The 243,793-nt window shown below is 39.8% G+C and overlaps 1 protein-coding gene across 1 annotated transcript; it reads right to left on the bottom strand.

The window, feature by feature from the left end:
- Window positions 1-17,808: 17,808 nt before the first annotated feature.
- CHST8 (carbohydrate sulfotransferase 8) lies at window positions 17,809-207,568 on the bottom strand. The gene is made up of 4 exons (XM_074881155.1): window positions 207,509-207,568; window positions 162,516-162,739; window positions 21,643-21,680; window positions 17,809-19,227 (listed from the first exon to the last, which is right to left on the bottom strand). The coding sequence occupies exons 2-4, from the start codon at window positions 162,622-162,624 to the stop codon at window positions 18,079-18,081; spliced, it is 1,296 nt and encodes a 431-aa protein (XP_074737256.1). The 5' UTR covers window positions 162,625-162,739; window positions 207,509-207,568; the 3' UTR covers window positions 17,809-18,078.
- Between the last annotated feature and the right edge of the window lie 36,225 nt (window positions 207,569-243,793).

The following is a 243,793-nucleotide window of genomic DNA, read 5'->3' as shown; positions in this document are numbered from 1 at the left end:
GCCTAATTTTTCAGATGTTTTTGTATTCTTTGTGCACCACATTCCTATGCTTTCCTATGTGAGAAGAAAAAAAAATGTGGAAAAAACACAGAGACACGAGCTTTTTCTGGTGTCATGGTGGTGTATGCAGCCTGTTAGCTTGGCTTCTTCAGAGACAGGGACCACCTTCTGCTGTGTGCCTGCTTAATTGGGTAAACCCTAAATATTGTTGGTTCCATAAAGTGCTAGCCTAATTAATGACAGTAGAAATGTGGAGAAAAGGGAACACAATGGAAATGATCTGTGGAGAGGGCTCTGAAGGAAAAAGAAGCAATAACCATGTAGCTCTGAGAAAGCACGTTTATTCTCTCTGTGCAAGCTGGGCGGGAGAAGGCAGACAGCAGGGCTTCAGCCCGGAGGCCTCGGCAGTGCCATGGAAACGGCACAGGAGCACCACGTCCCTCCGGCTCTCCAGGCCTTGTGGCTCTACTGCGGATTTCCAGGCAGCAGCACCCACGCAACCTGTGTGGGGTTGCAGGAGGGGGAAGGTTAAAATGCATGTCTGTTCTGCAGCTTCACAATTGGTCTATAAGGCAAATTAAGGGAGAGGAGAAGGAACAAGTAAATGTACTAAGTTTATTGTCAAAGGCGGACTGGCAGCTGCAGCAGGATCCCTGTGCTGGATGTCTGACAGCCAGAATGCTCCTGTTCACTGATCACTCTCCTCTTACTTCAGTCCAGGTTCCAGAAGATTTACCTGGATTAGATGTTGTAATCTAAGTTGCCAGTGATCAGGATTGGAAGCTAATGCTACATTGTTGTAAGTACTGAAAGGAAGCCTGCCAGCAGAGCTGCTACTGCTGTTGATGCCGCATAAACTTGTAGCGGTGACCCAGATAACATTGTGACTGACACAGTAAGTTACAGTGTCAGGAGAGATAAATGTCTCCTGCAGCCCCTCACAGAGCTCCAGCTGTGCCATGGTACCTGCCCTTAAGCCCCATCTACCCAAGAAGCTGACCCACTGCTGATGGGCTGTGGGACTTGCTGGGTTATGATCTAGTCATATACGTGGGTTCAGGAAATACACAGTGCTTGCAATTATTTGGAAGTTATGGTAATTTAGTGTACCTATTAAAGGACCTCTCCAAAATGGTTGCCTGGGCTCTGCCATGTCTATTGAGAATTCTTGACAGTTGTCTAAGTGTGACAGCTCTCTGGAGAGCACTTCTGTGCTCTCTCTCTGCATCTGCACTCTGCTTTGTTCCTGCTTCTGGCCTAGACCTGGGAGAGAGCTAGTATTCAAATTATCCCTCCTGTAGCTCTGCAGTCAGACATGTTTTCATCTCATCTCTGTCCTGAAGTTGAAATTATAAGTTCTCATTTGTATTATGCCATGCAAAGAGAAGGTTCTCCCTGTTCTTATTAGCTTGCAGTAGGACTGGTTTCATTGCTGGAGAACACTAAGTGGCTATGCTGTGGCTTGGTGTTGTGGCCTTGCTCAAACAGTAAAATGTGAGGTATCTTTGGACAACAGCCTAAACTGAGTATCACTACCTTTTGTGGTTTACAGCTGTCAGAGAAAAATAGCTAAATGAAATTTTACTTCTGCACACAAAGGCCTGGGCTTTTCAATATAGTGTAAGCTGGTGAAAAGTAGGATGGTACAGAGCAGGATTCAAGGCTATGTTCTTGAGAGGTTGTGGTGAGGTTAGCTAGCTACCTAATATAGAGGGCAAAGCCTGAAATGCTTAAGCTGCTGCTGCCTCTTTTTTTCCCAGGGTTTATGCTTGCTTCATCTCTTATTCATTTTAGGGTGAGTGGATGCAGGAGACCACTGCTGAACACTGTCCCCAGGCTTTCTCTTTGCTGGCATGTATATGTATGCAAAGACCTCTTGAAGATAGAAATTACTGATTTGTAGCTGTGACATCTTTTGCTAACTGGAAACCTTAATACATGTATACAGTAAAACTCACTGCCAGAAATGGCAAAGAAAGGTTTTATATCTTTTAGAAGAAGCAACAGACAAAGAGCAAATGTGTTTTAGAGCAGAGGTTGAGTGCTTCTCCATGCCACAGGCATTGTCAGTATTGTGCATATGGCTCTGTATGTGTGTTTATAGCCATGAATCATTACGAAGCAGAAACCAATTGTTTTTATCTCATGTAAGCCTCTACTTGCTTATCTATTTGAAAGCAGCAACTCATTCTTTTTGCTTTATTTGTAACCCTCAGAATTTAATGTTTGTATAAATCTTAAAGGTGACATCTTCACAGCGTATGTCTTCACTCTATAGTCCTTGTCTTTCATCCTGCTGCAGTATGTTAAAAATGTGAGCATAATTGTTTGCAGCCTCCTCTTCTATGGGGGTGATCTTTGTAAATTTATCTGGTTTCTTAGGAGGTATTGCATCCTCTGGCTGCTGTTATATGGAAAGTGCACTGGTACAAAATTATTTATAACTCTTTCAATTGGTGCTGAGTTCTGTGGTTCTTCACTGCAAGTCTCTTCAAACTCTTGGAAGAGATTTTTCAACATCTAGCTCATATGCAACAGCTTTCACCTTGATAACCCTGCAGCCACTCATTTTGTTCCTTCAAGCTTCTGTCTCTGTGTCACCAACCCAGTCATTAGACTGATTATTATTTAAGCTGATTATGAAGTCTGATTTGGACTTTTGCTTTTGTAGTGAGTAATTGGAGAAGGCGTTTTCCCCATCAGTTTGTGCTCTTCATGGAAGTGTTATCACTTGAAGATACAGAATAGACATTTGCAGGTTCCTTTGTTTTGTTTTTTTTTTTTAAAAAAAAAAAGTGAGCAAGTAAAAGTTCATGGGAAAGGTGAAGCTCCTAGCTGATTTCTAGAAACATTGCCCTGTTGGTCTTCCTACGTATTAGATGTTTAGGGATTTGGTGCTGGTGTTTTACAACGTGTTTATATTCCCCAAGGATGTGTTTGTTTGCTTTTTTTTCTTTCTTGTCCTCCAATGTCATGAATTTAAGCTCATGCTATTTCTATTCTAGATAGGACAATATTTAAACAGTGCATGAAGTCATTCCTATATTATAAAATATTTTGAGACTAAAGTCTAGAGGTGATTATGTGAGATCAGGGCAGCAAATAGTGCAAGACTGTCATCATTAAGAGAATATTTTTATCTTTGGAAATAATATAGTCATAGAAATATACATTTTAAAACTGTCCAACAACATTAGTTCTTTGTTTAAAAGACACAAAATATTAAATTCTTCAGTTAGTGTAGAGGCTTTCTGGAACATTCTGGGAGCTGGAGCAAAGGTAGTCACTGAGGGTCAAAGGAAGAAGACTGCCTGGGTGGTCATAAACCTTAGTTTACCTGTGGAATATAGCTCTGAAGAAGTTTTGTGTGTGTTTTGTTTTTTTTTTTTAACTTCTTCTCCCCCAAGAAAACCATGAAACTGTAGGTTTTGGGTCTTTCAGTTGAGTTTTTTTGGGATTTTTGTATTTGGTTGGTTTTACAAGAAAACCTGGGTGGAGGGAAGGCTTGCTGTGGTTCAAACCTGTTGAATTTTGAAAGAGTAAAAACTTAGTGAAACTGCCAGTCTTTATGCAGGTCTGAAAGCCGGTGTGCTGGAGGACAGGTTGTGACAGAGACAGGTAATCCCATGCAGCTACTGTAGGTTACAAGTACCTCTGAACATGAAGGTGTCTGGATTTCAACGTAAGCAGCCCAAAAATATTCCAAAACTTGTCTCTAATTCTGTGCTTTCTGTGCTAGTGCCTTGTTCTCTTTCAGTTCTGTTGCTTGTACCCCAGCTAGTTTTCTTAAAGTTGGAATGAGAGCAATTGCAGTTGTGAGAGCAGCACAAGAAATGTAGATGGTGCTTAGAGAAATGTAGGGAAGATTTACTGTGTCCATTTCCACTGAATACTTTGTCAGTCAGTCTTTTTATTTATTAGGTGGGGTGTTGGGTGCATAAAACATCCTACGTGTCTAGCTACATTATTTTTGGAAAGACCTTACAAAATGAGAGTGAGTTACATTACTGTAATTTCTTCCAAAGTGCTTAATGATCTGAGATACAAGAGGATGCAAAAGGGCCAAGTGCTGCCCTAAATAGCATCAGAACTGCAGCTCTGTGTAGAGAAGTACACATTTTGAATTGGTAAAAAGGAGTTGTATTAATTATATGGCATGCCACACTACACATGAACACCATTAAAAAGTCAGCCTTTAAATCTTAAAACACTTCCAGTTCCTACTATCCTCATTATTAACATCCATATTCTACGTTAATGCTGCTGGCAAGAGGTGAAAGCCATCCAGGGTGAAAAGAAATTGGTTTCATTTTTCAGTAATTATGGGGAAAACTCTGTTCACTGGCTTTAGTCACCCTCTCAAGTTATTCTAGTGCTGCTGGTTAAAAAGATCCTGATCTATGGTGTTTTGCTAATGATCAACAGTTTTAGAAATGACATTTTCCAGCAGCACAGCCTTTATTATTGGGACAATTTTTCCCTCTTGGGCAGCTGCAAGATCTTTCAAAACCACTGGGAAAGCTTATGAAGGCTAAGGGTTTTTTTTTTTTTCCTCTTTCTTTTTAAACTTGGTATCACTGTTGCTTGAGGTGCGAACTAATGTTTCCAGTTTCCAAAGGAAAAGGCCACCTCTTCCAAGGCAGGTATTTAAACAATCTACAGCTAAGGGGAAAAAACCAGTTGTTAGTATCACAACTAGGTAGAGACACTGTAGAGCATGGCAAAAATTAAGTGGAAATGACAGAACAGCATGCTAAAGTAGTAGCTGTCTTACAATGTGGTAAGTTCTATATGGACAAATAAAATATCTTGATTTGCCAGGTGCATTTTCCTGTTCTTATTTGAGATGGGCCTTTTGTTTCATAAGGTTGAATGACAGAAGAGTAAAAGATTGCAATAGGAAGATGGTAATGCATTTTGAGAGATGCATCCTGGAGGGCTGAGTAGGCCTATTGAAAAATATGAAAGTTTGGTTTGTTCTTTCTCACCCTTCTAAACTGGATTTATGTGGTACTTGAAAATATCAGTGGTCAAACACAGAGCTGACTACGAGGTGACTTTGTGCTGGAGTGTATTATGTTGCTGTTGTGGTTAATTGTCAGTACTTTTAATCTGTCTCTTATGAAGTGTTGATTCTCAAGTTATGAAAAGCTCCAACAGACTTACCACGCATCCATTTATAGTGTCTTGCAAAAGATGAATGACAGTTCAAGTCCAAGCAATAGCTCGGATACTTAATTTGTGTGACCATTTTCTTATTTACAACAAATTCATTGATCAAGTGGCCTTGCGCCATCTGTGGCCATTTGCAAAACTCTGGCACTTTCACTGACATTCTGTGTGAAATGCTGTGTGGTGTACAAGAACTGCTGTACTTGGGGGGCATGGCAGGGGAGGGTGACACTTCTTTAGAGTGATGTTCTGGCCACAGAGAAATGTAGTTTCTTGCCGGGATGGCTTTTGCCTTGGTGCCCCTGGGTAGGTTTGAGACTTTTGATCTCAGACAAACTTCATTGTGACAATTTTTATCTTTGAAGGACTAATTGAACTGCTTACCTTTTAATTACATTCTCAATTCTACTTCAGATGATCCTGGCTGTAGTAGCTTGATCTTTGAAGCGGTTCAGCATTCTGGGATCGAGAGTTACTTAAGCTTCTTGTGCTTAGCATTGTGCTTCTAAATTAAGGCAGCATCTTCTTTCATTCACATCTGAATGAAAGAACAGACTGTATTTTTAAAAAATTGCTTTTCTTGGCTGATAGGTCTGTTAAGTACCTGCATCATGAAGTGTCATAACTTAAATACTTTTGGTTAAGGAATTTAATTAGATTTTTAAACCTTTCTTTTTCCACCAGTATACCTTATCTTCCCCAAAACTAACATGGGAGTCTGCAGATATTAAAACTGCAGCAAGATGTTTTACATGAATAGTTTATACCTTTCTGTCACCAAATCATCTATCTAATAAAATGTCCTTATTCTTTAAGGCTACAGGCAGGCAGTAGGATGCAAGAGAAATATATTGGGACAAGCTATGTAAGACTTCCCATAGAACATCAGAACTGTTCTACTGAGTATGAAATCTTGCCTTTGGCACTAAGCTATATTGAATGCTTCAGAAGGGAATGAAAGGGGAAACCATTCTCTAAGCAGGAGGGTAACTTTGAATGCAGAGCCCGGTGTGTGTGGATTTCTACCTCTGCTCCATTTGGTGCTTTGATTTACTTTCCCTTTGTCTTGACTGGCTGTGCTACAATGCTGTTGGTTTTTTCAGTTCTTTGGAGCAGAAAAAAACTAACACACAAAACTGGTCTTGGTGAACTCTGCAGCTGATCAAATGCTGTATGCACTGTTGTTTCTGTTTTATGGTAAATATTGTAAGATCTTGCACTGTTATAGTATGGTAAAAGGTACACTCTCCCTTTTATTTCAATACTTTCTTAAGAGCTGTCTTTGATCAAGTTAATGCTTGTTTTGAGGTATGTTTGGTAAAAGCTTTAAAAAAAAAAAAAGGCAGCCAGGCACTGAGCTATTATGCATATGTAAGGTAACAGCAAGACTTTCATTGCCTGTGTCTGGGGATCCCTTTCTTAATTAAAGAAATAGCCTCCCTCTGACAGTGACTACCCATGCCTCTGTACAACTGTCTTTAGTACTATCAAAGACCTTGATGGGTAGGCAAGACCGACCTTGTCTATGTTGTGAGTTTGAGGCTTTGATTATCCATTTAGCCTTTCAGTAGATCTTCCCTTCTTGCCCATGCTTTAATTTGTGGGCTAGTCTTCTGGATTTGTGGAGAGAAACAAGGATTGGGAGGGAGGGTTTTAAGTTGAGCTTCCTCAGGATGTGTAAGCATGACTTAGAAGATGGCAAATGTATGCTTATTTATAGATATGCAAATATCTGTGCTTAGTAACTACAGATGAGATGTAAGGGCTAGAAACTGAATGAAATAGGGAATGGAGGAAGATTATTTGGGTGATCTAGTAGAACAGTAGTCCAGTTGGTTCTAAAATGCCATTACCGTGAAGGAGAGAATCTGAAAGCCTGAACTGGGTCTCGCAGTCTGGCATGTTGATCAAGGAGAGGGGAAAAGACTAAGGGAGAGATTATTATAGGAACTATAAGCATAACACAGAGGAGAAACTGAAAGCCAGGATCAGAAGGTGACAAATGGATGAAGCCTCACGAAGAACATGTATGATCATAGTTTGGAAGAGAAAATTTGCAAGTGCTCTTGCCAGAGGCAGGAGGGATGTGGTGGCTTTTACCAAAGTAGGGACACTTGTGGAAGGGCTACAAGGATGTAAGAGGCATAGAAGCCATGAAAGGAGCAAGAATGCCCCTGCCACAGCTTCTGTGGGTGAGAGGAATGTGTATAAAGCAGTTCTACTGCAGGACCAGTCCTGGCCCAGCTGCCCAAGTGTGTAGGTAGCGTCTTCTCCCTTGGGCAGATCCTGTAGGGCTTCTCCTAAGCCAATCCCTCCTCTGTCCAGGGGTTCTGTGTAGTTCTTCCTTTCTTTTTGCCCTGTGGCTGTCTTCCTGCTCAGCAACAGGTTCTGTGCTCTCCCTGTCTTTCACTGTACTGATTTTTATACTCTAATCTCAAGGGACCACTGAGCAAGGGAGGGCATCTATAGTGAGCTTTAATGTACTTTGGCTACCTGAATTGTAATTGGCACCTATAGCCACTGTAGCCTACCTTTCCTTCCAGTCAACCCTGTAAAGTAACCCGTGTGGTGTTTTGGGCGGGCATGTGATCTTGCTGGATCAGGGGAATGATGTAGAAAATTCTTTAAATGTCAGTGAGGAACAAAATTCTTTAGGCTTTTAATCTTAGTGAGTTCTCGCTTCATTTAGTCAAAACCTTCGCAGATGCTAGTTACCAGTGAGACTAAACTCTGAAAATGTGAAGACTGGAGGGTCTGTCTGATTCACAGGGGGGATCAGTATTGGCCTAATGGGACCTTGGTTGAAACTTTAATTACAAGAAGACAGTAAAAAGCACTGTTTAAGGAAAAAAAATTCCCCTTATCAAATTTTGTTGCTAGTCTAGTCAGGCTAAAAATTCTGCTTAATCTTAATGATTAGTAAGAGTTCTTCATTTCTGTGAGATTTATAGTGGTGTTAAATAAATTACGAATTATTTGGAGGCAGTATATTAAAGGAGATCTAATCAAGATATCCAGAATATTGTGACATATTTAAATCCCATAATATTTAAAAAAACATTTTTGAGGGAGTAAAGATACTTTATATACAATTAGAGGCAGTATGATTAATAACCTTGGGCTCAGATTCGATGGCTTCCTTTGGGATTTGAGGTTTTTTTCTGTATCTCTGGAACCAAATATATGCCTTAATTACCAATCAAACAGTCAATGAAGGCAGAACTGAAGTGTGGATGTATATACTTGAATTTGCATTAGCATTTCTTTCACAAACTTGGATTAGTGAGGCTGAGTGTATCTGTGATTTTAATCACTCTCAGGAAGAATGTGAATCTATGTTATGAGCTTAGATTTTCAAAACTGGCAGACCTGTCTCTTTCGTATCATGTGATATTTATGCCACATGCTAAACTTGCAAAAGGTAGGCATTAGTCTAAATGCAGATGTGTTTAAAAAGCACTGGGAAGATTCAGGCCGTTTAAAACCAGACCACTAGTTGGGCAGGGCGGGGTAGTTTCTACCTAGTCCTATTTTGTATGGATGTTTCAGGAGGGATAGGAGATTTTGATATACAAGAAACAAACACATCTGGCTTAAAACCATTCTGGTTGCAGAAAATCTGCAAGGCTACAACATAAAATCTGAATCAAAGACAAAATTGGGGTAAGATACTTTGGGGATTTGAACACCCCGAGGTTGCTACAAAGTCAGTGAGTGGGCAGTGGCTTCTTAAATAGCAAGCCATGTTGGTACTTCCTTCTCACTGCAAGAGAAGAGTCAATGCCTTCAAAGTCAGTCGGATTGGGAAGCTCAGGATTTTGGAAGGTGTTACTCCAGAGTGCTTTGCTTGTCAGATATATCTGCAAGGAAACTGATTTCTGAGTTGAAGCTAGGGAATGGGAAGATGTGTTTGAAACCAGTTGTTACTGTAATTCTGCATCTTACTCCTTGTTGTTCAGAATGATGAATAGTGGGGGAGACGTAGCTCCTTGTGAAAGAGGAGAAAATGGGTAAATGGCATATACTGTTTGGGACCTCACTGGGCAATGCAACCATGCAAAAGGTAACTGAAAATGCATCTTCTGTGGGAGGGGACAAGGATTCAACTAAACTCATTTGTCACTAAATTAAGTCAATACAAAGCTCTTCAACTTAAATAGAATGTCCACATACTGATGAAAACCAGTTGATGAAATCCGTTTCATCAGAGGGTTATCACTTCAAGTATGTACCAGCTCTGGCATGAGTCAAATTTGTCTTCGGTATTGTCTTGCTGATCAAAGATGAGGATATGATTTTTTTTTTATTATTGACTCTGCTGGGCTGTCCTGTTCTGTGAAGTCAGGGCTATCTGCCACTTGTTTAGCTTGACTGTAATGAGTGGACTCAACCTGCTGTTGTTCTGGCACCAATCAAATTACTTTGTTTTTTACCGTTTTCACCATTGCCTTGCTCAGATACAGCTTTAGCAAGCTGCTTTTGTGCTCAACTCGTAGTTACTTTAGAGCAACTGAGTAGTGGTGTTCCAATTAGGATTGGGCAAAATGTTTAGGTGCATGTCATGATGCTATTTTGGAACCAGTGGTGCACAAATTAAATGAAAATATGTAGTGGTTGTGTTTTAATACAATTTAATGGAATTTCATTGTTCTCATTTATTTGTCTCTCTTGTTTCTGTAATCAGATATATATCTAGAGTTTCAGGATGTGTATATCATCTCTTTATCTTCTGAATTTTTCTAAAATTGATTTTACTCTCAGCACATGTTCATTCTTGAGTGTTTATAAGCCATATATTTTGGTCAAATATGGTAGGCTTAGCTTTTTATGCTGAATGGTGAATTTTGAAATTCCCTATGAAAGAGCTCCAGGGTAAAATGTTTTTGATCATTACCAGCTGCTGTGTGCTTCTTAGACTAATATAAACTTGACGTTCAATTTTGGTGGGATGATCTAATGAAGTTCAGATTTATTTTAGGTAAGAAAAAATAAATTCCTCTTTTTGCACAGACAAACATGGATAAATTGTTAGATTCATAACCCATCTTGTATCATGTCTGCCACATTTTCTGCACTGCTTGAAATGGTCACTGTGCGCCTGATTTATAAAGACAATATCACCTTGAAGAGTACACAGTGTGTCACTTGAGCAGGATTCATGTCTGTATGGATTTCAGTGGAGAAATATAATGTGAGACTATATAAATATTGTAGGCTCTTGCTCTATCACATTGTTTTATTGGTCAGATTACCTGTGCTGTAGTGACTATGGCTTTTTTTGGGTGGTATTAAAAAAAAAAATAAAAAAGGCGATATTGGTGGGGAAAATAAAATCAGGCTAAACTCCTTTCTGTTATATATCACTATAGGTGAGTTAATTTAATTTTACATCAGTAACTGAAATGCTATGAAAACCACTAAAGATTATATCATTCTTGACTCTTCCTCCACACCAGTGATGGGGAAAGATAAGCGGAGTGGTTCTAGAGGGTCAGACCCAAACCAGTCAGATAACAGATAAATAGTAGGCCAAATTGCCCAGTTACCTGCCCTAAACATTGGCATACCTGACTACTACTAGGTGTAGGGGTGTTGTGAATGAATACTGTAGAAACAGGTTGACTATTTGACATTTTATAGAAACAGACAGCTAAAACTGTGCCCTGTGGTCTTCAGTGTATGTAGCTATATGTAGGCTGACATCACCTTCATGTGACTTCTCTGTGGCTACATCGTGGTACTTAGAAAGGGTTATACTGACTGGATGCACCTTAAAACAAAGATAAAATAACTTTTACTTGTGATCGTAATGTACATTAGTCTGTATCTATGAATTTGAAGGTGAACTGTAGCCTGGAGCTTTCATTTCTTAGGAAAGAAGCCACCTCCACTAGTGTTTAATGGATTGGGACAAGCTCTTAGTGTGGTTGCCTTAGGCTGTTGCTTCCCATCCTGCTGCTCCCTCTGCCTGAACATAATCTTAACACCTTTTGCAGCTGGTGACATTACTTATATTTGGATATTTTGAGAGGAAATTTCCTGTATTAAGTGAAAATAAATCTAGACAGGAATCCCAGATTGGGAAAATAACTGTGGAAAAGTTGGATTGTGAAAGCCTCTTCCATTTTTCATAGCTTGACAGCATAATTTTAAGCTCCAAGAAAAAATGATGACACTGCTAGAAAAGATCACTGAGTCCTATAAAGCTGAATGTGAAACATAGGGCCAGCACTACTGTAATAGCTGAATTTAAACAGAAGAATTCAAGTCTCATTCAAGGTAGGTACATAATGGAAAACTTGACCTCTGCTGCAATTCTGTTAAATGTGTGTCTTCAGTTAAAAAAAGTTGTTGGCAAAAATAGCAATAGATGGTAGAATTTGAAAGAGCTTATTAATGCAACTGGGTAAAAATCACTGTGGCACAAACTGACTGGAAAATCACACTTAATAGATCTGCGTACGTAGAACGTGTTATGAATGTATGCTCTTTGCTACATGGAAGTTAATTGTCCACTGAGTTGTGTGTATGCACAGGACTTCCCAAAGTGTTATTTTTAAACTAAATATTTGGAGTTCTTCATTAAACTAGACCAGAAAATATTTTTACAGGGCTGAATGTTTCTATTAGACTAGTCATAAAGCAAACATTATTCTCTAGTATGAGTCACAACTGACTGTTATCAATTGCTTCATAATACCTTAACCAGATGGCTTGGTGGCAGTGAGCAAAGCTTTATCATGTCTCTCTTCCCCATTCTGTGTCAATATGTTCTATACTGTCTTGCCCTTACTGATCAAGTGATGCATTATGTATAATGCTTTCACATATTTCAGGATTAAATTGAAGTGTGGAACAGGTGAGTGCCTGCCATTCTTAAAACTTGAATCCACTGTGAGTCTAGCTGCATGTTTAATTCTGGACACCTCTATCTGAATGGGTAGTTCAGAGAAATTTTGGCAAAAGTAACTTAGCAGTGGTATCAGTTATCACAGGTATAGCTAATGTAACATCTCACTCTTGTACTTCAGTGCATTTTTACAGCAGTGTCATGCTGGAAGCCATTGGAGATGTTTGTTTACAGGCTTGTCTGCTAGGTTTCATTGATGAAAACTAAGAAAATTGCTGGCCCTTCTTAACCAGTAGCTGTTGTCTTGATGAAAATTAGTTACATGTGTCTTGCCATACAAAGCTTGGGACATTTTCCATGTCATTGTTTAAGAGTGCACAGGTGCATGCTGAGGCTTTGAAGTCACCACAAATAACAATGCCAACGTGAAAATAATCCCTTGAAGCAGTATCAGCTCAAACAGACTGTGCTCTGCCTTGTCTCTCATGTTGTGCTCTGAAAACAAACTACTGCTACATGCAGATGCTGCTGTTCCAGTATCACTGAAATTAAAATGAACACATGAGGATGAGACTTGTACAGTTATGCTTCTCTTCCAAATGGTTGGCTGGACTATGCCCACCTCCCTTGTTGTGGATAGAAAAAGAATGTCTGTCAACTCAGTGATTTAAAGCAACTTGTGTCAATAATAAAGCAATAATAATTAAGCAAAGCAACAGCAAGAAAAAAAACCCTTTTCAGTTTTTATCTGTTAATTCCCGATAATGTGGTACCATTTGAGTTGGCCTGCCTAATTAATTTGTATTACTGTACAAACAAACCAAGAACAAGTATTTAAAAAACAATTTGTATTTTTGATATTGCTTGTATTCATTTTACAGTTCATCTTTGTGCGATTATATTCCCTCCCGCCCCTGCATTTGTGAGTTCTTACATTAAAATCTTTCTGTTAATAGATACCTTAGTATGTGTAATGGTATTTACACAGATTTTTTTTTTCTATGTACTTTATATACGTGTATAAGTAGATAATTATACATGGATTTGTGATAGGTGTGTTCGTGCTTCTGCTGTCAGCAATGGTGTTACCTAAATGGGAGAAGTAGTGCAAAGAAACTAAGGATTAAATTCATGTACTGTGTAGTACATGCAGTCCATGTATGTGCATCTCTCTTACTCTGTGGATCACTGTCTCTTAAAAAAAAAAAAGGTGCTGTTTGATCATCCAAAGAGTGGACTTTCTCAGTAAGTTGCTGAAACGAGGCTGGGGGAGCAGGGGAATGGGACCACCAGAACTCAGTACCTACATTTTAAAAACTTTAAAAACTCTTTATTCAGTTATGATAAAGTTAAACTGTAAACCAATAAACCAAATTGTGGTGAAAGATGATCTCCTATCCTCAATCCATCTTCACTTTTGGTATTGTGCAATCTGATATGCTCAAATATTGGTGATTATTATGGAAGAAGTATTGGAACCCCATCATGCAAATTCTGAAAAGTTATGGCCATAAGGAGTTAAGAAAACTCACTTAAATATCTTGATTCTTTTCTATTTTTAGAGAAGTGAACCCCCATAAACTGACAGGACTGGTATGAGGTCAACCGTAAATATCTGTTGTAGTTTTGAGGGGCTGCAAATCACCATCACTCAATTTGTGCACATTACAAGGATAACTTTTTAAGTACACAGAAGTCTCAAAGGAGATAACTTTATTCAGATCCTCATGAACTTCATGGACAGAGCATCCCAATGTCAAGTTCTTAAATTACCTCTTAATTAAAAAATGATTGCTGTTTTCAGTTTCAGGCTTTGCAAAGCCAAATAATAAACTGCATACTGCACTGTTCAGTGTGTTTCACTTGTCTGCGTTCTGGGCACGGTGACTGGTGAGCGTAGTTCTCATGCTGAACTACCTATGGAGTGACAGAACTGCAGCTGGCAGCTTGTCATGCCAGGACAGCAAAAGCTTGCTAACAAATTGGGCTTTGTTTAGATGATAGTCTTGCCTCTTAAAAATGCTCTCTTACTGATTTATTCAGGGAACACCTACTTAGTTTATACAATTCATTTTTGTATCTGAGTTAATCCCTTTTCCTTTTTCTACTGTAGCCTTTAGACTGCTTTGAGGCATAAGGTCTTAAGATTCTGATCTGTTGGTGTTCCAGTGCCTTCGTACCTCAACTTCTGTGATGCTTTAGTTGGCTCCTTGCCCCTCAGTTGTTCCTGTGAACATTCTACTCCTAACATGCTGGTCACTGAAATCCTAAAATGGGAAATACAGATTTTTAGAAGTCGTCAGTATATCAGGAGTAATGGAGAGCTGCCCCAGCTAGATTCCAGTGAAGTATCTCCAGTACTGGAAGCAACCTAAGAAAGCATTTATGAAGCGGGGAGGCGGACCTGTTTAACCTCTGTGGGAAGGGAAGGTGCTGGGGCAGTTTGACTGCTGTCAGCACCTGAGCTATTTGTAGTTATTAATTCTAGGGTGGACAGAGTTCTAAGACAATAGGAGGTGTGAGTAGAGAGGTAGGGCAGAAAAGGATTAGGAATAAAAATGCTGAAAAATGTTAAGGTGAGACCTAGGAGTACAGTTCTGTGAACAGTAGTAACAAAATTCACCTCTTGCCTAAGATAGATCAAGAATTAAAGAGCCAATTGGATTGACAAAATTATTTAGGTTAATTAGAGCAGTGCAAGATGTTTACCTCGGCTGACCTCTGAGCTATGATGTTTGTCTGAAAATAGGAGGTATTTGTACAAAGTCTTGAATTTCTGCTTTCCATATGAAATTGAATATAAATTTCCATAAGAAGAGAAGGATAAGGTATGAGAAAAAAAATTCAGAATAAAGAACTCTGAAAGAAGTTCAATTGCATTATAAAAGATGAAAATGTCAGGATTTTTATATGTGGGTGGAAAAAAAGACAAAATAATGTAAAAGGAAATGAGCAGTCTGAAAACACCATCTAGTTAAAATTGTTGCTTTTTATTTAAACATTTTGATTGATATGAAAATATTAGTTTACATGTCTGTGCCTTAGCTCTTTTCTGAGATAACACATCTCTTCTGGCTTTAAAATATAACTTTACAGATCTGATTTTTTTTTTTTTAAACCATTTCTTGCCTTGTTCCTACTAGTCAGTAGGGAGCAAGTGGTGGAAGTAATAAAGCCAAATCAATGCAACTAGCCAGTATTAAGTATGTTCAAGTATTTAGAAGGATACTTCTGTCTTTTCCTTGAGATAACAGATGCTACTGTGCCATATACAGCTTGTCATAAACATGCCAATCATTTATTTAGCAGTCTTTGTTGAAAGAATGCTTGTTACCTCAGACAAAATAAAACTCTGCCAAGGTCTTCATCTTCATTTGTCATTAAAAATTTTATTCTCCTGTCGTGAGCTTTTACTGGAGTAGTAAAGGTTTTTAATTAAAATAGGTTTTGGGGGGGTAGTGGTAGAACAAGCACCAGTTTGATACAATCAGAAGTGCAATTTTGCTGGTATTTTTTTTCCACTCATACAGTGAACACTTTACTGATGTGTAACTGTACCAACAAAGTCTTTCAGATGTAAATGTGACCTTGTGGCTCTATCAGTTTTTGTGTATGTGTAGATTAAGCTGAAAAAGAACTGAGGTGAGGGAGGAGGAGGAAGGAGAAAGTCAGGTCGTCAATGTGAATCTAGCTGGAGGATTAAGTTCTTTAATCTTTCCCTTAGAGCACTCTAAAACTTGCAGAGGTCTGAATACAAATGATATCTAGCTTTACTCTGGTCACATCACAGAGCTAACCTATGAGTCTGCATATTCTCTTCTGCTGTAATGGTGCTGCAGTAAGGTGAACTGAGATTCTTGTCTCAGTGGAAGTTCACCTGGTGACTTGAATGAGTTCAGCCCCAGTCTGCAGGAGCTGTAATAACACACTGTGCTCTGGTACACTGACCTGCTTGCAAGATCAGACCCCGAAATAGAAGCTCTGGGGGCTCCAATATCTATTATATCCTTTCTTTGTGTTGGTGACTATTTGGGATTTCCATAACTACAGGCAAATCAATTGCATCAATTAGAGTACTGTCACTTCTTGGAGCACTTAATATCATTAAATGCTAAGGATGGCGTTACTCAAATTCCTAGTGGTGGTCTTGTCGGTGCCTCCTCCCCCCCTCCCCTGATAAATCCCACCACTATCAGAATCAATGTTCTCCACTCTCTGTACTTGGAAATGATTAATGTGCCTTCTTTTCCTCTGGGTGCTCCTGAGTATGACCTGTTGAGTGAGGTTACCTGCCATACTTACCTGTTGGCAAAGCAGCCCAGGGGAGTAGCCCCCAGCCTGTTACAGCTGATCTGAGCTGACCTAGCAGAAAAATTACTTCAAGTTAAAAGGCTGTTCCCTAGTCGTGTGAGCAGATCAACAAGTATCTGAGGGTGTGGAAAGGTGTGGTAGGTGGTTAGCTGCAGCAGCAAGGCAGTGATGATGTGCTTGTGCAGACCAGGAATTGTAATTGGTTTCATGGAACAATGTAAGTTCCACATTACCTTTCTAATGCAAACAATCTTTCTCTGAACAAAAAATGAAAGTCTGATGTCAGACATCATGTGTGAAGTATTTGGCAGTAAAGCTTTCCGTACAAGGTATTTTAAAACAATTTTTTTTCCCTATTAAAATAAATAAAAAACCACAAGAAATATATTGGATGTTTCTGGGGAAACTGTGATGCCATTACTTGTGATGCTTGAAACTGTCTGTATGAGGATCTGAACCTTGTAAATGTGAAACTGCTTGAAACAAGTGTTTCTTCTTGGGTGTTTGTACATTTCCACCACAACTGGCACTGTACAATTCTTGATTGTGAAATACAAACTCTAGAAATTACTGGGGAGTTCAAGTTTGGCATTGTGGTAGAGTTTGAGACTTGTTCCAATATGGCAAATTTAAATGTCATCATTTCAAGTGGTTAAATGACATGTAAACAAGGATACTGTATACAGAATTAGTGTGAAGATTTAGAAAACCAGTGGAAGGTCAAGTATTTGATTCTCATAAGTTATTTCTGCTAGAGATGAAAGCAAGCCTTCTCTTAAGTATAGTAAATGAACAACTGATCTAAAGCACCTGGAATATTTTTGTGTGTTAAATCAGATCTAATTGTTACTGAAATAAACAAGTGCAAATTGTTTGCAGCAATGAAAAGAACTACCCTGATGGGCAGGAAGTTGCATTTATTCTTGCTTGTTATTGTGAAGGAAAGATTTGATATTCCTGGTGACTATGAAGATTAAACCAGAGATTTATGTTAATGCAAAGGATTAAAAGAATCTTAATAACATTTATAAAGATGCAAATGTTCGCCTGCATTTTATCTTTTTGCAGATGAATGTGCCATAAGGGAAATATTGAAGGGGGAGAACACATCCTTACTCCTGAGTTGCAACATCTGGTTTAATACTGCACTCACATGGTCATTAAGTATTAGTTGTTTTCACCAGTGTGTTTTTGTACAGTGTAAGTGTGAGAGACTTTTTCTCTCTAACTTATGAATATCAGGAAATAGCAATCTGTGACCAACGTCATACTGTCTGGTTGGTGTATGTCTTCACATGTTGCAGATTTCGAGGAACTGTAAATAGTATTTTTTTTTTTCTTCCTACTCTGTCACTTTCTCACTTATTTTCTAAATAGTGAAGAGCTTGAAATACTGGCTCAACTGTAGAGTTGTCAGCCATGTTTTCCCAGTTTCAAACTGTTCTCTCAGTCCAAACACAGGTCACACCAGCATGGAAAATCATGTGCTTTATTTGGGAGCCCTGACATATTATACATATATGTACATACACTTCATATGGAGAAATTATAGAAAAAATATGATTTGAAAAAGGAGGCAATTAAGGTGAAGGTGTAAACATCACTAGCCATTTGTGTTCTGTTTTGGGTTTTTTCCTGCTCTTCAACCAATTGTTTGCTAACAGACAAGTATATATAAACAGAAGCCACCTGGATTTGTTATGCAATTCAACTGATATGACACTGAAAATGTCCCAGCTCTCAAATCAATATAAATCTTCAAAAGGTTTTGAGTAGTTAAACATCAAGTAATCCATATAGTAAAAGTCATAGCTTCGTTGTCGTTGCGAAGGAGAAAGCTGTGCAAAATACTGTTGTGTAATTTTAGTGGTAGTTCTTTCTTCATTGGAGTGCCTATCTTTAAACTTGGGGAAAGTTAAATTTTGTGGAGCACCAATTAAGTGCAAGAAGAAGTTTGCATCTTCTTCCATACTTTCAAATTTCCCAACAAAGTCGTAGTCTATTAAACATGGGCTGCAAAGCCTATTGACGTGATCCCAGTGGATATCCATACCTACTGGCCTGTGTACATCCAGGAGATACTGAATGAACTCTTTAAATTTGACTCCAGAGCCTGTCCTTAATGCTTCTTTGGTGGCATTGACACGGTATCTGGAAATGATAGCTTTTCCAAAAACCGGGTGGTAGTAGTTGTTTGGATGTTCAAACTTGTCCCGAAATGCAGATACCAGCTTTTCAAAAGGTTCACGAATAAAAAGCATCTTTGTGTAAGTGTTGAGCCTATGATAAATTCCTTTGTGATCAAACCCATCCAGTCTTTTTAAATAGTTTCCATAGTGCACTGTGTTGTGCTGTATATCTTTCGTGGAAGAAGCCAGGCCGTTAAGAACCATGAGCACCCGTTTCCAGTTCGAGCAGCCGGCTTTTGGCACTTCACAGTATAAAACTCTGTATTTATCTTCTACAAATATTCTAGAAACATGATAAGGAGTGATTATTCTTCTATTATTACTCTTGTATTTAGAACAAGTTTCCCTCATAATCTGCTTTCTTTCTCTTTGGATCTGATAGAGACTTTTCCACTTGTTGTTGTTTCTATCTTCAGATTTAAGTGTGGGCAGGTTGAGAATGGAGCTGTTCATGGAAATTAGAATTGGGCTCTTTTTAATTATAAATCTCCTCCTCCGTTTATGGAGCCTGATGGAATTAATTTCTTCACCTTTCAGTTGATCTTTCATTGCAAACATTATGCTGCTTTGCCTTCTGTCTGTGCTTTGAAGTTTAGTGGGCACATTTTCAGATAGGTGTAATGAATCACTCTGCTTTACCGTTGCTACTCCGTCTGCAGTATTTTTCCTTAATCTTCTATCCTGGTTGTTGCTGGAAACACAGTCCTGATGGGAAAAATAGATCAAAGATGTTAGTAAATGAGAGAGTGTTTGTCACTATTAATAGCTTGTACAACTTAATGTGGATCTTTCATACACTCTGAGTTCAGCGGAATTGTACAACGAAATGCATTGCTGCAAGTCCTCAGTACTGTGCCTGTGTCGTGGTACGTAATTTTCTCTCATCGTCATCTTCTGTGCTTACATAAAATTGAAAGACTGAGATGAGCCTGAACTGGCAAATTCCAGTTCAGACTTGGATTTAACTCTATTTTAGGTGGTGCTTGTACCCAGACTTTGATAGATACTTTTGTTTTAGATATGTTGTGTTTGAAATTTCCACAGAAGGTATCCAAGTATTTTTGAGGACTTAATTACTCCAGGCTGCCTGTTGTCACACAAATCTGTTTTTCCCCTGTCCCTCTTTCAGTAGCTTACCTTTGCAGTGAGGACAGTTGTGCACAGAGTGAAGCCTGACAGGGAAGGAAGGTTTATAGTGTTTGTAAAGTAGAGTGAAGATGTAGAGGGAGCAAGAGTGGGAAGAGGGAAGTAGAAAGGACTGCAGGGAGAACATGGAAGCTTTGCAGCAAAGAAGTGGATTTGGTGAGAGCAGCATGAATAGAGACCCCAAAGGGAGGCTTGGGTGAGGTGAGCCTGGGACCAAAGCAACTGAGACTTGATGAGAAGCAGTAAGGGGTGGGAATGAAGCTGTGGCTGGGACTAGGCAAGTGAAAACAGAGTAAGCAAAGCATGTCTGTGGATAAGGTGTGTATGGGAACTGCTCTTTTTTCATTAGGTGGATCTCACTGGTTAATACTTTTGGCATGCAGTGCAGATGTGCTCCATTACTTCCTACTTCTCAAAGCACCTGAATGAAATCCCTGTCTACATGTCTATGACTCAAAGACTAAAATTATGTTCTGGACACTGTTTAACTACATGTCATCCCTGTTTTGAGAACTCACCTGGGAGCTGAGTGGCATATGAACCGCTAGGGACTATTTCAACAGAGGAAGCAGATGTAGTTGCAGAATGTTTATTTAGAGGTTTTATAAATTGTACCTTTCTGACTTTCAGTCTTTATTTGCTCCCTAATAGTATTTAAAAATGGCTTCAAAAATAAGATGCTGGATGAATTTTAAGGTGTACAGTATGGGGATTAGTAAGGTCATGGTCTTTCAAGGTACCAGATTAAATCTTAATTGTAATAGTGATTTTACAAGTCTCCTTCTGTTGACTGAAAAATGTGATACTATAGGTATCTTAACAAACTTGTGCTGTCGTGGAGGTTTTATCTTGCCACATCCTCCTTTAAGGTCTCCAAAAACAGACTCAGTAATCATTACAAGAAGCATTGGTGACAAAAGAAGAAAAAAAATCATATTATTTTGTAGGTGACTTGTTTCAATTATTACAGAAAACTCAAACAGAACAGATCAGTATTAATTACAATTTTTAGAGTACTATGCAAGTTGTTGCAGAACTTAGGCTTCTAAAATGTTTTGCTGGCTGTTCTGGTAGTGGAGGTGGTATATGATGTGCAGACTGGGAAACCACTGATAATTTGTCATGCAAGGCACTGTGTATTCAGTTGTTGGGAGTGATTGTTGTACTCTGCTCTTCAGAGGTTGTTTCCGGTAGTCAAAGGTGTATTAAAGTTATTGTCTGTGTAAAATATTGGATGTATTTCTAAATATTACCCTTTACAGCATGGCTGAGCTTCAATCTTATTTATCCATGATGTGGCTGATATTTCAAGGTTATCAAATTCAGGCTTCTTAGATATTTGCACCTTTAATGATGACAATGATGATGAACCTACACTTTTTGAAACTCAAATGCCATGATATGAATGTCTTCTGTCAGTGTAACTCTTCATCCAGAAGGTCAAGCTGGAGCTGTAGAGATGGAGTGATGTCAATCACATCACACTGATTTCACCAGGCAATGGCATTTGGGTAACAGCTGGCAGCTGCAGTTGTTCCTTTGCATATCTTGCACTCGCCTTTTAACTATGAAATAGTGACAGCCCACCGCGGCCATTCACTGCTGCTGTGAGTGTGCTAACAGCCACTAGATGGAGGAATTTCACCAGTATTTTTTTTTTTTTCAGCCTATTTTTAAGTATCTCTCAAGACATTCATCTGATCAGTACGATTTCATACAGAATATTAATATATGCAAATTTTACAGTATCTTTTAGCAATATCCAGTCTAGGAAAAAGCTCATAAAACTAAAGTTGCATAGCTTATCGAATTCATATTGTAAAAGGAAAATTTGCACTTCATGGAAAAGCTTTGATGCATCTTTCCTTTTCAGTGCTTCATCTCCAGTCTAGTGGCCTTATCTGAGCCATCACTATCTGTACGCCATACTCGGAATATGGGTACAATTTTCCTTATGTACTTCTGAAAACTTACTTTTTTTTGTTGCTGGAATCCCATGTTATATTTTATCCCTAAACAAAGAAAGAAATTAAAGTCATTATTTAGTAAAAATAAAAACATTAGTTTCATTTTTGTTGGACCGATAACAGTGTGTCCTCTCAGTAACTAAAAGGAAAACAAGAACAAGTTCTATTAATGCAATGATAACTAGACCAATGATGAATCGTAATTAGTGTATATTTTATAATAAGAAAACCTCTTGGAAGGCCTCTTTACTTGTAGATATCATAACAATTGTGAAATGGAGTGAATATCTTTACCTCCCTTTTACAGATGGGAAAACTGAGATGGAGAAAAGTGATGATTTAACCTCAGCTAAAAGGCCAGTAGCAGAACGAGAAGCAGCTGAAATCTGTGATCACAGGTTAGAGCTCTAAAAAAAGGCTGTTCTTTGTGTGTATTTACCTAAAGTTCTGTGGATTTCCACCCCGCCCCCCCCCCCCCCCCAACTTTGGCTAGTATGGTACTTAATCATTGTAATAGCTTTCACCGAGTCCTGTCCTTTGCTGTAAAGCCACACCACCACACAGTGGACTTATACATAGGTCAGGTAATGTTTGTAGAGTTTTGGAGAGCCACAACAACACAGAATTGTGTTTTGCCAAATCTTCTGGCTTCTACAGTGTTGTCTGCCTGAAAATACTGTAATGAAGATGTGAAAATCCTGGAAGGCAGCTTTAGCAGATGCGTAGGATCTCTTTACTGTTCCTAATCTCCGTTAAGTATAAGTTAATAATACAGGAATGTATAATGGAAAAAAAAATTTTAATTATGAAATTAGTTTGGGGCTTTTCAACTTGGAAAACTGCTAATAGTCACTGTTACTGTTGCTTGAGAACTTCAGTTGCTTGAAGACTTCAGTTTAATAAGTCTGCATTATGAATCCACAGGTGTTTGGACAAGGACAATTACAGGTAAATGTATTGCAAAGCATTATAAATAAAAGCATCACTGGGGTAGCTCAGTCCCATCAGATTAATTTTCATGGTACTATGAAAGCTCTCAGAAACACTGTGCGTGGATACTTCACGTTGTACCTTATTGCTGTTAAAGCAGCAAGTCCAATTTACATGATCAATTGTGTGTTTTGGTTTTGTTTTTTAAATCAGATCTACAAACTAGTGTTTGTAGTAGAGTCTGAGTAAAATTGCTATGGTTATTTCTATGCTGTTAGAGCTCATCAAACAGTACTCATTACTCTTCTGGCTCATGTTTGAGCTTTAATTCCACTGCAGCAATTTGTTAGCAATAAACTCAAGTTAAGGTGGATGGGGATATTGTGATTCTGTGCCTATGAAAAGCAAAGGGCATATTATTTTTACTCCATCAAAAATAAGTTCCAGACATGTTCTAGAAGGAGTCTTAAGCCTTTTCATAGCTGCTTCTCAAAAATGTTTAGCTGCAAAATAAAGTCAGAAGGTATATTATAAACAGAGCTAATCTATAACATCCTTGTGCGGGTTCTAGAGGATTAAAACTCATTCTGTTGCTCCAGGCTTTAGGAGATATTATTGAGCTATCGTCCAGTTCTTGATGTGATCAGTTAAAGAACTGCATTTATGATACTGCTGTGTACTATGTTGGAGCAATGAGGGTATGGAAACTGCTGTCCCAAAAGAACAGCAAAAACTGAGCACCAGAACTTTGAAAGAATTGATATTAGAGTATGGGTGATCTGTTTAAACCATGAAAACGTTCTATTTGTCAGCAGATGTAACCGCTTCTTTTTTGCTAACCCTAAAGGTGTAACTTTAAGCCACTTGAGCTAGATTTGCATCGGCTGCTTGGCCTCCTCCGTTTTAAGGCATCATTAATACAGTTGGTTGGAGTAGTTGTTTAACTTCTACTTTAGGCTTTCTTGTAGCAGAGCTTGAAATAGAATATGATTTTCCTTATAAACTCAGAATATTGTTGGGCTATTTCTTCTTTTATAGACATAAATCATGTGTCAGGTACAGTTTTGAAAATTTAATGCAGGTAAGAAATTTAGTCTGGTGGTGTGGATTGGTCAATTCTGCTCACTTTCTGTGGATGTCTTTTGGTTTCTTGTGTATGTGTAATATAATGCACTTAATAATTCTGATAATAATGTTATTACAGACAATAGTCACCATTAGGTTCATTACCAATTTATTCCTCTCAAGTATTTAATTTTTGGTCTTTCTGTAAACTGGATTGAGTGGTGTTAAGTCACGCCTTGTCCACTGTCATGGATCTTGGAGATTTACTTTGGCTGTTAATACTGCGAATGTGCACAGGAGAGAATTTACATATTTAAGTATTTCTCCTGCTGTGAACTAGTTATGCATACCAGTGTAAGATAGGAGAATGGTTGTGCAACCCTCCCCAAAAGATCAGATCATACAATGTCTACAAATCCACTCCCTTTCTGAAAGCATTTTTAGCTTTTCACAGTTAAAATTTTAAATAGGTGAGAAAAGACTTGGTCTCCTATTGGAAAACTGAGCATTTATTTTGGACAAAATCAGATGCAGAAAATATGAGAACGTTTGCTGTGTCCAAATTGTAACATAAAAGTTACGGTTAGGTTTTTTTTCTCCCCGTTTGTTTAGTTGTGGTCACTTGTCCTGACTTCAATGAGAGCAGTGATAGCTTGTAGCAAAACCACACACTTTGTGTAATTACCTGTTAAAGTTGGTAGGTATCTACCATGAATAATAATTATTAAAAAAACCCCACAAAAATGCAAAAAGCAGATATGAGGTCTATCTTTTTCTGTGGTTAATTATGTTTTTGTAGTAGTGTTTCATAAAGGTAACTTGAGAGATTAATGCTTTGCACTGATACGGTGTGCTTTAAAAAATTAAATGCTAGCAGGGATGACTAACTGTTTAAAAAAAATGATTTTTCATTTACTGGCTTTAAGATGTAATCAGAACAACAATTCATGTTTAATGTAAATGTTTGGTGAAGCACTTGCCAATCTCTTCAATGTTTTCTGAATTTATGACTTCTAAAGTTGGCTTCTTTTAGCTGTCTTTTCTCATGATACAGTCTGTCACTTCAGATTTAAAGCTACATGGCAAAAAACCTCTGAAGTGCAGTGAACTCGGGAAATTATATTGCACAGATCTACTATACTAATCAAAGTCTAAATTTAATGTTATGCTACATCTTTACTATCCGTGTTATTTACCAGCTCTCAGATGTTATTGCCAAAACAGTAGGTGTTTTGGCTTTTGGGTTTTTTTTTCCATAAATTAAACCACTGGTGTCTCTCGCACCCAGGCAAAGTTAGTGATCATTAAATGTTTGGTGCCAGACATGACGATGACCAACATCTCACTAGTGCTCAAACAGAGAGAGAATAGCTGGGAGACAGAATCATTCTATCAATTGTACATCGTTTATGTCAGTTTTCATGGTGTTCTTTTCTCTTCCCTTTGTGGAACTGTGATTTTTCCAGATCTGAGCTTGGCCTATGTTTTATGTCTGCTTTTGTTGTCTTTCATGAAATACGAGCCTTGTGCTTCATCCAGTACTACCATATAGTCAAACCCATTGTGAGCTTTTCTTTTTTTTTTTTAACAATGCTACTGGCAACACAATAAAATGGCCTTCATCTTCCCTATGTAATATTATATAGCTTTGTCGCTCTGCCTTCTCCTCTATCTCTGCTTCAAGACCTAATTTTGGTTTGCCTCGGGTGTTTTCCTCTGTTCTGAGACTACACTACAGCTGAAATATTTTTTAATAAAAATGATAACTTCAAGTCTGCATCTGTGACTCCATCCCTTAATGGGCTTCTGTGAGCAGTGTATACTTGTTTGCTTCATCCTAACTGATTTGTGAAATATACTCTGGAATGGCTGTTACTGTCATTGCATGAACATCTGCGTCAAGTGTCCTATCCACATATGTCTTAGTCTTAGGCCTTTACTCAAAGGCAACAACATGTACTTAACAGAATGAATAATAGACTAGTACTCAGAATTCCGATTAGCATGAACAAGATTTTCCCCAAAATACTGGTCAGATAATCTCTTTCCAGGTTTTTTTGTCATTTAAAATAAACTCTTAGCTTGTACAGTATGAAAGAACTGCCCACTTCTGATCCTAACTTACTCTGGTGTCTATTTGTTTACGTATTTGAATGAAATTATTAAAGAAATTTAGTTATTTTTAAGATTGCTACCATTGTAAATTTGCTTTAACATATATAAAATATACATAGTATATGTATTTGGAATACTTTAAAAATATATAAACCTTTTGTTAGAAAATGCTTTTGTTTTGAATTTGAGGCCTAATTAATAGAACAAACTATGTGTTTCTGTTCTATTTGTATGCTATGTAAATGTTCTTTCTATATCTAAAATTTATAGTTTTTTTAATTAGGGAAAATCCCCTCAAAAGTCCACATCTAAGCTACATACATAGTACCTCATTTTAACACAGATGAAACTAATGAGGCAAAGTAAAGAAGGCTTAGCAAAGCTGTAGCACATCTTAAATTGTGCATCGAGAAACAAGCAAACCTATACAGTGAATCTATATAATCTAGCCTCTTTGAGTCCCCAGTGAAGCTGCAAGTATGCAGTGTCATTTCCCACAGATGAGTAAACTTTTACAGTGAATGCTTTGGTTAAATGATACACTGCCAAGCCCTTGTCAAAGCTAAATGCTTAGTGACACAACACGCATCATCATGTTTTACAGAGACTTGTGAACTCATGTATTTCTGAGACACAGAGTGTCTATTTTCATGTCTGTTTAACACTAATTGTTGCAACGGCAAAGACAACAGAAACAAATTTTACAGTATTCTTTATGAATGACAGGTTGCATGCAGGAAAACCTTCAGCCTCCTGCAATTTGACCAAAGAACCTGTCTGTCATTCTTGAAATGAAAGCAGTCAAACACAGTCTCCATAGCACCTCTCGCTTCTATGGCAGCTTTTTGTACTCGGTGGCAAAATAATTATATATATGACAAGAAATATTTTTTTTGTGCATGAATTGTAAGAGTGAATTAATGGGGAACTCATTTGTAATCTGGAAAAAAATTAGATGTTACTGTAAATATTTTATTCTGATATCCATTGCTACAGTATGTACCATGTAGTGATTTTTTTTTCACCTTACATCACAAAGCCTAGTAAGATATCTTACTATTCCAGCTTTTCACATGCGAGAAGCAGAGGTTAGTAGCTGCATTTGCCAAACTGATCTGATATTTAGGTTATCACGTTTTCAATTACAAACTCAAATATTGGTTGTCTGAAACCCTCATGTTACTGGTCAAATTTTACTCTGAAGAATTTAAATCCAGACTCATACAGTGAGTCTTTAGTAATGTCTAGATAGAATGCAGGTATCTGACTTTAATCATGGTGTTCAGTTCACCACATTGCAGCTGATTGCTCAAGTAGTGAGATACAGTTTATCCACTGAAGACTGGGGTTTTGAGGACCAGATTCTGCTGCACATCTGGATGTATTGGATTCTCACTTACATGCTATCCAGGCAGTTGGATGTGTGTATCCTTAACATGCCATGTGTCAGTGAACTGTGGGCTGTAGAAACATTTCCAGCTTGTGTGAAGCTGGCCCAGTAGGGTTGGGGACTGAGCTGCTGAGAGAAAGACCCTTCAGTAAGCTTCATTGTGGGCTGCATGCAATATAAAGCTGCAATTTCTTGAAGAACCTAACTGTGAGAATGACATATTTTTGCCCCTGCTAGGTGGTGTGTGTTCCAGGGGAGCCCTGATTTTTATAGCCATGATAGAGAACAAGGACCGTTAACTTGAGAGTAGTTTTCTTCTGTGGTGCAATGTTAGTATTTCTCCAAATGCAGTTACTGGCTCCTCTTCAGTGCTTTCTATAATGTCTGTTTTTGGCTAATGCTTACAGCCACCTTTTTTTTTTTTTTGTACTTTTCCTACTCCTAATATTCATGCTTCTATTCTTTCTAATAATTTTCTTCCCGTCATCTTTCTTTCCCTGTATAAAGAATTCTCGGTCTCTGCTCTGACTCTGTGATCCAGCGCTTTTGAGCGTGTAACAAAAGCTAAGCTTGTAGTATTTCCAGAAACAAGAATGTCTGCATTTGATTAACTCCATTTTAATTGATCTCAATTTGAAACTTGTGTTCTATCACTTTACTGTTCTCCTTGCCAGCAGTGCTGATGCTAAAAAAAAAATATTCTCTTATAGGGAAAATCTAGCTGGGATATTTAATACTTTTCAGAGGGATGTTCATTAACAGCAACATCTGACAGGATTGCATCTTATTCTAATAAAAATATACTGCATTTAAAGTAAGATTTATAGAAAAAATACATCTCTTTTTTGAGTGCAGTTAAATAAAACAATGTTTACTTGTTTGCTGTGCAAATGTTAAACCTTCTTATGTTCTCATGCCTCCATGGTCCTGGTATGCGACACTGATCTCCCGTTACGCTTTGTGGCAAAGAACCTGATTTTTAAGTTCATCTTGCTCGTTTAAAGGAGCTGAAGACTTAACAGGCAGGTTTGATGGTTATTTCCTTTGCACATAGGGGGATGGATAGAATGTGGCTACTTCCCAGTCTCCAAAATAGTCCTTTGGAGCTCTTAAGTAGTTAAGCGTGACTCTTTGAGGAAAAAGCTTCTTTTTTCCCTATTTTGGGAAGGCATAAGAAGTTTGCTAAGCTACTGAGGGTTAGGGTTTTTTTAATCTCTTTATGGTCCTTCTTTCATATGTGAGTTGCTTTGTAAATCAGGTAACTTGTTCTTCCTGAGTTCTTAGTTTTTTGTTTCAATCCTATCATTGCCAGGCATGCAATTTTTAATGGTTTAAATGCAATCTATTTGAGGAACTTTGAACTCTTACTTGGGGCTTATTATTAAGCACTTGTGGTTTAGTAGAATGCTTCCCCAAAATACCCTCATTTTCCCCTCTCCTGTGCTAGTATTGTGCACAAACTGAATTACTTCATATTGATCTTGTGCTTTTCAATCTGAGTCAGCTTCAGAGAGGTAGGCATTGAATCTAAGTGAAACTGTTTGCTTCATATTTCTAAACCTGGAAAATCTGCAGTTTCTCTATCCCATAGGCAGCAGGCAACGCGGTATTGTGCTGCATTTGTGTCATGGGGTACTTATGATGGTAGCAGCTTGTGTGCACTTCAGTTGATTAAAACACGATTACTCTGGCTTTTTGTGACTGAAATGACTTTCCATCTTAATGAAGTAAGGGAGTCTCTGGACAGAAGTACTGTATATGGGGAAAGCAATGCAATTCTGAAGGGCATACCCAGGAAATAATTAAAAGTGTTAGGTTCATCCATCAGTTTGAACAAGAAAAAATTACAAATGGGGGAACCAAAGTAGAGATCAGTACACATGTTAAGTGACTTTTGATGTTTGCCACTTGAGGACTTTAATACTGTCAAAGAACTTAGTATTCCCAGTTTATTTGTGGTACCAGTTGTGAATCTTGTATGTCCAAATTAAGCAAAACTGCACAAAGTCATCATTTTGAAGCACAGTACTCTCTTAGTTGTGGTTGCTTCCATGTCATCATCGCTTCCCTCTTGATTCCTTGATTAACTCCCATGTAGCCAATACTCTTGATGTAATGTTCCTCTTGGCATCTTAACTTAGGCCATCCTTCATACACATCTTTCTCTGCTTTTTCCAGCAAGGGATTCTTGGAGTAAAAGATCACAGTATGGAGCTGGTACTTACTGTTTCTGATTGTGGGTGCCACCTGAGTATAGTGTTTATGTCTACACAATGTTTCTCAGACAAAATACCCAGGCTATCCTCCTGCTGTTGTTTTCCCCTTGTAAAGGCTTTGTACCTCTTGGACAGCTTGCTTTGTGTCTGATTTGCTGTACGTGTTTTTGTGTTAAGTGTAACAGTAAGAAATACCATCTCCTGAAACTTCCATTTATTTTTTCATTATTTTAAACACAACTTCATGTGGGACATGATTGTTTTGATATGGTTTGCCTTGCAAATTTTTTGATTCATCAGGGTCAAAGCAAGAGAGAAGCAGAAACAGAAATGGTAGCATTTTAGAGGAATAAATTCCTTTTGAATCAAAACTCAGTTGAGGTGTTGCTCTGACTTCCTGGTAAGTCCTACCACCTACGTATCTGCAGTGACCTTGTTAGCTGACTGTTGTTTAAAACTGTGGTGTTAAGTCTTGTCCAGAGAGTTACTAATTTACATTCAGACTTTGTAATGAGACTTTCTTTCATCTGTCCTCTACTCCATTGTTGAGATTTTAAGTTGTTTGAAGAGAAGATTCTTGCATTACTTGGAATTCGAAAGCCCAGATACTTCTTTGACTTGGAACATGCTAATAGAATAGGTGTATGAACCGTTAAAGACAGACACATACTACTGTGTTTTTTCATTATGTTCTTATGTTCTAAAATATACTGAATCCATCTCCTTGACTAAATAATCATTGAACTTACACTTGGTCTGTTTCCTTGATAAAGGAAAGGGAAATGCATGGTAGCTTTATATTGCAAGCTTAATTGAATGGATACAAGAAGATGTTGGTGAATTTATTGTGAGGAAGGTACCACTACTTGTTTACTTTCTTCTCTTTGCTATTTAGCCATCCTAATTAGAGAGTGCCATTTTCTGACTTAATTTATATTCGATAAGAATTCTATGATGAACGCACAAAAGTGAAGCCTGTGCTATTGCATTCCCTGTTCCTTCTGTGGACCTGTCCCTGGGAATATCATTAATTAGCATCATTAGCTTTCAGGCACTGTCAGCAGTTACTTGCAGTTTCTACTTAATACTTTTCAGTTATTCTCCATTCTCGTATTTAATATTTGCATATTGCCTTCATGGCATGACTTTGACAAGGACATTACACTTTATTCAGGTTTATTAAAAAGTAAATGCTAAGGTTTAAAATATAGCACTGCATTTATATTTAGTAGCCTGTAAGAACTATTCAGGTAACCAGAGGAGTTTCAATGAATCTCAAGCAAGCACTTCATGTAATTTGTGACTGTAGTGGAGCAGGACTTAGTTAGCCAGAATAGCTCACCTAGAACCTTGGAAAAGTTTCAAGAAAATGTGCAAGTAGGACAATAAAGCTTCAGTGGTCTTTCCATTGGAGGGAAGACAAAGTAATGCAGGTAGAATTTTAGACTGCTTTCATGTCACTCTCTGGAGACATTTCTTTGGGAGAGAGCACAAATGGGAAGAGAGAAGGCTGCAGGCAAAACTTAAAAGATAGATCTGCAGAGACATGCCTCTGAGTAATGAAGTTCACTTATTTCATAGATTGACTGCGGATCAAATACCACAGATAGGCATCCAAATGCTGTATGTTACTATGTTACAATCAATTAGCTCGAACTGATATGGCTTCCTTTTCTCCTGTTCTCATAGTTAATTACTGACAAGTCTTCCTAGTATAAGAGATCAATATGTAGTATTTTTTAAAAAAAGTTAACACCTGGAACTTAGCTACAAAACATGGTGCAAAAGGGGTGATAATTGGACAGACTCTGATTCATGACCTGTGAGAAACAAGCAGGAGATAACAGTTCTGGGAAGGCTGGGTGTGAGGGGTTTGCCAGGCCTTTTATTCCTGACTTATGAGCAGCTGAAGGACAGTGGTGATTTTCTGTTAGTCATTTCTCACCAGCCCTACTATTCTTCTTTATGGAAGACTTCCTGTTTCTTGTTAAGGAGCTCACTTGCACTCCTTCTCCAGCCAGATTTTAGTGACTGATTGATAGAACAATTCGTTTGCATAAAAATAGTGTCTTGCACTGACTTTCATATTGGTAAGAATGAGGGGGAAATGATTCTGCTCAAAAACTGAGTGTTGACTACTTCTAGTATCCATGTGACATTATGTGGTACCCAGGATTTGTCCTGAGCTGGGAACCCAGGTAAGAAGAGTCAAGGTGCTAGTCTTGAGTTTTAGTGAGCTTGAAACTTTCTAAGGGTAAGCACAAGCCACTTTAAGATGTTCTGAAACTTTTGGAACTCACAATTTAACTTTTTTTTGGTGTAAATTAGAAATATCCATGTAAAGCTAGAAAAAGCAGTCATTATTTAATTTTAAAGTTTATAATGTTTTCTGGAGGACTGTCCTAGGCCTTGACATAGTCAACCTAAGATGCTAGCCAGGGAGGGAAATGATTGAGTAATTGCTGGTGATTCAAGAAAAAGCCATGAAGTTGAAAGTGGCAAGAAAGGTGTGTGTATATATATCCTGGAATGACTTGGGAATAGTACAGATCTCTCCACTCTGAGGGAATTATGCCTCGTTTAGTGATCTAGACCTTTGTCTGCCTTTCCAAGGTCTTACACAAGGGAATACTGAACTTAGTAACAATCTTTCTCTTTCTTCTTCCCAGTTGCTGCATTCAGTGGGGACCCAAGTATTTTAGGGATGGACTTGCAATCAAAAGTAAGGGGAAGACAGTCTCCGGTGGTATCTGGTTTGGGAGTTCTGCTGTACTCATGGCATACTTTGCATGGCTTGTGTGAAGTGAATGTTCCAAAATGGTACATCTCCTTTCTGCCTATTTCTGAAGGAGTTGTAACCACCCTCTACAAAGGCTATGATTGCATTTTTCTACTTTGGACACCATATTGAGGGATTTGTCTTTAGCAGCGTGTTTCACCAAAAGTGTGTTATATGGCAGCTGCTCACCTTAACATCCTTGAAAATAATAACACTTATTCCAAGAAATTAGAGACATGCCCTAAGAAATGTACTTAAAACAGAGAGGAGTCAAACAGGCTTATTCCACCCAGAGGTCTCTAGTTTTAATGCTGTGGAGTCTTCAGATGCTGCATTGTTGTTTCAAGAAATTTATGAAATTAAGGATAACCAAGCCAAAGCACAAATTAAGTGAATTGTTCTCAAGTCCAATTAATAAAGAAACAAACAGTGTGCTGATGTGTTAAAGGACTTCAAGGCTATAGTGACAGATGACGTGAAAGTGTATCAAAAATCAGATGCAGAGAGTGTGATGCCTATGCCTGACAAGACAATGCCAGCAGGTCAAAGAGGCAGTCGGATACTGTTATTGTCCGTGGAGGCCACCAGGCATATCGGGAGGTATTTCTCCATCAGTAAAGTGGCAGTTTGGTGTTTGTATTTTCTCCTTGGCTATGTAAATGTCAATGAGAATTGGTAGTAGGACACCTGAAAAGCAAGACTTCATGTCTGCACAAGTTGTCAAATATCTCCTTACCTTAGTGTAAGGAACAGTGCTTGAGGACAGGAGGGTTTTTTAAAATGAAAGAGAAGTTCTTCTGTTCTGGTAAATGGGATGAAGAAGCTTCACTAAAGTAGAGTAATACTTCTTGCTGCCTGAGAAATATCCCTGACTCATTAACCCCAGGCAACAGGAGAAGGAATTCGTAGTAACTTGAGAAAATATAATAAACAGGGGGAGAGAGACTGAAAAGTGTTAGACTTCTCCCAGGAAGATTTGAAATGAACAGAGAAACCAGTTCAGGATGGAAATGGGAAGAACTCCACACAAACACTTGTATATCAGATAAGGACTGGTGGTTCTCAATAGGTCTAAACTGTTTTGTACTAGACTGTACTAAAATGGACATGCACTGCTGAGGGTATTTAATGCTTCATACGTGTGAGTGTCTTGCAGGTTCAGGTGCTTATAGAACATATGGTGGGCATTATAAGACAATTCTGCAGAAGTGGGATTTGGAGGACATTTGCTCTGTTAACCACTGGTCACAAACTTTACTATTAGGAGCTGGATATCTTGGGGTCTGATCCATTTATGGCTTAGTATTGGCACTGGAGGGAGGCCTTTGGTGCCTCCCTCCCTATGCACTTCCCAACATGACTCTACATCTCCATTCTAGCATTATTCTTCTATCCATGGTTAGCTGCAAATACATTGGATAGGATGCACAGGGAGCTGCTGCCAAAGTAAATGACTTTTCCCTATCCACATGGCTCTCTTCTTCACTTTACTGGTCACTACCTCTGCCAGGTCACTGTATGTTCCTTCCTTTCCCCTGCACAACTTGGAAACATGGGAGCTGACAGAAGTAAAAGAGAAGCAGCAGCAGTAGTGTGGCAGTACACCTCAGATATGTGGGTGAGAGAAAAATAGCCTTCTGTGGGGACCAGTGATTTGTTCTCTTCATCCCCACACCTGGATGAGCTACACTGGTCTTCTAAAGGGGTCACATCTGCTATGGCAGGGAGAAAAGGCAGGTATTCTTCATTTGGTCACTCTTCCCTGTTTCCTACAGGTGCAACTTCTTCCTGTGCAGCCCCCACTGCCTGGGCTGCAGGAACCAGAAGGACTCTAGCATATTTGCCTCTCTGGCACCCTGAACCATCAGTGAAGCCTGAAGTGAGAACCCCTCTGCCACTGCTGTTTTATGAACACATCTGCATTTTTCATTCACACATAATAGCACTTCCTCATTTTTCTAGTATCCCAATGTGGAATGGTGCATCAGCCCAAGAAGGGGCCACATGAACTGAGAAATTCAATTGTTTGTATCTACTCTGACAACCCAAATTTGGGGTATGGTTGCTGTCACAATTGAATCTTCTGATTTTGTAGGTCAGCGCATACAAACAGCGAGTAGCCAGTTGGTTGCTGAATATGGTTAGCTAGGAGTGTAACTTTTATTTAGCTGATGAAAGTGTGTGAATGCGTCTGATTTCATTGAAAGCTTTTCTGTGATGATCATTGTTCAGAACATTTCAATATATTTGTGGTTCACTTCGTACATTGCATACAATTGTATACAATTCATTTTCTCTATTATGCATTGGCTAAAGGATCTCTGAAGTAATCTGCTACTCTAATTCAGTCTTCTGAGACAATTGTCTTACGGATGGAACTATTTCCTGACAATGAAGCACACCACTGACTGGGTGTGTGGCTTACACAGTGTAATTCTATATTGTAACTCTTTTTTTCAAAGCCTCTGCTCTAGTGCTGGATAAACCCCAGGGTTGTAGTAGAAAATTGTGCACATACAGGACTTTACCTATCTGACTATTTGTTTCATCTGAAATGCAACTCTTTCACTTCACATGTGGACTTTTTACTTAATAACATGTAGAGTTTTTGTTGAGAATGCATACAGACTGCACTCTTATGTGTTAACACTAGACAAGACCTATTTTTAAATCTCACGAGTAGTATGTGCAACTCTACTAGGTAGCCTCTAAGTCTCAGTCTTTTGTGTTTATCTGAATTGTTTGTTAACAAATATTTTACCTTTGACAAGTCAATTAATTTCAATCTTTATTTCCACTTTTGATGTTTATATTGAAGACTGAAATTCAGAGTTATGACTTCTTTGTAACTGCAGGTGACTTACATTTAAAATGAATAGCGTTTATCGGAAACCAACCTTTTACTATTTGCAAGTTTGATTTGGTGGTCTTCTCATGGTCTTATAGTTGATCTATTAGGGAAAAATAAAAGGATTTATATTTTTACTCCAGTGGCTGAGGTCCCTACAGCTTTATTACTCATTGTTCAGAAATGGAATATTTAAAACCTCTGAACTCTACTTTCTGAATCGGAATTGGAAGTGTGGGGTTTAAAAACCTTTGTTGCAGTATTATAACAGCTCCTGTTTAAGCAATAGTTATTTATGACTCTATAGCACTGTCTTTTCAACTATGAAAAATTTTGCATTTACTTCAGTGGGTACAGGATCAGTTCCTCAGTGAGCGAGTAGTAATGCATTATCGATTTTTGCAAGTGATGGTAAACTGCTCTTTTAATCTTTTTACGCATGCTGTGTCTTCTCACTGTCCTTTTCCTAAAAAGGAGTGGGAAGTTAGTGCTGCTCCACTGAAACTGTGTATTCTGGAAAACTATAGTGGTCTTGCAAAAAGCAAGTTTCTTCCTGTTAAGTTGTATTAAAGAAAAAATACTGTGTAAAATTGTCAGTGACTTTTTTGGTTTTGGCAAGAACTTTATTATAGGAAAATAAATATGTGTTAAAAAATACTCAGAATAAAGTTTTGGTCACATTTTTCATTTCTTTGTGTCTCTGCCTCAAGAAAAATTAAAACCATCAGGAGGATGTATGGAAAAGAACATCACTATTTCACACTCTCACTGTTTTCCAACATTTTGTCCTTGCATGAAAAGGGACAGCATTTTTAAAACTGTCATCATGCCCTGTCAGAGAAGCTTTAATTACCCAAAAAGTGAAGATGTCAAAAACTATAACATAAGGACTAAGTCAGAAATAAAAAAATTTTGCATCATTGTTTAGAATGAATTTAAATATATAGATATGATTCCTGATGCCGATCTAGCTTTTGCTTTTTTTACCCCTTTTAGATTTTCTTTTTCATATTAAAGTGACTAAGGCCTTCTGGCAGGAATTAGCTTTATGCTTTTCATGCAATCTCAGATTCTGTTTTCACAGATGCTCTGAACTTTCTTTGGTGGAGCTGAAATGAACTGAAACTTCCAAAGGCACACCACATGCAATTTCAGATTCTTCTGCTATACAGGATGTAGAGATTCCATTTATTTTGAGAAAATGTATAGTAGCACGGCTTTGAAACCCTTCCCTTGACTGCTTGTGCATTTGGTTTGTTTGCACAAAAGTGAAATTCTTTGGAGTATATTCCTTGGAGAATCTGTCATGCCAATTACACAAAGGAACTTGAGAAACCTGCATTTTCACTTGTATGGTTTGTATATGGTGCAGGGCTGATAATCTTATAAAAGAAGAATGTATCTTGCATGAATAAAATCAAATCATTAAAAATATAGGAAGCTTGATCTCATCTCAGTTTACTACCACTTAAATTTGAATCCATAGCTCCATTTTGCTTGTAAACAAATGAGACTCCAGACTATCAATTGACATAATTTTCAGGTTTTTTTCCCTGTTAAGGAAGGTGGTAATTGCGAAGCTGTTGACAACAAGTCCTGGAAGAAGCAGTGTGAGTGATTTTCTTGGTGACTGTCAGACTCTTCAGACAGGGCTTTCAAACTACATTCATAATAACAGAAATACACTGTGGGAAAGATAGGCAATGTGGTCTTTAGCGAGCTTGTTTCTTGCTGATATACTGAAATCAGCTACCAGCCATTCCAACTTTGTACCGGTGTGGGGAACTCACTGAAAGACTAAGTAATTCATTGCATTCTTTATTTTTGCTGAGAAACAATAATATCCTTAAAGTTTACACACAGAACCTCTGGTGTAAAGTCTGAACATATTTTTGCAACACTGGGTCCTCAAGAGATCTTTTCTGTAGTGAGTAATTTTTAATTTCATAATGGTGTGTTTCTTAAAAATGTGTTATGTCAAATCACAAGACAGATACTGTCTTGGAGTGAATTAACAGAAGAAAAATTCTTAAGTAATCTTCTGTTAGTAAACGGCTAAGTATGGTTCAGGCAATTTCTGAGTTTGTTACTGTGCTAGTTTTGGCTGGGATAGAGTTGATTTTCTTCACAGTAGCTAGTATGGGGCTAAGTTTTGGATCTGTGCTGAAAACGGTGTGGATAATGCAGAGATTTTTAGTTATTGCTGAGCAGCGATTACAAAGACTCGAGGCCTTTTCTGCTCCTCACCCCACCCCACCAGTGAGTGGCTGGGGGTGCACAAGAAGTTGGGAGGGGACACAGCCGGGACAGCTGACCCAAGGGATGTCCCAGCCCACAGGGTGTCCTGCTCAGCACATACAGCTGGGGGAAGGAGGAGGAAGGGGAGGACATTCAGAGTGATGGTGTTTGTCTTCCCAAGTCACCCTAACACGTGGAGGAGCCTGGCTTTCCTGGGGATGGCTGAGCACCTGCCTGCCCATGGGAAGTGCTGAATGAATTCCTTGGTTTGCTTTGCTTGTGGCACAGCTTTTTCTTTACCTATTAAACTGTCTTTATCTAAACCCATGAGTTTTCTCACTTTCACCCTTCTGATTCTCTTCTCCATCCCACTGGAGGGGCATGAGCAAGCAGCTGTGTGGTGCTTAGTTGCTGGCTGGGGTTAAACCATGACAGTTACTTAATGGTAGGCAACACCTATTTTGTGGTTTACTTATTATTTTTTAAATGGGCTTAATTTTAAACAGTTTGCAAGGTGATAGCTTTCAAAGCTTATGTGATATAATTTTATGAGTTTAGCATGCTTGACTCGGTCTGTAGGCTTGGGTTCATCACTAAATCTCTCTGTCTTTTTCTCCACTGCTGTAAAATATGAAGAATGTGCCTTCCTCAGTGGAGTGCAATGCGTGTTAACTGATTGACCAAGATCATAAGTGGTTGCTCTGTAAACATTATAATGGTGGTCTCCTTAATTGAGGGTTATATTGCTCATCAGAAGCAGTGCTTTTGAACAAAGAATGACTTTTTTTTGCTAACTTCTGCCCAAAAGGTTTTCCTGTTGTATTTTGTGCTACCTTCTTTGTCTTGGAATTTCTTACAAGTTCTGTCTGTGTTTATATGTGGACATACTCACTGCTGACATTTTCCCAATGCTTTTACTGTCCATGCTGCTTTGATGGGATAGAGTTTCAAGTATCATTGTCCAGTTGTTTGACCTCACATCCTGTCTCACTTAGTGTCACAGTGGACTATGTGATGTAGAGAATAGAAATATTCCTTGCAAAAGTAGATTTTTCTATATATGAACCACTCATGTGATTTTTTTTTTTAACGTGGGGGCTTGTAAGCTTTACTTGGTTCTGTAGAGTGTTTTCAGCTAATTCAGATGTGGATAGGATATCTGGCTATTCAATCAAGAGGTTTTAATGTTTTTTTGAAATACTACTTTCTGGTCATATTCTGAAAAATCTGCATAACTAATACTGTTTAAAATAAACTTGTTCCAATAATTTTTAGTGATGATTTCACCTTTGTCAGTAAAATAATGCAAAGAAATTTTTCCTGTTATATTAAGGCTACAGAGATCTGAAACTAGCTGTAGTATCTTTGCTTAAACCATACTCCTCTGAGTCCTCCAAAAGGAATTAGTCTGTTTTATTGCTCTGCACCAATTTTCCCCATAGAACTGTGCCGCCTCCTTGTTCTTGGGGTTATCTTTCTTCTCTTTCAACACCCTAAAGGCCTCACAATAACCAAAATGAATATACGCAAACATCTTGAGAGAAGAACTGCCTATTAGGATTTCTAATGTTTTGAACGTTTTTCCACCTTCCCTTATCTGCATGTGGCTCTGTTTCAGCAATAAACTTGCAAATAATTAGAAATCCAGATAGGGTTTTCTCTTGCTTTAAAACTACATAGGGACTGAGGAACCCTAATTCACTGGTTACTGAATTACAGAATTATTGCCTACTAGACTAAATTAATACAGAAACCCTGGGTCAAGTGAAGAATCCCCTTTGTTTCAACTGAATTTTATTATATTTATCTGCATTTAATGTTTCCTTTAACACAAATAAATGTCCAGATATTCATGACATGTAAAATGCTGCTACTAGTTCAAAACTATTGAATAAAAATTTTCTTCTTCTATGCATCACTTCTACTGAAATTGAGAAGGGTTATAATGAACTCACCATGTCCTATATTTTTGTACGAATACTGCTGATTTCATTCCAAGTAAAAGTTATTATAAATTAAATAAAAATCCATGTAGTGTTTTAGATGGTAAGTTACAGCACTAAGAACCTAAATTATGTTAAGCATAATTTAATAAGAGCAGAAAATATTTCAGCTGTTTTTCGTTGTCCAAGTTCAGAGGAAAAAATAGATAAGGTACACTTACTGCAAAAAGTGTAACATGGAAATCTGTAATGATTTTCTTCTTTCTTTTTTCTTCTTTTTATAACTGAAGCTGCTATTTTTAATGTATGTGAAAGCCTTTGGTTTTGCAATTTCATATTAAAAAAAGTATTTTTTATAGAACTTTATGCAATTCATAACTGGGTTATGTAGTGAAAGCTAAAAACCTGTCTGTTTTATGTGGTTCGCTTCATAAAAGTAAGCTTGTACAGTAGTACCACCATCTCTCATCAGGTTAAGGTGAACCTGCATAACAGCATGGGCATGAAGATGTCAGGCTTGTAATGCTTCTGCTCATGGTCCGTTATTTTTTCATTGGTCTTTACAAGCCTATAAGTCTTTTAAAAAGCATGTCATTAGATAGATATTGAAAGGAAAATGCTGATGATGGCTCTACAAAACCAATAAAGCTGCCTTTACTAGCTTTTATAAAAGTCTTTATTGTGCATGGGGTTTTAGTCTTGCCAGGCAGTGAACCACATTTTGGCACTAAAAACCTGTTTCTCACAGGCATCTCCAGAAGTCTTCGCCCCTGTACTTCCAGTGCTCCACCCTTGTGAACATATTTCTTTCCTCTTCTAAGTTTCTGCCCGGTAAAGTCAAAATGCAAAATGTTAAACACGTGTACCTGCTCTTAGGTGGTGTTAGCCAGTGAAGAGGTCAGTGGTGGCTCCTGGGAAAGGAATGAGTTTCTTTCTGTTTCCAGTATTACAATAGCTGAGACAGTAAACATTAATTTTCATTAAGCACTTTGCTATAAATCTCAGTTTAATATCCGTTTCAGATGTTCTAGATAAATCCTTAACCTTTCAGTTGTTCTCGCTTGTAATCCTGTATCACTGATGAATCTTGGCAGTGACAAATGGCACTGTTAGACTCTGCAACTACTTCTGTTCATGTTCTTCCCTTATGCGTTTTCTTTAGAGGGAGGAGAAGGGGAAAGGGACAGGCTGGGGAAGACCGTTTGAATACTAATGCTCATAAATGGCATCCTTTTTTTCCCTTCTTTTCCTTCCCTTCCTTGAACTTTGGGCCTGAATGCAAAAACTAGAAGTTGTGCTCTTTTTTAAAAAAAAAAAAAAAAAAACAAAAAAAAACCCAACAAAAAACCCCCCAGTACATTGACTGATACAAACCATTTGCTTGTATTGCTAGTAAATTAAGCAATGTTAGATGATCAATTAGAGATCCACACCCTTCCAGATCACTTCCAACAATGATGCATGTAAACATCTGAAGTAAGTAGATTGTCACCTGAAGGAATTATGCCATTGAGATCACTTGCAATGAGTTTATTATATTCTTGCAATAAGTTGTCTGATAGCATAGCCAGTATGACTGGAAAAATGATGCACATCTTCTTACAGCAACCAGAAAGTCGAGATCTACTCCTTTTAAAGTTTCTAGACCTTTGTGGCAAAAATGTTACCAATTGTCCTATTGGAGAGAGAGCTATTGTCATACAACAAATGAGAGTTAACATATATCATGTAAGTGATTTGTGTTGGACTGGAATGAACTTCAACTCTGAAATTTCTGGGTCTGCCCCACCTTTGCCACCCCCTGATGGGAAGACTGACAGACAGGTACAGTAACAACTCAAATTTATGAATAGTGTTATTCCAGGTGTCAAAGTGTGAAGGTTGATGTAGTTAAGCAAAACCCCTGTCTTCCCAAGGACAAAATAAAAACCGTACTGTACTGCTTTTTCCAGTTAAGATCCAGGTGAAAACAGGATTTTGACTCAAGGTTAGAATGTAACTTCAAGTGAAATGAAAACACCAGATTAATTTAGGAAACTTTCATTTTGTGAATATTCAGTTTCTCTTACAATGGTATTTCCTGGAATATAATTTTATGATTATCAGAAGTATCAATGCATAATATGTTTTAAAAACCCCAATTTGTTCCCCACTCCCCTAATCTACTAATGCAATATGAGGTGTTTTAATTTGTGTATTTTCTGTTTTGAAGAAAACAGTAGACGTAATTTAAAAAAAAGTTAACAGGACACATCAACTCGTATGTAATGTAACAGTTTTGTAGTTAACACTACTATTAAACTGTCATGAAACAGCATAAAACTCTTTAAAAAAAAAAAAAGAGAATGTCTATCTGATGGGGAAACTTTTGTTTAGAATAATAGGAGATATACATTTCAAAACCTGAGTTTCATATGGAAAATGTCCTTTGTGACTAGTCTGCTGTAGTGAGGATCTGTACTGATAAGATCTTCTGGCCTGAGAAGCTGATCGCAGCTGTTGCGTTGTGCACTTGTTTGCTATGCTGTGTAGATCAGGTAGAGCTTAAGACATGTCATGAAACTGCCCTGTGTTAGACTGGAGGGACTCCCAGCTGTATTGCTTTTGCTGACCCATAGTAGACCAGCACAGTGACCTTTTTGGTAACTGTATAGCCCCAGGAAGTTTTGGAATGGATGGGAAAGTCATTAAAGAAAAAGGCTGCAGTATCATGGAACAGGACAAAGAACAGGCTTTGTCTTCTGAAGAGATACGTGTCTGCAGCTCCAGGCACATTTAAAAGAGATGAGTACATTCAGTACCTTCTAAGACCTGGCTCAGACCCTAAATTTTCATGATACTACCAGCTAGATCTTGTTTCAAGTTATTGGTTTAGTGGGAATAATCTTGCCTAACAAGCTCTCAAGGGTGCTACAAAACTTTGCTAATATTAAGCAAAGAGATTCCCCACCACAATGTGGAATATAACAGTAAAGATAATGCTTTAATAGCATGGTTTTGTTTGTCACAAAAAATAATTAATTCTGTCCTGTCTCTTTGAACAACTGCAATGATTTTGTGCTGTTTGTTAATATATTTAGATTAGATGCTAAAGTGAAAGCCTAAACATGCTGTCATCTTCAGACACACTCAGGCAATTAGAGTGCAGCTTATGTTATTGTTTTATAATTCAAACCTAGTGAAGTCATGAATTAAGAAGCTCATTAAATTTTCAATTGCATTAATAGGAAAATTCAACTCATTAAATTCTTTGGTAAGGCCTAATAACAAAACATTGGAATAGCAGCTTTATTTTTTTTCTCTATCTTCGTTAATCCTTGCTGCCCCGATAGCCTTCTCTACCCTTAATATAGGAAAAATAAAGTAATAAGACATAAATTGTAGAAAACAGTGTCTCTTACATGGAGTTTAACATCGATCCTTGTCACATCTTAAAGAATTTTTTAGCAAACTCTCATGACTGACATCCTGCCCCATAAATAGCTGCAGGCATCTCGGCAGCAAGGTGCCAACATCTTTGCGCTCTGTGCATGGCACTGCTTTGTTTACAGCAGCATATCAAATAAAGACTGATAACACTATTTTATTTGGCAATGCCTGACACAATTTGATGCTATAGGTTGAGCTATTTAAAAAAGGAAATATTGAAAATATTTCAGTTTTCTCTGCAATTGGAAATTGTGTTTGTATTTAATGGAGCATGCAAATATGAAACTGCTCAGTGAGCTAAGTCTGTATGGGTAGAAATGGCTTCATATCCATTAAAATCATAACGACTGGATTCACAGTTGTGGTAAATTCCTGTCATGAAGGGTTTTTTTTGGTACCAACTAATGGTTCAAGCCCAAATTACTTGAAAATTAATGTAGTTACACCCAGTTATGCTGCAGCTGGTTTTTTTTTTATTCACTGCTAGTGTGCTTATGGTATAACAGTAGAAGTACTACAGAAATTCTTCATTCATCTTGATAGGTGGTGTTGGTGTTTAATTTATTCAGTGATTATCTCAGTTATTGCCAAACTGTAGTGAGACATGCAGAGAAATGATCATGAGGGGACATGAAATGCTTTGCACATAGTACTAACTCACTCTAGATAAGTATATACACAGAAAGAAAAATATTTGGCTGGGTAATTTGAAGACTTCGTTGTAAATGTGAGTTTTTTCTGAACAGTAGACTAAGAAACTTCCTGTTGCCTGCTACCATTCAAAAGATAATTTGAGTGAAAAAACTATCTTTTATATCTAGTCGTACCTACCAAAATTGTATCTATTAGCTCAATTAACTGCTTAATCTGGACAAACAAATGCCATAGGGCAAAAAATAAATCTGCATTTTTTCAGGCAATTCTAGGGCACCTGTTTCTGAACCATGTTCCCCCAGGGGCACAGGTCCAACCTACTGCTCAATGAATCCAGTAAACTCCTGTGGACCTCAAGGCTTGTACTCAGGGACCTATTTGAATTCCCCAGTTGAATCTCGCAGCAGGACATTTAGTAAATGATCTTTCGCCTCACAAAGGTATTTGATATTTGCAATATTAGCTCTTCCTTTTCCTCTTGCAAGACACTTAGATATCTAACTGCAAGGTCAATTAAATTTCTCTTTTTCCTTCTGTGAAACGTAGTACTTTTTTCTTGTGGTCAGTGGGGAGGAAATTGGTACCAGAGGTAAGTGCAGTCTGTCTTGGGGTGTGGGGTACATGGAAGCAGTGCTGCAAATGAAGGGTGTCTGGACAGTTTTTATCATTTAAACTTCTGACACTGCTGTTCTTGTAACTTCCTTGTAGAAGATTTCATGCTAATTGGTGTTTCTTGGGGTGGGGGTTTAATAACAGTGTAGGACCAAGTCATAATCTGATGTGTTCTTGAATAGGGGAACCCAAAATATTGCAGGTCTCTGGGAAGGACAGTACTTCTTGTCATGCTTTTGTGAGGTGATTTTCCTCTGTCATCTCTTATGCTACTGTCACTATGGGTAATGAAGTGAGTTGCCAGAAAAACAGGATCTAAACACCCTCTCAAAACGTAGCAAAGTAAAATTAATCAGATTTTTGGTTGTCTCCAAGTCTCGAATTTATTAAGCTAAAATTATGGTATTTTGAACCTGATTCATAATTCTTGATTGCTCAAGACTGTCAATATGAAACACATGGCATTTGTCTTTTTTCTTTATTTTTTTCCCCGCTCTTTTTCACCCCTTGACATCAAATCTAGCAGGCTTGAGTCTGCCCTGGTGCACTACAGTCATATGGTGCCTCTAGTCAGGGCTCGTGGCAAAGCCAAAATGCTCACTCTAGAGAAGCTTCCATGTGTTCCTCATCTGTTTCAAATAATTTATACAAAGTTTTTTTTTAAAAAAAGGAAAAAACAAAACAAAATAAACGCCTAACCAAAAAACCAAACCACAAAAAAAAAAAAGAAACAGGCAACTCATAGCTCTGGTAGCATACTGCCTGCTGGAGTGCCCAGTTAGTTTTCCTGTTCAGTCACAAAACCATGAATCCATAGTAACATGGACCTCTCTTTGACCTATGACATTCCTTATTCTCCCTGTTCTTATTGGTGTTTACTTTTACCCTCGCCTCTGCTGAACTCATTGGGAAGGTTGCTAATAACTCTTCCATTTCTCCTGTCACCAAATGTCAATTAGTGAATGTGCTGGGTTTGGCTGTGGTAGAGTTAATTTTCTTCACAGTAGCTAGTATGGGGCTAAATTTTGGATTTGTGATGAAAATGGTGTTGATAATGCAGAGATTTTTAGTTATTGCTGAGCAGCGATTACAAAGACTTGAGGCCTTTTCTGCTCCTCTCACCACCCCACCAGTGAGTGGCTGGGGGTGCACAAGAAGTTGGGAGGGGACACAGCCAGGACAGCCGACCCCAACTGACCAAGGGACGTCCCAGCCCACAGGGCGTCCTGCTCAGCACATACAGCTGGGGGAAGGAGGAGGAAGGGGGGGACGTTCAGAGTGATGGTGTTTGTCTTCCCAAGTCACCCTAACACGTGGAGGAGCCTGGCTTTCCTGGGGATGGCTGAGCACCTGCCTGCCCATGGGAAGTGCTGAATGAATTCCTTGGTTTGCTTTGCTTGTGGCACAGCTTTTTCTTTACCTATTAAACTGTCTTTATCTAAACCCATGAGTTTTCTCTTTCACCCTTGTGATTCTCTCCCCCATGCCACCGGGGGGAGTGAGCGAGCAGCTGTGTGGTGCTTAGTTGCCAGCTGGGGTTAAACCACAGCAGTGAATTTTCTTCTTGAGAATGAGGGGATACCTCCCCAACCAAACCGTCCCCCCACCCCAAAACCAAACCCAGTGACTGAGATGAAGACACTCTCTACCCAACTGAAACTCTACACACATTCTGTGTTTAATTCAGTGTAATCTGAGCTGCTTTAGGATTTTCTGTAATATTTGCAGTATCAAAGCACTTCTTAGATCATCGTGAACTGTATAATGAGGTTTTTGCTGGACTACTTAAAGTCTTCAGAGTGACAAGAAAGGACTTTTCAAATGAGTTCTGTGACTGGGCTTTAACTATAAGGTATTTATTTCCAGAGGTAAAGATTGTCCCACCCTCAAGATAGAGAAACACGTCCAAATATTTAAAATTGTTACCATTATGATAATGAAGATATTCACAGTAAGGAAATACTGGTTGGTGAAATTTCAGTGTTACTCCCCTCTTCCTGAAATGTGGAAGTTTACAAGCAAATTTCTACATAAGGCAGTGTTTTGTTGAGTAAATGGTATCAGCAATGAAAGGACTTGCTTTTGTTTTGAATCAGTATAGCTCAGTCTTAGGCCAGTTGTTCTTCTTGTTGACAGTTAGAATCCCATTTACAGTTCCACACTTGCAAGTATCACTTATGATTGTTGTATTTGGAGGTGTATAATAAAGAGCTGAGATACAGTGAAGGCTGCCTGTCTCATGCTCACAGAAATAGGATTTCGTATAGAAATGTAGAATTTCATGTAGAAATGTGATCTGCATGGAAGATGTGCTTAAGCTTATTTTCCCTAATGGGTGTCATTGATGAAAACTCTTTGGTTTGGTTTAAGCATTTATCTTTAAAGTATATAGCTATAACTGAACAATTTGGTTAAACTACCTGTAGTGCTGTGTAATGGTTTCTTAAAGATAGTTTGTTAGAGCAACAGATTCTGGCTTTTTAATTTTTTTCTATTGTCAATCAGAATAATAAGTTTTAATGTACTTTTCCATTTATTTCTTTGAACAACCCTGCTGCAATAAAGCATATTAAATAATTTCATTAACCTTGGCCTAGACTTGCACTAAGAATCTCCTTAATTGGGCAAGTCTAGCGCAGATGTGAGGTCTATGATTACTGCAGCTATGCCAATCTACTGGCAATGTGTCATTTTTAATGTGACAGCTGTATTCCAGCAATCAAGGGTTACAGCTTCTGGCAGCATGAAGTTCTCATTATGCTATTTCTGCTCTGCAGTAAAATAATTATTTCAAAGCAAGCTGCTTCCTTCTCATCCCTAACCTGAGATCAGAAGTCTTCCTGTTTATTGTTTTGTGACTTTTCATCTGATCATTATTTGCAACAGCTGGGTTCATGTTTAAAAGTTAGTGTTCTGAGACTGACCCAAGGCGTATTACTTTAAAAAAAAAAAAAAAGTGTGTATATATATTAAAAAGTAAACAGTCAAAAATATATTCCAAAGTACATTTCTCCTTCAACTAAATGAGCTGGGAATAGCTAAAAATTATAGGGGATTTTTTTTATACTTATGTCATATACCCAAATTATTTTTACGAACTTGTCTTTCAGTTAATCTCTGAACTATTAAGATCAATACTTCCTATAATGGTTTCATCTTGGGAATTTAAAAATGCAGTATCTATCTTGAGAAGTTGTCACAGCAGAAGCCTGAATCAATTTGACTGATCTCACTTGAGATATTTTTAAGAGGAACTTTTTTGTTGTTTATTCTGAAATAGTGAATTTTCTTTAAAGTCCAAGTGACAAACAATGCTTAAGCGAACTGTTGAGAGGTATTACGTTACCACAACAAAATATGCTCACATTTGCAGAGGTCAGAGGCTAACCTTTATCCCTTTATGCCCTGCTCTGGGTACCTGAGCAACTGGTGAAGGAGGGTGGTTTGTTTCTAAGTGTCATAGGCCAAAGAATCAAACTAAATTAAATGGGAAAAGTAACACAAAAAACCCTGGAACAACTCTGAATTATAACTACATGACCAAAAATAGAACCAACTTTTCTGGGATCTAATGACTACAGTGGTGATAGCAATTGCAATGTAAATTAGAAAAGCATCTTGTAAAGAGAATCACTTTTCATCAGCACCTTATTTTTAATAAATCAGTGCTGAATTTTAATTTGTAATCCAATTTCCTTAATGCATTCACCTTGTGTAACTGAGAAATCAATATCATTGGATGGATGTATTGTTTTTACCTCTCTACTTTAAAGGTCACGTCCTAATTCAAGCAACTATAAAAAATAACATTTTTCAGTAATTTTAGAATAGATAGATTTCTCTGTAGCCTTAAGAAAAGTATACTAACATGCTTTTTGGCAGCAGCATAGTTTGATACATTACTGCTATGTGACAAACCCAATACAGAGTCCTTATTAATAATCCTATTAATGTTTCATCTAATGTGAAGGAAATGGTAAATAAATTGTGGCTTTAACCCACTGCTGAGCTTCCAATTACTATTTTTCTCCCTATCTGCTTGCAATATATCATTTTTTTAATATGACTGAAATGTTCTAACAATCAAGGGTTAGGATCCTAACAGCATGAAGTCCTCATTATGTGATTTTTGCACTACAGCAAAATAATGATTGTGAAGCAAGCTGTTCTCCATGTAACACTTACAGAATAACTCATAAGACTACCCATTTACCAGCTTCTGGTTATGGATTCAATTACTTCATGCCTCGGGTTTGTGGATGTTGGAATCATGTCATGCATCTGTCTTGAGCTGCACCATAAAAAGCATTCAAAGTGAATAAATTACAGGTGATGTTCCCCAGAAGCACTCTGAGGTTTTTGCTTTCTCCCAAGCCACTCAAGGCCGTGTCTTCTAAAAGTTTAATGAAGGTTTCATAAACCATAAAAAAGCCCACTAGAATGTCATGACCTTCTCTCATTTTCTGATACTGCACAAAAATCTACGTTTTCCACAATTAACAGGGAGAAGAGTATTACACTTGAAAGACGGCGTTTAAATGGTACGTTATAGTCCCAAATACATATTAAACAGAATTGAAGAGGTAAACAAACAGTATTTCAGATGGCTATGCAGATCTCATAAAGAGAGATTTTATTTTTCCAAACAATAGGTCTTTGTATCAGATTAATACAGTTTGCCTCCTTCAGTATGCAGTATAAAATTGGCAAGGAGATGAAATCATAAATACTTAATTATTAGCAAGTGATTCTAGGTACAGCTGCTGTATGTCTACTATTTCTTGTATTAAGCATATACCAGGGGAAAATTCAGGGTGCCTGGCTGTACTTCATCTGACCTATAGCCCAATTCTTTTTCTTCCTATTACTATAGGATAAAATTAAGGCATACATTAATGTCAGGCTGACCAAATATTTTTCAGAAAAGCCTGTTTTTTTCAAGAGGAAGGGATCCTGCTGTGCTGACAGTGTAAGAAAACTTGCAAATGCTGAACAATTGTTGATGGGCGATCTAAAGTAATTACCAAGTTTGAAACTCAAACAGCGTGCCAGCCATACTGCAGTTATAGCTCAATTATTGATCATGCTTTTATGCGAAATTTGGCATTAGCTATTGTTTTTTTGCTCCCTGGTGCCCTGGAGAATGCAGTAAGATGCTTACTTGAAAATGGAAATAATTAATTCACTTGGAGCAGGGTCTTGCTCTTTTTCCTCGTGTGTTTTTTTTTTTTTTCTTTCTCCTCCTTTCTCAGCTTTACCCAGTAGAATTTCACAGCAAACTAGGTAGTAAAGCCACTGATAAAATCCTAACTCTCATTAATATCTGGTAAACTCTTACATGCTGTATAGCCATGCATTGTGCTCCCAGCTCACACTTTGCCTTGCAGTCCAGAGAGCCGATCAGCAGTGCTGAGGCAACTACTGTGTCAAATATTTTTCTCTCACAAGTACTCTGAAGTAACCTGAGGGAAAAAAAATTAAGATTGTTCTGACATGATGAGAGAGATTATGCACAGTAAATTCTTAGCTATTTCAGGAATTTGGCTGACACTAGCAGACTGCTGAGTATTCCCTGTAATTCAGGACCATGCTTGTATGCAGTCATGGAGTGCCAGGATCAGACCACATACATGGACTGCATTAATAAGCCTTTTGCTCTATAAAACTAGGCTTCCATACCTCAGAAAATGGTGGTTGTTTTCCCAGAGAGTGAAATGTATGAAGAATTTTTGGATGTAGATACATTGTTTTGACACTTTTGCTGCATGTGAAATGTGTGCCTGGTGGGTACAGAGTGGGAAATACTAAAACACCTGAGGAATTTCTAATCAATACACACAGCTGTCTTGCTTTCGAGGTATTTTACCCATTGACAAGGAAAGAACTTAAAGTTATGGCTTGCTCAGCTCCAGACAGCAAACTATAGATCAAAGGAGACTGGCACTCAGGTGTTACATTAATGATTAGATACTTAGGTGTGGGGTTTTAACACAGATATGATAGTGACATTTTTATGATTTTTTTTTTCCCTAACTGCTCTATTTTTGTAGCTTTCCAAGTGTTACTTTCCTGACCTTTGCTTGATACCCCGATTTTGCAGGATCACTCAGAGAGCAAAAAGATGCAGTTTCATGTATCATTAATTCCTTACTACCGTGGTGTTTATCTCATCTCTTGATACTGTTCCTTTCAGTGTTTAGTTTTAACAAAAGATTAAGGATAAGTCCCATTTCTCTTACCCCTGCAAAACTTATGTTATAAATAATTTTGTATCCACATGGCTAACATCATGCATCAGCTGCATGCCTTGTGGAAGCATTAGTGAGGAATATAGTGATAGTGTTATTGTTTGGCTATGCTAACATAATTAATAGAAGAACATATATATGTGAGCTAATGGGCAACCTAGTCTAGAGTCAATGCCCACAAAATCATTACCTTGCGGTGTACTGAAAGTGTGCCAGTTGTTCACTATATAGTGGTCTAGGCAGTGTTTGTTATGTTAAACATACTGGGTATTCATATTAATATAAATGATGTAATTCAGCAGATATCACAGATATCCAGAAGAGTAGTATTTGGTGGGTAACGTATGCAGAGAAACATGACTGGAAGGGTTCCAAGCACAAACACCACAGACTGAATAGAATGGGAGAGAAATAGAAAAGGTTGTGTATGAAGTAACTGGATTTCTTCTTGTGATTAAAGAAATCAGGAGCTACTGAGCTTGGCAAGGTGAGTCAGATAAAAGTCTTTAACATAATCTTTAACATAAATTTCTCATAGGAGAAAAGCTTTAACATCATCTTTTTTCAAAAGCTTATGGTGTACCATTGTTACAGACAACTGCAAGATATATGTTGAAGACTGGATCACTGCACTCCCTATTCTTCCTGCCAAGTCTATCAATTGAATTCTGAATTACTGAAGCCTCTCTGCAGGTTGTGGAAAGCCCTGCAGTGGCAGGAGGTAGGACTGTTCTTGAGCCAGTGAGGAGTCATTTTCCAAGGAAGAAGCTCACATGGTTTCCCTGTTAGATGATGAAGTTGCAGTGGTTGTCAGCTGCCTGTAGATGCTTGGGGGACCTTGCAACAGGACAGGCTGAGATGTGTCTTCTGGCACAAGAATGAGGAATATGGGGATAGGAATACAGACATGGAGAATGTGGCAGAATTGGAAATTCTCTGAGCAGGTTGGCTGAGGCCTGATGAGCTTCAGGGCATGTCATGGTGACTCTGGCAAATTTTCAGCTAGTTCCAATTTTGGGAGCAGAAATACATGCATGGGATTGGCCACCATAACTATCCCAAGAAATTGCCTTCCCCTGCTTTTCCTGTACTGCTTCCTTGCTGTTACTGTTTCTCAGTTACTGTTCTGTGGCTTCTCTTTGGGATTGGGCTATTATTTTGCACAGCATGGCAGGTATCTGTAGGAGACTTCAAGTTAGCAGAGGGAGTTTAGGCTTCACTTCCCTGAGACTGGATGGTCAAATACCATCTAACCCAGTGCCTTTGACTTGTAGGGCAAGGGGTTATCAAGCTGAGATGCTTTTCATCTCAACTGTTAGGACGCCTGGGAAGTATCATGTGATGGGTTGCTGTGGTTTTTTTCAGTTCTCATTGCTGAGGTTCATCTTTTCCCATCCTTTTCTCTATGTTAGCCCCTCACATCTGGAAAGTAAAAGCACAACTCATGGGATATGTTGGACAGTTGTATAAATCGGTGCAGATGTTAATTTAGTAAAGAAAAGTCTCTGCTTCAGGCATGGTCCTCAGTCTCTCTTCTGTATCCAAGTCAGTGATTTCCTGTAGGTTTCTACAGTCAACTTACAAAGCTGAGTACAGGAAAATAATCATTGCTGTGGAAACCTCCAAGAGGGTTTGGGAAAGGATAGCATTCCGTTAAAACATTATAGGATAGCAATTAATTTAATCGCTTTTATACTTCATTGAGATACTTTTTTTTTTCTTCCTCACTACAGGAATATAATTACATAATATATGGTATAATATCTGTTTTGCTGAAGCCATGATGCTCGCTTCATTTCGATCAGATTTTTATCTACAGTACTTAAAACTGGCTGATATAATAGAACTGGCTATACCTAAATGTGAAGAAGACTGACTATATGAGATATGCCTGGCCGCTGAGCTGAGAATTATAGGTCAAACTACATTGTGCACCTAACTAATATGTCAAAAAGAAACCAGAAAGTTCAAATAAATGGTACATTTATTGCAAGATAATCAAAAGGCAGAATTGCGAAGCCTAACCTTTACAAAATCCCAGCTTGCTTTAATAGTTCTATATCTTCTAGAAAGAAACCTTGGGATTTCCATTCATATACTTCACTAGAGGTTGGTTCTTTTGTAATCTTTATCTTATTCTTAAATAGGAAAAGCATTATTAGCTTTTGTGGATGCACCTACATGGATGCTTCCTGGAGTGACTGTTACGGACTCGGGTATCTGTCATACCTCTGAATTAAATTCTAACTATCTATGTAACGTATCTTTAGTGTTGTTGTGTAATACTTTGTAGCGTAAAGTATGTGAAATTTCACAGTGAATATTGCATTTGTATTGTCATATACTGCTAGCTTTTCAACAATTTGCAACAATTTTTGTTTAAAAAAATCTTACATTTGGGTACTTATAAAGGCTTTAAATTGCCTAATGCTCAGAGTACTTTGCAGAGCTGTTATGATAAATATGCAGAAACATTTTTTTCATCAAGAAAGAAATCCAGTAAGTATGTGTGTATCTATGACTTTTCTAACTGCAGAAACATTACGTGTACCTGCAGAGTAGAAAAGGACTGATCAAGACTCTTGAACTGTTGCCCTTGCATGTTTTGTTTTACAGCTGAACATGCTATTAAACCAATCCAGGCGTACCAGGCAACAGGATTTGATGAGACCTATTGAACTCAGAATTTTCACAATGGAACTGCACAAATTTATTTAGCACAAGCATCTCTTTAACTATTAAACTCTGAATAACTGTGTGGCCTCCACTGTAACATTTGCACCTACATAATGTGATTGATAAAATCAGGACTAGTAACTGGAATACCAAATACAACAGGAATGTCTCTGCCTGAATCCAGTCTCAGCTTGAGCTTTCTTGAATGCTTTGGTGGCAGAATATGGTTAGTTGCTTCTAAGTTAAGAAGGGTATGTTAATGCTGCATGGGGATTCTGGAGGAGGCTGCTGATCATGTATAAGCCACAGTACAGTCACTTCACTGGGCTTAGTGTTAGTCGCAGAAAGTGATATCATTAAATAGGAAGGGTTGACAAAATTCTTACCAAGCAGCTACAGCCAAGTACTCCTTTCTGTTCTGTAATCATTTATTCAAAATGGTAGGAGGGGAAAAAAAAGCGCACCTGTTTTTGGCACTTTTTTGTTATAACATCAGGGAGACTTTTAACCATTTTTTTGGTGTACGGTGCTCTGAATGGAAGCAGAGGGACAACCAGTGTTGTGCCGCTTAAAGGATGTATAAGCGGTGCTTTAGACTTCAGTGGATTATCTATATGCATGAAGCAATTCATATATCCATAAGCAGAGATGGTTACTGCTTCAATAAACAGGGGAAATGACTCTGCCGCTCTGTTCTGCTCTGGTGAGACCCCACCTGGAGTACTGCGTCCAGCTCTGGAGTCCTCAGCACAGGAAAGACATGGACCTGTTGGAGTGGGTCCAGAGGAGGCCACAAAAATGATCTGAGGGATGGAACACCTCTATTATGAGGAAAGACTGAGAGAGTTGGGGTTGTTGAGCCTGGAGAAGAGAAGGCTCCAGCAAGACCTTATTGTAGCCTTTCAATACTTAAAGGAGGCTTATAAGAAAGATGGGGACAGGCTTTTTAATAAGGCCTGTTGCAATAGGACAAGAGGTGATGGTTTTAAACTAAAAGAGGGTAGATTTAGACTAGATGTAAGGAAGAAATTTTTTATTATGAGGGTGGTGAAACACTGGAACAGGTTGCCCAGAGAGGTGGTAGATGTCCCATCCCCAGAAACATTCAAGGTCAGGTTGGACGGGGCTTTGAGCAACCTGATCTAGTTCAGGATGTCCCTGCTCATTGCAGGGGGTTTGGACTAGATGGCCTTTAAAGGTCCCTTCCAACCTAAACAATTCCATGATTCTACAAAAAACAAAAGCATCAAAGCCTGAGATGGGCAATGTGAACACTGCAGCAAGTCACATATGTCCTGAAGAGCCACCCACTTATCACAATTCCTGACTGTTGAATACAGGCAGGTGAGTATGTAGAAAGTCTCTTTCAGATATATTGTAGATACAAAACTAATTGCTAGTGGTCCTTACGCTGGGATATTAAAGTTGGTCTGTAGTAGCATTTGCTAAAATTTCTGTTGAAATTTTATAGATTGCACACACACACAACCCAGTTCTCTGGAAAATTGGAAGTTTTCAGTTGAAAATACTTTGTGTTTAATATTTGAGCCAAATGCAAGTATATTAACAGTGGAAAGCTCTGGTTTGGATGTGTCACACTCTTCATTCTTATAAGCTAGGTTTCTCACCTAGACACACACACTACCATGGATGGAGACACCAGGATGGCAGATGCAGTCTGAGCTGCTGTGGAATCATGGTGGGAGGAGTGCGAGATGTCTGAGGTTTGGCTTTGGTCAGGCACGACAGCTGTAATTTTGACTGGGAATTTTAGCTTTATCTAGATACACTTGGTTCGTAATTTTGTTTCCCTGCAAAGTTGCTGCAGTTTTCCCCAGAAGAATTTTCTCCTTCCCTGGCCTTTGAAGATGCTGCAATTTTTCACCTCCCAGTATTCATGTAAATTACTTTTTAGGAAAAGTCATTTTTAGAAGACTTTTATCTTCTGATCTACAGCCTGGGGAATGGCAAAGAAAACCACCCAAGGAGGCTAAAGCTAAAATAATGATAAAAATGGAAAAAAAGCCCTCCAAGTCTTCAGGTTTATGATAAATTTTCTTGGTCAAAAGAAGCATTACAGGATTTTTTTCAGTGTTTCTGGGAATGTAGAAAAATGCCAAAAGCTTCCACATCACTTATGACTATGCAGTTCTGCTAATTGTAACAATACTTTCTCTGCTGTGAATGCCTGTATGAAGCTGAAGCCACTGAAATTATTTCTTTTAGGCCACTGAACTTCCATTTGATGGTAATAACTTTTTGGTTGCTACAGCCCTGTGCTGGATTCAGAGCGGTGACCTGTAGATGAAAGGCTCCATATCCCACTGCCAGTCCCCTGAGTTAGCCAGTCTTGTCCCGTTTTTCTTTTCCTCTGCAAGCAGCCGCTTCTACCTCTGGAGTTACTGACTGAAACAGGCAGCAAAGAAATAATTCTGTGGCTCATACTTCCACTTGGGTTCAGTGATCAGGATCACAACAGAAATAAGTGTGTCGAACTGAAAGGGTCTTCCTGCTTTTCTTAAATGTTCTCTGTGATATAAATGTTACAGAAGTGCTGTGTATTCCAATTAAACTTAAACAGCAGCTCTAACAGGGAGCAACTGCTGTGCACTCACAGGATAAATCAGCTTTCCTACTGAGCTCCACCACGTAGTTAAAAAAGGAAAATCTATTTCCGTAACCTCCATAAAAAGCATATGCATTTTCTTTCTGTCTATCCTGTGTAGTCCTTCTCATGTAGTGCTTATTTTTCATGGCTACTGAATACTTATGACTCCATGTGGGGTCAAAATCCTTTTAATTTCAGAGAGTCTTAAACAATAGTATCATGTCTGCACCATCTTTTGCAGGCAGATGATGGAGCAAGCTGAGCTTATCGGCTTTGAATTTTAGTTCTACTCCAGATCCCCTGTGGGATGTTGTGCGAGTCATTCCTTCCTGCAAATAGGAATAATGATTCTTTTGCTGATGCCTCTTTTTCTGCCTCAGGTGGAAAATCTTTGGGCCAGAGATATATTTTTGAGCTACTAACCTACACCTACTACACTGAGTCCTGAACTGGATTCCAGCTGGGGAGGACTATCATGGAGCTGATCCAAATCGGGTTTGTTGTCACCATTTTTATTGTTTCCGTCTGAGCCATAACTCCATCTTGGCCCATGGACTTTGGCTCATTTATGAGTAGAGAAAGATCCATTTTGAGTATCTGAGTATATAGAAATGTCCGGAAAGAGAAGCCCCCAGTGGAAGACCCACTGTATGCAAGCCATGATTGGTGGTAGCTCTGTTAGCCATGTTTTGAGAACAAAAGATGTTTTTCACACTTAGCAAAGTAGTGCTGCTATTTCTCCTGTGGTGCATCAACAAAATGCACTTTTCACTTGGTCAACTACAAATACATGTGTTACCCTTACTTATGTTTCTTTTTGCCTCTTGCCACTGTACTGTGGATAGAAATGGCCTTAGCAAGGCATATTAAAAACTGATACTGGCTTGTGTGATGCTTTGCCCATTAGTACCGTCATAGCCAAAAGGCTCAGACAGCCAACTGTGCTCTTCTGTAGTCTCCAACCTGACCAAAAAGAGAACAGATTTAATTAAAGCTATTATGGAAGTAGCACTGCATAATGATTTACCCTGAGTGAGAGCCAAAGTCCCATTTGTTGGAGATTAATATAACTTCATATGTTGGAAAGGCTATAGTTCTCTATGTTAAATGTAATAACTGAAATTTCATATCTGCAAGCCTAGTTGTTTCAGGCATAAAATGAAAACCAACTCTGTATTTACTCAGACCATTTCTGTTGTTTGAATCACTTTATGGATACATGAAAGGAAGTCTGATGAAATGAATTATAGATATAAAAAACAGCAAGAGCAACATGCATTTCAGATTTTTATATTGTATAAGGGGAGTATTGGGAGTTCGGCTTGACAAAAAAAAATCTTTTTTTCTTTTTCCTCTTTTTTTTTTTTTGCCTACCTTTTTTTATTGCCTGTGAAATTGAGAGGAGGACAAAGAAAGATATTAAAAACTAGTTTTCCCAACTCAGAATAGGAAGGATTGTGAGGCAGCAGGGTGCCCTGTGCATTCCGGAAAGTGGGTAGCAATCAATAATAATGAAATTTTAAAGGTACATCATTTTACATCAGTGGGACAGTAGTCTGGAGGACATGTATGCAGTTTTGCAATAGGAGGAAAAGTTCTAAAGTATCCATTAGCTAACACTAATTGCCACATTATTTCTCCTGAAGCACATGAATATCATAAGAAATCCACAGTGTTGCAGTGAACTAAAAGAGGGAGCTCCTACAGTGCTTCCACCCAAGAGAGGAGAATAGTAATGCACTTTGGGAAATGGACATCTTTTGGTACATATTTTTTCATGTTTGCTGTATTAGTTTTACAGATGGTCATAATGGCTGTACCTGAAGTAGTAATGACTCAGAAAAATTCTACCTTTCCAAGAACCATAGGAAAGTAAACGGACATAAAACCTTTCTAAAGTCTATTTAGAGGAAGAGTCAATATTACACAATTAAAAACATTTTCATTTGCTGTCATATGTGATGAAGTAAGAAGCAGCAATATCTTTGTTGATTAAGGTGACATTTTGTGCATCTCAAGGTGATTTCTGCTAACTACGTTTTTCTCCAAATTTCATATTCTCTTGATAAAATGGGCTGTTGTTTAAAAAAAGGATAGATCTACATCTATCTTAAACAGGAGGAAAAGGTACCAGAAAATTTTGTGTGAGTGTAATTAGTTATCCTTAATGTAGAATTACTTTATTGATATGTAGTTATGAGTCTGTGTTGTATTTTCTGGGAGTAACAGGAAAAAGGGAACAAAGCTAACATAAGACTAAAATCTGAAAGCAAAGAAGCACTGTAGTATGATTAATGTTTAAAGGAGAGCTGTTGGATAATGGTGTTGAGCTGATTATAAGCATGTCTAAGGAAGTAATTTTTCTCTTTAAAGTGTGCATCGCCTTGGATTTGAAATGTGATTTGTTTTATGTTTCACTGATGTCTTGCTTATTAAACAGAGTGCTCTTTTGAATGGAAGAAATGCTTGAAAAAGTATTTGAAGATTTCGTTTATTGAAATACGTTAAAATACTGCTGATTTTTTTTTTTGAGTTAGAAATGTATGACTCTTTAGTCAAAAATCCAAAGCCACATTTTAGATTTAAGTTCCCAAAGTAAACTTTTCCTGGTTTGACTGAAAAGAATATAGTCTCCAAAACCAGCTGGTTCTGTCTTTCAGACGTGCTCATGTTCATACTTGAGCAGGTATAAGTATCTCCCAGCAATTTTTCTGGAGTTTGATACTGCGTCCTTTCATTTTCAAAGTTCTTGGTATTAGTTCTTTAGGTGGCCATTTTAAAGGCCTATTGGATATAGCTCCAGATGCACTTAGTTATTTCTGTCTTTTGAAGATGCAAGCTTTTGCACAGAACTTTGTTATACTTGCTTTAACATAAGCAACTCCTTTAAACACTGTTAGCTATTGATATTATTTCTGGAGCACTAGGACTTCCAGACACAATCAAAAGATGGGGCCATTCTCTACAGACCTTACTGTCTAAGGAGTTTCCATTGGAGACGATGGAAACAATGAAAGGCTGGAAGACATTCACTGTATTACTTTTTGTTCCCAAACTAAAAGAGAAATTAATTCATGATAAAGCTTGATAGTGTTTCTAAAGCTTGAGCTGTCCTGTTTAAGGCTTCTATTTTTCATTGTCTTCTACCATAACATCTCCAGAAGTACTCTGTGAAATAGGAACAGTCAGCTTGCAAATACGATGTCAGTCCAGTTTCATGGATAGCTGTCTGTATAGCAAGAGGTCACAATGGGGTGGAATCAAAAAAGACATCCCAGGCTGGTTTCCTGTTTCCTTTGAAGTACAGCACATCCTGCAGCTGTCAAAATTATACTATACATTCTCAGAAAGCAGAGATGATGTGACTAAAATGCTTCTGGTTTTGAGAATTAAAATACCATAATTAACTGTGGATGTTTGATCATAGGCCATGTATTACTGACTATACTCTTATTGGGTCCATTTATTAATAGGAAAAAATAGACGTTTTTCAGGTTTAAGTATTAAATTTTTTTAATTTGAGACATTCATTGCATCTGTTCTAATTATGAATTGAAATATGCTGGATATAAAAATGGGATAAAATGCCCTTTGTAAAAGTAATTATATCCATTTTAATTAATCCAATTTAACACAAGATTTTCTCAGGGATTAGATAGCATTCTTTTTAATAATTTGAGTAGTAACAGTTGGTTTTACTAAATAAAGTATGATTACTGGAATGCCTTGTCTTTTAAACAAATACTGTATTTCCCTGGCTTAGGAACAATTACAAGAACAAGGATTGAAAAGTCACAAAATTCAAGTGCCAAATGTGGATGCTTTTGCATGTTTGAAATAATAAGAGCTGAAGAGAGGGTTTCCTTCTTAGAGACTCTTTACAAAATTGTGTAAATACTGTTTCAGTATAAGCAAGATATTTTTATAAATTCAAATTTTTTTTTTCTTTCACATTTCTGCACAATTCATCATTACAGGCTTTTGGAATGAAGAATTATTTTTATTGGAGAAAATAAAAACATTTTGTTTCAGACTGAAAAGGACATTTTGATGTCTGCTGATTTTTTTCTGAAATTTTTCTGGCAAAACAGACACAATTTTGTAAAGCATTTCACTAGGTATTATTTTTCCAATGCTTTAGTGAATAATTCATATTGAAATAGCTGGGATGAGATGTGCTAGAAAAAGTATGTATGGGCAGACTGTATAGTAGTGGTGGTAATTGTGTCTGAATAATTGATAAAATATAATTTAGGTTCCTTCACCTGCTTTTGCTGGTTGCAAATACATTGTGCTATAGGCACCACATTTATGCTTGATTAAACTGATAGAGGCAAAGTGTTTTTTGTTTTTAGTATTTTTTTAAGAATTAAAATATGATATGTACCTTAATGTCTAACAGTACAATAAATTAAAACGTTAGCATTAACTGCTCAATCCCATTACACAGTTTTACGACTTAAGCTCAGTTAAGGGTCTCACAAGCTGTCAGTATTTACCATTGCTGACTTGCAGTGTTCAAATATTTGCATCTTGTTGAATGCCAGAAGTCTGAATTACATCAGAGTTATGGTATTATTTATGATTACTAAACACTAAATTGTGAATTACTTTTCATAGCTATAACACTGTATGTTTTACCTATAAATTTAGAGTGACTTCCATTGAAGTTGATAAGAACTTCAGTTCTGAGCTGTTCTCTAGCCCCCTATTGGATAGGACTCTACCCAGGCAAATTCACTATATAAAAATGAACTGCAGATCCAGCAAAGCCATTTAAGCTGTTAGCTTCCCTTTGATTCTAATTTTCTACTATTTTCTTGTCTTTTGTAAGTTTTTGAATTATGTAGGGCTGTGTCAGTACCATGAACCAACAAGCATGCTGGGCTGCATAGAAGTTTAAGTGGTCAAAAGTAAAGAATAGGTAGGACTTTCTGTGCAATTGCCATGCCTACTGCTTATTGTTGTGAGTACTGAGTCTTGGGTTTTGTATGTTGACACAGTTCTTGAAGACAGATTTTTTTTTTTTTAGAATTTAAAAACTAGTTTTGAAAACCGTAAAAGAGTATTTCTGCTCTTTTTTACTAAGTTATTCCTTTAAGGAATTTTCCATAGTTCTTTGACATTAAGTAATTTATAATTATCCTATTTACCAGGGCTCTGTAATCTTTAATGTCTATTAACATTTAGTCACTGCAAGACAACCTTAGTGTATTAGACCTCAAAAAAAAGAGGCTGCTATTAAATATCTATTACAAGAGTAGATGTCCTTTAATTAAAGCACAGAGGAAAAAAATAGTTTCCTAGTATTTAGAAAAATATTCATAATAGGTTGACATGCTCCAGTTTTGGAGTCAACAAGAAATGAAAATAATCCTATTTAAATGAAGGTCGCAGAAGAGAGCCTGTTAAAAAGGGCTGTGTTTCTGAAGTGCAATGCCAAACCATTCATATTTTTTAGATGCACAAAATTTGAAAGGTAGAATGGTTTAATGTATTTTGCAGTTCCTCATTAATATGCATTATAATTGAAAAATAGTTTAGCTGATCCTCTTTTTCATTAGTAAAGCTATAACTGGGTGAGCCTTAGGAGGTTGAAAAAAAAGAATTCTGAAACAAGTGTCAGAATATCATATCAATTTAAACTTTTGAGTATCTCTCTTCAGACTGTGTGCCTGTTTTTCTAACACTCAGGCCCTTGTCCCTGTAGTTAATCTTGCAGAAATGCTGGGAATTTTAATGTGCTATGGGTCACATAAGCTTCAGAGTCCATTAAAACAGAAAACAGGCTAGCAGTTGGATTTGGAGACTTTTCTATTTTACATTTATATCTCTTGATTTATATGATTTCATGACTGAATCTTCAGACTTCTTAGATGCTAAAACAGCACAGGCACTGTTAGTGCTGGACTGGCTTATCAGTGGATTTGGTTGGGCGTGGTTAAGTCTGGAGGAAGACAATGGAACATCTTGGAAAGATAAAAGGCAGAGGGAGAAGAATCAATAACGTTTTTTATTTTTTAAATTAAGCCTGCTGGATAAAGGCTTAATTGTCAGCTAGTCAGATAGATATTGCTGAATAGTTTTGACTGGTGAGATGCTATTGGAATTGGTAGTTGTATACGCTGGGTATTAGTGGGGGTACTAAATTCCTGTAAATGGAAGGCAGCATGTCATCACAGCAGCCAGCAGCACCAAATGGCAGCTGTCCCCCCTCTAGGGCCTTGTCAATCCTTCCTGGAGGATGCAGGAGCGAGCCTGGCCCATGCTGGGGTATTTCTTTTGTAGCGCTGACCTGTGGTAGCTGGAGCCGGCGGTGCTGGGCAGGGGACCGTGGCTCACTGGCAGTGGTGCCAGGTAGAAGAGCGGGGACCAGCTCTGAGGGTGTGCAAGAAGGGCCCTGTGGATGCAGGGCAGAAGCAGAACTCAGATCTCTGGAAGTATTTTCTGTTAAGGATATTGCTGCTAGTTCTCTAGATTCATGTGGACTTGGGCAGTGTCAAATACAGACATGTTCCTTCTTGAAACTATCACTTCCTTGGCACTGACAGGAAACCAGCAAGCATTTCAATGATCGCTGTAGGGCAGTGAAGGAAATCCAATATATGTTTTTATAACATTTTTATTATTTCACAGTAGAGACCCTTTTTCTTTTACATAAACAGTGGGTGACAAAATTCAGGAGCTGAAGTTCAGCAGTGATGAGACAGCTCGTGAATTTCTTTTGTGTACCTTTTTCTACATTTATTTGGAAAAATAAAACATATATTCGATATACATATATTTGATATACATGTATATTCTTTATCCTTCACGCTGTTACTTTGTCTTCTTTTGTTATATGTTGGGCATGGATTTTGTGCTTTTATTTCTGATCAAAACTGCATTATAAATAACTCCACCTACTTACCTGTCCAGGAACGAATAAGCAGCATCCTGACATCATTAGACCAACATCATTTGGGTTTTAGTGGGACATACAGATTTGAAGGTCAGTGATGGAACTATTAATGTTGAGTTATCTAAAAACTGACAGTACTTTGCAAGTCTGCTCAGAGACCTGAAATGATGTAATTTCAGCAGGATGGATGAGTTGTCAAAACTTTGAAAGTATATGAAAATGTAATTCATCATAGGATTTTTCAGCTCTGTGTATATTGCCAGTAGAAATTTTTGTATGTGTGTGGTATGAATAATTTGCCACCATTCAAATCTGTAGGAGGTAAAGAGAATTAAGATTTTTGTGTCATGGTGCTTCCTTCTGCATTGTGATCTGACCTACTTGGCCACTTTCAGTTGCATATTAGTCTTGTTCTGGCTTTAAAAAAAAAAGGTAAGAACATTGTTTTTCTTTACTGACCCTGTCTGAGCCTTCCTCTTAAAATATATCCCTGACAACTGTCCCGTTTCTCATGCTTTGAAAAGGTGGTTATGGCTTCCCAGCCACAGTCTGTGAAATTTGAAAATAAAAAGATACTGCTCTGTCAAATGTTGAAAGAAATCTTCCTTTTCAAAAAGCAGAAGAAATTGTCTAGCTGGGATTAAACAAGGGCAGGAAGTGAAGCATTTGTTTGTGTTATGAAGTCTGGTGAATTTTGATAATGAGTCCTTTAAAATATATGATATTGAAGCTTTTCTAATTCCAGACAGATAAGAAATAATAGTTACATATTTCAGCTTCAAAGACAAAAGTAACCTTTTATCACCTAATTTAACAATCTTCTTAGTAAAATGTCTTAGAAGAATGTGAAATGTTATTTAAATAATAAAAAAGCACCATCTTTGAATAGCAGGGTTTTTTTAATTGCCGTAATCAAAGTCCAAACACATTTCCCTGCTTGCTTTAAATAGATTCTCTTAATGACAGGTTTTTCCTTAATGAGGAGGAGAACAAAGGGAACAACTCTGAGTATGTTGGTGTGACTTCAGTATGGCAGAAGTTCTGATTTTTTGGCAGCCCCCACTAGGAAAATAGGAAAACTGGAAGTGGTTTAATTAATGTGTAACTATGAATTGCTAGTTTGCATTTTAAAATATAAACATTTTTTTATATTAGCATTTGAATATATGTTTTGAATAGCAAAAAAAGCTGACAATCTTATGCTGTAGGTCACATAATATATTAATTCACAGTTCTTTTTGATAAATACAAAATATCTTTTAAAACTGGGCATTCTTGTTGAGTTTACTAATCCTTTCTGTGAATTTTCAGTGACAAATAGCTTAGAATAATTACACAACTCATGGAGTTTTTGGAGATAAGTCTTGTTCTGTTACTCAGATCTGTGCTTTGAGAAGGGACAACCTCTAACAAATGAGTTAATAAACAACAGCAGTTAGTGTTACTTAAATGCACATGATCAAGGTAACTAATGTGTAATCATACTTAATAGAAAAGGAGGAGATAATCCCATACTTAATAGCGATCAGATTTTCTACAATTGACTAAGCCTCAAAAATATGTTCTATGTGTGGTTCTTTGTAGAAAGCATTGTAGGTTTTAGTAAAAGAGGTTACTTTGGTATTAACATCTAAGCAATAATTTAGGTAAAATACAAAATTTTCCAGGAGTGATAGAAATCTGTTTTTAATATTGGATCTCAAAGCAACTTTAGTGAGTCCCATTTATTTTCCACGGAGTCATATTTGTTTTCAGAAATTGCTGGGTTCTGTAAGACTTAAAAGGAGTGAATCCTTATGCTACTAAGAAAATTCTCAATACTCTTCTGGTGTGATAATAGCAGCATATTTACCCTGCTGCCATGTCTCCTGTGCCTTTTTGGGGAGTTGCACCACTGCCAGAGCTGGCTGCTGAGTGCCAGTGGGTGTCCTGGGCTTGAGCCGTTGCAGAAATGTCTGCCTGTGTCTGCAGTCAGCCAGGAAGGGTAACAGGGTAACTCTGGGAGGTGCAACAGACTTTTCCAGTCTGTAGCTTTCCCCTAAATTCCCTGTAGCCCAGAAGTACACAGATGTTGGGTGAGACAAGGAAGGGCACCAAAGTGGAGCTGGGAATGATGGAGCAGTGAGAGGAACTGGAGTGGCACAACCTCGGCTGCTTGAGTGGCCGCTCTGCAGCAGCAAATTAAAAAAATCGGTCTCTGCCCTGGAGATGGGGCCCTAGTGTTTTCAGACAGGAAGGAATGTTTGCATTCCTATAAGCTTTCTTCTATTCTGTCAAATTGTACTTATTTTTATAGCCACAGACTGCTCCAAGAATAATTATAGTCTTTAAATAATTATTGTGATTGTGTACTAAGACTGATGATTGTTTGATACCAGTTTAATTGGAGAGGAAATGGCCACCAGTTTTTGAATGGCAGGAATTCTTTTGTTTTGTTTTCTTTTGCTGTCCATAAAGCTATGAATTGCAAAAGCATATGGATAGAATCATGGCTGTTATCTGAAATGTAAATGAGACACAGGGCTGGGGACCATCTCCCTCCAGTCCACCCCTTGAGTGGCATCTGCTGGAAAGGTTACTGTGCAGAAGCAGTTCTGTAAGAATTTCCTCCCTTCTGTTCCCTTTTCTCTCGAAAGCATCTGGTGCAAGAACAAACTGGAATATGAAACTGGATTTATTATTAAAGCAAGAGATTATAATTTCCACATCATTCTCTCTATTCCCCACCACCCCCCTTCCCACTGTTTGATAATAATCTAGTCTCATAATGAAATTCACGAGGCCGCAACAACAAAGGAGCTCACGGAAGAGAACAGGAGCTTCTCAGATGGTATAGATTTGCATACTAATGAAGATTATTATGTTATTAATATTACAAAAACATGGAAGTATCCAAATGCCACTGAAATGGGGAATGATAGATCATGATTAAATTCCAAAATTAAAGAATGTATTTTACAATATAGCTACATTTTGCAACTGCTGAAGACAGAAGTAAACCCTGTTCTTGCAACTGAATTATTTTGATTTGTGTGTCATTTCAAGAAGGTTAATAAATGTAGACTTGCAATATGTTTTATTGTCTGTATTAGAAAAAAGGACTTAAAACTTCAGTTTTCTTTCAAGCTACAAAGGTTGATCACAAAAAGTACAATGGGTTGGAGTTCATAGGACTGAGGTTCAGAAGAACGTCATGCCTTTGACTTCCAAGTGTGAGGTTAAGACAGGATGCTCATCCATCACTGGGGCTTTATTCCTCTCTGTGCTAAAGGATTCTTGACTTAACTTTGGACAACCTTACGATGTTTCCCTTTGCTTGTTTGTTCAGTAATATAGGTTCATAGACTGCACTGAGATCAGGAAAAGAAGGGTAAAGCAAAACTAAAGCTTCAACAAGCTCACATAATAGGCTTTCCACCTTCTGAGTCTTCTGAACAGTTAAAGGTCTTGGTTTGCTCAGAAAGAGCACTTGGCATTTGCCAGGTCTCATGTCAAATGACAATTTGAGCAGCAGCTTTCTGGGCTTGATTCCCTGTTCTTTCTGCTTTGCATGATGATGATAATGCCTGTGCACGGACACATGATACTCTCAGAGCAAGGTGGTGGTGGTGTTTTTATCTACTCTGCATAAACATAAAGGAGTCCTAAAATGCAGGACAGTAGACACCCTCACTTCCAGTAGATCTGCCTTTCAGTTAAAATATGAACAGCGAGACTACCCTTGTTACATGCAGCACTATGATTTTCCAGCATATTGTCTGCTGCAGTTCAGTAAATTGAAAGTGTATGTTTGCGAGGAAGATGAGGAGTGTCAGGTTCTCACAAAATTTGGCTTCTATGAGAGGCTTGTTCTGTAGCTCCAACAGCACAAGGAATTAATTCAATGTAAGAGAAGCTCTGTCAGTCAACAGGAGAGATAAAAAAAAGTTGGAGTGTCTCATTGCATGGGTGTGATTGAAGGTGGTGATGTGTTTGGGAAGATTTCAATGACTCTTAGGGATCATGATAGACTTGAGTGAAATTTAGTGTTTGTCAGTGTTTGTGAGCCTAACAAAGCAATTCGTGCTTTTCTGTTACACTGTGTAACTCATCAGGGTCATTTTGCCCAAGTTAAAGTAGTCCAAGCCTTAAATCTAAGTCAAGAATGACACTTTGACAATGAAGCTTGGTAAGGACAAATTGCACCCTGCAGACAGTCAGATTGGTGCAGTTTTGATGCAGTGAGTGTGAGAGTGGGATGCAGGAAGTCTGCAAACCACAGGTGCTAAAAAGCCCAGCATCACCTTTTGCTGCTCTAAAGGGTTTGTGCATATTTGTGATGTTCCTGAAGGAAAGGGGATACAGGCAGCCATTTTGTGCTCCGCTGCTGGTCTGCCTCTTGCAGAGCTGTAAAATGGAAATACAGGAGTTCAGAAGGGGAGGTGGCAGATGCTGGCCATCAGCAGAGGGACTCTGCTGTCCCACTCCTCAGCCTGTGGGAGCATCCGAGCACACAGCCAGCTTTCTCGGGCTCTGTGCAGGGAACAAGGATGGGTCTATTATGCAAATCCTTCTGTAAAGAGAGCCATGTATTCATGTTAAAATATTTTTAAGTGTCTCTGTTTATAAAATTTTGCCTTAGGCAGATATTTCTTTCACATTGGATTTTAAATAATGAAAGAGTTTAATGTGTTTCACATTAGAAATAGCTTAATTCTTTTTAGGGGTTGTGAAATAAGTGCTTTCATAATATTGTCCTATGTTTAGTAGCCTTCATAAGAGCTTGAAAGGTTTCCAGTATCCCTTTCCTTTTCTCGCTATAACAGAAGGTTTTCACTTCACTGTTAATGTGGATTAATAAATCTGCATTAAATAAAACATGTAGGAAAGTGACAGTTCTGACAGCCCAAATTGTACTCATTTGTGATGTCGTCTTTCAGAGGCATTGATGAGTGAGCAGCAGTTCGTTGTAGTGCTGCTTTATCTGATCAAAAACATTTTAAATTTGAGAGAAGTAATACAGTGTGGTAGCCTGGGAAGAAAAGACAGCTTGTTTAATCTCTCCCCCTTCGGCACAGGAGTCTTCCCTAGTGGCTGTTCGTTGGTGTCTGCCCCATCACCTAATGCAAGATGGATGATGGTACCTGCAGGATGAACTATGCATGGCAGAGGCAGGGATATGTACTTCCTGATGAACAACTGCAATTAGGAATTATGTGGATGTCTTAGCAGGGCCTCTGACAGACCAACTCTGCTCTCTCTGATTGCAAGGGACCCATGTCTCTAAACCCTTTTTTTCTTAGCTGTTCTCTTCCCTCAGGCTCCCTTTGTATTTTTCCTTCACCACAGTTTTTCATAAGGGTCTTTCAGTGATGACAGGAACCCCTTGTGAGATTGTCACAACCTGCACGTTCAACTACTGTGTATCTGAGCATAGCTGTCAGCTTCTTTCCTAACCCAGAGCTTACTGTGGAAGCCAGATTGACCTGTTCCCAGGTGGTGGAAGTGAGGAGTTACTTATCACAAACTAAGGCAATTGGGCAGCTCAGTTGTGCTGCCCTCGATAGGTATTGCAGAGAGGCTGTGTCAACTCCTCGGGTTAAGGCACAAAGACACAGGTCAGAGAACTGAGACTAGAACAATGAACTCTGGTGGCAAAGGGACCAATCTGTGTAAAAATGTCATTGCATTGAGACCAGTTTGTAATTTGTACTTCTGTATTAAACAGTGCCAATCACTTGATGTGAAGCAAACTCAGAGGAATGTTCAGGTTCCTCTTAGGAACCCTTGAACCCTGGTTCTTCGTACTTATAAAACAACACTTTGGATTGTCAAGCATTCTGACTACGAGGTAGAAGTCACTGTAGTTCTATTTCTGACTTTTACTGCTTATGAAAACAACGGTAAATAGAAGTTTAATACAGTTTTGACTGAGACTGTAGTTCTATCTTTGCCTTCCTCAGCATTGACAATGATCCAGTGCCTATTTGCCAGTATATGCATTAGTGGCCTTTAGAGAAAGCACAGCAGTAGCCTGGTATTTAACAGTACAATAATTGCATGACAGCGTCATTTAATGGAAGTCTTGGTAAAACTGGAGGCAAAAGAGCTCTCCTACAGCTTTTACTGTGTTCAATAAGACTTATTTTTAACATCTTTTCCAAGGAACTAGTGACTGTTTTGCAAAAGTTATACTTTCTGTTTGTTTTTCTTCAGTGTAGTACAGTGACTCTATTTAGTGTGGGGAGCTGGGGCATTTACCAAAGCTACCCTTCTCCTTCCTTCCCCAGTCTTCCCTGCTTCAGGCACAGTCTATGCTATTACTGTGCTTCTGGGAGTCTGGTGCTGGGCTGAAATGTTGGTTCACTATGTGTCTGTACAGTTCACTAGAACATTCAGATACCGAGGTCAGTCTTAGTTGTGGTTTAAGTAGTCTATTAACATCACTGGGATTTTAATGGTACTGGGGCTGAAGCTTCCTTTTCTTTCCCTCTGTTCATATCCTGAAATCATGTTAGTTATGAGGACATTGCTTTATGCAACAGAAATGAATTCATTATCTGTGAGAGAACCAGTTTCTTCAAAACTTAACTGGGGTCAGAAGCACTTCACTTTCTTCTTCTAAACAGAAATGTCAACACAATGCAATTTTCAGTTCTCTTGAACTGGTGCATAGCTTTGAATGAATTCATAGCAGGAAGTGCTATAACAGCCTCTATTCACTGTTGCTGCAACCCACACTGTTTTTCATCCAAGGCATATATGCCATTGACCAGATTGGGGCTATTGCTTCATCCGTATGAAGCATCATCTACTTGGAATGAATGCATTTGCCCCACTAGCAGTGAAGTCTGATTTTTCTCTGATGTGTGAGGCTGCTTTGCAGAATTCAGAGATAGTTATTTCTGATTTGAGAGACAATGGAAGAAAACTGGCTCCTAGAAATATCTGCTTATCCTTAATCTTTGTGGTAATCACAGAAACATCTAGGTTGGAAAGGACCTTGAAGATCATCTAGTCCAACTGTTAACCTAGCACTGACAGATCCCAACTACACCCTATCCCTAAATGCTATGTCAACCCGCCTCTTGAACACCTCCAGGGATGGGGACTCCACCATCTCCCTGGGCAGCCCATTCCAACGCCTAACTACCCGTTCTGTGAAGAAATACTTCCTAGTATCTAGCCTAAACCTTCCCTGGTGCAACTTGAGGCCATTACCTCTTGTCCTATCGCTTGTTACTTGGTTAAAGAGACTCATCCCCAGCTCTCTGCAACCTCCTTTCAGGTAGTTGTAGAGGGCAATGAGGTCTCCCCTCAGCCTCCTCTTCTCCAGACTAAACACCCCCAGTTCCCTCAGCCGTTCCTTGTACGACATGTGCTCCAGACCTTTCACCGGCTTCGTTGCCCTTCTCTGGACACGCTCGAGTGATTCCATGTCCTTTTTGTAGTGAGGGGCCCAAACTGAACACAGTAATCGAGGTGCGGCCTCACCAGTGCTGAGTACAGGGGTAAGATCACTTCCCTGTCCCTGCTGGCCATGCTATTTCTGATACAAGCCAGGATACCATTGGCCTTCTTGGCCACCTTGGCACACTGCTGGCTCATGTTCAGCCAGCTGTCAGTCAACACCCCCAGGTCTCTTTCTGACCCTCTCCAGCCACTCCTCCCCAAGCCTGTAGCGCTGCTGGGGGTTGTTGTGACTGAAGTGCAGCACCTGGCATTTGGTGTTATTGAAGCTCATACAGTTGGCCTTAGCCCATCGCTCCAGCCTGTCCAGGTCTCTCTGCAGAGCCTCCCTACCCTCGAGCCGATCAACACTCTCACCCAACTTGGTGTCATTTGTAATCTCTCATGAATGTACGATAGGCCAGGGCAACTTGATTTGACTTTGAAGCCTGCTTTGCTTTGAGCAGGAAGTTGCACTAGAGACCTCCAGAGGTGCCCTACAACCTGAATTTTTCTGTGATTCTGTGACACCCTTGCAGTTTAGCAGGTCATCACATTTCTACTATGTTCATATTTTGTACTGCTTAATGCTACCTTTCACAGCTCCACAGTAAAATACCTTCCTTTGGAAACATTAAGGTCTCTGTTGCACTTTCAATGATTGCCAAAAGAATTAGAAAGGGGTTTTATGAATGACATTCAACAGTATTTTTGAGCAGAGCTACAGACATGTCTGGTCTTAGGGAGTTGGTGGGTGTTGGTAGGAACAGGTGAATACAGGAGAGTATTCTAAAGAAAAATGTAAGTTGAATCCTAGTACTTAAGAGGTGATTGCTCTGAAGCTGTGCTTCCTTACGCATTTCAGTGTAATCATGATTTAAATTACCTGTCTGCTGTTTCTTTTCTGCAAGAATTTTGCCTATAAATGGTGCCCTAAAGCCATGTTCTGCAGAGCCAAAATTTTGCTATTTGAGGTTCAATTGATTTCCCCTTCAGTTTAAAGGGAAAGCTCCAGGACACCAAACATCAATACTGTGACATTGCAGATGCTAGGCAGCTGATGTTAAATGCATTGCACGTTTGGATCTTTTCCTGTGGCTTTCCCTTTGCTCAGACGCCTTTTGGAATTTCTGAATTCTTTTTCTCCATCACAGCCTCATTCCCCTTTTAGTTCTTTTTATTGTATAAAGCTCTCTTAAAAAAAAAAAAAAAACTTTGAAGGATTTTCTGTACTTGGTATCATTATTGTGTGTCTGTTTTAAGTCTCTCTTGCTTCCTAAAACAATTACCTCATCATTTCAGATCTACTTCTATATTAACAGCTAATCAGTTTCTTACCCTCTGGTCTTCATGCCCTTCTTCACACAGTTCCTGACCCCTTTATCAGCGTGCCTCCCCTATTTTGTTCACAATTTAATTCTTGTATCATTCTGTCCTCTTTCATCTCTCTGTGCTATGCATATTTCTGTCCAGAGTCTCTTCCATCCAATTAACTTTGTTCTATTTCCTCTGCTGTTTGAAGAAGCTTCACTGATGAAATAGTTCACATAATAGAATTCCCTGTTCTGGTGCTCAGTCTGTAGCAGTATACAGGCCCAATCACCCACAGAAGTCAGTGGCATAACTTAAGTGGAAGCAGTGCTACAGACATTAGCCCTAGACAAGGTACAGTGGTGCTGTTTTGTGCCAGTTTCAAACAAGCTCTTTGGGGTAATAATGAACCATGTTATCTATTGCCAGCATGGTTAGAGATGAGAAGTGAAAGGCATACCCGCTAGCATTTCCTTAAACACCACAGGCAGCCTCACGAGGGAGATCTTCAAAGCAGTTGCAATATTAAGAAACTGGACCATGCAACTAACAATATTTTGATAAGAATTTTCCTTAGAAAAGCCTTTGCTTTACTTGTGGAATACTTAATGTATGAGGGATTTGGCGCTATGAAATAAAAATGTAACTTCAAGTTTACATGCAAGTTGGCAGAATTTTAACAAAGGAGACTCATTAGTCTTCTCTGCAGCACTGATAAGCAGTCAAACAGCACTGTACAGTGTGCAAACAACAGTCATGTCTGTAAGCATGGTCTGCGCCTGAATGTTGTAACCCACAGTACTGAGACCGGAATCCTCCGGTGAGGATCTCCTTTCTCTCATGGATCACCTGGAATTTCCTGTGGTCCTCTGCCTTCCCACTAGTTTTGTGAAGTTCAGAATGTGGGTCTGAACTTTGCAATGCAAGTATCTCTCTAATAATTTAAGCATCTTTCATTTTGGATTCTCCAGTTCCTCTTCCTAATAATTCAGAGAATTAGTTTAGAAATAGCATAAGAAACTCCAGATTCCAATATTTTCAAATAATTATTCAGGAGGATTTCTATGAGGGAATCATGTATAATTCCTCTAAGTTCATGGAAAAAGGTAGGTGAAGTCATAACTGTGTTTTTATCCCCAGTCAGAGTCCCAGTCACACAAAAAATCTGGTAAGCTCACTCTGATAGTGCTTTTATTTTGAATTCCCTGAATCTGGAGTTACTACCACTTGGTTAATTACTATTGCGGCCATTTATGAGGTTTCAAGTTAGTGCTGACAGGTTAATGTTTTAGAGCTGACAGTCTTCCAACACCTTCTGTAATTTTTCATGTCAGCCTGGAGAGGACAGACAAGTTCTCCTGTAATTTACTACGAAGAGATCATAAAACAGAAAGGTCCTGAAGAAGGATCCCCAGTGGTCTTTTAATGTCCTATACAGCTAAATCCCCTTTTTGAATCTGAAGTGAATTTGTCCCTTAATGAAAAGCTGATTAGTTAAAACTGAGATTAGTATCTTCACTATTTGCATTGCTCTAACTCACAGTTTAAAAAAAAAGTTGTGTAGACAACCACGAAAGCCCTGCTGCTGATTGTGATTTTTAAGAAAGTTCATTAAAAATGAAAATAAGTCACAGGACCCGATTTTTCTTTTGGGCCTCATCAAAACCAGCAATGGATGACGCTAACTTTAGTAAGGCAAACATCATACGTGAACGTTACATGTAACATTACTGAGTGTTATTATAGTGTATGTTCAGTAGTGTTAATTCCTGATTTAGAGCAGCAGACATGCACACAGAATTATCTGAAGGCATTTTGTAACTTTGTCATGCTGCAGGTGGTTTTTTGCCATGAATGTAACCCTTTTTCACCTGGGAAATAATCTTTATCCATCTTGTGGTTAAGGCTGTGTGGTTTAGCGTGAGCGTAAACAGAATAATTACCAAAGTGATACATTTCCCTCCCTTAATGTAATAGACTTCTAAATGGACTCAAAGGAAATTAGGGAGTTACATACTGAAAAGAAATTACCATGTAGCTTACTGCAGTCAGTACAGAGATCTATGTGTTTTTAATTAATGCCAAATCCATGAAAAAAAGTTGTTTTCTTTTCATGTGGAGTTAAAAAACAAAACACCCCCACCCCCTGCCTTTTGATCCTGTATATTAAGATTTTCTGCCATCTGGATTATCAGATTTCATGTATGTATATTAGCAGGCAAAATGTTGAATTAAATTTTTAAAAGTGCTGAAATAACACTGCGAAACATATGCCTTCTTCTCCCAAAATATGAAAAGTAACTGCACAGCTTTATCTCTTCAGTCTGCAGAGTCCAAAGAACTCCCTAGGTAGGTATCTCTCAGCTGTGATGGGAGGAGGAAGTATTTGGCCAACAGTAATGGGGCAAACTAAACAATGACAAAGCTCCCATTGGTTTACAAGAAGCAGGATTTAGCTTTTAACTTTCCAGAAATGCCAGTGGATTTGTAGGGTCTGATTTTGTATGAACAGTCGCTGAGTATCTGGTTCTTATGTACCATATATTGGGGCAGGGAAGAGATTTAGATGTCTTGCTAACAGATTTGTTCATGCTTCTAAATAGTTGGGTGTATAGGTAGGTTTTGTACTTGCATTTGATATCTCTTTGTGTGAATTGCTTCTCAGCAAATGTAGGCTAAGTTTAAAGAATCAGTTGCATGATGTGACATTTGAACAATGTGCTAACCTTGTTGGGATTCAGAGCGGTGGCTCCAGAGGGCCTGTGGGCCAGGTACAGGCACAGCAGCACACGAAGGCTTAAAATGTGTACTTCCTAGAGACCACTTGGAGACTGCAGTTACTCAACGAATGTGATATTCTATTCTCATTAGAACTTTCAATTCCAACTACTATAGGAATTTTTTCAGATAAGAAGTTTTGGGGCCCAGTTTCATCAGTAGAATTCAAGATCTTTTAAGCATGAGTCTGTGAAATACAATTTTAAGATTAAATTAATCTTTATTTACTTCCTGTTTCCAAGTCAATTCTTGATCATATACAAAAACTTTATATGTTGCCTTCTGGCAGTTCTTGAAAGAATTTTTTTCATAGCAATTAGGCATGTACCATTTTCATTTAAAGTTTTTTCTAAGAATAACTAGAAAGCAATTCAATCAAAACATCTTTTGTGTGTGTGTAAATGGCTTGCGTGCATTGTGGTGCTTGAAGTTCTGAGAAAATAAATTTGGTTTTGTGTGTCAGAGTAGGCAACACAGCAGGATTTTAATATGATCATAATTTAATGTAGTGTCCAGAAACAGGACCATAGTTAAAGAATATTAGTTCAATATTTGGACTGCTGAACAATTGGAAACATGGGAAGAAATATTCTAGGATATATAGGAACATAGGTGAAGAGAAGACTCAGTAAAATATTCCTTATTTATTGGTCGAAGAGCAAAACAGTTCACATGCAGTGTTACATATTTTTCACCTGCTTGAGACAATATCGGCCTTCCTTTGAATATGAAGCAACATTAAAATGTTAGGAAACTTAAAAAAGGGAACATGATTTGAATGAAGTCAATATGAGCCTTCTTAGTTTACAGAGCAATATATTTTAGCATACAACTAGGCAGACTGTTTTGTACTGGGAATGTTTTTCGTAGTGCCTGTGACCCTATAGATAGCTAAACTGTGATTAGATGCCTTTGCCTACACATTTTCTGAAAGCAGGTCTCTTCTGAAGCGAGCAGTGCATGCTGAGCTAGAAACTAATTTGAAATCCTGACTTGACCAGTTCAGATACGTGCTAAGGAATGATGAAATGACTTCTGTAAAGGCAGATTGGCCTTCCTGAACCCTAGGGAATGATGCCCTTCAGTTCCTGGCAGGATCCTGGCATTCAGTTTTAAAAGGCACGTACAAAATTGTACTTTGAAATCAGTATCTAAACGAGCCATTGTCTTAGTAATTTGTTTGACTTGCATCTTTTTGAAGGCAAAAGGAAGAAGCGTGCTTTCTTTTGGTTTGGACTAAACACAGTTTATAATATTGCTATGTTATTAAAGATAGTAGGAGAAGGGTATAATATTAAATGAGAAGGGTGTGATGGGCTACTTTAGAGGCAGAGCAGGAGTGTGTCAATCAACTGTGGCACAAGAAGGGGGATAAGAGGAAAAACTGAAAGCTGAATACAAAAGAACTCTCCCCTCTCCTATGCACCTACATAACAATTAGATCAAAGACCACGATAAGCATGAGCTTGATGAAATTTAGAGTTGGCAGTACTGCCTATTTGGGTAATGAGGTGTCACTAAAGTGAAGATCACAAAATGTAACTACAAAAGAAAGAAGCCTGCCAGGCATTGTTAAACCTTTGCTTTTGACTGCAGTCTGGAGGTTCTCCTGAATCCTTTATGCAATGAAAATTTTAAACAATGTGATTAACCTTAACTATGTCATTAATGTAACACTGGATTTGAATCGTGCTGTGCAATCTCGGCTGCACCCTCTCTGTTAATCTGGTGGTTGTAATTGATTAGTGTACGTAATAGTGGGCAAAAAGCTGCACTTTAATCAACTGGGTACCACCTGTACACACACACGGGCACAAGAGACTCCTGCTAGAGAAGCATTCAAAACTTAAAACATGCAAGGGAATAGAAGTGAATAGATACAAATTCTAGTTGTTACCTGTTATGCTAAAATTTAAGATCACTAAAATTTAGAAGTTTTGACTAGTTCACAATTTAAACTTTATGTATAATTTAAGCATTGATAGTACTACCATGTTATACATGATCAAGACTGTAGCTATCCACAGAGTTTAATCAAATGGGCCATATATTAATTCTACTGAAGTTAACACCTGCTTTTCTACTGATTCAACTGGAATCAGCATTGGATGCAAATATTGCTTTAATTTTATGATAAGTTATTTAAATAATCAGAATACTCTTATACCTGCTCCCACTGAATAAATGCCTGAGCCTTTCTGGGTCAGCAAGAGTCTGACCTACTTTATTTCATTCTGGATATTTGCCTGAAGTTATTACACATGGAATGCCTCAAAGCATTTCTTTGACTGCACTTTTCCAGAGTTCTTAACTGTTGCTTCATATGAAATCCACTTATTTGTGTTTCTACTTCCATGTGTTTACCCTAGTGCTAACAATACAATAAGCCCTGGGAAGATGCTAACATGCTCTTGTATTACACATCACTGTTTGAAAAATCTCAGTGTCTTAAAGAGGGGCATTTTCCCCAAACTGCATAGTTGGAAAACTGAGACATAAAGATATGGGTTTTACCTGAAATCACCCATTTGCAACTATGCTTAGCCAGAGGGAGAACCTGACAGTCCTGTCCCCACTTCTGCAATATACCTCCTAGCAATCATATTCCAATCTTATGTTACCATTTTATTGCCGTAATTCCATTCGTTATCCAATATTCCTCTGATGTTTGAGAAACTTGGGTCTTAAGTCTTACATACTATATGAAATATGCCAGTTCTTACTGGATTGAATTATTTCACTAGAAATGTATCTCAGGATTTGGTTAAAGGCTGCGATTTTTATTTTGCATGGTTTCTGCAGCAGGGTGTTATGACTTCGTGGAGCTGCATGATATTACCAACTAAAGTGTTAGGAAAAGACACGAGGCTGTGAAAGTTAGGCAGAGCTTGTGATGCAGAGGCTTTCCCTCTGCAAAACAGATGATCGTTCTGAGGTAAACTGATGAAAGAGTTCATCCCATGTTTCCTACTATCCCATCTGCCAGGAAATATTATTCAGGTGAAATATTGAAGCTTGTTATTTTTACTTTATCAGCCAAATTTTGGCACCTAGAATTTAAACTACTTTTGAAAATATCCTTCATCATGTTTCACAGAGATCTTGATTAAGTGATGACTGGTTTATCTGAAGTGTTGCCCTTCACATTAATCTTTGTATGTCTGTATGATGAGTGCAACTTTATTTGGCTAATGTTATTTTTCAGTCCATCGTTGGTATATTTTTCTCTGGGATTGGTATGAATTTACTTTTTTTTTTTTCCACCTTTTCTCTTCATAATAAGAATTATGCTTAATTTCCAACAGACTGCTACAGATTTACATAAAAGTCGTGATCCTGTGTACAAGTTTGTGAAATTAATCTGATCTTCTGGTTTGTACTTTCAAGTACTTACCCTTTGCCAGATAAAAGGAGTTTTATACGGTTTTAAATGACCCTTTGAAAGGTTTACTTAAGGTATTGAACTTTCCACGGAGTATAAATGATCACTCCTTAATGTTATGGCTTATTTGTCTTACAGAAGTTTTATCAATAACCTGATCACTTTTGCTTTGTAATCTAGTTTTATTTCTCCTTTTGCCTACTTCCATATTTTGGGGGAATTAACTAAGTAATGAGGACAGAGTTATTTTAGTTGTCTCCAGCCAGGTTTTTTAAATTGTCTCATGACTGCTATATCTGAGTGCCTGTTTGAAACAGATAATTGGTGACAAGTCAGGCAGGCAGGGTAGTGACAAAACCCAAATTACAGGCACATTTGTTTTTAATTTAAAGAATCACTTTGCTTCAATGGCCACATTGATCTGCTACCTTAATGTACAACAAAATATGAACAAACTTAATTATCCAGTTGCAGAATGTTTTAGTATCTAGAAAATGCAGTACTTCGTAACAAACCTGTAAGGAGGAAATGCAAAACTCCTTGATATTAATGGTCTTAAAAGTATAGCTGGAAATAAATTTTTTATCCAGTTCAGTCTACTAATTGTTGTTCATGTATTTATTCTCAATGTCTTGACTATTTTGAGCTATTGATAAATTGCATTTATATTTACATTTTGGTGAAGAAGAATGTTCTTGCTGCTGAAGTTCATTTACCGTTGTGCAAGATCCTTCTTTTGCACAGTCTTCATCTGCTAGTTCACTGTTTGAATTAACTGATTTAAATGGTTTTCTGGTTCCACTTATCCTTGGGTATCCTTTTGATAATTCAAAGCTACCTTGCATTTATCTACCTGTTCCTGTTATACACAATCTCCTAGAAAGCCTGTCAGTACCAAATATTCAACTGTGTGTTTCATGACGCTCTGCTTTCAAAGATCTGTAAAATTGTTAGTCCAAACTGCTGAAGAGTTGTCTTCAATTAATGGAGAAAAAAAAGAAAGAAAAGAGGATATCTTTAAAGCGCAGATACGTTCTCAGAGAAATAAATACTGTCTGTACCACTTTGCATTCCTTGGCAGGTTTGTATGTCGTGCACTCGAGGAAGAAACATTTATTTCAAGTTCTGTGAGGTAAACAGCCCATTTTAGCCTGGAAAAAATAGCAGGAAGTAAACAATAATAAGCGAAGTCTGTCTAAACTGCTGCTTCATGCTAATAACCTAAAAAGTGCAGAACTTGTGCTGACAATTCAGTCAAAACAGCCAGGTCCTAGATCATCTTTGGAAACGAAGTGATAGATTTCAATCACTGCTCAAGAGGCCAGATTGTTAAAAGTGCTTTGAAGTTCTCTTATGATCTTCTGTTGAGAGGCTGAGAATCAAAACTGCAGAGAAGTTAAAAAGTAAAAGCAGAAAAGAATCAAAACCCGAAAATAATAGATTCAGAGGCTTTGACTTCAGGGTTTTTTTTTTTTCACATTTTGCTTTACAAGAATGTTTTAAAAAATAGTCTTCAGTGGTCAAAGAATTGCTGAAATCAGTTTAGTTATCCCAAAATGAAAATGCAGTCTTAGAAGCTAGATTTTGGGCTGCTAAATTTGAATGTGTGGCCCTGATCTCTAGACAGTTGTTAGGAGATGCTATATTTAGAAAATTACTTCAGTGATCTTATGTTGCCCACAATTCTTAACACCCAAACCTTTTGTTTATTCTGAAAGTGCTACAGTTTCTTGTCTGAGCTAGTCTGATTGTGCAATTAAAAGGTGATTTCTTGCTGTTCAATGTGTCTGTTAGTATAATTTTTTCATCACAATTAGTCATTCACAATGGCAACCAGTTGATTTGAATTTTATAGCACTGGCAATGTCATGACTGTCTCCAAAACAAACTTCCTACTAATTCCTCTTCCAGTATGAGAACTCATATTACTTCTGAATTCTTTCCAAAGTAGCAGGATATAATGCATTGACTTTACTGCAGTATACTTGATACAATAAATCAGGAGCAAGTTAATGAAAATGTACTGTAAGGTACGTAACTATATATAAAAAAAAAAGGGGAGTATTTTTAGGTATATAAACTAATTATTGTAATTTCACTTTCCCTATGCTTCTTCCTAGTCAGGGTAATGATCTGTCTTATCACTAAAGTGCTTCTACTAAATCTTTTGAAATGTCAAAAGAGAACTAATATTTACATCAGAATAATAACTACAATTACTTACCCACTTTCCAATTCATTTGGAGTCAATTATTCTTTAGTACTAAGAGAAATAGAGCCTTACTGTAATACTGGAATGAGTTTAATTAATCCTTTTTCACATACAGCAGGCTGATAAATGGAATTCAGCCTGTAATTTAAGAGCTTGGGGAAATAGTATGATATTAAGGGTGCTTTGAGTGATTGACAGTTTAATTTATTACAAAGAGCAGTAGTCTGTCTTACCTTGGAGTTCATTCCAGTTTTGCAATTAATTATTTCAAGTGGGGAGAAGTTCATCATTCTAGGAAGACTTTCCAAACAAAATTTTTATGGACTTCTTGGCATCACCTATCAACTACTACACACTTGTAACCCTTTGTTTTGTAAAAATGACTGACAAAGAATGCAAGGTGTAATACCAAAAGTGGTACTGAAAAGTTCATAGGAGCTGGAGAATATGATATATTTGTCTAGTAGAATTTCCCACAAGTTGGTATCATATTTTCATCAGGAAGGAGAAAGGGTAATTGGATTTAAATGTCAAGATGTTCCTTCTGTAGGTTTGAAGTCACACATCTATTTTCTCAGCTACAGTTTTTGCTTGTGATTATGAAAACTGCACCCACTTGTCACTGAAGATGACAGTAGAGAATTCTCTAGGAGTGAGTTAAATGCTGAACCATAACCTGAAGGTTTGACATAAGCAACATAACACCACTGGTACAGGTGAGAAATAAATTATTCCATTGGATTTGGCAGATCATAGGTGAAATAGTGATTTTACTAAGAAGCAACCCAGATAAAGCTAAGAAAGATTAATCCAGCAACAAATTTCTAATTCAGGAAAATACAGATTCAAATGTCCAGGAGGTAAAGGCAGTTGCCTACAGGAGGAAAACACTGGTAGATTTGTTTTTCTAACCCCTACATTTTTCTAGATATTTAGAAGCAAATGGAATGAAACATTCCTAGAACGCCAGTTATTTCCCTAGATTGGCACTTGTGGGTATGTTTAAAATAGTAACAAAAAGGGGTTTTAATAAACGACATAGAAATGTGCAGATAACTCGTAATACAATTCCCTTGGCAGCAGTTCTGTTCCATGCATTTGACCCTTACTGCTATTCAGTAGGTGTTGGCTTCTCCTGACTGCTGCTGAACTCAAAAATAGTTTAAGCAGCACCATTAATGCTAATTATAATTTAGTAAAATTGGGTAAGAACTGTCATCTTCCTTCAGTGTCTGTACTGGGAAAGGGTGTCTGGGCTACATCTTGTTTTTTCTAGAATCTCTTTTAATTAGAGGAGAATCTAGGGGGTTTCTCTTGTGTTTCTGAGGTACAAGGAGAACTCTGTGAAGGCCATCTTCTATGAGTGTTGGGTTCATATTCCTGTCGTGTGTCATGTTCAGCTGTAACTGATTACATGTGTAAAAATACTTCTTGTGAATAAGGATAGCATAATTTCAGTTATGCACCTGTGTGTGCTATTTGTTACAGCAAGGCTAAATATACTTAAAATAGACTTGTCTTACCAGAACTTTGTTTCACAAGAACTGTTCTTGGTATATTTGTTAATTTTTCCCTTTTATAGCTCAGGTTTTTAAGAGGATACTTGTAACGTTTTAGGAAATGCACAGCTCATGTTTGATACTGAGGTAATTTTTGTGCATCTCTGTCAGTCTGTGCACTCTATTTTGAATATGCAATATCTTTGCTTTCTCTTATTCTGTTATTTTTTCACCCCTATTCTGGACTGGTATCTCAAAGATCCAGCAGCGTTAAAGGCTGGTTTATTTCGAGTACTTCAGTATGTAAGATTGTATCTTGGTTTAACAAAGAAAGAGTGCTGAGCATCAAGGAAAGAATTAAGGATCTGTGATTGCCTGTTGGGTCAGATCAGGAAAATTCATAATGAAGAGGGATGGAGGCTGTAAAGCCAGTGCGCCACATTAAGTGGTCCAAGATGAGGGAGAAGTCTGGTAAAGCAAGGGGAAAAAAAGCCCTGACCACCAGAATTCAGTATGGCCCTAGTTTGTGTTTTCTAATTGGTTTCTAATAGATTTCTTCTACTTCTGCTTTATCTTATAAGTGAAGAGCATTTAGAAACCTGGTAGTGGTGGTAGAGCTCAGAAACCTTGTTCCAAACTGACTGGTGTGCTACACGGTATATTTGTGACAGCTCCCTGGCAGTGAGTTAAATCTCCGGAAGGTCTTGCATGGATCTTAGTTGTCCACTGTCAGAAGAGCTGGGCCTTTAAGACTGCATTTGGGCTAAAGATCTCAGCCTTTGTTCAGATGCTGGTGGCCAAACCCCATGGCACATTGAGAAGAGACAGAAAACAGTAGTTACTGACACAAAGCAAGTTGATTCTGTGGGCCTTGCTCAGATTTGTGAAAACATAGTCCCTATATTGCTGTTCCTAAGTAATTCCTTCAGCTGACTACAGGCAAAACATTTATTCTTTTGCAGGTTAAAAACTGCTCTTTCCTCAGCGATTGCAGTAGAGATGATTTGTGCAGTTTTCCTGCTTCCTGCATGCTTGACAGTTCAATGAAAAGAATGCAGGAGAGTGTGAACACTGTCTGGGGCCAGGGCTGATTTGCAAGGCTCCTCATGGAGAAGAGGAGAAAAAAGTTTTGATGTTCCACTAATCTTCAGTGCAGCGGGTGACTCACAGGTGTCTGGAGAGCCTTTCTCCCCTTCCTCCTCTGGCTTACTCTCCAGGTGCTATGGTACCAAAGCTGCTCTGGCAGAAAGTCTAATTTGACAGTTACAAATTTCTAAACTTCAAGTTTCTGAGTTACTTAATGAAAGCAACTTGTAAGAGATACTGGGGATGGGAGCAAAACCTATCAAATAACCTGCTGTTGTTGATGCTATTTATGATAGTGCTGTCCTATGCCTCTACAGTGCCTTCGAGTTCCAGTGTCCTTGGTAATGAGGTGCTTTTCGCATCACTAAAATTCAGTGGGTGGACAGTAATAATCAGATGACAGATTACATGTGGCAGGGTAAGTGTGTGGCCATAATTATTACCAAAGACACAAGTGCAAATCCCAGTTCTTACAAATAGCTCTAAATGAGCTTGCTTATCTGTGCATCGTAAGCATAGCGTCCTTTGGACAATGGATAATCAGTAAAATAGATTTTAGTCATTTTTATCTAAGGATGAAAAACTACAATCCTTCTTTATACAGTTTTACCAGTGTATGTGGATTATAGCAGCTAAATTAAAAAATAGGACTTAATGTTTTTATTTTACCATCAATGCATATCATCACTTTATAGTCCCATGTATATCATTACTCACTGGGCTGTTATTTAAATGATTATTTTATACCTACCCTTGAATACCAAGATAAATGGTTGCTTGTACATTTGACTTTGAATTCCTAGTTGGATGGAAGATTCAGGGTGTAGTGGTCTATTGTTTGGGGTTTTGTGTTTTGTTTTTATTTTGTTTTGCTTTTTAAATCTATGGATGCCAAGGAAATTAAACCTCTCATTTTCTATCAGTTTGGACTGACTGGTGTACCTGGCAAGGCTCCTTCTGTACATCACCCTGTGGTTTAGTACCATATATCACACGCACTTAAACCAGTCTGTGAAGCGGTTTTTTAAATTCCTCCAGTTATATGCAGGCAATACAAATTCCTGTTGTGCTGTGACTCATCATTGGCTCTATGTTGTCTGATATTGGGATACCCAGTAGATGTGATGGAGTTACAACTTCATCATTATTTCTGTGGTATTCGGTTAAGAAGGAGTATTAGGAGTTAAGGTTTTAAAGAACAACCAGTCAGTTTAAATTGACTTAGAACCATTAAATGCTCATTCACTCATTAAAAGCATTAGGAAATCATGTGGATTCCACCTTTCTATGGCATTTATTTTTCCAGACAGAGCTACTACCTTATCTTAATGCAGCTGAGCAGGACAGAAAGAGAGAAGTTGTGCAAGCGTTGGCTGTCATTGAGGGGAGTGTTCCCACCTGTTGCAAAGGGAATTCAGTGAAATGGGTCAGGAAAGCGGAGGTATGTTTTAAAGTGTCATATTAGTAGGATTATCAAAGAACATGAGGCCTTGCATGATCTGAACAAAATATAGGTTCTCACATGTTACCTTTTCTCTGCTGGAAATGTGCAGAGAAGACTAGAGAGCCTGGAGCCCTTCTGCAGCCGTCACTCCAGGTAGCCAGGCAGAACTGGAGGAGGCTGTGATCTGCCCACAGATACAGGCACAAACTCCCAGACTATGGATAAAGGAGGAGGAAGCCAAAGACATCAACAGAATTGATCAGTTGCTATTTTTAAAGCTGCAGGATCTTACTATTTTTTCCTTTTTCTCCCCCCCCCACCCCATGCAGATTGCAAAAAGGGGCCTGCAAGGCCCAGGGAGGAGGTCCATGAGGTCATCCATCTTTGATACTGTCTTAATTTCAAGATGCTTTATAAAGGGTCACATGGCAGGCCTAAAGGCAAGCTGAAATCTAGTATGTATAAAAAGTTTTTCTAGGCTTAAAAACTTTTGGAACAGCAGCTCTTTAGAGGATGAGGTATACCTCCACGATGCCTGACAGATGTCTACCTAGCCTGTGCCTGTAAAGAATGATAAGGTTTCCATAACCTCTCTTAGCCACCTGTTCCATTATATTTACCTTTTGATGTATCGAGTTTTTCTCAATCTAAGTCCTTTTGACTGAAAATTAAGCCAATTATGTCTTGTCCTCTCCCCAGCAGACACAGAAAATAATTCATCAAACTCCCTCTTAGTAAGAGCCTTTTACATTAAGACAATTCATCTCATGTCCTCTTCAGATCCTCTTTTCTACATGAAAAAAAAAAAAAGCACAGAATCTTTGCATTTTCCTCCTTTTTTTCCAAAGCTTTTAGTATTCTTACTGACTTCCTTGAAACTCCCTGTTCTGATCAGCTTGGTTTGACAGGGTGTGCCTATAAGCCAAAAAGATTAACTTCTGTTCAGACTCCAGTTCTTTAGGATGCCTGGTCCTAGCATTCAGTGACTAAAACAAGAGTCTTGTGAGTGTCTTGTGTGTTTGGTTAGATCTGTGAGCATATGATCCCCTTATAGCCACTGTTGAACATTTCCTTAGCTAAACATAAAAATTCCTGAATTGGGATGATCTTCACTTCTATAACTGGTCTTTACAATAACACTTTACTGTGGTGATTTTTTTTTTTTTTAAAGTTCGTTCTCTCACTGTTTTATTGTTCAGAGACAGCAAATGCAATAAGCTGAGTACAGGAATAGTGTTGAGGAACAAAGGAAATTCCCCAAAAGTGCATTTTTGCTCAGGGTCAGTTAGAAAACATTCTTGTTTTCTATCACTGCTTTTTTCTGCTCTCTGTAACATTCAAGTGCCAGTGGTAGGCTATATGTACCGTATAGTGTGTAGATGTTCTGCATGATCAATAATTAATGAAGTTGGCAATTCTTGAATGATTACATTTTCAGCAATGATAACAGGTTCCTTCTCTGCTCTTCTTATTATCCCACTGAATAGTTATATATCAACAAATGCTGAAATAAATATTTCAAAACATTTTTTTTTAATTGTCATGACTCACATTTTGACTGACAGTCTTTTATTAACACTGGGGCGGTATAAAGAGCATTCAATTTTTTGCATTTAGGATATTAATCATCTTTAGTGATGATGGCTTGCCATGATTCCCAAGTGACTGAACTATTCTTTGTGCTCTGACATAATTTGTAAATTATGTAGATATGATTTAGTTGGAGGATCACATTATATAATGGGGCAGTCTCTGATATAGTTGTAAAATCCCACCAAATAATGTAGGAATTCAGTATGGTAATGAGGTCACTTGAGATTACTGTTTTCTAGAACAATGCTGATATCCTTCCCAAACTAAAGGCAAGATTGGGCTCTATCTTTATACTTGTCCATAGCTGCAATGTTATGCTGGAAGTGTAATTTTCAGAAACTTGAAGTGTCCACATCACTGTGGTTTTTAAAGATGTTTCATAACTGACAAATATGAAAAAAATAGAGAGGCTGTTGAAGACCTTTGACTTGAAGCCCCAGAAGTTAGAGAAAATGTGTTTTCTGGCTTTGTCCCAGTTCTATCAAATATTTTAAATGAAAATCTCTAGCTTGCAGAGGCTGTCCAGCTTCTAATTTCTGAAGAAATTAATTTAAAAACAAATTTAATTGCTGAACAAAAATGTTAGCAATTATGTAAAGGAGAGGAAAATTAAATATGACTTATTTTTTATGCAGGAAGGAAACTTACTATGACATTCTGCAATAATTTAATTTGTAAGAGCTGCTTTGAAGTAGTGCACAACTGAGTGGGGGTAAAGTTAAGTCTAGTTCCAGGCACAGACCCCAGTCTAGAGCCAGGCATAGACCCCTGATATGGACAAGGTACTAAGTACACTTCATACTCCTCTAGTAGTCAGCAGTAAAGGGTTCTGTCCCTCTGGGGGACACTCTGAAGTAGATCCTGCTTTCTGCAGTGGTCATCTTTCTATGTTCTCAAGCTTCCTATCCACATGAATATTATAAACAGAAAAGACAATGTTTTGTATAAGGCTGTGACCGCGTAAGAGTTAAATCCCAGTCAGTGGCAAAACCCCACTGTTGAATTTTTAGGCTGGATGTACAGCTGTCATTGAATTACTCTCACCTTTTTGTTCCCAGTGAATCCAGGGAATTATGAGTTTTGTCATATCCCCTTAAAACAAACCCTGATTTTTGCAGTGCATGTGGAGGGTTCCTGCATGGCCTTTCTGTTCTGCAGCCTCACGCAAAGCAGTGCAGTAGTGTTTCCCTTGTCCTTGCTCATCTGAGGTCTCTTTGCAGGAACAGAATGAGCACTGAATTGGGACCTGGAACTAAGCGAATAGAGCTCTATTTTAACAATAACAAAATGGAATGAGTACTGCATTTCGATTTCAGCTACCTAGGTTTAATTTTGAGGTTTAGGGTTGCTGAGTGTCCTTGCCCATTGCCCTCCTAGCACTTCTGCTTGATTTACAATAGCATCAGCCCAATTTCTCTAATTTGCTTTATTTTATTGGCAGCGTCCTTAACCAGTGACAGCCAAGGCAGCATGTTTCTATTACTGGTTTCTTCTTCTCTAAGTTGTAAGATTGATTACTTCCCCTTTCCTGTTAATGTATCTTCAGTTTATGATAGACAATATCCCTGGCAATATCTTAAGCAGAAGAGGAATCTGGCTTGCAGTGTGTAACAAACCACAGCTTGTTTATTCATTGAGTTCATTTTAATCTCTGGATCTATGATCATAAAGTGCAATGCAGTTATTTCTTTATCTCTAAATTAAGGTAATTGTGGGGGTGGATTTATGGAGAGATTTAGTTACATCAGATGGAAATTTGTTTGTTTTGTTGGATGATTCTGGAAGCTGGAGAACTGTGGATAAAGAAATTTAAACAATTTCTTGTTGCATGTGGGGATTGTTAGGATGCCTAATCTTTAATTGTTAGGAAGCTGGATTCAGAAGTCTACAGATGAGTTTGCTCATTGCAGAAATGTAAGATAATAAAGGTTGAGACTGAATCTGTTTCTGAACTCTTTGTGAAAATACTATGATTTACATCCAGCCTCCTTTTAGCAACGGTAAATTTACTGTTGTAAAGCAAAGGACTATTGAGATAATGTGATACCAAGATTTTCTTACCAGAGATTCGTATATACCAAGTACATACTGTGTTTTCAGCTAAGTCTGTTGTCACCAACTAGATATAAAGTAGAAGATGGGTTTGGGTAAGGAAATGTATTTTCCTTTATACAGTTCTGTCTAACTGATTCTATGACTTCTTCCCTTTACTTCATAGCAAATCCCCTTCAGGAAGTGGGCTTGCAATTGCATGTGACCAGGTTATGTTGTTTTCCCATGGTCCTGTTTTCAGCTGAGCTGCTGTTGCTGCCTTTGGACACACTCCATGTCATGGCAATGGTGAATTGAAATTTATTTGCTGAAAGAATCCTTATTGAGGTTTACAGTGCACTGGAGCAGGCTAAAAGCCTGCACAGTCAGTTGCAGTGACGGAGATGAAAAGCAGTAGCTTATAAAGCTTTTGTAATTCAATCGTACTTTAGTTGTGTATTTGTACACTTCTTTTCCCAGGCAATACATTTAACAGCCTCTGGAATTTATGATGCATTCCAGTGGTGTATCACAAAGTTTTGGAAAAGACTTATGTTAAAGCTATCCTTCTTCTTGAAGTTGGTGTTATTTCCTTCCTACTAGTGAATCTATGCCATTTTGTTTGCTGCTATATTATGTCTGCCAGGGATGACTTGTACCCCTAAAAAATCATGGTTGTTTTGAGGTTCAGGATTCCTATTGTATTTATATGCTAATGTTTTAATCAGATGAATTCTCCTTCCCTCACTTTACCTAATAAATGATGGCCTTTTTTCTCTGCTCCCCATCTAGTAATATATTTAGATGTTAAGTATAAATCTTCTTAGTAAATGAATTGCTTATGTTTATTTGCCGTATGATATATCTCTCTTTTGGTATGAACAAATGTTTTGTTTTAACAGGAAAACAAATTCCCTAGCACCTTTCTTTTCCTTTTTTTATGCACAGAGTTAGGCACTTCAGCATGGTTATAATAATAATATATAGCTAGTACTAGTATGCTGTATTATGAAGACTCTAAGTACATAATGTAGTAGAAGGATTATGTGAAAGTATACTTGACTAAAAAAACCTCATTTGATGATTGAAATCAAGGGAGTCAGTTCACATTCTGTTCGAGTATATACTCTTCTTTGCATCTGACCACTGGAAAAAACTATGCTTGTGCTGAACTAAGGTGTGTTTGTGTTTTGTTTTTGTTCCGTGCCCGCCCCTCTGCCCTGAACTTTTAGCGATCCAATAAAAGTTGTTCACATAGGTGCAGAAGCATGTGCACTGTAATGTCCATGTGAATGGACTAAAATTTTAAGTCCACTGTTTTCCACCCTGATCATGTTACAACATTTTCTGTTAACTATGTCAGCTGAATAAAATGGCATCCCAGAAGTATTGGTTCTCCTTCTTCAGGATGAAAATGACTCCGTTAGCTTACATGGATCAGTATGTAGTGCCAAGAGTAAATATTTAGTTCTTCATAGAGAGCCTTTTAAAACCAGGATAGTGTTTGTCATGCAAGTCGTGAGTTTGTTAAAGGACAAGATATTCCCAAGATTTTGCTTTGAGGCGTTTGTTAACTGTGACATAGACTGAAGGAGAATTTTCAGTGTATATTGTACAGGTACCTGCCGGACTGAATGTCCTGGCAGAAAGAAATCTTCATCATACCAATAAACTGGAGTAGAGTTTGTAGCTGATTATTAAGCCAACTGTTGATCACCTGTGTCATTGGAGAAGAGGGCACGCTTGAGATAGACATAACATGTGCAATAAACACTTTAACAGTGTTATCTACACCCACGAGTATTTTATATTTTAAATGTCTGATGGTGAGGGTATTAATGTTAGGATTAAAAGACTTGACCCTACTGCTGCACCCTGCAGAACCCCTACAGATGCTAAAAAGTGGTTCTGAAATGAAGTTCTGTAGTGAAATGCTTTGAAAATTATGCCAAGGAGGGAAAGGGAAACAGGACAAAGAAACAATATCAAGGGTGTTCATTTTGGATTTTAAGAGTAAAGTGGAGCAGCTGTGAGCAAAAGCTCCTTTAAACAAAGACTGACACAAACCTGTAAAATGACCTTTACCTGGAGTAGCGTGGATGTGATCAGTAAATTCAAGAAAAGCTGAGGTGCTGTATGGTAGCTTAATGAGCTTCATGGAAAGGGCAAGCATGAAATTAGAGATGAATTAGTTTGTTGTAACTTAGATATTTGTCATCTAGTTCAGTAAGGATGTTTTCAATTATTTCCAGCATAAGAGTTGAGATTAATCAACAGTTTTAAAAATTAAATGCATGGAGCAGTTTGGAAAAGATGTAATATCTTTTATATTCAGCTGAGACTATGATACTGGAGGGGGGGAGGTAATGAATGAATGAACAGCTTGGGTGGAAGCTCTGAGTGTGTGAAGAAAGGAAAAAAGTGAGATATCTAGAGGAGATATTTCAGAAGTGGCTAAATCACATGAAATGCAGTTATACAGTGGTATTTCTTCTTGAAAGGATGAAGTTAAAACTGCTTGATTCATATAGCATATTAGAGATCTCCTATTTATTTTAGCTTTTACTCATCAAAAAGAAACTGTAAAGAGATTCTGACCAGGTGAAAAAGAAGAAAGAACAAGAAAATAATGGCTGAACTTTTTTGACTTTCCCATTAATGTCTTATAACTCCCAAGGAATCCTGATTTTGTAATGTTGGCAGAAAAAAAGCTACTGGTTCAAGGGACACTGTAACTAATAATTGTTTGACTGTGGGTGAGTGCACATCCATGTGTGTGTAAAGGTAGCTCCTGACCTGAAGGCAGTTACTTTTGATGGAGTCTGTGACTGTTTGGCACTAACAGAGTGGAGCTGTGTAAACATGTTTCTTGCCAAGTCAATTGTGATTAGAGCCCTCAGTAATAGGAATTTCAAATATGGGATTAGAGATTCCAGAGTAACTTTAAATTAGAAATAAAGTTGGCCAAATTGGTGGAAGCACTGTCAACAGCCACCACTTTCAAAAATACGGGCAACAAAATGGTTTTGCAGATTTTACAAACAAATAAGGAGTAGGATTATTTTTTTAAATGTGTCTCTCATAGTTTTATGGGCAGTTAACCAGCCTGCCAGTCAGTTTATAAATAAAGTTAGAATGAGGGATAAGCAGCTATTTGCTGATAGTGTGATACCTACACATGCAGTTTCTCCTTTTTGAAGACACAAAACAATCAATGCAAGATTGTAATGTGTGTGGGGAACTAACTAAAGAGAAGATTGCAACAGATCCTATTAAAAAAGGTATTATCAGATGGCAATTCCTAATGATATCCTTCAGAGATCAGTCCTGGCTTAAGCCTGCTCATTTGTATTGATCAATGATGTTTGTGGAAGAAGCAGACACGCACTCAAAACTCGTGGGTGACTTGAGTGGAGTGAGGTGCTGCAAACACCAGAGACTGCAAAATCACATACAAAATTAATAGCACAAATTTCTATTTTTGCACTTTTAGGGATCAAAAATAACTTCATGCTGTGAGCATAAAGCTTTTGGAAGTGATGAAGGCAAAGGTCAGGTGGGCTGGAGAATGGCTGGAAGCACCAGCGGGCCATGGTGTGAGAGGCGCAGGTGTGGTGCTGGCTGGCTGCCGGCTGGGTGCTGCGTAACAGCAACAAAGAAACACCAGCCTAGGTGAACTGGCCTGACTTCTGAATGGGGGAGTCATGGTGGAGGGGAAAAAATTGTTTCAAGAGGGAGCTGTGGAAAAGTCTATATTCCAAACCAGAAATTTTCTTTGAGATCAGAAACCAAGGGCTTGGTAAGAGTCCTCGGATCCTGGGAGCAGATATAGGTAAGAGGGTTTGAAAGGAGACCAGATTACAGTTTGTTTGTAGTAGTGTAAATTATATTAATACCATACTGCAGAGCTCCTGATGATCATCTACAGAGGTGGAAGATACTTTTTTCCCTCGACTGGTAAATTTGCTTTTTCTCCTGCTAAGTTAGTTTTTTAAGTGTTTTGAGCTTCAGAGCTCTCAACCAGGACATCCATTAAACACTCTCCTGAGCCTGGATACCTTGATCAGGTGGCTGTACCCGTGCCACACTCCTCTTTGTGGGTTTACATTGCTGGATTACTAATACATTTCCTACTTGTTGAAACAGTTCTTCATATTTTTCAACTCTGAGTCAATCTAAAGCTCACCCCCTGCCAAAGGTATTTGTTTCTTTCATGCTTATGCTCAGGTGTGCTATGGCTAGGCTGTGATACTACATGGTGGGTGTGTATGTGAGGATTTTTTTATTTCTCACCAGGGTATCAGAGCTGGAAAATCTCACATATTACAGCAAGATATTTCTTTTGTCTGTGTGGTGGAAGGCATATAATGCTCATTTTCAAAGTCTGTTATGAGTCTCCTTTATGTTAATTTGCCATTGAATTACTATGCCTTGAGCTAGGAGCTTTAGGAAGCACAGACTTCAGTATTAGATAAAACCCTATTCAGTCTACTTTGACATCAGCTCCCCATGCTGTACAATCTTCATTTATTTTTAAGCTACAATTTCCTCTGTATTTGTATCAGAGAACAATACTGCGAATGCACAAAGGAATCTCACAAGTAGGTAGGGATCAAAGTGGCCACCTACCACACCTTAAGAAAAAAATAAAGGCTTGATATGAAAGGTGCTAAAGTTAAAATGATGGAATTGGGCACTGTAGTCTGAAATGCACCTCCATCTGTAATTCTTTCTTTTTTCCTTTTAGGAGAGCCTCAGGTGTCTGAAAAATCTAATCAATTAATTTTATACTGTTACCTTAGGGTACCTATGATACACCAGAAAGTCTCTAAAAAATGTGGTATTCTTGTTTGCTTTGCACATGTTTGAAAAAAACGATCTCAGAGAGTAGGTAGTACATGGTCACATGGTTAGCAATTACCATATTGTAAGATTTTCTGGGGTTAATTTCCCATTATATGAATATTGCTCTCTTCTCTCCTTGTTTTTCACTCAATCTATTAAAAACCCTAATGGAATGGCAGTTAATACAGCATGTTTGGATTTACATTGGCTAAAATTTTACTGATGCCGTGAAAAATATTAATTAGGTTCCTGTGGTGGCAGCTTGTGCCATCTTCTGTCACTGTATTGCAGGGTGTCCCTGGTGTGAGTGCTGCTGACAGAGCTGTATCTGCTCTCTGGTTCTAAGCAGTGTGAAGGACCTTAGCTATTTCTGTGCCCTTTGCCAGGGATGATACGGACTCCTGTCTCTGCTGCAAGGGAAGTGCTGAAAAAAATCATCACTTTGCTTTTAAAACTTGCTTTTCAAAAAAATGCTGCCAAGAACAGCCTAGTGTTTTGAGGATGATAGCTTAGATAACTTTACAGGTCTTTTCTTTCTTGAATTTCAAGACATGTTTGATGTTGTGAAATTTCATTAACTGGTGTGATATACCATGCATTTATATTACTGGTCACCAAATCAGCTTCTGGCCAGCAAAAGAAAACCCACTGTTACAGCCAGCAGTCCAGGTTTATGCTGCATGTCAGGTTTCACCTGCTTGGATGCAGTCTGCTAGCAGCTCTGAAAATCTTCAGACTGTTCTGTGGCAATAAAATTTCTCAAAAACTGAATGATTAACAGGAAGGTCTTTGAATTGTGAATGTGAAACTTCAGAGTGAAAAAAAGAGTTATAAGTGAAAACAAATCATTCTCTTTCAGCTTCATGTTCACTATGACATCTTCAATATTTAGGTAGCTGTGGATGCACGTAAATTTCTACAAGTAGAGGTCAGAGTGTTAAAACACTGCAATGTAAGCTGCATCTTTGGTACCAGCTGAACTACTTCCAGAGCCTGTAGATCCCTGCAGCTGTTGAAAGGTTGATGAATATACAAGGTGAAAGGTGTGTGAAATGGTCAAAATGAAATGAAATACAACAGTGAATTTTATTTATTTTCCTGAATGCTGTTGAGTTTGATAGTGTCTCTTGCACATATTTTATTAATGTGTTCAAATACATAGACTGGAAAATAGATCTGATGAATGAGATACATCGTAGATGCCTTTCTCAAATAAGGCTTTTATACCCACATATGGTATATGCTTTCCAACAAAAATAATGGCTCTTTGCTAAAATTGGTGGGGGGGAGCACAGTATTCTGAAGTCTCAAATCTGTGGAAGAAACTAAGAAAATGCAGTTAATGTCTTCTGAGCTAAGTTTGGCTTCTTCATGAGTAATGAGGATCCAGTGCCCTCACTTCAGAACAACATTCTACTTGCTGAACACTCCAACCTAGAGTTAATGGGATTGCCTGTAGCGTGGTAGCTGGTGCACTAAGGGCATGGCCATCTATACCACGGCTAGGAGGATGCAAAGGAATAAAAGAGAAATGAGGAATTCTGTTGTTTAGTGATATTATCTATGGGAAACTTCATTTTGGACCCAGCATTGCTTGCTTGTGTCGTAAGAAATTGAAAGTCTTTGAAGACTTGGCATCTGCCCAGAGACAGCTTTCAAGATGTTTGCTTTGTTAAAGCCCAAAAAGAAACGGACCATTCCTAAAGAGGTACAAAATGGGAAGTTTCGTTATATTTTGGATTTTGGGAGCTCCAGTTGCTATCCAGTGTTATAAATTACATTTCTAGGGATTGTACATCCACTACTGCTGCCAACTTTGGAGTAACTTTTTTTTCAGCTGTTTTGGATCCACAGGTGCTCTAACAAGATGTTGTGAATGCCACAAGCCACAGGGAGACCTTCAATTAGTATTTGCACCCTATTAGCCACCAGCAACTCCACACCTTACATTAGTTTTGCTGCTTGGGAAACTACTCGTTAGTTATTTTTTTTGTTTGTTTTAAAGGACAGAATGTAATTTGAATGTATTTGCTGAATACATTCTGTCTAAAAACATAAGATAACAGTTCACGGATCTGTAAAGGGCTAAAACCCTTTCCAGTCTTAGTTGGTTACCATACTGTCTGACTTTTTATGTTCTGTACCATAATGCTTGAAACATGCGCACTCGTCACTTTGTTGAAATGTCATTTTCTATTGAGGAATTTTCAGGTGATCTCATCTCTTTGCTGCAGGCTTGGCACATGATATTTTCTAATATTGTTTTAAGGTTAAGTGTAATTGATATTTCCTTGTACGTGCTAGGAAAGGGAGCTTGTCAGATATATAAGGGAAAGGGCCCCGGCAGGGTTATGGCGAGCAGTTATGGGTTAGAACTAGTTTGTATGCAGTTATGGTTGTATCACTGCTGTATCCTTGACTGGCTTATCCCTGCTAGCCTCCCTTTCTTCAAGCAGTTTGTGGCCAGCACAGGATGCTTCTCATTTAGCAGCTGCCATACCTATTGTGTATATTTATTTCTGCAGCCATAGCTCTGAACATTTTTATTGGTTGCTGTCAGATTCTACACAGTATCCATCCTCGGATAACTTCAGTAAGTGAGAACATTTCCCTAGCATAATACTAATAAGGTAATGTTTGAGGATTTATGATGAGCATAAGTTTTGTGTCATTTTTCCATCAGAGAATGAAGCTTTCAGTGTAGAGCAGTCAGTGCAGGAGGGAATGCTATCACGTGAGCCGTGATATTTGATGACATCCACAGGCAGGCATACATGGTAGTCTGTCCCTCTGGTGAAACAATACACAATTACACTGTTGACTTATTTCAGATATAAACTGTAACACATTTTAAAGCAATAGTCTCATAACAAAGGGAAAAAAGTTCTATACCAGTAACAGCTGCTGAAAATTGCAGTGTCAGCCTTAGGACTGTGTGGCTCCTGGATCTTGCCTGGCTCATCAGTTTATCTGGAAGTGAGCTCGGTACAGTAACAGAGACTCTGACACTGCAGATTCAGGTTGTATGTGGGAGTTGTCATGCAGGGATCTAGGTCTGCCACAAGAACATCTGATGCCCTTCTTACTATTTGGATAACTCCTGACATAGCGTGGCTTGATTAGTTTATACCATGTTGAATGTTCGAATGGGAATTGAATGCAGATAACGTAAAAGGAGCTTGGTTGCTTTCAAGAGTCAGAACTCCCAAGATCTTTTCCCCCCTCTTCCAGGAATTTCCTGTGTGATGCAGTTAACAGTATTCACTGTAGTTAACCTTCCTGAAAAGACAAGATGCAATACTGTGGAAGTGTTGCCTGCCTTAGCATAGGTATCACCTAACACATTTGTGAATTTTAGGCAGCCCGTGCAGCAGTCCTCCAAGTCTGTGCCAAGGTTCTGTATGCAGTTAACAGAAAGCAGTAAATGCTTTCAAAGGCATTCAGAGGTTGCTCCTGCCAGTTTGCTCTTGGGGACCAATGCATGCAGACAGGCAGTTAGGCTCCTACCCCATCTACATTTTCCAGCTGCTTTGAATTCTTTGGATAGAAGCTATTTCAACACACAAATGCAAGAACCTAGTAATAGTGCTAGCAGCTATCCTACCATTGTGAACTTGATTTTAGATGTTCACAAATTGTAACTGAAGAAAACAGAAGTTTATGCCTCCTTAAAGTTCATGTGCAATAGACAGACTTTGTTCAGCAGGTATTTAAAGTTCCAGTGCAATGCTAAGGTCTGTCAGACTTCATTTGCGAAGTGCCCACAATTTTTGATTAGAGAGCGAAGTACTCGGGAAATATGTTTCAGAGTTATTAGAAGGGAGTTACTTTCAGTGTCAGCTCTTGAGCATAAAGCAGAGTGACAGACTAAAAGCATTCAAAGCAGCTCGTGCTTAATTCCATCTGCCAGTAACAGCTCCTTCATTACAAGGAAAAGGAGAGAAGGAAATACAAAGAAAGCCTCATATAATATACCTATGCATTTGCAAGCTTGTTTTCTGCCATATATAATTGCAGTTATCAGTTTCCATTTATAATCCAGTAATTCACTTAGTGAATGTAATTCCTGTTTTGTTCAACAGGAGTGGTAGGAATTCTGATGGAAGACATATATTTTGGCCCAATTTTAAAAGGGCATTTTGAAGCCTGATTCTTGTAATGGATTTTGCACCTGTTTTCAAATAGCTGCACATGGTTTAACGCCGCATACCTTGGTAAGAGTTGTGTGCAAAAGGGGTGGCACTCTCAGGAAGCACTCTGGAACCAGAGGGTAAGACAGTGCTGCAGTAGGCATTTATTTGGCATTTATTTAGTTGTCTTTCTTGGCAATCTCTGAATTTGTCTGAAACTCTGTCATCCTGCCAGTTGCATTTCATGTCCAGTATTTCTGACTGACAAAAGCTGGTAAGAATTGCAAAACTTTGCTTTACTTCTCCATTACTTTTGATGTTATAAAAGTTCAAGGCTTTGAATGAGTTCTGAGTGTACTTTCACCTTCACTGGAAGTTCATAGAAAACGTTGCATTATTTTAATGCACAGATTGAAATTCGATGTGCTTCTGGCACAGCTCAGGTAGATTCCTGACCTCTGAGATAAGTAAGAGCAGTTTTGCTGTGTCTGAAGACCAACAGGGCTTTTTCAGCAGGTGGGGACTGCCTGCATATAGGTTGCCTATATCATGCTGTCCTTGGCATAGTGGTTATTATATGCTGTAATAAATTCTCTTGAGAAAGTAAATATTGAAACATCTAAGCATGTTAAATCCTGAGGCCAGAGGCAATCTGAACTCAGAAAAAATATGTTTCCAGTAGGAAAAAATATTCATAAATGTATAAATATCAGTGAGAAAGACAAATAAAGAGAGGTGCTAACGAAAGAAAGAGCTCTAAAAGCTGGATCACCTACTGTCTGATGATATTGCCATTTTAGAAATGCACAAAACAAAGCATTTTGGCCCAGATTAAGAAAAATATGATGGTGTAAGTGCAGGCGTATTGGATGAAACAAGCATAATAGAAAGTAAAAATGTTCAGTTATTTGTCTACAGGGCAATGTGCAACCAAACCTTTGGAATAATGCACCCAGCTGCACATGGGTGCACAATATAAGAATTCTTCTGAAGTAGAAAGGGTGATACCACGTAAAGCTGAATGAATGCTTTATATCATTTGAATCATGCCTTGTACTGCTAAAGCCATGCTGGATGCCGGGGGAGTACTGCACGCTGGTCGCAGGGGTGGTATGCCACCGGTAAGGGACAGGAAGGGAGCATCGCCATGCTCCCACAGCACTCTGGCAGCTCTCGTCGTACATCATCTCTGCTCTGGCAACGCAGGCATTGCTACCTCCAGCAACATAGTCACATATGAACAGAGCAGTTTCTCTGTGTGGCTCTAATTTTGCTGGATTTTGGCACAGGTAGCTCATTGGAACAGCAGAAAGGGCAGATCAGATTTTTTAAAATTACATGGACATACAGCGTAAAGTTTCAAACAAACCAGACCCCCCATGGTCCAACAACATCTTTTCTGAACTATTTGCTCAATGAGCAGGTGCGCTCTGCAACAGCAGCAGATTATAACTGAAATTCCAATTCATAGCAAGGATGAGAATATTACTCTCTTTCCCAGTTAGTGCTGATTTTACTCCTAGCAAGGGAAGGCTCATAATTTGAATGGAAACTACCAATTTAATTATTTCTCTATTTCATAAAGAATTGTTTCTAGTTTTTATTTTTAGTAAGAACATTTAAAGTAGTCATATGTCATACCTGAAGCGTAAGTTTGAGAAGTTTTGAGTATTACAGGTTTCCTAATTTGGATGGGTTTTATTTTCTCTATGTGACCTGTGAGTACTTAAGAATAAGGAAACTAGTTGTGGTGCATGCTGATTCTGGGACTTGGAAGAAAACTTGAAAGTGCTGCCTCTTGGGCAAACTGGACAGAACAAATGTGATTTACAGACTTGTGTTGGATTTCTGAAAGCACTTAAGTAGTTTAAGACCACAAGTAACCATTGACTTAAAAGTCAGTAAGATGTTTTAGAAAATCCAGTCCACAGTCAGTTATTTTGTAACACATAAATTCTTCTGCAGCAAAGACAAGCCTAAACTGCAGCCTTCACCAAATTGCATCCTAACCTTCTGCTAGATCTTCTTGCACAGAATCATTGGAGTAATTTTTCCTTTTTTCCTTTTCTCCTTTTTTTTTTTCCTCCCCTTACAGTTAGTACTTCGTTTTTGTTGCATGTCCTGGAGGGTGGAAGCGCTTCCTGGAGGATAATGGCGTACCTTTTTTGATGGGCACAGGGACCAGTACAAAAATATTTTCTGATTTAAATGATGAGATTGGGTACAATTGCTTTTTTCCTAAAGATATACAGATCCTTCTATTAGATAAACGAGCAAAATGAGAATTGGTAGGCTCAACTGGTATGAATGAAAGCAATGAGTTGCAGCAAATCCTGGCTGCTGTGCTCTCCCTGTCACTTCTTGCCCAGCCACTGAAATTTCTTCTTTGTTGTGTGACTCGCGAACTCTCTCAGTACATCCAGTGGATGCGAGGGGGTGATGCTGTGCCTCTTGGCTCCAGCAGGCATTAGGTTGCTTCAGGAGGGCCTTTAGCAGCCCCATGGGGGATCAAGGAAAGCTCTGTTCCAGCAGGTTTAAAATCTTAAAAGAAAAACTTAATATCTAGACCACAAAGGTTTCAGCACAGGCATGGAGATTTGGGAGAAAATCTATATTGTTTATTTATAGACAAGAGTCGTATCACTTCTTTGCCTTTGGATATTTATGTGCTTGCTGTACTACTCCCAAAGATGTAAGTTACCAACAGAACTTTGAGTTGTGGAATTTTTCACATTTCATATTTTTTTGAGTTTTTCACTTTTTTTCCACGTTTTTTTGAGTTGTGGGACATGTTAGAAGGTGTGAATACCTTCCTTTGGATTCACAGCAAAACAAAGCACAGAAAACTGTAGTCATGTGCCATCTTTTAGCAGTTGAATTACATAGCTCCATTTTTTTTTCCAAGTAGAGACTTAGAGTCAGGACTTAAGAAAAACATATTCCTGGGCAATGACAGTGGCAAGCTACCCTTTGAATCTGTTGCAGTAGATACAGGGTTTATAGTTACTTGATGATGATACAGTTTGTACTCATTTTAATGTTATAGCAATGTGGAGACAAAAGAGATTTACTGTTCCTGGATGCTTAAATTTTGATTGTATTTATTTTTTTATTGGAACTGTAGCTGTAATAACTAATGTATATGCTCTCCCTGTGCTGCTTTTCCTTCCCTGCTATCACACTTGAAAAATGAAGAAAGGTGTCACAGCAAGAGAAGTGCATCTGTTGCCATGCTTTGACAATTTCTCCATTTCTGCCCACGAATTCTTATACATGCACTGTAAACACAGATATTTCAGTTTGCATTTTTCTCTTTCATACTATTATTTATTTAGAACATAAAATAAAAATTAATGTGTCAGGTCTCTCTAGCATACCTCCAGACTACACAGTGGAATTTTAGCTGAAGCAGTAGAAAACTCGTTGAGGAAGGCATTTTCCTCCAAACCCATTACAGCCTTTCCAGAAGGGGCTAAAATTAAGATTGGAAATGTGCCCTCTCATTCTCTATTTCCTAACAGGAAACCTGATTTTGTTCCCAGTCTAACAAACCCATCTAATCTTTGTAATCCTACCAGCCCTCATTTTTCTTTTCCTAGTCCTGTAGTATTTTCTGCTCTTTGCTAAAATGATTGTCCGGAGGAAGTAATGAGTTTTGTGGGAACAGGAGGCCAGTCAGACATTCAATAATGATGACTCTTGTGGCAGTTGCAGAGGCATGTGGAGAGCTGTGGATGTGGAGAGTGCTGGGGAAATACGTGCTCTCATCTCTGAGGGCTCTCCTTAGCATCACATAGATGAGTAAATGCATTTGCTGGTGCTGAAAAGGTTAACAGACCTATGAATGCGGATGCTCTGTTCTGTGGCTTGGTAACACCAAATGTGGCAAATGCATATATGTGTGTCTATATCTATATACAGTCAATATACGTGTGCATATGTCCTCTAGCAATAATATTCAGTGCTGCTGGAAGAACAAGGAGAACTCAAATGTACATGGTCAGTGACATTCTGTATTGGCCCCCATAAATCTATCCACTTGGGGAAGATAGTCTGGAGCTGAAGACACACGCAGCTGATTTTGAATCACTGCCTATTTGTGCCTTAATACATCGGAGAGTTTGTTCAGGAACAGTTAGTTCATCCTTGTGAAAACATTAGCCTTCTGTTGCTGCCAAGGTCATTGTCGGCTTCGGTTATCTGGTGCCCTGGGACACATTTCCAAACCTTGGATGTGAAGTCCTTGGAAGGTTTACTTCAGTGTCTGTCCTTGTCTCCAATATAGACATATAATAAATACCTGTTACTATTCTTAACACAAAGCAGATGTATTCTTTTGGGCAGTCCTTCAGTAATGTACAAAGTGTTAAGACCGTTGTAGTGAAGTGACAGCAAACATTACTTGTTTTTTTTCTTTTTCCAGAGTATGTTGCACTTGTTTGTGGTCTCTTACAACAAAAATGGCTAGTTGCTAGAATAATATCACTGGGAAAGTGTGAGCTTTTGTGTCCCCCCAAGTGCTTGGTTTATGTAAGAGGTTATTACACCTACCTCCCTCTAGACCCCATCTCAAAGGGTTGAGAGTCCTGCTTTTACTCCAGGTGCCCAAGGTTCAACCTGTCAGAAAGGACTGGTTGTCAGAGTGTTGCTGGAGATGGGCTCAGTCTTCATAGTGAGTGAAGACGATGTGAGTAAGTTTGGCAGGCAGCTTAAGACTGTCTCAGGAGAGCGTGCTGTACATCTGTACTACATCTGCCCTACCTGCAGCATAACTGCTGCTGGCAAGTACGCATCAGGGAGATGTTAAGGCTGCTTATGACCTAGAAGGCTGACTGTCTCCAGCTTTGGTGGTTCAAATTCTTTTCTATTCAACCTGAGTCCAGGCCAGCCTCCTAGAGCCATAATTGAGCCTTAATTAGAAAGCATAAAATTAGTACATGAGAATTCTTTTAATTGGGACACCACAGTGGACCCCATTATCTCCCTTAAAGGCGAAGTAATTTATTCTGTAGAGCTTTGAATGTCGCATGTTTGCATGTGGTAGGAAGAATTCATGGGCAGTTGGTAAGTCTAAAAGGTAAAATACAATATCAATTAAAGTAAATTCATAAAATATTCACTGCATTACTTTTTGGGGGGGTTTTTTTAGTCTTTTTAGGGTAGCTTATTTGATAAAAGACAAGAGATGAATATTTTATACCTAATCAACACCTGGTAAAACACCACTTCTCAATACTGACCAAATGTCGCCATTAAGCAGAATAGTTGATAATGCTGTCATGCTCAAGCAGCAGCTATTGTCAGTTAGTATCATGAAACAGAATTGCTTTCCTTGAGGAAAACCCAATTAAGAGAATTCTGAATAGCAGTGAGTAGTCTGCTGCGCTCCTAATGCTACTGATCTTGCAACAGATTCTTTTGATTTGACTGTTCAAGGCCCTAAATCAAACCAAAGACTTCTATGAAGATAGTTTCATTTTTCATGGATGTGAACACATATGAAAAATGAAATAATGATTTTTAAAATTTTGGATTTATTGAAACCTTGTAACTGCTCATTCAGACTTCGGATTCATATTCTACATATAAAGGCCTATAATGCAAGCTAAAATATGAAGGATGAAGGTTCAAATATCTATAATTAATATGAGAGTATTGAAATAGCTGTGTACAAATGAGTGCCGTGTTTCATACAGTAATTGAACATGGAAGTGATTTACATTTTCATGTGAATTTTGACAAACGGATTGGCATGCCTAAAGGTTTGAAATCGGAGATAATCTATGCTGTAGTTCTGAGTAACAGAAAAAATCAGTTCCACACAACCTTTTAACAATTTATGTCCTGACCTTCACTGTAGAAAAGCCCAGATTCTTCTACCTTCTAAAATGTTATTTTTTTAATTGCAAATGTGGTTTGATAGGAGAATGGAAGAGTTGATTATGAGTAGAAAATTGACCTTTTGTTCTGAATTTAAAACACATTTCCATCTTCTGCAAAATTCTCAGTTTTCTTATTACCAAAATCAACATTATCTGTCAACAATACAAAGGGTGAATGTGATTAACCACCCACTCACTTGGAACAAGTGTTATCTTGATTCATTTAATTTAGAACATCTAAAGCTGTCAGTGACTTACCATCTGCTAAGGGTACCTGCTGTAGTCTGAAATGCCCTCTTAGCGATTCATGTGTTTGGTTATATAAGGGAGATCAGGTTTCCTCATCTGTATTTTGAGAATGTGTTTCTGTAGTTTTCACTTAGATAAAAACTGAGCAACATAAATTGCTTCAGAAGGTGTAAATTAATTGCTCCCCAAATCAAATCTGTAATACCTCTGATGTAATTTGTGTCAATACTACAGTAAAAAGAGATCACATGGCATCAAAAATTGACTGCATATGCCCAAATGAAGATCTTTTCATTATGCAAATATTTCTGAAAGATGTGTATCCCAGCTGCTTTTCCATTGTTTCTCAAAATATCTCTGAATGGGCATCGATTTAAAATAATTCTAGAAGATAGAAGTCTAAATTTAATGTTCTGATTTTTACTTCAACTTTTGAGCGCTAGTAAGTTTTGCTAACAAAGCATAGTTGGTGCAACTGGGATGCAGTTTTGGTAGAGCAGAAGAGAGTTGAGCTGCTCACCTCCCCTCGCCTCTGGAGCAGCTGGTTTGAATGGCAGGTGAGGCATGGTTTATGGCATAGGAGGATGCTGAAGTTTGTTTTCTCAGCTGCATATTTTATGCAGATAAATACAGAATATCAGTTCCCAGTTTTATCAACCTGGCATCTTTCATGACCATTGCCATGAAAGCTTTTGAGCTTTCTGTAGTCTAATATCTATCCTAATTTGCATTCTACTTGAAATTAAAATCAAGCCTTTCATAAAAGCAGTCTGAATTGGTAAAATCAGGGCCAGTAATATAACAAGAAATTGTTGAATGCTCTTTGTAATGAACTGTGGAGGAAAGGTAAAAATACTACATTACTCTTAAATAGGAAGTATAATGCCAGAGACTGTTGAAATTAGAGTAAAACATGAAATATAACCAATAAAATGATGTAACACTGGCTAGTGATTTCTATCCCATCTATAACTTGGCACCAAATGCTGCAGTTGTACAAAATCTGGCATTAAAACACACAAAAAGCTAATGGAAGTCTTTCCTGTGGGTTCAATTTGCTTTGCAGTAGAAGCTGAATTTTTTTGGGGGTGTCAAGTATATAGCCATTTTATTTTATTTTTTGAAATACCCAGGAGTTTCTCATCTTGCAGTGTTACTGATCTTGGCAAGTTTAAAATTCTTCTTTGTAAACATAACTAGTGCAGATTCAAGCATTTTTCAAAGTAATTTTCAAAGCTTGGCCTGTGTATGACCATGTAGCTGCTTGGGAAAGAAGGAAAAAGATTTTGGAAATAATACAGAAAGTATATGTGTAGTGCTTCCAAACCAGCTCAGCTTTCTGGGTGTGTAGTGGAAAAGACTCTCATCTATGACCCTTCAACCCCACTCCCCCAATTCCTTTTTAGAAGCACGTTGTGTGCCTTTTAGATTAAACACACGTAAATTGGCATTGTCAGTATGGAAAATGCATTTTTGTTGGTTTTCACATCTCCGTTTTATTTTGTGTCAAGGGTCAGGAACTATACTTGTGGTCTAATTCTTCCACTTCCTTGAGTTGCACAGCTGTAAGGAGAGCAGACATTGGCATTTGTGCCTGGTTCAGTAAGGCCAGGCATTTGGGCACAGTTCAGAGGGATCTTGTATTTAGAACAGTAACAACTTTTGCACTGTTTTTCTTGCTTCTAAAATTCTTTCCAAAGGCTACGTGTTTTCATCTTTCTTGTGACTCTTCAGAGTTTTTCTGCACTATGAAGTGTCCGTGGCCAGAGAGTGGTTGTCCAGAGTGCCCTGGGCAAGAGCCATAGGCAATGCTGGTGCTAGGATTTTGCATAATGCCCTAGAAAATATTTCATTTACTAATTAACAGAGTAGTTTCTGATGAAAGCTTTAGGTTCAGTTGAGACACTTAATTGATTGGAAATTCTCTAATGTAAAGAAAACCAAGTAATGGAGGGAAAAATACCTGCACTATCCAAAGGATTTGGAAAGAAATTTCTGCAGCTGAAGTCTGAAGTGGAAGGATTCAGTAGATTTGATTTCTTTTCACAGCTCTGAGCACACTCCTTGGTTGAAGAACAACAACTTAGTGCATTTACCTGTGGCCTGGTTCCCCTATATAAAATGAGGTCAAATTCAGCACCTTGGACACACCATTTGTCTGCCTTGTTGGTTTAGTTTGTAAATTCTCACATGCTCTGTGTCTGTGCAACAGCCAGCACAAATGGACACCAGCCTATAGCCCTGGGCACCCTGCTCTCTGCTCTCTTCTTCCTCTTATAAGACACAGGATGAGACATCGAAAGTATTGTTTTGGAAAACCACCTATGCTTGGAGTCTAAATCATATTTGACTTGGTAAATAGATCATACAAACATGGATTTGTTTTCAGGTGAACCCAGTGGCTGTATGGTTTGTCACTCTTGGGTTTATGCTTATTTTATTGTATTGATTCCAGGTGAGGGTTGGCTTCTGGTAAAATTCTAGTAAAGCAGGGCTGCCGATGGCTGAAAGTTCTCTATCTGGGATGTAGTTCCTTGCATCTTCTGTGGTATCAAAGAAGCTCTTTTCCACCCCTTTCTGTAGTTCTGCAGTTGTGCCCATTTAGGTGTTTGTTCAGCAGGGCTGCAAGGCAGCAGGAAAGGGAGTAGTGGAAGCACAGCAGCTTCTCCCAAGGAGCATCACTCAGCTGTGCCCGGCCAGCTACTCCTAGGTAGCTAATGCTATTCAGTTCACCTTCCCAGCACTCTCGCTGCTTGGTTTCTCCTACCTTAATGAAGCATAGTGTTTGAGAGACTGGTACAAAAGATTTCTCTCTTTCAGAGTGGTGTTTGTTTGCTTGTAAAAAAAAAAAAAAAAATAATATTTTGATAATAGGTTATAAAATCATTCCTTAAATAGAAACATTTATCCTTATCCTATCAGTAAAAATGTCTGGCTAGGACATTTGGAATCAGTGAAATGATTCATATTATGGGTAAATTTTATCATTTGTAGGGAAGAAAGTAATTTCCATTTCTTTTTAGAGCACAGTAAGCCAGTTTGCTCTGAGGTTGATCTGTAAGCTAAATTGTGGGGAGTCATGCTGCAAACTTTGTTTTGATAGAGAAGCGTGTGTGAGGAAAGTTAAAATGCTTAGCCCAATGATTAAATTCCTTATTCTCTCATATTCTCAGTACTGCATCTGACACCTTTTTATTTAATCAGTTCTCAGTGTCTCTCCTGCACCATTTTTATTGCTTATCAAGTCATTAGAAATGGTTTAATCACTGTCTAATTATAGCTCTCCTCACCAAGGTCTTTACAAAACTGATACCCTCAGATGTTTCTATACACCGTGCTGTAGTTTGGATACTGGGCAGTGTAGCTGTTGGGATGCTTTGCAGCGGAGTGTAAGACCTTTAAGATCAAATCAAGCTATTTAATGCTAAAAGCTAGCTTTGCTTTTTAATAATTTTCTTTGAAAACCACTGTTTTTATTTCTGAAATGGCTTCTAGGCCAGGCCTCTACTTTAGTGTCTAAATTTTTCACTCCAGGAGCAGTGGGGTACTGGGCTTTACTAAATGAACATACTATAGATCTCCCCCTTTTTACAGGTATCTTCACAGCATTCTTTCTTCTGGCTCCTGCTGTCTGAAATTGCTCTCTTTCCATAACTAGTGCCTTTCAGACTGTTTTCATTTCAGTTGGATGTGTTTGCTGACCGTGTCAATTTTTGTTCAAAATGGTCCATATGTGCTGTTTGCAAGGCAACCACTTTGCTTGTAGGTCTTAAGTTAAAGTGACAGTGTCAAGGTTAGTAAAGCTTAATATCTGACCCTCTTGGAAAAAATAAAAAACAACCCAAACCAAAACTGAAAACCTCATAGAATTCCATTCAGTTATTTTTTTTCTGCTTTGAATAAATTAAACTACACACTCGTTTTGGGGAGAGAAAAAGAGTGTGATGGGGAAAAAGAGAACAATACTCATCAAGGGCACAGAATTCATTACAAAAAAGTCACCAGAATACATGCAAGATGAGAGCAAGATAACATGATACTACACAGCTGAGGAAAAATGTTTTTAAAACAGTTTAAAAAAAATTAAAAATCTACATGTACATTATGGTGTCTTTATGCTCTTACAGCTACACAAAACTTCAATAGCAGAAAACAATTTTGTACAAAAATGTCCTGGTTATAGCTTTTTATAGTATTCCCAAACTTGGTTGGATGAAACATAAAGTCAGTGTGGGCCAGGTCATGATAGAGAACCTAGGTAGTTTTGGAGATGGGTGAAACATGGCAAGCCTGTTGGCATCAGCTACTTTTGGGGGCAGGAGAGGGCAGAATTTGACTAATACCAAAACCTGTCACTGAATCCTTGTGAGTAAAACAGAAATCTGTTGAATCTGCGATAAGCAAAATTGCAGCTTCACTGCTGGATTTTCCTTTTCTGTATGCTAGTGAATGATGATCATGTGCAATACATCAGCTGCTCTTATCTTGTAATGTTATTTCCCCTGAAAGAAATGTCAATATCATAGAATCACAGAATACCAGGTTGGAAGGGACCTCAAGGAGCATCTGGTCCAACCTTTCCTGTCAGAAGCACAGTCTAGACAAGATGACCCAGCACCCTGTCCAGCTGAATCTTAAAAGTGTCCAAAGTTCGGGAATCCACCATTTCCCTGGGGAGATTATTCCAGTGGCTGATTGTTCTCGTTGTGAAAACTTTTCCTCTTGTGTCCAGTTGGAATCTCCCCAGGAGTAGCTTGTAGCCATTACCCCTTGTCTTCTCCATGTGACTCCTTGTAAAAAGGGAGTCTCCATCTTCCTTGTAGCCACCCTTTAAATACTGGAACATGGTGATAAGGTCTCTCCTAAGCCTTCTTTTCTCAAGGCTGAACAAACCCAATTCTCTCAGCCTTTCCTCACATGACAGGCTTCCCAGTCCCTTGATCATCTGTGTGGCCCTCCTCTGGACCCTCTCCAGCCTGTCCACATCTTTTTTCTATAGTGGAGACCAAAACTGACCACAGTATTCCAGGTGTGGCCTGAAAAGTGCTGAGTAGAGTGGGGTGATGACTTCTTTATATCTGCTGGTGATGCCCTTGTTGGTGCAACCCAGCATCCTGTTGTCTTTCTTTGCTGCTGCAGCTCACTGGTCACTCATGATGAGCTGCTTGTCCACCCAGGACCCCCAGGTCCCTTCCCACAGAGCTGTTTTCCAGCCAGGCAGATCCCAGTCTGTGCTGCACTCCTGGGTTATGTTTTCCCAGGTGCAAGACCTTACACTTGTCCTTGCTGAACTTCGTAAGGTTCTTGTTAACCCACTCTTCCAGCCTATGCAGGTCTTCCTGCAGGATGGCTCTCCCTCCCGAAGTGTCCACTTCCCCATTCAGCTTGCAGCAGATTTCATCAGGGTACGCTTGATCCCATCATCCAGATCACTTACGAAGATATTAAATGGCATTGGGCCCATATCGATCCCTGGGGGACCCCACTTGTGACAGGTTGCCCGTTTGAAAAAGAGCTATTTCCCACCACCCTCTGGGTGCAGCCTGTCGGCCAGTTCCCCACCCACCACACAGACCACTTGTCCAGACTGTAATGCATCAGTTTCTCCAGGAGAAGGCTGTGGGGAACTGGATCAAAAGCATATCAAATATGCTACTGTTAAACTGCTTACCCGGCTGCTGAGATAACAAAAGGACACCTCACCAAAAAAGTAAGTTAAACCTTTTCATCAATTACATGCAAACTTCAGAAATAGGAGAGAATAACCGTTTCAGAAATGGTTTTCATCCCATGTGACCACTTCTTTATATGCATAAATCATTGCTATGCAGTCTGCACTGAGACTATCTAATCTATTTGCATTTAATTTGTTTATTTTATCAGTATTTCATAATGAAATCCAGGAATGCTTCTTCTATTTCAGCATACTAGCAAGTTCCCATACTACTGATGAAAAATATTTTTTTGAAAAATAAAATATAACTATTAAAAATGTTGTCCTTTATTTGAACCTAGTATTTTGTGGTTTGCTAAATGGAAGAAGTAACCTTTTTTGAATGTTATATGCATAGACTTGTAAGTGTTCTTCAAGCACCAGACTCTAATGTATATGTCCTTCTTACGAACACAAAATAGATTTCTTCAATTTTTGTGTTTTTGCGGCCATTTCATTTATTACAATGGGAATCAATATTCTTTCAAGTATAACTTGGTAATGTAAAAATGAATAACACAAGGTACATATTTTACATAGTAAATAATAACAGAAGCCAGAAATATTCTCTGTGCCTCTGTTCCAAAATTTTATATTATTTTTAATTCAGTACATGAACCTTTTAATTCAGTTTCAATAGATTGCTTATGAGCCCCTTGAAAGCTGGTCCAATTTAATAATATTAGATGACAAGAACTTTCATAAAAATTGACTCCATTATCTTTCCTCATTTAGTAAAGGCATGTCAGACATAAAGAATCCTACAATTGCACTGTAGGAATACTTTATATGTGTTTTTTAATTAAGACATTTTAAAAATTAGTTCCTTTTGAAAGTTCACTGGTGACAGTTATTGAAAAGTTATTTAGGCCACTTCTGTTATATTTCCTCCATTAGTGGAGTAATTTACTGAACTGTGAAAACCCTTAACTACATTCAGAGATTTGCAATTTAAGTAATCTGTTTCTATTTGGGACATTTCAGACTCATAGCAAGCTCTTCAATGATCTTCAGTGATAGTTTTACCACAGCCACATTGATGGAAAAAGATCTTCATAGTCATTTATTCTTTCCTTTCTTACACCAAGGTGCACCAGTGTTACCAATGGAGGAAACGCCAATGTTGTCTTGTTTTTAAATGCCATGAATAATTAACTTACCGTAACAGCTACATTTAAATAATCCTCTCTGTCAGTAAATAGGTTTTGTATTTTCACAGGAGACTGAAAAACATATAGATGCCTAGTTTTGGGAATTTGCATGGCTTTGGAAGTTTGAGCTTTAGTTTTGGGAGATGAATTTTCCTTGGTGGCTATTAGGTGCCTGAACTCCCTTTTAGCAACTCCTCTCTATCCTTTTCTTTTGACCCGCTTTTGCTAGTTGCCATGTCATATCACTAGGATAACTGAACATTATTTTGTCCAATATTACAAAAAAACCCCACACACCCAAAACCAAACCACCACAAAACTTTTTTGTTCGGTAATATGTACGTCAGATTTCTCTTTTTGCTAAAGTTTTTTATTTCTCCTCTTGCTGTCTTTGGGGACCTGCTTTGTCAGAGAGGCTCCACTCTAAGGTGCCATGAGAAAGGAGTGGAGCCTGCCTGGGCGGGTGATGGGAAGCAACACAGGAGTGTGAGAGAACAGAGACTCTCAACCCCACCTAATAATAATACTGCTTTTTGTACCATGAGGCTTCATCACCAGAGAAGTGAAAATCCTTTGTTGTTTTGGACGAGTTTAAAAACTCAATTCTCTTTATGAAATCTGCTTCCCCCCCCCCCCCCCCCCCCCCCCCCAATGTCAATGCTTCCATTAGTCAAAAATGCAGCCCAACAGATCTTTCAGTCTCTGCTCTCTATGGTCTCCCAAGTTATTCACTGCTACCTCTCTCCTTGAATGGTTGACTTGCTACTTATACATACATCCCTTCAAATACAGATTTGTATATACACAATTTTCATCTGTATAATTCTAAAAACAAATCTTGCACTTTTTGGGGGTGTCTACTCCATTTAATTTCATTTTATTTCTAACTACTCCTGGTCCAGCCTTTAATGTCATTTATAACATCCTTTTACTTTTGTATTGAGTACTTTTGCAGTTGACCCAACAGAGATAAATATCACCCTGTAGGGATCCAAGCAGATATGAATTTTCATGACCCCTTTCATATGTATAAGGTTGACAGGGGTTGCCTTTCCAAAGAGTAACTGTGATTCAATTCCCAAAACAAAGCACCCACTCTTTAAACTGATTTAAACCAAAGAATGAGTCAATAAGGAATGAAATTAGTGGAACTTGCTCTTCTGTACTGGAATTAACTCTTTCCTTTCTGACTGAGTAGAAGAAGATGGGAAGTCAGGATGCACCAGCATAATGCTCAGTACTTTTTTACTGACAGACAAGGTGCTTGTAAGGATTTAATGGAATATCTTAATGCATCATGTTTTGTCAAACTGAATTACGTATCATACTCTTGAATGAATTTTTAAATGTAATACCTTAGAAGGTATTACATTTACATTAGAACGTCAAGTTGCTGATAAACAGAAATGACATACTGTGCTTAAAATTAAAGAAGTAAAAATAAAGAGCGATGTATAGAAAGCTGAATACACACTTCTAAGTGAATTTAGGGGTATTTTTTTTTGTTCTTCCTTCAGGAAAAAGACAGCAATCTATACCGTAATCTCAAAAGATATGTGCAGACAGGACTCGGCTTTTGTCTTTTTACAGAAAGAGACTATCATTAATACCATCCATGCCAAAATTCATCATCATCAGCTGTCCAGTCAGGTAGAAGAAGAAGCAGTCATTCTTTCTAAGAACAACTCCTACAGTTAGGGGACACATAAGACATTCTCTAGTTCCTTTTATACTGGTTGCAAATAATTTTTTTTTTTTTTTGAATTATGAGAGACCTTGAGCTGACTATTGCTTATTTATAGGTACTGTTAAGAGGAAAATGAAGGACCTACTACTTGTGCTTTATATGTCTTCACTCTTCCATTGTATTTCAAGGAGAGCTTGACCATGCTCTTGAACATATGCAAATTCTACTGTAAAGGTTGTGTTTCAAAGTCTTCTGACAATGTTTGGTATACTCAGACATCATGATGTATCATCTTACAAGCTGTTGGGGAATGTAAGGAACAGAAATCCTGGGGATATGCTAGGGTCATCATTTACTAATAGGTATTTCCAGTTGGGTAGACCACAACAGTTTGAACAGTGTCAAACACCCACTCTCCTCTACCTAAAAACACGGTTTTTCTCTCTCTTGAACTGGGTTCTGTCATACTAGGAAAAATAAGAACCAGATAATCTGTGGAGCCAAACAGACTTGCCTGTTTTCTGTAGAAGTTGCTCAGCTACAGTGGTGATAGGGAAGTGTAAGAGTGGGTAAATGAGTAACTGTATACTAGACCTATTTGAAAAGAAAATAGAGAACAATAGGCAACACTCCTTGTATTTGCATATTTGTATCATTCTAAGAGCTGATTGTAACTGAAGTACATTTGAAAAATTGAGTCAAAATAGGCTTAATTTAATTCTAAGTAATGTGTTGCTCTAACATATACTTTTTTAAGCTGCTGGATGTTTCTTGTTTCTTGTGAAAAAGGCAAGTAATGCAGGAAGGAGCATAAGGATGAGGACTTTCAGTGGGACATACATGTGTACCTCACTTGCTTCTCTGGCATTTCTTTCATGCTCAGCAATCCCACAGTGGAGTTTGGGGAACTCCATTATGAAGTTGAAATCAGGACTAAAAAAGGTTGATCAAATTGTATGTTGAAGCCTAGCAGATGCAAATTGCTGTAGGAAAATTTGGATTAGTTACTTGACTTGAGATATACTGGCTTCCACTGTGATTCCAAGTATGGAAAACAATACTCAAAAGCTAAATCTGAAATTGGGGCCCTTCAGGAGAGGAATTTTCCCAAAGTGCTGAACCTTTAGCAACATCTGTGGACCTAACTGGACCATTCAAACGTGAGCAGTTTAGAAGATCAGTTCAATTTTAAAGCAACATAAATAAGGATTAAGGTACATAACTTCCGTGTCTCTAAATTGGGATTCTCAAGTGGCTTTATGAAGCTAAGAATATGTATAGGAACTCTATTTTATCATAAGCATATTTCCCTTACGGCATGTTTCCTGTATGATCTCTAGAAACAGTTCTATTTTTAGATGTGTTATTTAAAATGTTGCACTGATGGCACATCTAAGTGTTGCTAAAAACCTCTCAAAATGCTTTAATAAGAATGATTTTTAAAGCATTTTTCTGGCTTAGTTGCATCTAGAAATAACTGAAGCAAGAAGCCATTAAGAAGCTAGTCACATTTTGTTAAAACTGATACTAAGCTGTTCATAAAACATTCCAAACAAAATAACATTTTTTATTTGTTCATTAGAGAATGTGCCTTAAGGAGAATCAATTTTATTGCAGTAAACTAAAATAGTTATGCATAAAATAAATACATGACAAAACAAGGAGGTAGAAGAAGAATCTTAGACCTATATACTGTAGAGTGTGAACCATTGTTCAAATAACATGGCTGGCTTAGTTGTTGTCCATGTGAAAATCTGAGTAGGAACCTGTACTAACAAATGTGTTGATTATGTGTGGGACTCTGAGAGGAAGTACTGGATTACAAGAAAATGAATATTTGACATGCATTTCATAGTTATCTTCTATAGTTGTCTTTCAATTCTTTCCTCACTGATGGTTGTTATCAGTAGTAATGCAGACATGACTGCTCAGTACTGACATGCTGCCGAACACAAGGTGCATGTCTATTAAGACTGGATATACAAAACAAGACAAGAAGCAGCTTTTTCTGCATGTCTTGGTGTCATTGCAGTGATGATATGACACCATTGTGCACTGCAAATGCTGTGACGTTTTTAACACTGAAATTCAGATATATCAAAGTGCTTTACTGAATTCAGATGGCAGGTGCTGCTGCCCTAATAGCTCCTCCAATGGACAGTGATCTGCATGTGTTCATGTGCTCTTCTGTTTCTCTTGTCTGCTTAGCCTCTTGCATTGCCTTTTTCTCCAGCCTCAGGCCCTGCATTTCTTCTAGTCATGCTTTTCTGAAAGTAGGTGCTTGCTCAGCCCAACCCATAGATAGCATATATATCTCCCTTTATCCTCTGAACTTATGAACATTTAATAATAGTGACTCACCATTTACTTTTGCATGGACATAGGATTATAACATGCAGACTTTAGAAATGCCCCCAAAATAATTTTATATCCTAGCCAGCACAGGAATGTAAGACTCCACTGGCTGAATTAACTCTGTGCATTGTAGAAGCCTACTAGCAGTAGGTAAGGATTTACTGTAGGAGTGCCCCCTGTGACAAGTTTGGACACTGTGACATTGGTGACTGATCCTGAAGGTGTTCTCAGAAAGTGAACAGCATGGTGCAGACCATGCACAGAGCAAAGTTTTGTTGTTAGCTCATCCTCACAAGTGGTAAAATACACTACGTGAAGTGCTGTTTGCTCTGCATGAGAATCCTAATTACTACCCTATTCCTTGCCATGCAATGGAGTGACCAAATACAAAGCCCCAGACTGCTGCTTTTTGCTTGTTTCCCCAGGCTCTGAAGGACTCTTACATTTAGATCTCATTACAGGCATGCACCAAAATCCAGTAACTCCTTCAAGAGTCTATAATGTGGAAAGTTGTATTTTATTTGAGGCAGCTGCAAAGTGGTAGGGCTTTCCTTCGTTTCCATGCCCAGGCTCAGAGGTTACACTTTGCTTTGATGAAGCATTTACTACAGTATTTGGTTTCCTTTGAAATGCAGCATCAGTTTAGACCCAGAGCAGGTAGTGACAGCCGCTTATACCATGCTGCATCATGTGGGACACAGTGAAGCAACCGTCCTGCTGTTCCTCTGCTCTAATAAATGAGGAACCTGTGGGTATATTACAGCTTGTGGTGCATGATCACGGACATTGTAAGTGGCTGCACTGCAGTTGTCTTAGCAACAGCCACATCCCACAAGCTAAAGAACAGCTTCTTAACTCACAAGCGCATAAAGAGACATTGATGCCTTGTCTCCACATGGAAAAATACATGCACGTTGTATTAAGTGTTCTCCCCATTAGAAAGAATTTGTAGGGAAAGCCTGTGATAAATAAACATTTTCTCTTTTACATGACCGGCTTGCGTTCTTTCATGCACTATGGGACACTGTAACCAGGCGGACATGTGCAGTAAACCTGCAAAAAAGCAAAATGCCCTTATGTTATCTGTCTGAACAGGGACATAGTCTGTACATATGAAAAAAATCTTTCCAGAAACCTGATGAATTGCCACAGAAAGGGCTTGTCAGGATTGGCCTCATTCATAGACAGCTAATACAAAGGAAAGACTCCCCTAACTGTTGCTGGCTTTGGATCAGAGCTGTGTGCATAAAATGAGCTTCTAGAATCCGTTCCCTGTGAGTGAGACCCATTGAAATGAAATAATTGATATAGGCACCAAAACTTGAATTATTCAGTTACTTTTCTAATGCCTGTTTTTAAATACATTGATTGTGTGAGGCTGGCAGTATGAATTGGACTTGGGGGCCGTGTAACTGTGCCTGACAGCTTTGTGATACAGCAGTCTCTGTTTGCTGTGCTTTTATCCTGTGCTGAAAGGAGAGTGATTATTCTATCATGATTGGATAATTTTCGAAGATTTTACTGGGGATTATTAGTTTTACTGCTCTAATAAACATGTAATTAAACAATGCCTCTGTATTATTGGATCCTAGTGTGCTTTGTACACAATGGATTTACAGCGTGTCAGTAAATATTGAAACTGTGATGCGGTAATTAAGATTTACATAAACCTTCTCTGGGAGGAGGATGAGAGATTTTTACTATTTGTTGAAGTATTGCAGTGGTAGGAAAGTATCTGAATGTGAGGAGGAAACACTGGCTGGTTTATACCTTTCTCCCCCAAGTTACCTAGTTTGGTTCAAGATTTCAAGCTTATATATAGCACAGTCTGCACTTTGAGGGAACTGAAGTCCTTCTCAAAGTCTAGGACAGCACTCCCTGACATAAGCCAAGGCAAATGAACATCTAATCTGCAATCTAAGAGATAACCTTGAAGCAGGAGAAAGTATTTGGGAGCTCTCTTCCTTTACTAGACTGTTAGGACTCTATTCAATTTGACATGCCCTGAATTGCCAAGTGCATTCCACCAAAGGACTTGAGCCGAGGTGTTCAAACCTGACATTTGGTTAAAAGCACAGCATACTTCATTAGCAGTGGTGAACCTTTTTCAGGAGGAAAAAAAAAAAGATCCTAGAAGATATTAAATTATCAATCAAACAAATTGCAGTTTAGATACTATATTTTATGAATGTTTTGTGAAACTCGCTCATAAAAATTGCAGCTCTTGACAGAACTAATATGTTCAGGTTAGTCCATTTTAACTACTAATCAGCCTTGCACAGTGCACACCCCATCAATTTTCTTAGCTGGGGAAAACAACTAAGTGGTATACTGAGTACGTGCACGTTGCAGTTTCATTTAGATTAGGTGATTATTTAACTTGATGTAACGTGATGTAAGCCTCTCCTGAGAAAGATTAGAAAAGTGGGTCCTAGCAATATAAAATGATGTAGACAACCTTTAGCAGTGCATCATTTATCATAAGTTGTAATGATACCTCCCCTTTGAAGCTACTTGGGGGGAATGGCTGAACTCCAATGTGCTTTGGAGTGAGTAGGATTCAAAAGTGGCACATGGATTCACAGGGTGGACAACCTTAACAAGGTTGAAGGACATTGAATAAAGATGTCTTTGCACTCCTAACACTGACAGAAAGCAGCTGCACAATGTTTATACTTGCCAAACTGAAGTACCCTATGCAGTCCTTCCCTGATGGTGTCACTGCATGCATGGTCCATGTAGTTGTTTGTTTTAAAAACTTAGTTTTATGTGGAGAAAAGACTTATACTGTGTGTCTATGTTTGTTTTCCTGCCTCTAGTAACTGTTGAACCTACGAGCTAGTATCAAGTAAAAGGAGCAGAAGGGGGTCTTGGCAATAATTACACTCTTACCAGCTTCATGGAAATGGACAACGTGAGTAAAAAAGCCCTGTGAATGCCTGCGCTAAGGGAAGGTGGCAGTGTGAGCTCTCTCACCAGATAGTATGAAAGAGTTTGCAAGGCAGAGAGGCTTAATAAATGCCCCAACTGTTAGAAAAGCTTCAGCCTGAGCAGCTCAGTTCTTCAGTCAACCATGACATACAAATCTGTAGGAAACCAGGATTTCATTAATCCTGTTGCTCACAAAACTGCTCTTTATACAACCACTGTTATCTCAGGTCGATCTGAATGGATCAGTACTGAGAGGCTGTGATAGAAGCACCTATTGTGTATACAAGGAAATGATATTGCTTTGATTAAAATACTCTCTTTGGAGATTTTTTTTTTATATAAGAGATAAGCACTAAGGATCTTTGAATTTACCTTTGGAATCAAGTAAGGTCCAGAAAGATGTCATTCCCAATATGCAAGGTCTTAACTCTGTTGTCTTAATGATCCCTTAGTGCTGTTCATGTGAGTGAAATCATAACTCTTTGTCAGGCTTTCCGGAATAAAGAATCTAAAATTAGATTTTTAATTGATGGCTGCTAATTATTGCCTACAGTTTAGTTATTTTAATCTGGTTAATAGACAGGTATGCTCTTGTTTCTGAACTACCTCTCACTGACAGCCTGTTCATTATCAAACATGTGCAACAGAAACGAGTCTGGTGGGAGGAAAATGAGAGTTAGAGTAAATATTAAGGAAAATTAGACAGAATTTACGTAATTTTGATTTCTGAATTGTGCTGCAGTAACATCTACCGAACTAACTAGGCTTTTTTCTAAGTAATTTGCATTCTCTCTCAAACATTAACATCAGCATTATAATTTAACTCTTATTTTTGTCAAATTAAGGTGCTTTAAAAATTATTTTATAGGTAGTGCTTTTCAAAGTCCATAGAACAAATTTTGTAATTATTACATTATGCTAAATATGTGAGTTTTATACTAATTATACTATAGATTCAGTCCCTGGAATTTTGCCATAGTTCATTCTATAATACTGCTCTCCTGGGAATTGAATCATTTGGCACCTGATTGCACTAATTACCATTGAACTTTAGAACCTTTAATGCAGTGAAAATTCAAATATTTAACATGCACTGATATTTGCAGAATGAAAAGATGGAATTTACACAGAAATATGATATCCAATTTCTTCCTGTAATAATGCCAATAACTTGGAGTTAACTCTTATTAATATTTAGTGCAGCAGTAAATGTAAGGAGTCGACATTATAACGTTATGATTATGATCAATAATACCTTGGCCCTAGGTGAGATTTTCTGTTCTTGTTCATTCTTTATATAACTTGATATGGGAGGGAACGAAGAAGCAATCAACTAATGAACCAGTTTATAAATATCCAATACACATGCTGACCTATTTAAAGGATTTTGAAAGGGAGATTATTGTAATGTCTAAATATAGGCAACAGTTTCCATCCCTATCAATAGTACAGAGAATTATTTTCTACTGCCTAATTCCTAAAAAGAATGAAGGAAAAGCTTCTGACACTTAATGGCATGCAAAACTATGGACTTCCTAATCAGTGTGGTATTTTCAACCATTGTATTTATGTAGGAAACATATTAGATGTCTTTATGCAAGGTCATTTTGTATTCAGCTGCCATCTCCCATTACACATTTACCTTTTGATGTATGTCTGGGAAGTGTTATTTTGCTTTATGAGCCTCATTTAGGAGAGTATTCTGTTAGAGGCCAAAGCAGACACTTGCTATCAGGAAAAGAACCAGAGAGGAATTCGCGTTCCTAGATCAGAAGCATAAAGGATGACGTTCCCAAGTATCTGATCAGTAACTGGTGGTTTAGGTAAACTTTCTCTGACCCATTTTAGTTATTCTTCACAACATATCACTGAAATTGCTTTTTTACTCATCCTTCTGAGTGTCACTTAGTGGTCCATATCCTTTAATTCTCACTGAAAACAGTCTAAATACTTTCATCTATCATGAGCACATCGTTGAATATTAATCCTCTCTCTAGCACACATAAATGCTATCTTCCATGTATTTTGAGTTCTTTGTGAAGTCTCTAAGTATGTTACCAGGGTTGATAATCTATCTTGATGGATTTCTGGTTTAATCATCTGGATTAGCTATTTGCAGGAGGCTTGACTGCTGTGGTTTTTTTCCAAACTTTACTTCTGTTTGTACTTGGCATTGTCCTTGTCTTATTAAATTGCTGGAATGGTCCCAGATCTTATCTGTATAGTGCATGAATAATTTCAGCAGGTCATCATTTTCTGACAAAGCAGCCTATGTAATTTGTGAAGATTTGCTTGTCACATAAACCCAAACTTGTCTTTTCCCAGAATTGCTGCCATCAGCACTACTTCTAGGTAAAAACATGAAAACTTTATTTTTTTTTTTCCTCGTAAAAAATCATTTGGTATTTATACTAGCATCAGTGCTTCAAAGCCGTCTACCACTTTGAAGCTAATTCAGGTATTCAGCTAATTGAGCACATGTAATAGCTGATCCATTCTAATGATGCAAGTTTTTCAGATGACTGTTTCATTGAAAAATTTGCTGATCCCTAGAAATACAGAGGGAGGGCTTCTAAATCTGTGCACCACTATTGTTCTGCGGTCTCTTTTACAATGGTTATGTGACTGCTGCTTGACCAGCCAAATGTGGACTGGACGTGGAGAGTCACACACTGTCTGCTGTCACTGTGGGGACAGTTAACCTTGCAGAACCTCAGCTCCCCACTAGTCAATGAGTATAGTGGATCTTTTTTAGCTTGTGGAGGTAAAGGTGGCATCTTGGAGGTTGTGAGGAACTTGGTCACTGTGCTATGGTGATAAGGACCAGATCAGAAGAGAACTTTTCCAGCAGGAATTAGAGAAAAATATGCTCTTGTACCCATATGTGGGAAGATGTCCTAAATGTATCACAGTTACTGCTGCCTTCTGCCTCCCTGAACAAGCAATGGTGGCAATCAAAATTTAAAATGGGCGCAAGGTGCCATCAGTCCTTAGCTTGAAACTCATGAACCTGAGAGAAAACCTACTATAGCACCTGAGCAGGACAGGAATAGGACTGGACAGCATTTCTTATTCTGAGTACAGCTAAGAAAGACCTTATATCGAAGAAAAGTCCTTTACCCAGTCATGTGCTGAGTATGTATTTATTTATTGCAACATTCCAAATACATATAAGTAATTGCTAATGCAGCATAGATGCTGCTGACATTCTGCTGCTTCTGGAATAAATCTTCAAGAGAAAAGTCAACAGAAAGCTATGAGATTTAATGAGTGAGCTGTGCCAGACGCATACTGTAAAACTGTTTGCCTACTGTGCATGTATAGGTTTATCCTAATCACTTCTTCACCAAAAATATTCATAAATATGCTCTTCCCACATTGCAAATAATAGTATGCATTCACGTAAAGACTAAGGAAATCAGGCATGAAATGTCCTTCCGCTGCCAAGGACAGGTTGTTTTTTTTAAAGCAATTCCTTAAGAAATATTTGTGCTGCTTCGTAACAAAAGAAGTAATTAGTTGAACAGCTAATCAAACAGGTATCCTGCACTAGCCTCTGCACTGGTGAATGTTTCAGGTGAGCCAGGTGCCATGGCCTGAAGGGAACCATGAGGCACTTGCGCTCGTACCAGTGGTATTACCACCACTCTTCTTACTGTTGCTTAATCTTGAATTTTTGCAGGACTTCTGATTTTAGCACTAAAGATAAGGAGACAAATGCTAAATCCTAGGTATTTTTTAATGCATCTGAAGTTCAAATTTAGCATTTAAGCATGCTAACTACGTATTACTGACTTTCTGCTGTCTCCTGACAAACTGGAGGGTCTGCCTATCATTACTCATATACTTGATGCTCTGTCACTTTGTTCTTCGACTTCTCCAAGCTAGGCTAATTGGATGGCTCTGAAGAATGCGGGGAGTATTTTGGCTTTTGAAAATGTTCTCCTTTTCAGGCTGCTTTCCAACCTTTTCTCCCTTGCTTAATGACCCATTCAAAAAACTTCCAATGAAATTCTTAGACTAGATTTACATAAGATCATTAGAGTATTCCAACTCCTTTACTTTAAAATATTCATGGCAGTCTCATGTTGCTGGCTTCACAGAACCAATTTCAGGCAAAACTCCCATCAGCTTCACTGAATAAGGACGGCAGGGTAGAGCTCTAATTGTCAAAAGCTCAAAAGCTTCAGCTTTGGTAGCTGAACTCCATGTCAAGTACCAATTCAGATGGTGCTTCATTGTGCATTCTGCTCACTCTATGGAGTTGGGGAGAGGCAGATTAGATGCTTTTTATTGTCCCCAGTCTTTGAAAACAAATTGCAAGAGCTTGCTGACTTAAATCTCAGCCTATGAAGACTTTTCTGTATATCATCTGTGTGTAAACTTCACTGGATTTGCAGCTTGTGCATCATTATATTAAAAATTCTGTGCAGATTTGTAGCTTACTGGTCTATTATAATACTTGCTTTGGACAATTTTAGAATGGCAAGGGATGCTGTCCTGTGAAAGGGTGGCTTGATTTGTCCACAAAACCGGTAGGAATTCTTAATATAGAAGGTGCCTCTCAGCTTAAGCAGGGAAATTCTTTTCGGTATCGGTACAGTATAAACCATTTCTTAGGGAAGCAGTGGTGGGGACATCATCTCAATTCACAGACTGGCAGGGAGGAGAGCATGCTTGAGGACTGGGGTTGGAAGGCTCCCTCAGGAGTCACAGCAGCAGAGCAGAAGAAGAATTTGAATTCTCCACTTTTTCCAGTAAACTTTGTGTTGAGCTACTGTACTCTACATAGACAGTGACTGCAGCAGCTGCCTGTAGTAGTAAATGTGCTGTAGTATAGCACTTAACAACAGTGGCCCTCATTCTTGAAGTGTGTGCCAGCTCAACAGCGCACAGGGCTTCCAATTCCCTCTTTCCTCTTCAACCACCTCCAGTGTTTGTGCCCAGTGAATCCAGATCCAGAAATGTTTTGCTCAGTATTGTCTAGTCCTTCCTGTTGCACTATCCTGGCTTAATGAACAACCCAAGATGCAAAGAAAAGTCTCTGGAGAACAGTATGATGTAAAATGTCCCACCATCTTAAAAATTTATTACTGAAGCAACTGTGCTTGGATATATTTTTAAAATGGAAATGAATAATTTAGGACTGTTTAAAATATATGAATGTAACTTTAAATTAATCAGGTTTTTGTGTACATTGCTTGGCAAATAAAATGTGTCTCAAGGGGTTTTGTTTTGTTAACAAAACTAGCCTCCCCTTTCTTTTTTTTATACCACAGAAACAACTTTTGGAAAGGCTTTTAATAACATTTCCATAAAACTGAAGCCTGCCCTTCATCCTGCCTCCAAGCCCATGCATTTCAAAGCAAACAGACACTACTAGTCATACCAAAGGCAGATGAAAGAGAGATTTTGCTTGGCAGTTACCTGAGGCAGGTGGGAGGGAGTTCAATGAGGGCAGATACATGCAGCCCTGCTGCCTGTGACCCTGGCTGTCTCCTGGGGTGACTGTGGAGCCACTCTGCAGATGATGCAGAGGCTGGTGGCAACTGGGAGAAGGAAGGGAGAGTGGGTCCTTGAGCTGCATGCATGAATGAGCACCCGGCTGCAGAATAGGCAGATTTGGAAATCGGTGCAATTTTATTTGTGTATAGTACTTGTGGCTTTTTCTAAGGAAGCGTGCTGTATACGCTGACTTAGACAGTTGACAAAATATATTTTAATGTCTGTGGTAATGGATGATACCTCGATTAGAGATAGGTCAGTCTGAAGCTCAGCTTTTTAAGTTTACTCCTGTCTGGTTTCTAACGGTGTGAATATTCAGGCCTGACTTGCCTTCCAAGCTCCATCGAGTGCAGACTTCTGCTCTCAAACTCATCTACTACAACTGTTTTCCTTTTGTGGAAGGAATTAAATACCTGTTGAGTCAGAAAGCGTGTAGCTGACAGGGATGTGCAAAATTCAGAGTGAACCTCCTGTTGTGTTTAATTTGGTGCAAGGACGGCAGCTTAGGGCATCTGTATCCAAAGTGAATGCCATACCTGTCAAACTATAGAGTCTTCTCAGACCTCTCTTCTCTTAAAGTTGTCGTTTGGGGTGGAACAAAAGAAGTGTTTTTTCCAGTGTTTGTCTGTCAGAAATGAAAGCAGCAGCTTACCTAACTCTAGTTCTAACTCCTGTGGTCACAGAGATTAGAAAAAAAACTTGGCTAAAAGCTTAAAATTGATTTAAGGTATAAAACCTTATAATTGATTTATCTTCACTGAAAACTATGAGGAGGCCTAGCTCTTCATTTGCTTCATGAATCATTATGGGTTTAAGCATGTTAACATTTACCACACTTATATTTATGTCCAGAGCTTGTAAACTCTGGAGTATGTGAAGGCAGCCATGAGTGTGAACACCAGCAGGAGCTGTCAGGGAGGGCTGGCACCGCAGGGAGCCTCAGCCATAGGGACCTGAGCAATGGGAGCTCTGGTACCTTGGGCAGCAGGGGCTGGTGCACGTGTGGAGTCAACAGTCTAGTCTTGTTCCTGTCCCTGGAAGTCTTGAGTGGAGTACTGCTGTGGTTCCTCTAAACGACTTGTGTCTTTTCTGTGTAAGTGAAGATCAGCAGGATGAAAATACATTTTTACACTTTTGATAAATGGGTCTAACTGTTTCTCCTCTCTTTGGGTTAAGCAGTGAGACTGCAATGAATTCAGCTCCTCTCAAAGAGAGCCCCGTACTGAGAGGTATCTGTTCTGTTTTATCCTAGCAACTCAGACTGGCATATTTTCATGCAACCTTAAACTTCATTTTCCATCTGCCTGGTATTTGGACTCATTCTCATCATGGTTTTAAGGACATTATTCAAGAACCTCCACATTTTGCACATTGCAACAGTTTTTGGAAACCAGGTAGAACATGTAGGATAGGAAACTGCATGAATTATGGGTACCACCAAGGATTTAAAAAGCTAAATTTTATGGATTTGCCTGTATTTGTCAGTGATCGTGTTTCTGCTCCTATAGTTAATTAAAGGCAACAATTAGGGCCTTAAAAACTAGTTCTGGTAATTTATGAAGTGCTCTTCTTTAGCTGCATAGTTTTGATAGTATCTGATGAATGAGGCTATTGGATCAGTTGAGTGTAAGAGTCACTATAAATGACAATGTAGAAGAGGTATTTCTGATGCTATCTGTGTATACTCCGGTATTTAGATGAAAGCAAAAATGAGCTTACCTATAGATCACTAGTAGGAAATGGTTAACTGTCAATCATGTGACCTGGTTAATGCTGGGACATGCAATCTTATGTTACTGTTCGCGCAAAGTCTGACATATTGTTGATTTATTTAGCATTTTGTTATTAGCAAATACATATGTCTAAAAGAAGCTGTCCAAAATGTAAACTCAGAACACAAAGATTTGTATAGACGACATAGGACAGGCAAATGTTCTTGGCTGACAGAGCACACATGACTGACATTGTATATCTGAAATGAAACCATATGGTAGGATGGGGTTTTTTTTGTAAAAATGCATAAATAAATAAACCAAACCCTTTCAGAACAAGTATCTTCTAGTATCAAGCCAGAAGGAGCATTTCCTTGTAAAGCTGGTTAACTTGTGCAATGTGCCCTGCACTCTGAAAAAACACACAACCAATTCTTTGTATCAAACTGTGTTTTACAAGTGGAGCAGTCATATTTGGCATTATTTGGTAATTTACCCATTTTAACATTAGAAGTTACAACTATTTACAGAACTTAAACAGTGAGCTATTAGAAGACAAACATCCATCTGGGAGCACAGTGGAAAAAACAAAATGATGCATTTAAAATATTATTTAATATGAATTAATTCTAAGCCAAGTGTGACAAACAGCAATTGCCAACATCTCATCCTCTCTCGTAACACTGACTTGTAAACCATAATCACATCTGTTGTATTAGTATTTGTAATAACTATGCTTGTGATAAACGATCACATCAAATTTTAATAGCTTTCCTAATGTTCACAAGAATGATTGCATAATGAGGTTACTTTCTCTTAAATTTATTGGGCGAAAAATGTTGTGTGCAGTGTACTGACAAAAGTCAGCTTCCTATCAGAAGAACAAGTTCCAAAACAACTACTTTGCAGCAACAACAGAATAGTGAAGCAGCAAGCAGGAGAAACAAAGCTTCCCAGAAAAATCTCCTTTGTGAAGGAAGTAGGGACTGTAAGCATGATGTATTCTAGCATGTTTCAGAGGCAGTAGCTTATTTATAACTTTTTACTACAACTCACTTTACATGGTATATGTCATAAACAAAGTAAAAGACAACAGCAAAACCAAATCAGGAGAATAACAATAAAAATAATGACTCCTGATTTTCTGTATACTCAAATCACTGCTTCTTACACTGTCAGAAACTTTTGTGCGCTATATATACTGTCTATACAATTAATGCCTCAATTTTTTTAATGAAATCATGCCTAAAATCTATCAGAGGAACAAAATATCTGCAAGAAGTTATTTGAATTTAGTAAGTTCTTTCACATATCTTTAACAAAAGTAGTAAGAATTTCTTTCCTGTGAAGCGAGGTTCTACCTGCACTAAGTGCAGAGGTGGGGATTGCATGGGATACATGAGAGTATACTGATGGCTTAAGAGAATGTGGCAGTCACCATATGATGTCCAGTCTCACCTTCTTGTGCATTTTACTTCCAAGTAATACAGGATTCATCTATTCTGTATGTTGTTTGATTTTCTGTGATGTACACAATTTACAACCGCATTCCCTAAATCTTTCAAATTTAATTGTTTGTGGGCATTTTAGCCCTTGTCAGAGACTGATAATCTGAAAAAAGGCTCATTAGGAGTTGTCTTATAACCAGGCTGGTGGCTAGGATGAGAATTTACCTAGCACATTTCCCTACCTAACAGCACACACTGCTTCAGAAGATCTTGCATTACCCTTGGTGCAGAGAAAATTAACAGGGATAGCTGTGTGTACTCAGTGGATCAGATTCTGATCTCTGTTACAACAGTTTATATCTAGTTATTTATACTGGGCTAAAAGAGATCACAATCTGGTGGCTTGATCTATGCTGTGCAGTATTAGGAGAAGCTGAATTACCCAATAATTCGGGTCCTACTATTTTTGTCACAGAGAATCTGTACAAATGGTGTGTTTATAGTTAAGCGATTCAGTTGTGTGTTATTTAAGGGCTGCAGTAATACTATAGCAAAGTATAAGAGCAAAGATCAATAGTTGATGCTTGAACCCTGAGATGCACTTGCTTTATAATCCTGGAAATACTTGCTTCTTTATGGTTTTACATACAGGAAAGCCAGTCAGACTAGCACTTGGGTTGAGAAAGAAATGCTCAGGTAGAAAGAAAAGATCATCCTAGGTTTCCTGAGCTTCTGAAGCATACTGTCAAATGCTGGGAAAAAGTCAATGTTACATCTTTCTGTTGTAGCTCAGGTATCTAAATACAATATAAAAGATTATATTTATGATACACATTCTTCAAACATATACATCATTCAAGATATTAAAATGGTGTGAAAACTGCTAAGGCAGGACTAATTTAGAGGCTACACTGCAGTAAGGAGGCATCCTGCAATGAACAAAGGACCACACAGCAGGAAATTCATGGTAGCAAATACCAATACATGCCTGTTAGCTGCTTGTGGATAGGACCAGGCATGCCATTTCCATGGCTGTGGGTCTGCCATTCATCCATTGTCCAGAGGCACTGCAACGCGCTGCACAAAATCTATGCCCTGGCAGTTGAGCAAATTAAGCAGGCGTATCCTTTATCAACCTGCTGATTAAATCCATTCAGCTCTAATACATCAAGGGACAAAAGACCCCTGACTCTTTCTTTAAAGTTTGGTTTGTGAGTGTGTGTATGCACATGCAAATTGCAGACACACACATGGCTTTCACACTCATGTATATGTTACAGTAAATTTCGTAGCCTGCTGGTATGTTTATCATCAATTTCCCTGAGGCCCCACTCATCTCTTAAGGACTTATTTTGACTTTCCAAACCACTGAACTGCTCTGACTAACCAACCTTATTTAAATTAACCTGACAGATGTGAAGATTTCCTCCTTTTTGCAGCCCCAAACCCAACGCAGTTCTGCAGCAGCAACTTCTTTACACATTTTATATACTATGAAAAAACACTGATATCTTAGAATAGGGCAGGCTGGCAAACCTGATGTCCTCAGGGTGATCCTTTGGCATGCCCACACTGAGCCTAGTAAAAGACCAGCTTTGGCCAGGCTTGCTCTTTCACCTCAGCTCCAGACTGGCACATGGAGTGCCAGGATGGGAGTATTTGCTGTAGACCAACACATCAGCAGGCAGCCTGGGCTGCCAGTTTTGGGGCACAGTAATTAGGAGTTGCTGGTGCTGCCGCTCTAGCTGGTAGGGGAAGTGCAGAGGTATCCCAAGGCTGGGATTGTTTTTGAGGTGGGGAGGTCAGATGGAAAGGGACCAGATGTACTGCTGGGAATACTGGAAGAGACTATTGCAGTGGGAGAACTAGGAAGGAGAGGAAGGCATATGGAAATTATCTGAAGGGGGGAAGCAATGGCCTGATATCAATAGGTTGAAATCTTTAGTGGCTTACATGCTCGTTTGATGTGTGTGTGCCTGTGGCAGGGCTTGCTGTGGAGGAGAGCAGCATTCTGTTGCTACCAGCCAAGGAAACTCCTACTTCTTTTTTCTGGTTTTAACTCAATGATGCCCAAAATCCCAGAATTAAACTCTTTTGCATTACCTATCAACTGGCTTCTTATTTAAATTCCATATGCTGCCTGTAGAGTAACTTGCAGAAGTCTCCAGGGGAGTGACCATGCCTCTGGTGAGCCCAGGACTCCAACTCTTGCTAAGGGAGGGACCGTTGGCACTGCTTGAGCCTCCCTCGCCAGGCTGGCCAGCGGGCAGTGCCTGTGCTGGGCTGCCAGCTCTCCCCGCAGCATCTTGGCTGGGCAATCTCTAGGTGAGCTAATTATTTCGGTAACGGTTGGGAGTGCCGGCACTGTGCCAGGTGGCACCAGCTCTGTTTTCTTTGGGAAGGGATGTGAAATGATTGATCAGCAGTGAAAGCATTTGCGTATGCTTCAGGATCACTCATTACTTTGTTCTGTATCTCACATTTTTGGGAGCGCAGTTATGTTAATTGAGCTACCTCATGCACTTGTTTATACATGAATCCAGAGTGCCTAAACAAAATACTTGTGCGTTGGTATCCTCCACAGATGGACTGAGGGAGGTTTGTGATGCACAAGCATTAGGACTAAAATAGAGAAAACACACTATCAGTAGAATCATCAGTCATTTGATATGGATTTTATGTAATTAGCTATATTTATATAATTGACTATCCTGTTAGTTGTCTGATCTGAGTTTTTCAGTGTCCTAAGCTTGGACTGACCCTCAGGTCTTCAACTTAGAAATGCAAAGAAATTGTCCTTGGTGGACCAAAGGGTCATATATGAGTACCTTTCAACAAGGAGAACAAAAGGCAAATCTCTAACACCAGCACTATCCCTTTACTAGAACAATGCTACTTGTTCAGCAGAATATACATCTGGTATCAGCTGTTTAAAAAGAAACCAAAAAAGGAAATGTTCACTTGGCAAAATTACCTCTTCCCCTCCACCCTACCAATTTTTAAATCTGCTGGATCATTTTTTTTGAAATTAAAAAAAAAAACCCAAATCAGCCCAACTACGCATAAAGAATAGGTTCTAAGTTTATCAGCTAAAGTACAAGATCTTATAAGGCAGTGCTGGGTACTCATCTTTGCTTATTCCTCAGTTTGAGGGAAGACCAGGTGCCAAAAATTCTCTTCATGCAAAATAATCTCGTTATCATAAATAAGTTCAGGATGGAGAATTTGTGGACCTAATTGCTTTATCTACCCATATGCTTTGAGAAAAATTTGTCTCTGTATAATCAGAAAATAGTTTAAAAAGAATTTTTTTTTTAAAAAAAAGAAAAGATGGCTTTGTGCTAGCAGCATAAAACCACGATTGTGGGGTTCTTGATAGTATTTTTGTTTTCCCACAGATTTTCTGTATAAAGTGACCAAATGACTGAGTATTGCTTCCTTCATTGGTAACATGGGAACACTCACAGCATGTTTGGAGGCTTAATTCGTATTTGCAAAGCACTTGGAGGCTCTCAGATTGAAAGTGCTGTTAGCACATAGTACTGATATTAATTATTAAATTATAATTGGGCTCTGTGGATGTCTCACAGGTGGCACCTGCAAACCCAGAGATTTTGAATGGCTAGCCCCTCAAATGAAGCTTGCTTGACAGAACAGGAAGGTTTAGAGTTGATTATTCGGCACGGGTGGGCTTCAGAGATACATTCATGGACTGTGAACAGATTTTGGCTCAGTGGATTTAGGGTAAAACTTCCAAAAGATTCTAGAGGTTTGGGAAATCCCTCAGTATACTCCAAAACCGTACTGATGTGAGAGACGTTTTCCTTTGTGTTAGTGCAGTACTGCCCTGAGCTGATTTATTCTAACAGACATGTCTGTAACCATCATGTAGATAAATCTGTAAAGTCTGTGTTCCTTTGAAGCCAAATGAACTTAAATATGTAACGCATTTTTTAAAAGCCTTCTCCTTTTTTTTAAAAAAAAAAATTTATGGGTAAGTGTTAAAGTTTTTCTGCTGTCAAAAATGTGGGGAAATGTGAACATTGGATTGTGCTTCTTGTATTAGGTATTGGTGTTAGGTAAGGAGGAAAATTATGCAGTGGAGATATATTTTAAAAGGAAGGTTTCATTTGGCTGTATAAGAATATATTTCAGTGTTTCAATATGGCTCATAAGTTTTAATGCAATTGTTTAAAAAAAATCAGTCTTTTACAACTTTAATTTTTGTTTCTAGATACATATTGCAGTAAACAAGAGAGTAATTGATGAGTTCCAGTGGGTACCCTGTGCCTTAGGTTCTTCCTGTGCAAGTTGGAGAGAAATATTTATTTCACACCGCAGAAGCTTAATTCATTTATATTTGGAGAGTGTTTTCAGCTCTTTGGATAGAAGAGCAAATATTCATATTTCAAACTCATATTGAAGAAAGAATGCTTTTTAAAATCTTCCTTCTCTGTAATTTGTGATCTGTTGAAAAACACTTTTCTCCTAAGCAGACGGATGGAAGGTAATGCATCTGTGCTGTTGCAGCCCGTCAGTGGGAGCTGACACTGCTCAGTAGCTCTTATGGTAAGAATCAACATTTTGCATCTGTAGCACAGTCAGGGTATTGAATAAATACTTTGCAGAGAGATATGAAATGTTAACAGTTGCTGCTCAAAGTCTGCAGTAGTTTGTAGCACTAGGAACATTTTGCAGTTGAATTTGGTGGAAGTAGTACTAATGGACAGAAATTTAAACATAATTGTGCAAGGAACTGTTGTGAGATTTCTCCCTTTTTAAATTTTTTTTTTTTTTTTTTTTTTGAAACTGCCCCCTGAGCAACTTTCTGACACCAGAGCCTTCTAAGATCTCTAAATGTTGCTGACTGAGAAAACAAACAACACTGTCACATTTGGAAAGTCAAAGCAGAAAAGTGTCTCATTTGTAGAGCGATTCATTTCGATTTTCATCTCGCTGCTGTCACTGAGGATACATGAACAACAGCAGTTGGTATTATCAGGAGACCTAAGCAGACCTGTTTCGTTGGCTGACTTGACAGCTGTTCCGTGAAAGAGATTCATGCTCACAAAATCAAAAAAGTATGAAGACCAGATTTTCTTTTTAACCCTTTCTTGACTCACTGTACCTGGGCTATGCTTTAATAAAAAATCAAAGGGAAGGATTGGGTTGCTGTGGAAAACAGCAGAGGGATTCAGTTTAGCAAACTATCCCATGTGTCCTGTGTAGCACTCTTTAAAGCAGTGTCTCTGACCTTGTTTGGATCTGCACAGCCATCTGGGGAAATTAAACGCAGGGGCCTAATTCCCCTGTTACCGCAAGCAGCACATAGCAGGGAAGAGGTTTACATTACTCTTCTGAATGCTCCATTTCTCATGCAACCTCGATCTTTTTGTCGGGCAGCTTCTTTTCTTTTAAATCAGCAAATATGAAAATATTTAAGTGTTTTAAAAACTATATTTCCTTTTAGTTTTCTGCTTGCTAGTTTTGTAAAAACCATACTATTTTAGCAGATACTATTGTCAGATGGTTGTGTTTTCTAAACAGTAAGGATCTCCTATTATAGTGGTTTTAACTTGTCTGGTCTGAGATTTAGTTCCTAATATAGCATCTGTCTGCATGTTGACCCCTTGATACCAATGTGATTTATGCAGTAGAAGAGTTTGTCTCACAGTTATTTAGATGAGAGGAAGTTTAATATCTGTTTGTTTAGTATGAATGGTACTGACTGCACTGCACTAACAAGCATTGGTGACACTGTTTCATTTAGCTCCTGCTGCAAACCTCTGCAAGTTTATCGTATGTTACCGTGAGGTGTTGTTGCTGTGAATTGTTATAGTCAATGGGAAGTAAAAGACTGTGGAAATGTATCTCCATGAGAAAGTCAAACTTGATACAAAAATGTGCTCCATCACAAATGTGCGTGCCTCACCAATTACAGTAGAAGGATGCCAGATTTCAGTGAGTGTTTAGTTAGGGCTGTGGAGTTTGGTTCAGACTACACTGAAACTAGGGCAGTTCCTTCCAGTTAGTTCCTGGGTATCTCCTTTTCCAAGTCTTTTGAAAGGTGCTGTTCCCCTACTCAGAGGCTGTGGGGCCCTTGTTGTGGTCAGGCACAGGTGTGGTGAGGTAACTGGTTTGGTCTACAATAATTTCACCATGGTTATGATTAGTCATTTTAAATTAATCACCCATTTATCTGGGACTGGTGTCTTGGATTGCCTCTATATAAATCTAATTTAATTATTTCATTAATTATAGATATCTGTTAAGGCTGTGACATTGAAGTGTAGAAAAGCTCTTTGGAGATCATATTCAAGAGATTTTGTTGGCTCTTTTGGATTTTCCTGCGCTGGGACATGTGTTAACTATGGCATTTGCCTTCACAGCCGGATATGAAAGCAAGCAGTGTACTTTTTCTACTAACACGAATGTGAGCACAGTCTTTGCAGTGCAGTGATGAGATCCATCTGTCGCATAGAAAAGCACAGAATCAGTTTACTCATTGAGTATTACCACCATGGACTGGACTGCCCTTGTTAGCAAGTGCTGTTTCATTAGCTTGTGTTTACAGAACAAGTCTACTAAACATGTATTAAACACTTTTCTGGACAATATATGGCATATGCTTGTAGGGAGGGACAGATGACCCTCATTTGAAATGATGCTCATCAGTCATGAATCCATTGCTCATGAGCCACTGAAGCAATGTTAAATACTGCCCTTTTTTTCACAGGATATTTTCTGTCTCTTGTATAGCTATTCCCAAAAACATACTCAAACAGAAGAGCTCAAACTGATTGAATTACTCTAGGTGTCTAATACCGTACTCAGCTACATCATACTTCCACTGCTGTCAGAAGAAAAGAGAGGAGAGAAATCACAAAGAGCTCTTCTCGCAGATGGAGTTCTGACGCTTTCTTACCCATACACAATGGAACCTGATCTTTGCAATTAGTTGAAGGCTGCAGCCGGGATTATTTTTACTATAGATGAGTATAAGCAAAAGTCCTCATCTTTTATCGCTCATTACTGAACAAGCGCACCGTACAAGTAGTCGCTTCTCATTACAAGCCTTATCCTGAAAAGTGTTGCTGAGCACCTGAAACCTTTTGTTTATTACATTGTTTAGGACATGCAGTGACTTTAAACAGTGAGTGGATGTGTTTGGATGTAGTGTTGTATTATTTTATTATCTGCCGTATAAGACCTAACAATGAGATTGAAATATGAGGAATGCAGAAAGGGAGGGAAACAAAACTGCTGGTTGCTTTTAGAAATCTATCTTTTCAAAGTAAGCTTCAGCTTAGGTTTCGAGAGCTGCTGCTACTTACATAAGTCATTCACCTAACTTTTTTTCAAACAGGTAAGCAAAACTAATTACTTTAAGCTTAGCATGCATGGAAGTGCTTTGCTAGATTCAGACCTGCAGTCAGCCATTATCAACTTTAATTACCAAATGCTATGCTTTATCTAGGTTTAAGCGCTCATCCCTTTTTTTTTTTTTTTTTTTTTCAGTCCAAAGGCTCCTGGGACAGTTTGTATGTTGATACCTTAACTGACCAAGTATCTGTAATAAGTTTTTCATAACTTGGAAATTTTAGCAGAGGGAGGGTACAGTCTGGCTGTATTTGTACCATAGCACATTCTTCATTTTCTGACATCTTCATTTAAACACAGGTGAGACTATTGGTTATAAATTCTTCCGTGTAAAGAGCCCGTGCATGCATACACCCCCCCCCAGATATGAGCACAGTAGTTGGACCAGTCCTTGATTTACATGTTGGGTAGAATGAAGGTCTTGATTGTCTTACTGAGATTATAATATTTGGTAGCAGTGGAGTCTAGATGTTTTAAACAAGACTGTCTCTTCCAATTCCTTTTTCATTAATAAATTACGAGTTAATTAATTATGTGATTTTATCCCATTTCCTCTTAAAAGCAGTCCTGCTGAGATTTTAACATGTGGTTACAGTAAAGTCCAGGTGTTTTAAATAAAGCCACCCCTTCCAACTCCTTACTTTTTTATTAATAAATTGTGAACCAATTAATTATGTTTTTCATATCCTTCCTGAAAACTACTATGCTAAGTCAATTATATAAATAATTTGTCATACCCTTCTTATATTCTGAATAGATAGTTTGATACTGAGCCTCTGAATTTTTGTAATCTATTATAGAATTATAGAATGATTACAGAATTATTATTAGGAAATAGTACAGATCTGGGTCTCTTTCCTTGAGAATATGATTTGCTCAGGAAGAGCTTTCATATTATTTGATTTGCATAGTATGAATTAAGATTTTAAATTCCTTTTATACCTGTTTCATAGTATTTGTTGTATCACATAATGACTACAGACATAAGACATTAATGTATTTTTTCTGCTAAAATGTATTCATTTAAAAACTTTAGGTGTCACATACCGTGTGAGATAAGGAACATGAGTATGTATCTATAAGCAGGGACTGAAGAAAGAAAAAACACTGAAACTGTCTGGAAGCAAATAGCAAAAGCTGAATAAGCAATATTTCATTAGCATTTCTGTAAAATATTCACCTAACTTCTACTATATATAACAATCTCTACAACATATAACACCTGTAGGATCCAACACTTTGGTTTTCCTACAGTGAAATAAAGCTGTTTTGTGAAATACATGAATTAGAAATTATTTGTTTTCTGAATCCCTTGTCCTTTAATACTGTTTAAACACAATCAGTTGAAATACGTGCTGTAGGCTCTGGTTTAGGGGTGATGCAAATCTGCCCTATATGAAGCAGAGAGTAACTGGTGCAAGTATTTCTCATTCTGCTAGTCTAGCAGCCAGCTGTCACTGGGAAGGGCTATTGGCGGGCCCTGAGCTCTGCCTAAGGATGAAAATTCCAGCCATACTGCTTTTGACTGGTTTATCAGGATCAGCTGTTTTGACAACAGAGGCTCTAGGAGTAGGGATGAAATGGCGGGAGGGAAGGTAAGGTGTGGGGGTGATGCAGTGTCCCCACAACCCTGCTTATGGGCAGGGAGTCATGGTCTGGATGCTTGGGTGCAGGGAACAAGCAAGGAGGGGGTGTTCTGCACAAGTGCTGTTGCCGAATGGGAGGGGTTTGCTCCAGCTTGGTATTTACACTTTCTGGGAAGTTTCCTCTTCTCAGTGATGGCAACTGCAGAACAGTAGGGCTGGGCGGAAGTTACATGTTAGCAAAATCATGAAACAGCTCTTCACTATTCTTTTGTTTCAGTTTTGAAGATAAGTATGAGAATTTGCTTTCTGTATTCTCAGAAAGTTGGAATCCTCTTTTTTTTTTTTTTTTTTTTTTTTCAGAGAATGGCATGAGTGTAATGCAGTTAGTTGAGGAGGGCAAGCTAGCTAAATGAATCAAGCCATAATTTCAGAAAGGTTGGTTCCTGAAGGTGAAGCCTGGGAGGTTGAGAGTCTGCAAGGTACCTCCAGTGACATGGTTATTTCCCTGTTTTCTGAGAGAATGCCTAGTAAATTCAAAAGCTGTAACACTGATGCTTGCTAATGGTTTCAACTACTCATATTCTTATTCTCTGTATTGAACAGGAAGGGGGGAAATAATAAAATTAATTTATCCCTTAATACCTACATGCACTCTGCTAAATTTGCCAAAATACAAAAGTTCTGCTCTCAAAGAGTAGAAAAATTACATAGTTAATATGTTGGTGGGGGAGTATATGCAGCTAACACATTATAGATCTTGTGAGCCCTTTACTATGTCATGAAAAAGGAGCAAAGGTTTCAGTTGGGGACCACTGATTTTTCGAGCATATAAAATCTGACATAAATCCATTTCCAAACTGATATTCTAATATTTTAGTTCCTATAGAAAGCCTGTGCATTTTCAAAAAATAGGACAAACCAAGTGCTTAATAGATTCTATTGCTTTATTAAATGTGTTGTTTGCCTGTAAATCCAGAATATTGATATTTAATTATGCTTGATCGTTATAAATTTCTCTGTCCTTAAACTAATGCTAAAAATAGAAATGTATACTGAAAAGCTGAGAATATAGTAGCTAAAAAAAAAAATTCACAAAATACTCCGTGCTTTGTTATAGTGAGTCTCAGTTCTAGGTGTTTATCAGCTGAAATGCAAGTTACTGTTAAAACTTGTAGGATAACAGGGTAATAAATAGAGAGCAGGTGGGAAAAGACATCCTGCGTCTGATGATTACATGTGTTACAGCAGCAATTCAGAGATTACTTTAATAATAGACACGGCTGCAGCCTGCTGAGCAGATGTATGACGATACGTCCTTGACCATGCACAGAACATGCCTAAGCATCTTGCTGCAGTTTTGAGCTTCCCACAAGGACAGTTGGCTGCTAAAAATAACTTAAGAGATAACAAACTAAAATATTAATATGTTGTGGGATACAATGATTCTGTGCACACTGAACAGCACTGCCATGCAAATGATAAATTTCCAGGAGAAGAGAGAATTAATTCTCATATTGCCACGTTGAAATGTTTAAATATGCACTGAAGCTATTTTCGGTGACCAGACAATTGCATCCTCTATGGCTTTCTGAATGTGAACTGACAACCTGCTACAGGAAAGTGCAATGCAATAATTTCTGGGCTTGAGCCAGGCATATCAATCGAATCATGGCTCCTCCATAGCAGCTCAGTAAAGAAATGCAGAACAAGCGTGTCATTTTATATTGAACAGAAGGCTAAGAGTTTAATGACTGTTCAGGGACCTCAGGCAAGACTTCCATCAACATACTTAGCCACTGTTGTTTTCAAAGGAGCCATGAAGTAAACACTAAAGCTGTAAGAATTTACTGTGTCCCTTGGCCCATGTGAAGGCTGGCAGCATGCCTACATGTGCTATTTGTTAAATATAGCAGAAAGCCTTTCTTTTATACCCCTCATGACATTTATGAAAATTAGGGTCCCTAGTTAAATTCATTTTAGGTTTTTAGAAGGTCTCCTAATGCTACTGATCGACCTTTTACGTTACTAAGTTTTAAGTCAGAGTGACATTGCTGTGATAAAAAGTGTGAGGGAGTTCTTCCTTTGGCCTGAAGCACACAGACCGGGAAAAAGTTGAGCTTGTACTTCAGATTGCATTTGTGCAAGAATTTAACTGCTGAAACAAAACAAGCAAAAGAAATCAGTCAATATTATAATCTGTGTTGCATTTGGAATTGTTCATTGATTGAGAGGTCTGGGTAGCAAGAATTGCACTTCTGCTATGGCAGATGCTACGGCATCCTTGAGGTTCGTGGTACCAGCTCAAACCAGCTCATGAACTGTGCCAGGCATTCCTTTTAGACAGGCACAAAGGTGTTAACTTAGAGCAAGAACAAATAAAACCCATAAAGAGGATTATTTTAATCCTTTTATATCTATAGGTGGAGAGAGAGAGAGATACAGGCATATATTTAGTTGACAAATAAGCTATCTTTGAGCTAATTTCCTGTATGATGCCAATGATTCCTCTTCTAAATAGATTTACACTTTCTTTAACAAAGTACAAGCAGTACAAATGCTTAACACGAACAGCTCTACTAGTTTATTACCCTATCAGCATGTGTGCAATGCTGTCTGCAGAACAGTACTCCGTGTAGAAAACTTAATTAGCCAAAGAAATCAAGCAGGTAACTAGCTCCTTAGCTTCTGGCAAGGACTTCTTTGACAGATTTACAGTAACTGAAGATCTGATCCTATTATCTGTAATATGTCAGGTAAATTTTAAACTAAATCTTCCAACGTATGTTCAAACAGGAATGCCCGCTCTACTAAACAGCAGCCTGAAATATGTTCTTGTGTAAACAACTGTATGAAAAAGTCAACTGGCTAACAGGGTATGCCTCTGAATAAGGGTGGGGATGAACTTGTATGAGGAAAGCATAGTTGCAGTGCTGTGTGCCTCACAAGCTGGGCAGGAATCTTGCATGTCTTAGTGGAAATTGAATTCAATCCATTGCTTCCTATCACATGTCCTCCCAGTAAAAGGTAGATAATTCCTGTTAGAGATGAGCATCAGCAGTACAACTTAAAAACTGAGTGCTACTATGCTGATGAGGGGTTTCAGACTCTCCTTTTGCCTATGTATTTTGCTGGTTTCTGTGGATTAACCAGGTGCATACTGTATGCAGCTTGTGCTTCCAACTCTGAACTTGAGGTGAATTACATCTTCCAGCTGATCTACCCAGCTATATTTAGGTGGCATTCAGCAACAGCATAAACATTTTGAATTGATCCACTTCAGATAATGTTTTTTTATTATTATTTGGCCATTTAATAGCAGAACAAATGAGATTATTCACTGTCTTTTTCACCAATAGCCTTTTTGCAAAGCTTGAAGATAGGAAAATCCTGAAATGTATTCCTCTTGGATTGTTTAACAACTCTGGGCTTGATCCTGTAAGCTGCAGGTAGTGAAACAGCACAGCTAAGCCACTGGTAGGATTAAGGAGTATGCTGTATTTATCTCAATAGTAGTAGAAAGTTGACATTAAGGTCTGGTGTGCTACTGGAGTCTGAGGATATTGCTGCCTGCCTAAGTCATCATGAGCCACTGGGCTGTAGCTGAGGGACAGCACTTCATGAAATTGCTACTGGTATCATTGTAGTGGGCCCTCCTCACAGGCTGGGCTCCTACTTTCCCTTGAAGTCCAGTCCTTTCTGCATGACAAACCAAGTGTTTTAGGCAGCAGCAGGGGAATCTCGAATCTATAAGGACTGGTCCAATCTGTGCTGCCCCTTCCCCTGGTGGGCCCACTAATTCTGACATTCCCCCTCACCTGCTCACTGCAGTGTGAAGCACCCAGCACTTTTCTCTGTGCTCAAGGCCTGAGGAGACTGTGCTTCATGATAGAGCTCACGTTGGCCTCGGGGGAAGGTCATTTTAATAATAATAATAGTAATAATAGTAGTAGTAGTATTTCTAGTTGTCATATTTTAAACATGATTTTTAAAATTTGTTTAAAAGCCTGAGTTTTTTTCCAAATCCCTTGCTCCTGCAGTCAGGTGATTATGTAGTAGTTCTCATTTTATTTTTCATTAAATAAGTGTTCTGTGCTCATATTAAAAGTATTAGAGATGACTATAGAAAAAACCCTCTACTATGTTGATTAACCAAATAAATACAGGATTAAAAAATCTTGTAAACTGATAACTGAGTTCCAATAGCCTTCAAAATGTTGATGCTATAGGTTCTTTATATCTTCAGCCAGCATTTTAAAATGAAAGCACTGAATTAAAAAGAGCTTTAGAAGAGTAGAAGCTGAAATATACACCAATACCACAAGAGAAGAGAAAAAACTTTTGCAATGAGGGAGGAAGGGAAATGTATAGGTATTGTTTCTTTGCTTCAGTTTGTCACAATCCTTAGTCTGATTACACAGAGATGCTTTTCTGTCCTTGTTATATCACTCTGTAATGTATTAAGTATAAAGCAAATATTCACATTGTGTCACTGATTTCCACAGGAGTAGGCACATGATGAAGGTTTACCATGTATGACTGTGTTTGCAAAATCAATGCTTCAGGCAAAGTCTTTCCAAAAAGATCCCAGCAATCACAGATGTGCTGTGGGTAAAGCACTTTAGAAGGTATGGAAATGGATTTGAAGCCATATGAAATATACCTCACAGATTCCCCAAAGTCAAGTCTTTGTTGGATAAGAAAATGCAGGTGGCTGACAGGCAGTAACCTCCCAGGCAGCTCCTGGTGGGTTGATGCTTTAAGGGTGATGTTGGAATAGCTCATCTAGAGTATATGCAACAGACTTGTCAGTTGTAGGTAGTGAGGAGCTCCCAGCCCCAGGTGCTTTTGGCAAAAGGTTAAGAAAAAATGTTATGAAGGCACCACAGCACGTGTCAGAAACTTCACTGCTCTTCCATAAATGAAAGTGAGTGCTGCTGAAAATAGATGGTACTCTCAGGTATCAGTGCAACGCAGTTTTCATGCACATTTAATCTGGTCATCTTTCACTGAAACCTAGTGCTAAACTGGGTTTGCTGAATACATCTGTTCAGGCTATGGGCCACTTAGAAATGAGTAAACCCTCAATGGGACAGGAAATCATGTGCAGTGATGCCTGGTTAGAGCATCTGAGAGAGACAGTGGACTAAATCATGTGCTAATGTACAGCAGCATGATCCCACTGAAGTCACAGATTTAATGTATTTGCTACAGTTTGCCTTTCTGTTTTAAATCTTCTTTGCAGCTATACAGATATTGCAAACTTAAATGGGCTTGGGAACAAAACATGAACAATACTGTAGAATAGTTATTATCAACTCCGAAATGCCATCATGGAATTTGAAAAGATTGAGAATCCCATGTGGGGAGATCCCAGGCTTCATAAAGTTAGGGAATGGCTGTTCAATCCTTTATATTTATGTATGACTTCTATTGACTTTGTTGAATCCAGGGAAGTAGCAAAAATGTCTGTTCCTTAAATAAAACTGTAAGTAATGTCTGAAGATTCCAGGCTGTTCTATGAAAAAAAAAAAAAGATGTTATTTGAGCCTTATTTTGGGGTACATCAACACCCTTCTATACTTTCCAGCAATTTACATGGACTTTCCCAGGGTATAAATTATAGTGGAAAAGCATAAATGAGAAGCAGGCTCCATGACGTTAAGCAAACTAAACTTGATAGCTGTGTTAACTGATACATTTTTGTTATGCTTGAATGCCTCCTTTCTCTTTTTCATTTTATTCTGAAGAACACACTCAAGAGGGCACAGGTAGAAAGCATTTTATGCAACCTGGGTGGGATTTTCTTGCTTGCCTCTCCTCCAAAGGCATTTCTCTTTCTTGAGAAAATAACTACTACTTCACATATATTTTAATTTCATGGATATTCAGAAGAAGCACTTACATTACAAACTGTAATCTAAAGAATGAATGAAACATGCTGCTTTGCCCTATCACTCACACGGTTCCAGAAAATCAAGAGAAGTGGCAATAATATTAAAAAAATCAATTTTGATTAAAACAAAATAGCTGTACATTGGCTGATATAACTTCAGGCTTTGGAAACCTGAGATTTGATAAAGCCCAAGGTTTATAAGTTTAATCTCTTTCTGGAAACTGGTTTCAGGTGTTTGCAATGAATGAAATAATGTATTTGTAAGCAAATATTCTATTACAACAATGTAGCAAAATGAGAAATATATAGAGTAACTAGCATTAAAACAGCTGGAAGCATATTTTCAGTGCTAAACTTGCGCTTTTAAAAGCATGTATATAGTGTGATATGTACTGTCTCAGATGCCATTTTCATTCTTTGATGCTTTTTATATTAGATTAATAACACTGTGTGATTTGGGAGGCATAAAAGAACATACAGCTTCATTTCAGAACAGAATAATCCATGTACTCACTGCAGTGTTTTATCTGTAAAACCTCTGGAAAGTGAGTTGCCAGATAATAAGTAGTAGAGACTGTGGCATTTTAAGATGCTGCTACCCTTATCCATTTGTTTTTGTTTGATTGCATCAGGCGTTTCCATGTTAAATCAGTAATCTCAGCTCAAAGCACCTTCACTGGTGGCTTAAATTAAGGCAAGTTTAAACTAACCCCCAGGCATGGCTGGGCTGAGTCCAGACTGCCTGCCTTAGTTTTGTTGAATGATTCTTTTGCAATCAGGAACTGGGCTGGTTCAAGTGGCTAACCTTGGTGAACAAAATGATATATCTAGGAGGGTGAAACAGCTGGAAGAACTGACTTGGACTTGTTATAACCCAGGGAAAAAAGCTATTTTTCATTCATAACAGTTCTGTAAATAACTGTCTGACTTTGCATTGAAAATGAAAATTCATGAAATTTTTCTGGCCAGCCAAAATGTGGGAACAGTGATCTCTAGTAGAGAGGCAGAAGCATGGATCTCCTTGGGATTAACTTCCTAAACTGAACTCCAGTCTTGGCCTCAGATCTATTCGTGCAAAATACATTATTTTAACAAAACTACATTCAAAATATTTGGTGACTAACAAGCAATTGTAGGATTACAAGGTAGAAACAAAGATTTAAAATTTTTTTTCTTAGTTTTTAAATAGTAGTAGACTACATATACATTTCCCCTCCAACTTATCAAACACATGGATATGTAAACTTGCCTCTATGGCCATTTCTATAGAGTTCTTTAGCGTTGCTAGATTAGGTTGTGAATGTCCATATCTGTAAGCAACCTTGCTTTTATCCCCATGAACTACCACTTGAGTCCTTAGTACTTGAAAGAGCCCTATGCATGTGATTCCACAGTACTGTATGCCATTTTCATAAATGGAATTTGCTAAATAAGAATTATTATAATTAAAATGGCATTTTCCTAGAAAAATTGCTGTGTGTCATTTACTCAGATTCAGAGAAATCTGAGGCTAACCATACTAGGCATGCTGTGGTACCCTTCTGGTGCCTCATGAAACAGTCCCATAGGGTTCCATCCAAGACATTCCTGGTAAAGTCATCCAGAAACATGAATCTGTAATCATGAGAAGCAGTTTAATCCAAGTTCATAAATGTCAGAGCGTCCAAATTAATGTGCATACTGTGGATTGCACACATTCCCATATGCTTAACTTGTGTGTGCCAGTACCAGAAGGGAATCCATCCTGCATGTTCTTATACCTAATGGGTGCCCTTTCCTGCAGGCATGCACACACTGACATGTGGCATAGAGGTACAGAATGACATTTTGCATGTTTAAATTAGCTTCATGCATTTTCAAAAATGTGCTCAGAGCAGAGGCAGTATTTAAAAAAAATTCAGAAGATCGTTCCTGTCCATAAATAGTGATTTTGAATTTAACAAAGGACATTGTAAAATCTTTTGTATGCAAAGTCTTACTGCTGCTTGGCTGTGTCACCCAGCCAGTCTCCAGCACACCTCCCCATGTTAACCAGAGGGGAGTTCTGCTTACGAACTGGCACAGTGAAGCTCATAATTATAAATACATGACTAGAGGCTCTGAATTTACAACCAGCTTAACTAAAGTTGGACTCCTAAATCTGTAATCCTTCATCTAAATAAGTGCTTCAGTTCTAAAAAGTGCAGTTTTGTTCAGTGGGGATTGTTCAGGAGAGGAAATGCTCCAAAAAGATGTGTATTTATATGTGAAACTATTGTGTTTGTATGTAGAAAAATAATGTTGTGTTGCATTTTTTCTTCTGTGGGTTTTGTTGGAGGTTTCAGTGGAAAAAAAAAAAAAGAAAAAACTTCTGGGGGACAAAATCTAGTGTTTGGTTCTTGGAATCCAGTTACCTTAAAAATAAAATGGTTTTGTTTGTCTAAAAAAGTCTTTAACCTGTTCTGTTCATCATTTTAGCTAATAAAATGATTTATTTAAAGGTTCAGAAACAAGTTTAGGGAACAAAACTGATACTTAAGCCTGCCTCAGGATCCCGTATATCTTAGCAGACAATTAATACTGGTTACTGAAATAGTTACCCTCCGCTCTTCTGCTAGTAACAGCCACAGTGATTTAAGCCACTGTATTTATAAAAAATAATTAAAACGTACATCTTCACAGAGAACTGTTGCATAGTTTTAATATTAATTTGACAAATGTAATCCCTAAGAATGAGGCTTATCACTGAAATAGCAATAGAATTTTTGGGGTGTTGCTAAGCAGTATTGTAATTATAGGGTTTGGGTATAAATTGCTCTTGTGTGTGAGAGGAGGCAATGGCTCATGAAAATGCATTAACCTTTCACATCAGGGTGAGACGATGTATATTCACCTCACTCCTGTAGGGTACCAACTTCTTCCTGCAAAGATTCGCCTCAATTTCCATAGAAGGGGAAAAGATTGTAAAATCAATAAAATCATTACGGTTGTAGCTAATCTATTTTAAAGAAATCCTTGTAAGCAATGTGCGTTATTAACAAAATGAGATAGGTCTGTGCTTATGGGCTTTGCTGCCAGTCAGCTTCCCAGACACAAATACAACCACACAAACCCTCTGGTCTGCGAAGTGTCTGACAAGTGTTTACATGTTAACATTCATTAGCAGACTCGGTCAAGCAATTCATGCTTGATTAATTGATTATCCCATGGTGACAGTTCATTTTTTGAAATAGCTGCCAACCTGAGCAGGACAGTCAGACCAATGACAAAAGACATTGATGGACAAACACTGGACTTATTGAATAGCTGCTAGAGTGACGGACTGGCATCTACAGAGTTTAATCAATGCCTCAAAGACATGGCAACACTATAAAGACTGTTTATTTCTTTTCTGCGCATTTATGAATTGTTAATGCAGTCAATACATATTAGCTTCGTTTGTTGTTTGGTTAAAATGCAATTTGAATTTTCCAAGAGTTGCCTTAATATCTGTTTTTGTACAGTGAAATTTATGAGTCCTTACAGATTTATAAGGTTTTATTAATGGCTAGAAAGCCACGCATAATTTCTGACTTTGTTTATTCCAGCATTACAGAATTAGTAAGAGTTGACATTGCAGGGCTTATTGAATAAATTCGTTTCCTTGGCAGTGTGTGCATTTTGAATTTTCTTGAGTTAAGCCAGAAAAAGTGAATGCATCAGCACAAGCTAGTAAATAGCAACTGCATTGCAAGAGGATTTCAAGCTAGAGCAATGCAAGGAAGAAGCTCTAAACCAGAGCAAATTATCCACAGACAGTAAATGCGTTGGAACAGATCATCCCTTGCCTAATGGTACTGAAGTCCATTGAATTACCCAAGAGACAAGTTTGAACCAATATTAATTTGCAGCAGATGTTTGACTAACTAATTATTTGAAAGAGCTTGAGTGTATTGTGATATAATTACTTGATATTGCAGCATACTGCTTTCAGAGCTTGTTTTTGTCTTATTCTTGCAGTGGAAATAATAATGCAAAAGTCACCCTGTAAGTTTTCTGAAGGATCACTTGCTTTTGTGAGTATAAACAAACAAGAATCCCAAATCATGAAATGATTGCAGCTTACAAGTGAAGTCAGAAACTGTCTGATCTGTGACCCAGCCCATGGGCAAACATTATTTTGAGCCTTGATGAGACAAATTTTCAGAGCGCTGCTCTTTTCGCATCACCCACCTCCGTTCCTCTCCCTCCTCAATATCCTCTTTCCTTGCACATTGTACATATAGGTGACAGGGCAGCACCGTGCTGATACTGCAGAGGTGGTTCTTTGTTCCTTCTGGATCCCTTGCTGCTGGGAAGCTGCCCAGGAAAGCTCACATCTTTCCTGACAGCCCTGATTAAAGATTTGAGCTTGTTCTCCTGAAGTCAGTAGGAGTTACCACTGAGTTCAGATGCAATTTCCACTACCATTTGCTGTTGCCTTGTGAATTCCAATAAGATTTCTTGAACTGATCCCAAAGCTCTATGATTTCAGCAACAGGATGTAGGAGTCTTCTCTACGCATCTCAGTTTTTGCATCACCATGTCACATGTTTCTGTTCTGTTTGAACCCATCAATTTCTGGTCTTTGTCCTCCCTGAAATTCTAACCATGCAACCACCACAAGCTGCTCTGGGCATGACTGTGATGCCACAGAATTAAAAAAAAAAAATAATTCAAATGAAGAACTACAAGAGGCATCATGCTGTATGTCTTCTGAATTATGAGATTGTTTGAGAGTCACAGAAAGAGAATTTTATGAAGAGAAATTTTAAAAATTGGGCTTCTTTGCCAGAGTAGAAGGAGCTTTGTAAGTAATACGAGTGCTGCTGGGTTAGGGCATAACCTGTCTTTTACTAATGAGAATATTGAAGAAACTTAACCTGATAGTAGTATTCCATAGCAGACTGCCCTGCATTTCCTCTTAATCATATCATACTGTCCATTGCTAAAGACGGGATATTTAATGGATAGATGGGATGCTGATCTGAGCCACCATAGCAATTCCTATGGTCCTATTAACAGAGGCTGCTGTCATTTCAGTGACAATTAGCAGGCAAATCCTATTACAGGAATAAGATCACCTAATCGTCAACTCTGGTACATGCTATTCACTGTGATAGGTGTTTAATTATAAGGCTTCTGCAGGCTACAATACTTTGTGCAAAAAATCCAGAAAATACAGAAATGGTGTTAGAAGACTTCACTTAAAAATGACAAGTTAGACATCTGTTACTTCAAAATTATTACTCCAACCCTTTTAATTCACATAACTACTTTTCTGTGCCGTTCAGAGTGGCTTTTTACAACTTGTGGAAATGTAGGAAAGCCAGCAAGGTCTGAAGTGTCACTAGCAATTTTCCTCTCTGCGGCATTTTTAACTTGTTTACAAAGGTAGAAAGCAAGAAAAAGATACTTGGAGGGAGCCCACCAGGTACATTATCCACTCGGTGGTTTGATCCTTTTAAACTTATTCATTAGGTGTAGCAAAGAGAGAGAAACATTGCAGGAGTGAACACGAGAGAGCCTGGTTGCACGCTGTAATGCATTCAGCCGTTAAACGGCCCATCACCATGCTCCAAGAACCCTTCCCTGGGTATGCAGCTTGGTACACACTGAAGAGTGTGGCAATTACTCATCAGTGAGGAAATGCAGGTTTTATCTAATGGTAGGTACTGTCTTGGGGCTTCTTGTTTGGTTGGTTTTTGTCTTTCTTTCTAATCGCAAAAAGGCTAACTCCCAAGGAATATGAAATCTCTCCAAAATAAGATGAATTAAGGGCAACCTGTACTTTCTGTTTAGTTGGAGCATAGAACAATTTTCATGAAGGATGATGATACATATTAGAAGAATCCCTTACACTCTTGCATAAGCTGTCTTTGGACATGTGTAGTTTGCATAATAAATCTTGTACTTTGTCCCCTGCATGTTTAACTAGCTCTTCTTTGTGTGCCTTTCTACTCTTCAGTATTTGAAATTTTGCAAAGTATTTAGCACTAGCATAAACCTACTACCCATAGTTATCAGTTAGAGCTTAATGGTGGGAGATTGAGATCTTTTCTTTTTCTGTTGTTGTTGCTTTGGAAAATGCCACCTAACAGTCTACGTAAAAACCTTGACCACGCAAGCAGAATTTGGCCTTAAAGGCTGCACCGTAATGCTGTTCGTGTAATGTTAATAAGGACTCTCAATATCAATGCATTTTAAATTCTCTTCGTTATCATTTCTATTTCACAGAGCTAGAATAACTACTGTGAATCTCTGTTCCCATGATATACATGCTATTCCCAGTCTTTTATTGTACTTAATAGTTCCCTGGATTAACTTAATTGTGAGTTGGGGGCTCAGACTCCTGAAGGTGTGCTGTCTTAGGCTGATGCTCTTTCCAGTTACCACAATTAAATCTCAATTACAACAATGAAACAAAACAATTAACAATCCTTTAAAAATTATTGTTATCCTTTTTCACAAAAATCTATTTATTTTTTGAGCAGCCTATATTACTGTTGTTTCCTTCATTCTTCCCCAAAGCCCAGGATATACTTTCTCAGTAGCTCTTTCAATTACAAGTATCAGTATTATGATTCTTTCTCATGCTTTGTGTTTTGTTATCCCAAGACTCTAAATCTGTTCCTTTTCTCTTCCATGTTATCTTTAACATCTTTATAACAAAAGTGCTGCAAAAGCTATTGGAGAAAGATCAGTCTGTCTGACAACATCATTCTTTGCAGCATGGTAGATTCTGAATAGAGGCTACCAGCTCTGTTATATGAAGTAGCATTCTCTTTAACAAAGGAGGATAAGCATCAGAAGCATCTGGGGAAAAACCTCTGATTCAAAGTGCTGTGCTGTGAATATGAATTTTAACCAGTAATAAGAAAAAAGCAGAGTATCATCCTTAGTAAGCTGAGTTCAACTCTACTGAAGCACAGGGGCTGAAGGAACTGATAAGTACTTGGGACACAATCCAAAAAGCAAGTAAATGGAAAAGTTCCTAGTGACTTCAGTGGTCTTTGAATCAGGTTTTCTAAAGATATTTTTAAGGCACTTACATGAAACTTCACCTGCGTTAGGAGCTAATATAATAGTTGAGCAAACTAGGTATTTATGTGTATGAGTGGATAAAGCAATCTTAGAAAGATCCGTGTGCCCAATGCACCAAAAGGCTGTAGGCAGAGATATTGGAACCTGCTGAGACTGACCACTGATGCTTTTGGGTGTTGAAGTGGGAAGGCTCTAACTTGCCTGTAGGATTGCTAAGATACTGTCCCCATCCAGTCATGTTCACTTCCATAAGGGCTTGCACTGTTGTCCGGGCAGAGGGGCAGTGGCTGAACTGAACTGCAGCTTAAAGGATGAGTTGCCATCAGCTGCAGCAGAAGCTATGTGCATTACTGCTGCATCCTTTTGGGGAGAAGTTGAATTTTAAACCAAATGTGATTCTGAAGCTTTGGTTATTTCCCCAGGTATATCTTTCCCTTTCTGTTGTTTCAGATACATAAATAAATGTTAGAAGAAGAGATCTGAAAGATTTACTTTTACAAGGAAGGTTAAATGTGGTTGCCATGAATAGCTGGAGTGTATCTAATGTGCTGCTTCTCTGTGTCTGGCCCCCATGGAATTGTACACAGCGCTGCTCACTCCTGGTGTGGTGGATAAGCAGTATGGGTAAGCACAGAGAGGAGAAGAGAAAACCTACATGAAGAGTCATCCTTAAAAGTTCCCTGAATAAAGACACAACAAATATTGTGCGTCTTCTGAAAAAATGTGGTGCTGGGTTTTTTTCCCCTTGAAGCTGAGCAAGGCTGCAAAAAAGGGCCATTAAGTGCAGGCACATTTACTGCTGACCCTGCTCCTGTGCTGGCCCAGTGGGATAATGCAACTTTTCAGCTGTTTGGTTATTTGTATCTGGTGTGGAGCACTCCTAATATTACACACCCAGGAACGACTGTGTTTTACTTCCATCTCCTTTTGGAGAGATCGTTTCGGTTTTGTGTTCAAACCAAATGCCTAGCTTTAGCTGCATTTCTGGTAATTATACCCTTAAAATAGTAGTTTTGACCTTCATTAAGTCTGTGAGCCTCAGAAATTACTCTGTGGACATATGGACCTCTTTATACTGAGGTTTGCTAAGTGTAAGCTTCCTTTTCTTACCTTTTTTTGGACCTTTTAGTTACCTTAAAAGCAATTCATGGACTTCCAGGGGTTCACAGACCGCACTGATTTATTGACAGCTACTGCACTAAAGTGATGGTGGAGAGGCAGAAACAGGGATGCCAGAGCTGTGCTCACAGATCAGCTCCACAGTGTTTCTGAGCATCCAACATCTGGGCTGCTTTTGCAAAAGTAAAGCTGGCAAATGTACCTATGAGGCAGCTGTACAAGACTGTTTATGCATTGCCTCTAGAATAAAATTTTGCTGGGGAGAGATCCCTATATTGCATCTTCAGACTGTAGGTATACAATATTACTAGCTAGAAGCTGTTGAATTTTAAGCGTAAGGTTTAATTCCCATGGCTTGTACCCATTGCATGGTAATGTTTTGTTGCGGGAAATAGTATCTACCAAGCCTCTAAGTAATATATGTGGCACATCATTTTGTTTGCCATGTCCAGCAGAAAAGCAACTGTCATAGTTTTTCATTTTACTGCCTTCAAATAACCTTTCCAAATGCTAATTTCCTTGTAATGCATTCTCCAGTAATTTTAAATAGGCCAACATAAACAGCATGTAATTTGCAGTTTTGCTTTCTTTTTTGAAGCACCTGAGCTAGACTTTTTCATAATAAAATTGATATCTAATTTACTACCCATATTATTCTAATCACAGTAACAACTTTAAATTTGCATACCGTGTGATCGTGCTTTCACATTATTCAAAACCAGTTTATATCTGGTGAACAACTGATAATTTTTTCTTTAGTTTCCGACAGTTATTTAATTGTCTTGTTAACATGGATCATTTGATTTTATATCAGATTAAACTGCGGTCTTGATGGTTCATTTTTGCAATATGCTGTGTCGACAGAAAGGTACAGAGAATTTGAATGGATATATATCTTATTAAATGCATATTTCATTAGCATATCATGTTAATACTCTTTTCAGTTCAGTAAATTTGTCTGGCACTTAAAAAACTATTAGCTTCTCTATAAAGCTTTGGATAAACATTTTGGAGTTGTATGTTGGAGTTCATTAGTTTTTGTATATGCATGTATGCAACAGCTTGCTTTTGACTTTTGAAAATAGTCACTGATAGGAAGGTGCTTCCTCAGCAGCGGTACAGTGGTTGGTAGGTTATCCTGCAACATGGTTTATGGTTGTCGGGCTTGGGAGTGAGTTTTTTGGTATACATGTTTTATGAAAAGAAGGCATTCTTTGGCAGTAATTATTTTGTTTAGGACTATCATGCTTGAGGAAGGAATTATATCTTTACCTTAATAAAATTCTCTAACTAAAAATAAGTCACATTTTTTACATCTACCACTTCATATCAGATAGGTCTCCAAAAGATGCATTCATTGCTCGTGCATCAGGGAAAGCAGAGATGAGAGCTCAACACAGCAGAAGAGCAAATTGTATTTAATTCCATGTCTAGAAGAGAGCGATGGTTTACTTTATAAATATTAGATTTCCTTTGAAATGCCACTTAAGCAGACTATGTCAACATTTTGAATTGGTAGCTAAACTAAAAAAAGCTGGGAAAAGAATAAATTGAGATTTTTTTCTTTTTTTTTTCCTGCTGCAGTGTTGCTTACCTTTCAGTGTGGATCATTTTGTTTAATCCAGAATGTTTCATTCTCATTTGGAATGTTTTAAGCTTTATTCTTTTTCTTTTCCCCCAAGAAATGAAATTTTGCAAAAATTACATTTCAAAGTTGTTTAGAAAGATCATTTTTGGTTGAAACCACACTTTTCAAATTACCTATTTGAAGAATAGAAGGTGTTTGCTGGCTGGCTGGTGGAAACGGTGAGAAAGCTTCCAAGCTTCCCCTGGACTACAAAGAGCGTTATCAGATGGCACTGCCCCATGGTATTGATTGAATATAAGCAGTAGTATCCGTAGATAAGCTTGAGCGGTATTTGTTTTAAACTCTGAATTACCAGGGCCAGCCAGTGACACAAGCTATTTGGCATTTACACATGGCACTCATGATACAGCCTCGCTGAGTAACATGCTAACTGCAAAATGTTTCAATAGCTTTTGAGCATTCCATTTTTAAAAAACAAACTGCAATGTATTAAGTCCAGGAAATGCAAAGATTAAAAGTTTTTTTCCCCCTCAGTATAAATAACTTATAAGACAGATTTGATTTGAGGAAACATCTTGTATTACCTTCACTGCCTCTGAGAATCCTGCTGGTATTGGCTGTCTTGTCAAGTTATATTTGACACTGACACCACAGTGGCCCACTGTGAGGATGGAGAGACTTCCAGTCTGCTTTTATTACTACTTCTATGCTGAGGGATAAAACCCCTATCATCTTTACTACCTGATGTTGCCCAGAGAATTGTGCAGTTATTAAACCTGTTGCAGAGAAAAGGAACCGCTAAATCAATCAGCTCTCTTCAATGAACTCATTAGGCGCTACCTAGGCCTGCTGATAAGGGAGAGGGGACATTTTAGCTCCATAAATTAAAATAGCAGGGCGAGATAACAGAGCTTGAAAACGTAGAACTGTTCCTGTATATTTTGCACACATGTTTTCTGCCTGATGTGGTCACCATGTCTCAGTGGCTCCGAGCCGTTAGGTCTGGCTTTGGCTGGACAGGCTTTCACTGGCCTTCCGTCATGATGTAGTGTGTGCTGCCCAGGGCAAAACATGACAGCAATGTGAACGCTGTGCTGAATGCTGTATTACAGCAACTGGATGCTATGACGCTTTCTGTCCATGATACTATCAGACCATGTTGCTTTTCAGCTTGCTGTGGGACACTGTTTTTTGTCTGTGGCAGCAGCCCTAACAGGAGTCGATGGTCATTCCTACCACATGACTGCAATCTGCTGTTTAGCAATGAGTTTGCTTTGGCTGTGAAATCTGTATTTATTAGTCTATAACAATTTTCTCCTCCTTGTGACAGGAACATTATCAGAGAAACGACTTGTGTATTGTCCCATTCTGTGTCTAAAAAACCCTCTTGGCCAGCCGCACCTGGGTTCCCATTTCCCTTACAGGTGCCTGGCAGCTGAGCCATAGCTGTGGAGAAGATGGACAAATCAACCCAAATGCAGCTATGCATTCAAGAAATCTCTAGTTTTTGAAATTCCTGCCAAAGAACATTTCAGCTTGCTAGATAAAAGAAATAGAGACAGATTCATGCAACTAGGCTAAGAAACTGCAGTCATTACATGCAGCTTATCTAATGAGTGCTTTGTTTAGGGAGCAAAGTCAAAGCCAGGAAACAGAATTGCCTTTTCCTGAGGTAAGCCTCTAACTCTGGGCACCTTTTCCATTGAGATGGTAAATATTTTGCCACTATAAAGACCAGTGTTGCTGTGCTTGCTTTCAATTCTTCTAAATGACTACAAGAAGATGGCTTGTCTTGCTAATTAGAGCTTCTCTCATAGTAAACATGGGCCAATGTTAAAGGGATGAGCTTCAACAAGGCCAAGTACCAGGTCCTGCACTTGGGCCACAACAACCCCATGCATTGCTATGGGCTTGGGGAGGTGTGGCTGCAGAGCTGTCTGGAAGAAAAGGATCTGGGGGTTCTAATTGACAAGCAGCTGAACGTGAGCCAGCAGCGTGCCCAGGTCGCCAGCGGCATCCTGACTTGTCTTAGAAATAGTGTGACCAGCAGAAGTAGGGAGGTAATAGTCCCCCTGTACCCTGCACTGGTGAGGCTACACCTTGAGTATTGTGTCCAGTTTTGGGCACCTCAATACGAGAGGGATATCGAGGTGCTGGCGCGAGTGCAGAGGAGGGCAATGAAGCTGGTGAAGGACCTGGAGAATAAATCCTATGAGGAGTGATTGAAGGAGCTGGGACTGTTCAGTTTGAAGAAGAGAAGGCTGAGGGGAGACCTCATCACTCCCTACAACTACCTGAAAGGACATTGTAGAGAGGTTGCTGCTCGTCTCTTCTCACAGGTAATTAGTGACAGAACAATAGGGGATGGCTTTAAACTCCAACAGGGGAGGTTCAGACTGGACATTAGGAAAAAATTTTTCTCAGAAAGAGTGGTCAGACAGTGGAACAGGCTGCCCAGGGAGGTGGTGGAGACACCATCCCTGGATGTGTTTAAGGGTCATTTAGATGAGATGTTGGGGGATATGGTGTAGGGGAGAACTTTGTAGAGTAGGGCTGATGGTTGGACTTGATGATCCCAAGGGTCTTTTCCAACCTGAATGATTCTGTGATTCTGTGAAATAGGGTTTTTCATGGAATATTAACAATTTGCCCTTCACTTGAATGTTTTTACAGCATCAGTGTTTTGTTGCTAACAGGGCAGAAACTCAGAAATAGTTAAATAATGAATATTAACATATTCAGAATTCTTGAAATGCTGTCTCAGCAGTTCTTTGACTATCTGTTTGTGGTGGCGTGGAGGACTGTGATCAAAGTGGCTGAATGCTGTAAAAATGCCTATAAATACACGCACCCTTGTGAACTCAGTAGGAGCCAGCATTTGACTTACACTCCCTAATTTGAGGAATTTGAAATCTAATTAACATTAAATTGCAGCAAAAATAGACAAAAATCACGAGACAGGAGGATGCCTTAGCTACTCAAGGTAGGGACAGGGCTGGAAGCAGCACGCTTGGATGAGGGAGGTGAAGAAGGATGGCAGTGTGCTGTCTGCTGTGTCCCTGAGAGGGAGGCTGCAGATGGCTCAGTCCTGCTCCCCAGGCTGCGTCATGTGAGACATTTAAAAGTCAGAGTTTTTTCCCCTACCCAAAAATGTAAGTAAATAACCAAAAAATACAGTGAGGCTAATGCTGCAGAAGTTTCTCCCCAAAGCCCCGAAGTAAAGGAGGCAGGAGGTGCCGAGATAATAGCTGCGTGCAGTGAGAGTACTGCTGCTGATCTATTCAAAATCACTCAGAGCAGAAAGGAAAATCTTCTTCACACTTGGAAGGGACTGTGGTGATGGCACATCCAAGACTAATGTGAAGGGTGTATCAAGTACAATTCAGGCTTTGAAGTTAAAAGGGAAAAAGAGTAAAATTCGCTTGTCTGTACCCTAGGTCTCCAATTTCTAATCTGTGATTTCATAGAGGAAAGAAATTGTGTCACTGAACTCCTTTTAGGAACCGTGTCCTTGGCTTATTAACTCGCTTTATACATTGTCCAATTTTGGGGGGAAAAGGGCTGCATTTGTGTGTGGGTGGTATTATTTTAGGAGATGTCTTAGTTAATTATTATCTACTGAAACATCACCTAGGAGATACTCTTTCTCTGTCATGCAGCTTGATACTTCATGCAGTAAAAGGTAACTGTTCCATAGTTCATTAAATTATGTTGTGGTGAACTTATCTCCACTGGGTCTCAATTAAGAAGTGAAGCCAGTGCCTTTAGAGGAAAAGGCAGAGAACAATCAGAATATACTGAATATGAAATTTGATCTCTGGAAACAAGCAAGAGAAAAAATATGGTGTGCAAATGTGTAGACATTAAGAACATGTTATGTCTCAAAGATTTGTATATGGAAGTATAATATAATTAGATCATTTATTGTTCATTAGGAATATTTAGTACTTTTAAAAATTTAAGGTGTTCTTTCTAAGTTCATTAACTACTGTAAATTTACTGTAGTAAATACTCATTTTCCTTACTACTTCCCTTGCCTCCATTTTAGCACCCCTGGGAACTTCAGTCATACTGATTCTGGGCCCATTGTCTATTAACATGAATTATAAAGCTGCAGTAAATATTCTGTTACATTCTAATGAAACATTTTGGTTTTAATAACATGTTTTAATTTTCCTTTTAAAAATGTTTAAAGTATCTTGCAGAACTAGTCTTTCTGGATGTTTTTCTACAAAAAACCCACAAAGCTTCTTTCATGAAGTAATTTCAAATGTGAAGAACACAAAAGGAAGTTATCTCAACTGTTTCTCAGGCCTCCTTTCCTACGATTCTTCTCTGTGTGCTGCACACATCTCTTTTTTTCTGTTTCTCTCCCATTTACATGCTTTTCTTTCCTAACGCTGGTCGTATAATGGTTTGCTAAGGTCTGTTCGTTTTGTTTTTCTCCTACAAAATAGAAATCATCCCAAGAAGCTTTCTGTGGGTACCAATGAAATATGCTACTGGAACAGGCAGTGACATGGCTGGTTTAGCATGCAGCTCTGAACACATCATCAATACATAGGTGTTAAACAATACCTGACTTTGTACATTCTCGAGTAACTTAATTCCCTTCAATAGCATGAGAATGGGCAGCTCATAAATGCAGAATAATTGGAATTTTAATTAGGTAGTGGCTTAAGGATGCCTCCTGTTTACAAGGTAATAACATCTCTTGAGCTAAATGAATGGAGGGGCAGGTTTCAATTTAACAGCTTATAAAAAACTCAGTTGATTGGTTTCCACTATTAATCTTGGCTGTTCACAGAATCTAAGTGAACTTGGTGGCTGAGGTGTCGATGTTTGTTTTGGGCATGTGAATGGTATCCCAGCCCTGCTTAAGTTCTCACCAAAGTCTTTAGGATGAGTTTCAATTACAGTGAACTACATTAGTCTCAATGAGTGCAGAATTGCCTTGCTATGGCATTAAAATTCATGGTATCTACCTGCAGGTGTATACATTTTGTGACTATTTGAGTTACACACCTTTTCATTTGTTTACAGTGGAGTAGTGAGAGGAATTTGTTTTCTTGCATGAGATAAGCATCATCATGTTTTTCCTAGCAGCTGCATGCACAATTAGGAGGACCCAATTAAAGCTGCATTCAGTTTACACAGAGCGGCAGTGATTGCTGTCTATAATTTCTCCTGTGGTTTGACTTACGGGCATTAAGCTGCGCAGAACTTTATTAACAAATAAAGTCAAGTCAAACAAGTCAAGAAAAAAAAATGCAACAAGCTGGAAACTGGTATGTAGGATCTTGGCTGTTGTGCACTGCCTACAGCTTGAGAAAAGGAGTCTTCCCTCCCACCTCTTTCAAATAGCCACTGGACAAATGACCAGTTTCCTCTGTTTAGGCTGGTGCTTTCTGTCCTCATGGCCACAAGTAGGTATTTGTGTGTCTCCTCTGCTTCCATGTCAGCCATTCTGACTGCAGTGGGTGCAAGCCATCTGAAGACTCCTGTGAATTCAAGCCTAAAATAATTTTAAAGCCAAATATACCTTTGTTTGTCCCAAGCGTTATCTGTGCCATCACTACAGAAAGCTTAGCGCTGCCAATCATTATGCCAAATGGAAGGAGAAAGGTAAATAAATTAGAATAGAGAAGGAACAGGGCACTGGAGCACAGGTGCCTTCCTGAAGGATGAGGAATTTAATTCAGAACCTGCGCTTTTCTCTCTCCTGAGGCTGTTCAGTTCCCACCGCTCCGTAAATGGGCTTAATGTCCACTGATTTCTTCCCAGCCCATGTAACTTTCCTTGGCTATGCGCATACATACTCGGTTGGCACAACATGTTTTGCTTTCATCGATTAGGGATACCCGGAGTCTGTAAACACTGGTCTCTCAGCTAATGCACTACAAAGAGCAAAACATCAGACATCCAGTCCCTGGAAAGAGTTTTATGAGAAAATGTGTGGTTTCCAACTAAAAAGCAGGAGCCAGAAGCCCCAAAAGACTCCAGTTCTGTATGTATGAACAGCTAGTGGATAGTGATTCTGAAAAAAGAGGGAAAGAGCATGTCTAAATTGCCCTGATGTGCAGAAGTGGCAACGGAGGAAGGGCCTGGCTGAAACACTTTCCCCTTAATACCACATAGATCTCCTGAAGTGGCTGAGACCAAAAAGGGACAAAGACTGGACTTAATTTTACAAGATGCAGAATATTCTGACCCTCAGGCAGCGGAGCACTTCAGGCATTGGAGCAGAGCTACCAGTTGAGTTACTTAGTTGATACTGAAGTGCTTTTCTACACTGATGGGATGAGCTAGCATCTTGTAGGATAGGGCCTGTACAGAATAAGATTAAAATCTGTTAATCGCCTTGCGTATGTCAAGTGGTGGCAGATGTAAAGCCAGTCAGTTACTTTCAAAAATAGATTATTAATTTGGAGAAAATGATAAAGATGTCCACAAGAAGTTGCTCTTGTGTAGGGTCTATACAAGATCAATTATTTGGCTTTTTATGCTCTATTGACTGGTGCTAAATCAGTAGTTAACTGGCAGTTTTGATGTTGATACACAAAGCAAGCCATAATAGAGAAGAAAGCCACCTTTAATTTCAAGCTCCACTAGAATCATGAAAGGAAAATTAATGTTTACTAAATTAAAAAGGATGATATTGCTGGAGAGAGGAAGTTTTGGTTAAGCTTTTAGGGGAACATTAATAACTTTGAGAAATGGAAACATATATTATAAAGCATGTTTGACATGGCACAAACTTTAGGAAATCCAGAAAGTATTTTAAACTTACCTAAGCTCCTCAATGTGGTATCAAGTTTTAAAAATCAAGCAAACTGAATGATAGCTGACATATGGAAGGAGGCTTTCTAATACTGACATTTTCTGTGAAAAATTCAATATAGCCTTAAATTTAGAATAAATGTTTTGAGGTGCAATGAAAGTCTCCTGATCAACTTTTGCATATTTTTGTAATGCCTCTGCAAATTTCCAGGGGAATCTGAGAAGCATCCAGACTTGTTCCCTAGGAATATACTTTCATAAAGCTGCCACTCTGAGAGTCTTCTGACATATCACAGTGCGGCTGAGTTTTGCCTGTGATATGTTGCCAAGCACCATAAACGAATGCAGCTCTGAGATGGCAGGTCACTTTTTATTTTGCCAGACACAACAAAGAAGTGTCAACCCCTGACAGTTTTTAAAAGTAGGCTTTAAAAGAAATATCAAACCTTTTTTTTTAACCAGTCAGTATCTGAGAAGAAATGCTCACAGAAAAAGAGAGGATAGGGAAATTTGTGGAAGTGGAAGTTGCACTATGTGAGTGATTTAGTACTACATCACTCTGGTTTTATGCTGTTAAATACATTTGGGATTAGGTGACATGGACTTTATGCCAGCAAATAAATGGGCAGTGGATCTGGTTCAGTCTGATGTGTGTGTGCACCACTGCAGTGGGATTATGACTACTGTTATTAATGCACTGGATTTTGTGATAATGTCACAGTTAATATGGTTTGGTCTTGCGTTTTTGTTGTAGGATCTCGCAGTCCTTAGGTACTTGAATCCCCTTCAGAGAACCCCCTTTTTAAGAGGAAATGGAAACACTTAGCAGGTGAATTGCCTGATTTAACACAATATAGCACAATCTATGAGCAGTAGGGCAGGACAGGAACAAACCGCAGTAGCTTTGGATCCCAGTTCCACAGTCTAACACCGAAGTGCTCTGACTCCTGTAAAGCACTTGCTGATGGCTGACAGCAAATACTGGTCCTATAAATGCTGGCCTGTGATGCTGTAGTTTAAGAGGTGTATTTGCTTTAATGGGCTTTAGGCTAAAGCATGTTAACAGAAACTGTTAAAAAGAGAAAAGAAAAAAGGGGCGTTCTCTCAATACTGTGTCATAAATAAATGCTGCATTTTTCATAAGACTGTGAAGGATATGGCATAGTCATGAAAGCAGGGAAAAAGCATTGTAGGAGACAATGTCTATATATTACTTGTGATAAAACAACTTATACGTGATTGCTTTCAGCACTTCAACCGCATTTGTTTTGAACAGGTTTGCACTGGCAGTGCGGTGTAGGATTTCCTTTGTAACCATCTGGACAGTGTTTGATCCCCCTGTAGCAGTAGACTGATGAAGTCATTGCAAGCACTTCTTTCCAACGTGAAAAATAACATTCATAGTCAGTCTAAACAACAATCATTTCAAGCAAAAGAAGAGGGAATCTTGTACTCATAAGACCGCATTTCCCTTATAAGTGCCTTGCCTTAGCAGACAAGGAAATAGATCTCTTTCTTTTCGTCCCAATAACTTCAGGCAATTGGGAACTAATCTGCACATAGGGAAATTCTTTGCTGGGGGAAGTTCAGCTAAAGAAGACTCAGAGGATGTGACTGCAGAAGGTTCATCCACTCTTCAATTGGTGGAAGCTACCCTTACACAAATAACAGAACGCTGCTTCTGCTTGAAGAGTATCAGTGATCCCACTCACCTCCGCTACAGTCACCAGATTCTTTTGTTCATGATTTCTGCTGATGCTGTTAGTTGAGAAGCAGATTAAATGGCTTCCAGATTATAAAGAGAAGTAAGTTACAAATTGTAGGAAAATTACTTCTGAAATTACATATCAATGCTAGTTCATTTTCAATTCTGTTTATGAAAAGTTTCCAGTATGACAAACAAGCAGTACATTGTGCACTAGGATGGTATTATGGAAATGTACAGCGAACATGGAGATGTGCATAGGACTGTAATTTGTGAGTAACAAGGTGTATGTGCTCGGAATAAGTAATTAAGAAAATTCAGTAGCTATAATACTGGTATTTGCTCTAAGGTTACTGCAGTATACAGTAAGATTTCTGCACTGTGGCTCCCTTGTGCCATCAGGTTTGCAATAGCATTCACATGCCAGCCCTTCAGACTGTCTTTTCTCCTTCCTCCCTCTCCTCCCCATCACACCCTTAGTAAATCAGAAAATAAAGACGATGACAGTATTATGTTAGAAACTGGTAGATGAGGTAAGGACAGCAGTCACTGCAGAATCTCAGTCAGGTAAGCTTCAGGCTTGGTTATATTCAAACTTGACTTTCAAAATCTGATAAGAGTGCAAAGCCATTTCTATTCTGCTCCTTGTTTTCACCCTTTTGGAGCTTTGAGACATATTTTCCACCTTTTACCAGCTCCCAGAGGAGTGTGTGTCCATACATACTCATCTTCAAAGTTCTAACTGAAAACTCTTACAAGTTTGTGAATTCAGTAACCATATGGCAAAACCCCAGTATTTTTTTCTCAGAGACTTATTCACCATATAGAGAGAAATTTTTGCTACATGAATATAGGTGTAGAGGAATATTAATACTTCCCCTAGTTTTTATTTAGCAAAATCTCCTATTAGAAAAGTAGATAACATTTTAGAATATCCCTTCTCTTCTTAAGTCCATAAAGCACATGGTCTTAAGTACAGCTATAGATACTGTGTCCCGGATGCAACTCAGAAGTAGTGGTCCTGGCATTCATGACCTCACCTGACCACCTGCTATTCATGACCACAGTCCTGTCTCCAGCCCATGGATGGGCTGGTCTGCAGCTCAGAAGTTTGTGTAGGTGTCTGAAATCCACCTGAGAGCTGTCAGGATGGGTTGCATCGTCTAGAGTCTTCTCTCAATTGCTGCTGTTGTTTGTCCAAGTTGCATTCTCTTGTACCACCCAAATGCAGCGCTCACAAATCCAAGTTCTCTGTGCTGTCAGTGATCTCATAAACTGCAGTGGCCCTGGCCAAGGCTGTAAAGGTGCTCGTTAGCCCTGTCAACTCTTCCACTGTAAACCCTGAGAGAGAGGGCGCATGCCGTTACACTGAAGAAGCCTCCTGCTAACCACAGTGGTTCCAGGACAAACAGAGTGGTGGAGTGGCTGCACATTTAGTTACTGTAAAGATTTTTCATGTTTAATATCCTATCACAGACAGGAGATTTATACATTCAAGAGTCATTAGCATTAGGATGGGTATATATGTATTAAATTTTTCTTGTGCACCATGTGCAAATGTGCTTGACTTACCCAAAACAAATCCTTTACTGTGTCTGTTTAAGAATAATGGCATGACTACTGCAGAAGCCAGGTTTTATATAATTATACAGGGAGAATTATTAGAAGAGCATTGCGTTTCTGTACGGTGTATGACTATCATTCATAACCACTTCTCAACCCACATCCCTGCTTTATCCTGCATTCTCCATAGTAATAGCACTCTTCATAGACTGTTGTAAGTGAAGTTATTGTCTCTTTAATGACCACAGGAATATCTACTGAGTTTAATATATTGGCTTGAAAAATCTGTTTTGCCCACCCTAAATGGCTGTCTGTCTTAAATATATCTGCTCAGAGTGATGTGCATTATATAAATAAAACTACACAGACAGCATGTTTGTCAATCAGCAGAAAAGGCTCTACACCCACTATCCCAGGCACATATACTTTGTAAGCATTGGTTTCCAGCAGATAAATGTAATCAAGGTTTATATGCTCACAGAAGCCAACAGGATGGGATTGTTTCACTCGAAAGATCAGAAGAAAATTGTAACTAATGTTGTGGAAAATTACTTTGATATTGCTTTCTCAGTACAGCATCACAATTAGGTAGCAATGTGAAGCACAGGGAAAGAATAAATGAATAGTAACAAATCAACACAAACAGCTACTGTCAGGAGTACTTTGCTCAGTGAAAGTAATGTAAGCATTACTTAAAGTTTTATGACTGTGGATTTTATACTGGTTTAAGTAGTACATCAAGGTCTCACCATCATGCTTGCTAGGACTAAAACAATCAAGAACAATTTCCGGAACAGACAGATAAAACTAAAGTACCGAAGTATTTTTATTAATCTTGTTTCATAAGTTGTACTATCTTAAATTAAAAATGACTGAACATACTAACAATGAAAAATGTCCTTTTGGACAATGCAAAATTCTCCTACGCTGCTTTTCAGTGGAAAATAAACATTACTGACTTTTCTCCAGCCTTCCTGATGAGATTCCAGTGTCTGGCAAATATGTTTTACTACACGGTAACTACAGAAGCAAAGGCTAATCCAATAAAACTTTGCCATGCAGAATCTGTTGTCCTAAGTAGCTTAATGACACATACATTTGTTCAATTCTATTGAGGGAGCAATCAGACAAGCAAATTATAGCAACATCCGATCTCCATTAGAAACAGGCCCTTTTAAGGAGAAACACTGAACAGGGGAAGGGAAGGATCCTTCTCAGCATGCCAAAAATGTCACTTGTGATTGACAGATTTTCATAGGAGACTATCTAGAGATGAAATATGCCTACCTCTCTTTTTAATGAAATGAATGGATATATTTTCCTGTGTCTTTTAAGCCACCTAATATGTTTTAGTGATAACTGGTATGATTTTCAGAAGCAGTGGATATGAGGAGTTTCTGAGTCCACTGGGAGTTGAAAGCACTTAACACACGTGAAAATCAGCCAAACAGAAATAAGAGTAATTGTATTGAGCACCTTTTACTCAAGGGTACAGTCTGGTTCCTGTTAACATAAATAGTAATTGAATGTGAGAATCGAGCAATTGATTACACATCTTTGGCAGTAACAGCATCATTGGGATGTTCATGTTTTAGCTATGCAGAACCCTCCCCCCAGCAACCGAGTATGTTTTGGAGTAAGTTTCCCTGCTGGGAGTAGGAGCTCTGTTCAAACTTGCGTTTATTTAAATGTGCTTGGGTGCCCCCTTCTACAGTTACATTGCTCTCAAAAATCACTTCACAGTGTACTACAATCAGAAGTCTGCATTCAAGAGGTTTGTGGCAGAGAGAGCAGAGGTGCAAGCGGTCAAGATGAGAGACCAATAATGAAAAAATGGAGAAGAAATTGCACAGGTTTTGAGACACCACTAGAAATTCCTTCTCTTCCAGGAGCAAAGAATTAACTTTTCAATGTAAAGTTACACATTTTTAGATGCATTAGAGTACTGCCTGCATTTACTGTCTATATGTCTTTCCCCTCACCCCCAGTTTACTGGCCAATTTCAGTCAAATGTGGCCAGTACCACCAATTTTAATCTCTCAGCTCTTTTGCATCTAAGTATACAAAATTAAATTGCAGAAGCACTGAAGGGACTGGTTAATTCTCTGCTTTGCACAACACTGATGATTCATTATTTCTATAGTTTCAGCTGAGTGGCTGCTTTCAAAATTGGTGTGCAGTTGGACTAAATAGTAAACATATTAAAGTACAGATTGTTTAGTGACATGGAAATAAGCACTTAATAAACCTGGACACAGAAATTAGCACTTAATGTAATTATATAAGAGTTCTCTATGTTAGGGTTCAGCTCCTTTAAAAATGTTAGTAATGCTTTAAAATATACACAGTCTTGTGCATTGTACAATGAAGATGTCAGTCAAATAAACTTTATAAAGCATGTATTTAGTCAAAGGAGAATTTCAGTGCATATAAGAGCAAACATAGTGACCAAACCTTGGCACACAGGGCTGCTGTTATGAGCTGGAGTACTTGCATTTGTCTAGGCTCTAAACCAGCCTTCATTACAGCCCTAGTCAGAGACAAAGTGACTGCAAGTAAATCAAGAGATCTCATGCTTTTTCATACTTCTTGCATGTCCCTCCCACAGTTTCCTAGCTCTCACACTGATGTGGTGTTTGTGGCTCTCCACAGTTTAACATTAGTAGTGCAGGAAGAAGGCATGCATATGCATGAAAGTTATGAAAAGTTTAGTGGAAGTTAAGCACATTAAAGTATTTTATGTTTCTTGTATGACTCATTTATGCATCTCTTATTTTGCATCTCTATGACATATTGAATACCATATACAGGCAAAGGTAGATTCAGAGGCATGTATTTGTAGAAACTGAACTTTTGGAGAAATTTCTCATTTTCATATTTATAGTGGTATAGCTCGTAGCAGAACTGGTCTCAACTTTAGTAGAAAATTAGCTCTATCCAGCTGCACCCTGTGCACCTTGGCAAAGATCCCTGCATAATCAGTTAATTCGTTCTTGGAACTGTTTTTTAAGCAAACGCCTTTTTTTTTTTTAAAAAAAAAAACCCCAAATTGTTAATTAATTTCAAAATAGCCTTTGTTAAAAAAATTACATACCTTTGTTGAGGCAACCTCTGTGAAATATGTAAAACATGTTCAGGGTATAAGTATAAAATGCTGAACATCAAAGAGCAAGTGAATCAAACAGAAATAGGAATGCTAACCTGGTGTCTGCTGATGAACTATTTCTTCTGGATCCTGCAGGTGAATGAAGACAACGAGTCCAGCTGCTCCAAACAGTAAGATAAAGGAGAACATACATGTCAGCCTCATAATTATTGTTCTCAGATCAATCCGGTTCTGACCCAGGAAAAGAACGGCGCGCAATCTCCAGGACACTCTTCACTCATAGTCTCGTCCTCTCATCTGGAAGTCTGGCGTAATACATCTACAAGAGGTAAAAAAACAAGCCCCTAAAACTTAACATATTTATTTTTTCAATGCAGATTAGTAGATTTAAGTCCTTGTTTAGACCAAATAACTGATTTAGTTAGTATTTCTTTGATACAGTTAACTGCAGTCATCCAGTCAATTTCTGCCCCATCAGTTTGTCTTTAATTATATGTCACTGTTTTTAACATGTTGAAAGACAATGTAGAATATCGTTTAAAAGTGTAGTTTGGGAAAAAAGGTCATGCCATGGCTAGATTTGCACAGAAACCCCTCTTATTAGTTTGCTTGCTTCAAGCACTTTTTATTTTGACCAGTTAAACAATATGAAAACCATAAAGGGAGATAACATAGGGGAGATGATCAGAAGAGCTGCACCTTGCATGTCAAACATGGGGAGAAGGATGAGCAACTGGCAGCTGCCTGCTTCACCCTTGATAAAAACAGTCAAACTAAAATGGTGCAGCACAGGTCACTGTGTCGCCTGCTGAAAAAGCTCTGCAGGCGTATTGATTTCCAAGGGAAATACTGGTCACAGTGCTTGGACCACCTTTTACTAGCTTGCAGAAAACTTGAGAGCATGGGTAGCAAGTGGACTGTCTCTGCAGGAGCGATGGGCACGGCTGCCTCTCCTCCCCTGGGAGCTCCCAGCGAGTTTCTGGGCTCAGTTCTGCAAATTCTCGCTGCTTGCTCTAACACTTGCCATTATGCACAGTCCCAGTGAAACGGCAGCAGCCCTAGTCCCAGATGGGCATGTTGTGTGTCATTCTAAACCCCTTGTTGAGCACAGCCCTAAGGCAAATACTTCACTTTAAGCCCATGAGTAGTCCTGCTGGAACCAATGTCCATTTTGGTAAGATACTAAGAAGCAAAAAACCAAAAGAATGGGAACCAGGAAGGAAAACCATTAATGGTGCTACATGGCTTTATTAATTAAAATAAATGCTTTTGCCACATAACTATGCTGGTCCTGCATTTTTCAGTAACATGAAGGTGCATTAGACCACAGGCAGTGGAACTGGTTCCCAAAAATGTAACTGGGTTTCATATCAGCAAATTACTGAACACAAGGGCTCAGGCTGGATATCAGCAGTAGGTTGCAGGGGTGGTGATCACTTTGCTTTTCTCCTATTTCTAATTGTAAATGTGACTCAGTCTAAAGGAAGATTTTTGAAGGTGGTCTTTGTTTACAAAGGAGGTTTTAAGTACAGAAAGACTGTAACATTAGTTTGTAAGGAGGAAGGGTTGTGGAAAGATGATGATTCAAAGTAGTTATGCCATGAAAAGTCTTTAAAGATTTGTTTTCAGTGTGCCTGGAATATTTGTAGTTGGGGCAACTTGTTTGCTTTTCATGGTTTCCATAGCAGGTTTTTAATTTTCTGCTGTGTACTGATATTCTAAATTTCTAAAATGCACCAAAGAAGAACGCTAGTTGTGCTGTCCTGATGAAGTGATTTCTGTGACTCTGATTGACAAGGTTATTTAATGGCAAGTATGTTTATTCAGTGTGTAAAGCAGCTGGAGCTCCAGGCCAGGAACACTGGTGGATGCTTGTATCTTAAATGAATGCAGAGTGCTAGGTTGTCTCTATACATAGGCGAATTCAGCTTTATTCCTGTTAAAATTATGGCAGACATTAACTGTGTTGTTTTTTTTTTTTTTGCCTTAAACCCTTCTCACCCCTTTAAAAATAAAACTAAAAACGTTGCTAAGGTTTTCGGCACTAGCAAAGTCAAATCCTTATGGGTCCCTGTGCAGGTCCATCTCTGCCTGTTGCGTGCATGTGTATGCTGTATGGATGGACTTTTTGCACATGTATTTGTTATTTAAGGGGCAAATGCTAACTCTAAAGCCCTAGGAGAGTCTGATTAAGGAAGAAGGATTAGCTTTCAAAGCAACTGTGTTACAGTTCCAAACACTGCTGGTATATGCAAACAATGAGGGAACATGAACCACCCTCTCCCTGGTTCACTACAGAACTTGTTTGTGCTACACAGTCAGTGGTTTGGGTAAATGGGTATTTCAAACCAAATCCACCTGTGGCAAGGCTGGTACAACACCAAAATCACACCATCATTTTGTAAAACCATCCAGTCAGAGTTTTCTAAGAATTGTATTTGATTACCTAATATAAACATTTCCCTTTTTGTAACCTATTTACGCTCTCTGCATGCGCATGGGGAGGATGCTACTACCCCAGTTTTAACAGGACAAGTGTGAAGCAAGTGTCTTGCCCAAGATTATACAGAAAGGCTGTGACGTAGCAAAGAGTTGAAGGGTCTCCCAGCCCCTAGGGTGGCATTGGCAGCGCTGCCGTTCTCTGCTGGGAATGCTCGGGCAGCTGGTGGGACACAGAGCTGTCAAGAAATGCCAGATCATAATCTGAGAGAGAGCAGCTTAAAAACATTCACTCCCAAATAACAAAGGTTTTATATTTGCTTAATGCTGAGTTTTAAGGTCATTTTTTGAATGAATTATACCCTTGAGCAAATACAGGTTTCTAAAACAATTATTATTAGCTTAAAGTGCTAAACTGTTTTCCCTGGTTTTGATTTGTTGAAATGTTTTTGTTTGAAGTAGAGGCAGCATCAAGAAAGATCCCTAGCCAGTTTTTAATTAGTGCAAGAAATGCTACAATAGCAGTTTTTAACAGTTAGAATGTTTACATTTTTCCACATCCTATAGGACAACTGTGTTCAGGATCACGTAACCTTTTAGGTCAGGCATTACAGTGTCTTTGGGACACCTCAGGATGCAACAGTAACGAAAGCTAGATGAAAGCATATACGGAAAAAAAGAAAAGGCCACAGGTACTTGTGTAACTGTAAAGAAAGGTTGCTGCATATTGCCTGTTGCCATTACATGTCTTTGCAAGCAGTGAAGATAGAGGGATCCCAAGAAGGAAAAAGAGAACCTATTTCCTCTCAACAAAATTACTACCTCTCAACAAAACACAAACTTCAGAGATCTTTAAATTATGGGTCTAGGCTTTTCCCCTCCCTATTCTCCTGTAATTATTTTTTCAATCAGTTGACTTTAATTAACATGTCCTAGGAGAGCAAAGCTGGTGAATGGGAACGGCTGTTTTATACATGCTGAGCATGTGCTTCCTGAGCCCTCCCAGGCTGGTCGTTGAGTAACAGGAGCAGAGGAACTCTGAAAGCAGTTAGCACTGACTGATGAATGTGAATCCTCATTACAGAAATGTTTGAAAATATTGTTTACACTCAAACATGTTTACACATCATTTTAAAGACAGATGAGATAAAAAACCTTCAAAAAACCTTAGTGGAGCATTAGCTAACAGTTTCTCCAGGCAGTACTTCCTCAGGCATATGAGGGAGAGGGATGCTGTGTATGGGAGCTTTGGATTGATCCATGCAGAGCCCTAGCATCTGGGAGGCAGAATTTGGATGAATCCATAGCCTGCAACTTACACTTCAGATTTGCAGTCACATTAACTGTGCTTCTCACAATGGGCAATAACATATTTTTATAATTCTTATTAGTATTACTGAGAGTGCAAGTAGATAACATTGCAAGCAGCCTCCAATCTAAACTCTATTTTCAGCTGCCCTGAACTTATTAAACAGATGGAGAGAGGTTCACTAGAACGTGCAATAATGAATTGAAACATCTAACTTTTCATTTATTCTTCCTTTATACATTTTTGTGGTGGATAAAACTTCTAGGTATCAATATATGTTTTTCTGAGCTTTCCCATTACCATGGTATGTGAATGCTCTGCCCTTGAAAGCAGCAGAAGTATGTGTATACATGGATAATAATTAGCACTCAGATAGCACTTTCCAGTTCAAGGACATTCATTAATCACCATAGTACTCCTATGAATTGTGAGGTGAGGAGATACTAGTATTGGGTAGTAGAATAGGTGTTGCATCATTAAAGCAAGTCTTTTAAGGAAAAAGATGTACAGTTTTAGGTAAAACCCATCCAAATATGTTTGCAGAAAGTATTTGAATATTATAGCAAAATTTTCAGGCACCAAATCTTTTATTTACAAATGCAGAAGCAGGACTAATTCCCCCCTGCTCCCAAGCAGTACTGAAAGACACTGCAAATCAATATGATGGGAAAGATTTTTTGACAAGATTGGCACTGAAAGTAGTGCTTTGTAGGTCTGCTTTTTTGCAATCACTGCCTGGAAGCCTAATGGCTGAACATTTTTACTGTGAGCAATTTAACATTGTGATAATGGATCAGTCCAAGAAAGACAAAGAGACAGTTTTCTACCAACGTCTCTGTTGTTTGATTCCTCATCTGAGATGGATCAGCCAGGCTGCACTTGGGCTTCTATCTGATAGCACATGGCTGTTTGTTTATTCATGAATTTTGCGGACGTGATATTCTGTCCCTTGTCCGCTAACAAATCTTAGTGAAGAATGGCATTGACAAGATAATACTCTAAGGGCATGATGTAATTCTTAAGTAGAAACTCAAGGAATCACCTTTGGTCCATCTAGAACTAGATCTTACCCTAATAGTAGCCACATTGATGCTTCAAAGGAAAGTAAAAAGAATCTTGCAGAGCAAAGCAGTAGGATAACTTGCCTTCAGGAAAAGATCTGTCGATCTTTAGTTGGGGTCACCTTCTTTTTATGTGGGTAGTGTATCTGAGACTGCCTGTCTTAGGAAAACATGATGTCAGGGTATGCATCTTTCACAGCACTACCAACAATTGCTTTCCAAGAGCTTGGTCACTCGCAGAGAACAGGAGGGACAGGAGGCACAAGATACCTATAGCCCCTCATTCCTCTCTGTTGGCAGCTCACAGAGACCCTGCAGAACCCAGGCTACCTGACCCTCTGTGCAACTGGGTCCCCAGTGTGCTTTCACTCCCCTGGATAGTTGGTGACTAGGCCAGCTAAATTAGCCTGAAGATGAAAGCATCTGTGCCAAGATGAGAACAGAAGAGGCTCTTTTCTGATGTGGAATCAGGGGAAGGGAAGGACCAAGGTGGGACAGAGACCCTGTAATGCTCCTGCCCACTGTAGGGTACTTTTATATTCTCCCTTCTTGGGGCTTCACTGCAAGGTGCTAATGCATCCCCCAGTGAACCAAGGAACACAAACTAATGCCACCATCAGGTTTACACTACCACAGACATTAGCAAGTCAACAAAACACTCAAGTTCTTTGCAAACGTCTACTGATTGCTAAATTGGACAATTACAAATCACCTATGAATGAACGTAAATGCCTAGTTCACATGTACATGGTAAACTTAATTTATTATGCTGTGTGAGCTTTAGTTGATATTCCTTTAGTTGATAGCAGGCTGCTGGTTCAGAGTGGAGTCAAAGCCCACTGTTTATTCAGAGGAGGGTGGCAGTATGGAGATATCTGCCTTTTGAAAGCCGGGATTGATGTGTTTCCACCAGGCGCTTTGTGTGCTGTTGAATAACCAGATACTAAGCAGCAGAGATGAGCTTGGGCATGGGCTCCCACTGCTGTGGTTACACCATTCTTGAGAGGCCAACTGGGATGTCTCCATGGTGCTCTGGAGCTCTCTGCAAAGGTACGTGTCCATGCAGTGCTGTCCGGGCTCTCTGTACAGAGAAGCGTGGCACTGCACGGGGACAGCCTCAGCAGTGTCTGTTATCTTTGATAAACTGTCCCCAGTTAACGGCATGCATTGACTGGTAGTATTGCCAGTTCAGAGAGAGACGTTTATAAATGCAGAAATGTTTTTATAAGTCAATCTTCACCTGATAGAAAAAAACCCTACACGTTAAATTCCAGCACCCCTGTAGCTGATCTGGAGAAGTTTAACTGTGAGCTGTTGGAAGCTGGGAGCTGTGATGGGCTTTTGTCTTCTACTGGGTTTTGTGTGTTCTGAAGGGGTGCCGTAATGGAGCACTTTATGCGTTATTAAGATAATTTTACTTAGATTGTGTAATATAGTTAGAGACTGGGATAGTGACAGTGGGAAATTAGCTGAATAGGAAAAAAAAAAAAAAGAATACTATTACTACAAGAATATAAGAAAAAGATTTGCTTTTATTACTGAAATGATCACTTCTAAATACATTAGCTGTGTTTCTATGAGTTGTGTGAACAATGGCTGCTTCTCATCTCTGAAGCTGAGCCAAGCATGCATTTCCTTGCTTCAAAGCACTTACAGAGACAAACACAGGGCACTAAGTTTTCCCATCACTCAAGTGTCCACTCTCTGCTTTACCCCTGACTTCTAGATCAGGCTTGTCATGACATTTACAGAAGAAAAAAGGATTTATAAACATTATTCATATTCACCACTAAAACTAACTTTTTATAGCATTTTTACAAATGCAGGCACTGTACTAGAGGTAGAGATATTAAAAGTCATATTATTCTGTAGCTGTCAGCACTCCTTCTTGGAAATAGGAAATGCAAATGAATCCTAAGTATTATGCCTCAAATCCTTTAGCTTCTTTAGCATAGAAAGAAGTAGGAAACTATTAATCCTGTGGTTGCTTCCATTCACCAAATGTTCTTCTTTGGGTGCTGTCAGTATACTCTTGTTCATGTATCAGTAGAACAAAAACTTTGATTTTTCACTGAGATTTGGAAAGGACAAATTTGTTTTCAGCTGATATTTGAAATCAAAACATTTTGTCTGGCTTACTTCAACTTCATACATAATCATGTTCTTCTTTTGGTAATAACAAATATAAGTAGTTTGAAGAAGGGTGAAATAAGATATTTTAAGTTGAATCTGTTCAAAATGCCCTGCCCCTGAAATCTCCCCAAAATTATTTCCTGAAAAGATCTGGATTCATATTTTTCCTTCATATGGGGAAAGGAATGCTTTGATGAAATCACTAGTGAAGTTAAAGGTTCCTCTGAATCTGACAAATCCTTGGAAATCAGAAGTGAAATAATTGAGTGGAGAGATGGCTCAGCCTTCATATTACCTCTCTGTAATACCAGCCGACGTCTGAAGGATGTTGGTGAACCCTCACCCCCAGGTAGCTCCAATGGGTATGTCCTGAGCCGCCCGTCAGCACTGCCAGATGCACAGACCAGTTCAGCAGTTTGAATTCAAGAAGAGGAAGCATACCTGCCTTGTCTGATTTTATGCAGCACTCCTTTGAGCTCTCAGTTTTCCTAAGAACCACTTGGACAGGCAGGAATTGGCGCTCGGGTGAATCGGACCTACTGACCTGCCCGATGAGCTGGCACCTCTTCTTCCCTGCAGCTTAATTAGTCTCTTCTGTGTCCCAGTGATCCTGAGTGAACATGCTGAGCTGACCACCTATGTTACATGCTACCTAGTGCACACCATCAGTGTTGTAGGAAATTAGGCAGAACTTACTGCCTTTTAACAGCTCTGTTCTCCAGTCACTGATGTCATTATGCGTCTTGGCTTTCAGCATCTCCTCTTATTATGCAAAATAGGGATTTCTCAACATGAAGAAAATCCTGGAAATTACAGGATACTCTTTTGCTCACATGTACACAAATCCATATACTGCAGAGTGGGGAAAAGGGGGTTAAGAGGTTTTCTCTTATTCTGGTGGAAACTTGTTTTGCCAGGTATCAGTGGGTCCAGTTCTACTCTGTTATGTATACCAGTTTTGTCCTTTGGACCTGCACCGCTTGAAGGTGTGTTAACCCATATAACATGCCAAAAAACGAATTTTGGCATAACTGATAAAAGCTATGATATTGTTTTATGTGGCTGAAGTCAGAATGATAACATATGACCCCTTTTTCCCATTCCAACCCACATGGCAAAGCTGTTAAAGCTGCTCTTCTCATTTCCATCACATTGCAATAGGAAGCAGGCTTCCACTTTCATCTACAATTTAAGACCAAAAGGGACAGCACTCAGTAAACAACCAAAATAATCCTTTCAAAGTTGAGAAGATTTCCTTCCTATCTTTCTGGGTGCAAATTGTAGCAGGAGTCATGTGTTACTAATCTCCTCGGTACTGCAGCAGGTCCTTAGCAAGTTAATACACACACCTCTCCAGGATCCTCGAGGGGTTATAATACTATTCCTAAGCTAAAATATAATCTCTAAAGCAGTTTGCATTTGAAATGAAAAAAGTTTTCTTTACTTTGTTTCAAATTAACATCTCACAGGAGCTGTACAGTGACGTGTAAATAGTGAGTGTCAATAATGAACTTGTCCAACTTGCTTCCACACCAGAGTGGAAGGCACAAAATTTGCACAGCAGATCTCACATGCAGGCAGCCCAGCCCTCCCAGGCTCTGCCTGGCAGCAGGATTTATAGGAATATTGTCCCACCTACAATATTTCATCTAGAAAACTGTGCTGAAAGCAGTGAACTCTCTTGTAAAACACAGCAGAAAGGTTTGTAGTTTTTCAGGTGCCCACTTGGTTCTAGTTAGAGCCCAGTTTGAAATGCTTCTGTCTCCCTCCACTTGCCTCAATCTCTCTTCTATTTAAAGTAACTATCACATTTTCAAAGGGTTTTTTAGATGATTGCACCATCGTATGACAGTGGTGGTTGCAAAACCCTGAAATACTTTTCAGTTGTCCTGAAGGTGTTTTGTCTCTTCCATAGGTTTCCTGGCTCTTCTGAGTAAAAACACCTTCTTTCAGAAGATACAACGCACCTGGTGTAAGCTGGACTTCCAGAGGTACCAAACAAGTAAGGACCCCAGACATATTCCCTCCTTTATGTCAGTATGAAGCACATTGGAGTTTGCTTTTACAAATTAATTTTTCTATGCACTTTTAGATGTGTTGTGGTAAGGAGCAAAAGATGACAGAACTTAAAAGTTTTTATTAGCTGCTTTTATATATATATTCTTTTATAGATATATAAACAGTATATTCCTAGCCATTGGGTAAAAGTTTTATTTGTATGCCAAACCTCTTGACATCATGAGATTTTAAATAGTTTTTATAACAACAATTTTGAGTGGCTTTATGTATGTATGTGTGGGCCCCTGTCCTCCAACATTACAGCTTAACTTTGTGCCATATGTAACACAGTGCATGCAATAATACAGTGTGGAGATTCATGATTCCTCAATGTTATTTCATTTTCCTAAAAGATAAAAGTATCTGAGGTGGAGATTCTTTGTCTGGGAGTCGTAAGCAAGCGAGAAGAACAGGAAAACTGTGAAATGGTTCCTGTAAGCTAGGAATTAAAAACCTTTGTCACAAGTGAGGGTGGTTTTAATTCTGCACTTGAGGAAACAAAACACAGCAAAATTTCTGCAGTAGCAGAAAGAAAACAAACTCCTGGCTCACACTGTGTCTAGTTCATTGTGATGCTACTATGGTTACTTCAGAAAGAATAAAATAGCCCTTGCAACCTTGAAATGGAACATTTTGCTATGGCAGTGGAGAGGGTTCCTTTATTGACTCAAGCAACTTTTCTAACAGTGTACATCAGACTGTTTTCACCTACTTCTGGCTCTTAATCCTTCTAGCCATGATGACTAATTTGTTTCTTATTGAAATTTTACAAATGCTTTCTCCCTAATGAAAGGTCACCATCTGTTTAGTCAAAGTACTTTCTAACTTAGACTATGCCTGTATGTCAGAGCTAAGTTATTTCCTCTTGTTCTTGATTTGGGCAGTTGAAACACAGCAGCTAATTGAAAGGAGATATTCTATAAGTAGATCTAGTTGGAAAAACTTTTTTTTTCCTTCTCTAAAATGCCTCTTACATTTTATTTCCAGATGAAAATTCCGCCCCCCCCCGCCCCCGGATATTGCAAAGCAAACTGAAACAAATATTTGCGTTTTATTTTGAAGTGAAATTTCTAAACAAAAAGAAACAGAATTTTTATTTTTAATTTAGTTATGATGTTACTACAGCGTATAAAGGGAAGCTGCAATGGGTGCTGAAGGATTAGTTGCTGGCTGTGCAGCTGTGACATGCTGCTGTCTGGATGGGCTGGCAGGTCTGAAGCAGGGACGGAGCCCCTCCATCTCACATGGCATGTGAGACCAAAGGGAAGAGGATCTGCAAGCTGAGAGATCTCCTAGGTGTGTATTAGGGAAGAGAAATATCTGGGGGGTTTGCCATCACTTAAAGAGGAGTGAAATGGTTCTGTGTAATTGTGAGTGAGGGAAAGTACACGTGGAAGCTGGTGGAGTTGCACAGAGACAGAGCTGTGATGTGGTCAGGAGTTTCCTGGGGAAGCAAGTGGAGTAATTGGGGTAGATGGTGCCTTTTCAAAGGCAGCATGAGGGTATGTTTATCAGTATTATACTGGAGCATTGCTTACATAGGGTGGTGAGCGTTTGCCCTACCCTTGCACTCTCTGGCTTCTGAAAGTTTTATATTTTGGCAAGGTCAGCTTTGAGGAAGGGGTGCAATACCACCTGCAGTTTCACCACAGTTGTACTTTGAAAGACAGGAGTGCACAGCTGTCAACAGAGCCACAGAGGAGACAGACATAGTCTGTGTTCAGAAACGTGGCTGTTTCATTTGGTAGTGGTTGCAGTAAGTGTAAGACTGGGTGAGAAAGGAGGTGCAAGGTTGTCTGGCAAAGGACTGTGGGTCCCCACTTACATAGGGGAGCAGAGACATCATGAGGGTCACTGTATAAGGAAATGGGACACCTATGTGCAATGCACTTCTAGTGCTTCCTTACCTGTATGCTACCATGCACCAGAATTTCACACTCCAAATTTCAGAGCAGTCAGAGGAAACACATGCATTTCAGAGCAAATACTCAGCTTTTTAAACAGAAGGCGATTTTCAATACTGAGCTGTAATGAGAACCCTGAATAGTCATGAACTCTCTTTAAAATCGGTTCTGTAATGCTGGTACAGTGGCAGAATATTGCTATTTGGTTTACTGTTATTCACTTATATTTAAGCACCTTTTGTCAGATTTGTAATAAGAACAGATAAGGTAACTAGCTGCTAGGCATACTTGTGTGCTGTAAATATTGGAGATCATTAAATGTCACTGGGAAAGTTCCTGTTGTTGCATTGATACTCTATAGGAATGGATATACTCTATTGACTCAGACTCAATTTGCAACTCCATCCCTTCTCAGCTTCTGTATTCAGTGAGGGGAAGGTAGACGCAGCCTCAAAACTTCTGCCCTTTCCTCACTCTTTTTGCTGTAACATGGACAGGCATAATGATACCTGCTCAGGAGATGTAACAATTGTCAAAGTATTTGTGACACAGAGAAATCCTCCCGGGGCAAAAAAAGGGTATTCTGGTATTCCTCTTCCCAGCACCAGTGCTCTGGCGGTACTGCTGAGACACTACCAGCATGTTGGTACCAGTGAATTAGGCTCAGATACCTGAACAGCAAAGGTAATATAAACCAGGGATCTTTTTCTGTTTGATGTCTTGAGCCCTGTACCACGCCAGGTTATTCAAATGCTGGGGATGGCTCTCGGGGATGGCATAATCATCTTGTCCCTGAACCTGCGCCATCTCTCCTGTGGGTTGACACTTGATCAAGTTCTGGCTGAGGGCTTGGGGGATGTTACTGCAAGCACAGGTATTTGCATTCATTACTGAAATTGAGGCATTTGCATTCAAAGAACCTGATTGAAGTTCAGAGAAATTATTGTTAGTTTTGTGAAGTCACTCACATGTAATGGTTCTGTAAAAGGTACCAAAACAATGGGGTTTTGGCTGCAGATACTGTGTGTGTGTGTGTGTCACAAGCAGTAAAGAAAGGCTGAGACTTAACAGGTGCAAAGATGACTTGCCTGACTAAGACTTGGTAAGACAAATTTCAAACACATTCTGCACATCAGAAGCATCAGTATTTGTCCTGGCACCAATAAAAAACACTAAAGTTTATCTTGTTTTTTTTGTTTGGTTGGTTTTGTGGTTCACATCAGTGTAATTATCTGTGCCTCACAATCTTCGGTGTTTCCCCTTGCAACACTTGTCTGAAGGAAAGAAGTAATGCATTGACTTTGTATTTGTTTTTGACATATAGATGCACTGTTGCACAGGGAGGAGTTATGAGGTTTTCATGAAATTATTTGAGATATTTCTTATGAAGGCAATAGTTGATGCTGGTTTTCTCACATCACAGATAAAGACTAATCATGAATTCATTAGTGATAGATGAAATTAAGCTACTATTTTTATACACTTCTTTTCCAAAGGCTTGATCAAGTATTTGTCTTTTAAATACAAAACCTGTATGGAGTAAAATGTGTATCTGAGGGGGTATTTCCTACTAGAAATATTACTAGGGTAGCGTTGCTATTGATATACTTTTAATTCCACAAAGCTTGAAGAACCTTGGTTAAAAAAAAAAAGCAAATACTGCTGTAATGCAAAAGGTGACCGACAAAAAGTCAAGGCTAGAGACAAGAACCAGAGGTACTGCCATATGCTGTAGGTCTTGTTCCACACTTGCAACCCGCTGAGCGCTGCAGCTCTCGTAGCAATTAAGGGGCGTCTAATTCTTCTCCTTCCTGCTCAGTGTTTGGCAGAGATATGGTTCAAGTTAGTCTGACTGCTTAGCTTTGGATTTTGTTGGCCACATCACTGTAATATCCCTTTTGGACTTTAGTTTTCCAATGATAGCACGTTGCTAAATAGTTTTCTTGCTCAGTCATACCAGTTTGTACTCCATGACTTCACTGGGGTTGCCTAGAGAAACCAAACAAGGTGCAGTCCTGCAGCTCTGGTGCCAGAGCACCTGGGGCTGGGTGAGTTTATTATCCTACATGAGCAGTTTGATAGGAAAAAATTAAATATCTGCACTTTTATATGTAGGGTTTCCTTAAGCTTTCATTAAACTTAGGTGGCAGCAGCTAATGGTTACAAAGAGATCATGGAAAACAGTGCCATTGGGGCTGAGCTCTTCTGGTTTGCCCACAGTGTAAGTTATCCCCAGGATAAACTACATCAGCTGTACTTAAACCAGTGCTAAAGGATGCTTCGCTAACCTGCCCACAGAAGTAGCCAGGCACAGGGATTCCACGGCCTCCTAGGCCTTTATAATATATTTTTATAATACTTTCTGGTTTTATCACTCTTTAATTATTTCCACAGTAAAGAAACTGGGTGTGCCTGAGCCACGACTCCTGAAGAGTATCCACAGCCAAGCAGGCCTCTAACTTGCCATCAACACACTGATGACAACAGTTTCATTCAAACCAGGACAATCCAGACAAAGTTTTAACTCCCGGTCCCATCAAATTCAGTTTTTATATTGATGTCCACACATCCAGAAAACCACCTTAGACCCAGCCCGGTGCTTGTCAGCTTCCTAAATCTTTTTCTTTTACAAAAATTTCCTACAAAACCACAGGTCTGTCCATTTACAAACTGATTATGTCCCCCTAGCCCCAACTCTGGTGCTGGCAAAATCCTCTGAAGCTTAATTCTGATTATTTGCATTTCCTGCGTTACCCACTAGTGCTTCACGGTTTCACTTCATACCCTTTCAAGAAGCATTTCACAGATACAGTATTCTCCAGTGAAGCAGATGGGAACATTTGTGTTTGCAGCTCAGACGCTCTCCTTTGCTCCAGTTCCTGAGAATTAACCTTGCCTAATTCCTCTGTGCACTTTCCTCTGTGAGCCGTCCCACTACTGAAAGAAATTGCTAAGCCCACAGTGTGTAAATATTTGTATTAAGCTATCCAAATTTAAAATCAAGACCTTAAAAATAAAATAGTTACTGACCTTTTAGCTCATTTATAATTAAAACCCATTCTAATGTTGTGCATATAAATAATAGATAGCTGTTTTCACAGATCAATGCCTTCTCCTGCTTTATAAGAAACATTTTTAAATAAAATTACTGTGCCTTTAAGTTTAATAGGAAAATTTGATGTGTTAGCAACTATGGGTTGATCTCTGTACATTTTTCAATTGTAAATTGCACTTTAAAAATGCAAACAATTATTAATATTGATTTGGACTAAACCAATATTGAATTTCAATATATTTCTGGCTCTTTTATGAATTACCCAGCACAGCCAGTGTGATTATGATGAAAGACTATTTGCACGCTCAATTTCTTTTTAGCAAGAAACCTTGAAGAGTGCTAGTTGTGTTCAGGCTGATGATAAAACCATGCATTCAAGGAAAATAAGACTACCTTAAAAATCTCAACTGAAGCATAGTAAATTAATATTTCATCCTATACGTGCAGTTCTTATATCATGCTAGCTGAACTTTTATTATTAACAGATATTGAGAATTTAGTTAGAATGCAGCTCACTGCCTGAGCCCTCTGTTTTGGTTGTGCATTGCATGCAATTATAAAATGATGTCAATCCATCACTGCAATTTCCTGCGACTAAGCAAAGAGAGGAATATATTCATGTCCTAGAATGCTGTAAGACACCAATTTATTTAAGTGCCATTAAAACCATGTTTCTATGCTGTGGCTGGAACAAACATTTCATAGCTCTGTTGGTAGAGAATTTTGAGCTTTCTTCTGATCTCAACTGTAATCTCAAAGTCCATTTGCTAATTGCTTACTCAGGTACCCCAGCATCTCCCTAGAGGCCTCATCTCAGGGACAGCCCTTCCCCGAGCGATGCGGCAGCGGCTGTGGCCATCAAGGTCACACCAGCAGAGTGCCCTCATTACAACTCACAGGAGTGGGTGGCAAGGGGGTCTCCTGAGAGCCCTGTGATACATGGACAGAATTGTCTGGAAAACAGAAACCCTTTCCCCTGGGGAAAAGAGGTGTATTGAATCAGGACAAAAAGTCAAAGTGAGATTTTTGTAGAAATGGATTTTTAGAAAAATTTAATTTATTGGGCCCTTAAGTGGCATTTTCATTGTGCTTGGCTGCTAACCACTTGGACAGCTGTGCAGAAAACTTGTGAACTGCCAAGGATTTTCTAGGCATACAGAGGGCTCTAATTCTCCCCACTTCATCCTCTTCCTCTCCCTTCGCAGCCGTCCATGTGTCAGGAGGGCAGAGAGCTGGGGACTGTTAACCTCCAGCAGCCTGACTGGAAAGCAGCTGTTAAACACACGTTTTGCCGAAAGTGGAATTGAGGGGCACGTAGCAGCAGCAGCCAGGCGAGACTTCATTTTGATTCTCCCAGGGAAAAATGTATTTTTCCAAACTTTATTTTTCCACATAGAAAACTTCAGTTCTGTGAAAAGGGCATTTTCTTACTGAAAATCCTTCTGCTGGAGAATTCCCCAACCAGCTCTTTTTCTGGAACTTACTCCCACATAGACTGAAAATAACCCAAACTTGGTGACTTTCCAGTCATGTTACAAAAGCTAATGTTTTGCTAGAGTCTCTGAAGACGGCCAAGTTGTGCTACTTATATTAAGAAAGGGGTAGTAGCCAGCTAGTAAGCATCTGCAGGACTGGTTTGAATGCTGCTGGCCCTTAATTCAGTCATATGTAATGAATGATTAATAATATTAAGGCACTTAACCTTGAATAGTGTTGTAATTATTTTGATTATGAAATAAAATCCAGAAAGCATTTATGACATTTACTATTTTTAAACCTCATTATTTTGGAGAGAGTCATTCAAGAATTTTGAACACTTGAAATCAGTAAAACAGCAAAATGAAATGATGCATGATTTTTCTTTACCTGACACAGGTGCTCTCTAGTGTGATTTCTCCCTTCTATGGTTAGAGTAGTAGGTAGGTAACAGCAAGTGCCCTTATGTTCCTTCATTTCACCAGTAATCTTGTTTCACTGTTTTATGCTCAGATGCCCATGAAAGTATAGTCGCCTCTCTGTTATTTCACATTGTAATAGCATTGTGGTTTTGATTAGAGCAAGTCAATTTTCTTTGCCAAAATGGCTTTTTAACAAAATGATATCTTTCAGAAAATGTACTCTTTGGTCATAATTTTGTGATGTAAGAGGTGCTTTCCTTGACAAAGTTCTGTGTCCTATATTGCCAAAACTAATGCTGTGAATATTACTATAATTTTATAATACATACATGTTGCATGATATGTAGTACATTGATACAAAATACTCTTGAGGACTCCAGCCTCCAGGAAAAAAAAAATGGAGCTGTATCGGTTTGATGCAGTAAATTCAAGCCATAATACTTCTCAGCAGAGAGAAGTCCAGTTTTTAAGAAGGAAGGATATTCTTCCTGTTAATTTTTCCTTAGGTTGATCTGATCCTTCCCAGTCATTACATTCTCTTTAGCTAGAATAATTTTGGATACACAACAGATTTTGTGCCTTTCAATCTCAACAACTGTGGCCGACAGAGCTAATTCTGTGTTGCCTGAGAACAGGCTCAATCTAACAGCTACTGGCGATTCCCCACCGTCTGTCTATTTAAACAGCAGAGCATGTCAGCTCGCAGGTGGTGGGGCTCTGTTACACTAGACGGATGTACTGCTAATAATGATACATTCTAGCTTTACTGTGTTGTATTTCTCAAGGAATTCATTTCATCATCCTGGTTTTAGGTAATGAATTTAGCATTCTTGGTGTCTCCCAGGAGATGCTTCCTGACACCCTAAGCTGGTATCCAAATCCTCACTCAAGTTCACTGAAAGCAACTTCTGGCTCTTTAGCACCTTTCTTTCCAGATCGATGCCTCTACTCATCCTAGCAAGGCGGAAATATCCAGAGCCTAAAATCTACCTTTTAGTAATTACTGTATGTTCTGCTGTCTCATCGAATGACAGCTCATGGTTGTGTGACTCCAATAGAGGAAAAACAGCGTAGGATTTGAGGAAAATATATTTTTTTAAAGTCAAATCAGGCTGCACATTATTTCTATCCCACTTGCAATTAACAGTGTGTGGGCTGATCACTAGCAATAAGCTGTGGTTAGAACTGAAATTTAGCTGTGCTGCTCTGGGTGTCACATGTTGCTGTGAAAGTTTAATCTAACAAACTAGAGAAGCCATTAGAGGAACTCCTGTGGTTACAGATAGCAATGTTCCAGCTCTGCAGCCCTCTTCAGGGCTAACGGTGACAGGAGTTTATGTACATTCACCACAGTGAAAATCACAGCTTTGCCTGTGTACTAACTTGCTGTGTGGCTGGACCACAGTGTTAGACCCCCAAAATACCCAGGTATAACAGAGAGGTTAAGTGTACTATTTTAGACTTCATTCTGGACTTTCCCAGCTTCCAGCCAGCCCACCACTCCATTATGTTTTTTAAAACTGTTAATATGTTTTATTTGTTTTTACAGATGAATTTTACATCCCTTTTCAGTAGCATCATGACTGTATTATTAAATATTGCACTGCGACACAGGGAGGATCCAAGACCTCTTCAAACCATTAGCTCTGGTTTAAACATGCTTCCAGCACACACTATATGAAGAAAGCACTAAAGAGCTTCTTTCCCGCATAAGTATACTGTAACTGTAGTATCATAATTGTGTGCAAAGTATTATCAGACATCAGTAAAACAGAAGAAATTGAGAGCATCAAGACCAACATAAGTAAACTGTGCATCTGATAGCTAATGGTTGTAATGTATGTGTGTTTTAGAGACCTACTGAAACATAAAAAAAGCTGCTTTGGCTTGAACCATTAGTGGTAGCTTATTTGCCGCCTCCATTTATATTTTTTCTTCTTCTTGCCTCACCCTTTTTTTCCTATTCTGCCTATGTATAATGAGCAAATTCCTGTTAAAGTGTTTTAATGTCAAAGACATTAAAGTGATAACCCAGGGGACTTGGGAGACAACACAGACAAAAGCAACAGTAGGCAGAAAGCAGCAACTGTGTGGTGGAGGAATTTTCAAGCTGCGTGTACATGGGCTATTTCTAAACTGTTCTGAAAAGTATCTATAAAAAGCTGCTTTATTGTCATAGACTTACTTATCTGTAGAGGGATTCAGGCACTCAAGTAAAAAATTAGGAAGGAGTCTATCAATCAGGAAAATATACAAACCCCCAAACTGAAGACCTCTCTGAGGTGGTGAAATGGTTGAGCCATGTCAGCAGCATCACCTGACCCTCACTCATGCACACAGCTCTTCCCAGTTTAGCTGCAGGAAAGGGTGAAGTTGGACAAACAGATCCCTTACTGTTAAATGTGGCTTGTATTATCCACTTGGCCGACTGCTTACTATTGACTAAAACAGTAAGTCCTAATGATCAACACTATCTCTTCCCTTCACACTGAAAACCACTATAAAACTCAAACAATCTTATCAGAGAAGAAATACACAAGATTGTAAATGAGATGCTGCAGCATACAGTAGCACAGAGTGTAAGTAGAGCATGATCCTCTCTGAACTGGCTTCTTGTTGCTTGGCTGAGATGCCTGAGAGTAACTGGAGACAGCATCTTGCAGAATAAGAGAGGAAAAGAATTAGCAACTGTTTTCCTCCTACCTTGTGTTCCTGACTGTGGATTTGCTGCCCTTCAAAATGTTATGACTAATGCATAAAGCGTTGCTCCTCTCCAGACACTCAACTTTTCAGTAGCTTGAGACTTAAAAAAAAAGCCATGAATCTGTCTTTGGCTGTAGGTCTCCAGGCAGGTAACCTTTACTGTATATGCCATGCTGGCATTCATTGTCTAGTCTGTGCTGTGTTTATCAGCCTCACTTACTTGCAGTGTCTTAGATCCTTCTGTATTTACTCTTTGCCACCCTTCCCCATAACTACAAAACTAAATGGGAACAGGATCTTTTGGAGAAACAGCCCAAAAGGGCCTAGGCAATATTTTGTGCTGAATTTCTCTCCTTGGACCTTTATATATCATTGGTGTAGCTTTCAAGACACCTCTGGGGTTTTGAAACTAATTTTCCATCATCATTAGTGAGAAACTTATCCTCATGCTTCCTTTCATTAATGTCTAATACAGGAATGAGAAGTGCTGTATATGCACACTCTTTTTAACTTGCTGATGCCATATGCAAATAATTAAACAAGGCACAGAAGCAATGGTTAAAAATTCTGCAAAACTTCCTCATTAAACTAAGCAATTATCTGCAAGAAGAGAGACATCTGAACCCTCTCCTTCCACACCCATGATAAAATCTCCACATCTTGCAGATGTTTAATTTTTGCCCAGGAGAGGAAAAATCACATTTAATTACCATCAAGGGTGAGGACAACATGGTGGGTGCATAGATGGTGCCGTTCAGCTTGTATCTGTCAGTGAGGTGGCTGTGACTTTGCATGTGATCTGTTTGGATATTGTATGCAAGGTCACAGCTCTATGCAAAATCAGTGGAAACATTAATTGAGTTCGAGCTATGTCATGTGCTACTGTGCAAAAAAAGTGATTCATGAAACTCTAGAGCCATGATTTGCTGTTTGGTGGCGGTACAACTCAAGCAGTTAACACTTCTAGCCGTCTAGTCCTGTCTGCTGCATTACATTGGCATAATGTCTTTGAGCTGGGTAGTGGAGTGAACTGAGGAAACTGGTTCAGCTGAGAAACAGTCCATCAGAAAAGAATGGCACTGAAAGAAAGTCATAATTGTGAGGATAAATATATCTTCTAGGCACTAAATCAGATTAAACCCCTCCATGTTCTGTTCTTGCAGTACAGTTTATCTATTTAGTCAGCTGCACCATCCCTGTCACTTTAATAGCTGAGATTTTCACAATCTATAGTTGTGAAAACAACGTTGTTGCTCACATTTTACAAATGAGAAGCTGAGGCAGAGAAATCTGAGGAACTTGCCTAGAGAAGTGGGAAATCTGTGGACCAGAAGATGCTGAGTTTGGACCTTCCACAGTTCAGGTTAATATTCCAGCTACTGAATCCTACTTTTCTTTAGTTGCTGGAGAATAATGAAAAAGGTAAAATGTTTATTTTTTATATAAGAGGAAATTGAATATGCAAATCTGAAAACAGGAATAGATTTTTTTAAACTTACAACCAGAAGGTGTGTAAATCTGCCAAGGACTTCAGTTAAGCAACTGTTTCGCACTAGCTAGGATGTAGGTTAGTGGTTTCAGCAAATACACAGATAATTAACTGAAACTCCTTTTGTTCTAGCTGACAACATAAAAACAATGAGAGAAAGGAAAAAAATCACTGGGGAGTAGTGTGGCGTCTTGTAAGGTTTCCAGTACAATATACACAGGATTACAGTGACGAGCTTTTCTAGTGCTAATGAAGGGGTGTCAGACTGGCAACACCAAAACCTGATATATTTGCTGAACAGGAACAATATGAGAAGGAGTAGCTCAAATTCCCTTTTCCAGACACCAGTGAACAGTTGTGAAGGGAAGGCAGTGTCCATTTAGTCTGTCTTTCTCTTTCAGCAGTGCTACAGCCCTACTGCATGGGCAACCAGTGACCAAGAGGTGGGCAAGTGAGCAGGTTCTTAGGTGTTTCCAAGGCTGTGGCACAGAAAAGCAGTTTGCCTGTAGGGAAGGGAATCTAAGATGGAAAAGTGCAATATATAGCACTATATTATTATTACATATGTGCAATATATGGCAAATACATAATTATATATTATGTGCAATATATAGCAAGGATATCACTGCTGTCCCTCTGGAGCATCCCTGCAGGTCTAAACATGCACAGAGAGGGTCTCTGTTCAGTGAGGACTGTAAGGTGAAGGGAGTTACCAGCTTGCAAGCTCCTCTTTTCCTCACTCGCTCCAACAATTGATAACAGATTACTAAAGCACTGTATGCAGTAGTGAATCCTGTGGTTAGCGAGATGTGAATTAATGAGGCATCTACCAGAAAGCAGGAAGTACCTTAATGCAGCTTCTCCCATGGTACCTTGCATCATATTACTTTATTAGTAAAGTTGTTATTAATTTTCCTTATCGTAATGGCAAAGCCAAAACTTTTATTGACATAACAAGAAGTTTTATAACAGAACAAACAGTGACCGAGTTCCCCAGTCAGGTCTGTGAGGTGCTCAGCAAGTTCTTTAGATGAGTTCCCGATAGGTGTTTTATGAGGAGCAAGGTTAGCACTGCAGGATAAATGCAGTTCTGAAGTTTCTGAAGCAGGCTGGGAAGTAGATGTAAAGTGTATTTAACAGGCAGCAGCAACAATCAGAAAACCACCACTGGCAAAAGAACTTGCTGAGGTGTCTGTTGCTGCAGCCTTGTTTGCCAAATAAGTTGTCTGTAAACTCTACCATCATTAAAATTCTCCACAGTGATAACAGCACTTTCCCTGGAACATTTTGTTGAAGCTTGCAAATGGAATTATCTGCTATGACTGCTCTTCTGAGCAGTGTAAATCTTCAACAACAGTCCTAAATAAACCTGTGATATATAGTGCATGGAACACCTATTTTTATAAATATCTCTGCAGAGGAACGCTAGAGGTAGGAAGAATAAATTACAAGCAAGAAAATGGCATTTTAAAATGTGCTCTAACCCTGTTTGCTCGTACTGTCTCTTGGCACTGTTCTACATTAACTTAGCTTCAGACCCTGAAAAGGCAAAGGTCACAGCTTTTGTTTACACCACACAAAGTTTCTAAATAACAAGCATTAAAGGAGTGAAGCTTTGCAGGGGAAAAAAAAAGTATGAACAAGAAATAATAGTTTAGCCTCTGTGGCCAGAAAGATATCAGCACTGGGAATAATATGCCATTTTAATAGAGATATGTAAACACTATCACCTGAATATAGTACAAATACCGGACTCCCCACTGGGGAAATCATATCTCATTTCAGTTGAGGGACACCAAATTACTCTCTGTTGCCTTGTAAGTGCTCAGTGCTCGGCACCTCACCATGCACAACTGCGTTTGCTTTAGGCTATGACTGCTCCTCAGAGATCTGAAACGACTTCCCTGAATTTGGGTGTAATCCCAGGCATGAAGTACTTCTTACTCTAATCCTAAACTACTATTGCATGTAAATGTCCAAAGCTGAATTTAGTGCCTGGAAAGCAAAGGAAATGTTTAGCAATGGCCCTTTGAGCACCCTCTGTCTTCTTGTACTTTACCTCCCGGTCTCACATCAATGAAGCTTGGGCTGTTTAGAAAGGACCAGAAAGCTTTGCCATAGCCCACTGCTGTAACTCAGAAGAATCTGCTTCATCTTGCAGCACGTACAGGAACAGGGAACTAGTGTTTCTCTCCTGTTTCACACCAGCCCAGCCCTTCTCATTCTAACACTGCTCGTTTTGGTGAGTTTTAGGATGGAAATATCTGGTCAGGCAAAGGAACCTATAAAGTTGGTGTGGGATAACGATGGTCCAGGCATCTTCTTATAGAGCAGGTAACAAATATAATAGATCTTACCCAGAAGAAACAGTTGCATTACACTGTCCAAAGGAGATTCCTAACTATAACCTGGTATAGAGGTTATGATGCTGCTACACTGAGTTAGCCAATATAACTTGTTATGCTCTGCTATTGTACCTTTAAATAATGCAGAGCAGGTATGATAGATCCAGTCATGTGCTATGAAGCTTGTATCATTTTCTACCTGTCTGGAAGATGACTTTTGTCACCCTTGCAATATAACTCCTATGCAGCTGCTGTGACTGCTAGATGTGCTGCTGGCAAGGGAAAACACACAGCTTTTTAGGCATTGGCTATGGTGAAAGATGATTGGGAAGAAATATAGAATTCATTTTCAGGATCACCTTCTACTCACAGCAAATGAGAAGTACATATGGATGTTTTCATTTTTCACACTATACTGCTGTCCCACATGGCCCAGGCTTTGTAACTACTGTCAACTCAACAGTCAGTTGGTATTCATTACACCAGAACCAGAGCAAGGAATTTCTAAAGACCTTAAGGAAAACATATTTGGTTTCTCATGCTCGAGAGAAACTTTGGAAAAACCCCAAGCGTGGAAGGAAAATGGGATAAGAATTTTTTGACTTTCAATGAGCCATATCTGCACATACACATTTCTTGTGTTACAATATTTTACAAGGACTTTGGAAACTGATGAGATGTGACTAACCCCCACCCTTTCCCAGAGATGTGGTGGAGCTCTACTTCTCTTTTGTAATTCAGGGCTGTGGTAATAATACTTGCATTATACTCTCAGTTAAATTACCCTTCCCAGAGGCAGTGCTCCAGCCTGCCTCTATGGGTACCAAGAAAAATGCTGCCTGTGAAAGAACAGGTGAAATGGATTCTGGTCCACTCCATCCTCACAAGCCCCAGCTGGTAGGTACTGCTCTTATCAAGAGCATTCAAAGTCCTTGCAAGGAGCAGGGTGAAGCTCCTTCCTTGTCTTTGCTGCAGCCTTTTTGTTGCTAGTCCCTCTTATTTACTTGCCGAGGCTGTAAGTAGAGACAGCAGCGCAGAGACCAGGAAGGGGGCACGCCTGGTGCGGGTGAGTGGCACTGCCAAAGGGCCAGCTCATCCCACAGGAGATGGGAAGAGCAAGGAAGGGGCTGCTGGCTGGAGGATGTATGATGCAGGAGTGTTATGGGGAGGAGGCAGCTGGAGACCATGTTAACAGCAAAAGCGTGGAAGTAGAAGGCTGAGATTGCACAAGGGAAGCTGACCCCCAGTGGGGAATAGCGCCTGGATAGCAAAGCTAGCAAGGGAAGAAACAGAGACAAGTAGGACTCCCAAAATAGAAGAGACACCAGCGGTATGAAGATAAGGGGAGGGAAAGCTGTGGATTTCGTATCCTGACTGTGTCCCACTCAGGTAAATCATATTCTACCTCTTTTTTTTTTTTTTTTTTTTTTCCTTCCCTCTATTGTGTGTAGCGAGTGATATGACAGTCTCTGCTCCCTGCCTGTGCAGCTCTTGAGTGCTCTGCATTGCCAGGCTATTGCCATACAATGCCTCAAAGGTTCTGTCGTCCTGGGATGGATGATGTGGTCTCTGCTAGCAGGCACACTGCCCTCTTTGGTTTGGAAAACATTTTGGAATCTGTTGGGTTGAAAGGTGCTACACTGATGTATTATTCCCTGCTAAAAGGATATACCTGAGCAAGAATCAATAGCATAGCCCTAACACACCACTCCTCGCATGGGAGGCTCTTGGATCCTGCCCAGTGTTTGTAAAGCATGTGTAAATTAATGAATGTATTCATTATTAATAACAACACAAACATATGAAAACCTTTTAAATAAATACTTGAAAGAGTACTAAGCCTACTACCAGAATGAAGTCTAAGGGTTCTCAGCAGCAAAATGCAGTAGAAAATTGTGGCTGAAAGGAACAGATGTTTAAAATTAATGCTTTCAGTGTGCTGAACTAAAATATAATTCAAACACATACAGAAGACATATAGACTGGCTTTCAGTAGCACAACCCCCTGAAATACCTATACAAGTAACCTTGTTTTGGATCAGCAAGGCTTATTCTATTTATTAAATCAATGAGTGTAAAGCCCATAGACCATTTTAGTTATCAGCCTCTTCCAAATGAAAATCCCAAGCATTTCTAATCACAACCATCTGATTTCCATTATTTTGACCTCCTCCTTTGGCTGGATCAATAACGTCTGATGTAATAATTTATCAACATATACTGGGAAAATTATCGATTCTACTTGTACACATTAGCTGGGAGAAAAATATGTCAGGCTCTCCCTTTAGTCTAAATGCCCTTCTAGATTTAAATTAAGCTGCACTTGGTATTTGTATGAAGGATATTAGCACTGTATGTAAAACAAATCACTGCAGCTGAAATGGATGTTTTACTTGCCCCAGTTCCCCTGATACTTTTATGGCACCCATCACTGCAATATCTGTTTTTCATACTCTAATTGCTTTGTGAAATCTCTCGCTCCTCCTCTGCCTCCCACCCCCATGCATTCGCACAGTGTACTGCAGTACAGTCTGACACTTTTCATCCTGCCTCTTGGGGAGGCTGAACTTAAGGCCAACTGGAGATTTTATTTAGTTGAGAGATGTACTATATAGGTAGAAAGCTTTCACATAAATCCTGGATGTTCACAAAAGGATCAAAAGCTTATGTGTGTAATATGCTATGGGGTAGGATTAATATTTGGCCACAATACGTTTTTAGTTGTGGGGTTTATTGGTGAAGGTAGTATTTGAAAGAAGACAGCGAAGAAAAGCTGTATGTTATGTATGTTACAATATGCTGTATTTTTGAACAGTACTATGCCTGAGAACTATCAATTGCAATTCATCTACAAAAATCAAACACATGGAAATCTGGCTAATTTTATTTCTTAACAGCTCCATACTAATACACCTTGGGGGGAGGAAGATCAAAATGCTAAAACAATGTGCTGAGTCATTAAGTGGAATGAACCACTAGAACCATCCCTTCCTCCAGCAGCTATAATCTGTCATCAGATTACTTACCTAATGCATATGTTGTAATAGCTAACTGTAGTTTCTTTTTCCTATCCTTTTGTTTCAGATGAAGTGACTTAAATTGCAAATGTTTCTTCCCTTAGATGCAAGAGCATAAATCACAAGTAATACTGAGCTCTCTGCCTCATATTGATTCTTTCGTGAACTAAGCCAGATGGGTTCAGATATGAGCATGATCTAATATTCCCCTTAGGTTGATTTATAGATTTCTTTGTGCATTACCTGACCATAAATGAGTCTTGCATTATTTCTTGTGTGCCTGTCAAATTAAAGAAAAATATTCTCGTTGACCTTTAAACCTGCGAGGAAAAAAATGAGTCAGAGAAATTCTACTGCATGTATTACAGTGATCTTAGTGCTTAGATGCCAATTAAGAGTGTGTGATTATGAAAGAGGTCTAGTAATTTGTGTTGTGTGTAATGATTTCATTTTCCTGTAAAGCACACAGTAGATATACAGACAGTAGCATAAGCTACATTGCAAATAACCATGGAAGAATGAAAAAGAGAACAATTTGGCACAATTCATTCCTTAATTTATAAAAATGAGCAGTGATTGCAAGAACTGAAATGTTTTTTTGGAAGAAAATAATGTTCTTTAAAATGTAGGCACAGCAAGCAAAAGTGCAGAAATGACTGCCACATAAGGTGTTAATGCCATTAAAGGAAACGAGCATCATGAGGTATTTGCTGACCCCAGAGACCTCTTCTGTGAACAAAATGAGTTTAATATGTATGAAAAATAACAAGCAATATATCGTGAACCAATCATTAGGGCACAACTCTGGGCTCAGGACTTGCAACCAAATTCTGGTGGGAGATGCTAAGTTTTGTCTGAGCAAAAAAGCTCATGCTTAAACGAAAGGGACTGACCTCAACAATCCAGCACCTCCTCCCACAGTTTTCAAGAGTGTTTCTATAACCTAATGAGCCTATTATCTGCTGTGTATTTATTTGTAATTAATACTATCAAATACAGGCATTAAAAAAGAAAATATTTCCATCATTGCCATTCTTCAGTTTTTTGACCAGGTGAAGAATGGTAAACGTGCTCTGAAACTGCGCAGCAGACCAAAGCCCTGTCATATTTCTATTCAGGTTGTATCTCTATTCTGCATCTGTATCAGGAAATGACATTTTCAGTAAGAACAAGATTTTAGTTTCTGTCTTCTAAGAAAACACTGTTTTAACAAGTCTTTCCATGCTATGTGGGCATGCCACAAAACCTGGCTGGTAGCCCTGGCTCTAGAAACTGGCAGACCTGTTTGTGTTCTTGGCTCTGTTTTCTGGATACCACCCCATGGTCTGTATCACCAGAAAAATCCCTTTTTAGATTCTTCTCCAGCTCAGGTATGTTTAGACTAGCTAACCTGTTCCTACAATTGAAAACAGGGGTTCAGGAATATTAATGTTCCTTTCCAGTCTCTTGTTAAGGTCACTCAACTATTGAGTACCCCATTTCCCAGCCTGCGGTCTTTGTTATTTTATTCCTAAATGGCTTTGCTGTGGCAAGAAAGCTTTTCTTAATACTTCCAACTGGCCAAAGGCTGAAGTGTAGCCAGTGCTTTACATCTGTCCAGGGATGCACCTAAACAGTTTATCTGTTTTGGGGGCCAGTATATTCATGAGAGAGGGTCATAAGTATAGATTTTCTTTGGTTTGGATGCTTTATTTTAATTCCGGGGACTGATCACATTTGTTTATTTTTATTACAGTAAGCTTCCAGTCCCTGAGAATGGGATCTGTGGTGCTAAAGACACTTTTATTATATGAGACTTCAAGTGATAGTCTTTGCCCTGAGGAGCTCACAATAAAAATAAGCAGACAGATAGAGAGATAAAAGACATGATTCAGCATCAGATGTAATTTGCTGTATGAAGCTGATCCAATTGTATTTGAAGGCTTTATTTTACAGATGAAGAAACTTAGGCACAATGAAATGAAATGACTTGCAGAAAATACCACAGAAGTCTATGGAAAAGTAGAAACTAAAACTCTGATTGTCCCATAGCTCCCAGGACAGCCCTTCTCTTTGAAGCAGGGGGAACTATTTATGCATTATGTGAACACAACTACACATGCTGTACATCCCCATCTGTAGAAATTATACATCCCTACACAGTTCTGCCATGCAGCAGATTTTTTTTTTATCCCTGTGCTGTGCATAAGCCTGGCACTATCTCTTCTTCTGCGAGTAGTTCTTACTCAGAGATACTCTCTTGACTTCTACCACAAATGGTGCTTTGAAGAGATATGTTTACTGCATAAAGACATAGAAAATACATCTAAATTCCTTATTCTGGTCAGTGTATTTATATGAAAAGTATTGTGGCAATAAATCAAAATGCAGTGATTGCCATTCCCCTTCCCATGGTGATTTATAATTGTGGATTTACATCTGGCTAAAAGACACTGTTCAGACTGTCTAGCTTGCATGGTAATAATTGCAAGCTCTCTTCTATTTCCTTTTAGTATGGCAATGGAGACTGAGAGCCCCTTTGCTTTAAACAATTCGATGAACACATAAAATGAGAGTTAAAGCCTTCTGCAAAATACAAAAATAATAAAGCATGATCAGAGAAACCCTAAATCATAATGACAGCGTTATCCAGTGTCAGCTAGAGACACTCACTGACTACAGTGGAGTTTTAGGTGAAGCATTTCTCTATCTGGTAAACAAAAAAAACCCCCAGAAAAATAGGAAAGAAAAAGAGGAAAGAGGCAGGGAATTGAATATTCAAGAATTTCTTAATAGAATTGAGGGGTTAACAGCAGAAGAAAACTATTCACCTTCTGGTACTATGGAGTTTTACTTCACAGAAAAAAAATAGGATGGTGGAGGATTGAGATGTCTTGTTCCCTTTGACAACATTTCTCAGCCTGGACAGTATAAACATCCACAAGTCACCTTCACATTTATAAACTATAAACAGAATTATATTTGGTTCCCTTTGTTAAACCCACTCAGAAAGGTTTTTTTTGTTAGTTGCCTGGAAAAGCAAGTATACAAGGCTGAGGGCTGGTAACTTGCTGTTGGTAGAGTTGGATGATGGTATTCTCATTTGAAAAGTAAAACAACAGACTGACCTGTAAGACCTTTACCATATAGTGAATAGAATCTTAATAACAGACTGTTTGGTGGAAGAGTTTTCTGCTGGCTTCAGGACTTCAACTTTCTTCCTGTCTTGAGATCACTAATGGACAGCCTATGACTGTGCTTCAGGCTCGAGGTAGTCCTCAGGCTTCCAGGGAAGGGAAATGCTGTAACCCATGCATTTCCCCTGAACATTCTTCTCCCTACTTTAGTGTCCTAAGAATTCATTTCAGACTGAAATATGTCTTGGAAAGACTGAAGATAAGAAAAGAAAGCCAAATTTCCCTCCTAAGTTCATACAGATATTCAACACCTGAGTCATCCAAGCCAAGCATCTTTGCAATCCATGATACCCTCCAGGGGGAATATGCTATGCTCTACAGATCATCTCTGCACAGAAGAGAAATACTGCCATTTTGCTAGATACATACTGCCCCTTATAAGGCAGTGAAGAGATGAACTAAGTTGAGCTTTTTGGTAGTATCCATCACTACAGTCAAAGTGTTAAATCCTTCTCCTTGTCCAGCGGTTTATTCCATAATAGAAACATACATAGTAGTGACAGAGAAAATCACTTGGGTCATCTAGTTTATCCTTGGCTGGGAGAAAGATTGGTTTTTGCATTTGTTGTCTTTGCAGACAATACCTCACCCAAAATTACCACCTGACCTAAAGTCTGACAGAGAAATGGAATATTATTGAGATAAACCATACTCGGGTGCCTGGTTTATTGTTTGTGTAGCAGCAGAGAATGAGATCAGGGTACACCTTACAAGATGAAAAGGGGGGAAGAACTGTAAACCTTCCTCCTGCCCAGGGATAGCAGCTCAGGGGAGATGCTGAGGGAAGGAACAGGAGTAAGCAGAGCATTATGTGTCTGCACACAGCACTGTCCGAAGGGGGTGGTAATCTGTGAAGATTATTGGGAATCACTGGAAAAGGAATAAATGCAGTAGTGATCTCTAGGGGGATCCTAAAGGACTCTCCTCCCCTAATCCAGGGGATTCTCTGGGAAAGGACTAGAGTCCTTTTTTTTTTTTTCCCATCTCTTTTCCCTATAGGACTCAGGAAAGAAGTCACACTACAGTGTTGATCTCTCTTCCTCCTAAGGTTGTAAAGAGGATTATGCCCCACAAGCCTCTGTACAACAGCTGGAAGCTGCAGTTGCTCCTTAGCACCAGACCCTCTAAGGCATGATTTTGTAATGTCAGCAGTGGTTTTCCAGGGCTTCATGTGTGCTCTTATACAACAGGTTATGATTTCATTTCCAGCAGGTGTTTGCTTTCATAACATTCAATGCAACTCTAGGTCAAGACCTAGAGCAGTGAGAGGGAAAAGCAAGGCTTTGCCATGCTTTGACTGATCCGATGTCCAGGCTGTGGGAGATTCATCAAATACCTCATCCCTGCCACTGGGAATTGCTGCAAGCTGTTCTCTGGTCCTTCTTGGTCTCCTTGAAAGGAGACTTTCATGGCCGGGCAGCCTCCTGATCTCCATTTCACAAATCCCTTGGGGAGTGGATGGCAGGTCTCCTTTCCGCTCGTCTGGCTCCTTCTCACTCCTGTGTTCAAGTCTCAACTCTTGCTTTCAAATTTACACCTTTCCCTTGCATGCTTTTTCCCCTGTTGCTTCACCAGAGCCTCTGAACAGCCCAGATCCCTCTTTTCTTGCCTTTAGCGGTTGCACATTTTGCTGTCTTTGTCTGATTTTATTTCATGTATTTTGCAGTCAGCATGGTGTCTGGGATACAGGACTGACTACACTGAGAGCAACGTCCAGTGACACGAGGTCAGGAAAAACAAAACCAATTAATGGATCAGTGTCTTACCATGGATCACGCCCTCCTCAGGCTTTCCCTGCCCTCTTTCACCCTCTGCCTTTCATGAGGCGGCCCCTTCTGCTTAGTAAGAAAACAGCACAGCCTGTTCCCTGGGTTTTGGACCAGGGCTCATACTGGGGGCTCGGTCTGGGCTTCTGCTCTGGCTTGCCCAGCAGCTTGCCCAGGCTAAGCCATCCCTGACATCTGCTGAAGGATGAGAAAGACCTTTGTGTTCCTATTGCATGAAGAACTCGGCTGGACAATCTTTTATACAAGAAATTAAGAAAAAGGTGATATTTTGGCCCAAACAGGGTAGAGATGGAGAGAAGAGATTCTTGTTCTTGGGGACAGAGAAGAAATATTGCTTTCCAAATTAGTTTGTTTTGCTTATGTTCCATCACAGGATTTTACCTTTCCTTTCTGAATGCTGTCAGTGCACAGGGCAAAAGATGTGGTATTTTGGTACACTTGTATTTAGAACAGCCACAACAAATTAGAATCCAAATCATATCCAACCTATCATGTGATTACATGGCAAACTTGCATAGCCAGAGATCCTCTGCACCATGCTCAGCCCTTGACAGAGCTCTCACAAGCAATGTGAGTGATGAGCTCCTATTTAGGAACTGACAAATTTGTGTGGATCAATGATTATTAAAAAGAAAATGTCATTAAAGAGGACAGATCGGTGCAGTATCATCCAGGAGCTGTCAATGTCTCTGCTGGGAAAATTAAAATAAAGTCATCTTACAATGCATATTTCAAACACTTTGAATTTAATAATTAACTAAAAGACAGAAGCAGCAGCCTGTTTCCAGAGTGCATTTTGGTGTCCATTAAAAACACTGATTCTGTGAAAGGCAGGAGATTATAACTTCTTGTAATTCTTGCCAAAGCTTGCTGGGATCTTTCATTTACAGTGTTTGTAAATTGAACTGTTGGGTTTTTTTTTAAAATGAGTGTAGCAACTGACTAAACATCTTACAAATTACTCTCAACTAAAAAAAAAAAACCAAACAACCAAATATTTTATTTTGGTACTTGTAAGAAAAAAAAATCTTTGTATTGGAAATAATTTTTAATTTTGAAGATTTCTGTTTCAGTGATTAAAAGGAAATGCTTGTCTTTTGGACATACCTGAAGCAATTCTTTCCCCCACTAATTTTGGTTCAACCCCTGAACAGAAAAATTATTCAGAGAGTTCAATTCTTCTTGCAGGAACAAGCCCTGCAGATGTTAGTTGTCCACTTCATATTGTTGTATGAAGCCTGTCATGGCTCTGCTGAAACAGAGTGAGGTGAAGCGCTGGTAAAATTGGCAGCATTGCTAAGGATAAATATTTATACAGTATGAAGATAGGAGATCTCCTAGAAAGTTTGTCATGTCCTTTATGACAGCAGTCCTTATATGCATTGCTATTAGTAGTTATTGGAGGTTTTGGGTTTTTTTAATAAACCAATGTAGAACTAAGAATTAGTTATTTTAAACACAGTATTACTATTACAGGTATTTTTTTCTCCTCATAATTTTTCAGAACTGAGACCCTAACTGCAAATCTAGTACAAGCCCACATCAAAAAGTGACGGTTGTTTCGAACAATAAAGAACTAAGTAAAACCAAAAGACTGGTACAGAGCGATAGGGAAGTACAAGGAAGCAGCTGGAGAAGTACTGGTTAGTTTGATAGATTATTCTGTCTTATAAGGGACATCATTAGTGTCAGGTTCTAAACAGGCATCAGAGTGAATGGAAGATGTGCAGAAATCTAATCCTGGGCACATCCACAGAGCCACACATGCTACGGTTTAGGAAGTTTTTTCCGTCTGCCTGTACTTTATTGGAAATATTAATATGGCCTAATTTTACAAATTTAGGTTCAAACTTCTCTCTTCATCTCAGCCTTCCTGTTGCTGTGGGGGAGCTGTAATTCTTTCCCCTTACAAAGGTCTCACTCCCAAGCACGGTCTCCTTTTCCATAATGTGATACAACCTTTTCCTGAGGCTTTTTGCTTTTTTCATTTGTCATTTGTAGATTTGTTATAAACTTTATAAAAAGCGGCAAGCTGAAGAGGCAGTGCTGTGTGGTGGAGCCCTGCGCCCAGCTGAGCCATGGGGTTTGCTGGGGACAGTGGGGGGCAGGGTGGACTGGGACCTGCAGCTCCTGTGGGGCACTGAGCTGAGAAGTTACACAGGGAGATATGTCAGCCAAATCATAGTGCCCAGGTTAGATAAAAGCCATCTAGATGGAGCATTTCTATTTTCACAAAACTAAATATCCTTCCCAAGAATTCTGTATTTCATGACAAGTTTTAAAACTGAGATTTTTAATCTTAAAAAACATCAAAATTAGAATTTTCCATAGGACAGAAATTCATATTTCAGTGATAAAGTGGAGGAAATCATGCTAAATGGAGATGCTGAATGGCTGGGGGTGTGTAGTTGATTTTACTTTCCCAAATGGCAGACAAAGAGGTCCTTACACAGGGCACGGGCATAATCCTGAGGACAGTCCTTCTGCCTGTGTGGGCAGCTGCCCTGTGCAGAAAGCTGCATCTAACTCAGGCAAGGGTTTTGAAGCAAAAGTCTTTACAGTCAGTTGCCTTCTTTAGCCTTACTGCCTTCTGTTGATACCTTGGCAGCAAAATGGAGAGTTATTTGGTATATTTTCATTTGCAAAATTAAATTTAGAGAGGAGAGAGATAATTTCATAAAATAAACCATTATAAACAAAAACAGTCCCGCTGGGTAACTGGGGGAAGTGTGTGTAAATTAATATAAATAACGGCCATGTAAAACCACGATGCTGTGTATTTCTAGTAACCAACCTTCAAAAGAAGATGATGAAAACAAAGGAGGGCAATGATACGTGGATTAGAGAACATAACACACGAAGAGGCTGAGAAAGCTAAATTCATAGAGTCCAGTGAAAGAGATGGCTCAGGGGGAACATGATCACAGTCTATAAATACCATCAAGGTAACAATAGAAATGAAGGGAGGGAATTATTCACAGTCTTAGAAAATTGTAGGCCAGGGAGCAATGGCCTGAAGCTAAGAAAGAAAAAGTTTAGGTGAGATATTGGGGGGGGGGGCAGGGCACGGGGGAAGAAGCCCTGACAAAAGAAAGTGACAGGGCATTTTAATAGCTGAACAGGGAAAGTGCCCAGTGTAGCATAACTGCCAGGTTTATGCAACCAGTGAGATGACATATCACTGGAAAAAAGAGAGAGAGAGGCTTTAATCAGACACACAAGAGCCAGATCAGACTGAAAGAGTACTTCTTGGTCTCACAGGCTATGCTCCAGGTAATGTCATATAGCGCTACATGGAACTACAAGGCAGAGCTGTTTCTTTGAACTAGCCCAGCTGCTTCCTCTGTTGCTCTCTCTTACATATTTCCTTTATCCATCATGCACCCCCTCCTTCCTATCCAAACGTGGATGAATTCCTTGTCATCCCCTCTTACTGAGTTTGGCTCTCCGTCCTGCTGACAGAGGTGTCAGGAGAACTGCAGGAGGAAGGAGCAGTTGTTACTGAGGCAAGTCCAGCCAAGAAGGCTGCTGATATGACAGATTATAGAAGGAAATCTCAAAGTCACTTAAGGATGAGGAGCTAGAGGTTTGCATGCATAATACCAGTAATCATATGAAAAAAACCTATCTGTAACACTGAAAAGTTGGAAGAAACCACTGCCTCTGTTCAGGTCACCTCAAAAGCCAACTCTGATTGGTCTCTATTGAAAGAGAATGAGATTTCCAGGGCTGAGCGGGACTTTTCGAAGAGAAGGCTCTTCCTGGAGGGAACGAGTGAGTAAGACCCTATGAGCTCTGGTGGTGGGTCTCCACTGCACGAGCTCTCTCTGCTACTTCTCTTTGCCCTAGAAATGCAAGGGAGTGGGGTGAGCCAGGTCTGAGACAGGCTGATATTAATTCTCTAACATGTGAGAGAGAAAGGTGTTTCTAACACACGCCTAGCACGCTTCATAAGGTGTGCTAATAATAAACCACAGCAAGTTCACAGTCCAGAAGATACCCTGGAGGTGGGGTTTGGTTGCTTGGAGCAGTGTGGGAGGAAGCAGGAAGGCTGTTGCTACCCACGGGCACAGGGCTCCTGCTGCAAAATGATACACAATTATCACAGAGCTCGCTGTTGGTTGGCATCTAGTCAAACTCCTGGGTACACAGCAACCAGTACCCAGGGTGGTTTACAGCACAATTACGGAGCTACTGCCAGAATAAATACTCAGTGTACAGCACAAAAACCTCTTATATAGAAACCTTCCATAAATACTGCATGTTGCCCTTTCCCTTCTGGGAACCACAGCAAAGGTATCTGCACACCCAGCGCTGCTGCTGTCTAAGGGCCTTTCCACAAAGCTCGCTTGTGGGCGTTGCTCCTAACTTGCCAGAGATGTCTTTTTGCCTGACACCCCTTTCTCGGTGCTTTCTTTACAATCAAGGGCCCATGGAGCATTGCTGCATGACTTGTCGGCAGCTGCCACCAGTGCTTGTGGGACTGGGGGTAAAACAAGAGCTGCAGCACATTGTGCAAAAGCAAATAGGAGATACTAAATGTGAGCCTCCTGCTTCTCTAACACTAGGGCGAAAGAAGCATTGGAGTAGCAACGTTGTATCTGAAACAATTTTGTACCATTTTAATAGTTTGATTTTAGTTGTGTTATTAGCCAAGCAGAAAAGCCTCATGAAACTATGCTGAAGTTCTCCAGTTGAGGGTCAGCACTTTTTAGACCAATCCAGTTGATGAATGTATTGCCAGTGGTATCTTAAGTGATGAGCATCTTGCAGGTGGATTTTCTTGGTTTTGTTGATTTCTTGTTTATGAAGAACTACTTAACATAATGATCCTCTGATGTCTTCACAATAGATAATAGAAGCAGCATTTCAGAAGAGATCTATGCAAAGTCAGGGGTATGACTGGGTTATGGAGAAGGTTCATTTATGGTAAATGCCAGTCACTAAAAATATCAGATGCAATACTTTGAAGACCAGAAACAATGAAAAGTTTTGCTTTTCTTTGGTTTTAAAGCTAAATCTGTATCATTTGCTGTGCTGAAAATCCCTGACAATTACTGGTGAAATAACAAATCTAAAAGACTTTTAAAATCATGATTTTAAAAGTATTCCACATCCAGATAGGTATGTGCAAACAAGTATTTCTAGAAGGTATGTCCTTGAAAAATCTGGAAAGAATAAAGGAACAAAAGATCTGCATGGGTCTGCTGCACCTTCCTCAAAGTTGCTTTCCTTCAATAACTTTGTTAAAACAATCCGCAGTTATGTACATAAGCTCAAATGGTCGTATTTCTGAATAGCTATTTAACTGAAGGGAACTACAGCCATCCTAAAGACATAGCTCTGTTACAATCTATAATGAATGTAATCTTCAAGGGGCAATAACTTCTCTCAATTACACAATTTTTCTGTTAAAAATGGCATATGTTACTATCTGGGTTGTCAGCTCCTCTGGCCATGGACACACACATTTCTCAGTAAAGCATCTTAGGCACCCCCAGTATGCTATCAATAAGATCAGTAATAATGTTAAAACAGGTTTTTTTTAATCGCGTGTTAACATAATCTTTCAAGTTATTTTTTCAATATAAATACATAGGGCACAACAGCTGTTTGGAGATCTCCAATTAAAGCTGTTTTGTGGCTGTCTCTACAGAAAATGCCTTTGGCTAATATAATTTAAACTTCTTCTGTAAATGCATTTTATGCTTTGAAGTTGGCTAATAATTTCTGTCATTTAAGAACAATGTTCTGTGATTTGCTCCTATTAGCAAAAGCGAGAAAATGAGCATTCCCCTTGGCTCCCTGCTCCCCACCTGCCCATGTGCTGAAGCGCTGGTGATGTGCTGCCCTTGATTTACCGAGAGCTGCCCTGCTGCTGCGATGTGCTGGGGGGGAAGCTGTCGAGGACTCCAGGACAGCATTTTTACAAAGAGCACAGGCGGCCAGGGGAACTTCAGAGTTAGGTCCCAAGGTCACAGCCAGAATCAGGAAGGAGAACTATAAATTACAAAGCACTGGACTGCAGCCAAACCCATGGGAAGCTGCATTTAGCATATCATTCTCTAGGCAGCAGGATGAAACCTTAACTCCCTTTCAGACAGAATTTGAATGAAATTTGTTATAAGATTGAAATATCACCAACTGACTTTTCATGACAACTTGGAAATGGGTTACAGTCGTGGGGGGATCCCCCCTCCAACGAGCCCAAAATGGTGATGAGGATGATGATAGAGCCCTATCAAGTATTTAGGAAAGTCAAATGAATTTCTGTGCTGGTGATATGCTGATATTATAAGAGACCTCGAATAAACTCCTGACATTAACGTAAGCTCAGATTTCTACTAGTGTAAACCAAAGCTCAAACAACAAGCTGATTCTAGTATTTTGAAGTAAAAATGCTGCAATGGACATTAATAGAAATGTAGTTAAATGCAGGTAAATGTGATGATTTATTACTCGTAGACCTCCTGTGCAAGGTGCAGAATTAGAAGTTTACATGAGCTACAGGCTTCTTGGGCAGTGTCTCCCATGTGTTAATGTGCATATACAGTGTCTCATGCTGTGGGGATATGCTGAGTCCTCCAGAAGCTGCAGCATATGCAAAACAATATGGGCAGTGCTATTCCAAAGCATTAAAAAAAATACAGTTTTTATAAGAAAAGGTTTAATTAATTATTTTAAGGATGCAAAAGTTACTTTAGATTTTAAATGTTGAAAAAATACAAAAATGAAATGATCCATGTAAATTTTCTGTATCATAAATGTAAAGCCTCTGCCTCTGCATCTTGCTGTTGCACCATTAAACTCTGAGACCTGTATTTAAATATGTGAGATAATATTATTGTCAGTCTCTGTGGGAAAAGGGGCAGCTTGAAAGCAAATCCCCTCCCCCTTGTCTGCAAAGGAAGAATACTGGCATTAAGTGCTGAGACAGCTGCCATCCTTCCATCTTGGCACTAAGTTAGGTGATGGAAAGCGGTGAAGAGATGCTAGAGAGTTTGGGGAGGGCTGCATAAAGGCAGACAAGAGTAGTAATTTATTGGACAGCAGCTTCCTCAGATGGATCGTACAGCCGTAACTAATAAGTAGATGTGAACCATTTTGCTAGTAACCTAGAACTGATTCTTTAAAACACTGTCGCAGGGCTTTGTGACCAGGGAAGGTACTATTAGCAAGAAACACTAACAGTGTGGTGTGGCTGATCTGAATAGCTGTTGTGAAAAAAAAGCCAGAAAAGAAATAAATTAGCTTCTGTAGTTGGAGGGGGGTTTGGTGTTTTTTTTTTTTTTTTGGATGCGAGTGTATTAAAGTATACTTTCGGGGAAAGCTGGAAAAAAGAATTTAAGTATTTGTAAAACATTGTAGAGATGGCAAGGAATGAACTTTCCCTAGAACTGGCAGATTTGGAAATCTGTGTTGGACAGACTAAGTTCTGGAGTGGGAGATGCAAAGATGAAATAATACTTGGTCCTGCTCTGTCTTATATCCCAATGCTGTGATAACCTCCAGATGAACAGGCTTCGGTCACTGCAGATTAGGACAGGATTATCTCTTCTCTTGAGAAACCAGGCAAATACATTTCTGCCACAAGAAAGGAAGGGCTGCGTTCTCTAAGTATTCCTTTCTCTGAGCCTTTGGCATCTGCTAAAATGGAGAAAATAACTGCTCTTCTGAATTGCAACACAAAGAAGAGATTCACAGCATCCTCCCGTGTATGTGCCTGCAGATTTATACGTTTTATTGACCAGGATGCTACTTTTACAATTTCTTCCTTTATTTCATAGATCTTTTCACAAATGGATTTTGTGATCCCTAAGAAATGAGATGTCCAAAGGTTTACAAAACAACAGTCTTCAGGGGTTTTTGCCAAACGAAAGAGCAACGTGGTTTTTATTCCTCCTTATACACTAGTCTAACTTCTGATGCACCCTTTAGATTTCTGAATTTATTTTACTAATTCAACTCATACTGATTTATATGCTTTAAGCAGATCAAGCAGCTCATGCAAAAAAACCCTGTTAAAGTATATTAAATAATTATTTATGTAACATCTTTCATTAAAGAACTTAAAAGCAACAGAAAAATTAATTTATCTTCTTTGAGCTAAGTAGTATCCTCATTTCAAGATATAAAAATGAAGGCATATTAAATCAAATATTCAAACATAGGTGCCTAAAGTTTGTCATCTAAATATACATGTCATCAGCTAACTACTGCTTTGATTCTCCCAACTCAGAAGGGGATCATTTTTGCATTTGAGGGTCACACTGAGTAGAATGAGAAACCAGCATTTCTCTGACTATTTCTGTGTGGGTATTAAAGGGACCCAAATTTAAAAACCAGGATCTCCCATGGCTTTGGCTCAAATTAGCAACTGTTAAAAAATACAGTAACTTTTATTTAGCTCCTAGCTGTAAGTGGATGTCAGATTGCAGGCATTCAAGTTCAAAAACCACTTGGAAAGTTTATGTGACTGATCCTGCTACCTTTTCCAATGTGAGCAATTACTGCTCTCTCAACGAGTGTCATTTACTTACATTAACTGACTTTCATGAGTTTGGTTACTCTATGAATGGGGGTTGGAAGATCAGGCCCTGGGAGATTTTATCATGGTTGTGCTGCTCTTTGGCAGCACTGAAGACAGAGATCAGCCCTCCTGCCTGCCTTCTGTCTTCATCACAGGCACAACCTCCAGCCCCTTCTCCTGGAGCAAGGACTCGCACCTCAGAGTGAGTGAGGCTTCTTTCTGATGAAGAGTGAAAGACCATTTATGGATGCTGTGATACGCACTTCAAATTAAGTATTTTAAAGGAGGTGCAATAATTGCCAGGTCTGCATATTTAATGGACCTTGAGCTATACACATGCTCAAAAAGTGCCTAGTTAATAACAGTTTGACAGTGAATTGGCACTGCGCTAAGCTCCAATGCATCAAATTAGCATCGATCCGCAAAATGTTTCTTAAATCTGCCAAGTTTTGAAATCAATTCAGGAGGAGAGGGCTTTTCCCCACACCCCACCTTTTTTCAAAGTCCTTTCTAGTTCCCTACCAGGAGTCCAAGGGCACTCCTTCAGAGATGCTTTAGAAATGTTAATTCTTTTCAAACTTTGTTTTCCCCTCCTCATTCAGAAGTGATCAATTCCTCTCAGGGTGTTTCTTCAATGTACAACATAAAATCCTCTCCCAGTCGCTCTGGGTCGGAGGAGCAGGGATGTGACCGAGCAGTGCCCAGCCGAGGTTCAGCTGGGCTCTGTGCAGATGATGTGTGTTTCATATTCTGGGCTGCAGGTGCTCCGCTGCTTCCAGCGGATGCCTAATAACTTCCAGGTGGGATTTGAAGGAACTGGCACTGCCCCACTACATTCCTCTATGGCTTCGGTCCTGGCAACCTCAACAGCTTCCCCTCTCCCTGCGTGATATTAATACAGCTGCGCTCAGCGGACCCGACTATGCTGGAACACCCTCAATAAACAGGAAAGCTGGCACACTCTGCTCTCTAAAGGGTTCATGACTCCGCTGCAGTTTCAGCTCTGTCTGCCAGCGCTGGGGTTTGTTAACCTTCCTGGCAGACTCCAAAGCCACTCCGCTCTGGGGCGCGCTGTCAGGGGACTGGCGGAGGCTGGCTGACAGCCTGCCATGAAGGGGAAGAGTTTGAAGGAAGCTTACGCTGATGGAGGAGGCTCGTCCTGGTTGCTATTAGCTCACTTTGCTTGCATTTTGCTCTATGGATTTTCAATAACTATGATAGAAGAGCATATGTTGAAACAAAAGAATTAAGATATAATGGTGACATTTTTCTCCAGAATTTTTATCTTTGGCTAGGCAGGGATACAAATAGTAGGGTAAGGTTCCAGTGTCTAATCACAGAGCTTTCCTTGAAAATGCACTGTAACAGCTATTGAAATGTTTTGCCAGCAAAATCCATGTAACAGCACCTGTGAGAGAGGCTTGTGACATTGGTTTTTATCCCCTGAAAGAATGGAAATCGGGTGGCTTTCGGAAGAAAGCCATTGAATGGGCTGTTTAATGGTTGCTTACTATTAGGGATGCATCCTGTGGCGTGCTTACCATGAGGTGGCATGTGCCAGCACCTAATGGCTCCAAAAATGGCATTGCCAGACCTGGAAGGTTGTCCCCAGCATGGCAGGGAGTGTGCTGCAATGGTGTCCCTCCTTGTTCCAACTGTTCTCAGCCATCCTCCTGCTCTGCTCTTCACCAGTGGGGTCATGCTGTAAAGACAGGGCCCTGCCATGCCCTGACTTGCTCTTCTCACAGCATGTGCTCTACTGCTGAAGCCACGGCTCCAGGTTTCAGTGGTGGCACTGGGAGTGGAGGCTGTGCCCACAGAATATCTCCCTGCAGCGTGGCTGCTCCAACTCCCATTGGACTGCTGCGGTTGTGCTTCCTGGAGACGGAAAATTCCCAGAAACGTCCATGGGACATCATTTATTTGTGCTTGTCCCCACCAACTCCCACTCAGCATCAGAAACAGAAGGAGGCTGAAGGTGTTGCTCCCGTGGCTCAGCTGAAGCCAGGGAGAAACGTTGGTTGCTGTGTGATGACTAAGGCTCACATGCTTATTACTTCTATCAGTAAGAGCTCTTAATCACTTTGTGCTGTTTCATCCTATAACATGAATTCACTTCAAGCTGTGAAATTCACCATTTTTGCCATGACTAATTTGTGAAATCTGCCGCCTTCCTTCATGGTTCACTTTGTGCCCTAGTTAGGCATCATCTGTCCGATTAGGGAAATCTGCGATTTATTTCTTGCACTTGAGCCAAAACAATTTCATTCCACTCCTTTCTCCTCTTTGCACTCAACTGTGATTTCATCACCACTTTTGCCTTTTGATGCGATGGGGATGGAGCAGCACAGAAACCTTCTTTGCTGGGTTTGCACACAGCAAGTCCTGGCTTTTTTCCTCTACATAACCTGTGGGTAGGGCTCAATCTTGCTCCAGTATGACTCAGCCTGAGGCTTTAAACCCTGGCTTTGGTGAAAGCCACTTAGGTCTATTATATTATGTTTACCATCTTACTACATTTCTCCCAGCCTGGTTGCTGCAATGTTTTGGAAATCATTTCCCACCTGCCTTGCCAGTGCCTTGTTTCACGATACATTCATCTGTTACTCTTTATATTGAACATTGCTGGCATTTCTAAATGCTATAAATGTACCCAGTATACCATAAAAATACACAAGCAGCTGACTGGTCTTGCCTACAAGAAATACTATTAATCTTTCATTTTTCACATGCTCTGGGCAAGATCCAGAAAGTGCTCGAGGAACATCTCATAACTGAATTGGGTCCTAAATTCCGATTCTCACTGATTGGTTAATGTCTGAAAATATTTTCCTACACTCTTAATGTCTTAATTGTTCTTTGAAGACATTGCCAGCTCATCCATCCTTTTACCTATAATTTACACCCTCTTACAAACCCAGTGAAATATTATTTTAGTATTTCTGTCACTGAAATACTATGATAAATGGTCACCTTTTAAGATCAGTGGGAACAGTGTAATGGATGCGCAGGAGAGCTTATTGACTTGCTCTTGCCAAAATGGAGTCCTGCCATGAAGTTCAGAGGGATCATGAGCTGCCCTCGATACTCCTCATGCTTCGAATAGTCCTTTTTAATGGTAAAGCTTATGGGTTTGTGCTACCCAGAGTTTTATGAGATAATGATAGGAGAGCAAAAGAAACCCTCCCTCCTAGCTCTACTGATTTTCACCGTAACTTTCCTTTCATCTTTCTCTTCCTGTATTCTGCCTTTTTTTTAAAACCAGTTTCAGAGTCTAAGTTAATCACCTCCCTGTCTGAAATGCAATCATGTAAATAAGATCAGCAGCACTATTTCTATTAACAGATAAATAAATGGACAAATCTCTGAGAATCCCTGGCTGTAATTAACCCTTGATCAGAAACCTGGAGGAGGAGGTTCAGGAATGTCCCACGTGCACTTTTGTCACTTTGTCTAGGTATCAGAAAATGTACAGGCCTGATCCTGCTTCTGCTCATACGGTTGATCTTTGAATGATTCTGAGAGCAGGATTATGCTTGGTGCTCAGCACCCCATGCTCTTCTCTGTAGCTACTGTGTTCAGCACGGGAGTCTTGCAGCCGTACTAGCCCAGGCTATTTACTTACCACCACTGTGGACTAATCAGATGGCAATAAAAGCTTTTACTGTGCCATCCTGTTTGTGATCAGCAGAAACATAAAAAGCATGTTAGCAAATTGATTTTTGGCATTAATTGTGAGCAAAGAGCATTATACGGAGTACGGATAGGTTGGGTTTTTTTCAGGCAGAAAAATTCTATTTTTGTATTTTAAAAGTGATTCTGGAAGATGCTGAGCTAAGCCCAACGGATATACTTTTCAAATACCATAAGGCAAAGAGTAGTTACTGAATCTCCTCAGTCTTATTAGCTTACATAAACATAAAAATTTGAATAATGTTTAAAAAGCTAAACTCTCCAGATAATCCATAATCAGTAAATGTTCATTACTGAGATGTAGCGAATATGCATGAGATTTCCCCGGTGACATTTTGGTTACACGATTTAAAAGGCGTAGCAAAACCCTCCTCCACACAGGGCCAGGCAGAAACTTCTACAGGCTCCAAAGGTCACTCGGCCGCAGCTCGGACCTTTGTGGTCCCCTTCAGGAATGAGCAGGAGAAAATCAGAATTCACTGTCTCGTTTTACAGCTCTGGTGAATTATAAATAAATCATTCCCACATGATGATTGATGTCTCCATATAAATAATTAAGTCTTGACCTTATGTTATGACACCTGCTAAATTTTTTGGCACTTGAAACCAGCGCTCAGGAGAGATCCTTGGCACTGGATAAATAAAGGTGGGACTAGATTCGAGGCAGAGGGGGAGCCAGGTTTTTGTTTACCCTCATTTTGTTCTGTTTGATTCCATCAGCTAATTGATGATGATGATGATTATTAATCTCCGTTGCTGTCTACTCTATGGATTTAATTCCTGCCTGTGATTGCTGTTTGAAAGTTTCCTCCATTAGAAGCAGACTTTGATTAGATTTCCAGTAGCCACAGTTTCCCAGAGCCTCCCCCAAAGCGCTGTGTAACCTAGCCCGGGCACTTTAGACCTATTTTTGTTTGCAATTTACTTCGCTCGGTGGCAGAGCTCCAGTGGCCCAGGTGACACTGTCATTCTGCTCAACCAGGCTAGGTAGCAGGTGTCAGCAAAAGTTTAATTTGGAAGCTCATGAATTCAAAAGAAGAGCTTAACGGTTATCCCCAACACAGAGAGCTGCTGTGGCCTGCTCCTGGAAAAGAGAAAATCCTGGGGACATGAAAGGAATTGATGAGACGCCAGGCATCTGACAAAATGAAATCTTCTCGGGATAAACTGGGGATAGCTTTTTCATCAAATGGTGAGCATCATTAATAAACAAAATGGATTTAGCGACTGCATTTCCGATTTTCACTTCTGAGACCATTCGGGTTTACCATTCATCCTCCCTCACTTGGTACTGTATATACAGCCTATTCTCTGAAGAGCTGCAACTTTTAAATCTTGCAATAAAATACAGGCATTTCAGGGTAAGTGTCTAACATAAAAAAATGAGCATCTCTGGGGTTTTTTAAGTATGTTAATCTGCACATACCGCAAGTCAGCTACAGCCAGAAAGCGACATTATAATACAATTATAATAAGGGGGCTCTCCTAACTCCTCAAAAGGCTTAAAAAAAAAAACCACGCAGCTACGACTGGGTATCGCGCTGTTCCGGACTCCTTCCACAGCCCCCACCGGGAATCCCAGATGGCAGCGAGGTGCCCCGGCCGTCCGGTCGCCCAGCACTAGCCCACCGGTGCTAACACGCTCGTACAAAATTATTCTTTGCTGTACGTTTGCCGTGTGTTGCGTGTGTCCGTCCCTAAGGGCGGAGTGAGCTGGAAGGTGGCATTGCAGCTCCGAGGCGCCAGCAGCACCGGGCAGGGGCGCGCGGGACCTGCCGAGACGCGCACCTACGGCAGAACAGCGCCTAAAGCAAACCCCTGTACCCCGCAGATCAACTCCAGGGATGAGGAGGTGCCTCAATTCCCGCGCCTGCCCGCGCACAGACTGAACTCCGGCTGAGCTGGATTTCCAGCCCAGGGAGATGCCGGCATTTATCACTAGTTTGCTTTGGATCCCGGGATTTTCGCTACGGAAACCCCAGCCAGCCCCGTACCCGCGAGCAGCCAGTCCGGCGGAGGCGCCGGCTCCATCCCTCCCCTCGCCTGAAGTTGGGGTCCCGATGCCGGCGCCCCGCGCAGCCCCGCGCCTGAGTGGGGCTGGGCCGGCCCCGCCCGGCTGCGGAAGGAACGAGGGGGGGGGGGGGGGGGGGCGGAACCGGGGCCGCGCCGCAGCCCCGGGGCAACCGCACCGCGGACGCCGCACCTGCCCCTTCACCCCCCAATTACCGGCGCTGCTAATGACGGCGCCGCCCGCCCCGCCCCGCCCCGGGCCGGGAGGGCAGCCCCGAGGTGAGGGGGTCGCGCTGCCGGGGCGGGACACGCACATACACACACACACGACACGGGACGAGGGGCCCCAGCGCGGCCCCGCCGCAAGTTTGGGCACTTTCCCGAAGTGGTTGCGGGGAAAAGTTGGGGAGCGGCCAGGGAACGCGGGGGGGTACCGGGGGTCGCAGCCCTGCCCGGGGGGGGGGGGTGTCTCGCCACTGACCTGCGCCGTGGCCGCGCCGCCTCCCCGCGCTCAGCGCATCCTCCGCGCCGCTCCCGCCCGTCGCCGCCGCTCTGCACGCCGCAGCCGCGGCTCCGCGCCGGCGACCCTCGGCGGGGAGGAGAGAGCGAAGCGGGACAGCCCGCCCGGAGACGGGAGGCCGCCGCCCCCCTCCCCGCCTCCCGCTCCCCCCACCCTCCGCCGCCGCGCCCCGGCCCCGCTCCGCCCGGCTCGGCGGCAGCGCAGCCCCCGCCCCGCCGCGCCCCGCTGCGCACCTCCGGGAGCAGGTGCGGTGGCCTCCGGCGGGCAGCGCAGCCCGGCCCTGCTGCGCCCTCGGCGCATCATCCCTCGCCGCGGCACCGGGAGAGCGCGGGCGGGGCCGGAGGGGGCCGGGGCCGCCTTTCCAGGGGTGCCGTTCGCTTCTCAAGTTTGACACGTTTGCGCGGCGCCGTCCGCCCCCCCGGCCGCCTTCAAGGCTGCTGAATTATGCATTGTCTGAAGGGCAAATTACCGCCGTGCGGAACGGGGGGCTGCCGAAAGAAGTGTCTGTATGTGTGGTGTGTCCGTGTGTCTGTGTGTGCGCACAGGCGCGCACACACACGGCTCCTGCTGGGAGGCTGCATCGGGAGCTGGTGCCTCGGCGTCTCTGACCGAAATGTTGCAGCCCCCGAATGGGAAGTTGCGGGGGAGGGAGGAAAGGTCCCGGGCAGGGCGCTGGGGCAGCCTCGGCCTCCGCTGCCCAGTGTCTTTTGGGAGGAGCGGGGCAAGGGAGGCTCTTTTCATGTCCTCAGTGTGGGTCCAGGCATCGTGCCGGGCATCCCTTCCTCCGGTCTGCGATTTAACAACGTTATGGAAAATACATGTGTTTTGAGACTAGTTGGGAAGAGCGGTGGTCCACACTTTCTCCCCAAAGAAGGTGAACACAGACCCCAAGGGGAGAAACAGTAGAAGTAATTGGAAGAGAATTGAAGTGATGGTGCTCTCGAACAATAAATTGAAGCAGATGTGCTGTAGCCAGGGCATGGTGGGGACCAAGGTGCCTTGTCTAGAGCCTGGGATGTGAACTGTGAGTGACTGCACAGAAGGTGCCTCTTGCACTCTCTGCTGGCTATTTCCCACCCTAAAATGCCAAGAGACTTTCCCCACACAACTGTGCAGCAGAATAAACAGTCTAATAAGAGGAAAACCAAGGTATAGCTGTAATCTCCAAGAATGGCCTCTGTGACATGCCTGGCTATTGCTAGGTGCAATGAAGTGGCCACTGGATGAAATCAAGAAACACCAGCGCTGAACAGAATAGTGCCCCCAGAGCCCGTGCAGCGGGGAGGTACGCTGTGCTCTGCACCCACTGCTCAGCCACAGGAGCAGCGGGTCCCGGGAGTGGCCCTTTCGGCCAGGGAATCGTGGAGCTCAGCTTGGGCAGCCTGGAGGGAGCGGCCGCAGCAGCAGGGCTTGCCAACAAACAAAGCCAGCCACGTTGTGTTGCCGTACCCGCCAGCCATCCATAATAAGACGTTGTGCGCACACAGTGTTTAATGCGTGTCAAGATGGATCCTATCTACAACCCTCTGAATAGTTCCAGGTGTGTCTTATAAATAAACTATGACATTTATCCTTTGACTAGATTAACAGAAATACTTGGTCTCCTCCCTAGCAATCAATTGTTCCGACTAAGTAGGTGTTATTTATTAAAGTATTGATTAGGGACCCAATTCTGTAGTCTTTAAGCAAGCCAGCTCTTTGCTGATGAATGGAATATTTGATTGGGAGTTTTGAGATCAGACTTCATGTAATTCTATTGTCATAGGAAAAAAAAGCGCACATGATACAGCTTTCCAGGGGGAGATGCATTCATGCCACTTGGAGTTCAAAGGAAGAATAACACACACTCCTTACGTGAAACGGCAATCGTTGCTTTACTTGAGCTCCTTCTGTCATATTCTTTGTGACTCAGGGCACATAGGCTTTAACAGCAAAAATAAATAAGTCTAACTGGGGAAAATGCATTGAGTTACATATATAAATGTAAAACATGCCTCAATGTCTGTTGCTATGGCAGGTGACCGGGGAGAATACTGTCCTCTGAGGGCCAACTCCTGTTCATGTGGCGTAAGGAAACTGTCCTGCTGCATCCACAGTGGCCACTTTTGCGAGCGGGCTGAGCAGAATGTGGCTCCCTGTTCTTTATTCAGGTTGTGTTATGAAAAATGCTTTAAATGAATGACCTTGAAAACAAAGCCCAAATAAGAGTCCTGGCAGTAGGTCCAGTTACAGCAAGTTCTCTGCCCCCCTCCCTACAGGACTCACAATTATGTTTTTCTTCAATTCTGTCTCCATTAATTGCAAAACATTCTTGGAAATTTGAAAAATAAGGTATCTCAAAACAATGATTTCTGGGGTTTATTTTTGTATTTGGGAGAATTGTTTTTTATTTTTTTACCCTCTCTGTCTCCAACGAAACAGAAGGCAACGTGAATCCCTTTTGTTTACTTCTTTGTTTCTGCTCCTGACTGCTTAATAACATAAGCAGGTATGTGGCTGTAGACTGGTGCTAGTTAGTGGCTATTACAAAGTTAGGAGGAAGAGCAACAATCAAAAAGCCTTGGTTTTGAGAGAGTAGAATGAAATAAGAGGACAGAATGGAAAAAAAAATAAAATATCTGTATAAGTAAAGAATATACTTGATAAATGCATGCGCTATAACAATAGAAGATTTTCATTCACGTATTTATATGAAATGAGATTTCTAATCATTTTGAGATTAAAACGTGTTAAAGCAAATGCAATATTTACTGAAGGGACTTTTGTATTACTAGTTGTACAGACTCATACACTCAGGGTGTAAAGAAACTTCCCAGCATATAATCTAGTATTGTTGTGATCTAATGATACTAGTACTGTGCTTATAATCAGAATTGCTGGTTATCATACATAACAAATTGTCACTTAGAATCCTATCTATAATCTCACTTCTTTTAAAATTGGAAGGAATTGTTTACCTTTGTTTAGTCATAAGCAAATGCAACTTACATTTTCAGAATGTTTGCTATGGAAGGCTGGAAAACATTTGGGGGAGGGTGAAATTAATTGTAAAGTTGTTTTTGGTGCTTAGACACATGTTAAATATTTCTGGTGGAAAAGAGTGGAAATTATCTATCTCAGTGATTTGGAGCTTGATATTTATAGCAATACTATCTGAATGCTTTAGAAAAAAAGATTATTTCCTTCATCCTGCCAATTATTTGAAAAAAAAAAGTCAAAATTTTTTTATTATATATTATAGGAAAGTTCGTCTTATATTGAGTCTTTATTCATCTCTCAGAAAATTGCACAGAGAGAAATGAAGAGAACATATGGTGTCTTCTATCAGTCAGTCATCATTACTGCTTCTTCACACTATGTCATCACCCCACAAATAGCAAATGAGTGTGAATTTCTCCCTGCTGAAAGAGAAAAGAGAAAACTGGTTAGTGCAGCCAAGTAAAAAAAAATTAATAAATATTACAATAGCATCAACTGGAAGATTATATAAAATATTAAAGACAATGAGAATGCAGAGGGAAAAACCCCTAAACTGTCAAACAATAGTATCAAACCTGCAAATGTTGAGCTGGAGCAGAACTCATGAATTTCTCTTGATTTGATAACCAAGCTTGAAATATTGATGGGACACAGTCTCTTGCCCATTCTTTATGAATGATTCTGTGCTATTTGAGGTGCTCAAACAGACAGTACTCAAATAAGAACTGCGAGGAATGTAATGTAATAGTTTGTCTCTGGGGCATCCATAAAATTCTGAATTTCCTTTTTAAGCAGACATCTAGGAAAAATATAATTTTATTTAATTCCCCGATGTTCCTATTACACTTCTAGTGTAAAGGTTGCAATTCAAATCCTTATCTGCAAAACCTCTCTGCCATTCTTAAAGTCTCTTGCAAAGAAACATATGACAAAGCAGCCTTGGAAATAGCTGCTATAGGAACTTAATAAACCCCAACACTGGAAACATCCATCCCAGCTTTGGAAGGGATATTTCAAAATCAACCTCCTATAGAAGCAGTAAAAGCAGTTGAGGTTTATGGGCAAAAAAATTATATATATGTATATATGTGTGCATATATATATATATATATATTTATCTGCAACCTGGTAGATTTCCTGAGATCAGGCAGATCCTCAGCACAGAAAAAATGGCGTTCATTTTTTCCTTCTACCTTCCTCCCCTTCCCCCGGTGTTGCTGAAATACCGCAGAGACCCAAAGGTAGACCCTGTGAATAAAGCTCCCTGAGTGGTACATCCAGAATAGTGCAACAAAGCAGCAAATTAAAAGCCTTATAGCAAAGTCTAAAGCAAATCTAGGCCAGATTGTCTCCCAGATCTCTAATCCTTCATTCCCTTTGGATCCTTCCCTCGAAAAGCAGCTCACAACAGGATGCTAATGCACCTGGAATTGAGCCCCATACATAAACTACATGGGGAAGCAAGCTCATTTGCAAGCTCCTTTCATTTTGATGCCCGGCTGAAATAGGTGCATAGAGGATGGTTGGTAAAACTGTGGTTCAGACCACTACCTGGAACTATGTACACACTTGGACTAGAATAACATTTCTTCTATGACCAGTGCCAGGATCTGATATTATTTTATTGATGCTGCTTTAGAGTAGCCATGCCTGACTGTGGAAACAGGGTTTTCCTCTAAAGATCATTTCCTAAAAATTGCTTACACTGCAGACAGCCAGTGAGGGTGCACTTGGCAGCTTGGGGAAGGGGACACTGTCAGCTAGGGTCATGGAAGAGGGATAGGAAGAAAGCAAAAAAAAAGTGAATTTTCTGGGAGTTAACCAAAAATAAGAAAATATTAAATAATTCCATGCACTCTGCCCCTGGAGCAATGCTTCTGCATGGGTAGTATCTGGAAGGTAGGAGTGGCAAGGTTTGTATAGAGAGGCAGTATCTTTATCAGACTGGGGAATATCAATGGGACAAATTGTTGGGTACACAAACCATTCTTTAGGAACAAAATAAAAATCTCTGGAAAAATTATAGAAACTCCAAAGACAGAGTTGGAAGAAATGTATTAGATCATATGGTTTATCCTTTGGTAGCAGCAGCAAATCGTCCCCTAGAGACAGAGGACATTAGTTATTTCATAAAATATAGCCAAAAAGCTCAGAAGGAACAATATGCTTTAGACAGGAAGGCCTGAGAAGCATTTGATTTAGTCTATGTGGGAACAGCCAGACCTACCAGACTCAGAATCCAAAAGTTACCCTCAAAACTACTCTTTGGAAACTCCATCGATAACCTGGAGTAACCAGGAGCTGTAGCTTTTGTCCTCATTACACTGGGTAGGGGCTGTAAGGGATTCTTTCAGCAGGATGTACAAAGATATGTGTTGAGATATTCCCCACAATGACATATAAGGGTGCAGGGGTTTGGAGTATTTCACTGCTCCTGTTTTGTCCATCCTGGAAGAATGGTGTTTGAGATGGAGTAATTGCCAATGGCCCTTTGAAGGACTGAATCTGAAGGGCTTGATTCTGTCACGTAAGGTTGCTCTCTAAGACATAATTTGTTGCGAGTGAATGATGTGCTGTTCTAACTTAGGGTCTCCACTAGATGTATTCAAATCCCATCCAGTTCTGGCATTTGGGGCTCTTTAGGAATGACTTGGCTGTCCTGGATGGATTTGCTTTGTCACTTCCAGACATAGTAAAACTCAGGGACAGAATTTGTACGCATCTCGTATGCAGCTCCTTGTTGTCCATGTTTGGGCAAGAAATGGAATCCTGATCCATCTGTACAGTGACAGACTTTGCTGTGCCACAGTTGGGATGACCCTGAGCATGTTTTTCCAAGTGGATGAGTGGAATGAATCATACTGGAAAGATGAATTGGAGAAAAATATGCGTAATCATGGCCAGCAAAAGTGATCCTAGTGGGATCACTCCATCACTGAAGAAATGTGTCACAGCTCCTTCGTAGGTGACATAAACAAGTTCTTTTTTAGGCTGCCAGGAACAGGGGCAGATCTCCTGACACTTGCATTCATTCTTCTTGTTTTTATGGGTTTTGTAAGTTGGTGGTATGACTCAGCAGGGAGAGAGAACAGTGCAGGCATGTAAGCTCCTGAAGAAGAACTGTAACAAACAATGCTCTTCCTAGCCCCAGGTTAGGCCTGACTCCAGCTCCCTTATCATGGACCTTCTGTCTTTTCAGCCTCTCTTGCCTTCTGCTCCTTTACCCTGGGGAGCATCCCTCTGCGCTGTCCATTCCACACACCTACTGCGGAAACAAAACCGTCTTTGACCAGATCCCCATTCCATCTCTTTCCCTTTGCTGCTGCTGTCTTTTCCCTCTCATGTTACTATTATCAGTTCTACTGGTGTTTGGGGTTTTTTTAACATATGATGTGAAGAATTGATTTTGTGCGTGGTTCATGCGGAGGGGGGCTGAGCCTGTGAACGAAGCCAGTATTTCTTATTCTTCCTTCTATCATTCTTTTGCATCTGTCGTGCTGTTTTCAAAAAACCATTAAAACAAGTACAAGTATTGCAGTCAACTGGGATTTCACCTAGTCTGCTTGCTTGAATATCCCTCCTGTGAAATGGGAATGTCTGACTCTGGAACAGCTATATGACACACAGTTTCATTATTTGATACTGTTCCTTGTTTCTCCTGTACTTTCAATAGCTGAAATACTGAGAAGAGAAAAACGGGGGGTAAAGGGGAAGCCATAGATTTAGGTCTGACTTTGCATAACCTCATTGGTTGGATTTTGTTTGCAAACCCAAGGGTGCTTGAGATTCAGGTCACTTCTCTCAATCCCCCTGCAGTGGTAGGCGTGTGTGTGAATGCATCAGAGAGGAGAGATAAATGACTCACATTATGATCCATCTTTATTTCAAATAGTACTCAGCAAAAGCGAGAGGGTGGCTTTTGTGTTGCAAAACCCTGTCGATTTAATTTTTATTTCGCAGTCGGGCGTGGTTTGGGCAGAGGTACTATATATCTTAACACACAGAGAGTGAGGGCAGCACAGACCTGTGATTTTTAGTTTGGCCAACTTCTCTGAGGAAAGCTAGCAGATCAATTTAGAAAAAAAATAAGTAAGCTATCTTTGGCCCGTAGATTTTTTCCTGATTCTTCCCTCTCAGTTTTCATTTCTGAACAGGCATCGTCATCTCATCTCATTAGAGGTAATAGAATCTGAAGGGTGAGAAGGCAAAAGTCCTGGCTATTGACATATGTGATGCAAACTAGCTCTTATTTCCTTTGTAAATTGGGGATTGTGGAATACTGTAGCAGATGTTAAGTCAACTGGGGAAAGTCTGCTGTTGTCCTTTAAAAGTCAGCTGCTGCCTAGGTACACTGGTTTTCTTCAGTTAAATCAGTGATGCTTCCAGAATCAGGCTTCCAATGTTCCCTGAGTTTTGAATCACAAAAGCATTTCCAAGGTCATTTCCTGGAATACCTTTGGATTTTCATCACTTTGGGCCATCTGGACTAGATGAGCAAGGTGATATCAGTGAACTCCTTTGTGAACAACTATCCATATGACAAAGGGAAAAATGCCTTTAAATGTTGTGAAAAGGGGAGGCAAAAGCTCAGAGCAGAATCAGGATTTCAGTTTTATTTTGAACTGAGCAATGTAACCTTTCAAATTCACAAATCATTGTCAGCTCTTATAATCCTTTATTAGTCTGCTTGGTTTTGATTTCTGTTTGTATTTTTACTACCTAGGGAAAAACAGATTTTGGCATCCTTTAGTCTGAACGCTGTCAACTGTCACTATAGAAATAAGGTGAGTAAGAATTACTTGTGTGAGCAAGATTTAATTGACTGGACACTTAGGGAGAAGAGGAAAGGAGGAAAAAGAAAAAGGAATATCTGTAGCTTGATTCAAGCATTCTGTCCATTCTGGAAATAAAGGAAGAGAGAAGACAAGCTGCTGCATTTGTGTGATTGCACTAAAATAGCAGCTTGTGTTTACATTTTAACTTTCCATTACGAGGCTGCTGGCTGCGTAGCTGGAAGCACAGATTTAGGATGTGGTGAGTACCTGTTTTGTGGGCCCTGTTACAATGCCCCAAACAGCCAACACAAAAACACCCTTTTGATGTGAGTGCCAGCTTCTGGGGCAAAGGCTTATGGCACTGGGGATTTAATTTTGTCTTTCTAAGTGCCAGAAAAGCAGAATATGCAGAAATAAAAGAGACAGAAATAACATTTGCTCCGTCTCTCTCAAACTGATTTTCCTTATACAGTGAAAGTGGTCAGCAAATGTTTGTGCTACTGTTAATTCAACACTGCATTGAAATTCTCCTTTATATCATCTAGGGCCAGAGTCTGCCCTCACGTTTATTTTGGATGGTTTCTTAGTATGTCAAATGTGTTGTTAGGCTCCAAGTGCGATATGGTAAAGCATGAAGCACTATCTTACAGTGTGGCAGACCTCAAGCACCAGTTGCAATGTAGATGCTCTCACTCTTGATTCTGATTTGTTCATACTGGTCCCTAATACAGATGTTCCCCTGGATGGCTTCCCCAAATACTGAGGGCAAAACCATCTGTATGCTGGAGATGCTGATGGCTGTTCTTTTTTAGTATGAAGCTGTTCTTCAGTTATGGAGCTGTTCTTAGGGTTGAAGGAACTCCCCTCCTTCTCCTTCCCTCTCCCCAGATTTTTGGAGAGACTGAATGAAGACCAGACTCTAGGTTGCAACTTTGCAAATCAAGTTGTTTTCTAATGAACAAAACACTCAATTATTTGCCCTTCTGTACCTTAAAAAGCAAGTATAGAGATCACCAATAGAAACTCTGATAATATGTCAATCCTTTTTCATTAAGCATGCCAGCTTGCATTGTAACCTCACTGCTGCTGCTGCTGTCAGAATGCAGTAAACTTTTTGTTTGATCCCACAGGGTCCTTGAAGTTTATTTCATTACAGAGTATATTATCTCCTAATGGAAACTAGGTAATAGACATACCAAGAACTAGCAAACAGGAGATTTTGTGTCAAAAGAGAATTCAATTTTAATTAATATTTTCAGAGTAATTCAATTGAGTCTTCAGGAGGAACCTATTTCTGCTTTTCTCCACAGTTTCATATGCTGATTCTGCATATTTTATGTACTGTAATTCAGTAGTCTGAGAGTACATCTAAATAGAAAGCAAGAGATACATGTTAGACTGCATCTTGGGAGATTTGCCGGTATACAAGGATTGGATCTTTTCCTATTAAAAGGACTATTGCATTTTGGTGGCATCAGGAAGATCTTAATGGTTTTTCCTGTGTTTCGTTCTCCCTCCTTCCGTCCCACAGTGTATGTACAGGTATATGTGTATCTATGTGTATGCATGTATATGAACACATATATAAATATTCTGTAGTTTTTCATTGGCAAGAAGACTTTCCTTTTCTGACTTTTAATTTAAACGTGAGAGACATGTTTCTTTGTTACCTCCTCTGCATCCATTTAGCAGTGCAAGAAAGAGTTACGTGTCAGCAAGTATGGGTGCGGTATATGTGTGTTTAGTCTCTGTCTGTATCTACAACCTCCTAAGCCTGATGTAATAATTCACGCACAGTGACAGCCCGTTTAGAAATGATTCTCTATAAAACAGAAGGAAAATATGCAGAATGTATAAACTTGTAGTGTTACCTCCTTCTACCTAGTTTTCCACCCTCCAAACAACTACTTTCTACATTTTTATTCTGATCGTCTTTAGGGCTGAAAAAATGATCTCTTGGCATCACTCTAATTTTTCTGACGTAGCTTTCAATTAAAGCACTTTTATTTCACAGATGATATCGTATTGATTATGATGGGAATGCATGTCACCCTGATGTGCTCTGCCCCCGCCTCCAGGTTGGGAGGGTCTGTCCTAAAAGGATGTGGGTAGAAGGTAGGTTAGGATTGCTTTAGGTGTAAAAAGCACAAAATCATGTAGTCTCAGAGTAGGAGTTATCTACTGACACCCACTTTAGGCAGGAGTATCTATGGGTTTGCCATGAAAGCGAGAAACTGGTTGGCCAAGTGTGTGCAGGAAGGCAGAGTCTGTCTGTGGGGTGATGCGTGGTTCTGAGCAGAAAGCTGAGAGCAGAACAGGCTCCCTCTCCCTCTCCCTCTCTCATTTGTGCTGCAGCCTGTAATAGAAAATAAATTAACATATTCATTTTAGTCTTAGACAAGGAAGAGTGACATATATTGCTTATCTGGCAATACAGGGTGTCCGTATAATCTTTGGAAGAATGGGGAACATGCAGGCAAATAGAGACACCTCTGCAGAGCCAGAGCCTGATGAAAGGTGTGCGGTACAGCTATTGAAGTGAGAGGAGCCGAGTGCTCTGGAATCAGGCATTAAATGCCCAATTTATTTTCCATTTAATTCTCTCCTTAGCTTTATTTAAAATTGTTTTGATAACAGGAGGCTTCTGGATTTGAGAATTTAGCATGGGAGGGGAGAACACTAAGATTATGTATTGCTGTTTCCATAGGTATATCTAGTATTGCTTTTGTTGTATAATGCAACTTGAATTCAGGTGCACTGCTTCCCCTCACCGCAGTAGGTAATATACCTAGCCAGAAAGCTTCAGTGGGATGGGGCAGGGAGAAAAAAGAGAAGGTTGAAGGGAAGAGGGAGAAGAGAAAAATGAATCAATAGAAAAATGCAAAAAAAAATAGTAAAAGGGATAAGAGTGGTGAGCAAGAATGAAGGGATAGGGCATATGTTAGAAAAAAAAAAGGGAAAACATGAAGTGGCTTGAGGACACCGGGAAACCTCATCTTTCCAAAAAATGAAACTGTCCAGGAACCAGAACAAAACATGGTGCTAGAGCATTGCCTTACGGGCTGAGCAACGGCAGGAGTGAGAAGGAAAGCCTAAAAGGAGATTGAAGGGAAAAAAGAGAGTGCTTTTGAAAGTAGGTGCAGCCGGTAACAAGAGGGAGGTGGTGCTGCTTTCTATTGGGATGCAAAGATGCTGGTCGTCCTTTGCTGAGACGGATACAAATGTGAGGCTGGACCTACCATGAGAACTCCCTGTTTTCCAAGAAATACATTAAAATAGCTTGACTATATGCTACTTATGGGCTATTTATCTGACGTGCTGTAGAAACTTGATTTTCATTAAGTGAAGAGAGAAAGTGAATCTGAGCTAATAGCCTAATTTATAAAAGAAAGCATTTTTTCCTCAGCATGCTTAATGAAGGAGTCGAGCTGAAGCAAAGAAGGCAGCAGAAGGCAGCCCCACATGTCTGGCACAGGATAGCAGTGGCCACTGGGCCAGCAAATAGTTAGACCCAGCAGCTATTAGCATTTGTTTTGGTGCACTTTTGAAATTTCTGTTTCAAGGCATGTGCCTGCTCAGGCTCCCAATGGCAGCTGACACCAAGATGCTGAAACATTGCTAGCAGTCCTCCCAGCAGCGATGGGTTTTGGGAAGACTTTCCCCGCAGCCCCTGCACAGGCAAGATGGCGTTATACTAACATGTAATACAGCATAACACTATTGATGGGCCTTCTTGTGTGGGCCTTTTCACCAGCAGGTGTTGGTGGCTGAAATTTGATTTATCAAGAACTCAGACTTTTTCATCTAGGACCCCTCTTAGCCCAGGTGAACCAGGCTGCCCTGTCTACACTAACAATGTGTGTTATCACATAAACCTTCACCTTCTCTCTTCGTACCCACACTGCCATGCATCAGGGTAAACATACCCAGAGAGTAGATAATGGACAAGTGGAGCTAATGACTACACAGAGGAGTGAGAAGGACAGTTGTGGTGTAGAGCAAATGTCTGGAGTCATCTTCTTTGTCCACACAAAGAGCTGTGTCTCTCCAAAAATGAAACAGATCAACAAGGGTGAGGATTCTTTGTTCAGTTGCTTTAATTCATATGGGAATGAGGATCTGAGAAAAACTGGACTAAAAATATGAAAACTTAGAAATGCCCATGGATGATTCTTGAGAAATGTGCTTAGAAAATTAGATAAATAACAAGGAACCCAAAGGAAAAACCCAGCAGTGTTCAGAGCTCTCCATGACAGGCTGCAAATAGGAGCTCTCTTTTTCTTGAATGAAAGTGAAGGGGAAATATTAGGAAAGCTGTTTAAATTTTATGCTGTTGCATGGTGTGGCTGGCATCTCATCTGCTACCTGTTAAGGAGCAATGTTTAGTTACAGCATCCTGTTTACTGCCATCCTTTTTTATTTGAGCATGTGTAATTTAAAGTCATTTGAAGAACTAGCAATGTGAAACAAACTGTCTGAAGTGCAGGAGGTTATTTCCTTAAAATTTGGGCTTTAATGATGTGCAGAAAAGGGCTTGCTTAATTTGCCTCAGGCAGTCTTTGATTTTGCACAGTTCCTTTGAGCCCAGCTTTGTATAAAGTTGTCTTGGGAAGGCAATAGTCACCACGTTTCCTAAGGAGGAGAGGGACCAAGTCCACTTCTGCATACCACAGGGACAGTGGGGTGGCACCAGCACTGTGTTTGGCCCTTACATGAAGAAACCTATTTCTGAAGACGTTGTGTTTACCAAACGGGGCTGAAATGAAGAACCTTGTCAGACCTTTCATTTCTGCAGAATAAACTGTGAAGAGGTTTCCCCTCTCTCCCACCTTCATCTCACAAGCACTTGGCTTAATCATGACTCACTTGCCCAATTGCTGGTAGGTAGTTCAGAGCTGACGTCTGTGCTGGGGAGAGAGGCCAGCGCTGTTCAAAAAACCTTCCTCAGAGTGTGTGCAGCCTTGTGTGGGGCTGGGACATAGATGCTCTGGGATCTTCCCTCCCTCTGCCATGGACTTTGTCTGCAGTGTCATGTCTATTTTAAAGGCTGCCAGGATGTTGTCTTATGTTTCTTGTCAGAATGTGAACCACCAGCCTCATGCCTTGGGTTGCCTGCCCAAGCTGCGAATTGTGACAATTAAACCAAATTCCTGATTTGTGCAAAATGACCTGGTCTCTCCATCTGATGTGGAGACGCAGCTGTCCCAGGTGGACGTTCTGAGAGGATGAACAATCTCCTAATGCATTTCCCATCCAGCATCCTGCTCTGCAGCTGTGCTGGCTGTACGACCAAGAGGTGTCTGAATGTCACTGGTAGAGGAAATGTGTCGGGTGCAATCATCCGTACTGCCTTTAGCAAATTCAATGGTAGGATCAAAGGTCTAAAGCTCCAGTAAATAGAACAAAACAACAGATAAAAGGTCTGAAGTAAAATGTTCTAACTCAGAGCTCGTGGATAGGCTCATCCTTGTCCCAACTTCAGCATTAACTTTTTGCTTGCTCCCTTTATTTCCTTCTTTCTTCAGCTGGCTTTGCTGTGGGTCTTCAGTAACATTCTTTACGTTTAGGGGGTATAAAATAAGTAATTAAAATCCTTACCTCTGTAATTTACCCTGTACTGACAAAGCGTGATAGCTTCCCCACTGAAGGACCTGCCAGCTCTCCAGCACAGGCAGGGCTGGCAGAGATGGGGCTCTTGGCTGGGAACATAGAGCTACTCATTCTCGTGAACTTTGAGTAAACTCTGCTGAAAGTTGCTTTCTTTAGCAACTCTTTAGCAACCTCCCTGAAGACATGCCAGCAGCCCCAAGGGTGCCATTACACCATTGAACTGTAAGTTCTCCAGCGCATGACTGTCTCATGTCATGGAGCTATGGTGTGTCCTGTCCAATGGCCCCAGCCCTCCATGCAACTCTAGGAGCTGTTGCTGCATATGCACTACCTAACTGCAGTAAGTGACGTGATAATGCCGTTAAGGCAATAGTATCACTGAAAGCTACTCCCATGCCAACCACCTCAGCCATTTTGCTGTAAAGGTCTTCCAAAAATGACAGTGGGAGATAGGAAAAGCGTTTTTATTTTTGTTGGGTTTTACTTTTCTGATAGTTTTCAGAACAACAGAAGTTGTTTTTACTCAAGCTGTCAGGGGAAAAATTATTGGATTGGGGTAGGGGCCAAGCTTAAGACATCTCAGGTGGACCAGGAGCACATGCAAGTGTTTGCTGGGGCTCTTGCCTCCACCATCTCCCTGCTCTAGACAGGTTTGGTCCAGAATCTTGAGGTGCCCAACCAGAAGAGGGCTGGGACACCTGGACATCAGGAGGCAATGGGAAGAGACAAGAGGGATCTGGACAAAGCAGCACTCCATCAGTGTCTAGTCCATGGTGTCTGGGAGCAGAAGGTGGGTATTTCTCCCTTCATGCCTCTGTATAAGGGAGAGCAGGGTAGCACCATCGAAAGCTGTGGCCTTGCTAATGAGCAGCATGTTCTGCTGTTGCTGCCCAGGCCAATAAACATGGAATAAGGTTCAGCTGAGGCTGGGCCACTGGGGATCAATTCTGCTGCTGGAACAGGGATAGCCAGAACTTTTGTCATAAAGGCGAAAGGAAAGAAAGTGATGTGAGATCAGATACTTGCATGTTCTTGTATTTTGGAAAGTCCAAGGGGATGGTAAAACTGCCAAGAAAAATGGTTCGGTCCAGTTTTTCACCTTTGTTCCTGGGAAGCAGGCAGCGTGCATGGAAGCCTGCTTCGAAGCACACTTCAAATGGAAATATCATTGCTAGTACTCAGTAATTGCCATATCTTGTCCCTGTAATGTACTGCATTCATAGCCAGGCAGTATTTTACTGAAAGCATAGCAAAACACAGTCCTGATGTAATGCAGCCTCATGCGTGTTACAAATGGGGAAGGGAGGCATGGAGAGCGGCAGTGCAGTGCCTGTGAGCCAGCCGGAGCGGGGCCGTGTCCCCAGGGCTTCCCGTGCCACCCACGGCCATGCTGTGACTCCTGTACGGTGGCTCCTGTTTGGAGTCAGATAGTGTCTGTCTGACATGTGAAATAACTGAATCAAGTACACCTGGCGTGTTAACAACTCATTTTGAGTCTCAAGAGAAAATATAGCCTTTTGAGCTAATACAGCACGCAGTGGGGGGAGGAGAGTGACATGCTGGAAGATGGTTGTAGCTGCTGTTAGCAATGCGGTTTGCCTGGGATCTGAGAGGGTTATTAAAAGCTGCTGTGTTTTACATTTTGTCTACCCATATCTATATTTTACTAAAAATGTGACATGTGAAATGTAGATGAGGATACTTCAAAACTACCCGATTCCAGGAGCATTACCTTCAATATGAACGCCTGAATTTCATCAGGCTTGAAGATAACTTCCTGAACAAAGACAGGCTGCCCAGCCACTGGAGGAAGTTAAACACAAGGGGGAAATAATTTCTTTGTTCAACTGCTGCCAAATGATGGATACTTAACAAAGCATGTGTCTAAACAAACATCTTCAATATTTTTCTAGCCATATTTTATAGCTATTGCTCTTGAGACTGGCCATAGTCTGAAGGACAGACATAATTCTATGAATATCTGCCCATGCACCTCTCCAGCTTCCCTATCCTGCTCCGTTCCTCCACCTGCACCCTTATCCATCATTGCCCTGGCCAGCCAGAGAGAAGCAGCATCTTGGAGAGCGAAGACAGACGCATCTTCCTCAGTGCCTGCAGACTGTGCGTTAGTGCTCTGTGTAGGAACAGGTAAATGAAGAGCCTGATGGGGAAGGATAAACACACCAGAATAGCCAGCAGTACCAAAGATATCCCATAAATGGCATGCCTTAGATGAAAGTAGCCACAGCATGTCAGCAGAGATGCGATGCCCATATCCTGCTCTGAGTGGTACCCAGCAAGCCAGGATTAACTTCATAGAAGTTAGCAGATGCTCCAGATTTGCACCAGCAAAATCACAGATGGATTGGGTTTCTGAAATGTTTGAAGGACAGTACTCATCTCCAGCAGACCAAGTGCAGTCGGATCCAGCCCAGGAGAGGCAGGGCTGGGGCGCCATTTTACTCTTTTTCAGTTTTTAATAACTCCAGGTTTTAGCACTTCCACTTATTATTGCAGCAGCTGACAGGGGACCCACAGGAAAATCCAGTTTTATTGAAACTGAAAAGGTCAGTTTTGTTGAGCGTTTCCATGGTGAAAATAATAAATTAAATATATTCAGACTTTTCAAGCTAGTCAGATCCATGAGTTGGGCTGACCAACTGGAAGATTTTTCCGCAAGCTATTTTAATAGTATCTTGTTGCACAGCTTTTATGTGTGGGGTGGGCTTGAGGTTTTTTCAGAACAATATTTTTTCTTTGTTAAGACAGATTCTTCAATCTTTGTAGTGCTGTCCACAGACAAACCACTGTCAGGAAGCTTTGTGAAGGGGTCTGAAGCCCACTGGGAAGGCAGCTTTTCATTATCGCCATTTCTGTCTCACCATGAAGGCCCCAGTTTGCTTCCCCTTCAATTGTGTGTGCAGGCTCCTGTTGACTGCCCTGCTAATAGGTGTTCTGAGCAAATATTCCTCCATTTGCCTCTGGCAAATGCCACCTGGGACTCAGCTGTTTCCCACTGATGTCAGTGAGGTTTGCTTTGTGTTCGCTGTGGGTTGGGTTGGTCCATAACAGGATACATTTTATTAGGGCTCCGATTGATTTTGGTCTATTGGTCAGGCGAGTGCAATCTCTTTTTCATTCCCTGAGCATTGGATGGTATTTGCAGCTACTGTCAACTTGGTAAGGAGAGATACAGGCACCCTTCTCTGGGGTGCTACACCTTGAAACATCTCTTCTTGTCTGCAAACCTGCAGAAAATCCCTGCCTCAGCAAAGGCATGCTGGAGCCCGAGAGGCTTCTCTCTGTGCAGTGACTCCTTGGATAGAGCAGCTAACACATTTCTTGTTCAGTGGTTGTAACTAAATGCCCAGTCCAGCTCTATGAATTTTCAAATAATTTCTCATCAGTCTCACGTACTTTCTATATTTCTTCTCCCTTCTGCTTGTTACCGAGGTGCCATAGGCATAAAAGTAAGGTCTTCCCTCAAAGATGAACTTTAAAGAGTTCATCTGCTCCTACCACTCACTGCTAATTAGTTCTTTCTTCCCATAATTTTGATAAAACTCTCTCAGTCACCAGCTATGGTGGCATCTCCTACAGGGTTTCTTACCTTCTGTGGTATACAGCGCTGTCACTGTGGAAGTCTTTCATATGATCACATAGAATGGGGTCCTGTCACCTCCTCTGGCTATTCCGTGGACATCATCATATGTGTGAATTATTAAAAAGGTGTAGAGAAGAGATGGCACTGGGAAGGGAGAGCTCTGCTTCACAGTTAGGCTATCACCCCTATCCTGATCTCTGATGTCAGGGAGGTCAGGGCTGTGACTCCTATGTCATACTACCAAAGTCCAATGTATCTCATGCTGGATTTCAACCTAGAGACTGTCTGAGTGCACAAAGGATGGGCTGGCTGTGGTCCAGTGGACTGGTGTCACTGGCAGCTTGTCCCTGTGGGGAGCCTTGGGTACCACTGAGGCGGTGTGAGATTCTTGCCACCTGTCCTGGTAGCTGGCTCTGGTGGCAGCACGGTGCAGAGAGGAGGGGAGAGCACATCAGTGGGAGATTCCCTGCAAAGACTGGGACTGAAGTGATTTTATTTTATAACTTACTTTTCATGGATGTCTGTACCTTGAAATAATCCTTGAGTAGGTGAGCCAGTGCTGAGGAATCAGTCTTTGGGCTACTCGACTGCGCCCTGTCACCATGTTCATCACGTGTGTATTTTGGGTGCTGCCCACACCAGCCCCAAGGGCGCAGTGAGCTATGGACCCCTTTTGTCCCAGCACTGAGTGGCACTGGGGACTGCTCCCAGCCTGTCTGTACAGGCAGCAGGCCCTTGAGGTGGCAATTGTCATGTTAATGCAAGACCTGCCTGGGTTTTATAATCTTGGATCTGTGTCCTTCGCTCCCTCCTACCCCAGACTTTTTTTTATCACGGCTTCTTCTGCTGTGGTTGCAGCTCACCCCTGCACAACCTTTTTACCACTCGAGCAGCTTTTCTCTTGGAATCACAAGAAGCCAGGAATGGCTGAATCTTGTATTTTACTTGCAAGACACAACTGTATGTAAATTGAGGGAATTAGCTTTGTTTGGTTTTTTTACTTTCTCTTTTCTTTTTTTTTTCCTTTTTGCCCACAGTAGACTGCAATATGTATAATATGGTAATCCTTGTATAATATACTCACAGTTTTTATAGCTCCCAGTTTTCCTGTATCCTTATACCTGCCAGTTTCTCTATGCGGTACCATACACCATATGGCAGTGTGTAGTTGGTAGGAGGTTGGGCAGTGCTTCTCATCTTACCTGCCTTTCCACCCTCCACCACAGCTGCTGGTTCACGTAGAGTACTCTCTCCAGTGGGTTTTTCCCACTTTGCACATGCATTAAAAATTTCCAGCCTAATAGCTTTTAGCTATTATAGCTGACTTCAGAGGCATTCTTCAGTCTATACAGCTAAGAGCCATTTCATTTTGCATTCAGTGCAACATAAATGGAAGACTGGAGACCTAGAAAACAAGTACATTGCAAACTTTGGTTACCCACTGCCACTTTGAGTTTGTATTCACCCTACACTGCACATACATGTACACATACTTGCTTACTTACTCACAAGGGTTTGGTTGTTTATTTCTCAGGGCAGACAGTTTTGCTATTAAAATCTGCAGAAGGTTTTGTTTTTAAAAACAGATGAACATCCGCAAGTTGGTGTACGTGAATTTGTTCTTTTCCATTTCTCAGTACAGAAGTTTAAATGTAGCCAGCAAACTCAGAAGAGACCAAACATCTTTGTGATAAAAATGACGACCTAGCAAGTAGCTGGTTTAGTCTCATTTTCTAGGCAATATGGTGAAATCTGCAGAATTATTCATTTACTACACAAATGAAATAAAATGGGTCCTTGCCCCTTTTTCCCACCACATAAATCCAATCCACTGTGACAGAATATTACTGCAATGTATGGTATTGTAGGAAGAAATTACCAAGATGGCAAGAAAGAAGAAATACTCAAAAATTATTACTACCAATCATCATTTACTTTACAGCTGAACTGGAGGGTCTGCTTTTACTTGGGAACTGTACACACTCATAGAAAGACAACACAGCCCACAGGGAGGGAAGGAGAGGAATTATCCCCATTGTGAGCGTAAAGACATGAGGAACAGAGACCTTGAGGAAGTCAGTCAAGATGAAGCAAGAAATCTGTGGCAGAGCTGGAGCTCACTGCAGAGTCCCAGCGCAGCAGTGCCTTATCTGAAAGATCATCTTTCCTCTTATTAATAATGAATATGATCTTTCAAATAAGATTTTATGTATGTTTAAATTTAATAGCTCATCCTTCAGGAAGGGCTCAATCCTGCTAGGTACTACATCCAATCTGGCCTGGTTTAGATCTGTTGGGAGATGGGGATGCTTCTCTTTTCCTGAATCAAGCCCTTAGCGAAGCTGATGCTATTGACAGATTACCGTTTATAGCTCTTTATTGCTTACTGTAGGTTTATTGCAAGCTCCTTTCCTGCTTAGTTCTCCTTCCCTCTCTCAGAGCAAACATAATGTACAGCCCATGTAAATATAAAACATTAAGCAATTACTGGGTTATTTCAGATGCAGCGCTAATAATACATCATTTCTGAAAACCAGAGCTTCAGATGTAGGGCATGCTATATCAGTCGTCTCAAACGATACTCACTGGAAAGTGAGCTCAGCCATTACTGTTGTATCCCTGAGTTATTACTCGCTCACCCCAGGAAACAAAGGGGAGTCCCGGAGGTTAATGTGGTTAGTAAAGCAATTTGAGGAAGCTGAGCTTGTATCTGCTTACACAGTGTACAGAAGATATTTAAACAGCAGACTTCCATCTCCTGGTCTTGTCTGCTGACTGCTACATCATTGTCTTGCTTTTGTAATGACTGCCAGTCTTCTGCTGAAATAAATGGTGAATTTGAGAATTTGCTGTGTACAAGGTCCCTCAGGCAAATTGCCTGGCACCAGTTTTAAGAGGCTAGCTCTGAGTTCTTGCTGAAAATGAAGACTTTTGAATTTGCATGACTTTTGTGCCCTTCTGTCCTGCTCAGCCCTGGGATATGCCCCGGACATGGCCTGATGTCATGGTTTAAGCCCAGAGGACAACTGAGCACCAGGCAGCCACTCGCTCACTTCTTCCCCCCTCAGCGATGGGGAGGAGAAAATAAAACAAAAGGCTCAGGGATGGAGACAAGAACAGGGAGGGATGACTCACCAGTTATGGCCATAGGCAAAACATGGATTTGATTGGGGAAGAAAAAAACCATCAATTTAATTTGAACACAACCACTACTAATTTACCAATCAGAGTAGGACAGTGAGAAATACAACCTCATCTTAAAAACACCTTCCCCTCACCCCTCCCTTCTTCCTGGGCTCAGCTTTGCTCCCAATTTCTCTAACACCTCTCCACCAGCGGTGCAGGGTGGGAAGGGATGGGGGTTGCAGTCAGTTCATCACCCGCTCATCTGCTGCTCCTTCCTCCTCAGGGGGAGGACTCCTCACACTCTTCTCAGTCCCAGCGTGGGGTCCCTCCCAGGGGAGACAGCCCTCCATGAACTTCCTCCGACATGAGTCCTTCCCACAGGCTGCAGCTCTTCCAGCATGGGTCCCTGCCGCAGGCTGCGTTCCTCCCAGTGACAGACTGCTCCAGCGTGGGCTTCCCTCAGAGTCCCGGCCTTCTCCGGGAGCAGCCCCCTGCTCTGGTGTGGGGTCCTCCCCGGGCTGCAGGTTGGCATCTGCTCCACCAGTGACCTCCGTGGGCTGCAGGGCACAGCCTGCCCTCTCACCACAGGCTGCAGGGGAGTCTCTACACCAGCACACCTCCTCCCACCCCTCATCCTTTCTTCCACTGACCTCAGTGCCCACATAGGTATTTCCCTCACAACTCCCACTCCCCCTCCCAGGTTCCCCTTCTTAAATACGTTATCACAGAGGCGCAGCCACCGTCGCTAATTGGCCAGAGGTGGGTCTGACTTGGAGCCGGAGGAGCTTTGAGAAGCTTCTCACAGGGGCCACCATTGTGGAGCCCTCTCCCTCAGTACCAAAACTGCACCACACACAAACCCAGCACACATGGGCAGTGTGATGAGGGAGGTGGGCAGCGGTCTGGGCAGCAGTGCATTTCTGAAGGGGACGAGGGGCAGGGACGCAGCCGTTCACTTGCTCTGTATCTTCCCAGCCCTGGAAGGCCACGTCCCACCACTTCTCCTCTGCATTCTCAGTGCTCGGTGTGTAGGCAAATGGCAAGGAAATGCTATTGCCTCTCCTCAGGACAGAAATATTGCCCCAGTCTTGTGTGTGGAGAGGGGCTTGCAGTGCTTTTAGTCTGATGCAAACAACAAACTGCTCCAAAACCCTTCTTGGGGCTTGGCAGTGCATTAACACTAACATTAACACACCAGCAATACTGAGTAATAGTGTATCTGCATCTCTTCCACTGCCCATGAACTCACGTGAAAATACTGGGGCACTGAAGGCCCATAGGGTGTCAATCTGCACATCATTAGCACTGCCATAAAGTGGGTCGCTGCTGCCAGCTGAGACACTGGGTGCTCTCGTCTGCTTTGCTTTGCAACGCACACAATGTATTTGAGGGTGTTAAATTTTTTAATAAGTGCCAAAGGCACATTGGTAGGGCAGGCTCAGCGAAGTTTGTGCTGCCTGCATTATGCCTGTTCAGTGGGTAAACAGCAGAATTAATCTCCGGAGCTGTCAATCGAGTGCCTCCACCAGCACTGAAGTCCCTAAAAGAGATGTTTTTAAAGAAAGGTATGGATTCATTGTGCTTTCTTGGAATGCAGAGTTGAAAAAAAAGCTCGGATGCGCTCAAAAAACCTGCTTGCTACTATTTATAGGCTTCCTTGCTCCACCAAATAATCCATCTTCTGAATTTCTGAAGTTCGTTCGGTAAAATATTAAAATCAATGCATTGCGGGTCCTCACTGTGTAGCAGGCTCAGAGTGACTCAGCGACAGCACACTAACCTCTGAGCTTTGCAAATTACTATGCCCTGCACTAATTATTTCTGTTTTGATAGACTTTGAATAGCAGCTTGGCTGTTTCCAGTCAGGAACAGATCCTTGATGAGCCTCGAAGCCTCACTCTGTGGCACAGACCCGTGCTCTGGAGCCTGGCCTTTGTGGAGAGGAGCTGGCCGGCTCCGTGGATGCCAGCCTCGGATGGCAGCACTGTTTTTTCCTTTAGCAGTGATAAATGAGTTTTTACTGATGGATTTTTGGCTGGCCTTTTCCAGGCATTTGGCTTGCAGCTGAGCTAGTTGTCATAGCAGTAATGGGACTGCCTATGATCCTGATAAGGGGGCAGTTTGCTGAGACGGATTATCTTGCCCTTTCCTTTTTTACTTGGAATGTGAAAAATGTGCTGCTTATGTTTATTTGAAAATACCTGATCCACAAGTCCAGTTTGGGACTCTTGGTATATATGGGGGTGCTTAGATGGGAAGGATTGGTATTGCAGAACAAGATGCAAATCATAGGAGTGGGCTGTGATTTTCATCTTTGAACCTTGTTAAATTTGAAGTACTAGAAGGCACATCTTCGGTGCAGTGTCCATATTTAATTTGTGTTTGTGTAGAAATAAACAGTGCTCATTTATCTCTGCATCATTTACCAATTACATAAACAACATTTATAATTATGATTCATTTATTTAGATTTTCTCTTGTGGGATTTCCATGAGCACAGAGATTTAGAGAGAATTAAAAGAATATGGCTAGGTTACTAGCAAGGCATTATTTCAGGCTTGCTCTGACTGTGTACCATTCCCGTTAGATTCAGCGTGTGAGTGCAGTGGCCACAATCTAATTCTTTATGGACATGATAAAAATCTTCCAAGCTGAACATTAATTGACAGCCTGTTTGGGTGGCCCTGATTATAACCTGCAACAGGACTGAGGCAGATTTGTTTCTGGGGAAAATAACTAAACCTGGGACACTGAGCAAGTTTCCACAAGCCATGCTTATAATGCGCTTGTCTTGGGAACATACATAATTTTCCAGTGTCAGGCCTGTGCTTTTGTTAAATTCAGAATTTTAGTGCATTTAAGCAGTGGTGATCAATAGTTATTCACATCTTTCTCTCTTTCTGATGTGCAGAATGTGCTGAGCAGGGCTGAGGCGCAGCTGTGAGTAACAGGCTGCTATTCATTCCTTTGGGAGACAGTGGCCTGCCTTGGTAAAATGATTATTTTTTGGAAGAAAAATTTTGGTTTCTCATAGAAGCCTTAAGAAGCTGCAAAAATATTTCTAGTTCAGAACTGGATAAAATTAAAATGTTTTCAACTTTCCCATAAAAAGCAGACTTCTTCAGGAGAAAAAAAATAATTTCTTCCATTTCCTGTTCTGTAACCCTTTCCTCAGACATCCCCCACAAAAATTCCCCAATGCATTCATAAAAGAAAATTAGAAGGAAAAATTTCAAGCAACCTTGGTATTTACAAAGGGAATTTTTATCAGCTCTCAGTTTGCAGAAGAAAATCTCAGTCCTGCAGAAGAAGCAACCCAGACATATCTCTTAATGAATTTCAACCGCAAGCATCAGTTTGTGATGTATTGGCCAAAGTCTAGTCCAGAGAGTGGGATATTGATAGCGCTGCGAGCAGGGGAGAGATTGGCAGATAGCCTTTCTCACATTTTGCAGAAGAAATGACAAATCCGTATTATTTACTATCCTTAAATAACTTGCCATAGTCTAAAGCTACCCTCTGTACTGAGCCAAAGCTCATGGTGACTTACAATAATTTCACTGAGTTAGAGATTCAAACTGAGAATGCTGGGACTGAGCCACACACCAGTACACCAGTATTAAGCTCCCAGTCCTGATGGTTTATAAATAGGGCAAGAGAGGAGACAACCTTCTAATTTGCTGCTCCTCCAAGAGTGGCAGAACCACTGGATTGTCCCTGTGGGCTCTTGGGGCCACCAAACAATTAATCAGTAAATAGCACAGGGGGGAAAATGAGAGGCTGGGAGGGCTTCTGGCTAGGAGAGTCCCATCCTGGTGCCCGAGCACCTCCAGGTCCAATTTCTGCTGGGAGTCGGGCAGGAAAGGAGCCTGCTTTGTCCATGCTGGCATGCAGGCTCTTCTCAGGGAATGTTTCAATGAAATAGATAAATTCTCCTTTTTGGGGTGAGGTGGGGGGAAGTTGATTAATTGACATTTTCTGACAAAACATGTTTTGCCAGAAAATCTCTACCTAGTCCTAATCAGAGGGCTGTATCTGGCCTCTGTGTTTCAGGCTTATAATTCTGTTTGGAGATCAGATTGTGAATTCTTACCACTGAGAGCAATTTCCTAAAAATCTGTTTAGTATTCTGGCAGTTTGCAGGATGGGGAAAAAAAAAAATTAAAAATGCTTAGGGGCATATTTTCTGCTTGGTGCACAGGGAGTTTTAACACATAATAACTGCAGCTGGGTGGGTAACTCACTACATTGGAAATTTACTTCTTCGTATCTTGAGATTATAAGGCGAGGTGGTTTTCTGTGTAAACTTTGGGGTTTTTGCCTTTTTAGAACTCAACTTTGTAACTGAGAGAAAGCAGATGAGCTTTATAATGCATAGAGAAGGGAAACGTGCATTATTGCTTTAATCAAAACTGGCTGAAATAGCTCAGGTAGGCTTCTGCTAGTTGACAGTGTTACCATTTCTTAAAAATCATATAGCAATTGAATCTAATGTTTGTGCTGGAAGCTGAATGCATTTCAAATGTGAATTAGACCTATGTAATACAGAGCAGCGGTGCATAATTAAGGCGGTTCATAACTGAGATTGTTAGATTTGCATGATGCCCCCATTTCCAAGGCATCTGCAACATTCCTCCCAAGATGAACCCAATTACTTTAATAAACTTTCCAATGATTTAGGACAGAGGAGAAGTGAGAAAGATAGGACTTTAACATGGTGGTTTAGGTAGGGGCAGCAGCACGCTTTGAGGTGAACCATCTGACAGTGTTTAATGGGACATTGGGATCTGTACTGTGCTGTGCACTGTGAGATTGTTTTGGAGTGTACCTAATGCTTTTTCTCTTCAGAAAACTTTGATTCCCTGAGCAACGGGAAGATTTGTTCGAGGTGATCTAACTAAATCTAATTCAAATTAAACCCACGATCCACACATGCTGGAGATGTGAAGGGTCTCAGCACCTGCTGCTTTAGTCTCCTGAACCCACTCCAGGTGAACCAAATTAGTAATGGAGACACTGCTGAAACCATCCATATGGCTGCCCAATTTTCTGCTTCTTTAGCACTGGGTAGGTCTCTTGGTGGGAGTTAAAACAGTCTGAAGGCTGCTCTGAATGCTTCTGGTGAGTGCCTGCCTTTAGAAGAGTACCCCAAAGGACAGTGGGGCCTGGGAGTGGGGACCACGAAGCTGGTAGGTGAAACAGCAAAGTTTGATGTATAAAGAAAAGCTGAGAGAAAATGCAGGTTCTGTGCTACTAAGATTAGGAGGAATTAAATTCTGTCTGTGTCTCCAAAATATTCTTAATTAGAGCTGACTGGAAGATCTGATGCACTTTAGAGGTTTTGACAGTGACTGAGACATGGGGTGAGAGTTTTTGTTAACTGTTAACTTCCAGATTGTTCTTTACAGAATCACAGAATCATCTAGGTTGGAAAAGACCTTGAAGATCATCCAGTCCAACCATTAACCTAACACTGACAGTTCCCAACTCCACCATATCCCTCAGCGCTATGTCGACCCTACTCTTAAACACCTCCAGGGATGGGGACTCCACCACCTCCCTGGGCAGCCCATTCCAACGCCCAACAACCCCTTCTGGAAAGAAATACTTCCTAATATCCAGTCTAAACTTTCCCTGGTGCAACTGGAGGCCATTACCTCTTGTCCTATTGCTTGTACTTGGTTAAAGAGACTCATCCCCAGCTCTCTGCAACCTCCTTTCAGGTAGTTGTAGAGGGCGATGAGGTCTCCCCTCAGCCTCCTCTTCTCCAGACTAAACAACCCCAGTTCCCTCAGCCGTTCCTCGTACGACATGTGCTCCAGACCCTTCACCGGCTTCGTTGCCCTTCTCTGGACACGCTCGAGTGATTCAATGTCCTTTTTGTAGTGAGGGGCCCAAACTGAACACAGTAATCGAGGTGCGGCCTCACCAGTGCCGAGTACAGGGGCAAGATCACTTCCCTGTCCCTGCTGGCCATGCTATTTCTGATACAAGCCAGGATGCCATTGGCCTTGGCTCTTGGCAAGGGTAACAAGCATGCTGGATGAGTTATTAATTTTAGTTTTAAAAGTTTTCAGAGTTCCATAAGCTTTTACCACATTTTAAAGTTTCTTCCTGTTTATCATACATTGCTAAGAATATAGAAGCTGTAATAATTTAAAAATTTCCTTAGCTCTTATAATATTTCTTAAACTATCCTAATCTGGAAAACAAATTGTTCCTCATTATTAGACTCAAGGTGTAAGGAAAACCGAAAGTACCCAATAAGCCTTTCCCAATCACTGCTAAGTTGACATGGGAGGGATGAAGATCATACTAAAAAAGCCTTAGTTTTAAAAAGCTTGTGTAAGTTGGAGAAGTTGTTCCTAGCCAGCACTCACAGCATACAATGCCCATGTCAAAATAGTCTCTTTGCACAGAGAATTGTGAAAGAACAGAACAGAACGTTACCATCAGAGCTCTGTAAAATTCATGTTTCACTTTATAAGGGCTGATGCAATAATTTTCTTCTGATTTTGGCCTTTGTGGGTTTAACATTACAATGCTGTGGCTGGAGCTTTGGATTCAGGTGGAGGCAAAAACCTAAAAATAAACCTAATATGTTCTGAGACAGAAAACTGAGGTCTGTGTAACTTCAACATGCAATTACAGGTGTGCTCGTGTTCACTCAAGTAGTTCCTATAGAGAATCAGTTGATAACACTTGCAGTGTTAATTTAAAGCTAGTTACAGTATCTGCCAAAAGACAAATCAGGCAGGTTTCCTGCAGCTTTATATTGCTCCAGAAGCCTTCTTCCAAATGAGTAGCTTTCTCCTACTGCTAATTCATTAATGTTATAGTACTGTGTATTGCTGTCAGAGTAAGCTGTAGGAGTTTCTCTCGGTGGATATTATCATTATGGCTATAAGCAGCAAAAAGCAAGGTGGTTTTAAATTGGGTTTTTGCTAGAAACAGGTTTGACTCATTATAGTTGTGTCTAGATGGTTCAGTGCAGCTCCAGACCGGCGATGCCTGTGCTGTGGCCAAGGGCGCTGCACCTTGCTGGATCTAGAGATGGGTCCTAGTGGCTGCAGTAGTATGCTGGTGTGCTTCAGCTAAAGAGCCATGGCTCTTACAGTGCTTGATCTTTTTGATGGTTTACAGGAGTTTGAGGGGTTTGGGATGGTGATCAGGGGCTCCTTGTCACTCCCTGCATTTTAAGAAGCTATCTTCTGTAGGCTTTGGAGTAGGGTCTGTGCAGCTAACACAAAAGCAATCCCCAAGAAACAAGGCTAGACAGTAAGAGGTGAGGTTGAATGGGATAGATGTCCAGCAAGGGAGCGTTTTAAGTGCAATTATACAAGCTTGTCTGATCCTAAAATTTGATTAAGAACAAATAAAATTATATTGCTGGGCAGTCAGAGATTTCTCTGACCACTTTAAGCCCTTGCCTAGGGCAATCTATGCATATTCAATGTGATGACCCTCTGATAATATTGCAATCACCTGAACATGAAAATCATGGCTTTTGTTATCCTTGAAGTAGGATACGTTTTCCATTATTTTTTCCCCTTGATTGACTGGCACACCTTGAACTCAACTACTCAGTGGGTAACACTCCCTGATCATTGTATGCTGATCTTGGCTATGCCTTTCTCATCATAGGATTGATTATTTGAAGTCTGAAGTAGTTGTGTGAGCACCTGCTAAACTGGTTTCAGATTATCTGAGTGGTTTTTGAGTTTTTTTCTTCTAAGAAAAGACCCCCTCTGCAGTGTCTGTATTAACCAGCTCTGCTGCCTTTCTCTTTGTGCAAGGCCAGGGATGCTGGGTTCCCACTGCTTCCTATTCTGTCAGCTGTGGACAAAGAAACCGTTTGATTCCTTATGTCTTTGCACCAGAACATTAGGCTAAACAAAAATACTCATTCACAGTTTCCATGTAGGCCCATTTCCTGACTTTGACCTTCCCGCTGCTCTCCTTCAGTCTCTTATCAACAGGTCCAGGTCTCTCCTGAGGGGCAATGCCCTATACTGGCTAAACTTTTTCAACAAAAGCCTTGTTACTCTGCACAACTTGCAGACTATCCCCTTATTTATGCATGCATGTTTGTCTCTTTCAAAATTGTGGCATTCTTGATTCCCACTCAGTATAATTTACTATAATTGCTAGATCCTTTTCTAAAGAACTTCCAAATAATCAATTTTCCTCCATCCTGTATTTCTGCTGTGGAGTATTTTTGCATGCTCTAATTGAAATGCACCCTATTGTTTGTGCTAGTTCCCCAGCTTGTTGGGACCATTTGCAATTCTGATCTGATCCTCCCACACATTTGCAGTCCCTTCTGGCTGGAGGTCATTTTCAAATGTACTGAAAATACTCTATATCCTACCTTCCAGGTCACTATAATGTGGCATTGAACAGAGATGGCTCAGGACAAATCCCCAAGGAATACCTTTGTTTTGTGTATCCTTCCATTTTGACAGTAAACAATCAATAACTCCTCCCTGGCTTAAGTCACCCTGTCTTTCTTGCATCCACGTATGGTAGTTTAATCTACATTGTGTATCCATAGTTTATATAAAAATATAATGGGAAACAGTGTCAGAGACTTACTAGGTGAAGTATGACATTTACCCTTCTCCCTTCGCCACAAGGTCTGCTATCTTGTTGCAAAATTAAATGATACTGTTTTGACATTATTTTTACGTGACAGATTCATGCGCAGTGCTGTTCATCTCCTTCATGTCCTCCATGGCCTTACAAATCACTTGTTTATTTGTTCCAGCACTCTTGACTGCCCTTTCATTCCTCACTCTGCCATCCTCCCCCACATTCAGCACCAGCACCATCACTTTCCAGTTGTCCTGTGCCTCCTCCATGACTTCTCAAAGGTGAACTCTTAATGATGCCCCTGACTGGTTCTGCATAATGACCTACAGGCTATTTACCTCAGGAACTAATTGACTGAAGCAATCGGAAGGATCTAACTTACTCAAGCACCCTTAGGACTGGGTTGTGGTTTTTGTTTTCTTTCCTTTAATGTAGATAGTGATAGTTATAGGTCTTAATTGTTAACCATCTACATGGTGTTGATCTTTTGATGGAGATTATTGCTCAAAAAAAAAAAAGCCTCAAAATCATCATCATTCACCTCTGCTGAGCAGCGGTATGACACTCCTGGTTCTTCTCTGATTATTCAGTTACTGGATTTCATCATTATACCATGTTTTGTGATTTCACTGATCTTGTTCCAGCCTACTTTGCAATTTGTTAATGCCTGGCCTGGCAGGGTCAGGCACTTAGTAAAGCCACATCACGCAGGCTGGCAGGGAGTGCAGAGGGAAGACCCTGTGGTGGGGCACACCAGGGGTTTGCTGCCAACTTTCCTCCTGCTCACCCAGAGTTGCTCAGCAATCACACAGAAATAAGTGTGTCTTAGTCACTTCCATCCCTTGTCCTAGGTCTATGCTAAGTCAGTGTAGACTAATTAGATGATCTGGCCCTCATTTTACCATTTAGGAGGCAGAAGGCAACTGGTAAATATCACAGACAGCCTTTGTCTTCATGCCGAGCTGCTCTATTGCGTTTGTTGCACGCGGCTGTGTACGGCGGAGCCAAAGGACCGCAGCTGGGAGGAAATTGCAGACAATGAAAGTCCTCTGGCCTAACCGGTCATTGTGATATATGGAAGAATTGTGTTAATTTATATAAAGTGGCTTTTGCTAAGGCTGCTTCTACTTGAATTTGATTTTGAAAAGAAGAAATTATTCTCCCTCCTTACTGCAGACTTCATAATGCTTATTGTATTCTCCTGTCAGGTCACTCAGTACCTGAAGCATCCCACTGCTTTTCTGCTGCAGATAAAATAGTGCCTTTTGTTTCCCCTTGTTCAGGCCTGACCTCTCCTCTTGCCCTGCCATCTGCATCCCTCTGACATCTCAATTTTTGTGGGCTCAGCCGGTGCATGAGGAAGCCTTTGTGGAGGATTTAAAGGAGACAATCTCACAGGTCCTGACATCCCCCTCCTAGTTTCAGCCCTTGGCCTCTCACAACTGCAGTGGAATCCTTCCTCCCGTGTCCCAGTTCAGTCTGATTCATCTTCTTCCCAGCAAATCTGCTGTGAGAGCCCTCCTGCCCTCTGCCCCTCTGTGTGGGGAAACTGCATTCCTCAGAGGGCACATGTGCTAATGATGGCCCAGTCCCCAGCTTCCCTGGCTGGCTGACAATGCTGAGGGAAATTCAGCTTGGAGGATATCTGAGCCATACTCAGCATTGCAGCAAATTCCTACAGGAGTCACTCCTTTCGTATCCCAAGATTGCAATGATCCTTTGGCCCTTGAGGGGTTATAGGTACAGAGTGGGAAGTAGTGGGGAAATTTTTACTTGTCCTCCTTTTCTTACATGTACCAAGAAGTCCCTGGGCCTTGGCGGATGCTCTGGAATTGCTCTGCCTGCATTTGTTGCCTGCGTTAGGCCATTTAGTCAATATGCGTTCACCATAGAAGTCCAGTGATATTCATCCTATAGGGGCTGTTCTCTTTATGGGATAACTCAGGGCTCAACATTACGCCACAAGTGACTCCTGAGGTTTGAGCTGAAGAGAGAGGAGGTGGTTTGGACATTGCCCTTGCCAAGGGCAGCCTTCTCAGGGAGCACTTGCCTGAAGCGGCTGTATCCTTGGTAGGACCTTAGTTTGCCTTGCAGCTGAACAGGAGTCTTCCCTGGGGTACAATATAATTTCCTCTCTTTAGGAAATACTGTGGGTTTTGGTTTTTTTTTTTTTTTTTTTTCCTCTGGACTTCCCAGATGCTCTGACCAGGATCCATTCCCAAATCTTGATTTTTATTTTACTTTCACTTGCCTCCTTTCTGCTACTTGATGCCCGAACTGGAAAAAACTAATAAAACCTTTACAACTAATAAAGCACTGCTACTCTTACCCTGTGCTTTTCTCCCTGTGCCTCTGTTGTGTCTTTCTTTACTTATAAGCACTCCACCTCATTTTCTTTCTTATTACTCCTCTCATGCTTGTCATTTGCCCATTCTAAGATTTTTCTGCACCTGATAGATCTGGTAAATGAGAATTGGGTTGCTAATAATTAGATAAATTTCTGTGTGAAGACAAAGTTAGAAGGTCAAGACTAGCTGGTTCTGAAGGAAACTAGTATGAGTTAATGTATAAATCAGAATTTGAAGTAAAATGTCTTCCTGTTGCTATTTAAAAAAACCAAAAGGACATGGAAATATTAAATTGTGTTGAAAGACAACAATGTAAAAAATAGTAATTTTTTTAACGTGATACGTCATGAGTGCATGGAACTCGCTACTTTTGGATATTAATATACAGTGATGTTCAGGGGGAAAAAGAGTTAGGCATTTATTTATATGGCTAAAGAGAATTCATGCCATTAGAGAAGATTTAATTAATAGAAGAAATATATACGATGTATACTTAAGGTATACTTATAGATGTGTCTGTGTCCACTTAGAAATTAATCCCCTGGCTTCAGACCATGAAGCAGCCACTGACAGGAGAGAGTTTTGTTACAAAATACATAGCTGGGCAGCTTGTGGTAGCAGGCACTGCCCGAGGGACCACTGCTCTGCCTGCAGCAGTTCCCGACACCGCAGGCACCCAGTGGAGCATCTCCTGGCTGGTGAAAGTGTCAGGCATTTTAGGCAGCCTGGTTGCATGTGCCTGCTGGCTTTTTTCAGGATGGTAAAACTGACATCTCTGTATTTCAGAGAAGCTTCAAGAAATCTCTTGATGAGAACACACAGCTAGATGGAATTTTAGTTTTGTACAACTTTCAGTATTAAATACACAGAATAAGGCTATGAAGGATTTTGTGCTTTGCGTTCCCAGTGCACACCACAAAGTCCTTCTGTCTGGGAGAGCTAATATCTGGAAGATGATTTACTGACCACACACGCTGAAACATCTTGCTGCCCCCAGATTTGCGCACATGTATATAAATAGATGTTCACCCTAAGAAGCATTTTCTCCTATTACCTTTTTTGACTATTAAACATCAATATTTTTGTCACTGTTTTGCTTTTTATTACTTCTTTAAAGCTGATGTTAACTCGCAAATTAGACCCAAGACCAACCACAAAAAGCTGTCACTGGGTGATGCAGAACAGCATGGTATTTGATTGGAAATAACCGCAACTATCGCAGAAATAGCATTGGCAATAGAGTAATAAAACTAAGCACATCTCTAGAGGGCTTTACATACTGAATGATCTGAGCCTTGTAAATCCTCTGTCATGCAGCAAAATACCAGTATAACTCATTTACAATAGAAAAGCTAAGGTAGAGAGCGTGAGTCAGTCTTCAAAAGTCAAAGCGAACTCTCAGCAGCTGCAGAAAGCGGTTGGTGGTGGGTGGGTGTATGCTTGTTGTTTTGCGAGTCTCCGGGTGCGCAGGCATGGTGGGGCATCTTCCCATGCTTGGTGTTACACAGGGTAAACCAGAGGTGTTTTACCCAAGGTGTGTGCATACAGTCTGGTAAAGCAGAGGTGGGAGGTGTATGATGTTACCCCCCAGGGTTGTTGGTCAGGAGTGCCACTGTTCCACAGCCCGTGCTCCATCAGCATCACAGCAGTGTGGCCAGCCCATGACAAAGCCGAGGTTTTGACTGTGGAGGCATCCGCATCAATAACATTAGAGGAATAGATATTATTGTAACTCTTTGATAAATAGCTACAGCAAATAAGGGGCAGATAAGATGCTGTGATAAAAAGACAAATAGGTTACATGAGATACGCTAGGAAGAAAACAAGTTAGATGGTTTTATAAATCACACCAAGGAGTTATGTGACACAAAAGTTTGCTCTTTGCTAGAGAGGCTAATGGGGAAGTATGGGCATTACCTACAACCAGAAGAGCAGGACAATGGTAAATGAGAGAAGTTAGGTGTAAGGACAGCCTCCAGGATTACAGGAAATTATTATCGTTTTATCAATACACCATTTAGACCTGGCAGTTTAGTCAGACCTAGGCTTACATCTATCCTTCCCCTTTTATCAATTACTTCAGCTTAAAGAACAGCATAAAAGTTCACGGAGAACTCAGGGTCCCTGCGGAAACTCCAGGTGATGTTAGTGATCTGTGGAGCAGACCCTGTATTTTGCTTCCCATTGCTGTTGAAGTGCTGTGTGCTTCTGGGATCACACCTCATGCTCAGGGGAAGTTGGGTCAGGCATTTCATCCACTGCCAAGCGAAAGGGTGTGTTGCACAGCTCCATCCATATGGCAACAGGGTAGAAATCTTGGTAGGATCCTTTTTTTGCAGGGATGTGGGAGCAGAGAAGCCAGGAGCCAAGTGGGGGTGTTGTCAGGATTTCTTGAAGTCCCTCTGGAGCTGCTGTGTTTCATCCCTTTTTATAATCTTCTTGAGCTAAATGACACATTGATAAACTGTCTAGGATAAATAGTGTTTTCCAGACATTACCAGACAGTGGGGACTTTTTCAATGATCCTTTGTCACCATTTAAGATCAAAAAGGTTTGTAACCAATGAAATGGGAGGAAGAAAAAGCTTCTTGATATTGCAGTGAGTGTTTAAGTATCCCATTGTTTAGTTAACATGTTTTGACAGATGTGGTTTCAAGATGCATAAAAGCCTAAAAAAAAAACCACCCCAAACCTATATAAACCTCATCAGTCAAGGATTGGAATTTAGATTTACTTCTTACTGAATAGAGCTATTGTGTTGTACCATGAAGCTAGTGAAAATGCATGGCCATAACAGCACTTGGATTTAAAACACTATATACCAGGTGGACTTACATGGAGTGATCAGAATACTAAGTGTCACTGGTGGTTTACAATGAGACTGAGAGATTATTTGTTTTAGGAAGAAAGATGAGTAGGCCCGCTGTAAAAGTGTGAAGAATCTCTGATTGGGGGACACATGGTAGACAGGCCAAACATCTTTCATTATAATTAAGCAATATCAAACACTAAAGTTGGATTGCTTGTTCCAGTGGTGCTGTTGCTCCCTGTGTGTCATGGCAAGTTAATCTGTGCCTCTGGCTCAGCAGTAGCTGGGGGATGACTTTTGGCATTTGGAGTATGTTTTATCACTTGTTCCCCTTCTCTGATTTCTCTGTTTGAAGTAGGATCTATGCATGAGAATAATCAGTCTGAGCTTTGATCCGTTTCAGGATTTGACCCAACGTCACTGTAATGTCCGCCATGCAGAACAGAAGGCTTTAAAAAAAAGCATGGCATAATCTTCACCAGTTTTGAGCTGGGCTTTGATAAGGTTTGTACTGCTGTTTGATTTTCCATGTCCTGCAAGCTTGCACTTGTAGTACCTGCTGTGCTAGGGCTTCAGAGGGGCATCTCAGGGGACCTCGCCCATTGCTGAAGTTCCAATTTCTGATCTGGTCCTCACCTTGCTCCCTGCAGGTAAAAGGTGACATGCAAGCATGTCATGCAGACATGTCACTTGCATAAGGAATTCATCATTTCAAGCCTTTCCCAAGCAGTACAGGCCTTCTAGCCCACAATGAACAGAAGCAATAACAGTGCTGCTAAACAACAATGTTTGTAAAACGGCAGTTTTTGGCAAAACGAGCTTGCCAGCACAGTCCCTCCTTGTTGGCCGGCAGGGCCTTCTGGAAGGCTGGCCAGCCTTGGCTGCGGGGACGTGCTTATGGTACATGCATTTGGCAGAAAACCATACTGGGAAAAGCAGGCGCAACTACTGATTTGGATGTAGTTACACTTGCTTACACTTGAACTGAGTTTGATCCTCAACTCTGTGGTAGTATTTAGGTTTCTGGTGCTTTGCTGTGTCTGCCATGTGCTCAGGCCACCTACACACAGAGGCGATGTTGCAGTTCCTCGGGGCTTACAGCAATCCTGTTAGTTAGGGTTTTGTAGTGGGGTTGCTTTTTTCCCCCAAATATATTTAAACAACTAGTAGCATCATGCTCTGCTTTACTGAGCCAGTAATGAAGGAACTGAATGCAACAAGAACAGCAGGAAAAATATAGCAAAGATGTGGGGGATTAAACAAAAGGCATCTTCTCATCTTACCAGCAAAGCTTTTACTGAAATATTTTTACAGAAAGAATTCTAATGGTTCTGATTTTACACAGAGTAACATTAAAAATAAATGCAAAGTGTTAAGCATCTTAAAATTTCAGTCACTAGAATACTTCAGGCTCTGGCAGTATGTGAATATACTTTCTCGTGTTTGCAAGACTGTTGCAGTGGTTTGGGTATTCCTAGGGTACAAGGGGAATGGTCCTGATGGATGGAGTCCAGGTTGCCACTAGTGTGTTGTAAGTCTTCTAGTTGCTAACGAAGAGGTGCTTGCTGCTGTTGTTTGTAACCAAGAAGGCTGAGGGCTCCCCAAGGTTCTGATTCCTGTGCTCCTGGCCATCTGTAACTTTCAGTGTAGCGGCATGACATGAGCAAGAAAATGAAAAGGAAAAAACATTTGATCTCTATAAGCATTTTTAAAAAATTGATCCAATAAAATGTTCGATGAATATATTAACTAGTCATTTATGCAGCTCTATAAGCTGAAAATAAAGACGGGAAGGAGGAAGGTGAATCATTATACACCTTATTTCAAATAAATAAATAAAGTTGTCAGACCAATTATTCGTCAAGTATGAATCGAGCAATTTCTTGGTTCTCTGTAGTAGTATGTCAGATAACTACACTTAATTAGCATTACTTTGGCTCACCAGGGCGTGTTGTCTTGGCCTTGAAATTCTGTAAGTTAAATTATTAAGCTGCTCAGATTCTTCATAAATTTGCTCATTTTGGCTACATGTTGCTAGACATCCAAATAGATGTATGTCATTGTTGGGTTTACTCCTGAAGTGTTAGGTTTTACCAGATCCTCTTGGCCGATCCTTCATAGCAGACTGTTTGCTGAAAGGTCGTTTCTGTGAATATCTTCCCATTTGCTTCCATTTACTGTAGCTGATGCCTTGAAGATTTCTGTTCCTTCATCTCCTTGTTACCCAATTTGATTTAGTTATTAGCCTGTAACATCCCTGAGAACTTAAAAATCTTGTCCAGATGGACTGATGGTTTATTATTAATAGAAATAGCTTTTCAGAACTCATTTGTATGTTTTGCTGGTAGGTTCTGCCCTATTCTTAAGAGTTCATGTCTGCTCTAATTTGAGAAAAGACTTTGA

The sequence above is a fragment of the Strix uralensis genome, chromosome 12, assembly GCF_047716275.1.
Source record: "Strix uralensis isolate ZFMK-TIS-50842 chromosome 12, bStrUra1, whole genome shotgun sequence".
In the NCBI taxonomy this organism is placed as follows: Eukaryota; Metazoa; Chordata; class Aves; order Strigiformes; family Strigidae; genus Strix; species Strix uralensis.
The sequence above is the reverse complement of the archived record's forward strand: the minus strand, read 5'-3'. Positions and strand labels throughout refer to the sequence as shown.

Bases quoted from the DNA above. Each gene is read 5' to 3' on its own strand.
- CHST8 (XM_074881155.1), bottom strand. From the start codon at position 162,624: ATGAGGCTGACATGTATGTTCTCCTTTATCTTACTGTTTGGAGCAGCT. The intron at 21,681-162,515 runs GTTAGCATTCCT...TTCTTTGTTTAG, and splicing joins AGTTCATCAGCAGACACCAG to GGATAAAATATAACATGGGA. The intron at 19,228-21,642 runs GTAAGTTTTCAG...TTTTCCCATCAG, and splicing joins GATTCCAGCAACAAAAAAAA to GACTGTGTTTCCAGCAACAA.